Source organism: Spodoptera frugiperda, chromosome 3, assembly GCF_023101765.2.
Source record: "Spodoptera frugiperda isolate SF20-4 chromosome 3, AGI-APGP_CSIRO_Sfru_2.0, whole genome shotgun sequence".
Taxonomy (NCBI): domain Eukaryota; kingdom Metazoa; phylum Arthropoda; class Insecta; order Lepidoptera; family Noctuidae; genus Spodoptera; species Spodoptera frugiperda.
The window spans coordinates 6393007-6681364 of NC_064214.1; the positions used below are offsets into that span (position 1 = coordinate 6393007).

General features: G+C 38.2%; 2 protein-coding genes and 1 pseudogene across 11 annotated transcripts; 1 reads left to right on the forward strand and 2 right to left on the reverse strand.

The window, feature by feature from the left end:
- Positions 1 to 101990: 101990 nt before the first annotated feature.
- Positions 101991 to 240151, reverse strand: LOC118273999 (protein sidekick-1). Of its 10 annotated transcripts, none has more exons than XM_050705667.1 (8): positions 239798 to 240151; positions 184260 to 184463; positions 122601 to 122743; positions 118132 to 118342; positions 105095 to 105139; positions 103916 to 104033; positions 103537 to 103724; positions 101991 to 103287 (listed from the first exon to the last, which is right to left on the reverse strand). In XM_050705667.1, exons 2-8 carry the CDS (start codon positions 184351 to 184353, stop codon positions 103178 to 103180), a joined length of 909 nt encoding a protein of 302 aa, XP_050561624.1. In that variant the 5' UTR covers positions 184354 to 184463; positions 239798 to 240151; the 3' UTR covers positions 101991 to 103177. The 10 variants fall into 10 exon arrangements, with proteins under 10 accessions (XP_050561624.1, XP_050561618.1, XP_050561615.1 ...); XM_050705661.1 differs by lacking the exon at positions 105095 to 105139 and adding an exon at positions 110751 to 110795; XM_050705658.1 differs by lacking the exons at positions 103916 to 104033; positions 105095 to 105139 and adding exons at positions 109572 to 109689; positions 110751 to 110795.
- LOC118273349 (uncharacterized) lies at positions 220427 to 223038 on the reverse strand. Its single transcript, XM_050707526.1, has 2 exons — positions 222351 to 223038; positions 220427 to 220494 (listed from the first exon to the last, which is right to left on the reverse strand). Exons 1-2 carry the CDS (start codon positions 223036 to 223038, stop codon positions 220427 to 220429), a joined length of 756 nt encoding a protein of 251 aa, XP_050563483.1.
- A 27144-nt stretch (positions 240152 to 267295) lies between the features above and the next one.
- Positions 267296 to 267796, forward strand: LOC126912948 (uncharacterized; annotated as a pseudogene).
- The last annotated feature ends 20562 nt before the right edge of the window (positions 267797 to 288358 follow it).

Genomic DNA, 288358 nt, shown 5'->3' on the forward strand with positions numbered 1-288358 from the left:
TACTAGGATTTTCTCCTGTGTCGTGGGTGCGTTTACAAACATACAAGTTCAGATACACATGAAACAAACATTTGTGGATAACACAAAGCGTTGCTCCGTGTGTTTACTTTTGATGATATTTATTTAATTGCTTACTGGGTACAATAGGACCTTTGAAAGTGTAACTATCTATAACTCATGATCAAAATTATGATCAAACAAAATACGTAAATAGCCCACACCTACGCAACCAAATGACCTACAAGTCAGAACTAATGAAGATAGACCACAATATTTACACCTTTTGTTTCAATTCGAATAGAAGCAACTGTAACGACGCCCACGTTAAAATTAAGATTCGATTCCAAATTCTAACACAAAAGTTGTTCCTGAAATTGTGTTATAAAGTCTTGGAGTACTTAAACCCAATCGGCCCCTAACGTATGAATCGAGAAAGGCGATCGGAACGAAAGCAAAGTCATTAATTCTACGTAGAAGAAATTAAAATCCGATACGACACAAAATTTCCTCTTTTTATGCTAGTCTGAAACTATCTTTACATTGTTGTTGTTACAATTAAATGTCTACCTTAGAACTGTGTCAGCAAGGTCGATAATCGAGTGTAGGTTCCGTGTACTTATGTTAAATAGAATTGCAAACAAAGGAAAGTTTCCAATTTAATTTGCCGAACACTTCTTATCTTTTTTTAGTATTTATCTCCGTTTGATTACATTAAAGTGAAATGTTTTCTCTTTTACTTTGTGGCCGCTAATTCTTTACTTACATCGGTCGTCTGTGCGTTTCCTTTCAATTTGGTTGGACTATATATGGATGAGGATTATATATTTTAGAAATTGATTGCCAGAATTTAAGTTATACTCAATTTACTTATCATATTATGTACCTCTACTACGCTACGGATTACATAGTATATCGTTGGATATTCCAACGGATCGCAGGATTTTTCCTGGATCAGGCAGGCATTTTGCATTAAGCTAGTATGGTTTTTCGAAAATTCTCATTGTGAAACTATGCCCAGTATATTGCACTAAATCCTCATGTCTTATTATGTGGGCTGCGTAACATAACTGGTCAATTGTTGTTACATTACACACCTTTGCTTATATTTTGTTTTTATATCATAATCGTTATAAACGTTGCCGGCTTTTTGGGAGTTAAGAATTTAAGGGTAGTTGTTGGGGAATCGGGGATTAGGAAGATTGGGAAGGGGGAATTGGGCCTCCGGTAATCTCACTCACACAACGAAACACAACGCAAGCGTTGTTTCACGTCAGTTTTCTGTGAGGCCGTGGTATCACTCCGGTCGAGCCGACCCATGTTGGCCGAAGCATGGCTCTGCCACACTTAATTATATTTATGTCTATTTCTCTTTTTCGTTATAATAATAACTTTTGAGAATAATAGTTTATTCTTATCATATATTATTATTATCAGATAAGCTATAAGTTTCAAGTCATGTCGATACTCTTATTTCAGTATATCTTTACAATAGTTCTGTTATTATCTAAAATTCCCATAAAAGTGGCGAACGCCTCGAACTTTCGGTTTCACAGGTAAAATTAAACAAGTGTATATTCAGTACATTCTCATTTATTTTTATTTATATATTGGCATAGTATTGAGTTAAAAGATACAGACATAAAAGTACAGAAAAAGATACATACAGAACAGACAGTAAGACTATAAGTACTAATTTACAATTTAAGAATATAAAGATACCATGTACTACATAATAACGAGATTCTTTAAATTTTGACATCACGGTAACATGATAAATCAATTATTACATTACATTAAAACGTATGGAAACAAAATTAATTTTATTTTAACCCCAAGTAGGGTACATAATACACTACTTGAGTGCTAGGATACAAAATGAATTAATGCATACAATGAATCAGATAACATTAGAAGGAGTCGTGAAAAAAATTGCTTTGTATTTTTCGCATAAGACTGAAAACAGATTCCCGATCGTCCAGTTACTAACAACAATACCAATACAATTTATCGCATTTTTATGCCCTTAGAAGGAGAACAGTTTGACATGGAGTGCAAGGCAGAAGCAGGTTTAATTAATTATTATTTTAAATAACTAATTGCCCTTAGAAGGTGAAAATTTTTAAATGTAAATGTAAATGCTAAGACAGATGTGGGTTAGATAAGAAGATATTCCGTTATGACGACTACATGAAGTCCCCAAATCTTGACATAATGGGAAAGAAGATACATGCAGGCTCGAAATTTCGGAATCACGAGAACAATGAAATATCGTGAAGACGTGAGTTTGGAAATATTGGTACAACGTGAAACCTCGAAATTACGGTATCACGGGAAAGAGAACAAGAAGATCAGAAATTTTAGCATCCAGGAAAAGAAATAAATGTCGTCACGAATATGTGAAACCTCGGAATTTTGCCATCACGGTAGATGAATGTATTCTGAATTATAAATTTTCCGAATTCGACAATAAGATAACAGACTGAAGCTGAAGAATGGACGGTCAGATGGTCCACAAATTATTCATCGCGTTTTTATTTAGAAGGAGAACAATTCGACATGGAGTGCAAGACAAAGGCAGGTTAAAGTAATCATTATTTTTAAATAACTAATTGCCCTTAGAAGGCGAAATCTTTGAAATGGAATGCAAATGGTAAGATCTGAATGTGGGTTAGGCAAGAAGGTATTCCTTTATATCGACTACCTGAAGTACCCAAATTTTGACATAATGAGAAAGAAATAAAAGTCACGAATTCGTGCAGCCTTGAAATTTCGAAATCACGGGAACAATGAAAAATCACAACGACGTCAGTTTCGAAATTGTGGGATGATGGAAAAAATGTCACGACAATGTGAAACCTTGAAATAACGGTGTCACGGGAAAGATAACAAAAAGTTCAGAAAAGAAATAAATGTCGTCACGAATATGTGAAACCTCGGAATTTTACCATCACGGCAGATAAATGTATTCTGAATTATAAATTTTCCGAATTCGACAATAAGATAACAGACTGAAGCTGAAGAATGGACGGTCAGATGGTCCACAATTTATTCATCGCGTTTTTATAGCCTTAGAAGGAGAACAATTCGACATGGAGTGCAAGACAAAGACAGGTTAAAGTATCATTATTTTAAATAACTAATTGCCCTTAGAAGGCGAAAATTTTTAAATGGAATGTAAATGGTAAGATGTGAATGTGGGTTAGATAAGAAGATATTCTTTATATCGACTACCTGAAGTACCCAAATGACATAACGGGAAGAATATAAAATCGCGAATACGTGCAGCCTTGAAATTTCGAAATCATGGGAACAAGGAAATATCGCAACGACGTAAGTTTCGAAATTTTAGGAAGACGGAAAAAAATGTCACGACAACGTGAAACCTCGAAATTACGGTATCACGGGAAAGATAACAAAAAGTTCAGAAAAGAAATAAATGTCGTCACGAATATGTGAAACCTCGGAATTTTGCCATCACGGCAGATAAATATATTCTGAATTATAAATTTTCCGAATTCGACAACAAGATAACTGATTGAAGCTGAAGAATGGACGGTCAGATGGTCCACAATTTATTCATCGCGTTTTTATAGCCTTAGAAGGAGAACAATTCGACATGGAGTGCAAGACAAAGGCAGGTTTAATTAATTATTATTTTAAATAACTAATTGCCCTTAGAAGGTGAGACATTTAATATAGAGTGTAAATACTAGATTAGGCAGATGTGGTTTAGATAGGAAGATATTCTGTTACATCGAACCCCCCTGAAATCCCCATGACAAACGGGAAGAATATAAAATCGCGAATACGTGCAGTCTTGAAATTTCGAAATCACGGGAACAATGAAATATCGCGACGACGTAAGTTTCGAAATTGTAGCGTGACGGAAAAAATGTCACGACAACGTGAAACCTCGAAATTACGGTGTCACGGGAAAGAGAACAAAAAGCCCAGAAATTTTAGCATCAAGGAAAAGAAATAAATGTCGTCACGAATATGTGAAACCTCGGAATTTTGCCATCACGGCAGATAAATGTATTCTGAATTATAAATTTTCCGAATTCGACAATAAGATAACAGACTGAAGCTGAAGAATGGACGGTCAGATGGTCCACAATTTATTCATCGCGTTTTTATTTAGAAGGAGAACAATTTGATATGGAGTGCAAGACAAAGGCAGGTTTAAGTAATCATTATTTTAAATAACTAATTGCCCTTAGAAGGCGAAAATTTTGAAATGGAATGCAAATGGTAAGATGTGAATGTGGGTTAGATAAGAAGATATTCCGTTACATCGATTACGTGAAGTCCGCAAATTTTGACATAACGAGAAAGAAATAAAAGTCACGAATACGTGCAGCCTTGAAATTTCGAAATCACGGGAACAAGGAAATATCGCAACGACGTAAGTTTCGAAATTGTAGTATGACGGAAAAAATGTCACGACAACGTGAAATCTCGAAATAACGTTGTCACGGGAAAGAGAACAAAAAGTTCAGAAATGTTAGCATCAAGGAAAAGAAATAATTATCGTCACGAATATGTGAAGCCTCGGAATTTTGCCAATACGGCAGATAAATGTATTCTGAATTATCCGAATACGACTACATAGACGCGTGGTATTTCTGCATTTAAATAACAAGATAACAGATTGAAGCTGAAGAATGGACGGTCAGATGGTCCACAATTTATTCATCGCGTTTTTATAGCCTTAGAAGGAGAACAATTTGATATGGAGTGCAAGACAAAGGCAGGTTTAATTAATTATTATTTTAAATAACTAATTGCCCTTAGAAGGCGAGAAATTTGATATAGAGTGTAAATGTTAGGTAAGGTGGAAGTGGGTTAGATAAGAAGATATTCCGTTACATCGATTACGTGTAGTCCGCAAATTTTGACATAACGGGAAAGAAATAAAAGTCACGAATACGTGCAGCCTCGAAATTTTAGAATTAAATAAATTTTAGAATGAATTTCGAAATTGTAGGCATGACGGAAAAAAATGTCACGACAACGTGAATATTACGGTGTCACGGGAAAGAACAATAACATAAAAATTAGAATCAAGAAAAAGAAATAAATTTCACGTACAATGTGAAGTCTCGGAATTCTGCCATTACGGCAGATAAATGTATTCTGAATTATAAATTTTCCGAATTCGACAATAAGATAACAGACTGAAGCTGAAGAATGGACGGTCAGATGGTCCACAATTTATTCATCGCGTTTTTATAGCCTTAGAAGGAGAACAATTTGATATGGAGTGCAAGGCAGAAACAGATTTAAGTAATCATTATTTTAAATAACTAATTGCCCTTAGAAGGCGAACATTTATAAATGTAATGCAAATGGTAAGATGTAAATGTGGGTTAGGTAAGAATATTCCGTTACATCGGTTACGTGAAGTCCGCAAATTTTGACATAACGAGAAAGAAATAAAAGTCACGAATACGTGCAGCCTTGAAATTTCGAAATCACGGGAACAATGGAAAATCACAACGACGTCAGTTTCGAAATTGTAGCATGACGGTAATGTCACAACAACGTGAAACCTCGAAATTACGGTGTCACGGGAAAGAGGACAAAAAGCTCAGAAGCAGAAGCCCAGAAGCATAAAGGAAAAGAAATAAATGTCGTCACGAATATGTGAAACCTCGGAATTTTGCCATCACGGCAGATAAATGTATTCTGAATTATAAATTTTCCGAATACGACTACATTGACGCCTGGTATTTTTGCATTCAAATAACATGACAACAGATTGAAGCTGAAGAATGGACAGGATTCACGACGTGGACCGTCAGACGGTTCACAATTTATTCATCGCTTTTTATGCGTTTAGAAGGAGAACAATTCGACATGGAGTGCAAGACAAAGGCAGGTTTAATTAATCATTATTTTAAATAACTAATTACCCTTGGAAGGCGAGAAATTTGATATGGAGTGTAAATGCTAGGTTAGGCAAAAGTGGGTTTAATTAATTCGTCACGATTAATCACGATGACGCGAATTTAGAAATTGTGGCATCACGGAAAAATTGTCACAACAACGCGAACCCTAGAAATTATGGTGTCATGAGAAAGAGAACAAAACGCCCAGAAATTTTTGCATCAAGAAAAAGAAATAAATGTCACGAATATGACAATAAAGACAAAAAAATAATGTCACAAATATGACAATAAAGACAAAGAAATTAATGTCATTAATATGACAATAAAGACGAAGAAATTAATATCACGAATATGACAATAAAGACAAAAAAATTATGTCACGAATATGACAATAAAGACAAATAAATTAATGTCTCCAATATAACAATAAAGACAAAGAAATTAATGTCACGAATATGACAATAAAGACAAATAAATTAATGTCACCAATATGACAATAAAGACAAATAAATTAATGTCACCAATATGACAATAAAGACAAAGAAATAAATGTCACCAATATGTGAAACCTCGGAATTTTGCCGTTACGGCGCATAAATGTATTCTGAATTATAAATATTCCGAATACGACTACATTGACGCGTGGTATTTCTGCATTTAACTAACATGATAACAGATTGAAGCTGAAGAATGGACAGGAATCCTGACGATCGGATCTTTGAAGAAGGCAAATTTAGCCAGTTGTTAACCAGATTAAAACTGAAGGAATTTTCGGTACCCACAAATGTTATCATAATCTTTTCTATTATTTTAACATTAAATATTTTTAATCAATTAATTTTGTATAATTAATTTGTACTGCTTTATGATATGTTAATAAAAACTTAAAATTACTTGGTACATTACAAAAATTGTTTCGTGTTTCCACGTACCTTGCTGATTTGGCTGCAGGCTCTTCGTCACTAAGGTTGTCGAATATTACACCACTTCGAGTTTGATCTTCTGTGGTATTCTCTTCTTTTCTTCTCGTGTTGCAGCTAAATCTGGGTGCTGCATTAATTATTTTTTTTTTGCACACGCCCCATTTGCTTTTTTATTGTGAAACTTAATAACGTGATTGCATATGCATCATGCTTAATAGCTTGCTAACTTCATGTATAACGTGATTGCATCTTAGATTTTGGGCTGCTTGTCAAGGGCACCGCGTACCAGCGTCGGTAAGTACCTCTGTCTGGTTTGGAAGACTAGACTCCTCTATGTATACTCGTATGTATAGTTAGTTGTTAGTCTCATGGGGTCCATTTTCGTTCAATAATTAGATTTCCACGTGTATAAGTCATTGCCTACTTATAGGCCAGAGGATATCTTTATCGAGCGTTGGTGTTTTACCACGCAGGTTTCTGGCGTGTTCTTGGAATTGGAATCTTTTTTGATACATGCTGTATCTCCAATGTTGCTCACTTATTGGCCTGGCGGGAGATTAATTATTATCTCCGCCTGTTTAATATATGACGGGTTATTTAACCGCCGTCCGATATACGTCGGTGATCTTTTACAGCTGCTTCAGCAAACCCTCCTCCTTTTTCATACGGGCTTGGGACCGTCAATGGCGGAGTTCAAGATGCAATGAAGAAATCACCTACTGCGATGGCTCATGCATATAAAAAGAATGGAGGAAGAACTTGGTTTATATAAATGCAGATAGTTGTAAGTTGTATGCACTTTGTTAGCTTTAAGGAGTTACACAAACCTACAATATCTATTACATGATTGTGAGTTATTAAGCCATCAGAGTAGTTAATTTAAACTTGTGAAATTAAACTAAAAAAAACGTGCAGTAAAACATTCCTTGGTAAGAAACGGCGAAATTGTTAAGAAAAGCTTGGTAACATTTAAAATACAATACAAAAAATTAGACATACCTGCAAACATACATGGGACTGCATTCTCGAATCAAATGCATAATCTCGCTTATCACAAGCATTGATCTTTTGATTCGACATAAACCAATGAATTAAACATTTAACCAATTTTATCATCGGAATAAAACCAAAAAGTACAGAAAAATAAAACAAATTCGATAGCCGCAATTTTTGGATTTGTATTAAATTCACGGTTTTATAAACATAAGCATTACCGACACAAACTACAACTACAAATACGATAGCTCTAGGCTTCGCGGAAACATACCAAAGTCATTATGTCGTAAACCTTTACAAAAAGTGGGAGTTATCTTGTACTATTTTGTATTACTATACCAAACGAAAATAGAATGTTCGATAGCCCCAATCTTTTGGCTTCACGGAAACAAATCAAAAGTCACAATAACGCAAGCGTTTGTGTTTTTAGTTCGACACAAATGAATAAATTAAAACATGGTACTTATCTTGTACTATTTTGTATTACCATGACAAACGAAAATATTAAGTTCGCCCCAATCTTTTGGCTTCGCGGAAACAAATCAAAAGTTACAATAACGCAAGCGTAGCAGCGCGATAATCCTCGCGTCGTGTGTCGCGAAATGCTGCTCATGAATATGAGCCTCTAGCATGGCTCGAAACTAGTCGAGTTCCTCGTCAAAACGTTACGTGAGTAAACCGATACTAAAATAATTAATATAAAGTTCGATAGCCCCAATCTTTTGGCTTCACGCAAACAAATCAAAAGTCACAATAACGCAAGCGTTTGCGTTTTTTAGTTCGACACAAATGAACAAATTAAAACATGGTACTTACCATGTACTATTTTGTATTACCACGACAAACGAAAATATTAAGTTCGATAGCCCCAATCTTTTGGCTTCGCGGAAACATATCAAAAGTCACGATAACGCAATTGTTTGTGTTTTTAGTTCGACACAAATGAATAAATTAAAACATGGTACTTACCCTGTACTATTTTGTATTACCACGACAAATGATAACAGAAAGTTCGATAGCCCCAATCTTTTGGCTTCACGGAAACAAATCAAAAGTCACAATAACGCAAGCGTAGCAGCGCGACAATCACCGCGTCGTGTGTCGCGAAATGCTGCTCATGAATATGAGCCTCTAACATGGCTTGAAACTAGTCGAGTTCCTCGTCAAAACGTTACGTGAGTAAACCGATACTAAAATAATTAATATAAAGTTCGATAGCCCCAATCTTTTGGCTTCGCGGAAACGTATCAAAAGTCATAATAACGCAAGCGTTTGTGTTTTTAGTTCGACACAAATGAATAAATTAAAACATGGTACTTACCCTGTACTATTTTGTATTACCACGACAAACGAAAGTATAATGTTCGATAGCCCCAATCTTTTGGCTTCGCGGGAACATATCAAAAGTCACGATAACGCAATTGTTTGTGTTTTTCGTTCGACACAAATTAATAAATTAAAACATGGTACTTATCTTGTACTATTTTGTATTATTTTGTATTACCACGACAAACGAAAGTATAATATTCGATAGCCCCAATCTTTTGGCTTCACGAAAACGAATCAAAAGTCACAATAACGCAAGCGTTTGTCTTTTTAGTTCGACACAAATGAATAAATTAAAAGATGGTACTTACCCTGTACTATTTGGTATTGCCACAACAAACGAAAATATAAAGTTCGATAGTCCCAATCTTTTGGCTTCGCAGAAACATATCAAAAGTCACGATAACGCAAGCGTTTGTGTTTTTAGTTCGACACAAATGAATAAATGAAAAGATGGTACTTACCTTGTACTATTTTGTACTATACCAAACGAAAGTATAATGTTCGATAGCCCCAATCTTTTGGCTTCGCGGAAACATATCAAAAGTCACGATAACGCAAGCGTTTGTGTTTTTAGTTCGACACAAATGAATAAATTAAAACATGGTACTTATCTTGTACTATTTTGTATTACCACGACAAACGAAAGTATAATGTTCGATAGCCCCAATCTTTTGGCTTCGCGGAAACATATCAAAAGTCACGATAACGCAAGCGTTTGTGTTTTTAGTTCGACACAAATGAATAAATTAAAACATGGTACTTACCCTGTACTATTTTGTATTACCACAACAAACGACAATATGAAGTTCGATAGCCCCAATCTTTTGGCTTCACGGAAACAAATCAAAAGTCACAATAACGCAAGCGTAGCAGCGCGACAATCACCGCGTCGTGTGTCGCGAAATGCTGCTCATGAATATGAGCCTCTAACATGGCTTGAAACTAGTCGAGTTCCTCGTCAAAACGTTACGTGAGTAAACCGATACTAAAATAATTAATATAAAGTTCGATAGCCCCAATCTTTTGGCTTCGCGGAAACATATCAAAAGTCACGATAACGCAAGCGTTTGTGTTTTTAGTTCGACACAAATGAATAAATTAAAACATGGTACTTACCTTGTACTATTTTGTATTACCACGACAAACGAAAGTATAATGTTCGATAGCCCCAATCTTTTGGCTTCACGAAAACGAATCAAAAGTCACAATAACGCAAGCGTTTGTCTTTTTAGTTCGACACAAATGAATAAATTAAAAGATGGTACTTACCCTGTACTATTTGGTATTGCCACAACAAACGAAAGTATAATGTTCGATAGCCCCAATCTTTTGGCTTCACGGAAACATATCAAAAGTCACGATAACGCAAGCGTTTGTGTTTTTAGTTCGACACAAATGAATAAATTAAAACATGGTACTTATCTTGTACTATTTTGTATTATTTTGTATTACCACGACAAACGAAAGTATAATGTTCGATAGCCCCAATCTTTTGGCTTCGCGGAAACATATCAAAAGTCACGATAACGCAATTGTTTGTGTTTTTAGTTCGACAAATTAATAAATTAAAACATGGTACTTATCTTGTACTATTTTGTATTATTTTGTATTACCACGACAAACGAAAGTATAATGTTCGATAGCCCCAATCTTTTGGCTTCGCGGAAACATATCAAAAGTCACGATAATGCAAGCGTTTGTGTTTTTAGTTCGACTTAAATGAATAAATTAAAACATGGGACTTACCCTGTACTTTTTGGTATTACCACGACAAACGAAAGTATAATGTTCGATAGCCCCAATCTTTTGGCTTCACGGAAATATATCAAAAGTCACGATAACGCAAGCGTTTGTGTTTTTAGTTCGACACAAATGAATAAATTAAAACATGGTACTTATCTTGTACTATTTTGTACTATTTTGTATTACCACAACAAACGAAAGTATAATATTCGATAGCCCCAATCTTTTGGCTTCGCGGAAACATATCAAAAGTCACGATAACGCAAGCGTTTGTGGTTTTAGTTCGACACAAATGAATAAATTAAAACATGGTACTTATCTTGTACTATTTACCACAACAAACGAAAATATAAAGTTCGATAGCCCCAATCTTTTGGCTTCACGGAAACATATCAAAAGTCACGATAACGCAAGCGTTTGTGTTTTTAGTTCGACACAAATGAATAAATAAAAAGATGGTACTTACCTTGTACTATTTTGTATTACCACGACAAACGAAAGTATAATGTTCGATAGCCCCAATCTTTTGGCTTCGCGGAAACATATCAAAAGTCACGATAATGCAAGCGTTTGTGTTTTTAGTTCGACTCAAATGAATAAATTAAAACATGGTACTTATCTTGTACTATTTTGTATTACCACGACAAACGAAAGTATAATGTTCGATAGCCCCAATCTTTTGGCTTCGCGGAAACATATCAAAAGTCACGATAACGCAATTGTTTGTGTTTTTCGTTCGACAAATTAATAAATTAAAACATGGTACTTGTCTTGTACTATTTTGTATTATTTTGTATTACCACGACAAACGAAAGTGTAATGTTCGATAGCCCCAATCTTTTGGCTTCGCGGAAACAAAATCAAAAGTCACGATAACGCAAACGTTTGTGTTTTTAGTTCGACACAAATGAATAAATTTAAACATGGTACTTATCTTGTACTATTTACCACAACAAACGAAAATATAAAGTTCGATAGCCCCAATCTTTTGGCTTCACGGAAACAAATCAAAAGTCACGATAACGCAAGCGTTTGTGTTTTTAGTTCGACACAAATGAATAAATTAAAACATGGTACTTATCTTGTACTATTTTGTATTACTATACCAAACGAAAGTATAATGTTTGATAGCCCTAATCTTTTGGCTTCACGGAAACAAATCAAAAGTCACAATAACGCAAGCGTTTGTGTTTTTAGTACGACACAAATGAATAAATTAAAACATGGTACTTATCTTGTACTATTTTGTATTACCACGACAAACGAAAGTATAATGTTCGATAGCCCCAATCTTTTGGCTTCGCGGAAACATATCAAAAGTCACGATAACGCAAGCGTTTGTGTTTTTAGTTCGACACAAATGAATAAATTAAAACATGGTACTTATCTTGTACTATTTTGTATTACCACGACAAACGAAAGTATAATGTTCGATAGCCCCAATCTTTTGGCTTCGCGGAAACATATCAAAAGTCACGATAACGCAATTGTTTGTGTTTTTCGTTCGACACAAATTAATAAATTAAAACATGGTACTTATTTTGTACTATTTTGTATTACCACGACAAACGAAAGTATAATGTTCGATAGCCCCAATCTTTTGGCTTCGCGGAAACATATCAAAAGTCACGATAACGCAAGCGTTTGTGTTTTTAGTTCGACACAAATGAATAAATTAAAACATGGTACTTACCTTGTACTATTTACCACAACAAACGAAAGTATAATGTTCGATAGCCCCAATCTTTTGGCTTCGCGGAAACATATCAAAAGTCACGATAACGCAAGCGTTTGTGTTTTTTAGTTCGACACAAATGAATAAATTAAAAGATATTACTTACCTTTTACTATTTTGTATTACCACGACAAACGAAAGTATAATGTTCGATAGCCCCAATCTTTTGGCTTCACGGAAACAAATCAAAAGTCACAATAACGCAAGCGTTTGTCTTTTTTAGTTTGACACAAATGAATAAATAAAAGATGGTACTTATGTACGTATGTACTGTTAACCACAACAAACGAAAATAGAATGTTCGATAGCCCCAATCTTTTGGCTTCACGGAAACAAATCAAAAGTCACGATAACGCAAGCGTTTGTGTTTTTTAATTCGACACAAATGAATAAATTAAAAGATGGTACTTACCCTGTACTATTTTGTATTGCCACAAAAAACCAAAATATAAAGTTCATAGCCGCAATATTTTGTCATTGTGCTCAGAAACAAATAAAAAATCACGATGTCGCATACCTTTATGTTTTGATTCGACCCAAAGAATAAATAAAATATAGTACTTACCCTATGGTTTATTGTAAATGATTGAATAATAATAAATAATAATGATGATGAATGAAAATAACGTTTTTCAAAGCAAAAAGTCGAGATTCGTGTGCACTTGGACGGTCTCAGCATTCGGGTAGTTGACCTTGTAACGTCGCCCGAGCAATCCTTCTGACTGGATTACATTAACGTCAGCTCGCGCTTGACCGGCTCCCCTCATTTCCCTCCACGTCAAATATTCAGGAAGCGGCAAAGACCGGAAGTGGACCGTATCGTCTGATTTCTCGGAGGTACACGCTTTGTTTAATTCTGATCAAGTTTGTTTATTATACTAGATAGACGGTAGACGCAGCCTATTCGGAGGCAGACGATGGATTTCAATTAGATTGTCAATTTATATTGCCTTTCTTATATTGTTTTCAATATTTTAGGTACCGTACACAAAACTGGCACTTAGTAAAACTAAGAATTGTAATCCAATGCACAAATCACAAAACACCAAATCTTGGGGTTTGGGAATTTCTGTTTTATGGTTTCCGAACACGAGATAGTTTACGCTAATAGAGGACATCGAGACTTTTAAAACTAAGCACATTCGCACATATATCTACTTCGTTCATCATATTATCCGAAAAAGAAAACATTCCTTCATCTGTAATTAAAACGTCCACCAATATGAACCGAACCGCCAGAATTTCTTTACACAGTAAACTACTCCAACCACAATCCTTAACTGCCTACAACACAATAACATCATGCAAAACACATATTATTTTTATACGCAAAAATTGATGTCATATGATAAAAACATGCAAAATCGCAAACCAACATATTTATAATTCCATCATGCACAAGACAATATACCTAGTAAGTATACCTATAATATTATAGACGATTACATTAGATATAATTCTTACGACAAAAACACGCAACAAAACGGTCAAACTTATAAACTGTCTACAACAATAACCAAACCAAAATGAGTAGTTATTAATACAAGGCCAAGTAGATACTTTTAATGCATACTACGACAAACACTAAACTAAATTCACGAATGACGAAAAGTAATTTTACCAAATAATGCAACAATCGACAACCAACCACACAAGATCAAAAGTAACCTACATATCAAGTAAATATTACCTACAAACTATCTACAAAATAGTGACACCATGCATAACACATATTTTATGTAAACGAACAGATACATACATAGACATAAGGACAAAACGTAAAAATGAGAAGAACCAGAAAAGCAGACATACAATTTAAAGTAAAATAAAAATCAAATCAAGCAAGCGTTGTTAAAATTTGAATAACTCACCATTTCACAGAGCCTATCTCACTATCCTCCATACTTAGCGCACTATACAACAAACGGCACAAACACGACCAGTGAGGAACATTGCTACCACCGCGGCCTAGGCCGGACCTCACCTCTACTGCTACCACAACCGCATTCTACTGCACTCACACACTGACTGACACTAACTTCTTCCTCGTATCTACTCATTACTTCTGTTTCCAGTCAATCGTTCCCAAGCTAATACATTGTTCTAAGAATTTCAATTATCCTTAATCCTTTTTTACCTGATCACAAATCTATTGTTTTGTTAGCGATAAGCTGAGAATATCTTAAAATACCACAAACATTCTTTTGTTCCCTAAAAATAATTAGTTTAATATTTATCGCAAAGCTTCTCACACTAAGTAGATAAAAGATTAAAAAAATACCACGTGACTGTTGAGTTGTTAAATCACATCAAAAGAATAAAAATGTGTGTCTGACAGAAACATAAATATAAATAAATAGAAAATTTTAAATGACTATGAAATCTGCGAAGTAGAAAACGTAACAATACGACCATAGAAAATACAAATTACATACAAGGAACCTAGCACTCAATTTGCAAAATTTTTAGATAAATAAATTAAAATTACCAGTTATTCTAAACTAAATACACACTATTAATTAAGCAAAAAATCTTTCGACATCTATAACAGCAAGCCTCTACTATGATGTCAGAAGACCTGAACCACAACAACAAACCTACGAATCAACTAAAAAACAAAAACACCATGCAGAATACATTAAATGTGCATAGAAACAGATTAATAAAATAACATAAGATAAAACATGCAACCAACAAACAAACTTGTAAACTACCTACAAACAAAACGAGGAAACCATGCATAACACATTAAACATGTATACGAACAGATTGATATAATGCCACACGATAAAACATACAACATACATACAAATCTATAAACTACCCACAAACTGTCTACACCAATAACCAAACCAGAATTAGTAGTTATAAATGCGAGACCGAGTAAATACTTTTAATACCAAATAATGCAACAATCCATAACCACACAAGATCAAAAATACCTACATAGCAAGTAAATATTGTCTATAAACTATCTACAAAATAGTGACACCATGCATAATACAATATTGTATGTAAACGAACAGATACATACACATAGACATAAAGACAAAATGTGAAAATGAGAAGAACCAGGAAAGCACAGCAATATGACTGAACAACAACTTCCCAGAACCTGACACACACATTGGCTTACCTATATGAAACCAAAGAACAATGCCCATTTTTGCCCACAAACTGCGAAAAAAAAACTGCGATTAAGTCTCGCTGGGACCCGCACGATTTAATTTTAAAATGGTAAGACACTTACCATTTTGACACTATTTTCTACAATAGCTATCTCCGTAGTTCAGTGATCGCGGACACTTAGCACTAGTCTACTACATCACTAGTGTGACTTTAGCCTTGTAACATTGCTACTACCGCGGCCTAGGCTGGGCCTCACTTCTGCTCCCAAGACAACCACACTCCACGGCTCTCGGACACTCACTGACACTAACGCCTATCTTCGTTCTACTTATTACTTCTTGGTCTATTGTTTCCAATACTACTACAATGAACGAAGCACCAATAGAGATTATTGTTTTTAATAGTTTTTACCTGCTCCCATCTATTGTCTGCGATAAGCTTATCAATTCGTAAAATACCACAAATTGAAGACCGGCCATTCTATTGTTTTTGACAATAGTAAGTTAATCCCTGTGTGTCTTAAATGGTGTAAATATACCACACGAAAGAAATGTCAATAATATACCATGCAGACACATCCGAGGGAATGAAGAACCAATATTAGGATAGCGCGGAATATTTCAGGGCAATAGTCTGAGCTCACTGAAGTTCTATTTACCAATGATGCCTGATAACCTTTTAAGGAAGCTGGTGCGTGGTAGCTGGGCCAAGGGCCTGATACAGAGGACAGTTTACCTTGAAACGGCAGGCACTGTGAGGAAGTTGCTGTCTGTGGACTCCTAACCACGTACCGGTAGCTTGGAGTCAATGCTCTCGATATCGCTTCGTATTTTATACTTTGTTCGATCATCGTTAATTTGCTGAAGTCTCATTTAATAAATTATCATCATCATCATCATCATTGTCTAATGACAATAGTCGTTAATAAATTAAAATAAATTATTAATTGTAGCAAGACAATTCAACGTCTTTGTAAACAAGACGACAATGTGGTTTATATTTTTTTCGAATTAATGGTTTCTTGGTAATGCTTTGTATTGATGATAAGAAAATTGTAACAATTCTTTAATTACCTTTAATCTCCTTGCTAAATTAATGCTGTGTATACATTTTAAAATGACCATTTCACTGTCGTTTACTAGAAGGTACGGTAATCTCCATAACGTGGGATATACCACATGAAGTAAAAATACCACACGAAGTTTGTAAATTAAAAACCACCATGGAATCCTTTCGAAATTTTCATCTTTTATCTTCATCGTGAATCTTTAATTTTACATATTATAAACCAAAATCCCTTACATGAATGTTCTTCTTTGATTAGGAACCACTCCATCACTCCAGCAAGTATACTCTGGATTGGAGTAGGTACCGATAAAGCTGCTGAAGGAAATCCAGTGTTAATTCTCGACAGGAAACTTAATTAACATTTTATAAGAAATACTAAGAAGTAACAAAAGTAACGTTTTAATTTTATACGTAAATCACAAGTTCTGTACACGTTAATAAGCTCTCTGCTTAAGCACGTACTTAAGTAGACTCTCAATCGATAAGTCGTTCTAAGAAGCCAGGTAAACAACTTAATTCTAACTTAAATCTAAGCATTAATTTAGGGAATTCTAAATATTTGTTAAGTGTTGCGAGGCACACTGAATGGAGATAAGGAAAAGTGGTAGAATCCAAGGAAATTCAATTATTTACATATAAAATGGTAAACGAGATAATTATAATTAAATAATTAGCTAGATAGCTATTACAACGTAGCTACGATGTGAGGCATGTACCAATGTGATTATTTCCGAATTATATTTAGTTTCTGAGATTATTTAGACACCAAAACAAACGGAGAAGGAAAACATCGTGAGGAAATCTGAGCTTATAACTTCTAATTATAAGTTTGAAATCGCAAACCCGTAACACAAACCTTTTCCGTGTCAGATGAGGCTTTTGGTTAGCAGTGGCCAACTATTGGATGTTGACGTAATGTGGGATACATTTTTTTATTTCATCTACTGTGTTCCAAATATAGATTTTCTAAATACGGCCTGCCATTTTCTATGTGCGTCTTTACAATTACTCAAACTGAACGTTTTAATATAATATTTCTATAGTAACGTAGCATTGTCTATTTTCGTAATAATGTCAATGTGACGGCGGCTTCGGTAATAATGTGCGAGTTTTTAATAAACATTATTTATTGCGTTGCCGTGTGTAAAAATAGAATGTTCGTTCTTTCTCTTCAGAATGACTGCTTCCCCTAAATGAAATTCCGTTGCCACCTCATACTAATGAAATCGGGAGCCGTTTTTATAGCAAAAACCACAGGCAACAAAACTTTGGTGTTTTCTATGTTCGCGTTCGTTGGGTGAAAGGTTCGGCTCGTTCCCTTACATTAATATTGCAGCCGTGTCTCGGGCGTTTGGAACTAAACCTGACCTATCAAGTAAGGAATCACCGCATCATCAGCCGTCAAATTGACGCCGTCACGTACACCGGTTTGTGTTAATCTGACGTCAGAGGGCGCGACATGACTCGCAACTGGGAGATAAATCAAAGGAGAAGGCTAACTTCATACAAGTCTATGATATTATAATGATATCTATTATGAGTAATATGCTTAACAAACTAAATTACTTCTCCAATTAAAATGTAGTTATTTTACATCATATTAGTTTTTTTTAATATTAACAGTCATTACATCTTCAATTGTCAATCTTTCTAGGAATTGAACTAGATTATATAGTATGCAGAGACTACGTACTAAAATTGTATGCTGAGCATAATCTCCAGATATTGGTGATCCTTCGGAGATTCCCTGCGAGGTGTATGAGTCCACCATTTCCTGGCAGTAATCGACTGCCGGCTGGACTGATCGCGACGTAATCAAATATTAATGACCATGTCCGCTCGTTATGATGTACGGGACCCGACGGCTGCGAAAGGGATGCCATGTTTACGCTTTACTGATCATTTGTAAAATTGCTTTGAAAGTCATATAATTTTTAAAAAATGCTTAAAATGTGAAATAATGTCTAATATACAAAATCCCCTGCCGAGGGGAAAAGGTTATTTAATGCCATATATTCTGCCAATGACTGCGATTCAATTTCTGCGACGTTGATTAAAATCAATTAATGAAATTGTATCATTCATTAAATTGGTAATAAATAAGAAGTATTTTAATTAGCAAAGTCGTAGTTATTGATGTTATATAACCTTCCTCAACAAATGAACTATCTAATGCAAAACAAATGATTCAAATCGGTACAGAGGTTTAGGCGTAAAGAAGAGGCATGATTTACTTTCGTATTTACATAAATTTTCACCCACTGGTCAGCTCCTATTAGCAATAGCGTGATGTTTCATAGCCTATAATAGCCTTCATGAATAAATTCACTACCCAACACAACAAGAATTATTGAAATCGGACCAGTAGTTCCGGAGATTAGTGCGTTCAAACAATCAAACTTTTCAGCTCTATATATTAAAAAAAAAGTAAAATAGAAGTATAGATATAGAGGTATTTCTCTGTTCTGTGGATATAGATTACAATAAGAAGAACATTACTTAGTTTATGTAGATTACAATCGTATAAAGTATAATTGAGATTTTTTACTACGCTTTATTTGAGACGCTGCACTGGCTTGCATATTATGCATAGTGACCGTAATATCTCACTGCGCTTTAAGAGTTTGGTTCGATTCCAAATGCCCTAAACTGAATTGAGCAGCCATTGCAACAGCAACTTTAGATTAGTGCACCATAATACCATTTACTTTAAACTATTTCTTATAGGCTAAAGTCTTACTTTAGTAGCAAAAGTAACATTAGTAATCTTTGTTGTTTTGACCATTTGTCAAAGTTGGCCATGATCTCAATTTGTCGATTATACTTTGGACAAAATTCGAAAGATAATCTGCACCCTTAACGCGTTCGGCGCTCTGATTGGCCGTTTCGAATAAACCAACCAATCAGAGCGCCGAAAGCGCTCTCGTTTCGATTACTTTAAACGTAAAGCAAACTCGGACTAAGGCTACTGCAATTACATAAATCTATTGCTATAACATGCACACAGTAAAATAGTATTATCCATAAAAAAACCTACTTAGGTGACATATCGTTTTAGCAAAAATCCGATCTCATCTAAAATCTCATCCCCAAAGCCAGACTATGATAAACAAAATTACTTAACAAAATGCTTTATCGTAGAAACGTAGCGCCGTGAGAGTCCCTCTCAATAACCGTGTACTCCGCTACATACGTAAATTCAAATAAATGAGAGCGACGTGGAGGCTTGTAGCAGTCGTTACTTACCATGTATTTATTCTTATAAATCGGACTTAATGCAAGCACCCTCGTAAAGTAGACTTTTTGGTCGCCGCCTTCAAGGTATTTGTAGCAGAAATATGGGAAATAGGGTAGCGTTGTAAACGGCCAAACGACACCGACTTTGAATAAACTCATGTATAAAATCCCGTGAGAAGTGTACTCTGTACTACATGCATGTACTGCGGCTTATACTGCACGCCTTGCATGGCTCGGATTGAATGGTTCAATAAATGTGGCTTCCTTACAAACCGTTGTAAAATATCGTCACTATTTCATTATTATATCTCTTTACTACACATTTATACATGAATGATTGTAATATTCAGAGAATTTTCATTTAAATCTCATATCTCCCAACGTGGGCAGATAAGATAAATTCCAACTTTTGATTAAATCTCTTAAATCCTTGTGTCCGTTCAGCGTGGGCGTACTAAAGTGATTTTGGTTAATAGTGATTAAAATCATTTGTGCGAAAATGTCACTGTCTCTTGTCTCTATGCCGAAATAGTTTTCTCTATTTTTGGGAAACATATAAAAATGTAGAATTGGAAATATTCCAACGTTCAGGTAGCAACAGTACTGGCGCATAGAACAATTTAGATTATTTTACAACGTCCGACTTTCGCACCATACCGCGACGCTCGACTGAACATTGTCGAATTTTTACGATCGCTGTACAGCAATAAAATTTAATATCTGTGCGTGTTGAGAGGATTTACCAATTTATTGACGTTCATCGTGTTTATTGTCACGATCCAATATCAATTACAATTTTAGTCCTGCTGTACATTTCCATTTGTGATCAAAAAACAAGATTACATCGGGATTGTTTATAGATACTTAGAGGCTATCTAAACGTGTGTACTTACGTATGTGTCGCGGTGATTCATGATACTTCTCAAAATCACAGCCACATATTCAAATTTGATCCTTATACAGTGGAGGTTGGCGTGGGACGAACATTAAAATTATGTAAGTCGTAAACTCACGTTTATCTCCTGTAAAGGGTAAGCAAGACTTCGATTAGTGTCGCCAAACGGCTTAGATCGTCTATTAGCATAATAATAAATGCGGTGATTCCAGTAACGATCGGCTCTTTGTTTCAAGCAATTACGATTTTCAATCAATTGATTTTGGACTTGATAGATTGTTATTAGATCGACTTAAATCTATTCTTGCTTAGTAAACGTTAAGGGCATGTTTAAGTATGATGATTAAGTACCAAGTTTGAACTTTCTATGGGAGTTTAATCGCAAAAGTATAGAGTAGCCAATTGTCTGTCTTCAAGCATCTACAAATCAATACAAAAATTAATATAGTAGAGTAGTCCTGAATGTGATTTTAAATCTGGCTGGTGCAAATCTTAGTTCAGTGTCCCTTGGAAGGTGGCCAGACGAAATGAAATGTCCCCCCCCCTCCGCCCTCGCCCCAAACACTTCGTCTTTCGTAAAACTATTTATAGGACTTCGATTATGGCTGCACAACGCCATTTTATTGTCAGTCTTGACTATTATATGATTTTTATTACACTAGTATTTTCAACATCATTTATTGGTAGTGCGCTCAGAATTAGGGTGCATAGGAAAAAATATGAAATTGGTAGGAATCTTTTATTTCTCAATCGGTTCTTTTGGATTGGGCTCTATTTTCTTATATGAGACTTAACTAGATAAAATACTCACAACTTATGGTCAATCGTCAAGTGGTACCATGTGAGATTAGTGTACTTACTTCTTGTGACTCACTAACATAAATACTTCAATGTAAAAGAAGCAGGAGTGGTATTGTTATTAAGAAGATTTAAGAAAAGCTAGCGCGGCTGCCTTATAAAACGGTGTTGTTCACAAAGCGAGTGCGTATAAGAAGCGTCGTGAAAAATATGGAAGTATCTCATATAATATTCATAGTCTATAAAGCAAGTAACGCACTACGCATAGCAAATAACAATATTCTTCTGTAATCATAAAATCCAAATTAAATTTCGCGAAGCTTCCAAAACTTGTTCTTTACCTTTTAATCACACGTCTTTGGAGTACACATAAAAAATAAAATTGTTCCAAAAGGCGAGGTGCGCCGTCAAAGTCGGTAGCTTCGTACATTTTTCTTTACTCTGTAATTATATACCGTTGGGAACGGGGCGTTGTGTTATCTACTTTATAGGGACCCGTAATGAAATGAAAAAATCTCTCCTCTTACGGGTTTAGGATGTTTACGCGCCGTAAATTACTGTTATCTACTTAAGAAATATGCATCTAATATAGAGTTATTTTAATAACGCTGTATTTTTTCTTCCGAGCGAAGCCGGAATTAAAAAGTTCGTGATCTGAACCATATTTTAAAGTTACGGTTCTATTTTGAAGCCTTTAATAAAATGGGGGAGTAAACTTGTGAATTACTGCAGTTCTTGACCCAATAAACTAGTGCTACTTATCTTCGAGGAGTATCGATTGGCTTTGTGTTACTAGTTTGCCGCGCGGCTCACCGCGAGCGAGCACGAATCACCTTGATCTCCACTTCCAAACACCGGCGATACTCAACATGTTCGACAATTCCTTAGCACAACTCCTCCGTGTTCTGCGCCATTATGTTTCAGAAATTGAATAAAGAATACATTTTGGCACACTCTTAGCTCGGAATAATTTTCACTGAAGAGCGCAGCGAGGCCGCCGGAATAATATTATCTAAGCAGAGCTGAAGTGGGGGCGGCGGGCGCTGGACAATATTGTAATAGTTCGGTATCGGTGCACCACCAGCACTGGTAGCAATGCACGTAAGTTAGTTTCGAAACAAAAACACCGGGTGGCTTCTAGGAAGTCGGAAAGTGGCAGGTCTCCTCACCTCGTTAAACCAAAGTTAAACGAAACTTTCTTACAGAGTTAAACTGAGGTTATCTTGCTTTCACGAACAATTTAATCTATACATATAATAAAATCGTAGAAAAGTGCTGTCTGTACATTGAAAATAAAAATAAAAAAAATAGCAGGGGTTATTGTTATGTCGATGTCGAACCCAAAAATGTAATTAACTTTTTTTTTGTCTGTTTGTCTGTTTGTCTGTTTGTCTGTTTGTCTGTTTGTCTGTTTGTCTGTTCGTCTGTGCGCGCTAATCCAGAAACGGCTGATCCGAGTTGGATGCGGTTTTCACGAATATATTGTGGGATGCTAAATTTACATTTAGTGTTTGTTTCATGTCAATCGGTTCATAAATAAAAAAGTTATGTCAAATTAAAGAATCACGTCGAACATTCTATGCGCAACTATTTGACGGATTTGGTTGAAATTTGGTACGAACCTTAGAAAGGACATAGATATATTTTTATTTCAAAAATCAAAAAATAAAAATAAGTATGTCGATCGTTAGTTCATGTTATTGTTTTAATTCATCGAAAAAAGTAAATAAATAGTAAAAAGGTATGAAAAAAATAATATCAATATAATAAAACATTTAGTACAAAGAAAACAACGGAGTATAGATAATTCTATGTCGATCGTTACACACATGTTATTGTTTTAATTTATCGAAAAAAGTAAATAAATAGTGGAAAAAAATAATATCAATATAATTAAACTTTAGCAATGCACGTAATATAATTAAACTTTTAGTACAAAGAAAATGCCCGAACGGAGTATAAATAAATAATCCAAGTTTATCCTCGATAGATGGCGTTGGCATCGAAATAGATTGCGCTATGGTTTTGTTACAATTATTTGGTTGGGTATCGGCCGAGCGCTTCGGGTGGCTCCTAGGAAGTCGGAAAGTGGCAGGTCTCCTCACCTCGTTAAACCAAAGTTAAACGAAACTTTCTTACAGAGTTAAACTGAGGTTATCTTGCTTTCACGAACAATTTAATAATGGAATAAACTCGCTGAATTATATTTGAGTTTTCATTTCGTTACTCTCGTTATATCTTCTTTCTCTTTGTGTTTGATGTTGGTCCATTTCACTGGTAACATTAATTAGGGAGACTTCATTAAACCTCGCGATTTCTTGCTGGTCACATTTTCTGTTTTGTCCTACTGTTGCTGCAAATAAAAGATTCGTGTAACAAAAGAGCCCTGATTTGTTTCAAAGCTTTTGAAATGGATTTCGTGGTAACGCTGTGTCACCTCGCTGTGGTCGCAATAACCTCTGGGATTGGAACACGACTATTGTTTCATCTACAAATTGGAAAGTGAACGGCTAATTGCTAATCAGACATGGATTACAAAGGGTTAGATGGTCGGATTTAATAGATTGTTTAGGACTTGTTACGAACCGTTTGTTATTATGATTCCTGGACCGACCATCAATAATCCTTCTATATTTGACGTACTACGAGAGTTATCGGATTGTGTTATATGTCAATATCTACAAACAATTGATTTATTGGGGCTTCGTATTTGTCAAAATCTAAGTCTTGTGACAGAACGTTCCGAGGCGAAGACAAAAACAGAGCTATTTAGAAGTGAGAAGGGGAACGAAAAACCGAGCCAGTTCGTGATAAGCATCCATTTTTGCGAGGTCCTTTCTGCGAATTTATTAGGCAGTTTGCCGTATTGGCCGCACTGGGGCGTGCTACGTGGGTCGTGGGAAGATGCGACTTGTTGTCGCAAGAAATAGGACCACGAGGATGTTTTAATATGAACACTGAACGAAATGGACCGTTATTGTATTGTTAGCGTCACGTTTTGTATTATACGCGTGACGCTGCTGGCGCAGTAAACAGATAATATCAGGGTAATGAAGATGGAGGCGATATTGGTGACAATGAAAAATAAGGAACGTGCTATTGGTATTGGTTTTTTAATAAAATAAAGATTTTTAATTTGAATTTTAGAACGTGTATGGTTCCCAATCGTCCTGACGATGGTGACACTAAGAACACATCCTAACATTCGGATCGAAGGCCCCACGGGAGCGTCTGTCCTTTTTACGGCATTCCCTTTAAAACAAGCCGATGATACCTACCGGGGCGGCTGCGATAGCTTCCACACGAGCCCATATATTTTGTGACCGTGACAATCACCTTCCACTATGAATCTTCCAGCCATTCCATTTAATGCCCCTCTTAATCAAGAGTTCAGGGATTTTCTACGGTTTATGGTGTTTCATCCAATTTGAATAAGATGATCCTTCTTAGGAGTTTCACTGAAGTTCTCTCAGATATATCTTTAAAGAATCTGTTATTTAGTAGCAGTTTAGTAGGTTGTAAGTATGTATATGGAACAATGGTTATAATAGGGTAGATGACTATTTTTTATTTTAATGTCCGTCTTGTACATTATTTTAAAATATTAGACATGTATTTTTTATTTTCTTACGAAAACAAATACTTTCTAAGATATATCGATTTTAAATATCGCTTGACTTCACTTCTAGGTACATTTTGTGCGTAGTATCTTTCTAGAAAGATACTACGTAGTATTTGCTCCCACTCCTAAATTTGATTCGTTTTATCTAGGTATTGTTATCATAAAATAACAAAATAAAAAATACGAGTCTAATATTTTTCATTACCTAACTGACGGACTAAATACATTTTTAATTTTCATGCCCCGTCATCATCCCTATTTGATCAGTATTTTATTTGTTGTATTGTAATATTGAATGTCGTAAATATTGTATTAATATAGCAATTATTGGCGCAAACGGGAATATTGGATCGGGAACAAAATGTTTCAGGTTGTACATTATACTTCTCTGCGGTCTCTATACACAAGGCCTTCTTGTTGGGAACATTTGTTTTGAAGCAAATTTGCAAATAATTTACGTAGCGTACCTAATTCTACAAAGTTTACGCAAAGGTTCCCTAATTTAATTTAATTATGACCTATTTTGAACTGTTTTTGAAGTCTGTTGTTGTATTATTAATTTTTCATCAGTCGACTTTAAATTACATTCCCTAAGGACGTCACAAAAATGTACGGAATCTATTTTATATCAAATCAAATCATATTTTATAAAATTAACCGAATAAAGATTCTGAGTAATCCGATCGAACTTTATTATGTAAGTATGGGAGAGCCATGCTTCGGCACGAATGGGCCGGCTTGACCGGAGTGATACCACGGCTTCACAGAAAACCGACGTGACACAACGCTTGCGTTGTGTTTCGAACTCTAATTACCGACCTATTTTATACCCCATTTACCGTGAACGTGAACTTGACCATAGCATTTCCGTCTACATTTAGTAAAAATAATGTTTCAGATAGTGAAAATGTCAGCGTCGCCTCGCGTCCGACTCCAATCACATTCGATTGTGATGCAAATCTCTCCTAAATTGTGACCGCCATGGAATAGTTTCACAGTAAAACAATTGAAGCCTTTATTTACACACACACACACTGCAATAGGAACCGTGATTTAGTTGAATTTAAATTGAATTCAGTATCACAAAGATTGCTTTAGTTACCGTGTAAACTAATTACGACATAGACATTAATTTGAAAAACTTTTTTTTATGAAGTCGGTAAAAAGAGAGAATCGCCTTGAAAACTTACCTTTAGGACCTACATTTTCAGTTGGGTAATATACCTAAAACTTTCTGAAAACTGCATCAAAATCGGTTCAATCAAACGCGAGATAATCGCGCTCAAATATAATTGTACAAGTACATACATATAAGTATAATCGAGAACATCCTTTTGTGAAGTCGGTTAAAAAATAGGGTTGTAGTGAAAGAGACATGTCATGTATTGGTAAACAAACGTATTAGAGATGTCAGTCGCAGACATATCAATATTGCCAAAGGTCACAAGCAAATAGTATATCCAATATTATGTAATGTCACGTCATTTGAATGAGTTTTGATGAATGAGCCAGCTACCGGGAAACCTTACAAGATCACATGTAGGAGTTACATTATTCCGACATCTGAACGTTTACATACGGACAGACGTACATTTTATTCGTATGTACGTATTTATTTACTTTGTGTTATATCGACTCTGAATTTCATCATCCTACACTCAAGGGAAATTGGAGCGAGCAACCAACAGGATAAAAAAATCAGCGATTCTGAGAAAACTGATTATTATGAAATGCTACGTTTTATTGTATTATTTTAATCCAACTTGTATCTTTTTGAATAACCTTTGAGAGTAACTGACATAGATTGGGAGCTGGAGGTAACAAATGTTTTATATAATTCCTGGAAACTGATTTGTGTGCCTTGTTTATCAATCAGAACAAGTTTTTGGAGTATTATCGATACCAATTTCTGAATAAAATATTGATAGTTACGAGAAAGATTAAATATTAGTATCAAGTGCTCTGGAATAGAACAGTGTGCTTTATGAAGCTTTTGTTGTTAAAATAGTAAAATCGATTTTAATGAGGATAACTTTAAAGTCTATACTGTATAAGCAATACAGGTTTTATTGCTATTTGATATCAAATGCAGTAACAATAATCCCCGATTTCCCAAAAACCCTTAAAGATTGCAACGCCTCTTGTGTCGAGTGTCCATGGGTGGCAGAGATTGCTAGTGATCCGTCTGCTTGCTTTACGACTTATACCATAAAAACAACAACAAAATAATAGGGTTTCCTGCAATATGAAGATACTATATTCTATTGTAATACTAATAGTCCGGGTGTCTATCTATCTGTACGATGGAATTCTCTAGATACAAGTAAAGAGCGAAAGAATCAGTTTTGTTCGGGCGCTTGGCCAAAACATGATTATGTTGGCAGCCTGCTGGGTACCGCCATCTCTAGTGCCGAGTAATATTTATGTGTTGGTATCTCTGTAATGTGATTTGGGGTAAATAAGAGTGCTAGAGTCAGTATCGATGAGATGTATTGCGTTTTGGTGCTACAATGTTGAAAGTATTGCCTTGCTATTGATCGGTTCAGGAGTTTTGTTTTGGTAATTCTTCGTAGAAGATACTATGTATAAATAATATACAACAGTTTCTGTTTACCTTTAGTATTATAAATGTGTGGGTTTATTTCTTTTGTGCGTCAATCACGCTGAAACTACTGAACGGATTTTGATGATACTAAACAGCTCATCAGCTGTTTTGGGTGATAGTTTTCATATAAATACTTTTATTTTTAACACTAACTTATGCCAGCGTCTTCGCCCGCGTTCCCCGTGCGATAAAAAGTATCCTATTACTCAACTCAGCTCATATATTGACGGACAAACATTGAAACATCCAAACAAACAAACTTTCACATTTATAATATTAGTGTTTGTAAACATTACATCGATTTGTATTTTTACAAAACATTCATTTCGAAATCATTTAACAAAATCCACATGTTAAATCAAGTATGGCGAAACAAAAAACCCGATTCCAATAAATTTGTATTTGATTATCATTTAGTTTCCAATTTGTTTCGTGCAATAGTGCGGATATTTAATCTGTGCAGTTGTTTGTAAAAATACAGAGTGGTGTTATAATATGGCCGGGGGTTGCCAATGCAATCACAGGCTGGCGTGGTTCCCACTGTAAAAGGATTGTATTTGACGCCGCGGCCGTGGGATGCTGTATATCACGTGTTTACTGGGCTCGGCCCGAGGAGGACACCGCTCTGTGATGTCATTCCATTTTGAATTTAGGAAAGTGCATGTGTGTCTGTATTTAATAGAATTGAAGTAGAATAGGAGATGCAGAGGGTCGTGTATAATTTTGTAATGTGTTGAATTGAAATATTTAATTTTGTCTACGTATGTAAAAATTAATTCATAGATTACTAATTTTAGAAAATGAGTAGTTTGTATCTAATGAAAGGGAAAAGGTACGGTGCTCTAGTAAGTGTAATTTGTCGACGTTGATAAACCAAGTCCTGCTAATATTTTAATAATTATATTTTTAACGAACACGACATTAAAAACGCCAATAGAAATGTTAACATACATTGTACATACTTGAACAAAACCACAATTTTAAACCCTTTTACAATAACCAAGCAGCTATTATAACTTCACAGAAAAATTTTCTAGCAGAAAAAACGGTGCATTTTGCACTCTTTAAAGTCTCCCGGGCTTAATATTACACGGGCATACATAGTTACACAGAAAAATGCCCCTAACGGTTGTCACCTTGGGAAATTTTACACTCTACAGCATATTCTCACCTAGGAAGGAGCAATGGTATTTCATAGAGGGATGCCTAGCCGAGCCCGGCGCGAGTTACAGGCGGTCGCGAGCGCGAGAGTAAGAAAACTATATTTTTAACTTAAGAAAGAAAGATACTTTATTTAAATGACTGATTGTTTAGAATTAAATTATTCTTATATGTAATGTTTGAAACAAACATTGAAATGCTATAAATATAGATTCATTGTAAAATAAACTAGTTGTTACATTTCGTAAGCTTTTTAAAATTATGCTTTGTGAATTTAATGTGTTTTCATATCTTTTTTTATATATTACACATAATATATGGATATTGTCTTGTTAATGTTTACTATATGTAAGTAGCATAACGAGCGGCCTAAATATTAACAAGTAATTCAAACTCTCATTCCCATGTAAAGTGGCGCAACAACAACTTAGAAGCAGTTTCACAATTACATAGTTAATGTGGAATTGTTACGTAATCACGTGATTACGACGGTCAGGGAACTCCTAATTAGCGGCACATAGCTCTAAACATGTTTGGCTTAGCACAATATTCGTATTATGTAGTGCAATGCGCATTAAGGGACTTCAGTGTTATCAAAACTTTTGCATAATAGCTGTTGTAGCTTTGTTCTGTAATAGGTAATTGAACGATATTTTCTCAAATATACTTATTAGGCACAAAGAGAGTTTTATCTTACAGTACAATTTCTATATTTAGCCCTCTCAGCCCTGCCAGTACGGCACCTCTCTCCCTCCATACATCTATACTCCAACGCATTCGCAAACATTGTGTGTAAGCACTCCTCTAAATAATGGAAGAGCATTAATTACCAGGATAGTTAGGCGTGCCTCAGGGAGCCATTCTCAGCCCTACTACCGTAACATTAGCATTTTAACAACTTTGATATGATGCTAATGTGCGAGCTTTGATTTGTTTGTCTTGTTTTACTTGGTTGGGTTTCCTTCCTTTAAATTTGGCGTCTTGTAGCCCATTCACTGACTTGGAGAGCGGAAATTTTATGCGTCAATAAATTTCTCTCTTTGGCGTTGACAAACCGTTTCATCATGACTGTCGGAATATTAGTCATGAAATCATTTTTCCCGTTAACTTCTAAGTATTCCTCCTAACTTCATTAACAAGTTGTTCTGAAGCGAACAATGAGGTTTTCAGGTTCATGATTCCGTTCCGTCTTTGAAGTGTAGCGAGTCTTTATAACAATTTGTAGAAGAGTATGTATGGGCAAGTTTAGATGTTATTTTCGTTATGAAAATAACGAATAAACACACAAGTGTTTGTAAATAATATATTAGGTATAATGTACCTTATATATTTATTGCGTGCTGTATCCAGGTACCTGTTCCGTTCATAGCTTGCGCCGCAGACTGACATGTTCGCGCGAACGGCGGGCGTTTTACGCTAGATTCTGATACGAGACTCCCCCGAGGCCTCCTGCAAAATAACTTCTAGTGTGGAATTTTTATTAACCACCCGCTTTGAGTGGTGCGCCGGTGATAAATCGCGGCGTATTTTATTTTGGACGTCTATACCGGTGCCAGGCCAGGGTTAAGGATGTTCCCGTATCATGTTACACGTCCGACTGTACTTACAAAGGAGCCTAGGAATATATCTGTCCCACTTCTTATGCTAATACAGAAATATGTTATTTCCTTCAAAGAGAATCCTTCAGTGCAACAGATTGTATTTCTTTCATGGAGTTAATGTTATTCGTATCAATATAGGATTTGTGTCAATATATACAAGATACATAAAGTAGATAGTTTGTTGTATGTATGACCTCCGCTCTGACACTACAGTACATAACCCTTGCCCTCATCAGAATTTTACAACTGAGTTTTACGACTGCACAGAATGGTATTATAATTCGGTGCTTCATTTCACTTTAGATTGGTTCGAGGCAAAGGTTAATTTGTAAACTTTTACGGTTTCAATTACCTATATTACTAACTTTTGATATTTACACATAAATTTCGCGAAGCTATCCGCAAAGGTGAATGTGGAAATTAAAATATTTATATGCTGTGTGCTTCTTCCATTGTAAATCTCGTGCAACATAAAGACGTAATACGCTGGCAAGGAATAAAATGGAATACATGTTGAACATGTAATCTTATTTCACCATCGTGCAATAACATTTCAAATCTGGTACTCGACTCGCGTACATACGTAATATACGAAATAAGGTGACCGTTATAAATCACTTTGCAAATTCACTCAACGAAATGTCGCCAGGAAATGTAGAAAACGAAGCTCCGCGACCGCATCCAGGAAAATTGTAAAAGCCAACTCCACATGGCTCGGCTGCCACTAAACTATTCGTTCAAAAGATAGCCGCAAAGGAAAGGATAATGAACTCGCTCAAGTGTTTCAAAAGACGACTTTAAACAACTCAATGTTCTTAACTGTTTGTCCAAGTTTGTGGGACTTTACCGGCGCTGTTGTTGGCACCACGTTTGAAATTGTTCACGGTTCTATGTGAATTGATTTGAAGAACAGAATTAGATCCCCGTTTGTTTGGACTGGGAATTAGGAATGAGTGGGCAGAAATAACTCGGAATACCTTTTATAGTAGCTGTTCCGAAAATGTTTGTTAACTTTAAGAAACCAAGGTAAATGTTTGTTTTTGATAATCAAGAGGTTAAAGCATTTAAAACAACATTGTTTTGTTTTTGTTGTCAAAGAATGACCGTTTAGCAAAGATTACATTGTAAGAAACGAGACATTAGCCAGTGGAACCGTCACAAATCCTTCCAGACACAAATCCCAAGCATGAGCATATTGTATGAACGTGTGTAAACAGTGGGAGCGGTACATACGTAACATAATTCACAAAGGCAATCAAAAGCCGAAACTGTCAGTCGATGTAACGGCGACACTTAGCGAAGTTGTCCCCTACTGGGGCCGTGGCATACGCCGCCATTTGCATTGCTAATCAGACCTCCTATTCATATTCCTAGCATCAACTCTGTGTGTTACAAATTGTATGTTTGTTGCTTTTTATGGCAGATCATGGGACCGATAGTGGGGTGCTAACCTCATTGTTTTAGTTTCACTCACTTTACATAATTTCCATAGACCGTTTAGGGTGTTATTTTAATGGTGTTAAGTGGTTTCCAAAGTTTGTTATGGGTTTTGAAATTTCATAAATGTATTCATCATTGATAAACATCGTGAGGAAAACTGGCTTATACTTTCTAATTATAAGTTTGAAATCGCCAACCCGCATTGGGCAAGTGTGGTGATTAATGCTTAAACCTTATCCGTGGAAGAAGAGGCCTTTGGTCAGTAGTGTCAGATAACTTATTTTTATCGGTCATCGTATTGCAGTTTTTAAAAAAAGTGTATTGATGAAATCATTATATAACTAGTACAAGAGCTCGCGTAAACCACATAAACAAGTCGTCACCTCCGACTGTAGCCGCCGTATAGTTATGTGAGGACTTTATGGCGGTGGTTAATGCGCGCAAAGCTGATCATGTCAATTTACAGCAGCTCGCTCCGAATGTTAAGCAGTTTGGACGGAAGTTTGCAAATACTGCCGATAGTTACCCCCGCCCGACCATCGTGTGAAACTGTTTGCCAATTCTTGTAAGTTGAGACGCTGTTAGATCAACTTTTTGGGAATATTTTTATAGGTGCTGTAAACTTGGGGAATATTCGTAGAGCTAGGATCTTTCGAATATTTATTTTATTTCCGAATATCTGATACGGTTCTCACTATTATTATGCTATGTAAACACAAATGATGCAATTGGCGAAGCGTCAAAACATAATACGAACGATTTATATCGAAGCGAGCAGGAAGCATTCACAAATAATAAAACAGATATTGTTTGGGAAGCAACAAAGAAAAGTATACAAATCCCGCAAGACCGATAAAACACGTTACCTGCGTGAGTGCGGCCCTGGGCGGCTGTCGACCGAACCAACAACAAACATTTAAAATACGTAACTGTTTGATAGCAAAATCAATAAAACTCAGACACAAATAAATCACACTGAGATTTTTATTGTATAAGCCGGTAAACGACGGAAACAGACGGGTCACCTGATGGTAAGCAATCGCCGCCGCCCATGGACATCAGAAACATCAGAGGCGTTACAAGTACGTTGCCACCCTTTTGGGGGTTAGGAATTTAAGGGTTGTTGGGCAACCTGGGATTGGGAAGGGGGTTATTGGGCCTCCGGTAACCTCACCCACACAACCATACATAATGAAAGCGTTGTTTTACGTCGGTTTTCTGTAATGCCGTGGTATCACCCCGTCGAGCCGGCCCCATTGTGCTGAAGAATGGCTCTCCCATACTTAGAATATGTTCACAAAATCTTCGTGGGCACATTTTAAAGGCATTAGCTGTAAACACGACACACGTGCACATTACTACCTGTGTTAACACGAAGCTATTCTAACACCGCGACCAGATGCGATGGGAAATATTTAATATCGCCACATGGATTTGAGCTCGAGATAAATGTCCTAGGCTTGCATTTCCCACCACTCGAGGGGAGGGGGGACACGGTGGTACACGTGTACGATGTGAATTCTTACAGCTCGGGTGTTCCTGGAAACAGGTGCAATAATGTTCCTAGTTTATGTGCGCATTCAACTGATTTTGTATCACGGAAGCAATTTTATCGGAACACATTCATTGTTACTAAGTCGCAGTTTTGTTGTAAATAGACATTATCCTGACTTAGTTGCTACAGCAATACCCAAGTGTCCTCATATGCGAGAACAAATAGGTACGTGAAATAAATCATTCGAACAAATTGTCGGACGAACGTCTGGTATTGTTTCGTAGTTTAAGGGGACAGCTCCATTTACATAAAATAATATAATATGGACGTAGTTAATAATACAAACGACGGTTGGGACAATAAACACGCTGTACAAACATTACTTGCGGAGATTCACTGGCATTTCATATTACATTATTCATGTTTAAACACTATATCAATGGGTTTTTTGTCTCGTAGAATACGAGTATCGATTGTTAGGTTCTAAGAAAATCCGTAGACCATGTCCAGTACAATACTTAACATAAAATCATGTACAAAAGAGTATCACGCATAGTAATGATACACATAAGCATAAAGAAACAATTTCGATGAACCTATTCTATCTTCTTAACACTGTAAATCAGTACAAGGATCAGTAGATACCGCAGTAATATATAGCCGTGCGATAGTAATAGCCGATTGCCATCTAATGCCCTGATTTGAATCTTAACTCGCCCGCCGTGCTCCCACTCGCACTCTGAACGCACTTAACTAGTACTGGTTGCTCTTAAGTACTGGTTACTGGAAGTTAGATGAAGTGCAGCCGGGCTTCCCTGGGACTCATGTGTTTACTTTATCCTCTGTTCTCTTCTACTTCAATCTGTGTTCGGTGAATTCATTTTTGTAAGTGCTTTCTTAAGTTTAAATTGAGTGTGTTAACTTGTCTGAACGTTTCGTGTTTGTTTGACTTAGTTACTGTGTAGTTGTTTGGTTGTAAAGTTAATTATGTGAGCCTACTAGTCATTTTTCTTAGACTTAACTTAGATCTTTTTTGTATATAGACAATCTTCTATTAATCATCAGTAGTTATGTCAGTCAGTCAGTTATTAATCAGTCAGGCTTATTTGGTTGGCTGGTTTTAAGAATAGGTGACCAAAATAATATATAAAATAGAGAGACTGTCAACTCCACAATACATAATCTTTGATAGATATCAATTGTTAAACATTCGAATACGCCGTGCTTACAATAATGGTGGCATCAAGAAGTCTTTGGAACTAATCTCGTAGAGAAACTCTATGTCCTACATACATATAATGTACTCGTTCATGTAGTATGTATGTATGTATGTATTGTTCAGTGGTAGCAATGTTTCCTGTATGTAATCCCGCGATGTCAGGTGATATTGGATCGAGTCGGCGCGTCACGTCGCGCGCGCCGTCACCCAGCGCCTGCATTGTTACTCACCTCTATGAGTGACGTCACACATCGGATTACTTCACAACACAATATTACAATTTTTGTACACGTCTCGTATTGTTTGATCTATTCCTGTATACATATTGAGTTGCTTCTGTTATTTATAACACGTGTAAGTTCGAATACACAAAGTTTGTGTATAAAAAGTTAAGTTAAGGAATCTTTCCGTAAAAGAAATTCACGAGATTAGAATGAAATACATTTTCTTCAGCCGTGTAGCCAAGTCGGAATGATTGAAGAACAAAAACAGTAATAAAACGTGAAGGCAGCAGTGGCAAGCTGCCACGGCCCAATAAAATGCATCCCGGCCATCCATCAGGCGCGGCAACTTGAGAAATTATCATTACATTAATGTTATTACACGGAGCGGAAAAAAGTAAAACTTCAAAGCAGCCTTTACGTGAATTTTTCATTAAAAACAATTTCTCTGGCGAACGCCATTTCTGAGATGGTTGGCAATTAGTGGGCCCCCGTAATTGCCCAAATGAAATCCTCTCGGGTATTGTAAAGACGAGAGCCCACTGTTACACAAGGAAAAGTTAAATAAATGACCTCGAAATGTCTCGTCTTTTGAATTCGAGCGATTATCGTGAATAATTCTAATGTCAAACTTTTCATATTCCACTTTTTTAGTGGAAAGTAGGTACTAATGTATAATTTAAAGTTTTATTTCTTCCGTTTCAAGATTATTGTCACCAGTTTCTTTTTTGAAAAACTTAAGATTAAAATCTGGAGTAACGAGCGAGCAAATAAAACAAGAAGCACTTGACTGACCTGCTTTGAGAAAGAACAACTTCAAGAGAGGAGTTTGTTAGTACCACTGACATCATATTTAATTACTATGAAACAAAAACGAAGAAAGAATAGGATGGATACTATTATAACAGTGTAGGTATAATAGTAAGGAGTAAGGACAGTTATGGCTGGCAGACATCAATAGCCGCCATTTAACTAGGCACGAGGTGGTCAGGTCCAGTGAATGCCAACGCCATAGCTGTTAGATATAACCGCTCCAATTTGGCCTCAGATCTCGCATTCGTGTCCGCCTTGTGTTCGCTGCGGTCACAGAATGTCATGATCACTTTCTGAATGCAAGGTACAAATGATCTGCTGGATACTGCATAAAGGTCCGGAAGGATCAAAACTGATGGCAATACTTTTGGATTATAAATATTTTAGTATTTGGGACCTGAAAGATAGTTAAATACGTTACAGTCACAGGATCATAATTTTAGGAAGTAGACAAAATACAATTTCGGAGCTGCGGTCTATCTAGTGGGTTTATCGGGGCTCCCGGGCTCCGGGAACAGGGTGGTTTTCAATCAGTAAGAGACTGACACGAAAGGCGAAAGGGATCGCCTCGCCCGAGGCGGAAAAATCATTGCATGATTTTCCCCCTTAAAAAAGACAAAATAAAATACGTAGAAGGGTAAAACACTTCGGAGTAAATAATAATTATAACATCAGTCTCAACAAAAGACGTAGTGGTAACCTGATAAAAGTATGTATATGAAGAATGTTGTAACTTTAATTCTTCAATAATTACTAAGAATTAAATTCCTACATTATATCTTTGAAACTAAAATAACAATTATTACTCTAGAACCTACATAGTTATCTTTCACATAAATTTGGGAATGCGTTGAGTTAGTTCAGTATAGCCCAGGCCTTACCGAGTCCTTCTCCGTACGTCCTCAGTTAACCTATTTACGTTGTTATGCGAATAATAACGGCAGAGCCTTTATTTTTAGAAGGCATCGTTTAAAATGCCGGAACAACCTAGTTACACGTTTCATACGATCAGTACTTTTACTGAAACTTTGTGAACTTTCACCAGATTTTGTTAGTTTTATCTACTAAACGTGTTTGACAAAACTTTGAAATTTATTACAGCTGGTTTAAAGCCTATATTGCCATGGCAAATAAATAAATCAATTGGACGAGAAATTAATTAATCGTTGACTTCATTATGTACCTACGTAACTAATATGTCTTCCAATAATTACACTTTTGTTAAATGTTCCATTTGGCTTATCCTCTAGACACCTGGAGTACTATAAATAGTATTAAATAAATGTTGCTGTAAAGGCCGAACGTTTTAGAACTTTGTGCTTCGAGTACGACCGGGCAGCCTTTTTATAGCATCAATTCCCGAGTGTTTGTTTTTTACCGCTAAATAACGTTCAGCCTTTACTTCTTACATTTATTTAATACTATTTATAGTACTCCAGGTGTCTAGAGGTTATCACATTTTAATAATTAATCACTGGGTCATAAAAGACTATGTTGCTAGATCATTTATCAATACAATTCTTAACAATGTCAAGTAATAACTAGTAAGTAACTTGAAGGTACAATTACCTATCATATCAGTATCATAACAGATTTAAAAACTAGAAATGCTATGCTACTGGTATGCTATCCATAGAAAAGTATTCAAGGCGTCGCGAAAATGATTCAAAATGCTCATTCTCTTTAGTTGGAAACAGCGCAACGTTCCCGAGCTACCGACATATCTCATCCGAATTTCCAAGTCTCAGCCCGTTCGGCGTCTTGACTGACATTATAATTTAATTTCATTTAACGTTTCAACAATGTCCCATAATCGTTGGGATTCAGTATTTTAATTGTGGATTACGAACCAAGCAGGACAACGAACTACCGAATTAATATTACAATGGAGTTTGACACTAGTTGTGTTGTGTACCCCGGCTTTGTTCATTGAATTTAAATTTCCACTTTATTGTATATGTTGCGAAAGTTTTAATCGGAAAGTTAATGAAAATATTGCGAATAAATAGTGCTCTAGTTGGGAGGTAACGACCTCTCGAGTTCAGGTTAATAGTTCTCGGAAAGATACTCCAGATCAGAGAGTGCTTGCTGCTTTGAATTATTTTCAAACAAAACTCTTAATTGCCTATTTACTTTTTGTAAAGAAACATCCCACAAAAACATTTCATGTTAAATGTTGCCAAGACGAAGCTCGCACTGTCAAAAAGTAATCAGATCCCGTGTAGAGCCAAGTTTCTAACCCTATACTTTTGAACTGGCGAGTCGGCCGCACGGACTTTTGCTATTCGTCATATGGGCTTGAGCTTAAAAATCTATTCAATCTTCTAAACTCTTTCCGTGCGGCCAACTCGCCAGTTCAAAAGTATAGGGTTAGAAACTTGGCTCTACACGGGATCTGATTACTTTTTGACAGTGCGAGCTATATGGTCTCGTCTTGGCAACATTTAACTATGAAATGTTTTTGTGGGATTTCATTTCTTTTTGTAGGTTGCTTATGATAGAAAGATAAAATGAGCGACAAATTCACCTACTAAACTACTAAATTTATAAGAAAATTGGAAACGTAATCCTAATACTTTTTATCAATGAAAATTAAAACACTAGTATCTAAACCTTTACCTACTAAACTACTAACAATTAAATATTAGGCAAATGGTTTTTTTCTCCGCGATAGCAAACTTTTAAATCACCGAAATATTCCGAAAACTTTTCATTCAACGAGACAACCGTCAACGACGTCTGCCCTCGCGCGTCTGCCCGCGTTCGGGTGCCGCGCTCGCTGACGGGCCGATTATTTTTAGCTACTGCGCGGGGACGAGGGGACAGGCGGCGGGCGTTGGCGCATACTATAATTACGATGCTTATGTTCAAAAGTATAGTTTGATTAATAAAAACTTACCGAAGTGAAGTGTAGTAATATTATTCATATCTATGTACTTATGGGTAGGATAATGTTTTGATTTTATGAAAAGTTTGTGTTCTATGTACTTGGTATAATTTTCAGATCTCAAGCAGGAAATAGGGAATTAAGTTTCCTTATTTCAGATTTTTACCCCTCCGCGGCCGCATTCAGACCTCTAGCGTCAAAAGTTGCGGAAGTCTCGAACAAACTTTCACCCCTAGTTTAAGGGGTTGGGGGTAAAAGTTCCAAGTTTTAGGATTTTTTTGTTGTTTGGGTACTAATACTAGCTTACATACCAAATTTCAGTTTTCTAGGACTTCAGGAAGTACCTTAGAATTTTGTTGATCATCAGTGAGTGAGTACGAAATCGGGGTATTTTAGATATCAATAAAATCTAAAGTATAAGAGCTATGCAATTGAAACTTTAGAGGTTTATTAAGTCTACCACTGACATTATATCCTGAAAATTTTGTTTATCTGGTATAACCCTCTCAAGTTATGAAGGTTCAAAAATACGACGAAGCGCTCGAGAAAAGGTAGGTAGTGCCCTTGCGCTTCGCTTGGCTCGTCTTGGCGGGAGCACTACCGTGCCCCCAGATAATTAGATAGTAGTAGATTGCTCCAAATACTATATCCTCAAAAATGGTTCCTTTAACCTTTCGTGAATAATATTTCATATTTTTTATCGAAGCAACAATATGCTGTGCGCTATATTTAAGCACCCAATACTATTCGGTCGTTTGACTTTAATATAAATTCTGAGGCCTCTGATCGAATAATAATGACTCGCGAGAAAATAGCTAGCTTTTACTTTGCAATTTATCTGATTGATGTCTTATTTTAAAAAAGTTATCTAGATTATTTTGAGCTAAATGCCTGTCTAGAACTGAAAGATATTTGTTCTAAAGGAGGTGTGGGAAATTGAACCTTCAATAAACTGTACAATTTTAAAACAGCATGTATTTGTGGTGTGTTGGGAATCCAGTCACGTTTTGTTAATAAGTTGGTTTTAACAATCTCGTTTAATATTAGATTTAGGTGAAAATTAAATTTTATTTGAGTTTAATATGACTTTTTCTGTCTTTATCTTTTTACCCGACTGCGCCAAAAGGAGGGTTATGTTTTTCGAGAGTATGTATGTATGTTACTACGTTATTATAACTAATTAGGTACAGTCAACCCAATTATTTACTATGCAGTTAAGTAAATATAGATTTATGTATTCAAAACAGAGACCACATAATTGCCATAATTACTGTTTAACCTGAGACACAATAATTCACTGTAATGTATACTGTAATGATATCATTATAGAATCACTTTTCAATCGCCAGATGTGCATACAGAGTGCTCATTCACAACTGGGTTACCCAATTATGGTGTTATTGTTTTTGGCAGCCACATACAAGCAGCCTACGTACTTATACGAGGAGTATTTCATTCCTTGCCATTACTGGTCTAGAACAAGTGGCTTGGCTCACACTCCTACTCATTGAGAACAACGCCTCTTTGGTTACGGTTTTCGGAGATTTTATGTCATTCAGAGTCATTCAATGGTTACTTAACCTAGTCCTTGTTTTCTGTAACAAAATCGTTAACTAAAGAATAGTTTAAGTTACCATTAAATGTCTCTAAGTAGACCTCCTCCTTATTTTATTACATTCTAAAATTAATACAACGTCTTAATTTTAGAATAGATTTTTCCTACAGAATTGGACATAACAGGTTTCATTTAAGTGTCTATTATTTAATTTAGGTTTGAATAAGTTACTTAAAAGGCTGAAACAGTGATTTAATTACCATTTATTAGTATTTAGATGAATAATGAAACTAATATATTTTTACTAGCTTCTGCAAGTCGCATCGCCCGTGTTCCCGTAGGATAGAAATATCCTATCACTCAAGTCAAATCATACCCTGTCTGCATACCAAATTTCATCAAAATCCGGTCAGTAGTTTCAGCGTGATTACTGGAAAACACCCAAAATATTTGGTTGAAACAAACAAAGTTATATGTTTATTATATTAGTGTGATAGTGTGATATAGCTGCTATTTTGATAGAAAATACTATGAATAAAGTGAAGACGTACGAGTAGGAGTCAGGTGTTGTTTTTAATATGTGTACTTCTGCCTACACGCTTTAATATGTAAATTATAACATCAATCTCGATGATGTAGGTTTGACTGAAAGTAAATAGGATCATAATGTGCTGTCCTAGTATATTTCTTGATACATTATGTATAATTAGTTGTGACGTCACCCGGCGTTATCCATCATGTTCTCTGTACTCTGTGGTATTTTTCCCCGGATTTTATTTACAAAATGATAAGAATATGTTCGAGTTAATTACCCCCGTTTGTTATGAGTAAAAAAGAGACATCGCTCTCGGAGCCTAAATTTTAGTATAATTTTTTTATTCAAGAGTTCATTCAGATGGATATGGGCACGGGTGTAGTACCAGTAAAAATATTACTTTTTACGAAAATATATTATATTTTCAACTATATTAATTAGTTATCTCTGTATATAAAACAATTATTGTTCGTTATTAATTACTGAACAGTGATTGATTTTTGATTTTGAGATTACTGTTCGTTAATCATTACGGCTGGACCGATTTGCCTAATTTTAGTTTTGAATTATTAATGGAAGTCCAGGTAAGTTTTAAAGGGTGAAAAAAAATATGTGTGGGGCGGTATGAAGTTTGCTAAGACAGCTAGTGATGTTTATAATTATTTATTAGTTTTTCTAATGATGATAGAAAAGCTATTGTCACTCCAAACATATTTCATTAATCTGATTACTACTGTATCTTATGAGACCTATCTTCCTTATGATTACATTTTCAGGGCTCTAAGACACCTTTCTCATCCAACCCCTCTCTTGTAAGACAAACACACAACCCTTAAATCACAATTACAATTTCATTAAGCAATCGCAACGAGCGATGTGCCCTAACGTCGGCCATAGTGGGCACAGTGAGCCCGGTGTGGGCACAGAGCGGGCACAGAGCGGGCACACTGCCTGGGGTACAATCAACTTGGATCAACTTGATTAAAAGCCCTTTGTGCCGTCTATACACTACCTACTAACATTGTCTTACTTATACTAACTGGACCTTATACTCAACCATCGTCCAATCATTTATAAACTTTACCTACATAAGCATAAAGTTTTTATTTGTCTATAATTATAATATTAATGGAACCGTCCTAAGATACTCAATGAAATATAATCAGTACACTATAATGCTCAGATAATACAATACTGCTGAGGTAATAATATAACTAAATTATATCTTGTAATTACATTCTCAGTTTATTGATTACGTTTCCAATACAATTCAATTCGTATCGTGATTGAATTAATTGAGAATATTGTATGTCTTGTTACGTATACTGTTCTATATATATGTGTGTCTGTTTATGTGCTAGATATGATAGCTATATTTATTCTAATCACTGAAAATGTCGGATATTCGCATTTGGAGGCAGCGGGAGCGTCACGAGTCCCACACAAAATCTAATCTATTTTTCTTAGGCCCAACAACACAATCAAATTCATAAAGCGATCAGCCGTCGTACAATAATTCGGAAAATACGCAGCATTTGCGAAACGGAACGCGTCCCATATTCCGGCCTCATAAAAATATACATATATAATACATAACACTGAAGGTTTCAGATATCTGATTATAGTATTGGGTCCCCATCACATTATGATAATGGATACTTCGGAGACGCCTGGTTATAGAAATAGATTGATTTCCAATTTTTTCCCGTAGCCCGTGGCTCCGGGGCGGCGGCGGCGTCGAGGACTGATTGATTTTTAGGTTATTGCATCGGATATTACTATAGGTTTTCGATAATTATACGATAATGTCGGGGCCCTTCTGTTTCGCACCATTATTGGGCCGCGATATTATCCGTACGCGCCGCTAGTTATAATTGTGTTTTACTGCTGCCTTTTATTCCGGGCTCACCGCTCGGATTAATACTGCGCCATTTTCGACAAGCACGTTATCTTTCGCACCGATGTCAAAGTCAATATTTGCCCAACCTAGTTACATTAATACCGTGCATGAATTTGAGGTAACCGTAATGAAAAACCAGTTGAACCTAGACGTCCAGGCACACATTACTAGTATACTGTACGGACTAGTTCTAAACCGTACAAATATAAGTGTATGTTATAGTGTACGTAGTCGAGGAGCTCGACATTACAAGTAATTACTCGCTTTTAATTAAACGAGTGAATCAAGCTGTCTCTTGCACTAGTTCTACTGACGTGGCTAATGAACTAAATAAAGATATGTTGCGTTTCTATTATATTTACTTTTTATAGTGACATTTTATGTGATTAGATGTTGTTCTGGAAATTGAGTGTATTGTCCGGTAAATCTTTACGTATCCATTTAGAAAATAAACCTCGGATGATAAATAGAAGAATTTGTTTGCAAAACTTATCACTTACGAATCCGAAAAATTGTGCAGTAAGCAGATAAAGTTCTGAAATTGTGGAACTTCGTAAATCAACTTATTTAGTTTTTCTTTAAGTTAAACGTTGGCAATTTTATCTTGCATTTACTGGCAAAGTTACAAGTTAAAAAGCATAACATCTTCGTGGCTCGAACCTACCCGAGTATACGCGCTGCTATCAAACTAAATAACTTGTTACCCTAAAAATATTAGCTCCGAAGATTTTCCAAGATACCCTAACACCTTTAACCCTCGGCTGCGGACGTCAATCGGCAACCCTTCAGCAATTACGGTCGAACAGGCCCCATCAGACTGTAATTTTCCACGCCACTTGGCTTAATTAGGTCAAACGTCCGTCCCCTGGGCGACTCTCGGACACAGTTTAAGACGGCTGCTCAGGGTTTAAACTGGGCCTTAAATCGACTTATGTCAACTAAATACTATATTTTCACAAAAGCTTTGAGAACAGTGAATATTATTGTTATATATTTTCTTGAGTTAATGGTGACCCTGAGTTCCAATCTCCAGATTGGTGTACATTTTCTGATTTCAACGGAACTCAAGATTGAGAAGTACAGTTCCTAGTATTCTACCGATTAGATTACACCAATAAGAAGATAAGTGGCAGCATCTAGAACAATATAAGTCTCCTGTTCCGAGGAGTGCCATGTTGTTATAAAGTGTAATTAGACTCAGACTAGACAAACAACGTCCAAGCTATTAATGTTTTAATCTAAACCACTTAATGATACCGAGAGCCGCACTATCCTTCCAAGAAATTTATTGTTCCTTCGACTTAATCTAAATTACAAAAGAATTGTACTTAAACAAAGGAAAAAATAATTAACGTAATGGTGTATTTTATGGAATAAAACTTTTGTTCCAGACTGTCCCCAGAGACAAGTTAAATCCTTCATAGCTTTAAAGTAAGACGGCAAATGAAGCCAATAAAATAAAAACAGAATCAATGAAATCTCTTAAACCTGTTCTAAATACTGTTGAAAGACTATAATCGTAACCGAATGGAGGAGTATCCGCGACGTAATCGTATGCAAATGCCTTTGGAGACGTCCAGCTTAACACCAGCGATTTGGTACAGTCTATACAGACCTGAAGCAGTGGTAATAGAATACTGCCAAAGCCAAACAAGAACTAAGTAAGAATAGATAAGTATCGCACACTGCAAAGATAATATAAACATATAAAAATAACGAAATATTTCAATTGAACTCCGGCTGATATTTGGATGCCAAGAGCGCCACCATTATCGTAACATTAGAGAGCAGTGTCGAATCCATAATTCGGAGCTATGCAAATGTTCCGAGGAGGCATCCAGCACTAGTGCCGGTACTAGTAGTTAACACCAAGAGTTGTAATTCACGCGATAAATAACACATTTCATTCGTATTTGCATTCGTCGCTAAGGCGGAAATTGCTTGCAAAATCTCGACCCCGACGTATAATGGCATTAACGAGCTTCCGTTTCGGTGGATGCGGTACTTAATTTAGAATTGTGAGTACGTTTTCTGTGTTCCGATTTACGTGTACTCGCAAGAACAAGCCTCGAACAAAGTAAACCAGAACGAATGCGAACCAACGAACAATTGACGTATTTATTTATTTGCAATATAAACCATGGCTTATTTTCAAATATGACTTTATTTTCATGTATTATTTCATAAATAAACACTCTTTATAATAACGTTTAGTTTAAATGAAGACATAAAATTGTATTCTACTTGGAAACAATCCAAACTGATAATTTTGCTATATCGGAACAAAATTGCGGCAGTTGCGTCGGCGGGGCAAGGTATGGGCAATGGGCATATTACCGCATCCGAAGCGCATCGCATCGCATCCGCTACATCCAGCGGTTGCATTCCAATGAGATGCAAATGCTAGAAGCGGCTGCGGTGGGGAGCCGCTCCCGTAGAAATTTGCGGAACACTGTTTGTCGAAATTTCCCAGTGCAGGTAGCTGTGACGCGAGCGATCGATACACAATGCCTAATGTTCCCAACTTTCACCTGGACCAGCAGAAGTCAAGATTTACGCGGCTCTAAGAAACAATGTTCTGTTGAACTCTAGAAAGGTTGCGCACCTATATCAAACCGTGTCAAATAGTTCACACGTGGAAAATATACAGCCTCGGTATGCTATTTTGGAGAAAAGTTGAGCAATGAGTTCTTAAGTTCGAAACATAAAGTATAATTACGAAATTGTATTGTGAATCTGATTGAAAAAGAGTAACCATGGAATTTCTGGCTCGTTCTTCTCCATAGGAATGTACACTTTGGAACTAGCAAATAGCTTCACTTGATGATTGACCGACAGACAGACGTTATTAATATTATTTTATATTATATTTGCTTTGACGTTCAGAAGAGCCTTCCTGGTCTATTTGAAATAAATAATTTTGACTTGACTTGACTCGACTTGAAATAAAAAGGAAAGATTTGTCTGTCTTTTTCTTGGTTCCTTTCACATGAATTTAAATAAAGCAAGAAAGAAGATGCTGTAAATACAAGATCCTCTAAATACAATAGTGAGGGTATCACGTTTATATTTCGCCTCCACTGTCACTTTACATTGAAAGCATTCGCTCCACGTTTTACAGCCGCAGCAGTGTGAATGTGAAACTAAAAATAAATACAATGTATTTTTATAATCCCCCAGTTTAGGAGGCGCTGCTGAAATTCAGTGTTCAGGTAAGTGTGACGATGAAACAGCTAGTACCGATCGATACCTGAAAGTTAATGCTGCGTGCTATTTAGGACAGAACTCAGTGCTGCGGTGGTTTAGACGACTACCTACATTTTTTTAGTATATTCTGTAGAAAGTAATAGCTTTTTGGTCCCAATAATACGCATCTTCCGCAGCCGCTGTTATACTCTACACTTTGATCTCATCTTCACTAGGTGTTCGATTAACACATAAACTTTTATAGCTTTCTTTGTCTTTGTCTTTTTTTGAAATGAGTGCACTGTTTCATTTTCTAAAGTTACGTCACGTTTGTGTTTATCTTTCAGATACTCAATTACTTTATCTAACTGACTACACTCAAAAATTAAAACGATTTCTTTTCTCAACTTATTGATTAAAATAAGTACCCACATCACATGACCCACATCCTTTCCGAACCTACAACATAAAATGTAATCAACACCATAGTAGCTTGACACAGAAAATGTTCCTTTCAATCTTTTCCTAGAACCTGTCCATTACGCAAGGGATCTAAGTAATTTGCAATCTTCTGCGAACAAATGCAAATTAATTAAAATGTAATTCGACACGTGTTTTGCCTTTAAACGAGATTCCCAAGGCGCTGGTCTCAGGATGGCTTGCTTGCCTATATTGTACTGCGACGCCACAGACTGGCGGAATTAGGAATTATTCTGACGTCTCTAATGGAATTACTCTATTCTTTTCTATTCCCAAACTAATTATATCTTTCTTCGATGTCAGAGTCTGAATATTGGTTTCCATTTATAAATTTTGTTTGTGTAGGTAGTGCCAATATGTTAACACAACAGGTGAAAATTCACGATTCCAAGAACATGATTGGCATTGATTAAATAATTATGGCTTCCATTAAAAATAAATTAATGAAACCAGTTACTCAAGCACAATAAAATCGTGAAAGGTTTTATCCAATACAAACCAAGCAATAAGTGTCGTCAGGCGTTGTTATTGGAATGTAGTGCACAAGTGTACCACAAGTATATTTTAATAGCGTGTTCCCTTACAGCATTATAGCACAGCTGCAGATTGCAAGATTACTTCGCGATTGGAAATAAATAAAAACGATGGACGCGCCGCTCGCCCGGTTCCGTTCTACGAGTATTGTCGAATAAAACTTTTGTTTTATGATTTTAATATTGCTCCTTTTTGCGAAAGTATTTTCTGTGGTTTATGTTTTTTCTGGCGATAAAATGCTATTATATTAAAGTGGAATTTCGTCATATACGTTGTGTGTATTTTATCTGATTTATTTTCATAATGGGCGATTATGACAAAAACTAATAGGTATTATAATTGTAAAACAGTACAATAAGAACAATAGTAACTATCGATAGGTAATATACATGGAAATCGAGTGGATTTGCATAAAATAGTGTCTATAATCTAATTCCACTAAAGCTGCCATCGCGAGGAACTTGCTCGGAGATTTATAGTTAGCAATTACAGACTCGCCTACTCGTAATGACAGACAAAGGACCGCAGAATGCTATCACTTACTCTTATTAAATATTCTGCTCTTCTCACTTTTAATTTATTCATATTTATTGCGTTAATCTGAATTAATTAACCATAGTCTTGGGTAATCTTTTTGAAAATCCCTTTACTTTATATTTTTAACCGACTTGAAGAAAAGGAAGTTTTCAGTTTGACTTGTATGTATGTATTTATGTTTGTGTGCGATTATCTCGCGTTTGGTTGAACTGATTTTGATGTAGTTTTCAGCATAGTATTTTTCAGAATTAAGAGAGCTTTACGGGTATGACCTGACAAAAAAAAATTAGGTGGGCAACTGGCTGCCGTATAACGAGTAGCGGGTTCGATTTCCGCATTGAGCAACTCGTTGTGTAATCCGCAAATTGTTGTTTCGGGTCTGGGTGTCATGAGTATGTGAACTTGTGTGTTTGCAAACGCAGCCACGACACAGGAGAAAACCCTGGTGTGGAGCAATGTTATGTAAAAAATAATATCATTATACCTACAATGAAAACAAGTTCAGTGTTCCAAGAACATCTATGAAACATAAGCATCAAACGCACACAATTTGTGAGTCGTAGGTTTAATAGCGTACCGAAATATTCTCAGAAACGAAATTATAAATGTATGTCGCATACTACCATTAAAGTATTTATTAATATATTATATTCTCTTTGAAGAAGTTTTTAAAAGAGTAGAGAACAAAAATGTCGTGTAACAAAGAAACAGGATAGAGTCCAGGATGGCAGACACAATGAATATTGGAACTAAAGGAATTCACAATATCTAAGTGAAGGCTCTTCGTTTGATGAATACTGCTCGCGACTTTAATGCCTGAAACTGGCTTTAGTTATTGTCTTCAGTATTTCAATTCTTACTGCGCCTGCAGTTTGCAAGGAAATGTGAATTCTCGAGTTTTCGGAAAGTTTCAGTGATTCAGTTTTGGTAGGTAAGTGCTGAAGTTTAATCATTATCGTTCTTTATTAAAATTGGCTTTTGTTTTATAAGTTCACTATATAATTAGCAAACTATGTATGTTTGAATAATTGCATGTTTTTTATGTGACGTAATATGCTATTGGAATATTTGTGCAGATTTATCTCATGATATTTTAAAAACCTGGCAGTTAAAAACTTATATAATACTGTAAAATTCTATCATGCTACGTAACATAAGCATGGAAATTCACTAGAAACGTATTCTGTATAAACGCGAGTACAATCTCCAACATTTTGCAAAGCGTTTCTTACATTAATTTATTTGCGAGTCAGCACTATTCGTGCAAGTTCTTAAGTATTAACCGACAAAAATAAAAGTGATTTATGTAGTACGACCACGTTGTGTAGTGTTGTGGCTCTCTAAATTGTATGGGTTATGTGCTTGGTTTGCAAACGCCGGTGAAATGGCTTGTATTGATCAATGGCTCTCCTGTGCGTTCGTATTGAGGGTCTTGGAATTCCGAGGTTAGTACTTGGACTTTTACCAGGATTTAATGTGGGAATATAAATTATATAAAAGTAGGAAACATTACTATTTTTATAATAATGTTTGTGGAAAGCGTTCAGTTTTATGTAAGTACATAATATATAGGTAGCTAATAAAGTACGAGTGTAAAAAATGAGAGAATATATTTATTTAATTCGATGTCCTCTGAGTAAAAACATTCAGTTTCGTAATAATTAATTACTGAGCCAAGTCGAGCTTTTGTGAGGAATTCCTAAAGAAGTAGTGTCCTCCTTTGTTTTAGTTCGGCGCGGACTCCTCACTGCGTCCCAGGCGCAAGAGGTCGTGTCAAAAGGACTTTTTAAAAAGAGATTTCATAATTTTGAATATCTTAAAAAGAAAAGCAGGAACTTTTACACCACTGCTGCAGTTGAATATTTCTTTTGCTTGAGTTTTACTTCAGTTGAGAAGTAGGATTGATTTTTAAAGTAAATGGGACGCAACATGTATTGTATTAACAAAGGCAAATATTTAATTAATACAGCATCATAAGAATATGGTGTAATAGTTTTAACTAAAGACAATTTCATTAAAGTCACTTTCACTTATTACCTGTACCACGCACAAACTATAAAAACATTCTACAATGTAGAAATAATAAATTAATATCATTGCAGTCTTACACACTCTACATATTTACTTACATATTTTGTGCAATTATTTACCCCGTGGTAACACAGTGCAGTGGAGGTCGATGTATAAAATAATTATCGTATAAGTACAAGAGGCAGGCAGTAGAGTCGCTAATATGGCGTCATTTAATTCGGCACCATTACCATTGGCCACTCGGGCCGCGGGAAATTCCTCACTTCCGGCCCCGCTCCCGGCTTTTCATGAGAAACGCCTGAAGATACTAATTTCCGGTTCGTGAAAAGCCTACGGGGGCTTTTTGTTACTTTATTAAATATATATTTTTCTCTCTTTTTTTTGTTCACACGACAACACAAAATTTAATATGTAAATTCATCTTTTTATAGAGTAAAACTCGTGTGAAACCTGAAATAAGTTCTGAAATTATGGTTAAGATAAAATGTATTCACTAAGCAAAAATATAAAGCTAAAATGATGTAGTGGTTAGTTCAACACAATTACGGTGTTTTCGCATGTAGTCGTTACTCCTGCGAGTACTTTATAAATAAAGTAAATAAACAGAGCTGCGGGTAGAATCAACACGATTTCACTTCGTAACCCGTTTCCGCAGTTCATAAAAGTGCATATTCCGAGGCCATTAACTCGTACGTCGGTGCTGTGTGCGGTGTGGAGTGTAGAGGCTCCCAAAGAATCACGTTTTCTATGCGGCCCAGCCGTGAACAGGAAATTAGAGCCTGCGGCCTCAACGAATGGATTTCCGGGCGCAAGTGGCCCGCCAGGCCTTTATTTAACTTTTATTGTAGTGGTGCGAACAATTGTTGTTCCAGCTTGATTTTAACGGACAATTTAAGTGAAGTAGTTGGGATTTATATTGCTGTTATTGGGCAGCTGCCGGCTCCTCGCTCGCGTCCACCGCTTTGTACTCTGAAAGTAAAACATGTGCTCTTACAGTCTGCCAGGGACCTTGTTTGTTTGCTGTTTCGACAAACTGCTAGACAGTCGTGAACTCGAATCCTAGTTAGTTAAAAGTCGTTCGCGCACTAAATCACGGAAATGTTATTTACCGTAGCACTCGTGACATCTGACCTATATATGTACTTATATGTAGTTATTAAAAAGTGCACGTATAGTAATGTCTGGATATAAATGAGCTTGGAGTATATTTATAGCAGGATTTGACGGTCCGACCCGCGGGTGACGTACGCTTTGTAGTTTCGGGATCAGTGGAGCGCTCGCCCGTGGACACGTTCCGTCCGTACTATGTATATTTATTTAGGAAGTTGATTTGAATATCACATTAGATAAGATGAAGCTATAAATATTTTATATAAAACGAGTAACTGTTCAATGCAATCAAAACAAGGTAATTCACTTTGTTTAAACAAAGTTGAAAAAGGAGGAAAGTTTCGTTGAACTTGCTAAGTTTCTATAACTTGTTCTTCTAAAACTTTCACAAAATTTTAATAAGAAGTTAGTAAAATGGCAGGAGTTTAGTTTGACCTTGGAAATAAAAGATTGTAGTAGGACAAGAGTCACGAGCAGCCTGTGTACCCGGCCACGAATCATTCGTCGTACGGAACCCAGATAGTACGCAGCATACAAATTACGCAGTCCCGCCGCGTCCACTGAAAAATCTTCGTGAATTTATTTCTGCACATCCCTAGCATTAAAATCCAGGCCAAGCCTTTTTGTTATTATTTTTGCTCCAGAAAATGCTAGCATCGAACTTTACTGATGAATTTTAAGTGGCCAATCACTGTTTTCTCATTGTACACTATTTGTTCCTTTGACGGCATTTGAAGTGGATTTATCGTTTCAGTTCTCATCTGTTGTGTTCCGACGCTCACTGTCTATTGCGCATTTTTTATCTGGACGCCTACGTATTCAAATATTGAAAAACCAAACTGTTTCGAATTGTTTTGCAACATTTCGTTCGGTATTTTTGTTTGACTGATTCTAAAAATTCCTTTATTCCATGTTGTAGAGTTTATGATGATCATGTTTGACAGAGCGGAATGAAATAGAATGCGCTGGTTTTTAAAATGGAACTTTTTTAATTTTCGGTCTTTGAAATTCTTTGCGGAACATACGATAATTTTAATCATATTTTGTTATACTACGAAAACATATATTGTTGTTGTTATCTTAATTTTATATGCAATAAACATTAAATTTTTCCACACAATTTTTCGATGTTGAAAATATCAATAGGAGCTTCACCCGATCGAGTTAATTTAATATCTTTCAAAGCTCCCAATTTTATAGACGTCCATCATTATTGACATGAAGCTAAATCTATTACGGAGTTTAAATTTCAATTTGAAATGTAATGAACTCCATTCCAGTCTGCATTGATATGCAATCACACGGTATATTAGTGTACGCGATTGATATGTTTTGTTATTGTGAATACGGCTAACATACATATTATAGCAATGTATGGAACATAAATATGATTAACAGAACTATGTTCATTCTTACTCAAATTAAACACAATAAAGGATTTAGTAAGTATTTATTAGCACGCGTGCCGCTGTTTTATTATGGTTCCTGCACTTACACTGAGAAGAACAAAAGAAGACTTAGAGCGAGGCTCGATTGCTACGTTGCGCTGTGTTGTATTGTCGTAGCATCGTTTTACATATACTTTATGAAATGCCCTATTAGCGCGCTACATGTCAACGAATCGACGGACAAGAGACGAAGCGGGAGAAAAAAATGGGCAGCGTTTATGGACAATTATTACGTTTATACGTGAGACGCAGTAGCGATGTCGTGCGTCCTCGCAATCCTTGTGGGTCGTGCAATGCGTTGTTCCGTTGCGACGACGCGACGCAACGCAGCACAACAGATATGTGTTGCCTTGCTCTTAAATAACTTATAGGTGACATAAAGAAAACATCTCAGCCATAATCGAAATGAAGCAGACAATATTAAATTCAAAACACTATAATAAGAGAAACATCTAGGTTTAAAATATCCAGATCAAAATCCTGATTCCCATAAACAGAACATAAAAGAGTTTCGCAGAGACACAGCGTATATAAACACATTTGGGTCTGGCAATAAAGGCGAATCGTCGAATGTATTCAGACGAAGCAAGCGTGCGTGCGTCTCTATGAATAATATATAGTGAATCTTATCGTGTAGCATATATTAGTCTACCTACGCCGAGCCGAAGGTTTTCTGCATGTTCTCATGTAATAGCTATTTACTTTTTCTTTGTAAACTTTTCATACGTTCTTTTGAAGTTAAAAGATAGTAGGAGGGAATATTTAGATCGTTATGTTCATTAATAATAAATACTTGTTGTTCTATATAAATTGTTATCTTACACTTCTACATTTTTGAAAAGGTTGTCAAAATATGGAGGTGGTTTTGCTGAAACTAAAGGATTATAACTATTGAAACCATACAATCTACATAGTTATATGGAATCTACTCGTAATATGTAAATCACAAAATAATACCATTGTGAAAAATTGCAGTAAAAACGTAACTGAGCATATAATGCGTTGTTCCAAGAATATTCACTCAGTATATTGTTAAAGAAAAAGATGAATATACCAATATGGAGCACATTTAGGCCATGTGTGGGGTAATAAAAGCACTGAAACATATGCTCGGGCCGCGGGTCCCTTTGTTTCGTGTAACGTGATTTAAAACAGAACATGTACCCTTTGGCTCAATGTGCTGCATCGGAGGTGTTCGCTTTGTGAACCACGACTGTGTAATTCACTGCTCCGCGTACAAATGATTATGTTAGCCATCGCACTCCTTTTTGTATTACCACAAAGGGCGTCTATTTCTATATTTGTATTGTACTTTTTTTTCGTAACAAGTATCGCTTTCATTGGATTTTTGGTGGTCAGTTGTATTATGTGTGATGGTCTATTAATGGTGTTTGACTGTGTTATGTAAAGTTTCAGTAAACAAAACGTCCCATAAATTCCGAAGACGTTAAAAAGAAACAGCTAATTTGTCCTATAAGAGTTTGTAACGAAACAAAACTTCCATTTAGAGCGAGTCACCTCCATTTCTCAAGCATTTCATTCAGTACAACGGCAGTTTAAAAAAACGTCGTAAGTAGAACGTTCTTGGTTCGTTTAAAATCCCGCGAACTTAAGGCTCGGTTGGTGCACTGTAAAAACTAGGAGGCAACTTTGGCACAATCCATGCCTAACGAGCTCTCTAGGTAATTAACTATTTGTTTCCAAGTCAAAGAGTAGAGTTTTGCTTCGTTCTGCGAGGCGCGAGTTACGGGAGACTTTAGTTTGTGTTTAGTGACGGCTTGCAGCTCGCTGTGCGTGTGTGGATGAGATAGCTCGGGGGATGATTAGGAGTTGCACGTTTGTTCTACTTTTACTGCGACTGTACTGCAGGTAATTAACTGGTGTATGTTTTATTACCTGCTCTATTATTTAATTGCTACAAACTATCTGTCACTGTGTTGATCGAGTAGTCGCAAATGATTCTGCCAAACAAAGGGACTTGTTTTCGATTCCCGAGTTATGCAAAGTGTTATTGGAGTTTAAAGAGGAATCAAATAAAACTTTAAAAATTTGAGCGTCAATTAACTGGTTGTGGCTCTCTTATAGTCGATAGAAAACCATTAGTCACGAGACCTCATGCTTATTAACTCACAAAAAATAATAATGACTTAAAGTTGTTACATTCCAATAATGATAACGAGCAGTAATTAATGTTAATGATTCCCCTAATCAGTACTTCGCTCCCCTCTCCCCACTCACACCATGCGTTCATATTTCGGCCTCGAACAGACACGACTACAGTTTTTAACTTGATGAAAAACACAAATGAGGTTTTTAATTGAATTTTTTAACATGGCTGCCGCGGGCAAAATGCTTTTTGTTGACGCGTTAAACACATAGGTGATAATTTTATGAAGGAACTTTTTACGCTCGCCCTTTTAGAATATTAATTAGTATTTTTATCTAAATATAGAATTAATTTAACAAATTAACGTTGAAATGTTTAATTTTCGGCTGCTTGTTTGGTTGCTAATTTAGGCGTTGAGAATATTTCATGTATAATGAAAAAGTCAATAGGATTTCTTTTTTAATGAATATTCTGAAAAGTAGTAACACCAAAATAGGTTATTGTTGTCTAAAATAAAACGATATATAATTTATGCAAATCCAGTTAAAGTGAAGATACGTAGAATCGTGTCTGTCGTACCCTAAGGGATGTGTCTGAGTGACACTTGGGGCTGCTGCAAGCACTTTCCTCGCGAGAATTTCCCACACTGACAACACACGACCGTTTAACAGTTTTATTTCTGCGAAGCTCTTTCTTTGCGAAGCAAAATATTCAATGTTTTCCTATAATTCCTGCAGCAACCAGAAGAGAAACATAGTTCACGTTAAAGTTGTACGAACAAGTAAAATATGCATTTTCCGAAGCAAGTTATTTTTCTAAAAGAACTTATTCAGAATTTTCAAACAGACATTCAAGTTTATTTATGTCTACATTAACATCGAGTGTATGAACGAGAAGAATGTTTTCGTATCTCATACATTTATTGTCAGCTCCAGTTCACTTAGTGGCCAAATTGTGATTCCGTCCTTGTACGCGACGAGGCTGCTGTTGCCTGTTATGTCACACAGAGGATATTAAAAATTAGTTGAAAATATTATGTACACAAAGTACTAGGTACAGCATCCTTTGACACGGGTCACCGAGCTGGTGCTTTCCCACTTCGCATTTGTTTAGTTTGCGAATAAAAATAAAAAGTAAAAAAAATATGACGCAAACATTTTAGAGGGAACTTTTTCCAGTGTAGAGAAGTTACAACTAACTAAACTGTAAATTCGACCATGCCGTTTTTAACGTTCAAATATTTAGGCTTTTTTTTGTTGAACGAAAAGCGTTGCATTTTATTATCATTTGTTTGTTTTAAATTTCACTGCAGGGAAGACTTTGTTAATTTTGTACAACGTTGTGATTTTATTTTTGCAAAAACAATGCAATGTTGCCAGTGCGCATAGAGTCATATATCACGAAAAGAGCATCAAAACATCTCCCCTTGAGGAATAATGTCATTTTAAATTTTATCATTGAAAAATCAAATCCATCCGAAACGGATCGCTCGAGGAGCGTATTTACATTGGGGGCTATAAAAGGCGAACGTCGCGCCGGGCTCGTTTCAATTCATACGCGGGCGTGCGTGTCGATGTCATGAATAATGCACGCCCGAACCGGGACCGAACCGCGGCCCTTTTAATTTTGTTTTTAGATATCCGAACCAGGTGCCAGCCCTGATTTTGCACGGGACTAATTGTACAGCAGACGTACGCTAATGATGTTGCTTCGAACAACTTTCTGTCGAACGACTGACAACTCACACGTTGCCGATATTATTATGTTGTCAAAAGTTGAGCATCCAGTCGCCATGTTTAAAGCCAATTCCAAATGTAAAACCCTTAATTAGGTTTTTACAAGTTCATTTTATTGAACGACAAATCCTTTCAATGCTAACCAGCTTATTTACATTTAAACAAAAAGATATTTTATTCATCTGTCATTATAATAAAGCCAAACTAAAAACTTGTCAAAAATAATTGCGTATTTGTGACAAGTTTCAAAACAAACCGACCAACTTTAGATAAAACACGCGCCCAAATAGTTATCGGAATTGTTAAATTCCAAACTGTATGTGGTCGGAGTTGTACAAGTGTTGGTACACACGATAAATAGAAGATAATCTCACAGCCAGCTTTATTAGGGTAGCTAATGAAATGGTTCCTCGAGCGCTTAAACTCATTATTTATGTATTAGTATTGGCATTGAACAAGATGTTTCTCTCTAGTTCCTTAAGTTTCCATGTCCCTACTAGAATATGTACGGCAGAACAACCGCAATGATACTCGCGAGCACTACCTGCTTTAGCATAACATGGGAATTCACAAATTCGTTAAACACCTTTATAGCGTTAAATCTCGCAGCATGTGCAATATGTGCATATCAAATCGAGGAAATAAAAGTGTAAGTCTGGACAGTTGCGATTAAACGCTGGTGAAGGGAATTAGCCGAAATTGTTATGCATAAGGCGAAAGAAGTCGCCTCTTTGTGCAGCGTGGATATTTGCATAGCCTGTGTCACCGGGCCGCGGGAGAGCTGTGACCGCATTTTTGATGCAGGTCCCTGGTCCACTAAAGAAGGCGAGTTTTTTGCAAAATTGTTCCATCTTTTTTGGGTTTGCACTTTAACTTTTTAGTAATTTTGCACGCTGTGCTAAAATTATTAATGTGAGATGTTTTCGTCGCATCCATTTATGTACATACTAAAGCCTACATTAGCATTTATTTTAATGGTAATCAAATTGAATACGCATAATAAGTGATAGTGATTTTGATGCCCTGTTTTACATTTAGTGTGAAACGAACACACGTAGTAAAAATGCTTTCGAATGTTTATTATGACTCATGTATGAGGCAAGCTCCTAAAACATTGACCCTCATAAATGACATCCTTCGTAACATAAAGAAGCTACAAAATGTTCCATCCATCGTAAAGCTAATATAAAATTCAATATAACTGATATGTGTATTTGCTGTAGATGTTGAAAAAGGTACGCACAAACGGTCAATATGATCGAACGTCAAAAGGTAAGCCAAAGGGCAACGTCTGATGCTAATCAGAAAACAGGCTCGTGGCACAAGTCAGGAGCGGCAGCAGTCATATGCATGACTCTTCTGGTACTGCGTTTTAGAGTTAAGCACACTTTTGAGTCTTAGTCGGTTCCAAATGACGGTGTATTAGGTAATCGCCACGGTATGGTTTGACAAGGAAGATTAAGTGGCTGCGTATCATACGTTTCAAGGGAATATGATTCGCCTAGTGTACAAACACATGAAGTAAGAGCTGATAATCTTCTATTATTGTGTATGAAAATAGGTACTCCATCTAAAACAGACACAAACAAGTTAGGCAAGCGAGCACAATAACCTGAAAATTAAAAATGGTCACTAGCCACAGACTCACAATACGAACTAACAAATCAACCCAAATTGGAATTCTCGCCATGAATTTGTCGGACAATACAAAAAACATTTTCCTTTGCCGACAGACAGGAAGCAAAACGAAAACAATTCGTTTGTCCGTACCACGTCCTGTGTGGAATTTACTTTTTGCGAGCGACACCTGCAATACGGGTTATTTGATGACTCGATTCGAAAAGCTTTAATGTTGCACTGAATATTTCATTTACTCCAGATCTGTGAAATGGCTTAACGATGTGGTTTGTGAACGCAACGCCACAATTAAAATAATGTTATGCAGAAAAACGCCGTAAAAATGACACGTCTGCTGTCTTTCTGTGTGTCATGTGGTTTACGACTTTTTTATAACTATACTATGCCTTAATGAAGTTTTTAACAAGCTATATATCAGTAAAGTAAGCCAATATATAACCGAACCAGCTTCGTTTGTACATATATCGTGAGTCGGAAAACATAGATAACGTGGAATAAAGCACATCACTATAAACGCTACAATTTAGGATGTCGACACCATAAATTAGTGCCGTGACTAGTAGGCTATGTCCGGTAGTGATATCGACATAATGAACCTCCTCGTTAATTCAATTGTTATACAGACACCGACGTGGCCTCTCTATGGAGTGCTGAATAATTGGATCCGTGATATATTTCCCTAAATGCTCTATTATATTGTTTCCATTGGACGCCGGCACAATATTGCCTCTCTATGATTGGTATCAATAGACACATGTTTATAGTTATTTATGCGGCCGAAGGTTGAAACTGTGGGTGATGTAAAACCTCAATAAATCTCCGTCCTCTCGTGCCTTCCGCCAATGTTTTTGTAGATAGAGGGTCCCGTGGTCACTCCGGGATAATATCATACGGTGTTCGCAGGGCCGATTCCCGAGGGCCTTATTGTCGGAGCAAATTTAACGGAAGGTGCGCACAATTCGGTGTCGTCACGCATCGCCGCGATTCGGAAGGAGGTGGACACTATTACGTTAGACACAATTTTGTTTAGAGCTCTTTACATTTTTTACATATTTGGGCCTTCTCAGAGTATTTGCGTGGGTAAGTAGATTCTTGAAATGTTTCAGCTCTTATTTATTATTACTTCTAGATAATCAGCTTTGGGAATTCGTTAAAGATGTAGTTTAAGTAAAAATCTCTTTATTTTTTTTAGTCCATTCTTTAACCAATAAAATCTTTATTGAACGTAGTTATAGAAATGCGTTGAATCGAAAGCTTCAAATTTTCTCAGTGACCTGACCTGAAATTCAGGACAACAGAGTCATTTGCACCTCCACACAGGGATTGAATTCACAAAACCAAAATACGTCGTGCACAGAATATAAACACAGTCATACATACAAATATGTCGCAAATTCGGAAATTAAGCTCGCTCTGTGTAGCTTTGTGTTGCAAAAACTGGAGGACGCGAGTAGTTTGTTGTGCCTTCAACATCCTTTTTGGTGGCGCACAATACAATGCCGGCTCTGGCGCAGATGTCTCTTTGAATGCGATTTTTATTGTATATGTTACTCGTTAGTAACGCAGTATTCGAGGACTATGTACACCAGTCTTTCTTTTAATCCTCTTTAATATAATATGTATGAATTTAAATTCAAATGTAACTAGATCTCACTCACAAACGAATTTCTCTTAAAATTTTCGCAACGTAACAAAAACTGAAGGAATGTTCACAAAAAATAGTGTAGCGACAGCAGCGCGGCGCGGCGCGGCACACCGGGCCACAGTCGCCTGTTGAGTTAGCAGTTTTGCAATTTGAATCAACTCACTTATTAAGTCTGCGTCATGAATACGGGATTAAACTCGCTACGAGTCCCGCTAATTAATTGAGATATAAAATAAACATCCCATCGCCCTCTACTTTCCTGACTTTTTGACTTTAAGTATAAAAGAGTTCCAGCTAAATGTGCTGGCTGTGAGATGCTGCCTTAAAACTGTTCTGTTGTTCCCAGACTTAATGAATAAGGAGTCTCTTAACTTTTGTGACAGACATTTTTTAATAAGTTTTCATTTCAGTTAGTGTTTGAGTAGCTCGTGTTTCTCTTCACTTCATAATTTAGATGTTATTATTCATATTCGGAGACTAACTTTTGAAATTTTCTGACGAAATTAAACTAGTTGCGAGTTATACGTCTCGGGCTCGTCTCCGAGGTATTAGGTACAAAATAAGCGTTGACAAGTACGTAGGTGGGTATATCAAACAAAACGGTTGTTTGCGAATCTGACGCGTAAGAGATACCTACCTGATATATTTTCCCAATAATTTATTGAAGTTAACTAGTGGAATGAAATAAAACTCCTTTGAGCCATTGACTTGTCGGGCAAACAGTACTTGAAATAGAGCAATTTGAAGCCCAAAGAGTATACAATAGAAATTCGTGGAATTTAAAACAAGATCCAAATTAATCGCCGCGAGGCACGCACACAATCCATTGTAATTAAGTTGACTCTTAAGTAAAAGAGGTCTTATTGAGCTACACTTCCTGTTTACACGCCGCGCGCCGCGCCGCCGGAGCTATGCTAATCACAACAATATTTAAATACTCGTACATTACACGGCTTTCCATTACGGCCCGAAATAATTTCCTTAATGGTATTAACGGGTCAGATAGCGCGTTCTTTATGGAAAACCAATTTTTGCGAAAGATGTAATCGGGAGTGGCGTGGCCGGTAGCCGGGTCAATTATGTGCCACGGCGAGTGCGGGCTATACATGATACCAGTGTTATTTAATACATTTTATATCGGTAATGTATATCCAATGAATGTACCTTTATCTCTGATTACTGATTATGTATTTTACTGTAAACTTAGAGTATTTTGAGACATTTAAATCCCTACAAAACTTACCTTACAAGAGAAGATAACCTTATCATTTGGACTAAGTAAGCAGTAACAGAGTTTATTTTTTTTATAGTATAAGCTGGTAAACGAGCAGACGGATCACCTGTTGGTAAGCAATCGCTGCCGCCCATGGACACCAGAAACACCAGAGGCGTTACAAGTGCGTTGCAAGCCTTTTCGGGTTTAGGAATTTAAGGGTTGTTGGGGAATCGGGGATTGGGAAGATTCGGAAGGGGTAATTGGGCTTCCGGTAATCTCACTCACACAACGAAACACAACGCAAGCGTTGTTTCACGTCGGTTTTCTGTAAGGCTGTGGTATCACTCCGGTCAAGCTGACCCATTCGTGCCGAAGCCTGGCTCTCCCACACTTAAAGTAACATGTAAGTATCCTAGTAGTAAGATTGTATCACCTGAATGTATACGTTGTGTACTTGAAGTCGATGAGCAGATTATTACATTAGCTGCCGGTAGACGAGCGATCGACGCGAGTATTGTACGAGGTATTATAGATTAATTGATTACATTACGTAGGAAGTACCTGGATCTAGAATATTCTATACATAAAGCTTACCTTTAGAGCTAAAACCAAAGGAAATATGAAAATAATAATCTGATACTCAGCAGTTGAAGTTTCTTTTTTATATAACACAATCATCTCGCTTGGTGGTAAGGAATGATGTGACCGACGATGGAGCACGTCTACCTATGAGCAACCTGTACCCTTGAGACTTGACAACACCAAGTCTTAAAAATAAAAGTTTTATATTATTTAAAATTTCGATTTCTAATTAACTTTTAACCGACGACGATGAAAATACTGATGACTGTTGATGAAGCGAAAGAGGTATGTAAGAATCGTAGCAATTGGCATTCCATTGTCTCTGCCTAACCCCATGGAAGACAGGCGTTTTGGTTATGTATGTAATTCTAACTAAATCATCTAAAAACACCATCATATATTCCCAGTACATCTAACATGACAACGTGATGACGCCTCACTCATCACAGTACGAAACAATGCCCGTCATCAATGATGCAATCATTACGATTTGGTAATCAATTTCACTATTTGCGTTAAACTCGCTATTGATTGCTAGTTCATTTTGTTAGGTCATTAAAAATCAAAACTGTCATATATGAAAACAAATTATTATTTTTTAATTTTCACAAGTCGATGAAATAAATTAAATATAATAATTAATTTAATACTATTTAAAACAATGTTAAAAATATTATGTAAGTAGATTAAGTACTTTTGCGGTGCCCAAAAGGGACTATAATTAGAACATATTACTGTATAAAATTGTAGGCCTCACTATACACTACGAATGCATTAAAGTGATTTGATTTGATTTGAGAAGCTAACATTAAAACTGGGTATGAAATTTAAAACACCTGGATAATAAATGAGATTAATGATGTTAAAGCAAACAAATGGTTCAAATCGGAGTGACTATAAGAAAACTATTAATTCGGTTATTGAGGTAGTCTTCTAACAAGAATACGTTGATTCCGAGTCGTCGGACAGTTGGAACAGTTGGAAGGAACTCTCAAACCAGCCGAAATCCTTCCCTGACAGCGAGTGTCAAAACTAATGGAACTTTGTCCCTGAAGTTTTGTCTAGCTCACAATAGACTGGACCGCTGGGTGTAACTGCAGGTCGCTGCCGAGCGGTAAGCGAGCCAATTCTGAGAACATCGTGATGTGGTGGTTTATTCATGGCCTTACTCCATAGGTATATCTAACAGTAGGTATCTAGTCTATATTATGTTTACTAGTTTGTCTTATAAAAACTATAGATAAAAAAAATATAATTGTTAAATTTTAACCGTAAACTATGATCAATTTCATCCGATATAAAATAGTTCGATGGAATCCAGAGAGTTATCAGATAATTGCTATGGTTTGCTAGTTCTAAAACAGTCGCGTGTTTTTGACCATGATCACTGCGACTTGGTAGAATACGGAATTCGAAAGCAGTACTGTCAACTTAAGCTTTTTTTAAAGTGCTGCGCCAAAAGTTAATTTTAAGATTAGGTTTAGAAAAGTACTACAATTTGAAAATTATGAACGTGAAAATTCTGTCAGGGAAAATATGTTCAGCATTTTTAACATAAAGTGTTTAGCACACACTCGGGACATTGTATTGTTGTGTTTCCAGTGTATTAATTAGAGTCGTTAGTGGAAGGGCCGCGGCAGGTCGGCTCGATAAGGCGCAGCGCACATTACTCATCGCACACACTTCGCGCGCACTTCAGATTGTAGCGATTTATGTGCGCAGCCATGTAAACACACATTTTATATTATAATGGAAAATATTGAACGAGTTACGTCACTCTTACGAGAGCACTGATGAAGATTGTATAAAATTTAGCAAAGCTTTTAGCCGAATAAGCGTTTTTGTAATGCCTTTCATATTACTTGGAATGGTAGAAAATGTGATCTTTGAGTACTAAATGAATTTGATTGTCAAATGGGAAACTCCATTGTTGCGTATGAATTTCGGTATCAGTACATAAACCAGTATATTATGGTAAAGAAAATAACACAAAGAGTGATATGTTACAACAATAAATTGGATGGATGAAAGCAATTACATTGTTTCAAGTACATCGATGTAACGTTCAACTAGCCAGCTAGGATTGTAGTGGGAGCCGACAGCTCGCCGCATCCACACGCGACGCCCGCAAAAATCACGTTACGTCCATAGCGCACTGATTTGCGGTGACAGTGTCCGTTAGGATCGCTGCACACGTATAAATGTATGTAGCAGTGCTGCGGTGGGCGCGGTGTTTGTTCGCGACTCGTGACGGCGGCTCGTGTGGACATAGCTTTAAGTGGTCAAAGATTATGCGCTCTGCGGTGGATTCGATCGCGGTTCCGATAAATGATAACTTTTGTCTGAATGTGACATGATGATGGGAACAATACTGAAATGGGAAGTGAATGCAATAACTTTTAAAATGTTGATATATGTTATACTACTAAATATCTACAAATCTAAAAATCAAAGACAAAAGATCAGCCACTTATTTTACTTTTTATTGTATCAACTTAACAACATGGTATCTGTAGGTTCTGTAAAACCAATACAAAACCCGTTTCACAATAAATAATGAAGTCCTGTAGCGTACCGGGAACGATTGCCTCAGAGAGTATGTTCCAAAGTATCCACAATTAGGTGCAGCGATGGTATCACATACTGAACGATGTTATTTCGTAGTCGTTAGGCAAACAATCGCAGAGTAACAGTTTGCAGTTCGCACAGACAAACGGACTATTATTAACTTTTACATTCACCTGTCCCGGTGTCCCGCTTCCTGCACGAAATACTTTACTTACGAACTTACTTTACACATAAACATTACAAGTGTAGTGGTTTATTAGAAAGATCTATTTTTAACCTTTAATTATAGTTTTTCTTTTATGTTAATTTTAAGGCGCTTTTCTAACAGAGACGTGATATGTAGATAGTTATGCTACGAATCCGGAGCTGCGGACTACGGGTTTACCGGGGCTCCGGCTCGAAAAGCAGGAGTAGGAACGGGGTGGTTTTTGGTCAGTAAGAGTCTGACAGTCCCTCCTGCTTCGCCCAAGACGCTAGAAGTCATTGGATGATTTTAACCCCTCAAAAAAAAACGATGCTACGAAGATGTAATAACTAAGTTGTGAAACTATATTATTCTACTATAGACATTTCGTTTTTTTATTTCTATATTGTTATATTTGCTTTGACGTTTAAAAGTGCCTCCCCGGTCTATTTGAAATAAATAATGTTGATTTTGAGTTTAATAAAATAAGCATTTTTTTGTTAAGTATACTAATGTAACTAAAATTATAGTTACATACAGTTTAAGTAAATGGTATGCTAATATCAAAATGTCGGCATGATATGGCAAAAGTCAAGCATGTTCTGTAGCTAATTATTGTTTGTATTAAGTTAAATACACGACATTAACTTATTTTTTAGCACGCGACGGTCGCAAGTGCCAGGCACGGGGTCGTGTGTTTGATTTCAGACAAGTATCACTGACGTTTTTTTCGGTTTTTAGAAAATTTTTCTATAGTAGCGCAGAGTTTGGAATTTTGCCCCTTATATGGCAATAAGCTCACCCACTATTACATGGGACTTATAACACAAATAGTGAAAAGTGGGTGTATTTTTGTACAGTGTGCACTACAAGTCGTAATGTGCACCGCTGCCTACCCCTTCGGGGATAAAAAGGCATGACGATACTACGATTTTTAACATGCAATATAGTGCATGTGTGTACCTGCGATCAACTATAGAAGTAATTGAGAAAACATTTCACGTATTCAGAGTACAAGTTTTGCTAACAATGAACTTATGCAGCCGCCGTACTAACAAGCAGGCGCAGCCAACCGCACGAAAATATTAAATCGCCGTTATGTTGGTAGCACTGCTCGCTGATGGGAATTATTCAATGGAAGGTATTTCCAAGTTCGAGATTGTACGGGCAGGTTGTTAGTGAACTATTTTAGTTTATTTTTTATTTCTGTGATTTTTATGGCAATGAGGATCGAGAATATCGGAGATTTTGTTTTATAGTTTTTATTCGTTGGTATTAGTAGTTGGAAACTTTACCATGAAATAGTTTCCTGTATAGAGTTTTGTGGTACAGATAGGAGATGGTTCATAGTATTACATACTATGCTATTGAATCATTGCATTTAATAAGTATTAATTGGTTTGTATCCTCTAGTGTTGCGGGTGTTCATGGGCGGCGATGATTACTTACCATCAGGTGACCCATCTGCTCGTATGCCCCCTATTTCATAAAAAGTATTAATAAGCTAGAAGAAAGCTTTCATATTAACCGAACCTTTTTACAATCTTAATTCAGAATACGTGTTAACACAGCAGATACACAAACCAATAGACTTAACATTTTAGAACCTGAGATCTTTGAACCCAGAACCGATTCATAACACAACACGGCACATTATGATGAACATGAACATGAACATAAAAGATTTTTCGCTCGCCTCATGTGTCGAGGCAGCGTGGGAGTTTACTCGTCGAGACCTCCTCCCGCAAATTAACCTGAGGATCGTTGAGAGGCTCGCATTCATACCAGGAGCAGCTATTAAATTATTTACCTCGTAAACGTTAGGCTTGAAGGAATCGCGGATGTGGTTAAAGATTACTGGGACGGTACTTGTGCATTATTTAATGTTTTTACTGACATTATATTGCTGTTGCTGTTAGGATTATAGTAAACGAGATTGTTAATAGGACAACGTCACTGTTTGGGTTGGTTTGCAAGAAACTGAATATCGAAGGGTGGTCGAATTTTACTCACTACAGTATTAACTTCACATTGTTGTGTAGTTAGCTGCATAAAAAAAGTAATACAGCTTCATGATCAAGCACCAACCACAAACTGCTGCTGCAAATTAAACCAACTTGTAGAGCCAGGGAGGCCGAATTATCCCCTCCCTAATTTTTCCAAATCCCGATTCCCAAACAACCCTTAAATTCCTAACCCCCAAAAGGCCGGCAGCGCTTGTAACGCCCAAGGTGTTGGTTCGGGTATCCATGGGCGGTGGCGATTGCTTATCTTCTGGTGATCCGTCTGCTTGTTTACCAGCTTATCCAAATAAAACAAATTAATTGTTTAGAAATTGTTCTACAAAACTCAGTTAAAAATAGTATAGAAGTACCCCTTTACAAAATATTGAAAGTAATCATAACACTGCAGCCCTGGTACCCTCGATATAAAGAAAGTTATGGCCGTCTGTCCGCCGGTGACGAGGGTGTGGCACTTGACAGATGACAGGATAACCATGCGACTCTGCATTCCGCAAATATCTACACGAACTAACGCACTCCAATACATTTGTCTCAAGTTATGAACTCCTGGTACCCTATGTTCCAATAACTACAGTATGTTGGTGCCATTAATTTTAATACGGTGTGCAAACGCTTCAAATACCCCCTCTCTTGTATTTTATATTGAACCTTTTTAATTTGCCATCATGATTATTTTCGACTGCCTCCTTGGTCGGGTGGTCGCTAGTGCAACTGCCAGCCAAGGGGTCTCAGGTTCGATTCCCGGGATCGAAAATTTCTCAGTAGTAGTACGGAATTTGGAATTCTGACAGTATAATGGCAATAAGCTCACCCCTATTACATGGGACTTATAACACAAATGGTGAAAAGTGGGTATACATTGTAATAGCGGCATTACGCGTCATAATGTGCACCTCTGCCTATCCCTTCGGGGATAATAGCAGTGTCGTTGCATTATTAAAAAAAAAACTGGGATGTACTCATATTTTTTCCTGACATTCTTGGCTATGTTTCACTTGAAACTATACTATGTATATACAATAGATATGCCGCAGTCGATTTGATTGTGATCCTGTGTTTGGTTTGTGGATGATCCGTGTAATGGCCCTATTTTCTGTCACACCCTTCATCGGCTGTATTAAGAGCCCTGTTGACATTTAAGTCACTCGATCTTTGAGGGTTAATGAGACGTTTCCGATAAGTAGGCGCGCTTGTGCGAAAACTTCCTTATTAGAAATCAATACTCTTTGCAGGTGAGAAAATGGCGTCGTCGGTACTTCCATAGCGTTCTGGTGTAATTCGTATGATCGTCACGAGACCCTCGACTTATAATATCAGTCGCCAAATGTTTTTTCTGACCAGTGCTATGACCCAATTGGCATATTAATGCATTTCGCATATGTTGGAATAGACAAAAAACAATGTTTAAGATCAACATCTGTATGACAAATGATGTTAAAGCTTTTTTTAAGGGATTGCTTCTCCCGCTATGGGTGAGGCGAGAGGGAGTGTGAGACTCTTGCTGACTAAAATTGTGGGCTGGCTCTGTGTTAGTTTCCATTGCTTTAAGTAGAATTTATCATAATGTCTTGTAGGTATGTCAATCTTATAAAATAACTTTTATTTTCTGATGCATTCGATTAGCATTTGTGCCGTTTGAGTCACAGTTACCTCGTCATAGAGACACACCATCTAAAAATTAAGCCTAACCTATATAATAATTTGGTCGCAAATACTTGCCTATATAGTCTACCTACATATATAGGTACTAGGTAACTTAGTTAGAAGTTAGTCCATTGTTTTCACCAGCCCTTGAACTTATATCGGAAGTATCCATTTTGTATGAAAATGTGTAATATATTCCAACCATATTCCTCAAGGGGTCCACTGATAAACTTGGAGCCTATAATACTCTTCTTTTCTTTCTAGAAGTTTCCAAGTAGTTCGGTTCGGTTCTCGGTTCTATTGCTGATGTGTATCGTTGCCTTATCAACACTCATTACCGTGTACTGCTAGGCACATCCTGTAGTGTAGTGAATTAAAAAGTTTGCGGTTGGTTTTGTGCACGATATCTTGATACAGAATTCAGTTAACTTTCTCCTATGTGTTGTTACCTCTTCTTTTTAAAGGAAACATATAAGGATATATCCCTTACATTAGAATTGGGTACAATGACGGACCCAGAAATCACATTTGGTAGAACCCGTAACGTTATGGACAGCAATTATGCTTGTGACTATTTTCTAAGCAAATCGGACCAGCAAACAAATGGGTTATACAATAAAAATATGTTGAGGCAGTCAATGATTCAGAACAATGACTGTTAATTACTACAGCCAATCAATCAAAGACAACGCCAAACAAAATAACTTTATAATCAAATTACAAAAGACGTTCAAAGTAAAATAATTAGTTTACCAGTTTAAACGCGAAGAAATATTCCCCATGTTACATCGAGCCAACAACGCGAAGGAAATTACGAGCCGCAGCAATATTTCTCAAACACTAAAAGACAGAACCAGACCGAGTTAGACTGGTAACTGTAATACTTAGTGTAAGATAGTTATCACTTAAACAATGGCCACTGAGCACGCTAACCGCCTCCTATCTAACGGAATCTCATCTTTTGAACTACTAAACACGTTTCCTCTTTATAGCCGGATTATATTTTGCTGTATAATGTCCGCTAAACTTAAATGTGCTACTTTTGGTTCGCACTACGTATTTTAAATGTGTCTAGCTGTTTTGGCGACACAATTTCAAACCGTACAGATTTCAGTTTGAAAGTTTAAATACAAAGAAACACTTCACTTATAAAGGATGATTTTTGTGTCAGCAGTCAATAAAACATTATAGGTAAGTAAATGTGTCCTGACAGTAATTTAGGTTATAGAAACAATGAGACAAGGATGCAGTAAAACTGTCGGCGGCAGGACGGTACAGCGTTGTCTGCGAGGTAATTACTGCGAGCGGTCACGCGATGACCGCGCCACTTAAGGCAACGCCGCTCAGGTGCTCCACTGCCACGCTGTTCAATGAACGAAAACTCCACCGACACCGCTCAGCGGAACATTTGTCGCAAGCTACGACCAACTTTCAAATGAACAGCAATTAAGAGCAAACTCAAATAATAATAGATTCAATCTACGACCGCCACAGACACACTAAAGAAATTAGAAAAGAATTCTACCAGAAAATAATCCACGCTCATTTTTATTGAAATTGATTTCAATGTGAAAGCAAAAAGATCCTTATAGAAACATCTCAGTCGAGAATTTAATAGCCAGCAATAATAACCGGATGAGGTCTAAAAATTATCATAAACCTAACACTGAAGTCGTCCTTAGGGAAAATATGAACCGCGGTAGTAATGCGCCTCATGTGTGGGCTAGTGAACTTTATCTCAAAGGCATACGAACTAGTGAGTATGCAGCGGGTATTTTGGAGCAGAAAATGTGAAGCTGAGTTTGCCTCAAGCGAGGCAAGCCAATTTTAACTTTAAGGCAAAGACGGTTAGGTTTACTGAAGTGTGGTTGGTAAGTTTGTTGTTCCCAGCCTGCGTATATCGATAGGCAGTGAAAGGATCGACGGACCTCCTTTATGTATTATTCATGGCCCGAATTGGTGTTTGTTTAAATTTGATGTACAATATCTTACACGGATTGAAATTTTGTTCAAACTCTTTATATTTGACATGTAAATATTGGAGTCTATTAAAAGTTGGGCGATTTATCTTTTGGTTTTGATGGAACTTGTAGCTTTATCAACACGAAGTTCGACGCGATCGAAATTTATCAACGATACCAACAATATTGATCAAACATGTTCATTCTTAACTGTACAGTAGCAAATTAATCTTTATTGATCACCGCAACCACTGCTCGATTAATTAAAACTTGTCTATACATAGTACCGAGGTAATTACCACACAAGTAATTAGACTTAAACAGATTTTATTGGAAGAAATAAAATAGTATTAAAACTTAAGTAGCATTGATCAACATAAATGAATGAAAACGTATTTCGATGAGAAATAATATTAAAAATACAACTTTGATATCAATTTTGTAAAACATATCTGTCGGTTACCAGACTGAGAGATATTAATGACTGCCGCTTCCGATTTTACAATTTTATTTCACAGTAAATTTATATCTGGACAAAGTAAAATACAAATACACAGTAAAGGACGACTAAATAAACAACATAAATTTCGCTATCATAAGTCTTATTTCATTACTCTGATGAATTATTTAAAAAGTTTCCCCAACTTTCATTGTTAAGAATAAATTTTAAATGTTTTGATCTCTCAAACAACTCCAAGTTTATCACATTGTTTGCATTAGTCTGGGAACAAATATCGTTCGCGAACTCTAGTACAACAACAATAGCTTACTCAGGATCTACAAAGTACTGCTTCAAAACCTTTCAAGCCGTCCCCATCTGAAAGAATCCTCTACACAACTGACAACCGCTGTACTAATACATTTTCGTCGTTCATTGCTCATTTTCTTCTAAGTTGTTTTTAGTATTTAGGAGTGAAAAAGCAATGGTAGCGGTACTGTGTGGAGTATCGATCTTGGGGCCTCGGTGAAGATCTCCCTGATCAGATTGACGGGCATTTATTTTATTTATCACTAGCTCAGCGCGCGTCAGTTACCGCTCCACGACTTTTATTGCGCCTCCCCGCGAGCAAAGTGAATTTTGATGTGGCCCTTTATGTATTTCAATGAAACGTTTACAGTTTTTTTTGTTTCCTTTTTCTTTCCCTTGTTTCGTGTGCCTTCCCTAGCCTGTTAATTTGGGGATCTATTTACTGGTAGTGTAGAAAAGATTTGGAGTTTAAGCAATCCTGTTGTATTATGAAGTGGATTTCGGAGGGATGTTTTATTATGATTGGCTTGTCTGTGAACCGTTTCTTGTTGTTTTTATGAAATGAAGTTTAGATTAACAGCATTTTATAAATTTTATACCGCTTTATTCTTCATAGTGCGCCATTGTTATTAAAATTTTTCTGCCTATATTAACACTAGAGTATAATAGAAGTGTTTGGTAAAGCAAATATTTTAAATTCTAAAATACTGTTCACTAATACCTATACGTTCATGAGCTGAGCTCTACAAAAACTTCGTCCGTTGACTGACATGTGCCATACCTTCCGTGCGGAATTTAATTTCAATATGTTTTTGCAGCGAATTCATACCATTATCAGAATGTGGGTCACGTTGGTGAAACAGGAACGGCAGGGATGTCGCAGTGGAGCAACTCGATAATATAAACATACTCAAATTACTACACTTTGAAATTATATTTGCGTATGGCAATGGAATTTAAAAGAAAGACTCTTTGAGAGATATAATTAAACAAAATTATTGCTATTGACTAAAAATAATCATATTACCCAATTCTTTTCCAAAGTGTAGAGTTGTTAACCATTTTGGTATCCACATTGTGTGCAGAAACAGTCCCCTCCGTCAAATGTTTCGGCTTTTACGAATAAAGCTGGTAATAATAATATATTCTGTTTTTCTTTTATTTCCAAATCTGCTTGGAATGTAATCTTCACTCCTTTCCCCTCACGGGCGGCTGTACGCTGTACCGTGACGGGAAAGCTTTCAAAAGCACGCGTTCAGATTAATTTCGTATTATTTTTCCTGATGATCCAAGATTATCCTGATTCAATTTTATGTGTGTACTTTGGTAAGTGTTCTATGTGGAAGTCCTGTCGGTTTGTGGATTCACCACAATTTTTATTAATTCATTTCTATGTTTGAAAGATGCAAATAACATTTTTGAGTATCTGAAAGCGGGTTCAATAATTATATTTAAGTTAGCGGGTGGGTCAGCCCTAGTGACGGGGTGGACGGTCGTCGACCGCTCTGCATCACTACAAGGACACTTGTCTTCATCACGACAAAGCTCCCATTTGGGAGACAGTTTTTGCAATAAAGAGACACGCGTATTTATGTAGCTAGTGAACTGAACGTAATAATAGTGGAATGGAAACGGGGTCGGATAATAAAGGATTGACTGTGTGAACGTTGTAGAAAAAAATAACATCAAACATAGTTTATTAGTGTTTGTTGTATGGGTAACAATGGTGTTCTTGAACTAGACATGGTCAAACAATCACTGCTTAGTTAAGTGCAACAGCGACTTGCCACCCTCCCTAGTAGTGACAAATAGCACGGTGTGCAGATAAATGCTCCACATAAAGACGTTGCCCCTCCAGCCTGCACTCCACTCTATCCGAAGGTCCTCCTCGCTGGAACATTTGTCTTCATTGCACAGAGCCCCGCGATATTGAGGTTTGTTCCCTCCCTGATGTACGTGTCCCTCTGTTCGATGTAGTTTTACAAAGGACATAGCTGTGACCAGACTTTTTCTTACTTGTATATTGTTCTGATGCTATGACAACAGTATCAAAAGAAATACAATTGTAATAATTTCAGTGACTCGTTTGTCTATTTGCAAAAGTGACTAAGTTACTGTCCATTTTGATAAATAAGTTTGTCAACAACATCGACCTTTACTATTCGCAGTAAATGATTTTATATACTTATGTTATTTACTCCTTCGGAGAATAACATGAATTCCATTATATTATGTAATTACATTTAGAATTAGCACCAGTCAATGGTACCTATTGTGTCGATTTATATTAAATACCGATAGCAACTAAACATGAATGGGTTCTCAGAAAATAAATAGCGCACACAATACAATCTATTCCAGTTTGACAGTGTACGTCAACAAAACATTAGTGAAATCGTTCAAACAAATTGGTCAACAGCAAATTAATGATTTATTTAAATTGCAATGGTCCGTGATTCGTAGAAACGCTAAACCTATTACTGAGTGAATGAGTGAATGATTGAAAACTGTGCGATTGATAGGATTGATACGATCTGTCGGCCTTTCATTAAAGTTTATTTACAAAGTGAAAAGTATCCAACACGCGAGTGTGTGTAGCTGTGTGTTCACTGCTGATTGCTGGGAACATGTTCATATTTGTTATTTTACATAGATAATGTATGGTTGCTTGTTGATCTAATATTAATATGTTGTATGAATTCAGTGCTAAATGTTGACTAGTTGTAATTTAATTAATTATTGTAGTTAATTTTCAATAGGTTGAGATTTTTTTAAACTGATTCAAATTTGTTCCCATTAATATAATAAACCCTAGCAAAATACTTATTTTACTTTTTGGAAATTTAATAAAAATATCAAAATCTAGTTTTCAATCAATTCTAGTTCTATGTAAATGTAAATTAAAATAACAGACACTAAATATATTCTAAAGCTACTATATATTACAAATAGTACAATGTTCCTACGTTTGGTATAAAATGTGGTAGTTGTATGGAATTGAAGTATTTTTGCATAGAAATAGGTCGTGGCGCGTAGAAGTGGTACGTAACGAACAGACCGGAACGGACACTGTTTGTACGAACCATTGAGAGGAGGCAGGCCGGGAGCCAGGAGACGGGAGCAGGAGCAAACGTCTCTGTTATTTGCTTGGAGTAAAAAAGAATGTTTCTATATAGGTATATTCCGGATATTTTTCAGGCAAGAACTAGTTTTGATAGTCGCAAAACAATTTTTAGTTCGTGAAACATTTTTGTTCTAAATGTAACATTTTTTTAACAGTTTACTACATTATGCTGGACAAACTATCACAGTTATTTTTGAAGTCGTGTAAATCTCATACTCTTAATCAGTGTACCTGAAATAGATTTTATGTGTTCTAAGATTTAAAGAGGTAATTGAAATAAGGTTATCGGTTAGGAAGGTAATCATGTCATGTAAGTAGTAAAAGTTAATTGATGGAACCGGGCTTTATAGCGCGCGTAGGGATGACCCTCTGTACGTATCACTAGGGTCGTTAAACGCAACACATTAACTCCGTAAGTGGCTTTAAATGACGCCGTGACAACGTTTGAAGTTTTAATCAAAATGAGCCAGGAGCTCCCGCTGATGATCACACAAACAAATTACTCCATACAAGCAGTAAAACTAGAAGAAGGTCACTGAATTAACAATGGCAGAATTAAGGTCAGTGGAAGAACAAAGGGTTCGTACTCGAACCGGTTAAAACGGGAATCGATTTCCATCCAGGCTCCCGGTGTGTGTAAGGCAAGATATACACGACGAGGGCACAAAGAATCAATCGGACAGCGGCGAAGCTGTTTTCTTTTTCAATCAGTGGACGTCCTTTGAGAATTCGTGCGTACATTTGTAATGCAAGCCGCATCCCGCGCCACAGCTTACAGAGCCCCTGTACGCGGACTTGTCCGACTGGCGTTCCGCCCGGGAACTTCAAACAAGTATTCTGCTCTGTGACTGGAGGTGCTCGTACACTGGACGTGTACCGAGTGTAGTTGTTAGAAAATAAATTGAATATTGGAGAGTGGCTGAGATCCCTTCGTATTTCGCTCCCAGATTGAGTGTGGCTTTATTTTAACTCGGCACATCGTAAATGTTAAAGTAAGGTGAAATTATGGGCAGCGAGCAATAAATACGTACGGGATAATGGAAGGCTGGCAACATTGATGTGGTTTACGACTGGCCCTGAGTATATTGTGCAAACGGCCTATTAATGTCCTATTATAGCGGCCACGTTTGACGTGTAATTGAGACTTACTCAATAATGTCCTGCGAAAAATACTCTTTTTTTGTGTAAAATTAAAAGGTGACAATATTTTCATCGCATATGTGTAAATGTAACTTTTTTAATAATTTTAAACCGCAACAATTTTTGGTAAAGAATTACAGCTGAAATTACAATTTTGGTGAACGATATTCAGTATTTATTTTATCTCTCGAGTACGTAACAAAATTTAAAATTTTGTCATCCATAGGTAATAAAGACTTGCGTACACATATAAATAAAACAGTATTTTATCGTATCAGGTATAAAATTAACTAGATGCTTCGATATTCCGGACCGCACGTAACAATAAACTATATGACGTATTTGAAATCTTAAACCCGCAATAAAACTATAATAACATTGGAGCAAGGCCGCCACAGACACAGCAACAGCTAGACGTGTCGGCCATCAATAACCCGTCCGGCAAGAGAGCCCGCCATATTTTATTCATGTCTATCCGTTCCGTAGCCGATACAGATTTTGTTTGCCAAGTACTAGTGTTTGTCCAAGATTTGCTCGCGTTTTCCACTGTTTATTTAAAGAACAAGCTTTGCATAAGAAACAGACTCTGAAATATATAGGACGAGGTGCGGGTTTAGTTCAGGGATACGAGGAGTTCTTACCGTAATGTTATTTATTTAGGAACAGTCAATAAATATGGATTGTGCACTTGTGTGACGCTATTATTGTATCTCTTATGATCTATATCTTATATGAGTATAAGTTGTGACACTATCGCTTTTGTATATTGGTGAGTATTAATTTTTTTGAAAGTTTGTCAAAGTTCATTAATTTGCATGATAGTTTGCTTGAGAGTAAGCGTATTCCTTTTTAAAAGGCCGGTAACGCATCTATGACTACTCTGGTGTTGCGGGTGTCCATGGTAGGCGCTGATCGTTCAGGTGACCCGTATGTCGTTTGCTCCCTATTTCATAATATTAAAAAAATTAAGTGGCGCACCTTGTGTATTGTGAGTACTTCTACATAAATCAACTTTGATATCCACAATCCTCAATCCAAATCCTCGTCTTCTGAGCAGCTAAGGAGGAAACTTCTTCAACTTCGCACTGAATCTCTTTAGCTTGTTCCAATTGTTAGCGAGAACTTGTCTTCGATGCCCATTGTATCTGCTTGTAGCTAGGATTTAGCTACTATTTTTAATATTAAAACTTTAAGCTGCTCTTAGACGATTGATTGCAAAAGCAACTTTTGAGCATGAAATTTCGGGTTTAAATGTAAATTCGGTAAAATTGTAATTAATATTAATTTGGGGGCGAGGTTATTTTTTTGACAAATAACACTAGGATTTTCTTCTGTATTGTGGGCGTTTTTGTAAATATACAAGTTCACATACGCATTACACCCAGACCCCAAAACAACGATTAGTGGTCAACGAATAGAACCTACAAGTTGCACGCAAGCCGGTGTTTAATAAAATGGGTGAAAAGTGGCTACACCTCTATAATAGAACCATCTACCCCATGCATGTATATCTCAACCTTTAATCCGAAGCACTGTAAAAATCCCCACATAGACTGCGTTTATTAATATTATACGGTGATAACAGTTCCCATGGGTTATACATATTATTCGTTCTCTCGCACGTGATCCGAATGGAGCGCAGCCTTCTTTGTTTCAAATAGTCAAGCGAGCGGCTTACGTACTGCGCGCTGCATTATTTGCTCAATTTTATTCAAATATTATTGCGCACGCAATTTTATTTTAATGTTGCATCTATTTGCTTACATTGCTCGTGTTCTCTTAGATACACGATTTTATCCTTTATGAGATTTGTGTACATTATATTTATCATTATAGTTGTGTACTTACTCATTTGTTTAGTGGGCTATTAAGTTCTCAATGTGGTGGGTATATCAAACTCTTCAGACGATATTTTACCTACAATTTATTAGTTCTATTTCTGTTCCAGCATATTCAGAGAACACATAAACAAATATTGTAGAACAAGTCAACAGAAGAGCTTGTTAAACTGTTTACTTCCCTCAATTATTTGTGGTAATAAACAACATTTAAAAGTTGAGTCAGAAACGTTAGTAACACGGTACGGGCGGTGCAGCAGTGCAGCGGTGCAGCGGTGCATCCTGCAGACTTGCACAAACATTATCAAACGAAACTGTTTACAGCGCGCGGTTTCCGCAACAATTAAAAATGTAATAAATCTTTCAAAGTGTAACAGAGACGAGCGGAGCCGAAAGTCGAAATAAAGCGGGCCATACACGAGACATAATAAACACGGCTATAAAACCGCGACCGTGGCCCCGACAAAAGTAAACAGGACATCCGTTTAAAAAACAATGCAAAGTGCTGTATACAGAGCACGCCGAAAAAAATGAATATTTGTTCAGCAAACGAATTTCGCACAGTCCAAACAAAGTTTTTGAACAGAAACCGCGCGGAAACGTGGCCGGAGGAGCGAAACGTGAACGGATGGGTTTTCGAACGGAATTTTTTACGAAACGGTTTAGACGAAACTTTTTTGCGAGATAATTCGGTTTAAAATTCAACGCCGACGCGTCGACTGTTTGCACCGATACCACTGCTGGTCTCTGATGAAAAATTGTTTTTATAAAATGTGCGAGGGGAACAAGTATTGGCGCGCCGACTGACCGCGCGTGCACTAAAATAATATCATCGTTGTATGGTTACACAAAAATATTTTTATGAGTAAAACTATTTTTGTTAGACGATAGCTGAGCTTAGCGTGAAATAACCATAAGCGGATTGTGAATAGGACGGCTCCGATGAAAAATGTTAATGGAAACCGCTTTTCATTTATTACAATAAAAATCTAAATGCCCAGCTTTGTTTAGGGACCATTAAACTTTATTTGCTTTCAGATTATTTTGCGTGATATTACCTATTTATAAGCACTGAAATATTTTACTATTGAAACTATTATGAAAATATATTTAGTTACTAGAACAAAATACACATTATCTGGGAAATATCGTCTATGTATCTATTAAAAACTAAAATTACATTTTAAAACGTTTTGAAATATGACATAATATGTATGTAATGTTTACTGCACGTTAATATAATGTTACGCTTATGTTTAAAATATACTTAATATAATTAGTCAGTATTTTAAGAATTAACAATAAAACGATTTTCATCAAAATTAATTAGAAAATGTACACGAAATCGTGGTCGGCATAAAAAGAGTTGGTAAATATTATGTTGTATTGTGATTTACTCGCCAACTTTTGCGATTAAAAATGCTTGTAATTGCTTTACCATGTTTTCCTAATAACCTACATGTTTAACAAGCTTCCATTTTCATGAGAACGAGTATATCCGAGGTATGGTATTTATAAGGTTTGAAATTGTCAATTTTGAAAAGAAAGGTAGTAGCGTGAAATTTGATATGCCGTGGTATGAGGACAAATGGCAATAAAAACAACATAAGTAACATGTGATTTGTGTTGGACAGTTTAAATACATTATTGTATTATGATATATTTTAGTGTATATTATGTACTTGAAGTAGATTGCTGAACGAAATAAAGACGAAAACGACGCTTGAAAAATAACATTAGACGTATAAAGTAGAGATATGTCGAGGTGTAGGTTGAAGTTGTCACTATTTCAGAACATATTCATGAATCTAAAAATGAAGTAAAAACGAGGGAGTATTATAGCGAGTGGGAATATCGTGTCTGTGTGGAACCGACTTCAAACGTAGCGAGATGGCGTGCCGGCACCTAATGCAAGTTAACATCGCGCGACGCCTGGATGCTAGCCAGCCGACACCATCGGCAGCGCCGGAGTGTGGACCTGCTAACTTCTAAATATATTTTTTAAGGGGAAAATCATCCAATGACTTTTCCCTTTGGTGAGGCGAGAGGGAATGTCAAAGTCTTACTGACTAAAAACCATGCCCTTCCTTCTCCTGCTCTGAGCTTAAAAATGGTGGGTAGATATAATAAATTTATCATTTAATAAAATTCTAATTTTAGAAGCTACATACTTACGTAGATTTCCTATGTTTGTTATAAAATACTATATCTATTTTTGTTTCAAGAAGTGCTAACATAATGTTTTCAAACATTAAGAATAAGTGAAGTAGGCGCTGGAGGTACAATGTAGTACTTAGTACAAAATACTACATTTCCAACCACACAAGAAGGTGATAATTTATCTCAGCCTCCCACCACTATGTATCCACACTCTACACTCCCGGTCTACGTTCTTGAGTACGCAGACAGGAGCGTTCCGTCAACGTCGCAGCGTCTCGAATTTAATAACATTTCCCGTGGCAGCAAACTTTATTAGCCGCCCATAAAACTGAATACAGACCGCTAGTCCGCCACGTCACGCGGGAACCTTCCGCAAACTACTCCGCTGGGCACCTCTATCATATTTTATAACTCTTTCCGTTGTTCTCCTACTTTATTAACCAGGATTTGGGCAGCTCGCTCATCTTACTCGGGTGTGTTATACAAGAGGTAAAAAAACCTTTTTGTTTCAAAAATGATTTGTGTCACTTGGACTGCCTCGTATACGTGCCGAGAGGAGGTTTTACGTGTTTACACACCTAAAACCATTTGTGGATTTAAGTCAATTAAACGTCGCATAGCGTGTGATATATTTTGTTTTTGCCTGTAGTATAAGAAATCTCTTCTGCCATGACTGATGAAATATCAAACACTAAAGAATTTTTTAAACAGACATCCTCACCGATGTGAATAATTTGCTTCATGGAACCATAGTATGAAAAAAAATCAGTGAACCAGGAGGCCTACTCTAATTCAACGAAAAACGAATTTTCGTCAGAAACTTCGCAAATTTCATACTACAATTCCACTTATTGCAAACCTTTGTGAACAAAAAAGAACGAATGAAATGGACATAAATAAATAGGTTTTGGTTTGAAATTAAAAATAAAACGTTATTTTAAGTAATTTCATAACTAAATCAACAAAACCTACGGTCGAAGATTAAACGAAACTTCGCATTGGAAAACTGGAGCAACCCTCCTGAAATTGTGTTCTACCTACTACTATCAGGCACTATACGTCATGTCCAATGATTCTAGGAATACAAGTTGATGTTAGTTGTGTAACGGTCATCAGTAAATAGAATAGGGAACGTACATTGTGTTTGATTGGCTGATAGTCGTAATAGTCAAACAATCACGAACAACTGAAACACTAAACTGAAAGTTTTCAGCAGTTTACTTTAAAACGTGTTACAAAGAGTTGTGTTTCAACGAGTTTCACTAACTTTGTTACTTTGTAGTGAAATACTAATAACGAGCCACTATTACAGCTTATAGTAGTTTACCTTATATCACACTATGTAACATTATAAATGGAAAGTTTATTTGTTCGGATGTTTGTCCATCAATCACGCTGAAACTACAGAACAGATTTTGATGGTAAGATACTTTTTATTCAATGAAAACGTGGGCGAAGCCGCTGGCAGAAGCTAGTTCTATATATTTTTTAAGCATACGTTTAGTATCTTGATAGTTTAATATATAATTATAGAACTTGCAATATATCATATCATAATCACGTTATTTATCTTAGCACATTAAGAGTAAGAGTAATTATGTGCAAGGCCTCTTATTTTAGCCAATTACACACGTTCTTGTACGAAAGCCTATTGAGTCGAAAACTGAAAGTTCAGCATTCTAAATGTAGATATCTTAATGATAATCTAATTATAGATCAGTAAATACTGAGCTGAGCATTTAGATTACATTAAAAGCATAGTTTGTAAGATTTCGCTAGTTAGTTATCTACGAAGCAGATTTGCTTACAACGTGCAAATAACATCTCTAATCCAATAAATAAAGTGAGCTTTGTCTGTCAGTAAATATTATCCACAGCTGGTAATCAAACCCCACGAAAGTAGTAACACGTTCAATTAAAATAAAACCGATGTCAAAGTTAAATTGTTACCGCGTCACGTTTCGGTTCAGTGTACAATTTCATTAGTATTGAAAATCAGGGATTGTGCCGTCTCGAGATACATTTAATCTTCTCGATCACACACATACATGATGTGTGTATACGATATATGTATTAATAATATATATAGCTCCTGTATACAATAGTACACAGTAATACAATATGAGCTATATATTACTATTAATACATTTACAAAATATTACAAAAGCTTAATATTAATTAACAATGTTAGTGCTTATTGCACATTGATTTCAATATTAATATTTCTTAAGCAACAAACTAAATGTTTTTAGTGATTTTAGTTTAGATAGTATAACTAATAAAAAAATATATAATTATTTCCATTATTGTCGAGTTTTAACTGTGATGACTGCACGGTTGGCGCGGTGGCTGAGTAATCGGCTGTTATGCAATGATTAGTGGATTCGCATCCCACACGGAGCAATTCTTTGTGTCATCCACAAATTGTTGTTTCGGATCGGGATGTCATATTATGTATGTGAACTTGTATGTTTGTAAACACACCTATGATACAGGAAAAATCCTAGTGTGGAGCAAAACATTTTTTAATATAAAATAATTTGAGTAGTGTACACAAACCCTAGAAAGTATATAAGTAAGTATGTAAATACATTACAAGCGCTTGCTAAATAAAACTAGAGCCAGTTAAGAGAAAATAAAGTTCGTAGTGTTTTGCGTCGAGTCGACACTTTATTTATGTAAAACACAAACAGTTTTAAACAGTTAAGAAATTATGTGGCTTTTAGTCCAAACGTTTCTTTCAATTGAGACATATTTACGAGACTCAAAGCTTTGACAAATATATTTGAAGTACAAAATGTAAACATACTATTATCTTTATTGATATAAGTGGAAATGTTGAAGGCAAGCGGCCCTATTAACGGAAAGCCTTTAAATATACTAAGTTGAGATTTATTATATTGCCCTACTTCGTTCAAGTAGTAGAACCTACCTACTTATTAGAACATCACAGATATTGCCTTATTTGTGTGCTTGTGAACACTAACCGAGTTACAAGGGCATATAAAACTTAATTTGCTTATTATAGTTTTTAAGGAATTACGTAGTGGAATAAACTGACACTACACCCCATTTTAAGGTGTAAAAATCTTAAGTTAGAGAAAAAAATAACTTTCGTGAAACATACTAAATTAACAAAATAACACGGTTTACACTAATGGAGAAAAGCTCTACTAGTTTCGAGTCACTCTTCATCATAAGCTGCAAACGTGGCAAAATCGATCAGCCTACTGATTATTATAATAGTATATGTACTGAGTTTGTACTCAAACGGAGTATAATGAGCTAATTACCGTATATATGTTTGAATAATAAAAGATCTTCTCAAAGTATATAATATGATGTATGTCATTAGTGAAAATAATTACTCCAAAAGCAAGAATCGTTTCTAGTGCCATAAACAGTACATCATGAATGCAAGTACATAATAGCATAAAATTTACGAGCAATCATTCCGTTGTCAAAGTTTTACTGGTATTCAAGTATATTTACTGGCTGTTGCCAAGATATTTGAATAACAACGTGTCGTAAAAACAAGTAAATAGGAACTGTTGCGAACGAGGGAAAAGTTGGGAACTCATTTCTCAATGTTTATCAAATGATAACTAGTTTAACCGTTGCAATAACACAATTCGTTGTTGCCAAACTGAAAACTGTGTTATCTAGTTATTTTTAAATTATAAGAGTGCTGTTTAACTTCTTAATGTACGTAGTATGTGCAGCTTTTATACATTTTTAAAATGACTAGAACAGATCTAATTTTATCAATTCAAATAAATAGAATACAATGAGTTCAAAACTATGGCTACGCAGATGCTACGCCGTAGCTAATTGCTACGACGTAGAGGTTTGCTACGCTGACTACACGTTCCTAGTAGGTAATTGAGTTAGATCATAGTAGTATTAATTTTTATGACCTTTATAAATATTCCTAGATGATAAATGAGTTTATACCGAATACCTATAGTATGGTAAAGTTGCCAAGGGCCCGGTAAAGTTGCCATAGTTTACCGGAATATAATGAGAAAACTATGGCTACGCAGATGCTACGCCGTAGCTCGTTGCTACGAAACGTTGGCTACAGGTTCCTAGTAATTGAGTTAGAAAGTATTAATTTTTATGACCTTTATAAATATTCCTAGATGAAAAAGAAATAAATTAGCTTGTTTCATTAAGTTTTTATAGCGTGTAAAATATTTTAGTTAAAGTAAAAACACGCACGTTTATCGTTTTAATAAATAATTGCTTCAACAAAGTTGTTGATTCAACTAGGTACCTAAATTACTTAGCTAATGGTACCTCCGGGCAGGTACCGGTCTTAGGCATTATTAAGTACCAGCCCAACATATGTACGCAGCAACATGAATTACTGCGGTACACGAAGGCGATTAGTTTGCAAGTTAACGCTATTTACTAACGATTTTCTTCACATCTATAAATTAACTTTGATAAAGGAACCGAATGTATCTTTAATGAAAGCGATTTCTAAACTTGTGATAACGTATGTACTTGCTTTGAAATTATGATGTTTGTTTAGATTATTGTTTAGAATTAACTACAATTAAGGAAATAAATTTCAATCCAATAATTTTAATTCAAGATTTATAATAGTATAGTTTGGATTCATTCGTTACCAGCATATTGATGCCGTCTCATATCGAATAGCTTATTATTCACAGAATGTATTTTATTTTTACAAAATTAATTATATGCAGCAATTTAAATATAATGTAAATTTTGATTTTACAATAATAAACCAGTGCACGAGGTTAAATGCTGATAAATTCAATTCACTCCCACAAAAATAACAGAGATTTTAATGGTAATATTTTATGACGGCATACAGATATATTATCCTCTAGTGCGCCATTTAAAGAATGTATTTATGTACATAACAAGCCACTCGTAGTGTTACACACAAACCCTCTCCTACTTTATTGTGAGCGTTTCCCGTAAACACGTGTCTTTCAGGAGACCTTGAACAGTTTCAGTAACGACGAAAACAATTCTCAACATTCCTATAAATATCATATACATACATAGTTTATTTTGGTAAATATCACTGCTGGAATTTTTGTTGTTATTTTTGTTTCGAAACTTTTTGGAATACTTAATATTCAATAGTTAGGTAATCAATAGTTTTTTTTTAAACGTTGCCCCACACTACGATTTTGTTCTGTATGGTGGGTGCGTTTACAAACGTAGTTTACTTACACATAACGTCAAAACCCGAAACAACAATTTGTGGATCACATCAGATATAAAGAGTCCTGCCACCGCTCCAAACGTGCAGTCGTTAGGCTCCATACTTAATATTTACTTAGTTTCATTTTTGCCATTGAATAAACGTTAAACGCATGTGTGAGAAACATAATTTTCTAAAATAAAATATCAAGTTATATCAACACAACTTTACACTATCTCAGCCATTGCTCACACTTACATGATCCGAGGCCTGTCCAGTTCGCCAGGCATTCAAACTCAGACCACAAGCCACATAAAGTGATTTCGCCAGGCACTCGGCTCCTCCAGGGGCTCATAACACCTCCTTAAGCTCACCTCTCCTCATTTTTACGATCGGAGACGGACAGTTTTATTCCCCCTTACCCCAATTATGAGCCTGCACTGGCTTACAGAAGCTTTACTACAATGATTTTGATTTGATTGAAATGCTTACATTGCGAAAAGATTACTGAAAGTCGGCAGTAAACGATTTTATGGACGACAAAAGATTTGTTCGCTTAAAGATAGACGAGTTTTGCCAAGTATCCAAGGTTTCAGACAAAAATTGAAATGCGTATGGAATGGTATTGTCGGATCGGCGTTTATGTCGGAGCCTCGAGTCGAGAGCGGTTTACTACGTGTCTTAATAAGATTAGACTCGAGTACCAAATCTGATTTGCTGCTGCGTGATTACTATTACGTATCAAGTTGTTAAAAACGATTTTTCTAAACCTAAGCTTTTGTTGTTTATAACCTTGTTTTTTATCCAAAGCTTATATTCTCATTTATGAAGATAAACTGAATTCGTATTTACCTCACAAAGATAATCATACTCATTTATTCTAAAACAAAAATGTAAGAGCCAAAAGAATTTTAATAACCACGCCAATAGCTCCCTATAAAATGTTGCCAACAAATAAATCTATGTGCAGCTAGACGCCGCAGTTACAAAGCAAATGCTATTTATTTCCGTTTCATAAACTTATTTCATTTTTCAACGTCTCCAAACGCATAATTTCATAGAAGGAAGAAAACCGAGACCCTTTAGAATACCTTAACATCTCCGCGAACATAAATCGCGATTTAAAAAAATAAAACACCAACCAGAACTCTGCCAAGAAAGCTTTCACCGCAAGCATTTCTGAACATGGTTTAAATCGCTCCTTTGAGATACACGAAACGATATTATTCAATGTGTACTTTATACTCTTTACAATAGAGTTTAATTTCCTTTGATGAGTAGTTCCATACTTCATATGATATACGCAAAGAAATCCCAACTTTATACAAAACGCAGAATGTGTATTTTCGCGAGCCTCGAGTCTCGCCCCGGCCCGCCTGTCAGCTCCCAGTAGTGGGACTCGGCTGGCAGAACATGTCTTATAGTCAACTTGTTTATTGTCAAGAATTGGTTAAAGTAGTGACGTTTCCCGCATTCCTTTGATTTCCTTATATTTTGTATGGAAGTTTGTAAATTGAGTTTTTGAAGGAGTTTTCAACGAAAATGTTCATATTAGAGAGCGGCTTGGCGCGCCCCCGCCTGTTTGTTCCAGTAACGTCGGTGCATTCAATTTAATAAAACTACCGCTTCGTACATACTCAGATTGCATTTAGTTTTTACTGCTAAATAATGTGTTGTCTTGAGGTGTTGTATTTTAATATAATTTCTTTGGCATTTAATGCCTATACGACGAGTAGTGCGACTGTATAAATATAATAGCAAAAATTCTAGTAATGGATACTAATACAAGAACACGTTTAATACAGGAATTCCTGTTCAAATAAGTTTAGAAAATGTTCGACCGATAAACTGAAATGTATGTTTTATTTTGCGCTCCAAGTTAACGTTGTACTTAAATTTTATCCTCCCGGTATCGCTTTCTTCTGGCCGATATGAAAGGTGTGCAGGTTTTAATAGACCATTTCCCACTGAGAACGGCCAGAGCCGCGGGGCAGGCGAGCGTTGCTCCGGTTATATGCGCGTTTCTTAAGAACCCTGTAACTTTCGATAATTTTGCTTTGTTTGTTGCAGTTTTCCAGTCGACGAGGAATGTTTCTACAAACTTGAAAACGTCAGCACTTTTTTATTTTTATCTCTTCCGGAGAACGAATTACATTTTATGAATCCTTCGTCAAGAAATGTTTTGTAAGAATTTTGTTTTCTGACGGATAGGGGTTTTATTCTAGAATGTTTGGTGCATTAAAACTTTAGTACATTTTATGAGTATACCGTACTCTCTCAACTAATTACCCAATAAGAATATAAATGTAAAATAAGAGTTTGGCGTCCACTGCCCCGTATCACCGGACCATTAGCAGAGCGCTCCTTTTGAGCGCGTGATGTATGGCGCGCTTGATTTATGTGCCTCTGGACATGAGCACCGTTTTGTTGTATAGCTCTCAAGGATTTCTGCTGTCCTGGTTACCAGACGTAGTTAAAGATGTCTGCTGTCTTTTGTGCCGTTTTTAGATATCTCTTTACAAATATCTCTGCAAGAAATGTATTATGTGGTTAGATATGATTTTTATTCAGTCAAAACAACTATTATGTTTATACTTCTCTAAAACATTATACATTTGACTGTGCGAGTAAGGTCACATACAGATAATATAATATATCGTTTACGTACGAGGATATTTCCAAGTATTTACTTTGAAGACACGAGTAGAACAAGATAATACAGTCGTAACTCAGTTAGTGATACTTAGTGATCATAATCGCTGCCAATATCTGGTGCGGTGCTCAGCTGCCGGCTGGTGGCGCGATCTATACAACGTAGCGGGTATTTACTAGTAGCGTTAGTAGTTTATTATTTGTATTATTTAAATTACAGATAGTTTACTATTTTATATTATCTGCACAGTTGTAAGAAGCTTTAAAATATTGGCTATATATTTTATAAGACAGAAATCAACCATGTACATTTTGAATTCTTAGCTCCTTTTAAAATTAAATACTTTTGAAAATAATGTAGTAGTAAATACCTTTTATTTGGCATTTTTTATTTCGTTGTGTGTAGTTTGCAGAGGATGGCAATAAGATAATATAATTGAGATGATGATAAATCATTGCGAGATGATGTGTATCAGTAAGTGCTTCAATGACTTGTACCACTCGGAGCACTCACTCACTATGTTGGAAGGACAGCACGTTAATAATTAACGCATTAATCTGCGCCATACTGTTAATACATCGCTCGATAATAAGCTCATTTGAGCCGTTCCCTTAATTAAATCATTGTTGCGAACTATTAGCACGTTTGACTGTATGTTAGTGTAATGAATTATCAACTATTCAACGTATCAATCAAGTGTTGTACTAAGAAACTCATTGTTTTAACAAAAAGCCCTGAATTAAACGAATTTCAAGGTCAAATCTATTTTAAGGCTGTAGGCTGTCGTTCACAAACAGCACAGGGACGGCATTTAAAGCCCCGACTAGATAAGGGACGAGCCTGCTGCCGTTAATCAGGAACATTCGAATCTCAGTCTACGAGTGGAGTTGTATCGCACCGCCAGCGACTTGCAACCATTGTATTTGTGTATTGGATTCATTTGTCTATTATTCAGGTGAAAGAAAATAATTATTTCATTTGTTACTTAAAACTTTAAATATGGTCCTTATACATAAATGTAATACATGTTTTGGATTTAAAACGGCTATTGTTACGGCAAATAATTTAACTGGAATATTTAAATGTAGTGTCGATAAAGTTTCCGGAATGTTTTCCACAGCGTATAATGCGACAGTTCCAGAAACTGGCGCGCACACCACGAGCCGTGCCAGAACACACTAGCTCCATCTAGTGGCCATAAAACTCCATCTTTTTTACGATAACCCTTCGTTACGTCAACAACAAGGCGCTGCCGATGTTCTGTAATTTCATACACGAGACTTAGTGTATTGTTACCCGTAAAATATTTACGAGTTAAGCACAATTTGCCGTCATCGTCGACACGCTCAACTTGCTGCATATATGATATTCAATTGTGGCCGCTATTAGCATCGTATAAGAGCGCCAATGGCTTGTGAAATTGGTGTATCGATCACGCATGTTGGTCGAAGCCGATTGTGCCGCGTCTACCTGCCACTGTGTCAATGTATTCATCAACTGACTTATGTGCTCTGTACATTGTGGATGTTACTCAAGGATTACAGATGCATCTATTGTTATTTTCAGCTAATGAGCTTAGCTCAAAGCAATCTGATTAATGCAGCTTAATGTGCGCAAGGCATACGTGTGCATTATGTATCTAACGATGTGATACATTCGGTTAGTTACTCCAGAATTATAGTGCGTCTTGTATATAACAGTTGCCATTTTAGATAATGCAGTAGAGGAAACGTAATAAAAAAATCTTAATCCAACATCTTGCACAAAATTGCGTATTTGGTAGAACGTATCACAAAGTATCTGTCATCATGTTGAATGGTGGCAATAAACAACAATGTACGGGCGCGAGTTTAATATCATCCCGGACGCCGCGCAGATTGTAACATCACAAAGATTGCCGAAAATCCGAAAATATCATGAATTGTTTTATAAAAGATTAATCATTGAACTTTTCGATATGAAATTAGAAGGCCGGTCTGTCAAAGGGCGTACGCAAACTCTTCGATGTTATCGCGGGAAAGTTAAATTGATACATTTTTAACAAGTTTCCTCGCTATGTGCCGCGAGCTTCGGCTCAAGTCACCGTGTTGTATGCGCCGCGCGACGCGGACTGTCATTGTTCGCTTCCATTTTTACTCATAAAAACTAATCCAATTAATGAAGGAACCAAGATACTTATGAGTCTTTCAAATGTTATTTGGAAATAGTTGCAATGAAACAAAAGTTTTAATAACCACTATATATTCTTCTATACACAATTTAATTTGATACGTAGTTTGATCCCACTATTTTAATCTAAGAATGAGGTACACTGGCGCCCTCCAACCCTCGTTCTCCATAAACAGCTCCATCCAATTACAATAATCGCGGCGCGAGTGTAGCCTTCAATAAGTTTGATAATATTTTCGTGTGTGTGCGGCGGGCGCGGCCGCTCGTCTCTTGGGCCGCTCGCCCAAAGAGTTTTTTCATAAGTTTTAATCAAAATATTCGTCCCGTCATTCACCCCGTGACGAGGTGCCTGTTTATATTAACATAATACTGCCTTATTTCCCTTCTTTCTATTGTTTATACATTATTCGTGTTCTGTGTTGCGGAGTTTTTCATTTATTAGAAATGGAAAGTTGTGCTCGGCGCTTATTAATTTTTTATTTGAAGCTTGACGCAATTTTATGGTATTCATAAAACAGTCTGTTCTACATTCAATATAAATTACTTTTCTAGATAAGATTCTGCACAAAAAATCTCATATAGAATAATCTGGTGCTCATTTACTGCATATTAGTCATATTAAGCTCAAACAATCACAAAGGAATATGATGCAGACAATAGTATCTGAGGATTAAGTTGTTCTCGTTCGTCATGCTTTAGTCTTTATTAGCGTCCAGAAAAATGACTAATACTCGGTTCGGCTTAAAAAAGCGTTTTAAAACGCGCGTCCATTAGATGGCTGGCAAAAAGTCAGGCGGCGGCACAAAGCAGTCTGGATCAAAGGATAGAGGGACGCTTTCAGTCTCTGATTGCTATTTGATGTGAGATAAAAACCTGTTATCATTCGATGCCTCTATTGTTGATCTTTACATTTTCGTAATGAGGTTCTACGTTCTTTATATTGAATTTGAATTGTGGGAGATGTTGTCGAGCAAAATTAGGTCAACGTGTCGCCTTAATGTCAAGTCATTATGTGGCAGGGAAAAAACATCCAATAAATATGTACAACAGTAGATAGACATTTTTAAAAGCATGTAAATAATAAACTGTCTTTAAAATTGAGGCACTCAGGCTTGACAGTAACTTAATGGGCTGTTATTACATAGTTTTCGCAAGACTTCAATCACAATACGTAGCTTGTAAGAACAAAGTTAGAGTTGTAGCACGGCGGCCTCCTGTTTCTACGAACGTTGAATAAACAACACATCTGAAACAAAGTTCACGTTGTCAATCAAAAGTTGAAGTCAGGTAATTATCGGGACCCGCTCCGAATAACAACGTATTCGAAAAGTGCCAGCAATTCTGTGTTTATAACAAGCAACAAACTTTTCGATACAAGTCGCGTTTATCGAGACAAACAGAGAGCTGAGTGAGTGAAATCGAAAGATAACTTCGTATTGTCGGGTCGAGACAAAAATTGCTCGGTGCACCACTGAGACTGCGGACTTGGGCATGACTTGCCGGGGACGTGTCGACCGTGTCGACCGGTAATGTTATATGACAGCCCGGTGATACAATTCGCCGATACAAACGTTTTAAAATTCGAAACCATATTTTTAAAATAAATTATGTGTGCTGCCAGCATTGAACTACAATTTAAAGTGTTTGTTTTGAGTTGGACATAAAAATAGTCAATTATCTTCGAATGGTTTTTGACTAAATTGCTTAAGTAAGCTTCTCTGTAATAGCTTCAGTAATACTTATTGTGGCTAGAAACACTTATTTTTTATTGCTACGTCAGCATTTAAAGATAAATCGAGGTATGAAGCATTGACCCGGGCAGCAAAGCAATGTCATAAATAATTCTATAAGCTCGCTTAATGTGTAAAGACACACAATTTTGATCGAAAAATAAGCGCTTGTCGCTCAAATGTTCTCAATACTAACTCAAGAACATTGGAGGTTATCTGAAAATAATATTATTCTTTTATGTTCTAGCAAATGTAATTTGAACAAAAAGCGTTGTCGTGACTCCTCGAACACGATTTGAACACTTTTAAAACATATTTCTTTGTACGTGAACTCTAGTAACTATAGAAGTCATATTTAAATATGGTTCTATAAAGATTATAGTATAAATCATCTCTATCATAAAAACAAATTGCTAAAATATACTAGAAATAGGTTCAGACTCTCACATTCATGAACTGTACACAATTGTAGGTTACATTGACATAACATATTTTAAAACATACTTTTAAAGTAGAAAATCGCTCATCAAATTCCCCGTACTTCACAGTTCGCCTAGTCATCCCCTAGAGGGCTATAAACCTCCCGGGTGCCAATAAAAAGTTAGTCTCGTGACGTCACGGCTCCATCATTCCCGTGATACGTCATCTGTATGTGTTAGTAAAGCGCTTTTGTTTATCTACTAGCCGCTGCCTACTTATTTGATGGTCGGACTCAGGATCATAAAATAAACGCTGCCTAGCGCTTTTTCATCAAAGTGACAAGCATACAAACTTTGTTTATTCTCGTTTTATAGATATGTATTGACGAGGATAGTTCCTAGTGTAAATGTAATATTTTTTTCATAGTTATTTTTCTATGCAATGTAGAAACTTATGTAAGTATGTAGTGAAATGTATTTTCGGTCTATGTTCATGGGACAAAAATATAAGTTAAATCTTACAGCAGGTCTCCAGCGCACCTCTCACCAGCACATTACTGACATTCTACACCGCGTCACTACTGCACCGGTAAGTGCACGCCGGGGTTTATCATTTTACTACAAATATTTACCTCCCAATGTATGTCTTACCTTGTTTTATTAACCTTCAACAATACTGTTATTTGTCACGCCTTTTTATCCCCGAAGGAATAGGTTTTTTTAAGGGGGAAAATCATCCAATGACTTCTCTCGCCTTAAGCGAGGCGAGAGTGTCAGACTCTTACTGACTAAAAACCACCCCGTTCCTACTCCTACTTTTCGAGCCAGAGCCCCGAGGTACACATTACGTACGTAAATACTGTTATTTTGGTAAGTAATATAATGTAATTTTTATAACTGAAAATTTTATGAATGAAAATTGCAAAAAAAATATGATGTCATAATTAGCGATCATATACAAAATTCATAGAAAAGTACATATTGTTTTTGATATTTCGGTAAAAATATTGAATTTGACTAGTTGGAAACTATCGTATTATAATCAAAATCTTATGAAATTGTAAATATTATGTATACGCCAAAGCCTGACAAGGTGGCAGTAACTACAGTGCTGTGAACATTTGAACAATGAACAAACAACATTGCACATAAAGGACACGTTTATGGAGTACGTGACCGCCACACCAGCGCGAAGAATATGAACAAGTGAAACTAGTATAAAGTTGTTACATGCATATCGCTTTTTGTTCTTTGAATACGTAGATAAGATTACTATTGTTTTTTATGGTATAAACTGGTAAACGAGGAGACGAATCACCTGATGGTAATCAATCGCCTCATGGACACCCGAAACACCAAAGGCGTTACAAGTACGTTACTGGCCCTTTGGGGGTTAGGAATTTAAGGGTGGGTAGGTAATCGGGGATTGTTAAGATTGGAAAAGAGGTGAGGATCCTTCGGTAACCTCTCCCACAGAACGAAATACAACGCAAACGTTGTTTCACGTCGGTTTTCTGAGAGGCCGTGGTATCACTCCGGTCGAACTGGCCCATTCGTGCCAAAGCATGGCTCTCCCACACTTATTAATATACACCAACAGTATCACAGACTGTGCCACAGAAGCTGACCCAGATTACAGTTGTAAGACGATTATGGTACACACGAGGATTGGTTGGTGGCGGCAAATGATTAGTGGACCTGTATTTACTAGTTGTACACTCCAGTAAAAAGTCTTAAACCTCTTAGAAATACGTACTGTCATACCTTTCCCTAATCGTGATAAAGAGTGAGGCATTCGTTTGCCTGAGTAAGAAAGATGGCTTGTAGCCATTACCCACGCATCAATACATAAGTCAATAACGAAAAAAATGTGATTCCCCGTGAATACACCTAGTCAGCACACCCCTGTTAGTTATAAATCACTTTTAGCATCACCCTGTAAACGAACACTACATAAATATTTAACACCATCGCTTGTTATTCAGATCGACCGATAAAGAAATGATGATTGGTGCATTACATTTGATATGCCATAATAATCTTTATGTTATATACCTTTAAGGGCGCTTATATGATTTAATGTTATTGCCGTGTTTGTGATTATGTGTTCTGGGGTGTATACGATGTTTTTTATTGGTTTTTAAAGGCATCGCATGGTGTTTATGACGAATCAATTTTTGTTTGTGAAAAATGGATTTATGATCGAGTTTAATGTGTTGTGGTGTTAAATTAAGTTGTCAGCGTGTTATTGAGATTCCTTTTTATAATGTTTATTTATAGCTTTGGATGTCGTAGTTATTAAAGTTAATAGTTTGGTACCACACGGGGCCAGGCGAGGCCGGTGCATGGTTCACATGGGGGAAGTATCGCTAATATGGTTACGATCAACTTTTGAAAAGAGGTTGATTATTGAAAGTTGCAACGTGTGCTACATGGACATATTTTTTTATAATAAACCACGGTAGACTGTGAATGATCACATTTATAATTATTATTAATGTGAAAGTTTGTTTGTTTGGGTGTTAAGAGGTTTATCCGTCAATCACGCTGAAACTACTGTACAGATTTTGATGGAATTTGGTATACAGGCCAGGTATGAGCTTACTTGGGACTTTTTATCCTACGGGAACGCTGGTCTAGCCACGGACAGTAGCTAGTAATGCAAGAGATAACAAAGCAAGATAATATTCAACTAATCATTTTTTTATAAAGAAAATATATATGAAGAAAGATACAATAATACTTACTTTGCTCGACTTGAGAGATCTGAACACGCTACAGTCTTGTTTAAAACTAATCAGCTATGTCAGTGGTACATACACAAACGAGGTAAGATACCTCGTTACACATCTCATGAGATACAAGATGAGGGAGATCGCGAGACACTCACTCGAGCAAGAGTCTTAACTCGTCTCTAATTAGGAATATTACGTTCAAACCAGTGAATGCACACAATCACACAACACAATACGAAATCAACGAGATTTATTATTCAAATAATATCGAGCAAGCTTAATTATGTACCTTTTATGTTTCTTATACTAACTCTTAAATTAATACCGCATTTATTAAACGAACGTAAACTCAACTGCTAAGGAAGAGGTCTCGGATTTGATTCCAGGGTCAATATTAGTCACTTTGGGCATCGCGGGGATCACGCCACGATCTCCGGCCACCGTAAGTGCGGGTCTGTGGCCAGCGAGCAGGGGAAGCCCGCCACCCAACTAGAACCAGCCTCGTGCGTACTGTTAAAGAGCCATCAGACAACCTCTCGCTTCACCCAAGGCGGAAGAAGTAGGTAACTAATTGGATGTTTTTCCGCACTCAAAAAAAAAAAATGGTCGATATAAGTATTTTTAGTTCTTGGAAAATTTCGAACAGGCAACAGGAAGTTTCATTTTGTTGTTTATTGTTTGGTATCAATAATTTTACATACTAGGTATATAGTATAGGATGAATGATAGCAGAAAGTTTAGTGTTGTTGTTAATCGTTTGGTAGCAATAATTTATATACTAAATAATTATAGAAAAGTGTTAAGTATATATATTAAGTTATTTATTTAATCCAGCTACCTATAACAACTCTTTCAGCAAACAAAAGCTGCCATTCCTGTGTCATCTAACTCTTAATGTGTACTTATCCGGGTAAATCAAGATTACTGCCTACTTATAAATAGCGTCGAATACCCTCAAACAGTACGGTTGGGCAAGTAATAGTAAGCGGTGTCAGGAGCGATACGAGCGATACGAGCGATAGCCGTCAGTTGTCGGTTATAATTAGGCGCAGAACAATGCCGGCGAGATGGTTGTATCGCGTGACTCTACGCCCCACCGATGCGAATACTAGTTGTGGCGTTTCAGACGGACTTCACATGTGCGTTTTTTTGTTTTTAGTGACAATATTATTTAAACAGAGTTACGGTGGCTTGAGCTACCGTATCTAATCATGAGTTGTTCGTACTTATGCAGGTAAAAAAATACCCAAAGTAACTAGTAATTTAAAATATCATCAGATCATCATCGTCTATATTACTTCAAAAAAAAACAAATATACCTTTTAAACACACACATTGCTTACGGTTGAATATATTTCGTAAAAATAAAAAGAGATCGTATCGCCTATCTTTGTTAAAACTCTCAACGAAAGTTATGATCTGTAATGTTGTTCGAAACAAAAACCTTTTCTCCAGCGGAGGTTGCCCTTGGCTGTGATCTTGGCTAAGTGACCTTTTTGTCCCTGTCCGGAGGCGGCCACGGCCAGCTTCATTACATTTCCGTAACGCTCGCTCTTCGATACGGGTCTGTATCATACACAGTAATCAAATAACTACTATAACTACTCTCGAGATACTATTTATACATATATTTTCAGAATGATAACACCAAAAATATTTTTTTATATCATGTCAAAGGGAATGCTCTAGCAATTTCGTTTATCAGTGAAATGGATTTGTAGAATATGAATATACTATGCAGATCAACTGTCAAATCTGGTTTTAGCCAGCCAGTAGCTTGTTAAAAATAACATAAAGATTTAAATGTAAACATTTTGCTGAATATTTTTCTGATTCTAAAAGTTACATCGGCAGTTTCACGCAGTGTGTATGTCCATCATGGTCGATTTGTTTCCAAGTCGATCGAAGCAACATCATCACGTTATCGATACGCCCGGGAGCCGACGCAGCAGTGGACACTAATCCATCAAGTGTCCACGTCGAAAAACTTCTGCCATATATCCTGGGAACAAACTGCACAAATGCCTACCGTTTGACATTAATCTTGTAACAGGGAAATGTTAACGTGCTCCCGGCTGTTGTTGCAACGTGTGGCATTTGTCATATATTTGCGAATACGTTTATAATCTGTAAATGGAAGTAATTTGATCGGTTCAAATGAAAATTCATAATCGCAGCGCGCGGCGCCCGCCCGTGTGTAAGGGCTTTAAGCGCAGTGTCGGTACGTAATAACAGGTATTTTGGGTATTTCTCGAAATTACAACATGAAGTATAAGGATAATGTGAATGAGCCTACTGTTTTGTGATTTTCAGTGCTAATGGTGGCCGCACTTTTTTATTCAACCTAATAATCCTTATTTACGGAGCAACGCTGTAATATTACTTTATTTATTTTTAAGAATGCGGACTGTGCGTGTTCACTGTGGCCTCTTTATTTCTTATTTAATCTTTGGGTTTCGCAAATGAACAGAATTATAGCTTAGTACTTATGCTCATTATTTTTATTATAATTGACTCTCCATATTTTATTAGTGCTCATTAGAGCGGCCGCAGAACGTTTGCCATGGCGACGCTGTTATTATGTCTGACCTTTCCAATTATTTATGATTGCTAGCGATGGTGGACATGACGCAGCCAACCATGCTCTGACGTGGTGCACATGGTAATTGACACCAGCGAACAGAATGCTTATGTCGTGTTGTATTTGTATAAAAATGAAACATATTCATTTCCAGTATTTGCAAGCCGTCCCGTTATATTGATACACATCAGAATTCGCTAGTGGACCGTGAATGCACGTTTCACTGTACAATTTTTCAATCCATTTTCGCTATTTATAATTTAAGTACTTCCTCCGGCAATATTGTTTTTCCCGCGGCGTTGTCGGCAGCTTTCATAAGCGACATATATTACTGTGGCATATCACAACAATATCCGCGCTGGTAACACGACACAAGTAAAAAATTCACCGCGGCGACCACACGCAGATTTATTAAAATGTAACCTCTTTTAAGTAGAAAATTAAATTGCCTTTTTCGAAATGATTACATTTTGTGTTTCCCTGTTGGAAAAAGGCGAAACTTTTTCGTTTGGCATTCTGCAAAGTCCGGTAGTGTAGCGGGCACAATTTAGAGAGCTGGGCTGCGGCGCGGCGCGGGGCGCGGGCCGGCCAGAAAGCCGCGGCATCCGGGGGCTGCTTTTGTGCTTTTTGTTTGTGCCCCGACCCTCACGTGTTGTACCTACCTCCAGCCAGTTACGCGTGGAGCTCTTCATTATCTCTGCACTAACTGGCGCGGCTCCCACGGCGCGCTGGAACTTTCACAGCCGTCACTTTATCGACGTACTACTCAATGAAGGTTTTATTCGAATTCAAAAACGATTTTATTATTTAGTTTTTGTGCAGTCATCACAGTGTATAGTTTATACTGAACAATATCCCCGGACTGGTGTCGCAGAATCCGATAAAAAAACACCGGCGTCGTGTATTTGTAGAGTAAAAGGTTATTTCAGGACCTAGCAATCCGATTGTCTTTGATCTTATTTCTCGTCGTGCGAAGCGACTAAAGCTCCGAAGTTGGCTAAAATTTTCTCACAAATTCGTATATTTGTCGGAAAAATTCACGAAACCTCGTTAGGCACGTCTGGAGAGAGGAAATGAAAACTCTACAGTTGATTGATGACCTTTATTTTAAGTTGTTCGATCGATCAGCTGACGTTAACATTTACTGAACACTTTTTTGAAATGCTTTCACGGAGTTCGCTTTAAGAGGATATTTTGTACAAACTTACCCCATGTTTACTTCATTCCATTTCACCAAGTAATAACTTCGGCTTTCACAAAAAATAAGAATTATAATGAATGGTTTTTACAGCCGTACTAATTATGCTAATTACCAGAGTTGTGTATTTCGTTTTATACCTTCGTGTTGTTTTGAACTACATTAAAGTCAATGAGCATTGAATAATAAATTATCACACTAATAAAACAGGTATAAAATACGGTTCCAAGTGTTATTACCGGCATGCGGTCGGCCATTACTGTATCGCTGATCTAGCATAACCCGTTAAATGGCCATCAAAGTGAGCAAACATAATTCCGTCATTAATGACGTCAAACACAGCTACAATCTGGCACATCGCTACGTCATCAGCTAAACCGTCCCCGCGCCATATTCCCACGGCTTATTATTTTGTGACAAGTAAACAGTCGCCAGGAACCGCTGGAGGGATTGTTGTGCGCGGTTATATCGAGGGTTACGTTGTTTGCTCGCCAATCGTATTTGAGGGTAGTAAATAATCGGAGGTCGCGAGCTATTTGTTCTATTGAAATGACTAAGCATGTAAGAACTTGATCTCTCAGGAAATCTTTATAGGTAGGTAGTCGTGTCTCCGGGGACGGTCCGGATCTAAAGGTCATTGTATTCCTGGCGGTTATATGATTACACAGGCTTTTAGCTGCTCGATACGCGAACACTTCGTAGAAATGTTTAGTGGATGTATAATGTAGCGCGAGTAATCGTGTTTGTTGTTTTCTATTCTGTTACCCATGCTGAGTAAATATCTTAAGTTATTTGGAACTTCACTTTCGTTTGTTACTAGGAGCTGTACTTTGTGGGTTTTTAAAAAACATGTATACTAATGAATAAAAAACAAGGAAAGGTTAGTAATTAAGACACCCGCTTGTAAAATTATTCCGACAGAACGTTTAAAATTAGCTAGTACATATCATTCCTTATTTTTTTTTTGTTATACTTACTTTTTAATTACATTTAGACATAACAAAACCTAAATTTTGTCAGATCGCCAGAAGCAAGTGGCAATCAAATCTCCCTCTTCTAAGAAATCCTGTAAGAAAAGGCCTTTGCCCGGCAGCAGGACGGACAGGTGAAGGTTAAATGAGTAATATACAACAGGCACAATGTCAGTAAAAATATATTTTTTGGCGTAACTGGTTATTAAATTAAAAATGTAAAATTGTGGCGTTTTTTAGGGGGGAAAATCATCCAATGCCTCAGGCGAGGTGGAGTGCCAGATTCTTACTGACTTAAAACCACCCCATTCCTACTCCTGTTTTTCGAGCTGGAGCTTCGGTAACCCGCTAGGCATTCCGAAGGGTCTGGTTCTGGTCGGGCGGCGAGCTACTCTTGCGCGCCGTCCGCAGACCCGCACTTACGGTGGCCGGAGATTGTCGCCCTATCCCCGACGCTCGAAGTTTCTCTCACGAGTGTGAGGCATAATTATCTAATGTTTTGAATAATCATGTTTCTTTAAATTTATGGTAATAAAAGTGTTGGTCAGCAGTCGCCACTTATAGGCTGTTAATGTATAATGCTGATAATGTATGTAAGCTATCCTTTAATTTGTATTAGGTAAAGATATGTCGATGTCGATACGTCTCTCCCGTGCTAATTCAGGAGTGTGTGTACATTAATCACGTATATAATACTTATTGCACTCGAGGCGACATTATAATGTATGCTCACAAACACCACAGAATCTACTAATTAATTTAATTATTAATAACTTAATCAGCCGTATAATGACCATCTTAATAGCAGTGGGTAAATTGGAATAATTTGAATTAATAATGCGATCACTTTCCTCATTAGTTATCTATAATGCACTAATGCAACAATGGTTAGCGTTTGCATACAACAACAACACTGTGCACTATGCCAATACACAAAAGAAGATTATAAAATGAAAATTTAATAATCTTTTTAGTTTGGACCCAAAGTTTAACAAAACCTCTTTAACTTTTTTAACAGTCCTAGTAATGCAAAAATCAAAGTCTTTTATCTTTCCTTCAAGCCTTGCTTTCATTTATTCCAATTAAACTATATACTCTACTACTTATGAAACGTCAACAAATCAAGAAATATATAACAGTTTGTGGGACGACCAAGGCTGAAAATAAATAAATAATAGTTTGTCAGTCTGTCTGTCAGTGAAGCGAGCTTAAAAATGTCAAAACTGATATCGTCGTCGGTTAGTTGATTCATTAAGTGATAATTAAAGTAGCTACGTAGTAACATAGGAGCTGTGTTCAACTTGTATCTATAACTTGAGTCTCTTTCAGCAGAATAGCATGTAACTAATAAAGAGCTACCAGTTGGTCGCAGTTATCTGTTCCGGGGCGTGGCACGAAGTATCGATACAAGTAGTACCTGCTCAGCACAATGCTGTAACGTTTCATCAATCGCAGAAGCCGCACTTCGCTGCAGCTCCCAGCTTGCACGCTTGCTACCTCCGAGTATGAATGTGGTTTAGCGCGCTACTTACCATTGGCGATTACGAATACTTAGAATTAGGTAATATGAAGATTATTGTGATTGAGTATTTATATCTATTTTCTTCTTAATCTATTTCAATTAACAGGAAAACTTATATCATCCTTCCGGTATCTTTGTATAGTTTTCGTGTAATATTGGTTTGATACGATCTGAAATATTATACGATGAATTCCATAACAATGATCTTACCACGTATTTCAATCGCTTATTGGAGATAGAGTGTGTGTCGCTATCAATAGTCTCTTTGAATACATTTCATTCATGAAGCCTCGAACGCCATTCAATAAGTTACGAGCCAATTGGTACACTGGTCACATTTCATACCACGTTTGAATATAGAAAGCGACTGTTAGTCAAAGCTGTGTCACAATTTATGGCAATACAGCTTGTCTAATACATACTCAAGAGACAGGATAGTCTTTGTACGGCGGCTGGAGTCTTGTGCAATCTTGTGCGAACAAGCCATGTTTATTCGGTCGAACATTCTAGATAGCGGCGAGCCGGAATTATTTGTACGTTTGTCTATTGCTGTCCACTCGTGGGGATAAATCAATGTGGAAGCCAGCCTCACTACACTGCATTTGCTTTGGAAATTGTTAAATTGAAGTTTATTTTGCTTAGTGTTAAGCTAAATAAGGTTACAGGTTGTGAATAGTAAGTCATTAGAGCGAATACACATGGAGTAGATACTACTCACTAGATCACATTAATTAACTGAGTAGTGAGATGGATACTGATTAATTAGATGCGTATTGTACAGCTTAATTTAGAATTAACTGTTTCAGGTTTGATACAAAAAATAAACCAGAGAAATAAAAGTCCACGATATTATGATTTATACAGAAACCTGGATACAGTTTCAGATATCCACGAATCAGAATAGCTACTGAAGATTATGAAATTCCTATGAAATGTGATCAGAACGAAATAAAGCATGGCGCACACTCGGCGGTAATCCAGCGATCTAAGTACACGCGCGTGTGTCATCACATCGAGACGCCGGCTTAAAGAGGTAGCAACCAGTTGATACCGCCGACGGTCTTATTCCTCCCAAAGAAAATATTGTACTTAGCGAGATTATGGAAAGAAAAATATAATTTCTGAGATTGGCACTCCCGCGTCAAAAGAGTGAAGATATATTTTTGCTTATTCTCGTACTAAATCGCTTTCCTGAGTTGGTTTTAATGCGATTTTATTATGAAAAAAAGCAAATAAGATGTTCACCTGAGTGCTTCATACGGGCCGTATTTGATTTCATTTTGCGTTTACATGTTTCGCATATTCGGTTGGATGCAAAAAATAATAACAATGTATCAAATGTTGCTCCCCCGCGCCCCGCGCCGCGATGTAATGTACCCGATGCGGACGCGGCGTGGCAGCGTGCCTCGTTATTTAGCAATATGGAATGTCAATGTGTATTTCACTCACACTCACTTTTCATTTGGATCCGGAGCCCGCTGCTGATAGCTGTCGTTCATGAAATAAAATCCAAAGTTTTTTTAATAATATTTATTAATACTCCCTTTTTTCTTATTACAATTTATGTACAAGATACAAAACAAATTAAATCAACCCTTTCATTAATCAGTGTTGTGGGTACTCAGTAATAGCCACAATAATAAAAACGTTCCGTCCATCAATCGTACAAATTAGTCGTCGAATTACATTAATAACATCATACTACGCGTTATTTAAAGGAACATAGCTAGGTATATTTCTGCTACCGTACTATCGCAATATTTCAGTATTAAACTACTTTACAAGTATACAAGAAGATGGAAAAAGTGTAGAGCAGGCGGCGCGGCGCGGCACGGCGGCACGCGGTGACACGCGGCGCGGCGCGGCGCGGGCGGCGAGTCAAGTGTACGCGCTCAATGTACGCCGCGTAAGTAACGAGCGACGCGAGAAAATCAATTAGACACTCCGCCTTAAATAACCCCAAATTTACTTCGCCGTAAACCTAATAAGTCTCGTTTTACGCAGCGTAAATTGACTCTGTACGGGTCTAGATTAACATGGAAATTAAATTCTATTACCTGCGATGAAAATTCAATTTATACATAAAAGTTTTAGTGGAAAACAGTCAATAGATTCTTAATAATTATTTGTCGTTATTCCCTAGTAATTACAGGTTCAAGCCTCTCGTCATTGGAAATTGGGTTGCGTTGTATTTGTGTTTGTAATGTTTATTACACGAGAGCAGCGAGTTTGGTACAGCGGCGGCGGCGTGAGCTCGCGCAGGCAAACTTCCACCGTAGGCTTGTTGGGTAAGTTGTCTGTTTGTAACTCGCAACACAAACTTATTTGACACTGCAACACCCACAGGTGAATCTCGTATTAGTTGGAGAGTAAAGTAGGACGGGGGATGGAGGTCTTTGTGTGCGTTCAATGGTCCTTATGTTAACAGGACTTGTTGCGTAATGTACGCAATCATTGGAAATTTACACAAGATAAACGTTCTATTTTATAATAAGATATGGCGTAACAACAACTTAAATGTTTTAAACTTATATATAAGTAACATTATTCACTCATTCACAAGCTTAAAATTACTTTGTGTTTCACAGAAATTCCTAGCACAGACCGCACCTGAAGCACATGCTACTTACATGTTTTATTCATTTAAATGTTCCATTTCCATTGAAAAGAGGCTTTAGTTTAGATAAATAGGTTGTTCTAAGAACAAAATAAGAAAAACAGTTTTTCACCACTCGAATGGTAGAATGACTAGGTACTTCATTATCCAAACTTATGATTAAACTCATTTATTTTGTATTTACAACAATACGAAATATTTACAATGCGATCTGATATAAACTTTATTTATTCTACATTATTACGTATGGTTTACGTTATTTACAAAAAATGTTATACATTCACTCGTGTCTTAAACAATAATTCGTCAACAAAATTGTTCATTACGTTCCGAGAATTGTACTAAGTCACAATAATAACTTAATGAGCATTGTTCAACGAAATCACATTTCATTTGGAATAAAACACAATAATACTGGCCGTCGTAATAAATCACAAATTTTGCAAAAATGACAATTAATTGAATAACAATTCCTAAATTACTTCTATCATTAGTTTAATATTAAGTCTACAACGTTCGATGGGGTCGGAGCCGTACTAGTTCTAGTGAATGGTTCATATTACAACACAATATTATCACAATTTACTTCACCGTGTCAATGTCGGAAGAGTTCCACTTCTAAATTAATAAAGTAACTCAATTTGTCCGTCTGTATGTACCTATCTATAAACTGATATTTGTGCTAACAGTAAAAGAGAGCGAGCGAGCAACGAGTCCTGTTTCAATATTGAAACTGTATTACATGCCAAAAGGATTTGCACATTTAATTATACTAATCAAATAACTTGCGTAACAAATTACATTTCTGACTTTATAAAGTAAACATTCAAATAACGAAGAAATATATTTTTATCCGGTTTCTGTGACTGGAATGTCGTGTTACAATAAAAAGGAATGCTCGGTAAATAAAGGACGCTCCGTGCCCCCGGCGCGCGGCGACATCTGGCGGTTAAGCCGATCATCTGCAGACGGCCGACGACAGCAGGTAGGTGACGATGGCACAGCTCAGCTGTGACGTGAGGTAGGACGACGCTCGGTTGCTCGTCTGCATCGCCGCTGGGTGCTCGCCTGCATCAAACGCAAACACATGACATTCTGCTGTATGCGTACCAATACCACAGCTGACCCGAATACTCAAACTGGCAGCAAACAATACGATGCATATTTGTGATCACTATCTTTTCCAAGAATTTCATGCAGTGCGAAATTCCCGATTGGCAAACAGCATAACTTGTGACTCGATTTCATCATAAACAAATAGATATAGAACTGAGAACTACGATCTAACTAGCGTAATCTGAATGTGTATGTACTGACCATTGAGCACGTGCACGGACACAGAGGCGGGGTGAGCATTGTTGGGCACACAGGTGTAGTTGCCGGAGTCCGTCAGCGCGGCCTTCGTGACCAGCAGCTTGCTGGTGGTGCCACCTTCAGTCTTCTCCGTCTCCAAGCTGATCCCCCCGCGAGGGGAGTCGAAATCCACCACGGAGTTACCGTGGTACCTATTGGAAGATATGTAGTGTTTGTAAAGTAATACGTAAACTTAACATTTTAAGACAAAATTCAAACAATACCCAAACACAGGTTGGAGCTGCGGAGTAAAATTCAGTGAAATAGAAACCAGGTCAAACACACACGTATGTGGGCAGGTATCAGCGGCGTCCACGTAAATATTGCGAACAATAATATTTACCATAAAATTGAGGCAGTGGAGGGCGGCGACGAGTGCACATTCACTGAACACGTCAGCGATATTGTGCTGCCTTTCTTCACGTACACGTCCTGCGAGCCCCATATGGTCGCCGCAGCCGCTGCAACAAATGAAACAGAACCTTCACTACATAACTTTACAGTACACAATCCCGTGACGACAATCGCACAAACACTAGAAAATGCTTGCATATTTACAAATCGTATTCAAATGGGAATTCAGGGCTGATAGGTAAGGTTTTCAAATCTCAGGTAATGAAACTAGTAACATTTGGGAGCTACCGACATTGGGAGTATTACAACGGGCCGTGTCTGCGTTGTTTAAGGTAAAAGGTTGAAAGTTCTCGATCAATGAGTTTTGTTGGGACATGTTACGTGCAAACTTATGAATGTAATCTAATGAGATCAGTTTCTTGAAGGTTTGTTACTTATGGTGTGTTCCACGCAGTTACCCTTGCATGGAGATACATTAAAGTTTGTTCGTAAATAAATCTCAGTTGGAATCCCTTGTAACTGTTCAAGAGCCTACTTAAACAAGACAATAATGATGATGCAACTTTAAAAGCCAAGTCGAGCCAATTTCACTTTGACTAAACCTAATTTGACTTTAAAAAGTGTTTAACTTAGCATTATGGCTTTCTCTAACTTACTCAATTCCAAACACTGGTTGACGTAACGACTAAAACGTTTATTTTTATTATGGCAACCCACCGATTTGGATGTTGGCAATAAAATTTTATTCTCATTTCTGTGGCGCAGTATTTGACAGTAATAGCTCGTCGGCCAACTTTAGAATCCATTCAGTTCAGCCGTATTTCTTTTTTCCTTCATTAACCGTAAGGTACACTCGCGACCTGCAGTGACAATCATGCATCTGCCTACACTTTATACAATCAGACGATGGAGGTCAACAAACATGGGCTACACAAACTGATCGCTACTGCATGGACCATCGCACTTCCAGTTCATGCAAATCAAAAAGCGCTACGTCTTCGAATGCCCAGCCAAAGTCCGTCTAATAATATCGAACAAAACATCTCGTGCTGTCAACAGAAACACGATAACTAAGCCGCTACGAACAGATGAAAGTATAATGAAATACTAATGAATAAACAAATGAAAAATGTAATTAAAAATGAAGAGAAGGATACGAAACCGGTACCTGAGGAGCGGGGCGGGGCCGAGGTCGCGAGGATGAGGGACTCATCTGGAATTCACAAGACAACAGCTTAGGAGAGGGCGAGGAATACAAAACAGCATGTGACCCTACCGGAGATGCCATACCATTGGTTAAGAATTTTTAGAATTAGGTAATATGAATATTTTTGTGATTGAGTATTTATATCTATTTTCTTCTTAATCTATTTCAATTAACAGGAAAACTTATATCATCCTTCCGGTATCTTTGTATAGTTTTCGTGTAATATTGGTTTGATACGATCTGAAATATTATACGATGAATTCCATAACAATGATCTTACCACGTATTTCAATCGCTTATTGGAGATAGAGTGTGTGTCGCTATCAATAGTCTCTTTGAATACATTTCATTCATGAAGCCTCGAACGCCATTCAATAAGTTACGAGCCAATTGGTACACTGGTCACATTTCATACCACGTTTGAATATAGAAAGCGACTGTTAGTCAAAGCTGTGTCACAATTTATGGCAATACAGCTTGTCTAATACATACTCAAGAGACAGGATAGTCTTTGTACGGCGGCTGGAGTCTTGTGCAATCTTGTGCGAACAAGCCATGTTTATTCGGTCGAACATTCTAGATAGCGGCGAGCCGGAATTATTTGTACGTTTGTCTATTGCTGTCCACTCGTGGGGATAAATCAATGTGGAAGCCAGCCTCACTACACTGCATTTGCTTTGGAAATTGTTAAATTGAAGTTTATTTTGCTTAGTGTTAAGCTAAATAAGGTTACAGGTTGTGAATAGTTAGTCATTAGAGCGAATACACATGGAGTAGGTACTACTCACTAGATCACATTAATTAACTGAGCGTACTGAGATGGGTACTGATTAATTAGATGCGTATTGTACAGTATAATTTAGAATTAACTTTTTTAGATTTGATAAAAAAAATAAACCAGACACCTATTGTTTGGTCAAGTCAGTTCATCAACCTAATACTAAATAAAAGTCCATGATATTATGATTTATACAGAAACCTGGATACAGACTCAGATATCCATGAATCAGAATAGCTACTGAAGATTATGAAACTCCTATGAAATGTGATCAGAAGGAAATAAAGCATGGCGCACACTCGGCGGTAATCCAGCGATCTAAGTACACGCGGCGCGTGTGTCATCACATCGAGACGCCGGCTTATAAGGTAGCAACCAGTTGATACCGCCGACGGTTTCATTCCTCCCAAAGAAAATATTGTACTTAGCGAGATTATGGAAAGAAAAATATAATTTCTGAGATTGGCACTCCCGCGTCAAAAGAGTGAAGATATATTTTTGCTTATTCTCGTACTAAATCGCTTTCCTGAGTTGGTTTTAATGCGATTTTATTATGAAAAAAAGCAAATAAGATGTTCACCTGAGTGCTTCATACGGGCCGTATTTGATTTCATTTTGCGTTTACATGTTTCGCATATTCGGTTGGATGCAAAAAATAATAACAATGTATCAAATGTTGCTCCCCCGCGCCCCGCGCCGCGATGTAATGTACCCGATGCGGACGCGGCGTGGCAGCGTGCCTCGTTATTTAGCAATATGGAATGTCAATGTGTATTTCACTCACACTCACTTTTCATTTGGATCCGGAGCCCGCTGCTGATAGCTGTCGTTCATGAAATAAAATCCAAAGTTTTTTTAATAATATTTATTAATACTCCCTTTTTTCTTATTACAATTTATGTACAAGATACAAAACAAATTAAATCAACCCTTTCATTAATCAGTGTTGTGGGTACTCAGTAATAGCCACAATAATAAAAACGTTCCGTCCATCAATCGTACAAATTAGTCGTCGAATTACATTAATAACATCATACTACGCGTTATTTAAAGGAACATAGCTAGGTATATTTCTGCTACCGTACTATCGCAATATTTCAGTATTAAACTACTTTACAAGTATACAAGAAGATGGAAAAAGTGTAGAGCAGGCGGCGCGGCGCGGCACGGCGGCACGCGGTGACGCGCGGCGCGGCGCGGCGCGGGCGTCTAGTCAAGTGTACGCGCTCAATGTACGCCGCGTAAGTAACGAGCGACGCGAGAAAATCAATTAGACACTCCGCCTTAAATAACCCCAAATTTACTTCGCCGTAAACCTAATAAGTCTCGTTTTACGCAGCGTAAATTGACTCTGTACGGGTCTAGATTAACATGGAAATTAAATTCTATTACCTGCGATGAAAATTCAATTTATACATAAAAGTTTTAGTGGAAAACAGTCAATAGATTCTTAATAATTATTTGTCGTTATTCCCTAGTAATTACAGGTTCAAGCCTCTCGTCATTGGAAATTGGGTTGCGTTGTATTTGTGTTTGTAATGTTTATTACACGAGAGCAGCGAGTTTGGTACAGCGGCGGCGGCGTGAGCTCGCGCAGGCAAACTTCCACCGTAGGCTTGTTGGGTAAGTTGTCTGTTTGTAACTCGCAACACAAACTTATTTGACACTGCAACACCCACAGGTGAATCTCGTATTAGTTAGGAAATAAAGTAGGACGGGGGATGGAGGACTTTGTGTGCGTTAAATGGTCCTTATGTTAACAGGACTTGTTGCGTAATGTACGCAATCACTGGAAATTTACACAAGATAAACGTTCTTTTTTATAATAAGATATGGCGTAACAGCAACTTAAATGTTTTAAACTTATATATAAGTAGCACTATTCACTCATTCACAAGCTTAAAATTACTTTGTGTTTCACAGAAATTCCTACCACAGACCGCGCTACAAGCACATGCTACTTACATGTTTTATTCATTTAAACGTTCCATTTCCAATGAAAAGAGGCTTTAGTTTAGATAAATAGGTTGTTCTAAGAACAAAATAAGAAAAACAGTTTTTCACCACTCGAATGGTAGAATGACTAGGTACTTCATTATCCAAACTTATGATTAAACTCATTTATTTTGTATTTACAACAATACGAAATATTTACAATGCGATCTGATATAAACTTTATTTATTCTACATTATTACGTATGGTTTACGTTATTTACAAAAAATGTTATACATTCACTCGTGTCTTAAACAATAATTCGTCAACAAAATTGTTCATTACGTTCCGAGAATTGTACTAAGTCACAATAATAACTTAATGAGCATTGTTCAACGAAATCACATTTCATTTCGAATAAAACACAATAATACTGGCCGTCGTAATAAATCACAAATTTTGCAAAAATGTCAATTAATTTAATAACAATTCCTAAATTACTTCTATCATTAGTTTAATATTAAGTCTACAACGTTCGATGGGGTCGGAGCCGTACTAGTTCTAGTGAATGGTTCATATTACAACACAATATTATCACAATTTACTTCACCGTGTCAATGTCGGAAGAGTTCCACTTCTAAATTAATAAAGTAACTCAATTTGTCCGTCTGTATGTACCTATCTATAAACTGATATTTGTGCTAACAGTAAAAGAGAGCGAGCGAGCAACGAGTCCTGTTTCAATATTGAAACTGTATTACATGCCAAAAGGATTTGCACATTTAATTATACTAATCAAATAACTTGCGTAACAAATTACATTTCTGACTTTATAAAGTAAACATTCAAATAACGAAGAAATATATTTTTATCCGGTTTCTGTGACTGGAATGTCGTGTTACAATAAAAAGGAATGCTCGGTAAATAAAGGACGCTCCGTGCCCCCGGCGCGCGGCGACATCTGGCGGTTAAGCCGATCATCTGCAGACGGCCGACGACAGCAGGTAGGTGACGATGGCACAGCTCAGCTGTGACGTGAGGTAGGACGACGCTCGGTTGCTCGTCTGCATCGCCGCTGGGTGCTCGCCTGCATCAAACGCAAACACATGACATTCTGCTGTATGCGTACCAATACCACAGCTGACCCGAATACTCAAACTGGCAGCAAACAATACGATGCATATTTGTGATCACTATCTTTTCCAAGAATTTCATACTGTGCGAAATACTCGATAGTCAAACAGCATAACTTGTGAATCGAATTCATCATAAAACAATAGATATAGAACTGAGAACTACGATCTAACTAGCGTAATCTGAATGTGTATGTACTGACCATTGAGCACGTGCACGGACACAGAGGCGGGGTGAGCATTGTTGGGCACACAGGTGTAGTTGCCGGAGTCCGTCAGCGCAGCCTTCGTGACCAGCAGCTTGCTGGTGGTGCCACCTTCAGTCTTCTCCGTCTCCAAGCTGATCCCCCCGCGAGGGGAGTCGAAATCCACCACGGAGTTACCGTGGTACCTATTGGAAGATATGTCGGAAGATATGTAGTGTTTGCAAAGTAATACATAAACTTAACATTTTAAGACAAAATTCAAACAAAACCCAAACACAGGTTGGAGCTGCGGAGTAAAATTCAGTGAAATAGAAACCAGGTCAAACACACACGTATGTGGGCAGGTATCAGCGGCGTCCACGTAAATATTGCGAACAATAATATTTACCATAAAATTGAGGCAGTGGAGGGCGGCGACGAGTGCACATTCACTGAACACGTCAGCGATATTGTGCTGCCTTTCTTCACGTACACGTCCTGCGAACCCCATATGGTCGCCGCAGCCGCTGCAACAAATGAAACAGAACCTTCACTACATAACTTTACAGTACACAATTCCGTGACAGCAATCGCACAAACACTAGAAAATGCTTGCATATTTACAAATCGTATTCAAATGGGAATTCAGGGCTGATAGGTAAGGTTTTCAAATCTCAGGTAATGAAACTAGTAACATTTGGGAGCTACCGACATTGGGAGTATTACAACGGGCCGTGTCTGCGTTGTTTAAGGTAAAAGGTTGAAAGTTCTCGATCAATGAGTTTTGTTGGGACATGTTACGTGCAAACTTATGAATGTAATCTAATGAGATCAGTTTCTTGAAGGTTTGTTACTTATGGTGTGTTCCACGCAGTTACCCTTGCATGGAGATACATTAAAGTTTGTTCGTAAATAAATCTCAGTTGGAATCCCTTGTAACTGTTCAAGAGCCTACTTAAACAAGACAATAATGATGATGCAACTTTAAAAGCCAAGTCGAGCCAATTTCACTTTGACTAAACCTAATTTGACTTTAAAAAGTGTTTAACTTAGCATTATGGCTTTCTCTAACTTACTCAATTCCAAACACTGGTTGACGTAACGACTAAAACGTTTATTTTTATTATGGCAACCCACCGATTTGGATGTTGGCAATAAAATTTTATTCTCATTTCTGTGGCGCAGTATTTGACAGTAATAGCTCGTCGGCCAACTTTAGAATCCATTCAGTTCAGCCGTATTTCTTTTTTCCTTCATTAACCGTAAGGTACACTCGCGACCTGCAGTGACAATCATGCATCTGCCTACACTTTATACAATCAGACGATGGAGGTCAACAAACATGGGCTACACAAACTGATCGCTACTGCATGGACCATCGCACTTCCAGTTCATGCAAATCAAAAAGCGCTACGTCTTCGAATGCCCAGCCAAAGTCCGTCTAATAATATCGAACAAAACATCTCGTGCTGTCAACAGAAACACGATAACTAAGCCGCTACGAACAGATGAAAGTATAATGATGTACTAATGAATAAACAAATGAAAAATGTAATTAAAAATGAAGAGAAGGATACGAAACCGGTACCTGAGGAGCGGGGCGGGGCCGAGGTCGCGAGGATGAGGGACTCATCTGGAATTCACAAGACAACAGCTTAGGAGAGGGCGAGGAATACAAAACAGCATGTGACCCTACCGGAGATGCATCGAAAGAGTTGAACCTAGTATTAGATTTGGTAGAATTAGCGATACAGCGACATAGCAATGGAATGGAAATTAGTGAACTGGGAGTGACTGGCAAACCGACGTCGCGGACGACCTTGACGCACTGTTTATTATTCAAATCACAGTTTGTACAGAAGTCTAGAGACTAGAAAATGGGGGATGACGTGATAGAATTATAACTATGTCTCGAGTGAGCTCAACTGGGGAGTTGTAGAGAAATAGCAATTAGAATAGTTTAGACCCCGCCACGAACAGTAAAATTGTATAGGATAGAGAAGAGGGAGAGTGTCTACGGCCACTTACCATAATGTCTGCGTGCTTAGTGTGAGCAAATACAATTATTCTATCGTCAATTTTATATATTATGATGAAATCTAAATCCAAGCGCTATATTATACTTTAGTGAGCTACTTTCGATTGATTACATAAAAGGAAAATTTCCCACATTTAGTAGCACGCCAACAACGGTGTGGGCGGTTTATTGTCTTTCGATTTTCTTCTTCGTTGCTTGGAGTAAACTTGCTAATACCTATTATGCTAAATGCTACAACGTTAATTGGTAGACAGAGTGCCAATTAATATTGTTACTCTACATAAATTACACGCACAATATTTATTAGTGTTTATATTATGATACTAGTTTCTGCCAGTGGCTTCACCCGCGTTCCAGTGGGATAAAAAGTATTATATCGCCCAAGTCAGCTCATACCGTCTGTATACCAAATCTCATTAAAATCCGTTCAGTAGTTTTAAACATAAAAACATCCAAAAGAAGAACTTTCACATTTATAATATTAGTGTGGTATATATATCTGGAAAATTCTGTTGTAGAATCCACTGTTAGAAAACATGAGAGTTAATTGAACAGTGATGTAATCATCACTTGGTAATCCAAGTAAACATAATTTTGTATTTTTACACTTTGTGCCTCGATGAGTTTCAGAGAGTTTCACATTTACAGAAGCTGCAATCGGAGAACTCTTTCAATATAATTTACTATAAAACTATAGGAAACAAGCCCAGTGAAGCATGGGCGGGCATTTTTCAACAATAACAAGCCCTGTAATTGGCTGTGAGGTGAATTTGAGAGGTTCGCATGATGTATCTAGCGGCGAAGCGTGCACTAACAAATTGGCTACTATGAAAACGAGTCGGTAAAAAATAGTGCTCATTTAGGGAACAGCGGTTTTGGTAACGAAACGGATTTGTTCCGGCACATAAGTCACCTAATCGATAACGAACTCTGAGTCTTACACTCCGGATTATATAAAATAGATCGAGTCCATTTTTCTTGTCGGAATGTAACTTGTGTAATGTCGTCTAGTCTGAGTCTAGTGAGCGCGGGGACGAGATACTTGGTAATGATCCTTCGTGCCGGAACTCTAGCAGCCATTCTGTTTCCATTCCAGTCTTGATTTACCTCATGGATATTTGTTGTGTCGTATTCTGTCTATCTTATTTGTATAATCAGAATTTGACTTAATTTCCGAAATAAGTTTCCAACTTAAACATAGTGAACCTTTTCAAAACAAAATGTTGCTAAATATTTGTTTAGCTCCAGTTAAAATAGAAAGTAAAACTCTCGCTGGCACAACTTAGAACGAAGTCACACAAAATTTTGTGCTGTTCTTTTAAAGTTTACGGTAAAGAGCAAAAATGAAGAATATTCTGGAAAGTGAAACTGATACGAAACCCTTGAGATCCTGGGAAAGTAAATATATCGCCCAAAATAGAACACCCACTCACTTGTAAAATACTTTACTTTCGGTAAAAATCTGAGCGTTTTGCTAGGCGAAGAGGCGAAGTAATAAATCAGGATATTCAATAATACTGCTGTCGAATAATGTCCGAACTTACGCTGATGTGAGTAATATAGAAATATTCGCGCTAAGCACTTATAATCCGCGTTTTATAATTAAAACCATAAGCTGTGGAGCGGCGCGGGGCGGGCGGCGGGCGGCGGGCGGTGAGTGGCGGGCGATGCAAACACTCAACGAATAGAGTTATTTTGTAGGGGCGAGTTTATAATGTTTCATAACGATGAAATAAAATTTAAGTGACAACAACAGCGTGTGCTCTAAACTTTCCGGGATGCGGTTAACTTAAAAGGGTTATGCTTTTTTATTATATAATCTGTGTGAGCGGGAGTTTGTCGTGATACTGTCTCGCTCGGCTATACTGTGACAGCTGAGTGGTGGCATGTTAAAAATAACTTGGAACAATTAGCTTTAGGATTAGTTATTATATTTTTTTCTCATATTATTCATTTTTTTTTTACAAATAATATCTTGGAAAATTCTTCTCATATCTCACACACAAAGTATAACCATAATTTACAGCGAGTATACAATAAATTAATAAAATTATTCCAATACTATTTCTCAGTTGACATAAAGCCAAACAAAAAGATTCAAATTCGTTGTTATATCAGTGCGTAGGGAATAGTAAACATCGTACATATTTGCAAGATAAAAGCATTTTCCTGCTACATGAACAAGGACACAAGAATTTCTCAGTCCATTGAAACATAACAGTAATAGTTTTCCCCATATTTTTTCCTGAATAATCTGTGCGAGTCCCAGACTCCCAGTACTTCCAGGCCAATCTACCGTGTGCCTATTGATTTGAACGCAGCCGTGAATTTTACTTTGACAGCTCATGTGATTGCTCTCTCAATGATTATTTAATTACCGTCCCGCATCTTTCCAGGGAAGTGTGTTTAATGTGTGATGAATACGTATTTCGAACTTGATTGGATTATATTTCTGCGATATCTGTAGATAATACTTAGTACACCGTTCGTATCTCTTAAGTGAATTACAAAACTAAAAGTGTAGGAAGATAATTCGATAAAGATGGTTAACAGGATTTTGTGAAACATCTTTTTGTAGAAACATAATTCTTTAATAGCATTTCACGTCGACAATTACTTAAAAGTTAGCTTAAAACCTTAATCTATTTTCGAGACGGTTTTTTTCTTTTGAAATCAACAAAAAATAACACAGGTACTTTGGAAGGTAGCAATTTGTTTAATTAACCAACTCAATTGTTCCGACCTTGACCCGGTTTGTCGCCAAGTTTTTACAAAGAGCCCGACGGCGGTTTAATTCTAAAGATTCATAATCGGATAAAAAAATACCACCGTTTACGTCGCTAATGGGTTCTGCTGAGATATTTTCCTGGCTGTTAGTAATTACCAGCTTTTACCGACACAGTACACACTAATCGTTTACGGGAACGATGTCTTGTTTTCTATTGCTTAGTGTAATACCGTATTTAGGTTATAAGACGTTCCTAAATAGATGAACATTACATTTAGGACTGACATGTTACTAAGCGAAAAGCTGTAATATGATTTTGGTCAATTATTAGGAGTCGTTAAATTAAAAATGTATGAGTTGTTTATTTACCTACGATGCTGAATATTTTAAGTCATATATAACCAGATCTGTTTTTTTAGATCTCCATAAACTTACCATAATTCCTACAAAAATGATTGGTCACAATCAGAGATAAAAACAAGATGCGCAGTCGTAACAAGGGATCCTTATCCTACCAAATCTAATTCACGCAGCTACATTGATTTTATAAATAATTCCTATTGAATTGATGACGGAACGATTCTCTCCTAAAGATTGCTTTAAATTATTCATTGGAGGACCATTCGGCCTTCATTTATATTGGATACTTTCCTTTGATCGTTCATTACGCTCCGCCCCAGATCTGATAGTTTATCAGTTTCTGATAAAAAGACAATATTTTTTTTTTATTATTTTTGTTTCAAATATGTCTTTCTGATTTTATTTTGAATCAGGTTTAATTTCTATGTTGATGGTGATGCGTTTTTGAGTTGTTTAAGCCCTATTTGCTTAAGAAATCGTATAGTTTATACAAAGCTTAGATGTGTGCAGCGTGGTAATATATTAAAATTATTTATTATATATTATTGGAAATTAACTCATTATTAGTGTTAGATTTGCTATCTTGCGATACGTTAGATTGAAAGTCTGCAGATGAAATCCTAAAGACACGATGCCAATAATCGGACGACGAGACAATAATTACGTATCAAAATGTAATTAAATACGAAAATATTTCACATCGGCGTTATTGTTATTTTATGTCTTCGTAATGCTGAGGGCTTTTGTCAGGCCTCTGTTAATTAAGGACAATGATGGAGGACAGATAATATCGTTACAGCGGTCACACATATTGCAGTCTCTTCGAAAATGTTATCACTAGAATTATGTGCTTATGAAATTGGATTCCAACACATTATTTTCTATAACGATCTACCTCGAAAACTCTTTTATCTCAGTCATGCTCACTTTTCTTCGAAGAAAACTACACTTGCTTTTTATTAAAATAATATTAAGTCGATAATATTTTTCCATTTGATATTTTATTGTATAAGCTTTAGGAGGTACGTGTCTCACGTTACTCGGCTTACTCCCGCAGACTCAATAACGACAATAGATGTTTGTACTTATCTCTCCTACTCACAGGTCAGTGTCACTGGTCTGGCAACAATTTTCACATTTATTATATAAAGCAAAGCCTCCCTAACACGAGTAATATCCCTCGAGTCACGTTCACCAATAACGTATCGCAATTGCTCGGCTTAAAATCTCAACCGTTTATAAATAACTTATTACAGACCATTTTAAAGGTCTATGAACGTTTAAAGACGCTTTATGAGGTTTAAATTGAATGAAAAGTTTCACAAGATTACGCTTGGAAAGGTTACGAAAGGGCAATTATAGAGAAAAAACTCTATTAAAACGTGGCCAAATTAGATTTGAGAACCTATTACACAGATTTATTAATATAAAACAGTGGACTATCGAAGCAATAACAGTTCATTTTGTATATTTATTAATAAATACTGTTTATTAATAAAAACGTATCGCCATAAAATTTTAATAAAATAACTCGCGAGTGATACAAAGAGTGCGCGCGTCGCGAGTGACGTGGATAGATGTGTTCCACTTTGTACCGCGGCATTAGACCCACTACTAATATGACGAGAGATGAATGCCGGATTACGCCATCGTCACTTTTCATGCGTTATATACGATCCCACGGACTAAAGGACCAAGGCTTTTTGTATTGTTTATCCTTGTTACACGAGGCCGTGGCGGATAATGGCTGATATGTTTCTTTTTAAACTTGCTCGTGCGATATTATTCCCAGTTACGAGTGTTTTTGATGTCATATGAGTGGACATCACACGCTAATTATTATATTTTAGGCAATTCGAGAGTACCAGCTTTAACCAGTATGTGATAATATTTACTCACAGATGTGTATGAACACGTTTTGCACAATCACAAACACAACCCTTATTTTTATTACGTAACGTATTACAATCTCTTCGCTGCCATCTACATTAGGACAGGTAGAGCCAATTTTAGTTCATAAAAGCAAAATGTAATTTTTCGTAAGTACCTCCAATTTTACCCCTTTTACTATTTTCGCTCATTTTATTTAGGTTTTCATTGCCGGATATGATTACCTCGCTTGTAATTCGAGGGTCGTCGTGACCCGCCCTTCGTAAAATATGTAGGAACAATTTCAATGCGACATTATACATTCTGTTTGAGTGTAGCATGTGCTTTGTAACAAAATGCGTGTAATTAAATTTCGTATATATTTAAAGATAGTACGCTAATTGACGTGCAGATTATATTTACAAACATCTTACAGTTTAATAATATGAACAAACGAGCGCCTATAATGGCAGACTCGTGATTTGCCTTAATGCATGCACTTTATTTAATGTTCACTAACTTAATCTAATTTGTGATAACAGCGTAATACAATTACTTATTGTGATAGGAGGTAAAGAGCTGTCTATTACTGTTAATAAGCTGAGCTCAGTTTTCTTTTAACGCTGACTTTTTCACGAAAATTTAATCATAAATAAGTAATAAGGATAAAAGTATGGAATTTGTTTCTACGGCTGTGTATGGAGTAATACTGGGAACATTTTATGTTAATAAAGAACATCGGGCATTTTTGTATGGGACACTTACCTACGGCGAACAAAAATAAAATTAGGTACGGTGGATAGGCAATTAAATCTAGTTCACAATGGTATAGTTCCCATATCTGTGGGTCGTGGCAATAAGGAGAAATTGGACATTTAAAAAATATTTATAAATGTTTTTGGGCAATAATTGAAGAGGAAAAAGGGAATCAAAAATAATTAAAACAACATATTTTTCTCTTAACTTTTGGCGAAGGACTGCGATGATGATGACGAAGGACTGCGATGTAGTAAGATAAGCTAGCTACCTGCGCGAGCGCAACATAATACCAGTTTTAAGACTATGGGCGAGAGTGAGAACGAAATATGCACATCAACTTGACGGATTTAGTCTGATTGGGTTTATAAAAATACCACGGAGTGATATTTTAACTTACTGAGCGGTCGTTTAGTAATTAGGAAAAATAGTCAACTTAAAATATCATTTTCATTTTACTAATTATTTCCATTTTCCCATTATTGTGAATCAAAATAACTACACAATATTAAATATGATTGCAAACACTATCATTTAAAAATATTTTGGTTTATGTTCGCGACTTTTAAAAAATCGGGTAAAAAACGCCCGATGTCCTTTAATTTATATTTGCTTTAGGCAAGGTCCAAACTTGTTTTCCTAATTAAAACATTTAAGAGGTTCTCTAAGTGCCCGAGTACTTATTTTTGTAATTTAATTTTCGTTTTATCCGTGATTTTTTATGTTTTCGAACAAGATTAAGTGAGGAAGTCTAATGTTACCATAATTTTACCGAATCAAATCTTTAGTAGCAATGTACAAAATATCATTTATTTGATACGAAATAATTTGTTATAATATGTAGCACGAAATGAGCTTGATAATGAACCCAACCAATGTCAGTACATGACAGGTGGTTTAATTTCGATACTAAATACGAATAATGCGATTTAGATTAATCTAGTTTAATTGTTGTTATTGTGTAAATTTCGGCCAGAATACAAGCTTCTGAACTAACAGTAACGTTAGAAATTATAACAATATATTCATTTTGCTTATCTTTTTTATGATTTCTTTGCCATTTCAGATATCTTTGATGACATTAATGATAATAATGTCAAAATTCTATGCCGATCATCACCATCATCTCAGTAACTCCAAAACAAATAACAAACAATAAGCACAAATGAAACTGCTACAATATCAAATGGCACGATACAAGTTGCGTTATAAAGTCACCTTCGACCGTAAGTATCACAGCCATGTTGATCTTCGGTTCCGTGTTGATCTGGCACTCGTATACTCCGGCGTCCCTCGGCTGCACGTAGTCTATCTTCAGGTCCCAGTCGTCTGAGGGCTCCGGGTGCAGCACGCTGAACCTCGCGTCTCCCGTGTACGTGAAGATGTGCGACGTCAAGATATGAAGGTCGCGTTTCCTCATCCACGATACCTGGGGAAGAGGGGGCAGGTTAGTTTGATGTTGTATGTTGATGATAAAGAATGATATGATTAGTTTGTCTGGTGTCAAATTTTTGTCCTAATTATATTATTAGAGTCCGGATACGAGCTAGACTATACAGACTTGCTATTGATACAAGCTTCATCAATAAGACCAAAATACTGACATGGTCACTAGCACTATCATTAGAACCTAAATTAACCTAGAATATAAGACCTAAATACAAATTACGCGTATGTCTAATTTAATAACATCCAGTTAGCCTAAAACGTAAAGCAATACAGTATCTCAAACGTCAATAATAACTCAATTATCAAACGTCCGATGTAATTCCGAGCGTCAAGTTTGGCTATAACATGAATTACCAACTTTAGTCCCGTGGGCTTCAAAAACCGGCCAACTTGACTCCAACATCAGCATTTTCGAATAAAGTCGGCCTAAAGTTCGCAATCCAACTTTACCTGACGAATATCAATTAGCAACCACTCCATATTACTCGGAGCGCCTTTCTCTCGTCTGTTAAAATTAGGACGAATATCGTTAACATCAGTATTCAATATACCGGCCCACTGCGATGGTCCCTTTTTGATTAGTACTCCAATATTGATCTCTGTCTGTTAATATTAATAGAATATGGTGGTTCCCTCAGTATTCCTTTATCCATCAATTCGGAGAAACTGGAGTGTGGTCCGGGAATAGTGTGCCGAGTCTCGGGCAGTGAATCTGCTGGGACTCGTCCATACGTGCTCCGAAATAGTTATGGACAAGTCGCCAACTTAACACCTTCACGTACTTGTACTTGTGCCACAACTTGCGACACTTTTGTATTAAACTTGTCCAGTTAATATTTTGTCGTGGTTACACCTAAATATGTCAACAGATTCTGTTATTATTATCATAAGATAAGAAAATATGACACTAGTTTGGTGCCGTGATGCAAATCACAACTTTACTTTTTTTGTTATCAATATGGGGCAATATGCTGTCAATATCAGTATAGTTGGTGTATATAATATACCAACTATATACTTATTGTATGTGTATCCTCAAAGTTATTCGGTTCAGATGATTCGGTTATCTCGTGACAAGGTTATCGTGCCGGCTTAGAATGAGCCATATAAACATGTAAAGCGCCGGCCCACAGAGCCGAGCGACTTATTTTCCCGTGCGCCTACATCACAAAGAGATAGGCCCGTGCCCTTTGATTAAAATTACACCGACAATAAACGTTTGAATTATATTTTTAATTCGAGAGCTCTCCAGACTGAGAAATTAGAAAATAAATTCCCCTCCCTTTTGTTGGGTTTTTGTTTTTCTACGTAATTAGAGTAAGCTGGGGTGAGCCCGTAAGTCCGCCCTGTAATTAAGCAAGATGGAACGTCCTCAGACTGTTTACAGCCTTTAAAATAATAAAATTAAGTAACGGCTAAGCGACTGAGAGGTTTTTTTCAATTCCTCTCGAGCGCCTGCAGAAATTTGATGAATTAACCTCAGCATTGAAATGGGTCAGTCGACGTCGCTTTATGTTTCCGCAAAAACTGTGCGGATATTTGTTTATTTTATTATCCTCGTCAAGGGCTAAGGAAGATTTATTCTGTCCTGCTCGCGGTGTATTCAGAGAAGGAAATGTGTAGGATTTACTAAGATCATCCGCGAGTTTATGACAATGGACGGTGCTAAATGTTTATTTACAACAAATGGCGCACTTTATACAACCTTACTCACAAACTGAATACGTGTCTTTGAACCTATAAAGCTTTGACACACTTTATGAAATTCTTAGAGGAGATCAAATAAAATCGATGAACTTCACTTCACCGGGAACGTCCAGGAAGGGGGAGAAATAAACAGGCAATACTGTGCGAATAAAGCAATGTTTATAAATTACACAATATTGGACAAAACAAGTCCGCAGCCAGTGGAGGAGGAAACACGGGCGATATAACTATACATAAAGGTGTACCGGCATCGCCTGCGGTGACCCAAATAGTACATTTGTGCCAAATTGCTGTTAAAGCTATTTTAACGAGTATGATCATTATGACAATATCAGTCCATTACAAGGGTCATTTCAGCGTTGATTTTCGGTAATTTTACGATTGAAAGAATGTTTATATGGAGGAAACATTTTGGTTAAATTGTATCGATTCCTGATTTAAGTGGCAGCAGCTTTATCACTGCGGACTTAATTAACATAATAAAATTATTGTAATCATTTAACTGAAATATATTTACACATACGAGTACATGCATTTCCCCGTACGTTTTACCCGCACAGCCATTATCTTGTAAAACAACAAAAGCTTATAAAAACGTCAGTAACTTAAACCGTTTCCACTCAGCATACATTGAGCCCAACACAGAAACCCCATCACGACGGCATAAAAACAGAAAAAAATCCTAAAAAGGGGTTCGTAATCCACGAGGCCTTTTTACAAGAAAATGACGGCAGATAATCCATGCCGAACAATATATTATAATGCATCGTAGGACATGTCAGATGGCTATTTATTTTCTCGAATGGGTTGGGGATCCCTCAACCATTAATATGGCGGCCAGTGGACCGAACCTGAGGAGGGATATCGAACCAATGAGGACATCGACATTGAAAAATGATATTTCGAGAGGTTGCCAGGTGGCCTGCAGCCCTTATGGGAGCAGAGGTCATGTGAATTTTGATTTGTATGTTCCAATCTGTTTCGGCGGTCCGCTCAGGTTCATGTTTCATATAAAGTCAGAATACACGATCAAAGAAAATTATGTTTTACTGGTAATTTGACACCCGTGTGTTCATTGGAAAGATTTCATTAACGTAGAGTGCATTATATTTGTACATACAATCACAGTAGAAGCGATGCATCAGTCATGTACGCATACATTGCTGGTGTTGGCTTAGTTACAAAGCGTATGTATAGAGCATAGTAATCAAGGTATTAATGACTAAGATAATAACCGCTTGGGTTAATATCTCGGTCGACTGACCGAAGGGGATATGACCGCAATCATTGGCGTAATAATAGTAATTTATGTTTCGGATTATGTTGATGGAATGCCTCGGACTTGTAACATGTCTCAGGCGATAGTTGTAAATCTTGATTAAGGGATTCCAAGTTTTGATTTAGGAGTGCGATCAATAGAAATAGTAAGAGGGAGTAATTAATACAGTAGTAAATATCCTCAGGTTCAGTTGGTAATCAAAAGTCAAAAGTCAAAATCATTTATTTTTCAAATAGACCAGAAAGGCACTTTTGAACGTCAAAGCAAATATAATAATATTAATAACGTCTGTCTGTCGGTCAGTCCTCTAGTGAAGCTATTTGCTCGTTCCAAAGTGTAGATTCCTATGGAGAAGAACGAGCAAGAAACTCCATAGGTTACTCTTTTTCAATCAGATTTACAATACAATTCTTGGTTACATTGTTTCGATTACTTCAACTATGTGAGAACAATGTAAAACTAATATACAGTCGAAGCGATAGAAAAAGAAAATAACCTAGAGGACAATAAAAATTAATGCAGTCCGGAGCTGACCAGTCCCAGTTGACAGCGCCCGTTCACGAACATGACACGTACACCAGCACCGCCCAACTCAACCATGTTGCAGGGAATCGAGCGATCCAATGCCCGTGCCACCGCCAATGAGACCTTTGAGTGAGCATGACAACTCCAAGCTGACATAAATGCATTCTACTAGTCTAATTTGATTTTAGTTAATTACAGGGCTCTCACATTTACAATGATTGTATAAAGTAGAGAACACATCGAAATAACATGGTTATATTACAGAAATTTTTCGTAATTGATACTGTACAAGTTTGTTATTTGAAGTGGACGGCGAGGATCGAGAGGCGACGGCAGCGGCGTCTGCTCGGTTTGTTGTCACTCTATGAACTGCTATTTATTCTAGGTAACTAGTTCACTGCAGACTACTTCTTACACTATTTTATAGCTGATTTATGGCGCAAACGGATGAAAAGAGTCGGGTCTTGCGCAAATAAATTTAAATTAGAAGTCGCAGCATAGCGCTGCAGCGGAATGTTTATATTTATTCTTTAGGGATATTTTGCTGACTTAAATTGATTGTTAGTAAAAAAGAATTATTTTGTCAGGAAGTATGAAGGAAAGAGTAAAATATCTACTCCAATCAGACCAAAGACCTTTTTGAACCTTCTTTACTGAAGTTAACTCGAACAAGCAAGAAAGACGAAGGTTTTACCCACAGGTGACATTATTCACCGTAGATACTCACTGTTCTATTCCCTATGTGCTTGGCCCGGCACCGGAGCACGGCTGCCTGTCCGACGACGGCGGACACGTTCCGAGGCGACACGTCGTCGAAGTAAGGTCGTTCCGGACGCGTGCCGTCGCCGCCGCTCACGCCCGGTAAACCACCTGCAACAAAAATACATTCTAACTTACTTACTGTCAACACTACAAATTCGACCTTACAATATTGGTAATAGGTGACAATTTTGCAAAATCCGTGGTTCTGTATAGTGAGAAATCACATCGAATTATTTCGAACGTACGATGAAGGCTAAATGTATCCCTACCCTTACATAGTCATACGTATTTCAAATAGACAAAAAGCAATTAAAAAGATTTCATTAATTGAAGCGCCGTAAATTGTGAGTAATTAAGTCGTAAAGAGTAAGTTGGTGGTAATCTCTGTTGCCACCCATTCTGTTGCCACCCGTTCTGTTGCTCATTGCAAACTCCGAACATAATTATAATCAAAGTATTTTTGGCGACTCCAACTTCAGAGCGTAGGAGACGTCATAAATAATTAACAAGTTCAAATGGCGGGATCTTGTTTTTATTTTAATGGCTTTCTCATTTAATGGCTCATATATTATACGAATTTAAATTTAATATGACCTTTATTACTTAAAATTAGGTCACTCAGTTAATCAAATATGTAAATTTCATCTAAATATTGTTTTAATTATAAATTATTCTGAACATAGAATAAATTTGTCAATATTTGATAGTAATATTATTTTAGCAACACGGCAATAACAACTTAAATAAGGTCACCTCCGAATTAAATAAGGGCAGGAGATAATTTAATACTTGAATGCAAAATACGACGTACAAATGTGATCCCTTGACAAGGAGTCGTGTGATTCGTGGGGATACAAGCAATTATCCCTCGCGACAACTTGAATGAAATCTTGAAATTAACAAATACGAGTGACAGCGCGCCACCTGAGGCCGACACGCGACGCGCCGTGATTTGCATACTGTTTGTGTTGCTACACGCCACACGCTACACGCCGGGCGGCCGCTGGGCCAATGTTGGGAGGCGGGTGAAAGACATCTGTCATAAACGTTGATTACGGAATAAATACAGGTGTTGTTATACTGAAACGGATAATTGGGCTTGTTTATGGCTTGTAAAGTACAAAATATGAAAAATACCAATGGATTGCACCTAAACCAACATTTAAAAACTAAAAGCTACGTCAGGCTTGAATGTGCTAACGTCCAATACCAATATTTACCAAATTGGTAAAAAAATAAAGTAAACAAGAAATTTTAGAGCAAAATAATCAAGACTTTAAAAAATTTTCACCAAAACCTTTTCAATTTAGACGTCCCCAGCGAACTCAATTTTGCTAACAAAACATTGGTTAAGCGTGTATCGTATGCGAGCGATTTTGGGCAAACATTGGCGCCAACGTGGTGTCGTCAGCCAACGTAATATGCCGCAGCCGTGTTTACAGAACTAAGACATGTCCCGAGATGTATCTGACAACACAAACATAACTTGATTATTTAAGTTACGAACATTTATTGCGTTCGATGGTACACAGATTTTGATATGCAAACATGTTGAGGTAACTGTGTCATCTTGTTATACGCACATATTCAGAACATACCTACGTAGGTACAGAACGTATTGTGTACGGTTTTGGTTTCATTATTTTATAAACCTTAAGGTCCCTAGATATTTATTCCATTAAAAGTTAATAATTCAGCTTCCTAAACTTATTACAGTAAGCCTGGTAAAATGTTGTTTAAAAATTGCATTATAAGAGTAAACATAATCTGTGTAATATATTATGTAATTCAACAAATTTAATAAAAATGCTAACAGCCTAATTCTTAAAATAAGATGTTTACTTTTCCTCGAGGGAGGCCTCATTCTGTACGAATTAGACTCTAAACTGTTTTACTGTTTGCTTAGAGTAAAATGAAAATATAAAACGTGCCTGTTTTACCGACCGATCTCTCAGTTACACAGGTTTTGTTGTATTTTGCAACTAGAACAAATTTGTAAACATTACGTTGTAACGCAAATAAAAGTTACAAAAAGTGTCATCAAATATTTTCGTGTACACAAAAAGCGAAGACAAAACTTCCAAATATCTCCCTCGTAGGTACGAGTATTACTTTAGTTGGTGACGAGTGCTATAAAAGTTTGCATCGACTGAACAAACACTCTGTATTCAAATCTCGGAGATTAAGAAAACAAAAACAACATATTATTATTGGAATGTGTCGGTGAGCGCTGTTCGTTTCCGGTTACGTGACGTCACACCCGCCGAACCGGAAATAAGAACGGAGCCTTTGCCCGCCCTCTTATAAAGGAAACACGGCAGAGCACATAAAGTTGCGGTGGGGCCACTAGACCGGCGGGCCACTTGTACCGCATTATTACGAGGAAAACTTTTGCTAAAACTTCTTTATTTGAAAATAAACATTTTGACCAACATTTATTGTCGCCTGAGTGAATCTTTTGTACTGTTACACGGACTTTGGTTGCTTTTGTACACTGTATAAAACAAAGTAAGTAATCGAAAAGTAGGCCTATGCTATACATATCCGGAGCGGTGGACTATCTAGCAGGTTTACTTGGGCGCCGGCTTGAAAAGCAGAATTAGGAACGGGTTGGTTTTTAGTCAGTATGAGTCTGACACACCATCTCACCTCGCCCAAGGCAGGAGACGTCGTTGAATGATTTCACCTCTCAAAAAAAAAAAAATTATACACCATATCGTCCTATCGTCTTTGGTGTTATACTTGCACAAATCACAATTACTTCAAATAAAAATACATGTCATATTATTATTTCAATTTTCTTTAGCACCAACAGATAACATCATATACACGACAAAGACCATTTCTTCATATGCTATTCTCAAGACAAGATAACAGTAGACTCGCGGGTCTCGGAGCCCAATACGATAAGTCTGCGGTGCAGCAAGAAAATGGAAATGACAGCGATGAAGTTCTTTTGTGAGTCGAGTCCGCGAGTACCAAGGTTGGGAGGCTTTTGTCTTTTGTCTGTGTGTACCGCAACCTTACATGTTACTAACAGGTACCTGATAGCTCTGCTCTTCATTCGCTTTGCTTTGACCATTTTATTACACTTTCAAAGCATTTTTGTACAAGAATTTACGATTACTTATGTCTGAATGTATATCTAATTGATTTTTAGTCAGTAAGAGTCGGACACTCCATCTCGCCTCGCCCGAGCGGGAGAAGTCACTGGAAAAAACAGTACACTTTGGAAGATTACAATAGATCTGCCCAAAGTTTTGTTTCCATAGGTATAATAAACGAGAGAAGAACGACTCCTAGTTTCTCTTTCGCTTCGAGTAAAATTGTTTCCCTGTTTGTTTAATTTTCCAATTAATCACAGTAAAAGTTTGTTTGTTTGTCCGTCAATCACGCTGAAACTGAATGGATTTTGATGAAATTTGGTATACAGATCAGGTATGACCTGACTTGGGTGATAGGATACTTTTTATCACACAGAAACGCGGGCGAAGCCACTGGCAGGAGCTAGTACAAAATATCTTATTTAGTCAGGAAAATGTCGGAATAATCTTTTTCCCTAACTTATTCAAGTGGCAAAAACCGGCGATACTATTTTAATGCTGGATCTTTAATATTAAGATACTTAAATTCTATATTTTAATTTTAAGTGAGGACTTATGATCAAAGATCCAGACTTATTAAATTAAAATGGTAAAAACGAGGACGGTTATATTTTCTTCATTTTAACAAGTAAATAATTAATTTATCTAAGAAGATTCCTAGAAAACTATAATAAGGAGAATTGTATCAAAGAAATTATTTATTTATTTTAATTAATATTGTTTATGTCGTTTTACCACAGAGTATAAATATATCTCTAGTTACTTTGGCATGAAATGAAGTGATATTAAAGATAATACCTGGATATGGTATTTGGATCTGGGTATTTAAGTGTGGGAAAACTATGCTTTGGCACGAATGGGCCGGCTCGACCGGAGTGATACCACGACCTTACTAATCGACGTGAAATAATGCTTGCGTTGTGTGAGTGAGGTTACAGGAGAACCTATTACGCCCCCCCCTCCTAATTTCCCAACAATCCCTAAATTCCTAATCCTCAAAAGGCAGCAACACACTTGTAACGCCTCTAGTGATTCGGGTGTCCGTGGGCGATGGCGATTGGTTACCATCAGGCGATAATACTGCTCGTTTACCGGCTTATTAACTAAAAAAATGTATTTCTATTCCTAGAAAAGTTGCTTTTGAAGATATTTTTTCCTCAGTCTCTTTACACAAACATGTTTAAGAATCATTAGTTGTTTTTTGTATCAAAGAGACTTCTAAGTAATAGTGTGTTCATTTATCTTATACAGTTAGCTCGACCGTATAATAAGATTAGTTTACGTAACGCTACAATAATATCATATGATAAGAACAGAATATTCCATTCCATTTAAGATAGGGTTTTGATTAACAAACTGCAGTCGGTCACGTCCCCGTCATCGTTGCACCAGTCTATAGTCTCTGTAAAAGGTCCACGAGCACGCTGTCTGACGATAGTGACGGTGCGGCGAGAGGCAGGCGATAAAAAATAACGTTAAAATAACTCGTTCCCAAGACCAAAGCACGATGTAAAAACACTACGATATAATATAAAAACACGAAATTCCGCCAGTTCCTGTAACAATGACGTTCGGGGCATGTCCTCGGGTGCTAAAAGAAATAAACCACACTGCGCTACATTTACAGTAGCCCCCCCCCGCCGCCGCCTGCCGCTCCGGCCCGCGCCCGCGTCGCTCCACTGCGCTTCGCTTCAAAATTCCCGCTACCTGAAAAGATATATTCTAAATGGATTTAAACCGAGGTAGAAGCAACACTTTATATCGCTGAAAGCTGAACAATTTTCGTGATACTAACCGTTTTCTGATATTGCATTGCGGAGTTATTGCTAAGCGTTCCGATTTCAAATGGGTGTTGGCGAAGCAAATGGATGGAATTATTTTTATCGGACCGCGCCGCGGTGAAATACTAGTGTTTTATTTTATCATGTTAGCTTGTGACTTCTAGTATTTTGGTGATCTGTGTTAATAAATGGCGACGTTTTTGTTGGTCTAGTTATGTTAGTTTTCATGCAAACTAGTTCAAACATATAAAAGAAACGACTTCAATTTATAAAAGTAATGAAGAAACAACAATAGACCGAAACTATGTAATTGGCACAGGGAAATACTATACCTTATCAAGTAGCAAGTAAACAAACAAAATTCCTGCTATTAGTTACGACACTATCAACATCGTTCAATCACAATCGTTTAGAAGTACATATTTCAAGCAGTTTGTGACCCGAACCAGTGGCATTGCCGACATATTCAGAATGTTCGCAGGCGACTGCAGAGCGCACGCCGCCCGTCACTTGCACGCGAACCCGCAAAAACTGAGCACGCGATGCAAACACAGCCCTAACTAATACAAATGTATTGCAACACTTAGCAATCATTTTGGCACAATTTGTTCCCACAAATCCCTATAAATCCGCGGTTTAATAGATACAGAACATTTAATTAGTTATTATTAACATAATCATGATAGATTAAAACCACCGGTCAAAATAGTATTTTATTATAGAGCACATAATTAGTTTATCGTGTCACACATTTTTGAACCAAATCTAATAATATAATTTGTCATCACTATTTAATTTTAATTCGATTTAAATACGATTTAACTAGCATGGGAAATAAATTAAAAAGTAGCGGAAAATGAACCTTATTTTCAGTGCCTGTAGACCTAATCCCTACTGAAGCTGGTGGAGATATGATGTCTGCGAGATAAGTAGGAACAAGATTGATTGGTTAACGATTTAGTATCGCTCTCTCAGCGCTTGTCTACACACAGCGGCAGTTGATAGAAATGAGACAGGTTACTGATAGCTTTATTAACATAAAATACTTTTTTATGGTATAAGCCAGTCAACGAGCAGACTGTATCACCTGATGGTAAGCAATCGCCGCTGGACATGGACGCCCGAAACACCAAAAGCGTTGCAAATGCGTTGTCGGCCTATTGGCGATTAGAAATTTCAGTGTTGTTGGGGAATCGGGGATTGGGAAGGAGGGTAATTGGGCCTCCGGCAACCTCACTCATACAACGACACACAACGCTAACGTTGTTTCACGTCGGTTTTCTGTGAGACCATGGTGTTACTCCGGTCAGCCCATTCGTGCCGAAACATGGCTCGTCCACATTTATCTATCTATTTCTCTATGTATGGTACAATTAAGTCCAAATAAAATATGTATGTTTCGAACATCTACGTAAATTACAAACACCAGTACACACGATACCCCTGACGCTAACAAATTTCCTCGATAACTTGTATCGACTTTATTAGAAAATTGTTAATTCAGGACTGGTAATGTGTATAGTTCCCATATTGATGGCTTTTTTTCTAAGTTAAATAATTGAAATACTGCATTATAATTCCATTAAGTACCTACCGCTTCGTTTTTATAAATTAAAGTAATCAGTAAGCGTGGGTCTCATTTAAAGCTAATAAATTCTAGTGTCGACGTAAGTTTCTACTAAAATAAAGCCAACTTTAAATCAGTAAGTTTCCTTAACCTCATTTTAATGGCTTCCTAATTTACGTGAAAAAGTCAAAAAGTAAAGTAATTTACAAGTTTACAAGTTAAGTGTAGGTTGCTTTGTTTCTCGGCATAATGTCACGCGACTACATTTGTACGACTGCCATACTTTCTGTGTACCTACATAAATAGTTGTGAATTGTTGTTCTACTAAATTGTACCGTCTTTTTAAAAGAACGAATACAGAATTACTAGTGATTTTATTGTAACTTTCGTGAGACATACTAAATTAATTATTATGTTATCGGCTTACTCACGTATCGTTTTGACGAGGAACTCGACTAGTTTCAAGCCATGCTAGAGGCTCATATTCATGAGCAGCATTACGCAACACACGACGCGGCGATTGTCGCACTGCTACTGGCGATTCGAGCTACGCGCCCATCGCGCCCTCTGCCTGGAATCGCGCGTACTATCCGGCTACTACTATTACGGAACTTATTACGCTCGCCTAAGGATAAGGATCCACTGGCAGTTCCCGGGGTATACATGATACCGTGCGACTGTGGCTCGAGTTACATCGGGGAAACTCGCCGCAACATCACAACCAGACTCAAGGAACACATACGCAGTGTGAAGAACATGGACACCCATACATCTGCAGTAGCCGAGCATGCTTGTAGCGCGGGCACGACTCACTTCCTCCGTTTCGACAAGGTCTCCGTACTAGCGAGGGAGAAATACTTCGTACCACGGAAAGTACGTGAGGCCATCGAAATAAGTCGTCGTCCCAACTTCAACAGAGACGGTGGCTGGGCATTACCTCCTGCCTGGAAGCCAAGTCTGCAATCTGCGTCAGCCTACAATGTTGCGGGTCTGGAGTGTGACACAGTAAGCGCGGTATGTAACACCGTTTTTGCGTCGACCCGAGAATCGAACCCAACACCTGCGCAGCCGCCGGCGAGCGAGTCTAACGAGCCAACATCGTCGCGCGCGCCGGATAGTACGCGCGATTCCAGGCAGAGGGCGCGATGGGCGCGTGGCTCGAATCGCCAGTAGCAGTGCGACAATCGCCGCGTCGTGTGTTGCGTAATGCTGCTCATGAATATGAGCCTCTAGCATGGCTTGAAACTAGTCGAGTTCCTCGTCAAAACGATACGTGAGTAAGCCGATAACATAATAATTAAAATTACTAGTATTAAAAGTACTATTACTAGTATTAAAAGTACTATTACTAGTATTAAAAGTCCTATTTTTAGACTGTCTGTTCCAGAAATTATTACAATATTAAACTCACTTTACACAAATCAGTTTCTGACTGAACAATCACAGAAATGTCTAGCCGTTCCGTAACAAAACAACTTTAAATTGTATTTATTCCTCAAAAACCAAATTAATTTAAAGAAAAGATTACAGCAAGCCAACAAAGAGAATATCAAAATAAAATACTTGACAGGCTCGCGCACAAAACACAAATTTTATATTTTCGCCATTTTTAAAAAGATCATGAATTTTATTTAGGAAAAATTCATATCGGGCACTTCATAAATAATAAGTCACTTGACTCTGTAAAGTGGCTGAATTTCAGAGCTTCGGTGACAAAGAGCCGAGGGATGGCACGGGACGGGAGGGGGCAGGATAGGACGGAGGGGGGGCGCAGGGGGGGGAGTAATTACACTAATGAATATTAACAGGATACTGTAGTGGTGTGCTGAATCTAATGAAATAAGATAAAAACTGATCCTTTCCATTATAAAATGGCAGTGACACATTAGTAAATTAATTCTCCTCGCGGAGATAATATTTTTTCAACAAAATCTTGAGTAAAATTTCCTAGATTTTGTTTACGTAACTGTAATATTTTGGTCTACGTAAATGTTTATGGAACATTGTGTGGTAATTTGATAGCTTAGCGGAATGGTTATAGCGATACCGCTATATTTATTTTACGAGAGACGAGAGACAACGGCTCCTGCGTCGATGTGGCCGAGGCTTGTGGGATTCATTTCCCACCCTGGTCGAGTAGGCGTAATAAACATTTGTATGGTCCGAATATTGTTGTTCCTACGCCTGAGTATCTGTGACTTATAAAGGTTTGTGAATGTTACTCTATACCTCTCATCTGTGAAAAGATCTGTGCTTGTACCTATTACTTTATATGAATAATTTTCCCGAGTCTGTTTCAATGTTCTAAATAAGAGCAATCTCACTCACTGCAATTTAATGACTCACTGATTTCCACAAACCGCTCAATGAGAGCCACTTGTGAGAGCTGCACACACTGAATTACCTAAAACTGGCTTCAAAATGACTAGCAGCTGAAAACTGAAGCGAATATTAATTTTCATAAACCATGGCTCTTTACACAATGCTGTAAAAGCGTCATAAATCAAGCTGTAATGAATTGTTGGCCGCTCTCTGTAATTATTATGTTTGATGGTTTAATTTCATTCAGTGAATATTTCATGTGGCATTTGTAACCATAATCTAATGACTGTGTATCGTAATTACTGTGTTCAATATTGAACCGTTTGTCAACTTCAGTACGTTTCATTTTGCTTTATTTTCATGTTGCCATTATTTGTCGGAAGGGTCTACTTGTCAAAAGAAAATTACAACTTTGTCCGTGGCCCAAATGACCTTTACGACAAACTACATATCACGGTAGTCTTAAAAAATAACATCAAGTTTCAATCTTTCAACCCTAAAAGTAAATAAAAGTAATAAAACGTGCAACAAAGTAAGGGACCGCGGGACGTTTGGGTTTTATTATCGATACGCGGGCCCCTAAACATGCGAGGCACGTCGCTCGTCGATACCCTTTTATGTGTCGCGTTAGGGCTCACTTTTATGTGATAGTTTAGAAAATGGTTAATTGCTCGGCTATACGGTTGCTTCAGATGACAGATTCCTAATGTTACTGCCACCGTTTTATTGCGTTACGCTTATGTGGACAATTTTATGGTTTATCTTGTTATGTATTTGCTGAGAAACCTTTGTTGTGAACCATTTCATTGTTAGGAAATAAATAACGAATGACTTGATTGGTTCGTTAGATGTGATCATACTTTCCTCACGATGTTTTCCTTCACAGTTTGTCAGTGATGTCTAAATAAACTTAGAAAGTACATATAACTCGGAAAAAGTGACATTGGTACTTGCCGTTGGTAGGTTTCGAACTCACACCCTCGTGCATGAGAAGCGGACGTCTTAAACCTCCGGGTCACCACGACGGTAATTTTAGCTAACTGAGAGAAAAAAAATAACACACAGCTGTTTAAATTTTAAGGTCACGAGATGAAAACATCAAGATTATTTCCTCATCGCAGCTCAAAATAAATTGAATAGGTGGACAATAATCAAGTAACTCGGTGTCGTATCTCCGATCGATGAATGACGTCATCGAATTACAACGAAAATACCGGAATCTGTGTTAAGCTATAAATAAATCCTTAATCTGTTTGTGTCACTTTATCTCGACATTTGAAAGAAATTTCAAAATAGATTGTGAGGTATGAATGGATATTTACGTATCAATCAAAAAACGGAAATCCCGACTGAAACTTTTCGTGTGACTGAAACTTTTTGTATGTATACCAAGGTTTTGAGTACTTTTCAAAGAACCTTATCTACATACTTGTTATATGTAGTAGATTGTTTATTAAAACTTACTTCTGAGCTCTTTCACTTCATTTCAAAGTTATTTCAATACATAACAATCAATTTCTAGGCAGATATATGTTACGTAGATAATATATCAAAGGTTGCCATGGCGACGATTATTGCATCCTCCTCACTTGCAGTTCAAAGGAAACCCACTCCATGTGGAGACTTATTATAGTGGTCGCCATATAAAGTCCCGGCTCGTGGGAGCTTCTTTGAGCGACATTAAAAAGATAGCACCTTATCAATTGATCATTCATTTATTTCTTTTACTTGGTTGTTACATTTTTAAATATTAAATTAAAAAGAAAAAAAAAAAAAAAACATTTAAAAATATAAAAAGCAGTAGCCCACCAGTAACGGGATAAATCCAAGCTACAGGACAATACGCGTCGTGTCCAGAAGTACTGCCTTCTGCATCAGGCTCTTGATCCAACCATCTAACGTTAGCCTACTCAGGTGTTGGTCGAGGCTTTTGGCTATAAGGCCATTGGCAGATACGACTATCGGCACAATGATTGCTGAATCTACATCCCACATGTCGACAACCTCATGAGCTAAATCAAGATATTTACTGGCTTTATCTTTTTCAGTTTTCACAAGATTCTCGTCATGTGGGATTGTTATATCAATTATCATTGTGCGACGGCTTGGTCGATCTATCACCACAATGTCAGGTTTGTTAGCAACAATTGTCCTGTCTGTGATGATAGTTCGATCCCAATACAGTGTGAATAGCAATAGCAATAGCAATAGCACCTTTATTATTATATGCAACAAATATTTTCCTTTTTAATTTGTTTAACTTACCATTTTTTGTGTTATATAATTACACACCACACCATACATTGCATGAAGAGTACAAACTCAAAGAACACTCATATCGATGTCTACTAAGGATTCCAAAAAAAAAAAATACATCACCTGAAATGTCTTCAAACCTTTGTCAAAAAATAACGTAACTTGACTTTAGTAAGTGGTAAGTACGCCCACGATTGTTAAATAGTAAAACATTGTAATATAACTTTTTGTTGTTAAATAAGTAAATCCTATACATAAATGATTCTTGATCATTTTTTTTATACAATTGTACTTTTTAATAATACGCAGTTCTAACTTTGGAACAGGCTTTTAAAATCCAAATGTGTAGATTTCCTTTTATTTGCATTACCTTTGGGTTGAAATAATTCAAGATACCTAATGAAATGACTTCGTAAATAGAATATAGTATAAATTTATTATTTTACATTAGTTTGTTCTATTTGTTTCACGCATGTGAATGTGTAAATAAATACAATATTAGTGCTATTAATTAATCACTTCGTAATTGAACAAAATTGTGAAACATTCAGTCACTGCTGTTTGTTAATGTTTGCTCATTACAGCGTTCTTAATTTACTGCCTAATACATTAATGATGTCTATGTGGTGGACTACTTAGTTGTATAGATTATTGTCGTTGGTTGACTTCTCAACCAGTTATTCTGGTTCAATTTTTTATGCCATACTTCTAGAATCTATATAAATTTCTAGGTTTATGGTTATTTTTATAAATTGAATCTACTTTATTCTATTAAAAGTAAAGTAATTTTGTCTGAACTGGTTTAGCAAACATTGATAAATCTATAATTTATAAATTAGTAGCTATCAATCATTTTGTCATAATGAAGCTGTATAATTGATAATGTGATTATTTGTTTCGCATTAATTATTAAAATATAAAATTTGCATGCAATCAAATTGTTTGTACCAATTACTTCAAACAACATATAAAATATAATTATTAAATGAACACGTTTTACATTAAATCTGTATTTGCCTGAGTGTAGCGGCAGCCGAGATACAATAGTAATTGTAATTCATCACGCAGGATTAATGAAATCATTATAATTGAATTATTTCATTCAGTATTTTTACATATTTAAGTGTATATCTGTTTGTTATAACCCCTGTAACTGCAACAATTTTGCTAGTTTTAATTCAATTAAATAGTTTACTTACGAGAACACCAAATAGATAATTTTAATTTAATCTCTATACTACATGACCAGAACAACATCGATCCGAATCTATTTCACCGTCATATTGGTCATAAACTGACTACAATGTAATAAGTTTCGATATCAGACTAACATAGTAAGTTAGTGCCTACGCCGTAGCGTCGTAGCAAGCATCGTAGCACGTAGCTACGTGAGCGTAGCACCGAGTTTCCTCGTAAACGTCAAGTATTATTTGATCGTTCGTCGTTATTAAAGGGTAATGTTGTTTAGCTAACTTCGATTATTTACTTTTGAAACAAAGTAACTTAGCTCAGCACGTACATAAGGAATGTATTCAAGAGTATGTGACGTAAAGATTTAAACTGGTTTCGTCGCTCGGTTGATGATCAAAGGTTACGCTTAATTTTGTACAGATGTCACGGTATTACTCACAGAAACTCTTTGATGAACGTTTGATTTTGTTTGAATAAAGTTTTTAAAAGACCTAAGGAGGGCGCTGAATTGTTTCTATTCACACTGTTATTTAGAGTAAAAGTTATTCTTTATACGTAGCGGAGTCCTTTAGAATATTAAGAACAATGTATCTGTCTTTTTTATACTTAATAATACAAATTAATATGAATTTAACTTCATTACCACCTCCAACCTCAAAAATCTTTGATTACTTTCCAATAATCATATTTTACTACCATCTTCGAAGTCTTAAAATTCGTCGTCAATATCCCCCTTCTGTAAATCAACACAAGTGCGGAGGACGTAGGGTCGTGTCCGGTGGAGCACTGTGGAACAAAGGAGGCTTCGCGGCTGAGCGCCGTAAATCTGAGCAAATGGCTGTTCACAGCAATGGCCGTCTCTTCACTAACTTGGAGGCTGCACCGGGAAATTGTGAATTAAATCAGATGACAATCGATCTTAGCGACGATATTTGCTTGATTAAAACTTATATTTATTATTTTTAATGTAGTCAATATGGGCTATACGATCCTGCTTTATAATAAACTCCGTGGCTTAGATGCTGCCTAGGATACAATTCGCTAGAGGTAAGGAGAGCAAGAAACCAACTTGCAGTAGCCTGTAAAACGCTTCGTGGATATATTGACGCACCAGATCTACTGGAGGCATTATCGCGCTTATACGTCCCGGATAACTACTGCCGAGGTAAAAAGCACCGACTATTTGCCGTGCCTTCATGTCGTACCGTCGCACGTGCTAAGTCACCGATTCCTCGCACTCTGGCCGCGCTCAATGGTCTCTTGGATGCAAATCCAACAAATGATCTGTTCGTGGATGGATGGAAGGAGATTTTGTCGGAGTGCCTGAAGTACTGCGAGGCGAACTCATGAATGCTGTTAATTCCTGTTTCATTATGTTTTAGTTATGTATGTAAGTTGCTTTAATTGGTTGTCTACCGTTGTACCTTGAATTAAATAAATAAATAAATAAAATAAATAAATAAACATAACAAATAATTGAGTTATTACATCCGTTTATAATAGATACCTAAACCCCCTTGATATACTTTTCGCCTCTTATAACTTTAACAATATTATCTTAAGCAATAGATGGAGGCGGTGCAAACTTAGATATTGTTCGAACAACAGTTGAGTTAATAAATTGCAATAGTGTAAGAGTAATGAAAACTCGCTCCTTCCGCGAACGGCATTAAGTTACGACTTTCTTTACTTGAGTCTTGAAACTTAGTGGGAATATGGCAGATACTGTTTGTTTATATAAAACAATGCTTCGCTACTGAAATATTGAAGGAGGATTCCTCGTGTTGGTGTTAGTATGCTGCGGGCTCTGGACGTACTTCTTCTTTATCTTTTTATTAAGAACTTTATTACGTGAACAACATTCTCATCGACCTTGCAGTCTTTCTAACTTCATATACACTGCTGATAACACAAGCGAGGCTGTAATGGTGGAATAAGTTATTGATGGATCTCTCACATATTTCACATGACTTATATTCCCTGTTCGCTCAGAATTTTCTAACATTAGGTATGCTCTCCTCGGGGTATTCGAGTAAAAAGAAAATTTCCAATAAATGTTCTAAAGGCAAAATTTCAAAGTTCACCAGCGATGGTGTTAAACCCGGATAAGCTTCTGAAATTATTCACGTGTGCCGGCAGAGGGCGCTGCGACGGCGACCGATCATTTTTCATGGACCACCCTCCTTTATGTGACGCGGTACACAAGTCCTTCGATTCAACGTTATTACATAATTTCGTGATTCACATTCAAAAATATTATACTTAGCGGACCACATCTACTTGAACTAATTGGTAAAACGATTTTAACTTGATCAATCTTGCGTTTTATGCACGTCGTATTGTACGTATTTAAAAATATTGACTGATACCACGGCTTCACAGATAACCGACGGGAAACATCGCTTGCGTTGGGTTTCGTCGTATTAGTGAGGTTACCAAGTTGGGAAGGGGGAAGGGGGTACAACCCTTAAATTCCTGACACCTAAAAAGCATTTGTAAAGCCTCTGGTGTTGCTAGTATTGTATTACCACAGGTCATCCGTCTGCTCGTTTACCGACTTATAACATAAAAAAAGAATATAGTCCTCGTCCTTCTCACGCTGCACCACATCACACGCCGTTAATATGACACAGTCAAACAGCTAATCTAGACCAAAGTCTAGTGTCCTTTTTCCCTAAAAAGAATCATTTCTCTTATACACTAAAAACATTATACAATTGAACGTGATGCACAAAATTTTCCGATCGTAAACACTCGAAACTCCCTTAGAAATTCAAGGGAACTTTATTCCAAATCCATAAAAATCCGACCCATATTTACAGCCCATTTAAATCGCTACCCGTAAACAAAACACAGCTTTAATCAACACCTCGGATGCTTATCCCGCGCATAAACAACGGCTATCTTTATAGCCAATAAAACAGCTAAATAGTTTTATATCGATTGTGTGACGTCATTTGTCTCGCGCCCCGTCGCCTGCCAACAGATTAATGGCCCGAAATGTTTGTTTCTTTTTTTGGCAAATAAGGAATGTTCGCTTAATTATTGAGGTTTTGTGATATATTTTGTTCCAAATATATTCTGTGGCTACAAGAAAAATGTATCAAAAGAAAATATATTATGTCCTAGGTACGTTATTCATCATTCAATTATAACGTTTCTTTGATACCAAATTTTCGGTTCGTTAAGAAAAAATACCAATATCTCAATTAATCGTTAATGAGGAAATAAAATAAAACGTCTCACTTCTTTGTTGGTAATAAAAATCAGTTTGAAAGCCATCACCTCGGCACTCAAGGGAGTTCTCCTCAACTACTCAAGTGTCAAATCGCATCAACTCAGTGGAACAGCGCTTAAGTCCAAAATAAATCGGCCTCCTGCTTGAGCCGTAACATTTGAGTATAACTTAATTTTGGAGCCATTATTGCCAATGGGGTGGCACTTACCGACAGGGGCGATAAGCTCGTGAGTTTGTGTATAAATAGCTGTGATTGGCTCCCGCGGGTGAAGGTGTGTGTCTACAGGTAATGTACGCCATTACTGCTCGGTAAAACATACTCATATGTGGTGACGAAATTATGCAAATTACTCCTATGAAATGTTGACTATTATATTTACTTTTATATTTAAAACTATATTAAAGTAAACATAGAATATTATACTTTTATGTAGAAAAACATGTTACATAATTATTATATTTCTATGTCATAGTACTAAGTAGATAGAGATAATATATATAATCAACACCCACTATAGATCGTTTGCGCCTGAAGCACTAAGGACATTTTTTTGCAATGTTCAGAATAAAAATATCCTTTTACGTTAAAAAGAGGCTATATGACATATTTTCTTAAATCGATAATGTAACACAAGATGTCCAGTGAGGAAGGAGGTACTTTACTGTCCCTCTGGTGGCGCAGTGACGTTGGCACTCACGACAAACTTCCCCGGAGTGTCATAAGGCACGAGTGATCGATCTATTTTTATGACACGCTTCAATCTAACATTTTATGTCACAAAGAGGTTGCATGTACTGCCTTGGAATTGATTGGATACGTATTGAAAAACTGTACTTGTATAGTTACTTGAGTGCCATCAAACATTGTTTGGTAGACTAGTAGGTCTGTAAAAAAAGCTAGCCATCAATCACTGGACACGCTGTTTAGTGGTTACTGGTTAGTAATTAGTCGAGAGTTACTTCCTCAGGAACAACGATGACGCAGCTACAGGGTGACCATCGTTTTACTGAGAGTTACATTTTTTAAAGAATAATAACATAATTATATTTAATGTAGCTTAATGTAACGTTAAGTTACACTATGTTATGTTTCGGAATGAGTACCGCTACTCGTACACATCTAATGTATTTTAATGGATTGATGTTCCCGTGTCACGCACATTGTAAGTGCTATTAATGGGTACAATGTTTCGTCGGCAACCAACCGAGTATTTAATAAATAAAATTGTTTTTATCGTTGATTTACCGGTGAATATAAAAGGAACAGTCATGCTCGTGTTGCGTTAATTGGGCTTGAGTTTCTGATTTTTTATAGCAACGTTTATTTTGATTTATGAAAAACAGTGACTTTATACATCTTTGAGCTTTTTCCGCCATATTTCCGTATAACCTTTCGCTACAAATTATTTCCAGCGTGATTAATGAACACGACCCACACCCACCTGGTTAAAATTAGCTCCTGAATGTATTTCCAGACCTCACTCAAAGTATAAAGTCAGTTCCCGTTCACTGAGTAGTATCGGTGTACCAGTGGAGCCAATATTTTATTCAACCTCGCTAATTCCCTCTCTCCTAATAGAAACAGACTCGAAGCTGTTAGAAGAGCTGGCAACCCCAGCTAATACACTTGTTGTGCTAATGCAATGAAACAGTCATTAGTCAGCGTCGACTCAACAACTTTTTGTTCGCTAACAGTTAATCGAACAGTGATTGCTCCTTGGCTTGTTTGTTCGCAACTCATTAAAATCTTACATTAGTACCTACACATTCATGTTTGCCTGGTACCCGATGTTTGGGTTCGTATGGGAAACTTTCTCATTTGTAGCAACATGATTTTAAACAAAGAAGCCTTCCCTATTTTATCAAGCAAACATTGCGAGTCGAATGTTTGGGATGGAAACTGCCAAACTGTAAATATATCGGCCAACAGTGTATCACTCGATAGAGAGCCACTCATCGAGATCATTGAAAATAACGTTCCGGTCATCGCGCCCGCCCTAATATTTGGCCATTAAATAAATCTCATATTTTATGGTAAACTTAGTATCAGCGCTTCCTACTGACCTTGCAATAAAAAACTTATATAATGAACAGTTCGTAGCACCAAATAAATAGGGTGTCGCAATAACAGGGAAATATCCCGCCATCACGGATAATGTGGCCATAATTTGATGCGTTCGAGGGACAATGGCCACTTTGAGCTCTTTGTTCTTGGCCCATCACAGAGTTATTGACGAAGTTTCGATATTATAATTTTATTATTCCCGTTTTATAGGCGTGTTTAGTCTAAATTATTGTCACTGTAGTTTTGTATTGCTGTACTTCATAATTTGTTCGCGTCCCCCTGGGCAAACATGGCAATAATCTTGTTGATAGATTCGCCTCGATGCTATTAACTCCACAATTTATGGATTCTTCTTCAAGGAGATAAATACTTCGGCGCCATATAGATATTTCATATTTGAATTCTTTGCGTTAAATATTTTATTTGCAGCTATCTTGAACTGCAAACACACAGTTGAAAGCAGTCACCCATGAAAACTTTACAGGATTTTCTGAATAAAATATTCTTGAATAAAACATAAATATATTTTAGTAAAATACGAGTCATGGCTCGATCCAGTTCGTGTTCTATAGAAACACAATTACTGGCAGTAAGTGCGTGTTGACAGCGAGATTACCGTGTAGTGTGCGATTACGATAGTTTTACAACAACTATTATTTAGCCATTACGCCGGGAGCCTACAACGGCTAACTCCACTTTTATACTCGCGACCATAAATAAGGTGCTCGGCAGTCCGACATAAATTAACTAGTCCGTGGCATCGTTTGCCCGAAATTATTTAAGTGTTGCTAGCATCGACGGTCACTCCCCACATTCGGGGAATATATTTATAGTTAACAGTGTTATTTACGCACTGATTTATTTTATTTGCTCGACGTTAGTGTCGCGCTACACATTGTTGTTTATAGCTTTTTTGGATTTCTATCTTTCGCTTTCGATGGAAATTGGCCTAATGTTATAGTGCTGTGTTTATATTATGACTTTCGTGGGACATACTAAATTAATTGTTATGTTATTTGGCTTACTCACGTAATAATTAATATAGACATGTGTATCAGGATTTATTGTTTCGAAACAAAGTTAATTGTTAAAAAAATAAATAATTGTGAAAAATAATTATTTTATTGAACCTGCTACTATACATCAAGTACATTGTTCTAATGTTTACGTCAAACAATATCTTAGAACTCATTCTCTGTTTTAACCACTAAAATTTATACCGTTAAGTATTTCACTTTGGATCACGAAGACGTAAAACTAATATTTTAAGGAGCAAATGATAAGACAAAAGTTATTTTTAGATTATACTGTTTTAGTCTAATTTTATTTTGATATAATATTTAGGTTTAATAAAACATGGACCATCGAAAAATAGCAACCAATTATAAATGAAATAAAAATTACAATATCATAAAGTTGAAACGTATTTCCACAAATCAAAACATAATAGCAGCAATACCAAGAACTTATTTCACATGGAATAATAATATAACAACTGTTATGCGTAAGGTAAAAAAATATAAAGCCGTGTTATGAAGACCCATAACCTTTTAAACAAGGTAAGTATACATTATAAAGTTGAGTACAGTCTGTATAAATTAAAAGAAAAATTTTGCTACATACAACATATACTTATACTCGTATTAAAGTCGTAGTCGAAATTGAGGATTCCTTAAGCTAAATATAAACCTTGATTCGGTACTTGATATACGTATTAAGAACAAGATTAATCAACGCAGTAATATTATCACGAACGTATTAACAACGTCGTAATAAAGGCTTTCATCCAATATTACACAACACGCCTTCTGGAATTGTAGTGTCTACTATTTTGGTCTGATTTCAGTCTAGCACATTTCTAGATTTCTCTAGACTAAAGACGGAGAGCAACGAAGTACTTTACTAAATACTAATAAACGGTTTCTTAACTACATAGAGAGCTAGTGACTACATAGTGACATATTTTTAATAATAACTGTCAGACAGAGACATACTAAATTAACTAAAAATTGCGGTTTACTCACATAAACTAATGAGAAAAGCTCTACTAGTTTCGAGTCAAAGTGGACTGCACAATGTCGTCTGCGCCCTCTGTGACTCGAAACTAGTAGAGCGTTTCGTGATTTATTAAACCGTGATTTTTAGTTAAACTACTGACGCAATCTCAGATGGCCAGTAGATCTGCAGACAAAGAGCAGAACGTCCAAAGTACGTCACGAGGTAGTGGGTAGGTGTATTATGTAAAAGTTGAATTTCTCCCCCGAAGCTAATGTCCATAATGTTGGCAACTTTTAATAGGACAGCCCCGAATTTGACGGCCGTTATTCAAGAAATATACTCAGGGGTGTCCCGCCATCTGTGAAACTTTATTTTATTCGAATTATACTGCAAGTTGAGTGTTTGAACAGCACCCGACAGGGACGAGGCGGTGTTTTGGAGCGACACGAACACATTCTGCTTATATTCTTTATTAAGCTTATAAAATCATAATCATGTTCTACTTTTTTAATTACATCGGGAATTATAATCTCTATAAATAATATTCAAATAATACATAATTACAGGAGCAAGCTTCACGTGTTTTGTAATAAAACATTTCACTAATTTTCCAACATGAACGTTTTAACAGACAATATTAATAATTCGAAACAAAATGAGATCAGTTTCTAATTAAAACTTTCTTCTCATATTAAACTACGTTTGTGTAAACAGATTTAATTTTTAAAGTGTACGAAAAATAAAACGTTGTCTGTAATTTGATTTACTTACTAAAGAGAATTTGGTGAAAAACGTCTCTTAGTTTGTCCTGAAACTATAAAACTAGATCACAGACATCAAAGAGCTAGTACCTAGCTAGTACACAGCTGTATCCAGTGTCAGTATTTGTAGATAGGATAACATTTTGATCGCGTCGTCTGTAACCTCGCCGCTGTTGCTCTAACGAATTAGATATTGATAGAACATGTGTGTGCGTTATTTTATTAACTGATCCACTCTCGACTGAACAAAACTTTTCAAATCGAATTACAAGTCAACCATAAAATTCCTCGAACACTTCTTTAACCACTATTCCCAAAATAACTTAGATATTAGTTGCCAAGTAAAAGAGTACGAGACAAAAACCCAGGTCATTTAAATGTTATATCTAAAGTTGTCGTCGTCATGGAGACAGACTGAACAAAAAATCTAGTGATAAAGTAAACGAGGCCTACTCCCACACATTGTGCGAAACCTTTAATGGGCCTTTTATAGTAGGCACGTGGACGGGGGTCGCTGGCTTATCTGCATTGTTCAAACCGCACAAAGCCGAGCTGTAGCTACCTACAATTATAATTATTATTTACGCAACAACTATTCCGATAAAAACATATTATTATGTAGGTCGTTCATAGCTAGTGACTTCTGCGTGAGGAGTTAGCGAGGTCGATTGATGAATGACTTCCTATACGAAGTAAAGGGGGCATACATAATGGAATCTCTACGTTGACATTGTGATGGGGACTGGAGGACCACTTGAACATGTTGCTACTTGAAAATTGGCTAGAGATGCTTCAACTCAAGTTATGAGCAAGAAAATGAGATGTAAGCAATATAATTATTACAGGTACCTACGTGAAGTATGTAGGTAGGTAAGTAACGAAGTAATTTTAATCAAAATCTGGCATTAATCAGATTGTAATTACGGAACCAGCTTGATATTTCGTCAATGCTAATAATAGTCTTCCATTAACTTTTAGAAATGTGCTTCTTGTCATTCGGTCACACGACACAGAACATTACACGTGTTCTTCTAACGCCTACAAACGTTTTACAGACTGAGCAAGACGTAAAGTGAACAATACATATAATTATGATTTAATCGAATCGTAATTTAGGCGTAGGAAACTCCCACACGTTCTACGTCTAATAATGTGGCCAGGGACTGTATTGTCAATTTATCAGGTTGCTGTTCATCAAGGTATTTTTCCCTGGGCTATTTGTAACCTATTTCATGCCAAACCTAGACTAAGACTAGCCCACTTATGTTTGGATCTAAATGTTCTTACCAAAGTTCTGGCATAGTTTAAGCTACTTGAGAGTTGTATGTCTGCCAACTTTTACAATAACCTTTTATCATCACCTAACTACCACTGGAACTTATTCTCGCATGACTTGACTATGAACTCGAGGAATTCTTGTATCTCATATTCTCAGAAAAAAAAGAAAAAGTTGAACTGTTTACTCTTATATAATCCATTGTCTAACTGAGATTTAAATATCCGCTAGCAATGCGAAGAGTTATGACTACTAGAAGTGAAAAGAACTCACAGATCTCATCCAATAAAGTTTGTAAGTACCGAAGCTATCGTTCCACAATTTTTATACAATAGAGAGCAGTATCGTTCTTTCATAAATATGTAACAAACCGTGTTGGAGACTGGTAGAGATGACAGTAAATCTTCACTTAATACAATGGATAAATGTAGGAGGAATCAATTTCACGCACCATCTAGGTGGGAATTAGTGACGGTCTGCAGACTCGTTAATTCTCTCGACGAGATCCAATTTAGTTTTACTGAATTATGTAAGGCTACGTGTCATATTGGATACTGTCAGAGCTTTTTTGATATGTTTGTGTTTTATAATGCCTCGGTCCACGGATTGGGGAGTTATTTGATTGTATCAGCAGACCCCGAGGACATCAGGTACAGAATTATCCTTAGGCTCATTTATTTAACTTAACCGCACTTGTGATTGACGATATGTGTGTACAAAAAACCCGTGGTACATTTCAAAGAATAAAAAATATATTATACAGCAGAAAAAAGCTAAGAAGCCTCACATGTACCTGGCTAAAGATTTATGAGCGTCTGTAAGCCAACAAATGCACACATAATGACACAGGTGTGCTACGAGCCGTTGAAGGCGACGCTTATTAAAATTAACAGCAGTAACGAAGTCGGCCATGTAATGGAGTGTGCTGACTAACTGAGCATCATTCCGCGGCTTAATTTCTTGGATATGTTTTATATTTGCGCCGCTTTGTGACACCTTCTCATTACAGACCACATTTACTTACCGTCATTAAAATTAAACTTTACATTATGTGTCACGCCGACGGCGTAGATATGTGCTGTTTTTTACTTAAAGAACACATCTTAAAGAAATCGACTTTTTTTTTTTTAATCTTTATATGATTTTTGATGTTTAATGTCAAACATATAACAACGCTTATAGGTAATCAAAAATCACTTTTACAGTTCAATAAAAATACAGTCGAATTGAGAACATTTCTTGTTTGTATAATAACTTCTGTGAGACATATTAAATTAATTCGTATTATGTGTACTAGATTAATTCGGTTTAAAATTATCAATAGCAACACAAACAAGCATTACAGCAAACCATCGCTTGTAGTAACACTAGAGTCACAATTAGTCCTGTTCATTATTAAACATTTCTGTTCCTACACAGTCGTGCGGTTCCAGCATTATACATACATACATACATACATATATACACACGTATGTAAGTGTACGCCGTGCTTTGTAAATACCAATACGATTCGAAACGTTACGTTATTGTGGCTACGTGTAATAATGGGCTCAACGTGAACTAATCATTATTATTTAATGAACACCTATTCATCGAATATTTAGTTAATGCGAGTACATGCTCGGATTAATAGTGTCTGTTTAGCAACTTAAATGTGTTTATAATTAAGTAGAAAACAAAATACGTTAGTAAGTAAGTAAGTATTTTTACCTTTAACTACATATAATGATATGATATACGATATAAAGTAGAAAGTAAAATTGATAACTGAAATGCAATACAGATATAGGTAGAAATAGTATTGGTATTGAATAACGAATCCTGTTACTGTTTTAACAAGCAATTCGTAGAACTGGCACATTTCACGCGAGCGATGGAAACTTAACACGTTTTGTGTGTTCACTCTCAATATCGGATCGACGATAGGCTCACTGAGCGTTTTATGTCAACGCAGTTAGTCGCGGATCCGACGAAATAAACGGACGTCCATCGCCCGCCGCTTCTAGCAATACATTTATGTGGAAGCTCCGCGACTATTTCATAGGTACCTAACTTTTGTTTTGTTGTTCACACTTCTCGTCTTTATTTAACACAGTTCCCAAACAAACTTACTGTTTGATAAACAAAAGTTTTGATTGAATTTCAAAATTAATTTCGAACGATGTAATCATTCATTTAAATATTTGTTTAATAAAAACATACTGGAAATTATGACGTGGAAACTGTATATTATACATACAGCGCTGAGTAATGGAAGTGGGTGCACGCCCACGTATTAACTGCTAAAACATATAAGTTCACACTCTTTCTTCCTTGAACATGTAGGTAGATCGAATCCATATGTATCACCCACTCACAAAATGTTATTAGCTGCTATTGGTAGAACATGATCGAGCCGGACCAAACCGATCATTACTGTCACTTTATCAGACATAAACCTTTTTCACAAGTCATTACACAAATAAAAATGTCCACGACAATATTTTACGATAGAAAAATTGGTTTGTAACTGTACATGATAAATCGAAGCTTTATTTAGTTTCTGCTTTATTTATTTACAATTACATTATTGAATACAAATGTTTTCAGATGCCTAGTAATAATTAATTATATTTGCTAAAATTAATCAAAGTTATAGCTGTCTGAACTGAGAGGCAGTTTAAAAAAAATCTAATAAATTTGACGTTTAATATTGTTTTTCTTCAAAGCTTTTTTATTGGAAAATAAGATGGGACATATTGCGAACGACTTTAAGCTCGTAACTCGAGATGAGAGCGTTATAATATTAAATGACCTATGACAAGTTTATTGCCCTTTAAAAAACCCATTCACCGATGCCAATGGAGGATAAAACTCCCCCTGTTCACACGTCCGTGGAGTTCATTATATGTCTATTGTTTAGAATCTCATTCATCTTCTGAAATGATCACAGTTTCCATTGTAATTCTTTTCAATACATTTAATATTTTTAGGTTTTTGTATTGTTGTATTATAACAGTGGTGCCATAATTGTTGGAATTTTTCTTTGCTTAAAATCGATTGAATTAAGAAACGAACTGGAAACTGGGATACAACATTGGGTGGCACTAGTCTGATCCCTCAAGTCATTGAGTGTTCGCGTTGAAAGGAAAATTATAAAGATAATGCCAATGTAAAGACAGGCGTAACGATATTGTACCCGTTTGTTATTCCGCTGGAGCTCCACGCCGGGATCTTTATGTACCAATATAAATAGGCTTTTAGTAAGCAATGGGCTATTAATGTCCCATTGGCTTGCAAATGCCTCGATCGATGTTATCACCAAACGAGGGCCTTAATCACCACACCCTGTAAATTTCAGAGGTCACTCCGTGAATAAATATCAGTTTCGTTGATAGCATACTAGGCGTTAACTGCAGGTTTACTCGGCCGGAATAGATATTAACCGGAGGTTTGTTTAGAAAGTGGCGGTTACCGGCGGATTACTGTCGTTACGGTTTACTGATACTGTGAGGTTATAGGAGACAGTTAACGATGTACTACACCGGCTAGATGCTGACGAGCGTCGCTCTATTACTGCCTCGCTGTACTAAAACAATGAAGTATTAACGAGGGAAGTATTACAAAGATATTGTTTATCTGTAGCTCTTCAAGTCGAAGGTTTGCCTAAACCGTACCAGCCAGTATTTATTATAACTTATTCATAACACTCAACTTCCGCGCGAGTTTCGAGGTTTCTACTAAATTATATGATGGATGGAGTATCGTCAGTTCGACATGTTCCGCAGCAGTACTTCATGGAATTAGATTATTGGACTTATAAAGATGACTAAGGATTCTGTGAAAAGGCCGCGTGGGTGGTGTACGAGTACCTGATTATTCTGATAAGTATTAATATGTTCTATTTGATCATAAATTTCCATTTAAGTATATAAATAAGCTGTGTGCTTGTACTCGGCTCTTGCGCTTGTAATGATTGTAAAAGCATTTGAGAAAGTGATGAATATTGGTCCCCGGAGCTTGCTCGGTGTCGGTGCTGGCACGATGTACGTGTGATGTATGTGTGTGTGTATATAAAGCTACGTTTACACAGGAGACAACGGTAATATTGGAACCAAAAAAGCCGCTACCGTAATTGATGGCAAGTGAGCGCCGACCCTACATATCACGTGCTGAGCCCGGATAGGAATTCAATTACAGCTCTGAATTACTGCCAGCGTGCGCTGCGGTTTAAACTAATAGCTCTGCCTATATGACACAATGTACTAAAAAATCGAGCATTGTGTGAATACGAGAACACACGATTGTTTCGAGTGGGACACTTTCATTTGTTATATTTTGTACTGATAAATTATAATTGATTCAAAATAGACTATAGAATAAAAGGTTGACAGCTTGAAAATAGGATACTCATATGAATCTGACTATTCCGAGAAGAAACGCAGTAAGTATAATTGAATATCATATCAGTACCAAAACAGTATTATTTGTTAATTAATTAATTTGATCAGATAAATGAATGGAAGTGACCGCAGCTCGATACAAGCACACTTACATTATTGGCGGAGTCCAAACTTAGCACAACATTTACGTAAACAAGTAACAGTAAGTACAACTCGGCGAAAGTTGTAACATTCGTGTGTGTGACGTCATCATATAAGTGCGGCAGTTGATAGTTGGAGTGTACAGTCCCCGCGGGGGCGATAGCGCTCGGATTGCGCGACAAAAACCGGGACATACTCCGACCATCAATAAAATATCACTGGCTTACAGCTTGCTGGCAATATCTAGCTAAAATTGTTTCGTCAAATTGCGACCAGTGATTATCCACTTAGTTGATTCGTTGAGTTATTTACAGTCACACCAGCACTCGCTGGGCAAACTGCAGTTTATCAATTAGTTATTTAAACATTGAATCATAGCCACACACGGCACACAACATTATTCCGATGAAATTAGTGTCCATGCACTATAATGAATATTATTATAATTAATTGGTTTTCCATTACTCGCGATTTAATACAACAATATTGTGGCCGCGGCATTACACGGCATTGTACGGTGTATCGCTTCATAATAATACGAGGCCATTCATTGCTCTATGTACAATTGTATTAAATATGTTATGTAATTATATTGCACGTCATTAATTTGACTGCTTTGTGTTTTAAATTACTGAAGTTCAAGTCGTTAGTTTGGTATAAAATGTTAGACGCTCCAGTTACTCCTTTGATCACATCGATAATCTTATGACTGCTGCATAAAGCATTTCAACGGAACAGACTAGAACCAGTTCATATTATGTTTGATAGAATAAACCGATTTACAACAGAAATATTAAAAGATCTTGTCGTTTCCTCAGTGGATATAGACTGTATAGACAAGTTGACTTCAAAGCTACTCCCACGTATTATACTAGCTACTTACATACACTCCGCCACTCGCTTAGCAATATTTAATGTCTATTCATGTAGCACAAACTTTATAGAAAATTCAGAGTGTCGGGAGAAAACGGTGGACCAATTTAAAGTTTATCTTAACGCCAACCCGTTTGGGAGGCTGTAAAACATTTAATTTGAAACTACGTTACACAGATATTATACTAAATGAGACACGAATTCTGTTATAAATACGTTTGCAGAGTTACTGCAGTCCCAACTTGGAATTAAACGCACGGATGTAGCGCTGACAAAATAATTAACACAACTTATATTTGAATTCAAACAGTTTATATTTAAATTTAAATACTCTAACTATCCATTATTCCGCTGTTTCCAGGTATAAAGTCATGCGCGAATGTACATCGTAAATATTGACAAATTACCAACTTTACGTAAATGTAAACGTATGTATTTACTAAACAAACATGTTCCCCGTATAGACGGCGTCGAATATAATTATGCCGCGAATGAAATTACTCAGCAACGTAAGTCTCAAAGAGCTGTTTATAAAGAAACAACAATCAAACAGCGAACAAAGAACATTCCTCTACCAATAATTTGTCAAAACCTTTGATTCCTCGTATAAAAAGTCGTAAAGCGCGAAAAAGTCAACATTTCAACGTCTCAAATAAACGCAAACAGACATAAAGACTTAAAAGCGATCCCGTACAGAATCGATATGAATATATAAAAGGTAATACAAAGACGTCAAAAGGTAAGGATGAATATTTGAAAGGTTCAAACGTAGGGAACGGTGAGACGTGTGCGGGCACTTTTATTCGATATTTTCATTTTTTGCAGCGACTTTGTGTGCGTAATTGACATAAATTGAGCGAGATGATAGCGGTGTGTAGCGCGCAGGGAGGCGAGGGACTGCCGCGGGCCACGCCTAATGCTGCTGTGATGGACCGCTTATTGGAGGTGATGGGGCCTAATGTGCTAAACCGTGTTAGTTGTAGTGCGAGGGTGGGCCTTCGCTGACTGCTACCTAAGTGGCATAAGGGAATCGAAACATTTAGTTTATCTTCAGGTGTTTGCTTAATGTTTAATAGATAGATAGATTACTCGGTGTTACTACAATTCATTTCGTTTCAAGGACCGCCGAAGTCAGCCGCACGGTTCCGTCTTATTATATGAAACAGCAGCTGAGGGTCTGGGACCTAAATCACTCAAAGCTTTACAAAGGCTTAGGGCTGTACGAATTCCATTTAATTCAGCCTTTATGAAGTAGTGAGCGCTGGACTGTTGTCCCCGGCTGAGCTGCCCCGACACGTGTTGGCATTATACCGCGAATGTTTCACTCTGTGTACGTTTGCTGTAATTTGCATTTAGTTACAAGATTATGTTTACTTGTGAGAGATGGTATAAGTGTTTGCGGTCGCCGATGCTCGGCTCCGTGACAGTGTAAAGTGCTTGTACTGCGGTCGTACCGAGTTACTGTGTAATGAACCCTGTGTGATGCAATGACGTATGTTAATAAAGATAAATCATTATAACACATGACAGAAACCAGAAATACTTCATAATGGAATCTTTGAACAAAAATGGCGTAATGCAAAATTAAATAAACAGCATGATTTCCTCGCCGCGATCAAATATCCGAGATATCCAAAACGCGTGGCCTCCGTAATAATGTCAAAATGAAATATTTTTAATGAACGCGGTTTTGTCCAACGTTGCGCGAACGTGTGGACACTGGGAGCTGAATAACTTGCTCTGTCTCAGCAATATTCATATTTTAGAAAGGGATATTTTGTAGGTAACTGAATACTCGTTTAAATTCAACTGAGCATTATTAACATTACTTGTATTTTCAAATTAATTATTGAATATTCAGAATCATGTTATGAGAATGTTTTGGACTACCTATTGTCTAGTACCGAGCATGGAATAGTTGGTACTCGTAAACCCCACGAGCCCTGGGGCCGAATGACCTCATATACGCGAATACTGGACTAACGAGCCAGTCTTTGACTTGATATACATAAAACCAGAAACGTCAGGAAACCTAGGGATATAATTCTTACATCCTCTTATTTACCGGTTATCTTGCAATCTAATTTAATTCCGCAGTCACTGAAAATTTACATAGTTGAAGAATCCAATAAAAATCAGAAATCTAATAAAACTTCGCTCCATCTTGTAATCCTGCTCAGGTCTCACTCGTTCTTATTAGACAATGAAGTTGGATTCCTCTTATTAGTGTTGAGCACAGCTGCTAAGGAATATCTAGTGCCTAGCGAATATTCTCGGCGTGAAATATATTCCGCGTACCAGGGAAGGTCGCTTCCATCGCACACACAGTCTCAATTGTTAATGGGAGCGAGTTATAACGGTTCTCATGAAAGATGACCGAGCAACTTCCCGCGGCCATTACGATTTAGAAGGCTTTCACATTGCTGCTGCGTGACTTTCACCAATAAGTATTACCGCTAACAGCTCCGTACATTTACCTTGTGCTGATGTGGCAGATTCTTTTCAATACTTTATTCTGTGTTGGGGTATTGACCGCCTATCAAAGGTTCCGAGAATTTTTGCACGATTAAGTTTTAGCGACAATACTTGTACATGGAAATTAAATACATAAATGATTTTAGAAAAGAGTGCTAATTGCTTTGTATTCAATTTCTTCGAGTACACACCTTACGATAAAACACATCACACATGTTTAATTGAGTGAAAATATAAAACAGAAAGGGTCCACTTAACGAAAATGTTTCGTACCAATCACACATAATTTACACTTAATTAGTACTAAAAGGGTAACTAAGGGTCCTTATCGAGTTCAGGAAAAATCGGTGTTTATTTCCGTGAGCGGCCGGCACGGTTGCTAGGCAACGTGACGTCACGGAGGAGCTCTTGAGAGCCATTGGTCAACATTAATTGCGATCCTTGATGAGAATTCAGTTCTAGGATTTTTTACTGAACCCTCGATTTGCCAAGTTTTCAATAGGAAAATTGCCTACCCATTTCCTTTGACCGTTGTACGTGAGTAGCTACATTATGTGCCACAAATCACATCACCGATACATATGTACCGCTACAAAGATGTTGGTTGTGTACTTTTCTTGTAAAACTTTGTAATGACTCTCCATTGTTGCATTAACCCGTCCTCGCAGAAATTTAACGAGTTGGCCTCGGCGTGGAGAGGCTGCTTCTGTCTGGAGTTTTTCATCCACGTCTCCTGTTCGAGTGCCCTTCGTTCGCTCGTGTAATGAACGCAGACAAGTTTCGAGTTCTCTTTCACTTACAGGACATGTTCCAACTTCACTCCCTGTGGCATTTCACTCAACTACTCGCTAACTTTTGTAGAATACTTATACTTAAAATAAAAATAGTAGATAATAATGAGAGCTATTTTTATAATGTAAGTAATTGGATTAACTATATTACACACGTGTATGCAGATTACAAAGTGAAATTCTGAGAAATGCGTATGTTTATCTCAATATTTCGTAGAATTATCATTTGTTTTCACTAATAATACAATTTACCCACAATCTTAACATGAATAATCATAAGTAATACCTAGATAAAGATTCGAAAATATTTCTGTGAATCAGTTTCAGTAAGAGATAAAGAAGTAGATTATCAGCGTATTACAAATGTATTATGCAGATAAACAATATCAGGTATTACCGCAGAGATACGCGCCGGTTAATTATCAAGGTAATTCCGTAGAAAAACATTGTAATCCCATTTATTTATAGATGTTAAACAAGTAAACAACAACAATGAATAAATTCCCATCATAATTGCAGGGTATTTACAAAGGAATTTCAAAAATTATCTTTATTATTTTTCGGTACGTTTCAATTTGGTTTAACGCAGATTATTCGACTTCCCACTAGTATTTATCAGGTTCCGTTAAAGGCGACGCACGTCTCGTCCAAACTGAATTTATTTGTATTTCAAGGAAACTCCCTCAAGCTAGTGAGAAAATGGGTTGATTTTACATCAACTGTCCTTCCAGTAACTCGTTGTAATAGGTACCTAAGTACATAAGTACATTGTACATAGAAACTAGAGTCCAATAGACATTCCGCAGTAACTGTGCGCAGTGGCCGAAGTAGCCACAGGCAGTAAAATGTAATTCGAAAACTTGATCGGATCTCGAAAGTCATTTTTGTAAATCCCACAAGAACACCCTGTGAACCTTTTCAGAGGCGTTTACTAAAATAAATCGAATTCAGTTTAATTGGTAAAGTTGGCGGTTTTCTCAAGTTTCTCACGAAATTAGCGAAAATTTCTCCATCGCATAATAAATTAAGAGCTGAAACTCAAACAGAAGCTGCCGGCGATATCGAGTATCGCTTTGTGAGCTCGCAAAAAATATTTAGCGTAATTATTTGAGCGCTACGAGCACTCCGAGCGCATCTCCCGCTCGCCGGCACTACGGACGACGGCAAGGCGTTTAAGTGTTTTAATAAAAGCAGAAATACCCCTACAGGGGAGGTTACGTATAAAGGCTCGCGTGTACGAATAGCAAATTGGGATCTCGAATATAATATTTCCGTAAATATAAAAATGACCATAAACGTATAACGAATATTAATTCCAATTTAATAGAGTAAAGTTGTATGCCAGCTACATTAAGTAGAGAAGGTTTATTCAAATATTTTGAATGTCATATCAAGGTGCATGAATCTGTTTCGTAGAGTACTCATCAAACGGTCCAACTGACAGTCATCGCCATCTCTGAGGTGCACCGAGTGCTCCCTTTGCACTGATTGGACCTTTGCGTGTCCACTCAACCCTGTCAGCAAATATCTGCGTCATCGAGTCATTCAACATCCTTCTGCGCGATCCATTTGGCTTTTGAAACTACAACTCTTTGAATTACTTAGTACTTGTATATCATACTCTACACTTATCTATTAATACAAAGTATGTAATGCCAAGTTAATACAATGTCGAGGTCCATATCGCGATTCATTGGCGACTCCATCAAAGTTGGAGCAACGACACGACAACAAAGATAAATTCCATCAGCGTGGATCTGATGCCGTGATACCGTGGCTCGCAACGTTTTCATAACTCCATCTGTTTTATAAAAGGGTTTCAAACTAATCAGCTATCTTGTTTCGATCTCGTTTCAGACACCAGCTTTATTTATGACGGACGAGTGTCGACACTCTTTCAACGCTGTACCAGAGATTTAATCATTGTCAAAGTTGGAGTGAAGTGGTGTGTCCACGTTCTAGTTAGATAGATCCAATCTTATAACTTAGTAAAATATACATTCTTTGGAAAACTTGTACCTTATATCAGAGCCCCTAGTTACATTACCCAGTCACATAACTAGGTTTAAAATTAGATCCAGGCTTACAGCCAAATCCCAAATAAATTTTCTAGAGATAAACAAATTTCGCATGATAAGCTCGTTATATTTTGTCAAAGGAAACGAAAGTGGCCGGAATTCCCAGAAAAAGACCTTCAAAACGTTTTTCAATAAAGAAAATTTGTTTTAGTCGAGATACGCGGCCAGTATGGAAGATTACGAATAATTTATTTCTACGATGAACGTCAATAAGATTTGTCGAACTCGAGCGATATTGACGAAATAACTGTATCAGTACTGAATGTGTCCAACAAATCGTAACATCGTTATAATCCGCAATTCCTCATACAACACTTACAAGTACTGTTATACAAAACACTTATTTTCAATTTTCCAGGAAGTGATCCAGAAGAACCTAGAAAGATTGTTAAGTGATATCACAATACATGTAGCGGACTGGTCATACTGTTTCTAATCTAAAACTTAAAATAGCAAAATATCCGCACGAAAAAGAAACAAGTACTCCACCGAAAGGTCGGAGCTACCCACTTAAAATTCAAGAGTCTTATAAAGATATTATAATATTAGTCCCTTAGCTTAAATCATTATATTAAAATATACATTATTTTTCACAAAGAATGTTCCTGGAAATCGCTGTAAAATAACAAGGACCATTAGAGAGGCAGCAAGTCCCCACTTAAACACAATCTTGAATTGTAAATCCTCTGTCGCTCCGTGTAACGACCACTACATAGTATTGGTGCACTGTTCACAATTGGATCTGAATACATTACTGCGTCTGCATCGTTTTATATTGCGAACTTTTATGGACGAGCGGAAATGTAAAGTGAAATCTAACCGGCTGGTGCCAGCTCGTAATTCGTGCGGCTAACTTGGTACGGAGATTTTTTCTATTTCATGAGAGTGCGTTCGCAAGAATAATGTGTGTATTTATTATGTAAATTGACGGCGAATGAGGAAACATTAATGTTAGAAAATTGTGTGGACATTACAACGTATAGCTACAAACAAGTGTATATCTTGTGCTGAATAAATAAATGCTGTTTTCTTCCTGAATTGTATGACTTTGTAATTATTAACTTTCATACCTCTTATTTACAACATACATTAAGTAAATACTGTTTTTAGATATAACTTTCTCAACGATTTATGTACGTAGTATTAAAAAAGTCATTCAGCTGTTACATTATCCTTAGGAAAGTGGGAATAATAATTATGATTAGACCAAAAATATGAATCCATAAATTCAATTATAATCTTTCAGGAACAGATTCCCATCCCAGGAGACCAGCGTCTCAGCCACGTCAGTGTCTCCGTGCTCCGGCAGGCAGTTACCGCGCGACGCACGCCATTACGTGGTAACGGCGCGGCGGCCATTTGTCGCGCGACATTATCTGCCGCGCCGCGTGCCGGTGTGCACCCCCCTTTATCTCTAATGTGCACTATTATGCGCCGTTTACTTAGCTATTTGTTAGGATTGCACTTAAGTGATGTTATTTGTTCAAAGTATGAGGGTGTGGAGCCAACCGTGAGCCTGCTACTTCTTCCCTAACTTTATCTTATAATTTTCACATTGTTACGGATTTTACACGTCGCTGCTGCCATTCAATGCGTCCGATAAAGGCAATTTTATTTAAGTGCCTACTTACTAATAATTAGTTGTATTTTTGGTTGAATTTCAAAAAGAAAATGTCAAGTAAGTTCCTTTTATTACATCCTTTTATTAAAATGTCATTTAAATCTGAATACGTTAATAAGTCCGCGCATTGGCAGAAGTCGCTGTAATGCCCGCCATATTTTAATGATGATGTGTTTCGTGGATACGTAAAAAAACATGAAACTTTTGACGCAGCGCTCCGATACGAAATGTAAATCCTGGGTGAAATTCGTTAATAATTTATGAAAATAACTTTCCAAGGATCTCGGCAACTTGGAATTATAAAGTAATGTTAATTAAGAAATGTTTCGGATAATTACAAATTGAAAATGGCTTTTCCATATAATTCTTAATTTATCTAAATTCGAAACAAACATTTTCTAAGTACCTGCTTTTGTTTTCATATTATTTTTGACTTTGAACGATGTTGTACACATACATACATACATATGTATGTATGTGTACAACATGTATGTGTATACATATGTATGTGTATGTATGAATGCATCGTTTTGTTAACTCAGTTGAGTTTGATGTTTGTGATTGTTTTATAGATTTTGTTTAACATTGTGTTGTGTTTATTGTTCAGTAGTCAATGATTGAATAACTTTAAAATTACGAAATTTCCATTTAACAAATTATAATCAATTTACTCTGCTATAGTTGTACACCAATTTTGAACTTTACAAGCATTATAAAAAGGTTCCAATTCAAAATAGAGGTTTGTGTACAAACTCTGTATAGGTGCTTACAAAGCGGCACAAAATCACACGAGCTCTTACAAAATGCTTACTGGATTGGGTAAAGTTAGGCCGTTGCTTGTATAGTTATTCGCGAGCGTAATACCGGCCATGTTCCGCGCACAAATAACCGGCCCGGCCCAACAACCCTGGCCCCTTGTTCACCGAGATGTACAGACAATGGAACCGACCAACTCTCCATACAATGCACTTTCTTGCTTCTTTTTCATACAACTTCCAAGGAAACTTTCTTCGTAATATTCCGTAAAATCTGTTTAAATAAGACTTTAAAATCTTTTTCTATAAGTACGCTGTTCAAGTATGCCTAGAACAGATGTAATTGGCGTCCATTGCCATTCACGTCGGCAAAAATCACGTAAAACGTGTGACAAACGCGTCGTTGTAGTGTAATCTGTGTCCACTACAAACGTCAATTACTCGGCCCATAAACTGAGGTGGCTACATCTAGTTGAAGTTTACATCGGTGTACATTGCGCGCTTTATTTTAGAGCCGGCTACTACACTAACGATTATAGTTACTGCCCCAGCAATGGAATGGCCGCTTGTTTCGCTAAAAAATGTTCTCGCCTGGTAGCAATTGATTGTTTTAAGTCGGCGTTATGGGATTGCATTAAGTTGATTTATTTTGTCGGGAAATGTGAGCAGTTTCCTTTAGAAGACAGGAAGCGAACCGTTCCGTGACTTTAGACGTGTTTCATGAAATGTATTGTAAATGTATGAGTTAGAGAACAAGTATAATTATACTAGGTAGGTAGGTGGTTATTTCCTTCCTTCCTTTAGATATAAAGTTTATTCAATAAGAATGTTAATAAATGACACTGGTACAACCTTTAGCAAAATATTTGTACATAAAATTCTCAAAAAAACTCTTCAACGGCAAAATTTTTCTTTAATATTCAGCAAAAGGTCGCTGCAGCTATTATTAGCATTTCCAAGAGAACCGACGCGCCTCAGTTGCAAATAAAAATATCGAAAATACGGAGAGTTATAACCCAATCCTTTTGCACTAAATTCGATTTTATGTAGAAAACGTATGGTTTAATTTCCGCTGGCAATATAAACGAGTGACGACTTTAATGGGTTGCTTCGATCCACAGTATTTTACGTTATTAAACTCTGTTTAGTGCAATATTGAGTCGGCATTTTGCTCAGCATCAAGTGAAACTAAGGGTTTCATGACCCAATGAGCGTTCTAATCTAATAATGAGGTAAATAAAAGATTCAGGAGACCTCGGCCCAAGTTCAGAGTTTGTTCAGTTTTCTTTTACGGAGCTGGATGTTCATGTAATATTATGTCTGAGGAGATATCAAAAGTTTTTACTTAATTTGAATACAAGTTGGAAACTAAAGAAGAGATTGTTTGTTACTGTACCTTCGGCTGATATTCTTTTTGAAAAGCTGAACTTTTTAGTTTACTTTATGTTTAACTATTCTAACTTGAATTCGATGACAAATATCGTTCTCGCAGACACCAATCAAACGCAGTAACGAATGCTCGCTCGCGAAAAACGCACACATGTGTATTTTTCAGTGATTGCACTAACCTAGCCCCAACGCGTTTGCATCCCTCGAGCTAACGAAATGAAAACACATTCGCAATTCGATCACGGTTCGCAAGACGCACATGATCGACATCGAATCGATAGGACACTCGATGGCGCGTTACTCGATATATTCCACGTCACTCATAACCCCCGGCCGCCGCCGCCCGGTCCGCGCGACCCTGCTCGCGAATTGTATTGTCACTCTACATTTCTGTCTATTGAAAGGGTTGAATGTTTTGTGACCAACATAAAATCGTTTTGTTGGAAAATCATTGGACACGTAATAACTGTGACGTTTGATTGCTAGTCCACGTTGATAATGGAGACAAGGGTTGTGCTCGTGCCATCTCATAAAATATTTACCATTTTTTGTTTATTCATATGTAAAAATTGTGAAATTGGTGTCCAATTTCGAGTATGTAAGGTTTAAATTCCTCAATTTACTTGTTGTTAAACAATTTTATTAGTTTGCGAATTATAATTAAGTTATACTTTGATCAAGAAATAATAATAATTCTTAATTAAATACTGTAATTTCTTTATGGAGACACCATTAAAATTTAATAACTACTCATCAACATCAGTCAAAATATAATTAGAGATTCTCTCAAATTAGTAAATTAACTTAAGCAGGTAGCTGAAGTTGGCCACTCAAAGCAACAAACATGATCAAGGTACACGGAACCCACAAATCAGAGCTTTTCAAAGTTTAGGCAAACAAAACTGCTTGTCAGCTCCGGCGGGCGGTTCGTTCCATCGTCAGCTGTCATCACGACACCGCGGCCGCGGGGTTTTTGACGTGACCAAATTGTGCCTGTCAGTCGGTAACAGCCGACTACTTGGCTGACAATTAACCGCGCGCCGGTTCTAGGGTTATCGTAAAATAACTGTTTTATCGAGAAGGGAACTGGCATTTGTTTGATTGAGGAAATCTGATCGAGAAAATGTATTAAGAGAGATGAAAAGGAAATAATTTTGCGTATGAAATAATATAAAAAAAATGTTCTCGGTACTGTCAAAACGTGTAGATCAATCACGTGAAATAGATTAAGTGTCCAAAAATACAATAACTCGTCACTGGAGGTAGGAACCAGGAAGGCAGAATTGTTCGCGTAATTAAATTACTGAAACAAACATCTATTCAGCAATACAACAACAAGCTATCGTAATTAATCTTTAATATGTCTATTCATCGTTACACGCCTTACTTAACCTTATCTAAATACAATTTATGACGGAAATTACGACTTTATAGGTATTTGAATAAGGTTGAAAATAAATCGCTAATGAGGATGAGGGTCGTTTGGTAGGGTGGTGGCAGGATATTAATTGTATTCATAGTATCGGAGCTGACGGGTTATTGTTGCGGCGTCAAGGCGTTTTGTCGCAGAGCGCGGCGTCAATGTCGCCGTGTCGCGCGACTTGATTTATGATTAATTGCGACGCTATAACGATGTTGTTTAGTTTTTAATGAGTTGATGAAACATGACCCTCGCCAAGGTCGTTACTTGTAAAAACAAAATAAACGAGCTTTGTTGTGGCAATCGAGTTTAATTGATTGTTGGAAGAAAATTCAAACTGAAGTCTGTAAAATTGATTGTATAATGCAACTTATCTCAAAAGACTACTACGAAAGAAAAATAGCAAAACAAGAACATAAAAATTAAAACGTTGCCCCGCACGCTGTGGAGGAACGTCGTCGTCGGCGTAAAACACGACACCCGACGACACCCCGGCGACACAGCTACAATACCTTTGTTTTTCTAAACAGAAAAAAAAACGAAAAGCATCGATTGCACAAAAGGTGACGAGCTTCGTATTGTCCCCGCACTATTGTCCGACGATCTAGCTCGCGGCGCCTGTCTCGACGACCAATAGCAGGGCACCGCAGAAATATTACTCACAGCCACATTGTAATTATTATGTACATCATTCATAATCATTCATTATCATTGTTGAAGTTATAGTGTCCCGTTTCTTTCATGTCATCGTATCTTCACTTTAGAATGAGCAGTCACCTTTACTCATTTCACTGACTGACAATCTATTTCGACCACTCAGAAGTGCCTGTTTCTTTATAAATTAATTGAAATAAATTGCTTTGATCTTGACTTAAAATGTTATCATTAAACTAGGAATAGCTGAGTGACTCTTTAATATTAAACACTGAATTCTGATGTTATGATTTACTTTTATAATCAACAAAACGTTAAACTTATAGCAGTTCACTAAAGCTGCAAATAAAACTGTGACTGGACATTAGTTTCCAATAAAACTCCTCTCTATAAATCTTAATATTTCTGTCATTTCATTGTGAAAGTGAGGACATAAAGTTTTCATTTGCGTTGTCTCTGATATTACTGCATAACGAGACACTAAAACTGGTGATCACTTGACAAACACCATTTACCTTTAATGTGAAATGATGTACTAAATTCGAAAGTATAGTTACGATTTTGGATTTGAGAAAACGAATTATTCATATCAATCTTGTCTCGAATTTGTAAAAATCACGCGTACCTACGTGTACACACAACTTTGTGTAACATCAGGCTTGTGCCCTGGGCAAAATATCAGTGTCTATTAAATCATAGGTTTTCTTATATTTGAATAGGTCAATAACACTTTGCTCAATCTGAGAATGGAACTTAACAGTACCAACAACAAACTCCTGCTTGGCAATTATATTTACGGTTACTAGACCAACAAAACATTGTACTTAAAAACCAAAATAATATTGCAAATGGTATTTCTTATTTATTCCCATAGTGCCATGTTCGTCGTGTGAACACAGCGCTAGAGAGCGATTAGCTGCAATCTATGCGATCTTTGTCCGCGAGCGGCCATATTTGCTAGTCCTACTAAATAGCAGAGCGCGGGGACATATCACTGGGTTTTATTATTTAGGAGCATTCCGATATACAAACTGCATTCAATAATTGAGAAATATGAATAAAATCAAATAGCATTGTAGGTTATTGTTTTTGCATAGTACGGGTTTTCATTAGATTTGCTTTGGTGAACGAATTTTAATTAAATTAAGGATAAAGGAAATTAAAATAGGAATCGAATGAGACTCAATTTTAATTGGAGATCGTAACGAATAAATAACTGTACCCAAAAACACTGAATCAATTAAAGAACTTTCTATTTGAGATCATCATATATGCACACACTTGTATCACAACAAATGTCTTAATAAATATGCCTGTCTTATACACATATGTTTGTAGTGGGATATCTACATAAACCTATCTCGTGGCGTACCTGTACACATGCTGACGTCTCCTGCTCCATATATCGTGCCAGGCAGGCAAGTTCACTCCACTCTGGTAATATTTCAAACTATTCGTATGCACTTTGTATACATAGCTCTGTTCTGCACGATCCGTTCCAAGATATCTCTGGCCGTGTATCGAAGGATTGTGTTATTTCAACTTTGATGGTTGGAATTTGAAATGATATTTAAAACAATATCTATCTCAATACAAGATATTCATAAATTAAGTACTGAAATGATTTTTAGCTTTGTTTTCGAATAATTTAGGTGCGATATATTAGAGCCGACTTCGTGTCTAGAAAAACAACAACTTGCTTATTTGTTTTATCACACCCAAATACGTACAAACAATTTAATTTTCATTTAAAGTTTCTCTTTTCTGTTATATTTATTTTCTAATTGTATTGTTTGTTTAAAACTGTGTGTTAATTTGATATGAAAACAATGTCTCTTAGTCCGATGTTATTTTTTTTTATTATTAATTGTTACGACTAAATCTGAGTTGGTTTTCTGTGACTCTATATATCTTTACCTAAGAAAAAAAATGCAGTAATATCAACTTTAATCACTATTACGTAAAGTAGTAATTAAAACGATTTTAGCAGAAACAAAATTCAGCTAATTCCAGTTTCGTAGAATGAATGGGAGTGACCTGATTGCGGAGCACAGCGTCTTATTGTAGTGCGCGCAGTCGGCGCGGCTTTGTTCGCGTCTGCTGAGCAGTTGTGACGCATTCACCACACACGTGCACCTCGGGATTTAGAGCTGTATTATACCTGCATCACATTACCTAAGGAATTTGGAAGTTATACATATTTTCAATTTGTATTCAATGTTTAACCTACTTCTGTTTGATGCTGTCAGAGATTCAACAATCTGACCAGTATGAGGTCAACTGCCAGATAGTAGAAGTGAGATGATAATTGCTCTGTATAAAATGCTGTCATTCAATATGATTGCGTCGCTCCAACTTAGTCGGGTAAAGATAAGGAAAATGTTTGTTTCAAATGACAATGACATGTTAAGGTTAGTTAGTTCAGTTCAAATAATGAAAAATGTACATTTCAGAGACGATCTAGTACAGAGAATGACGTAACACGTTGGTCTTATTACGCGCGGTGCGGCCGCACAACTGAAAATCAGGAACAAGTTATCACCGCTCCGCATTACTCAGAGCAGTGCCCACTAATCACAGCCGAGCATGCCGCATCCATACAGCGCTGTATCAATGCCGCACCGGTGTCGCATCTGTGTCGCATCTGTGCGCAGCTACCTGTGCTCTGTGCTCTACGTCTGTGCGGTGCGTCATCGAGCCACCTTTGTGGAGTCATTGGCGCTTTGTGGCGTGACGTCATCGCTTTGTGCGCGCCCCACTTGCGTTGCTTTTCCACTAGTTCGCTATAGAAATGTCCGCGATAGTTTCTGATGGATGTCAATGGATGGAGGAGTTTCGAATTGATTGTCTGTCCCACTCCGCTACTACTCGTCTCGTAATGCATTCTTCATACACTATTCATCATTTACTTTTTACAAAATCGTTAAAAGTTAATGATGGACGATTTTAATTGAAAACTCCAATAAATACAATTTCCTGCAACGATTTGGGCTTCCATCCGAATACTGTTTAATCAAAGGACGAAGTTCCCTTAAGTTTAACGTTTCCCCTTTTTTATTTCTCTCCGAGTCGTTTGTTCTCTTAGCTTCTAGAAACGGCAATTAAAACAATAAATGTTTATCGTTTCACCGAAACCCTTAGAAAAATAACTAATTTCATTATTAACGTACATTTTATTTCAACTGGTCCTATATTTTAAAATAGCCACGAATTAATTTTAGAAGCAAAATTATTTATTTACGCAGACCACACTACTATTTTAATGAGCCAAAAAATAAGTTTGTGTTCAGAGTACATTATTTTATCTGGTAGACTAATTAGTTAATCTATTTACAGGCGTCTGCAAAATATGAACGAGTGTTTTCTATAAAAGCGCGCTCGTATAAAATCCAACAAATCAGGTTACTACAGATGTCACAGAAGGGAGCGCCTCGTTGCCAGCGGCCGCTAACAAAACAATCAGCCGTCATTCCAGTGTCATCGCGCTCGAAATCCCGTCACTTCCAATACACGCCATCATATCCCTGACTTGCACTATTGTTTAAATCAGTTTGTATTCCATTTCCAACCCTGTACGATTAACAACCCTATGTCGTTTGAACAAAGTTCGAAATTGTTCGTCGCTTGGAATATAGTGGATTCTGTCAGTTTGTCGTAAACGTCATCCAATAAAGGCCGGTGTAGGATTCCCTGCAACTACAAAAGTTTCACTCAAAGAATCTCCGTCCCATGGTGTACTCGTATACGTACATACATATAGTCCCAATGTACCCTGTCCTGCTACTAATCCTGTTAGCGTTAAGTCTGGTCGCTTATTTCACTACATTCTGACGAGATTCCGTTTGACATTTTACGGATTTGTCTTAACAGATTAACAGAAAATTATTTTAATTACAGAATTTCCAAATATTAATTAAGCATCGTTTTACGTTAAAGTAATAGTTAATTTAAACAATAAAGTGCAGGATGAATATTAAATTGTAGAAGTGAATATCCAAATATAAACAAGCAACATTCATAATGGTATTACGGAAAAATGCATTGTATAGACTTTCAAAAGTAGATTTTTAGTCAAAAACTTACGTATAAGTGGATGATTTATCACAATTTCCTAATGTCTTTGGACAAAATTAATTTATTTCCTGTATATAATAATATTAAGGAAGACACACGGACGTCACTCGCCCACCACCGCAGTAAGCCGGCCGTCACCGCGTGACACTCACGCCGATAGCTCTGATCACTCGACTCACAGCTCCGGATTAACACCAAGATGTACACCTGTCTGTCTGTCCGTCTGTATGTCTTGTCCAGTTAGTGCTCGCCTGTCTTAGACGCTACGGCTCTGTTCTGCATACAATTATTCTTCACACCTGTCTCCCAGTGAGATAGACAGAGACAATAGAACGCCAAATGGCTGTACTGTTAGACAAATTTAAGTCAGGCAAAGAAAGGTTAGCATATTATTCTAATAGGCGGTAAATCTTGCTTGTATATACTACATTAATACATGGTCAATACGTTGTATAGAGATTGAGGTAGCATCAGTAAAAAAATGATAACACTACGCATTTTGCTCGTACTATGTGGTATTCAATATAGATGGTAATTTCCATTCCTGAAAAGGTTTTAACAAAAGATTGATGTTCCAAGTACAATGGACATTCCGCTATCGTGTAGTGATATAGTGAGCTAATTCAGGTCATACCGTGCCGAGTGACGTCATGCGTTAAAATATCGGTGTTGTTAACCCACCGCGCACCGGCCGGCTGCTAATATTGCCGTGATTGTCACCGCCCGCATCGAGTGCACGAGGCTGTGCATTGTGTGCGTGCACATACAGCCCGGCTCATTTGTGCACGCTGTTTGGGTGCACCAATGTGCACATGTGCGCTTAGTCGGACACCGACCACACTGGCGATCAAGGCATACGAAATTTCAACGTTTAGTAAGGATTTCTTAAATAATTCAGATAAATATATTAGCTGTTTAACATTTTTTGATAGTACTTTAGGATTTGTTAATGTCCATGTTGAAAGAGTAATACATTAAAATACATTCATATTGTAATCAAGCTGTGTAGGTACTTATTGAATTCTTTGAATGAAACATAAATTCAATTTTAATTTGATTAATTCTAGGAATTAGGTATTTCTTTTATTAAAGTTCTGAGCGTTCAATAGTGAACTCTGCTACTCAGAACACAAGCTCCAATAGGTATTTACGAGTAACTAATAAAGAACCGCATGTAGAAGTGAGGCGCGGCGTTGCCGGCACCTTAATACCTTCCGCTCATTTTGCAAATATCCTTCTAATATGCATACATATGTATAAGTAATTATGCCAGGTAAGGCTCTACTTTGAATACACATTATGTAAATGTATGTTAAAAATTCCTACACTTACACACACTCACAGCTCACGTGTGTACAGTATACAGGATGTGTTACACACATTGACGGCAGTGGCGATGTGTGTGTCAGCCACGGTGTTATTATGGCGTCCTGTATGTCAGGCATGTAATCACACACAAAATCAACATTGTTTCAAGGTTACGTTTGGGAAGTTATATTTTTGCTTCAAAATATTATACACTATATTACAATTTATTTTTTTCTAGAAGCGTTTTAATGTATTTTCCGTGTTTCAGCTAAAGATTTCGGTAAATAAGCTGTAATGAACACAAACCATGAAAGCGGTACAAATGAACTTAGTGTAAAACTATTTTGGGAATTGATTCGGACACAGCCAGTTGAAATGTGCTTAGGCCAGACCACACAATATCGGGGCCTTGGACCCAGGCCAACTTTTAATGAGTCCACTAGTAAATTTTACACGTAACGGAATAACTAACGAGTGAAATAATGCTACTCGTAATTTAACTAGAAGCGTTTCTAACTGCGATCTCTGTTCTATAGTTAACGTTTAAACGACCGTTTTTAAATGAGTATTAGTGGTTAGTTATTCTGGCTGCGTTTATAATGAAAGGAGCTTTAGCTGAGCTCTAACGTTTTAATTAGTATCATGCACCACACCGCGCTGCTAACACCTGTGTTAGCACTAACACACCTCCATACACACAAACAAGCCTAAACTGAGTTCTATGTGAACGTAACTAAACGTGAGTTACAACATTTTTAATTTGACAATAATTAGGAAGAATCAATACGTTGTCTTAGCACAACAACGCGGTGACAGCGACCCAATTACCACGTGAGGCGTACAATAATATATTGTGAGTGATCTAAGTAAACACTTGTAGCGAGAGATGTAGTCGGAGGCCTCGCGCGCGCCGTACAAACCCACATACATTAATTCGGCGACAATCAACGCGGAAGGGTATAAAATTTACACAAGTACTAAACGTCACTAAAAGGCTCCTTCAGAATCCGGTCCCAACTCACTGTTGACATGTACCGATCTGCATACAAATTACTCACATTCACACTTGGATACCATACGAAAACTAACCTGTGTCATCAGATAATAAGGCTCAAAATCCGTCGTAGAACTTTGTCAAAAGTTATGTTCTGAGACCTTGTAGGTATGTCATGCGTCAGTTGACAGATGTTGAGTTTGAACTGCTCCATTGTTGTTTGCTGAAGAGATTTCTCGTTAAAAGTGGAATTGGTTTTGTTGCCTAAGACCAACAAAAGTGCTGGCACTAATTGGCCTAGACTTTGATTGCTCGGGCACTTTGTAAGGATTATATCTGGAGTGCGAAGCGACTGGCGGTACTTCTATTGTCAGACGTCGGCTTGTTTCTTGAATGAAATAAAAATAACTTCAATAACTGCTTCAAATCAACAAGCACAACAGATCAAACGTTCAAATTCTAATAACAAATTTCTAATAACAGAAACAAAACATTCAAAATTACAGCAATCAACGTCGGTAATTTAAATGAGTATTTTATCATGAAACCTTTACGTTGGTACGGGGCTCGCGGCAGTAAAATTGAAGCCGGATACTAGTGGCCGCAGCTGTAATTGAGTTTGTTTAACATCACTGTCGGACTGTTTGCACGTCCTCTACGGACGTAGCGCTCGTAGCACTCGTAGCGGACGTAGGCCGTAGCGTGTAGCAGCTGTGCTACGCCATGCGCTAGGCCAAATGTATGCGTAAAGAGGGATTCATTGTTGTGATCGCCTCGGGAATGGGCTCGTGTACATTTAGAATTGGTGATTCGAACTTCTGTATTTACCAAATGAAGAAAAAAAATAAGCAAATGGTTATTAAAAAGTAATAGTAAACAAAATTTTCAGACACATTTTTTTAACTTCTATGGCAATTTGAAATCACTAAAATAATACAGATATTGTGATATAACTCCCAAAGTAAATCGTCAGTTTGAACAAAATCACTTTGTTCATCAGTAACTAGAAACATCCAAACATCCTCGATCAGGTTAGCCCTTTATTTGTACCAACACAATTGGATTGTACCGAAAAAAGATCGATACAATAAATAAATTGTGTTGTTACAAACAAAGAGGAAATCAACACTCGATGACTCTCAGTCTGAGTGCTTTGGAGAGGGCTGCTGTAAGTACCGGCAGAAATAGTTGCAAATTCATTCTGATTTTTCATGCCGTGCCTTTAAGTAATTGATTTTCATTTGTTTCCAACTTTTATTGCTATTCAATTACATTTTATTGCATTCTGAATGTTTTCCAATATAATGACGACAACAGTTTTCGATAATGAGTTCTTATATTGTTATAAAATAGATGATTTAGTTGTAAATGCTTTATAGAAACTTGAGATTGGTCAAAGATAGAATTATGAACCAAATATTCGTCCAAGAGTTTGACTCTTTTACTTTATTTATGTATGCTCACATAAAATTCCATATGAAATATTTTAATTGTATTTATATTTAATGAAACTGAACATGTTTATCATAACCAATACATTAAGTTGTTGGACAGTTACAATCCATTGCTCATGAATATTTATGTAAAATGATAAATTATCTGTCTTTCCATATTAATATGTATGAGCAGGCCACTGTAAGTTCTGAATCTTTCCTACGTTTATGTACTCATACATACGAAATTTTATTTCATACAACGTTACCAAAGAGATTGTTATTATAATATAATGGATTTTATTTATTAGTTACTTTAAAAAAAAGATACTGATAGGAATACGTAATGTCAACTAAGTAGCGAATAAAAGTTCTGAACTAAATGATGTACATAGATAGTATCGAGTGGAAAAGATATCATCTAAAACCAAAGTCCCACTATTCCAAGAAGAATAAGTTAAGAACATGTTAGCCAAGAATATCCATTGTAAACTCGATCCAAGTTTGATTGGTACATGCAAAGTACTAAAACAAGAGTTCATACAAACTGTCCCTCTGCTGATACAAGTTACTACACTTTGTGAACTGTTCTGATCGTCCAAATAATTTGCTCCGGCGATGTACTCGCAAATGTAGGCTGTTACAAAGTTTTGGGTCTCGTATTATCAATCTCACACTTGTATCTGTACTTCGGAAAGTGGTTTGTATCGATGATTTGTTCAGTACACTATGTAAATACGTCGTTTCATAGTAGTTGTATTATATAATTTTTAATCCGTGAAATGAATGTACTAAGTCTTACTACTTTTAAAATATAAAATAATGTATCTTAATTCCTTTTCTTATTAAACTACTTCAAAGCACTTAGTGCCCATTTGTTATAATATAGTTTCTTGGAAGCCTTATACACAAAACTAAACAAAATTTCGCAACGGTTAAAAGGAAATCCTCACAACAGTTTCCTTGAGAACATAAAGAACAACCCTGAACTCGGTCCAACTTAATCTGGCAACATAAAAATCTTATAAAATTTTCAGCGCGAGCATCTCGCCGTAAAAAAGATTGTAAAAGATAAAGGATAGAAACGATTCAATTATAATAATTAGTGGATGTTGCCAGGTGTACCCGCTGCGGGTATACCCGCCTGTACCCGCCTGTACCCGCCGGTACCCGCTGTACGGACGGCCGCTGGGGCTTGTAATTACTCGCTGTACACTTATTTAGGTGAAGAAAGAAGGCTATCGTTATTTTTTGTTGTACACCGTTTTAAGAATATTGTACTGTTACTTTTTATTCAGTAAGTTGAGAGAAGTTAAATATTGATTGTTTCAATATACCAATAGATATATTGTACAGGAGCCTACAACAATAAACACACACACAACTGCACAGACCCACCAACGTGTGCATATAAACAAAGGGGAACGTGTGACTTTGTGCCGGCCATTGATTAAATCGTTAAATACATCGAAACGTTATAATTGTCGTTCTGTTTTTGATAATAATTGGCGTCGGCCGGCGACATACAATTTATACCACTTTTAACTGCCTGATGGTGCGAATAACGCGGTTATTGCGTTATAGTTACTATAACTGCTCACCATAACCGTTAATGTGAATCGTAACGACTCTAACTGTTATTTTTATTGAAATTAACACTTCGCTATCTTATCGGATTATCTGTAATATTTAATTTCTGCCAACTTGTACTTCGCTTTGTCCCTTTTCGTATTAATTGTTTCATTAATGGCCGTCTAAGTAGCGTAATTATTTGCCAACAGTTAATTGAATTGTAATGACGTGACGGCCCCGAGGGGCGCGCCCTGCTTTATGTGCGCGAATACAACAATGGAAATTACATTCCTATATTATCCTAATATAGAAAAATATTCGTTATGAATACATTTCGATATTGGGAGAAATAATAGAAATGCGCAAAGTTTATATGGGACTTGTTTTTATGGGTCAACCCAATGGAAAAATGTAGTTCACTTATTTTTTTAAACCCAACTACGAGCAATTATTGTCTATTAGCCTGTAAAAACAACGTATAGATATGTGGGGGACATTTTATAATTTGTTTATAAAACCCTTGCCATTTGTTTGGCGTCGCGTCTGACGGAGTAAGCCGTGGCAAGGTGACTCCACTCGATCAGCTGTTGACCTACATCCACATGAGATAATGCGACTCAGTACAGCTCCCTAATGAACCCTCTAATTATTTCGACGCCCATAACTGGGGATTTATTGACCAAGAGGAGGATTGTGGGGGAGTACATGGTCTATTGGGCACCCCTTGTAGTGTTTAGTGGGTGTCTGTTAATGCGGTCATAATAATGATGTGTAGTGCGTTCGATGGGAAGCGGCACGTGCTCCGCGATAGAATGTTCTATGTATTATACAATTAGGTACACTTTACAACAAATATTTTCCGTGGTTGTTGTTATGTTCTATCTTTATGTTTAGATATCACGCATCGACAAACTGATCACGACTAACAACAAAATATAAGCAAAATAACAAACGCACCGCCATATTATTTCGCCACAAAGTTTTCGTATTTATTTTATACGAAAACATGATTGTTGGAATTTAATACTTTGTGAGATTTACTTTGTACAAAATAAACATGAATGAAACAAATACGATACAACGTACGTTTCGTGCAGTATCTATTTTTTCTTTAAATAACAACTCTAAAATATAGTCGCGGGCTCCCGGCGGAAATTCCTCGCGTTAATTTCGCCAAAATAAAAGCAAAACGACATCGGTTTAATTACGACAAAACCCAGTGGTTTGGCACAAAAACTGTACTAAATTAGCACGTGAAGTATGTAGAGGTGGTGTTTTGTAATTTTTTCCTTATTCGCGGTACAATTTGAATGAATACTGTGCAGGGGAGAGTTGTATGAATTAAGCGCTCATAATTTTTATTTTTAGTGGCTTTATTCGGCACGTTTTATGTTCCTAAATATTTCTCTATACAGAGTGTGAAAATACAGTCAATTAGTAGGTAAACACGACTAGACGAGTATTATTTAACTACAAGTACCCATGTTTACATTTAATTATAAAAAACCGTGTGCGTGTTAGTTTAGTCATTCGTAATACTTTATAATATTGTTTGTGGTAAAAATACTATTACAGTTTATTTCCTGTGCTATGTTAAACTACGAGTATACAGTAACTTCAGTACAACTTAGTGTTTCTTGGAAATTCTAGACCAATTATGTATCCAACTATAGTGTAGAATTTATTTCTAGCTTAACAAGCTATTAAGTAGTTACTTCTACATTTTCCATTTAATTTGAACGTTGTTCCACAACACTCGGTTGGCTCGTAAAATTTCCCGCCGCCATCAGACATCAACGCCTTGCATAAATATTTTACAAACTACACGAAACTTGCGAAATTTAACTCAATCATGCAGAAAACTTCCTCCCAGTAACACAGCCCGACACTAAGTGAAGAATTACCTCCCCTAACTTGTTGGCTGGTTAAAAAGGGTGTGTTTTCACTACAGCCGAAGTTTGCCGAAGTTAGCCGAAGTCGCACGATTGCTCTATGGTACCTCGGCGCCGTGACTTGACTGCACTTAACATTTACTTTGACGAAAATTGACATCCGATATCTTCGTTGAAGATTGTAGGTTTGAGGTTAATTTTATTTTCATTTTGCTTATTTTAAGTGAGAAGCTGCTTAAGATCATATTGCATTTTATTGAATTAGATGGAGCTTACATTGGACACTGGTACATAACACTTATTACAATAAAATAGCTTTGAAACTGGCAGCGTCCTACAAAATACATTATCGCGTTATGCCATAGCTTAAGAGCGCATAATTGCACCATTTAACTCGTTTATAGCACTTGGCACAAGTCGCACTTTAATCAAATAACGTAGCATCATACGCCGGTAATTTATCGCGCGACCCCATAATTGGTCCCCACACTTCAACGCTAGAATGGAATCACAATGTACAGAGTGCTACAATTAGTTTTATTCACTAATGCATTTACATTACTAATTGGTGCGAGCTATGGTTTAATTAATAACAGGGATTACTGTAATATACTGTTTCGTTGTTAGTTCCATCATAAAATAGTGCTCGTTTGTTGGTTAATCAATTTGTTGTTTTGTTTCAGATTGCGCACCGAGCCACACATCCGTGATAGTGACGCTGCGCACTGATCGAGCTTAGTGAGACAACATTACGATTGTTCATGAAAATGAATCAGATAAAATAATAATATTGACTTTTAATTTTCCATCTCCCAATTTAATATCACAAACGTTTAAAAAGCTACTCTCGAACGTATACGTTTCCCATTTCCCGTATCAAGTGACACATTAATGTCGCCGTGGCCTTGAAATCGAATCCCATAAATTACGTCCCTAATACCATTCAAAACCGGTTATACCCCGATTTCCCTATCCCAAACATTATCCTCATTAGTTTATCCCCCCATTTCCCCCATCGCCATCATTCAGTCGTCGGAAATCGCGACAAAGGATCTTATGTTAAAGTTATCCGACAGGGGGCGTGGCGTACAGTTACTTTCAATTGCCAGCGGCCTGTATTTATGTGTGCACTAAATAAATCCGTGTAAGTGGTATTTGTGAGGACATGTTCCGCTCCACATCAAATGAAGTTATATTGCGCGGGGCTTGTTTGGCTGGCGGGGCCGCGGCTGCCGCTACATTGTCTTGTCATCTCCGATATTAGCACTGAATACTAAAACATGGCTTAGTTACACTGGAAATTTGTAATGACACAACCGCAGTACTACGGAGAGACAACACGTTGACTGATTTCATTTTCATGAGTTACGACTTGTAGACATTCATTATAATATCTTTCAGCGTGGGCTTAGCTATCGACGAGGCTTCGCGTTTATTTTTCAATAATTTAATATTCATGTAACCAAGCCGCCAGTAACAAATTTCAAACTGCTAACAAGCATAACATTACAAAAATATTTTCTCAGACAATACGTTACATGTAATGTAGCGTACTTATCATGAAAATAAGAATTTTTAATAAAAATGTTTTAACAATTGTTAGCACTTCGTAAACAATTTCCATATGGAGAAGTTTGCATGATTTCAGCGTAATAGGTTGTAGCGATGTAAAGCCGGTAACTGACGAGATACGCCAGGTTCCCGCCCGGGCTTTTTATTAAATTGCTTTAGCAGGCCGGCGCTCGTGGATCCAGCCTCCTTACTGTGCAACATTCAGCGCAGAAGGTGTAGCGTAGCACACTGCCCTACGATATCATCGCGGTCGGCTTTGGACACATGAGTCGAGTTTGAACAATGTTCACATTTGACATAACATATCTATTTCCTTTACTACAGTAGATATACTCGTACGTGAAAGTCAATATTCATCATCGTCACCTCACTTCTGTACTTTGCTAGACATAAACCAATCTAGAAGTAAATTTATTCTAATGAGTGATTATCTCCATATTGAATTTCTATCTATAGTCCACACACTATTGAAACTTCTGCTCGATTCAATTGGTTACGAGCGTGTTGTGTCCTCTAGTGCTCTTGTGCTTAACGACTTGATAATTTTTACATTATTGACTTTTTACAAATACAAAGTTCAAAGGCGAGCTTGTTAGACACATTATGTACGTACATGGGTTCTTTTATTGCTCGGCACGATATAATGACGCTTCGCAGGAGAGATCTAATATTACACGATATTACATTTTATATTTATTTTATTTATTTTTGAGAGTGACAATCATTGAGATAAAGAAACATTATTTTAGTTAGTTTTATAATATTGTAACCGCCGTACTTAGAGTCATTTAATAGTTACGTAACTAAGTCCTTAGCAATTATTTTTGGAACAAAATCGTTAACAAGGATTAATTTAAGTAACCATTAAATGTCTCTGAGTGCGGCAGTTAGTCTGTTTTACTTAACAATTATTGTAAATGATAAATATTGACGCATTATTATAACTTTATTCTGTCATTTACCCTTTACATTTGTATGATTTACGAATGTCCAAAGTGCTTGAGAGCGATAATTCACAGAAGCAATATTTGTGGCGCTGCAGTAAGTGCGACAAATACATACATTCCTGAAATATTGCGTTCCAAACGTTCTCACATAAAGTGAAATTAAAGCCGGAACTCAACAAGTCATGCTTTCACTTAAACGTGTATTTGCAAAACTATTTTCCGCAAGGAATTTATTTTACAAAGTTAGCTGAATAAGCGCTTGTTGCATGAAATACACGAGGATTTCTCGAGCGGTGTCGCGTGGACAGGGTGTCATCCTCTAAGCCAGACTTTGCGTCGCATTACCAACAGTAATAATATAAGCGACCGAGCAATGCGAACGTAAACCTTACACAACAATATAATATATCGCCCGATCGAGGAAAACTCCGCGCCGTGTCGTTTGAATTGAAAGGAAATTATTTATTTACTCAAAGAACATCGGAAATTAAATCTAGTGTTGACAGTGTTGTCTTACAGCAATCTTCGATCTCAATTTTAATGTTCCGGAGATATTTTGATGTAAATAAAATTACCTACGGCACATTCAAATGAACTTTTATTTTTAAACACAGACCCTTGATGTTGTACGTTTTATTTATATGACCAACGTTTTCATTTTCCCCATACATACATATATATACAAACAGGTAGGAAACGAGTTTTTGAAATCTGTTGAATTTTTTGCAACGCTAAATGTAAGTCAGCCACCCACTGAGCAACCTCTGGGTACTTAGCAGGCGCGGTAATGGAAAATAAATTATTAAACAAGGCGATGATTACGAAGGTTCCCAGCGAGCAGCCTGCAGGTCCACGGGCAGGACATGGTAAATGACTGCCATAAACCATGTTTAATGATGATGAGATGCTGTACTCATTATACATTACATTATTTGCACACGAGTATGTGTTTTAAAAAGGTACTTGCCTCATAAATACAAAAACAAAATAAAAACAACATAACGTTTTTAACGTCAAAAATAGATCACAAAGTCGAGGCTTAACAATTTTAATTGTACACAGCGTTACAATTTTATTGGTGATTAGTGAATTCAATACACACGACACGATGTCATTTATTGAGCAAATAATGAATTAATAAACTACTTAAATAGTTATTTATTTTATTGTGTTCTTATGGCTTTCTTCGAGAACATCCCCAACCACTCCCACAAGACATGATGTGGGCATACATTCGCTACTGTATACGATCGAGGTCAGCAGTGCGCGCCACACGCCGCGCCACACGCCGGGCCACACGCCGCGCCACACGCCGCCCCGCCAGGAAACACTCACATGTCTTGCTCCAGAAATGCCCAACAGACCGCACACAGCGGTGACAGCTCGGCACACGAATATGTATAAATACGCCAAACTATATTCAATCGAGGATTATGTTAGCAACCGAGTTATAATAAATGTAGATATATAATACATAGCTCGCACCGCAACAAACAATTAAAGAAATAAATACAAGTATCGTAGCGACAACTAACGTCTACTCCATTTTGAAACGTTTCCATCTTAATCGCTCACTTCTATTTGCTGAACATTTCTATTTCTATTTGTTTAAAGAGTGTCCTAATGGACGCAGGCCCGGCCGACCTCTGGCCGACTGTTCTCAGACAAAAAACAAATGAAAAAAATCCTTTGTTTTAACAGGCTAGGCGCGGAGACCGGCTAATTTTTATTAGGGATCAGGCGCTGTTATGAGATATGTACCTATTTGTTTACACGCTTATTTTGTGTTTTTATTAAAGTCGCTCTAAAATATAATGGAACCGCCGCCCCAGTGCCTACACCGTTATTTATGTTCACCTCCCGGCTCGTACATAATGTGACGCATGTCGAGATACATGTCATTAAATTGAGCTCTTAGTGCTTCAGACGAGAACGACTTATTACGTTACAGATCCACTTATCTGTTTTTAATACATGTTATTTACATAAAACCTACTTAAGTACTTGTATAGAACATAAAACGGGGCTTATTGTAATAAAAAACATATTTGGAGACATAGTACCGAAATGTTGTTTACGTCGCCCTGTTAATGTAGTTCAGTCAGTCACCGCACCTAATGCTGGTTCACATTGCAGTGAATTATAATTATTTCCGATACATTAGGCACAGTAATTGTTTGCTCTCAATCAATCAGAAATCATTACGCTAGTATTAGCAGGAGCCACTGACACGGACGGCGCTGGGTTCACATTAAAACGGGCGTTCCGCGAACATAACAAAATAGTTTAAATTCCCATCTATGTAAGCACACAGTAGGCAAGGTAAACAATAGAAATCTGTTTATGTGTGCAAACGTTCGGCGTGTTTACATATTAAATAACGTTTTGGCAAATATCGCGCTCCATCTCCGGGAGTATAGTGTTGTGCCAAATATTGCGGCCCCCGTGTATGCGCATAATTTTACGTGTTTTTGTCGAAACCTGTAATACGTCGGTACGGGGACGTAAAGTGACATCCCTATTTTGGCTGGCACCACTAATGTCTTAGTGATGATGTAGAAGCCTTCCTGTGGATGTAAACATCACCATTTGATACTCATGCATGAGATAAAGTTAAGTTTTGTGTTTACTAGAAAGTTTGTATTATGTGAGGAATAAAAACTTACATAATCATCTAATATTATGGTTATTGTTTTTTTATAAAAAATGCTTATTTTAGTGAGTTCCTGGAATTAACAAACTCAATATTAACCAATTCTCCATAATAATTATTAGACCCAAATTCTGGCTCAATAATTGAACAAATCTACGAACATTGTTACAATGTATGAACAATATTTGTCGAGTCATCGCGAGGAAAACAGTGGTTGTGCGCGTCTTGCTGTATAATCAGTTTAGAGGTTAGTTAGCATTCAGCGCAACACGCGGGGAGCACAACTGAAGGTTACGGCCTATTAACTCGTTCGGAGCGATGGCCCCAGAACATGTCATTACTCAGCCACTATTGCCAGCCGACGACTTATTCCACGACGTGATTCCCACCAGCCTTCGCGTACCTTCGGGAGATGTAACTCGGAGTTAATAGTTTGGAAATAAGTAACCATCCAAATACCTTGCCATCAAGAACACTGCTGTGGGTACTCACGAATCTGTAGCCTGTTCTATGATTTCTTTTTTGAAACACAATCTGGCATTTTGATTAAACTGTACTATATTAATGTACAGTCTACAAAAAACCAATTAAATAATTCACATCTGTGTTCGTTGTACCAAAACTCCGTATATTATTACATAAGTTAGTTCGTCCATACTACTCGTACTATGGCGCTCATTTCATTTATTAAATTAATTTGTTGCAAATGACTGAGTAAACGAGTATCTTTTTTGCTTTGTCAATATTACACTGTACTCTAGTCGTAGAATTAACAGTTTCAATATTCTCATCGTCCGCGCTGTGTATATTTTTTCAAAATAAAAAGAACATATTTTTTCCGTTCGCGAGATGGCACCGAGAAAGTTATTTGTGATAAAATATGCGGAGATTGTAAAGTGCGCTAACATTTTACAGAACGTCGTGTCCTCAGTGAGAGAGTATTTTATTTAGTAGACAGCACTTTATTTCGTCGACTGTTGCTCTTGAATTTTTATTCGGACGCTCAGGCAAACTATTTTAATGCAATGCCTCAATTTTTGGAGTGCGGCTTCCGCTTCGGAGCAATGAAAGCCTCATCAAAATCCATTTGGTAGTTTTTGCGTCATGCAACAAATGGCAGACGAGACGAACAAAAACCCCGGGCCCGTACAAACCACACATGAACCGAGTGCTCTCGAATGCCTGTATTTATTATATTTACTGGATAATGGGAACATTCTCGGTTTTATAATTCTCCTAACGAGTTGGTTAATTAACACTTAACTGGAATTTATTGTCGTTGGGAAGAACCTTAGATTCTACCTAGCCTAAGACTACAGGAAACTAAAAACTATTGTTGTGGTAAACTGAAATCCTACAAATATTCCAGTATCAAGAACGAGACAACATTTCTTTTTTGTTTGTTATAACTCATGGTACATTTACTTCCATAAATATATGTACCTAGTACAGGCACAGTATAATTGTCACGACTTCATGACGTACATACAGACAAGGAAATGAAACACCGCGCTAGTTACACGATCGCCTTGTAAGAGCACTTAGCTCAGAAGGCATGTCTGGCTGCGGGGGGCTAATGTATCCAATGCTCACTAAATGTGAGAACAGAGTAGTTAGCTCTCGATTCTGTTAATTAAGGTACTAGGCATGCCACCGGCCGGCCAGGCATGTCGAGAAGGCTCATTTTGTACCACTTGTTTGTGTACTAACAAATACCGGGAAACTAATACTCGTACATGTAAGTAAATGCACCAATAACGATACAGTAGGAAAGAGAAAATTCTGTATTGGGACAAATTAAATACTTATATAACCACATTACAGGCTTCTAGGAAATGAAATTATTTTTGAGTATGCCATATTATTGCGTGTAGCTATAGTATTTAGTCGCACGTTAAAAAACGTAAAATATCGTGTGGTTGGCTTTCTGTATATTAAGACATGTTAACGTACAATTGAATTAACCTGCCGCTGCTGGTGATGGGAGAGGTTATATTTTTAGACAGAATCTGGTTGTTCCCGACCACCGACATACATAGGTATACAGGGACCCGGAAGTTTCGTCAAAGTTTTCCTATATGAGTAATATAGGAATCATAGATTCTGATTAAGATTTCAATAAACTTAAAATAAAAGTTTTTATACAGATACGTTTTGAATATAGATCGTATCGTATAACATGTATATGAGTGTAAAATGTTAATAATAACTCCAATATACTATAAAAATATTACGATATAATGTTTATTTACTACTCAACCTATGTTCGTTCACAAAACCTAGACCAATATGAACAGGTTATAGTTACTTGTGAGACATTCTCCTGAACATGAGATAATTTCGACTAGACAATAGGAGGAGGCTCGATACAGGACAAAGACAGCCCACACGGGGCTAATGGAGCGTGGCACGGACCTATGTTACCGTGTACCGGCCGCGGCGTGAACTACGCCAACACTTCCCTTCGACGTGTTCATTGTATTCTAACTCACTTGTACTTCTTTATACGTCATTGTTGGATACTTTCATTAGTAAAGTAATGTGAGAAAATCCTACTAATGTCTTAAATGTGAAAGTTTGTGAGTATGGATGTTTTTTACTCTTTCACGCAAAAACTACTGAAGGAATCGGGATGAAATTTGGAATAAGAAAAGATTATGGTCTAAAATAACACATCAGATTTTTATTCCAAGGGCATGCGGGCAAAACCGCTGGCAGAAGCTAGTCTGTTTATAAACTAAATATTGTACTTGCTTCTTTTGAATTTAACGATTAAGTTTTGAGTGAAAAGTTAGAGAATATCACACGGACAACACCGGGCGGGATTACAATAAAATAAAGGTGCGCGATGAAGATTTGATTCGAATTGAAATTTGCGAGTAGACATTGCCAGCAAGATTTAATGTAAATTGAATAAAGTATTAAACTTGTAAAATTTCAAAGAAGTTTGAATTTAAAAACGGCATAACTGAGAGTAATAATGTAAGTTTTTCATCAGATTTCTAGCTAAAGTTGTAAGCAGATTAAATTAATCTCGTGGTGTTTATCAATTTATAACCGCCGGAGTCATTGTCGTCAAGCAGGTCATTGACCCGCTGATATTTCGAGTTCTTATTAACTTTCGCAGACTGTTTGACTTTCAAAGAACGCCATTCGATAATTAAAGTGAAAACACTTTAATATGAATTGAATTCAACTGTGAAACATTAATTTGTTAATTATTTTTCACCTTTTGCTTGTTGATAGAAACCTTTTCATTCGCGTGTGTAATTTCGTTTCCAAATTATTCGTTTCATTAATTCGTAACATTGAAGAGTTAATTAAAATATTTAAAGTTAATTGATCAATGTTTCAGTTACATAACGAGATTTGTTGGTCGAGTACTGTGATTGTAAAATCATCGAGCAATGTTAATCGATGCTCTCCACTGGTTATGGATCAAACTAATGTGGTGAACACAATCTGTCTGTGTATATATTAATTGTTCAGTTGTAATTGTTTGCACGTGCTAGTCCAGTGTAGGTACACAGGTACAGGTATCTCAATCTTTATTTTCCTCGTTTGAATCCCATTACAGCAGAAAGTACTTAACAAATTAATTCGGAAACGTTTTCTATTTTCCCGAAAAGAATCCAATGATTTAAGGAAAACAATTTCCTTAAATCCCTTCACTGAGTATTTTATAAATAGACTGCACACACGGGGCGCGGGGTGCGGGGCGCGGGCGCGGCGCGGGGGGGGGGGTGGTCGCGAGATGGACTCAAAGGTTCCGACGTGTACAGGACACTCTTTGATCTCAAACTGACCCTCCTCTAAGCAGCTCACTTCAACGATATTATCTTGTGTTTTTTCCCCGACGACGATTTACGACGTAAATGAATACTAAAAACTCTCAGCTGAACGTTTGTATATTCTCAACAGTTTATTCAGTTACAGCGCTACAGTATCGCGGCCCTGAATTAAGATTTTTTTTTTAAACAAAGACTTTGCTCTAACTTAATTGTTTCGTATCAAAGTGAAGTTGTTCTAGCATATTGAGGAAGGCTAATCCATTTTCAATCAAGTTTTTTAATATCATAACGATTTCGCAATTTTTATTCATAGCTGTGTCTGGGAGTTCGTGACTGGGTTCGAATACAAGTCTTTATTGAAGTCGCCATGGTTTGTAGTCTGTGTTGCTGGAGCTGTGTGTATTCATTCTCGCACATGTGACACACTAACAAACATTTCACATTTTTAACCGACTTTTAAAAAGTGGAGGTTCTCTGTTTAACCTGTATGTATGTTTTAACGCAATCATCTCGTGGTTGGCTGAATCGATTTTGATGCGGTTTTCAGCATAGTATTTTTCAGACTTAAGAGAAAGTTCTATTGACGGGTTTGACGTGGCTTAGTGACCTGGTATTTGTAAGTACACATTAATCACTCCAGTATCCTTATTAAATATCAAGCTAGGATTATATTTCTTTACTTCATTTGGCTAAATAATTTTGAAATAAAAAAGCTAATGTTGATAAAATTTTCTTTACGTTTTGTTACACAGATATTCATAAGTTACCCGCGTGTGTTCTGCGGCCCGCAACGACTCTAGTATTCGCTCAATCGTCCATTTCATTGCCTTAAGAAAATACTTTTATATTTGTACCATTTTTTTAGATCAATTTTAATATTTCTATTATTATTTGATTTCATTGTGTATTAGGAAAATATAGTTTCAATTGTGAAATGAAGAAACATAGTACGCAAATATTATCATGCGCTGTGTAATTTAATAATTGTACAATGAACATATCCATTGTGTCTCATGAACTAGAGTGTACAGATTTAACCCGAGCAATCTTGGCTGACACTTACACAGATAGCAGTAACGTGATTATCTGCGTGGAATCTCTCCAAGTTGTTAAGTCGAAATAACATTCGCTTTACTTGAGTACTCAACTTAGGAACATTCTAGAAATATACTTAAAACTCTCGTACAATGTTGCTCGTAAAAATATTCAACTACGCGGTTATTTTGTTCCTCTGGGAATGTACGGAATCGCGCATAACTGGCGATAGAATTTTAAAACTACATTTTTCAAATGAAACATTTGGTAAGTTTCATAGTAACACTTAAATAATGTAATAATATGTGGTGAAATTGTTCTCAAAAACCTTGCGTGTGGAGTTGTAATACGATAACTACACCGGTCCTCTATACTTAAGTAAATGTAATTGGTATCTAATGAATGATAATGTTGTTACGGTTTAATAATTTTGTAACGTGTTACAACTGAATACGTACAAATATACATATGTACATATATGTAGTACGGTTACGTACATTGTACGCAGAAACAAACATTGTTCACGATTTACTCGAATCTGATATCCTGGTCCCGGCTGCGGATGTATGCGCGACTTTTCCTTATTATTCTAATTCCGTTAAGTATTTTATTTCGCTGGTTCTAATCTGCGCGCGTGTAAAATATCGCGTTACCTTCACTGAAATGTTACGTTATTGTTCCATGAAAGTACTGCTGCCTTTCTCGGAACACAGCGCCGACGTAATTTGAAAAATATTCTGTTTGGTTGCAACTCATATAATACCTAGAATCAGCAACAAATTTAATATCGGTTCATTTTAACTCGTTTCGGATTACGATTGCTTTTTATTATTTTACGTATGAAGGATTCATTGAAAAAATGTAAGTAAAATTCAATATTGTGATCCGAACATTAATTAAAAATTTTTACTCGCAGATAAATGTTGGGAGTCCATAACCGTAGTGTACGGGCATCGCGTGACAATAAAAGCGTTCGTTTTGTATCGCTGCACACACACAGACACACATTTTATTTCCTTTGTTTCCAATTCCGCAGTTCTCAATAAAAAATGTTTTCTGCAACCCGAAATCGCTGTACTCCGCGTACTTACCATATTCTCAATAAAAAATCACTGTGAACAGGTTTTACACGATTCATTCCATTCGATTGGCGCCGAATGAAGAACGAACGGTATCTAGCTCGTACTCACTCACTCGTGCGAGATTCCGCGGGACACTCCAATGTCGGGATTGATCCGCTCCGATTGATATTGCTCCCTGTCAAGGAATATTTTTTGCTCGTCTTGCTCATCATCTATGATTGATATGTATCGCACATGATTTGTTACCAATGTCATTCAAACATTCCACGAAACGTAACTTCTTTCTATTTCGATACGGTACTTCCAATTCTAACTATTTTTTTATTTATTTTCTCGATGGTATTTTTTCTTCAGGTAATGTTTAATTTTTTTGTATTTTACTTAAAAATAAATATTTCTAATATTAAAAACACGGTAAAAACGTTGCAGATTACGCAGAATGAAGTTTTAAAACTTTCCGAAGTAAATAAAAATATATTTCAGTGCTTCTATATTAACTTTGTGTGAAGATACTCAAAGTAGAGATATTGTTATTTCATACATAAGTGCAGTATAACCCGCGAACTCTCGCCTCCCCCCCCCCCTCTACACGGAGGTGCTAGACAGTAACATGGTCGCGTTTACTAGCATTTTATGTTAAACCTCTGCTCCAGTACGAATCCACTTTTTTCCATCTCATTCAGAACGCGCAATAGAACGTGTTTTTTGAGATATTTCCATTCTGGATAGTGGGGTCTTTGTTTTATTTCCCGAATGGAATAAGTTATGGCCGGGTTTAAGGGAATATTTTAGTGAAATTCTCAGCGAATATCGCTAGTTTCTTTATCTGCTCAAGTTGCAGCTATTTCTGTTCAAAACTTTGATAACTTTTTAATATTTATTGCACGAGGGCTCAAAGTTATCACGTTGTTGCTTTGTCCCGAAATATAAATGAAATTAAATACATTTAATGAATTATATTTTAAATGATAAAATAAAATGTTGCTCAAAAAGACAATTTTGTTGACACATTATAATATCATACTTAAAATGATTCATATACACGAATCTATAAGAGTCGTGATTTTTCTATTAAGTAATTTCCGACTTACTCATAAAAAACTCATAATAAATTGACATGTATAAAGACTTACCTCCACTAGGTATTGACGCGGTAGTGGCAACACAGAAGCAGTGCAGCAGCAGCGAGAGTAACATCTTGGTCGTCATGGTAACGCGGGCGCTCATGTTGGCCTCATGGTCGCCGGTACAGCCCGCTACAGCCCCGCCTGCCCGCTCATTTCACCTTCATCCTCATTCTGCGCTCCTGGTACTCACATCACTGGCTCGAGGGGATCCTGTAACCATAAATTGATATTTTTAATATATATATTTTAAGTAACAAGTCAGATTTTTAATAAATTCCTACAGAAAATAGAATTGTACCGGATTGCAGCTTTATCCACTGTAACGTATACATAGGACTCATACTACTGGTAAATAGTAGATGTTACATTGTATAAATTGTTTAATTTGAAAAGAAATATTTCTCTTCAACTTATTTTATATGTTTCTAACACTTTTTTGTATAAATGTATGTCTTTTTTTTTAATATAAACTTATATCCACTCCTACCTAAACCTTCCGGGAATAAAAAGGCGTAATGTATGTACGTTTTTTGTATTTTTGAGTTAAATAAATATTATGTTTAATAACATTAATTCCGTGAAGTTTTCTTTGTATCTATTTTTTTTAACAAATACATGACGTGATACAATATTTCAAAGCAAAAACAACTGAAACGTTCCAATTAAATACGAATATAAAACGTTAAACAGCAAAGCAAAAGAGATCTCAGTACTGATTGCCATTCTCGTTCATGATCACCTGTTTAGATATTTGTATAATTTAATGAGTACAAGTGTATTACCAGCAATACTCATAGCCGTAAGAACAAAATAAAACCTTCACGCCATAACTCATGATAACTGAGCGTAAGCAGTGCCCTGTGTCTTGTGTTTACACTGTACGCACTACAGTGTGTGGGCAGTAACCGTAGCCTGGCTGTGAGCAACTTGACGCTCACTAGGGCTAATTGATGACATTCCTTGGTGCTACATACTTAGTTAACTCAGTACTTAACAGCAAATGTTTGCAATATCGAGATTAAGAGATCTCAGTGCTGATCGCTATATTTGTTTATGATCACCTGTTTAGATATTTGTATAATTTAATGAGTGCAAGTGTACCAGCAATACTCTATAAATACCGCAAGAACGTAAACATAACGTAACTGAGGTGGAAATGTTCCATAATAACTAAATAAACATCTCTAGCAAAGCTATTTATAAGAAATGTAGTGTTTCATTTATATCGAGTCGAGATCACCATCACTGGGTCACGGGGGATTGCGTGAAAAATGCCAGCAGTACATAAATGTACGGCTCGGTTAGACAAGTTATATTAAATTCATCTGTATTCAGTCCCCCGCGGCGCCGCTATCGTGCACCGTGGAGTATACACACAGCTTATCCCAGAAGAGCAAACTAAAATAAAGCTCGATTGGCCTCACTCGGTGAGTCGGTGTACACAAACTCCAACTTTCCTACCTGCGCTTTGTTCGGCTCACGACATCGTTCCGCCAGCACCTATCAATACGCGATAAAATTTTATATCAGCCTTCTCTAAAGAAGCTCAGAAAAATCTCTATTCTCCTAAAAGTGGAACGTCTGACGTGAAAAATAAACGTTGCAGCGATCGTGTGCAGTTACATAATTAAATGAGTCAGTGATTTGGCACTGGATACACTCGTGCCAGAACTTTTTAGAAGATAACTTCAGGAACACGAGTGTCTGCTAGTTGGCTGGCGGAACTGCGCTGCGGTTCACTGACCGACTCACACATATGTACGTACATACTGTGATAATAATCTGAAGTGCCTATGTAAACTAAATGTGTCATTTGTACAAGAAGTTTGGATGAAATAGTAAACAATAGTATTTCCTGTCAGGCTCATTCCTTGAATCATTTTACCTATTAACTAATTACTAGGTCAGAGTATCACACATTTCTTATATTGGTAGAAACTCGGATCTTCCTCGTACTACGATTTAGTAAAACAAAGTAAATAGATCAATTAATTAGCAGTAGTAATAGATAGGTACCTGGTGGTGGCTGCAAGATGGATGGCCACCACACCTCACTACCTACTGGAGGAGGAAACGTTCCCAATTGAAACTTTGTCTTTGGAAACTTTGTAATGTTTGTTAACTTGTTGCCTTCATATTGTTTATCATTTAAAAGTTGAACAAACTTAAATCACAAATGTTTATCTCTACATTAGGTACCGACTAATCACACGCTACGACGTTATACGAGTATGTCCGCTGTAAACACGTAATTTATCGAGGAAACAAAGACGATCGTAAAACAATGAAACGTCCATTTGTACATCGGGACAGAGCATTACCTGCCCATAACATTATCGACGCCATAAAGATCCTCGTTGTACCAAATACGTATAGCAAATGCTCGCAATTTACTTTATTGCAGTCTACGTATCACAGCCAGGACTCCGTGAGCTGTCAGCGCGCGTTCCCCGGCCCGTCTCTCCTGACTGTGATACGCGCGCGGGGGGGCGGGGGAGGTCAATGTCATCTGGTTGTAGATATAGGTTTCGTGAGCTCGTTCCGCGACAATTTTTTTCAAGCCAAATTCGGTGCACGAGATCTCTATTTGTCAAACATGCCCCGGGGGGCGCGTTGTTGCCGTCGAGTGTCGCCATTGCCAGCCTTCTAAACGAGAACTGGGCCATGGTGTGGCATTACCATCCATTCTCGAGATCCCGTGCATAATGACACTGTGTGGACCCTAATTTACGGTGGTACATACTGTATCTTGAACCAAATAAAAGGGAACAATTACGTATATTGCTCAAGTACATAGCAAACCGACACAACATACGTCACTGGGAATCAAATAGTACTCAGGGAAAATAACAAGAAGAAAACACTGGGTACTTTTTGTAAAAATATTATTTTCTTGCAAAACTTAGAAGTATGGCTGCTCCCTGGTGGAATTTAAAAACACTAACATTTCTTCTGGAAACTTGAGTCAGAACGAGATACACAGTTTCATCTGTAAAACAATTTATGTCCGGCAGGCAACGGGCGTTTTTATCCAGCGCCCGCTCCACTAATTAGTAAATGAATGTTTTAGTGGAAAGAGTTTGAAGTAAAGTCTCCTTACGCTAACTTTCATTAGTAAAAGTATAATTAAAAGTTGTTGACCTTGCTCATCGCACCCGGTTACTTGAAACTTGTGCGGTGGGTATAACTTTGAAATTAACGTACCTAGGACCTAGCTGTTCGAATTCATTGACGTGTAGTCTAGAGATTTTTCAAATAATGCGTATCCAGCCATAAGTTGGTCGAACCGAATAAAGTTTTAATTTTGTAATTTAGGTACAAATTGCAAAACTTCGGTGACACAGACTGAGGTAAATACCAGACATTTGCGCGTAACGCAGGTTCTGCTGGAACTATTCTCATTTGCGTTTCAATTTTCAATTTTCTTTGCATTAATGCCACAAATGTATTTTCCACATTAAGTAGAATCTGCTTGATTTAGAATCCAATAACATTCTCTCGCATTAAGTCGATTATCGAGAAGATACACGTCTTGAAAGCCATTATGAGCGCAGTCAAGTTCTCGTTCACTTAGTACGGGGACATTAATAATGTGAAACTTCAAAGCCGGTAGCGGCTCCTTTGTCGCGCTGGAATAATTAACATAGTTCATACGATCGATTCCTAATACATCTGTAACGTATTCATACATCGGTAATTCTTTTCATAATTAATTGATAAATATTTCAATTTAGGTTTTACTTAGCAAATTAATGGATCTTGTGAATGTTTTTAGATGAAAACTAAATCGTACCTACTGAAAAATATTTTCAACTACAGCTTTATTATTGAAACTTATTATGTATAAGACAGATTCAAACAAGAAAGTTTAAACGAAGTCCACATATAAGTAACGTATTCATTTTATTGTATTTACTAAGAATTTTCTCTAACTGTGCGCGAATACAATATTTAAATGACATTGCAAAGGTAATAAAGGTTATGTTAAAGCAGCATTGTGTTTATGAAGAGACCGACACTATAGGCTTCGTGTTAAAATCAGTATTAGCAGTGTTTGATTTGATACAGTAGACTTGCCCCTTACAATCGGGGATGGTTAAAAATAATATAATCTGAGTACAACTCCTTTGAGCTCTATCGACTTACCTTTAAAGTCATTAATTGATGTTTCGATTTGTATTACATGTGAGTAGGTTATGTAATGGCAGTAGATGAAGCAATCGCTTTGATTGCAATGTTAGCCAGAAACAATAACGCAATTAGACATTGAAGTGAGCGTCCTGACTGAAACTAATACCGTGATTGTGTCGCACCAGCCGCGCTACACTGATGACCGCCGGGAGGATTGTGCGATGACCTCCTCAATCCCTGCCTAATCTCTATCCCGATTACAATCCGACCGGCCTATTTGTACATTAAGTGGGCCTCACCCATTAGTTTCAAGAGGCTCGTGATTAAATCGATCCGCGACTGAATTTGGCACTAATCTAACAATAAATTTATTTCACACGAACTTGTTGCAACGCAGTAGAATAACTCATTTTAGCTTATTGACTATTGTTTGGGGATGGTTTATTTAAATAGCATCAAAATTATCGCAAAAGAAAAATGTGACAATAGTGTTTATTTATTGTGACAAACAGATTAAACTAATTGCAAGCACATTATAAGGCTTTAGCTGAGTAATAAATCTAGTGTGTCGTAGGTATGGAACACATGTTTTGCAGCTGTGCGAGCAGCAGCAGACCAATGTGGCGAGTCAAATCACATTGCGAAGCTTAATATCCCGACACGGTTTGCGCTGAGTCGGACGCGTGCCAAAGCCAGATTATTGTTAGTCGCCAGTGGGTCTTTGCACCAATCGCCACTTGGCACCAGCCCCGTGCACACGACTGCTCTTTATTTTCATCTGTCAACAACAATTTATAAAGTTCCTAACTGTAATAATGAAACTGTGCTTTACTCATGCCTGTCGCCAAACAATGCATTTTTAGTCGGTTCTGTGTTACAATATAACGAGCAAACACTGGTTATTGTATGCACATTTCACTGACGGCATCACGATTACAAAGTAGAACATGTAAGCCATACCAAACGTGTGAATAAAACCATTAAAGCAACAAGAACACTTCACTTTAGCGGTGTCCTAGCGTTCATTAAAGGGTGGAGTACCTCAAGGCAGCGTAATGGGGCCGCTGCTTCTCCCCCTTGTTATCTCATACGATGCCTCCTTTGTGCGACCGTATTGTATACACTGTTACTTGTATCTGTCCTGTTAGTTCTGAGCTCCACCTGCAGCGATCGTTAGGACCACACGGTTACCGCATTGTTTGTATTCTACAATTAGTTTAACTGAACTGTTTTCAGTTTGTAAGTTCACTCGTACTTCGTCTGTTTCTCTTACAGATTTAATTTTGGCAATGTTCAAATTATCGTGTCCTATATTTGTTCACAACTTTGCATGTGTTTGTACTTCAAATGATCTTTGATATTAATAAATCCTTAAAATGTTCGTCCTAGGAGGATCGTTATGTAAACTGATCGTCCCGTTTAGGTTCAAATATCAAAATGATTGCAATTAAACTATTTGGTTTCATAATGCGTGTAATGTGGGTGAAAAATCATTTAGTTTCTTTTGACATACAACAGAATCAAATACAATATTTATGTAGATCAAACAAGACACATTAATAAATCACTTATGTATTCCAAGTTTATGTAAACCAGACGTAATATTTAGAAATTAAACAGCGATTCCGTTTAGTATTCAACATTTAGTTTAAATATTCATCGGCCGGCAACCTCGAGCGGTGCAGTATTAATCCGATCACAATATACGTAGAAAATACGGAATAAATCTCACCGCCATCGGGAATTCCATCAGCATTTCATACATTTAACATCTGTTTCCATTTCATTGACCGTTGCAAAGAGCATTATTTCCGACAGACTCGGGCGAACATTAACACCGTACAGATAAAATTATTTCCAAGGCGCGATACAAGAGATGATGTCAATAATTTATTATTTTCGTTTCCTTTTAAAACGATGCCATTAGCGTTCCGCTGAGTGCTCCCCTCTCCCTCTCCTGGCCGCCTGCGCCGCTGCTGAAGGAAATGTTCTAGGACAACCCACCGCGGCACCGCTACCGTGAGGAAGTCTAAATTTTATCTTGCATTAAGTAAATCGGCCTTTTTGCGAGTGGTGCTTATCAAATTTCTGTGTGTACCCGCAAATGGTGAAGATAAATGTATGTTTGATCGGGTATCATCGCCTACAAGTCCACAAGTCTTTCTTTTGTTGCCAACGTGAGTAATGATGATGAGTGAGTAATTTTCTCACCGCTTTTTTCATATTTTGGTGCCTCACTTGTAAAACATAATTCTTTTTTTCTGTCAACAATATGCCTAGACGACATTTATTTTAAATGTAATCTAAATGGCTTACGGCCGACCACGACAGAGAACCATTTGAATGCGCTGCAATAATGTTTGGTATTTACAAAAGTGGTTTATAAGTGAGGAATTAGTATTGGCCGCTGAATGGGTCCATATCTCTGGTAACTGCATTACCCGATAGAAGTTCAGCCACTGAAAGAGAATCCAAAGTGGCTCTAATGAGAGCAACACAAAGGCTATCAAGTTGTACAGTGAAAAGGTCGCGGTGACGTAACCGTTCTGTAGTGCTTCTTATAAAACGTCGATTACCGTTCAAGCGTTGCCATTGTACTAAACCCTAAAATGGCCCGAGGCTGTCGGTAGTGCGTGGGACCATTATCGCTGGCTCTTTTTGTCCCCTCGTCCCTTTTTTGCTCACGGTCCCGTGTAAGACAGATACGGAATGGGTAATAATTGGAGTTAAAACCTTTTTTGTTGGTGTCGTTTTGGATTTTAATGCGATTTCGGTCTCTTTAACTCGTTCGTTTGATTTAATTTTGCAAGTCATTAGCTTGTATCAATTGTTGTATGGAGTACACACAATTACATTCCGCGCTGCGCGGTGCCCTGCCATTAACATTCCTCCTTGTGAAACATTACATTATTGAAATTATGATCACTTTTGGGTTTTAAACTGGAATGAATGCCTTTTATTGTTACGATAATTTTATGTGTCTATTCATCTAAATGATATAATAATTTTATCTTGACGCTCATTCTCTAGTCGTAAAATGTGTGATTTCTCTAAATTGAATTTTCATCGATGCTGCTAGGAGTGCTTTTAGCTTCATTTGCTGAAAATGTAATTTGTTTGATGAAATTTGGAGAAAAAATATATCACAAGGCAATCTAAACGAAAACAGACTCAGAAAAATAGAATGTGATTTGGATCGCACAAAATGTTCTGGAGCAGATAATTCAACGCATTTTATAGTCGGAGCGGAGATCCGACCGAAGTGCACAGATACCACCGGCAGGTTTATCTAAAAAAAGATCAACACAACGAATATTTTGAATTTGAACTAAAGAGCCTTATCAGGTCCGTCTGTAAATGAACTGAGGCTTTTGTACAACGAGATTAAAGAGCTTCAACTAAGTTAATTTTACTGAAAAACCGAAATTGACTGAAAAGAATCCAGGTACAGACCTGTAATTTTTACACAAATGTCTTTTACTCGTAATATATGTGTACGGAAACAGTATTGGAACCAAGCACAACTGCGCTGGCGGTGTCTTCACGGAATGAAGGCGAATTTAATTTGCGTGTAAATACGAGAGTGGCAGTGTACCAGCAGCACCGCGCACAGTGAGTGCCGCTCGAGCAGCGCGCGTAGGTCGCGCAGCGGGAGAGTATTACAGCCTAATGAATCATGAAAACTGTCTCGCCTTCTGAAGGACGAATTACTCGTAAAATGTTTTTCTTGCTAATAAAACGGTAAGCATGGCAGCAATTTGTTGGATCCCATTTTTAGAAGTAGACATTTCAAGTTGGGGAAATTAAGCCATGTCGCCTGTCTATAACGCTTATTGAAACGAGATGTATTATTGTAATTGGATCCAAATTGTTTATTACAAGTAAATAAAGTAAACAGACTGTGAGCGAAGAGTTTCATTGGAAGACGATATAATATTCGTAAAGCCGGCCGCGCCTAGTCTTACAGCATAATTGAATAGCGCTACTTATGGCAAAGCCCATCGCGTACCACTTGCGCCATGATATCTTTCATCTCGGATAAACAAGTCAGTGAGTCTCGGAATATCTTAAAGCCTCCTGTTAAATAAAGTTTAGAACCTTCCAACAACGTTTGAGCGGTGATTTTGAATTTAATTTTTCGGCTTAACGCTACCCATCAAAAGAGAAATGTAATGGCTCATTTTGTGTTATGAATTTTTGACACAATGTACTTTGTATTAAAATACTTTGAACACAATTGTAAAGCAAATGTTTCAGAGTTGAAACATTTCAGTAATGTTTACATTGATGTTCAATTTTATGCGCAAGTATTTAACATTGATGTTACTTCTGTATTTATTAAAGTAATGTTATTTTTACGAGGTTGGTCCTTTCATTAAGGCGAGGTCATGAATGGTCTGAATAGCAAAAACAGTGTATATTATAATTTTAGTAACAATTAACCTCTGAGTACCAGCCCTGCTATCATTGTGTAGCTGGTGTAGTGCCCGCGCGCACCGCACGACAGCGCTGCGGTCTCCGCTGCTCCCACTCTACTTATGTAAACGTTACATTGCCCGAGTGCACTGGATCACAGGGGTTAGTGGTAGACTAGCGTCCAATTTAATGTTATGTGATGATTGTTTATAGTTCATAAAAATATTGTGTTATTTATTACTACTTAACGATTATTCTAACCAGTATAATTGACAAATAAAGCGAAACAGCAGGACCACTACAGACAAAAACAAATTCCTTCTGATGAAAATAAAAAATAATAACATTTTATCAATGAGAAAAAACTATAGAATTGAAATGAAAAACAACGTTTTAAAGTCACATTCCCGTTCTATAATAATATGACCTATAGGTACAACATACGAAGTCGTAAGCACAGAATGTTCGACGTGATTCTTTAATTTGACATAACTTTTTTATTTATGAACCGATTGACATGAAACAAACACTAAATGTAAATTCAAGCATCCCACAATATATTCGTGAAAACCGCATCCAGCTCGGATCAGCCGTTTCTGAGATTAGCGCGCACAGACGAACAGACAAACAGACAAACAGACAAACAGACAAAAGGCCCGCGTGTCACGCAGTTCGTAAGCTTCCATCCAGCGATAGTTTGAGACGTGTTATTATCAAGGCCGCGCTATCAAGATGTGGAGCAACACGTAACATACTCGCACACGTGATTCTGTAGCGCCATCTATGGGTACATATCGTGTGGCCTACTGAGATAAAAGATCTTATGATCAAAGTTATGTCAGTTACGTGAACTCGATAATTCCCGCTGCGATCGAGCGCAGCCTCTCAAGTTGTGCGTCGCGGTATTGCGGCAGGAACCCGTACAATCTGCCGCGCGCGCCAACTCGGTCGGTAACGTGCGCCCGACCTTACGACTAGGGTTACCTCCACACATCAAAGTTTAATTAACAAATTGACGTGTGTGGGTGTAAGCGTTAATTGGTTATTTTTAGCGTGATTCTGGATATTGATTTGATTACATTTTTAAGTGGGAAATTATGTTGTAACGTATTTACTGTGTATTATGTATACACCGCTGTGTCTCCTGAGACCGCGTCATAACTCAAATGTTGTACCGCGGTAACTATGCCACCAGTGCACACACATTGCATTCATGCTAAGATACTGCCTGCTGACCGCTTTCACAGAACTAACGTTCGAATACTTTGAAAGAGCACGATGTTATAAGTAATTGTGTTACCAACATTTTCTTAAAATTGTACAAATTAAATATCTTCGTCGCGTAATATTCTATGTTTAAGTTACTTAGCTAAATAAATAAGTAAATAACTACATTTGTTTTGAAATTTCTCAACCGTGATGCGGAGGGAAAGAAAAATCAAGAGAAATAAAAGTGAATGTGTCAGTGTGTGTAACTGTGTCCGTTACGTCACAGTTTTACAAGTTGTACAAAAAGCAGTAAAACCTTGCTTGAAGCCAAAAATTAAGACTACAAGCTCAAAGTGACGTCGCCGGCAATTCATTTAGTGAGTTTTTATGGGAGACATAAATATTACGTGTCTAATTCATCACGGGGAAGCTTTGTAATGGCGTCGTTCCTGATATTTATTACGCGGCCTCGTATATTTTTCTAATTCAACAAAGGTGACACTACAATCCCGGGTAAGAATAGCGTTTGTGAAAGCGCCTTAATTCGGATGCCTTCATATAAAGGTGTGATTTAGTGTCGGGGAACACTATTTATCACCTCAACTCCAGCGCCGGATGCCCGGCGACTCCGAACCTTCCAACTTGAGAGTTACAGTCCTAATTAAAATGCATGCTACACTGTTCCGAATAAATTATCATATGATTATTAACTTTTTGTTTTAATGACGGCCAACTCTTTATAGGGTCGTAACTTTACGGGATTCTAATGGGGTTTGTTTATGTGGCCCCGGGGAGCGCCGGACTTTATCGTCTGTATGTACTGTAGCGAAAATAAGTAATAATCGCTGTCCTGTTGCAAGAATTACTCAGTAATAAATCTGTGCCAGCAATAGCTACACACACACGCACATACACACACATAGGTCACACAGAATTATTCTCCGGCGACTTTGTTAACGACGCCTGGAGGACTGGGTAACGTAATATTTTGCTCCAACTCCCATAACTTTATTACAATTTTATTGTAAACTCGGAGGCTTTTTACAAAACAAATTGAAGATACAACAAAGGAAATTCTTATTCAATTGTAATTTGTCAATATTTCTTTGAAACGCTGTGAAACGTGCGATGAGGAACAAATCGAACCGATCACCAAAGGCACACCTACAATTAAATAAAATAAAACAATGCTCGCCGGGTCCCGTGCAGGCGAACATTTCTCGTTAAATCGTCACGGTTCATAATCCCGGGTTAACGGGATTGATTGGCAATCTCTTTAAACGCGTGCACAGCTATTGTAGGCAACAAATTGTTCCGCTCTTCGCGCAACAATAATTGCTTTGTTTTGCAGCAGTTAAAAAACGTATGATTACAATATTCTACATTAACAGAAACGTGTTTGAGCCACGCATCGTAATTGATGCGTTTTTTTATATTTTGTTTTATGTTCCGTGTGACGTGTGCCAGTAGGCTGTGTACCCGCTAGCGTCGTACACTTGCACCACGCGCCCTGTGCGTCGTGCCGCGTGAAGACGCGTGTTAGCTCCGTCAAATTACGGATGATTGATGAACGCGCGGCCGTTGCCAAAACGCCGGCCATAGCGCTCTATGCTACATGTAATCACACACTCTTACGCGCTCCGTGATTTGTAGTGCCATATACAAGGGGAAAAGAGGAATAACTACAGTGGATTTACATTATTATCAAAAATCCATTTCGACAGCCACTTGGTAATTTAAAGGAATAAAATGTTGCCTTTTCAATACACGCAGACAAAATCAATTTCGTAATTCACGGTTGCGTACACAAATTTTCAATAACAAACCAAAAATCGCAGCGCGTATGTTAACCCAATACATAGCGCGGCGTGTACATAAACAGACTTGGCGGCGTTTAATTCCGTCGTACAAACAGTCGCGACGCGAGTTTATTTGCAGGCGCGCGATATTGCGCCGACAAGCGCGTTTTATCGTGCGATCCCACACAATTTGTCTTCGGGATTCATTCTCTACGATATTGGCCCGCGGTTTATCGCATGGCCGAATTTACGTGCGTTCGCCTGTTTATACCGACACCCTTTTATATTTATCCATTTTTATTTGGGCATCGATGTTCTAATGGAATGTTCTCTGTTTACTCGCTGCAGTAAACGTTTACTCGCTCGAGGATACTTTCAGGTACAACAACAACATACACAAACGGACCGCCTCACAGAGTTTGTATGAATACATCCAGTGAGTCACAATGCGCAATATTTCACACATTTTGTTTTCATGCGATGTCCAAGTCGATCTATTTGTTTAAAACGTTAAATATTTTTAATATTGGTATTTAACTTATGTAATAACTTAAGACAGAAGGTCCTTCAAGTAGACACTAAATAGATTAACCGACTTGGTATTACATGGATCTCACAACTTTTGACGGTAGAAAAACGGCCGAACTTCTTTTTGTAGAGCCTTTCTTTTTGATACCATCTACTTCTAACGAATTTTGTTAAAGGTCTTATGATATTTTCTTATTTTTATCATGGGCTAAACACACCCTTACCCACCCTATACCCCCTCCCTTGCCTCATATGGTAGGTACCTATCTACACCTATTAAATTTATAACCACCACCAACCACCAACTGCATAAATAACTTTGTAATCCCATATATTTATATGGGATTACAAAAACTTTGAAAACGGAATAATTTATCCGGGACCTAAACAGTAACATGAATTTCTTTTAGCGTCCCCTGTATGAAACAAAGAATTAGATATGAAACCGTCCTCTATTCTGAATACTGTTATAAGTTTATTCGTACATAAAAAGAGTCGTTATTTGCCGAAATACTAGGCACAGAAAAATGGGTATAAAAGTTCCTTGTGTGGATACAGAGGGACATTTCATAGGTATTCAAAGACGCGGTGTGTGGGCACGCGCCGGCGGTATGTGCGAGCCATTTGTATAACTTGTTCGGGAAGTGGAATGCTGTGTACGGAGCGAGGCGCCGCCGCCGCACGCTCGCTGACACATATTTCTGTAATTTATCGACAGCTTGACAGTTATGTATTAAACGAGGTTCACACGACCCACCATCACAATAACTCTAGCTCTCTACCACTTTCCTCTCAGACACTATTCATTACTTCTCCTGTAAGGAATCTTATCAGAAATTATAAGTAAAACTTTTTTCTAGTGATAATGGCTCTTTATTATAGCAAGTATTGTTTTATGAGACAAATCGGTAAACGATTCTGCGGATCACCTGATGGTAAGCACTGGGCGCCGCACATGAACACACGAAAAACCAGTCAAAAGCAAATGTCTACCAGTTTAATTAATAAAGTATTCAAAGAGTAATTGTTGAACATCTACACGTGAGTGTGTGTGTGTGTGTGCATATGTACTTGTCTCCTGAAGCAGTCGTCGTATTGTATCGCAAAACATCGGCTCATTAGGAGCAGCTAATTACGTAACTCACATGTCGAAACTTGTGTGCGGCGCCACGCCTCCATCGTCTCATTATAACTCGAGTCAGTTGTTAGCGCAATAAGCTGTGCCACCCATTAACCAGAACGTACTGTTCTCAGTTAGTGTTTGTTTTATAATATTTCCTCGTTGTCCTGGACACAAGCGCTACTGCTCAGCGTGCGGTCCTAGTTGTTGGCTATGATCTCGAAATACTCTGCCAACAATTTGTACTTATTTAATGTAAAATTCATCAGATTATTGTATAGTTCATTTAAGGGGCGTCTGTCGAGCAAGGGATCTTATTTCCTATAAACTTAAGGAGAATTGATATTATTGGAAAACAAAAATACTTTGAATTAAGATAAGTATCGTTAAGTTTTGTTTTGTTATAAATCATTTTGATATTGTATTTATGTAGAGAGTCGTTTGTGTTTGCACCACGGCGGTGGCACGCTATAAGGAATCCCACACGAGAGGTTATCGTATGAAGCGGCCTGAGAGCGACGTGAAGTGGCGCCACCTGTCACCTCGAGTGTAAGCTACCGGTCGGAGACCAGGTCAAGCAGCGCTACTTACACCGCTTTTTGGAACCATTAATTTAGTCTAATCTCACACTAGTGGTGGTGGAGTTGATATTTTGAAATTTGGATTTTACAGACAATTTCAGTATAATTTGTGTCGTTGCGCAGTAATATTATAAACACGATAAAATGTAGAATGTCAGTGGCAAAAATAAACAATTAAATTAACTTGGAATATTCACTGAATCAACACCTTCCTTGTGCTGACAAAGCAAGGCAACCTACAGTCCAACGCTAGGTTCCGATATCTTTGTGTACAGTACGAATATAATGCGGGAGTCGGCAGTGCCCAGTCGATACAATAACATTAGGGGAATAAAATCGCGCGCCAATAACCAGAGCTGCCAGCTTACTGGACAGGCGACAAAACCTTACATAGTCCTAAATAGTGGGCCATTGATTCGGACCCTGGCAGACCTTAATAAACATCCCGCCCGCTCCCTTCTAATTAAGCGCCTGATTGTAATTGAAAGGGTCCATTCTCTGATATTTGAACAACAATTCTTGAAAGGGATTAAGACGAGCTTTGCGTGTGTAGGGCTTTTTGTGTCGGCTCCTGTATTGTGAGCCCGACAAGTTCAGGCTGAAGGTCGGCTCCACGTACTCCGCACATTGTGCCAGATCTGATCTCGTGCGCGGCCATCTTTTCAATAGATCAACGTCACTCTGAACCCGCTTTTATAAATTACGTGATCTTGTGAGACCGCTGCGATCCGTTTTTACGAATCTTTTTGTTGACTTATCCTCGGTGGTATTGCGGGATTGATTTGCGTAAGAAACGCGAACGGAAACAATGTATAAAGAAAAGGAACACATTACAGGCCGACATCAAATTATATTACTTGCAATGAGAGAAGCTACGAGCGAGCGGTAAAATGCTAAATTGGAAGACACGATGTAAAACGATTTCAGCGCAGAGCAGAGCTGGGAAACACATACGTATTTATCCCTATATCCATTGTATTTGCGTACATACATACATATTTACGTATGTCTATTGTATGAATGTAGCCGTATGACGTCATCGCGTGTTACACTCCTGCTATATTTACCGCGCAAACAGTAGGAATCACAACTGATAAAGCTAAGTTTGTTCAAGTTCCCAAATGATTCTCCATCGACACGCGTCGTTGGCAATTAATCAGTCGCACCAAACGCATAGCTCGCAGTGATACCCAGTCACATAAAGTTCACCCCTCGAAGTTCCATTCATCGCGAAAGGGAACTGGCACAAAGATTTGTAAGTAGAATTAATTTGGTAAGATAACGCCATCCCGTCCGCGGGCTGACGAGAGACGAGGGGAAGGGGGGCGTCGGAGAGGGGGGGGGGCGACTATGATTTATGTCGGGGTTGAGTTGGAAGTTACCGCGTTACGTCAACCGTTGTATGCAAGTGTCGCCGGTTTAATTTGACAAACGTGTAGTTGTTAAACCGAACGTAGTTTTACAGGAAGTACTTAGGAAGTTAGCTCGTGTCTGTGAATGTTGGAAAACCTCGGAATGCTTTGAAACTCGTGTTTGTATAACGTTTGCGATACATGAGGAAGTTTTGCTAATCCAACCGGTGTAGTAGTTGGACTGATTTGTTATCTCAGCAAATCTGAATGTAGTATAACGTATCAAAAGTGCGTCAACTGAAAATATATTTTTACCTATTTAACCAACAGACTTCAATAAATAGTAACAGAAGGTAAAAACTAGTCTTCTATATTTAAGAAATAACTGCAAAATATAACTTTTCTAATTTCATGCTCTTACCATCAAAAGTATTTCCAACATAAACAGGTAGATAAAAAGGTAACGTATTAATATTTCAGCTAGGAGCGGACAAACAATTGTTCCAGCCGAATTATTTGATTACATCCTGGCGCTTCACCCGAGGATATTAACTGAGGGGGATTAAAACAAAAGGGTTCAGCTACAGGTGCGTGCGGACACTGGAGCCTTGCTACAGAAGTTGAAGCTTAAGTGGACTGAGGGCTAGACTTCGGAGTCCATTAGTGTGAGTCTTCAGAACTACACGTACACATTACTGAATGGACAAATACAACTGGATACTAAATGTGATAAACATTCCTGGACTATTCTATAGTTAACTCTGTAAAGTACTATCTGTAAAGTTTGACTTTGTAATATCAAACACAGCAAGTAACAGCAAGGTCAGCACAATGCCACCACCGTGCACCTGCAATCGTCTGTACTAACTGGGATTTCTTTATAAACCTGTGCAGTACTGAGGGCTGAGCGTGTGGGTGGCTTGTTATAAATGTGCGCATTTTGTGCGAGCCGGCCCGAATCAATCGCTATGAGGCCGTGTAGCGGTCGCTACTTCACACAAAATGGAAGTTGTATGTGCACCTTATATTGCTAATAAAATATTTATATTGTTTACCAGTAGCGTCAGTAAAGCTGGGTAAGTTGAAAATGTCTTTACATTATCCTTGGATAACTAACAACAACAGTAGTTAATACTCAATTCGTAGAAGATCAATTTATCAATTTAAACCATAATAACACATTCTTATTTTGTTAAATAGTAACTTTATAGCTATTTTTTACGTAACAACAGTAAAGATAAAATCGTAGCAAGTGAGCTACGGTGTGCTACGCAGAGCTACGAGATGCTACGACGTAGCAACTTGCTACGCAAAATATTTTGTAAGTATTCTGGTATTTTCACGATTGAGGAAGCTTGATGCTCATACAGAACTTATTTTATAACCATCTTAACTACTTTATGAAAGTTAAAGACTTCACAAATCAACTATTTTTGTTCTACTAAGATCAACTCTGTAAGTTTAAAAGTTTGAGCGGGCAGCTCGGCTTCCCCACTACTCTTAGCTTTGCCAAGTTGGTATAGCTTAAGCTAAACTCTAAGTAAGACCTCTTGAAGTCGTGTTTCGCAATAACTAATTAGGTTTAAAGTATGAGCTAAAGTTGTCACACACACGCTACAATCACTTACCTAACGCTAACTACAGGTTAACGCAAGCGCTGCGAGCTTTTTGCTAAATTGCCAGAAGATTCTCCGCGGTTTATGACATTATAAAAATATTAGTACCGTCGTACCTGGGCTTAATGTTGTGCGTACTGTAGTTAAGGAAGTAGGTTGTGTCGTAAAATACTCTATTAGTTCGATTCAATCTGCCGCAGTCTATTTATAGCGCAATTTGATGGAGGTTAATGTTTGGACCTCGGCTCGGTTTTTACTTGATCAGTCATTTTACCTACAGTGAACAATCTCAGAAGTACGTAAGATCTACTTTGGGTTACTACTGAGGCAAGAGCAAGTAGAACATGTGAAGAAACCGTTTGGGATCAATATCAAGCAAATCAAACAATGTGAACAATCTAATTTGAGGAACACATAAGTGAGTTTCCTATATGTTACTGGAATAATATCCCTTATCTTCGGTACCCATAAGCGCAGTACATAGAGCGGCCGATAGTAAATAAATGCCATCATCCCGATCCTAACACCCCGGGGCCCCATAACCGATGACCCGCATTCTTTAACGAATTACTTTTGGACCCGAAGCGTCATATCTCATGTTATTATGCCCATATACGTATATCATCATATCAATATACGAGTCTTCGCATTTATATTGTCACTTCATTAATTTCAATTATTATGTATAGGAGCCAGTTCTTCGTGCTCCTCTAATCTCTCAATCGCTTTTTGACTTTACAACAAACCGGTTGAAGTTACACATATTCGTATAGGTTGATCTGCTGTTGTCTGCGCGTCAATAATGCAGTTCCTAGATATGGCGTCATGTAATATTCATCCGCGAGTGTATTAGTAATGAACAGTCTCACTGCGTGTTTGTCTGTTTGATTAACGCTCTAATTTATGTATACGTATTGATAATGTTATATAACATCACGCAATTGTTCTATGAATGTCTAAGCAGGTCTATATCTATTAATAGTTTTCAGATACATTCATAATATATGTACATGTATGTGGTAGTTGTGTCCTTGGGCCAAGTTCAGCATCTGCACTGTTGTTGGTCTTGGGAAACCAGATCCTTCAAGATTTGCATTCTCCATCACAACATATGTTAGGGATTACCTACGGAAAAAACAGAACCTTCTTCTTTATTTAAAAGACCACTTCGCTGAATTATTTCTAAAATAACCTAATAACGTAAAATAAACGTGGATTAAATAGCAGCCAATTACGGTGACGGCGCGCGTCCCACTCGTTCAGCGTCTATTTACAAGTATTACAACAAAGAACGAACAATCATCTCCATGTCATAAGAACCCGACCGCTGACCGCACTTGACTCACTGCTACACACCCGATTTATACCTACCCACATTAGAACACAACCAGTCCAGTCTGACCCCTGCCCGTACATTGTCGGTCGCGCCGGTGCCTCGCAGTTACACACTCACGGGCGGTGTGGGGGATCATTCCAAACTGGTCACGCATAGAGTACGTAAGGTTCTGTAGGATTTTCCCTTTTCGCTTTCACTCAATAATCCCAACAAAAGGAATACTTGAAGGGTCCACCCAATGGGGTTTTGGCAACGAGAAAATTTATACGCTATACAAATAATTGTAAATATTGGCGTAGGATAACATTTATTTTATTGGTTTCCCCTATTTTCCACGCGATCGACCTCAGGTGGGAAATATTCCGGCATGGGCAAGAACAAGGGAAAAGCAATCAAATTCTTACTTCATCTAAATTTAAGCTCACTTTGTGTGAAATGTTGTTAGTATTCGGTGACAGGTTTATACGACCAGTAGCGAATAAAAATATTGCTGCGTCGTCCATTAATTCAAGTCAAGATGATGTCACTGAGGCTACTGTCGCTCGTTTCACTTTGTTTTACATCGTGAGCTGTGACAGACAGCGCAATGGAGGCGGCATTATTGCCACGTTACATCACTGTGTGCAAACCACAATCCCTACAACTTCATTCCCGCATTTCATCTAAAATTCAACTACATAGTAAAATTCCGGCTGGATGATCCAGACAAATTGAACAACATGGAAATCATTAACAGAGCGGTCCGGTATTTTGCGTATTTCATTAACCCGGGTAATACCGGCGTAAGATAATGTTATGTGCTTATTCGCGGTTTAGGAATTTATGTTCCCGTGAATAATGACGTAAGTGGCGTTACGAGGTGTGCTGCTGTTGGGGGAGGCTGGATACTTACACATCTCGCTTATAGTCGGCGACGGCGGTAGGAGAGGGGCATTTGTGTTCTAACATATACTTTTCACCGCCTCAATAGAATCATAGCGTTAATTAAGATGTTAGTTCCTTGTACATAATATAAGTCGAGTACATTTCCAAGATCTGTACTAACTGGAAGTCTAGACTTCTGGAATGGAAAGCCGTACTATACTTTTCAACTAGAACAAAAAAATCTGAGTAATCTTGCGAACAACCGCGTAACAACCAGGTGAAATTTTATAAAAATACTTAAAGTTAGTTAGCTTCTATACTCCTAAACTCATATTTCATAATTTTAATAGCCATAAAGACTAAGGTTTAAAGCAAAATGTAACAGTGTTGCGACTTGGCGTGGTATAAAACAAGGTCTCCTGGTTACGGCTGCGTTTCTTTCGACGACCGTCACCGTCCATTACGAAACTAGACGTTAAATCACGGCAGCTCGCTATATCTATAATAGCCAACATATATTACTTTATAAGGAATAGTTTTCAGTTATTTTCGTGACACTGTTGCTACAGACGCACATAATTCTTTGAGATTTCATGCCAAATGATATTCTCTTACTGCAGTAGTAAGTTTCTGCCAGTATGTCCGTCTCCCATGCCTCCTATTAGGTGCAGTGTGCCATCGTTATTTTAAACGAATATTGCTACTTCACGCTGTAATCACACATTAACAGCCTATAAAGTGGCCACAGCTGACCAAAGACCTCTTTTCGCACGGAACTTACTTTAATCACCACGATTCAATTGGCGATTAGAAATTATGAGCTCAGATTTCCTCACAATGTTTTCCTTCACCGTTTGTCAGTGGTGTCTAAATAATCTTAGAAAGTACATATAACTCGGAAAAAGTAACATTGGTACTTGCTAGGTTTCGAAGCTTTAAACCTCCGGGCATTACAGGACGCATTATAATCACAGTCACATAATAAAACACATAGACATAGATACTGCTGTCAATTTTTCCATGTATAGCTGGCCTTGGTTTTATTAATTTGATAGAAGTTATAAAAAACGAAGCTTCATTTGAGTCGGTTGTGTATGGTTCCACTGAATCCACAGACGATACTATAATAGTGTATAGTAAACAAAGCATTGTCGAGCCGTCGCACACGAGGTGCTCAGTCTAAACAACATCAGTGTCACATTACAATACAGAAACCCACCTTTGTGCGACTATTCACAGACATACGTGATAACGAAACAAATTGCTTTCATTGGAATCAACTATTTATTTACTTCCCCACATAAATATTACGTTCAGTTGTATGTGCCTATATCAAATAAATATTTTGTTTCCCAGACACTGCCTTCAGTATGTGTTACAGTAACGATTACGTGGAAATATAACTGTATTGTATTGTGTTGTATATATTTATTTTCTCTTTGCTTATTCATATTTTTCCAAGTAACAATATTGTTAGACCACGGGTTTATATATTAAATAACGTATGATTATAGTGGTATACATAATATTGTGTATATTTATTTATTTAAAAATCATTAAATAAATCTGATATTAGAGAAATAAATACTGAACCTAATAGATCCTGAAAAGCACTAACTGGGGCCCTGAATTAAAATTGAAATGGTATGAATACGAATATATTGCATTTGGTTAGTACTGAGATGCACGTTGGATGGTTGTCTAGCTGCAGGACGGCGACGGGCTAATGTGGCGTGTAATAGAGGCGGCCTGTGCGGCCTGTGCTCGTCTGTGCTTGTCTGTGCTCGCCTGATGCGATGCTGCGAGTCTGTGTCTAGCAGTCCGGCCACTGCCCGAGCTAGGCAGCTACGCTACTTATATTTACAAGTATAGTATATTTATACTATACTACGTGTAAATATCGCTCTATTTCTATTTTATCTATAACATGAAAACTGTTTAAGTACGTATTGTTTGTAAGATCAGCAAATGGTTAAAAACATTTGTAATATAAAAATTTCGTGCATATTTTTATGTGGTAAATAAATCCCTACATTTGACAACATGATATATGATATACTTAGTGTCCAGTCCATATATAACACGTGTAATGTAGTGCTCACAAAATATATATTCAGCAGAAACCCCAGTTAAAGCAGAACGGAAGTAATTAAATAATGGAGTACAGAACCCGAGCGCGCTATAAGTGTTCACGCGCGACCGCCGTCCGCTGGGCGAGGTAATCCGCGATCATCCCGCCAGCGCCATGGGTTCACGCGTCTCGCCGCGGAACCCCACTCACTGCTCACTTTGTGGATAATGTCATTATTTAGTAAAACTCACCGCGGCCTGTATTCTATTCTACTTACATAAATATACGACTAACTACGGATGTACACAACGTTAACAAGATTAAGGTTTCTCTTCACATTTATTTCAAACTTTACTAAATGTCATATACTCACTGGACTATATGGTGCATGTCACCATGTCACAGTTAAGATTTAAAGAGTAATAAATAAAGAGCTATTTGTCAAATGAAATCAGCTTAGATGAACATCATCAGTATAATTATGTGAATGAAGTAACTAACCCAATAGTACATAATACCTGCGGCAAGTAAATAGTTGCGCGAGTGCCGATGTGAATGTAAACAATGAACTACACACTCATTAATACAAAATTTATTATAACTGGATAAATAATTCATGCCCGAGTCCCCAACTATCATAATTCAGCTAATCCCGTATTACTAATTAGTGCACAATCACTGTTTTACTCCGAAATTATTCCACTCAAATAATTAACTGTACGAAAATAACAGCAAATAGAGCGTTTAGGTAAAACAGACGTTATTATAACTAGGATAGGTACGTAGGTATAGTCTTGGAATTGTACACTTAATTAGCAGCAGTGATAACAATTCAAGTAAATAAGTATTTAGCGGTTGTGTGTATGAGGGAATTGTTTACAACATATTCTCCAAGTTTCACTTGTGACATTCCTCGTAAAAACAAACGACACGAATGAATCTTTTGAGTAAAATTAGTAGAAACAAGTGTAGCTCCTGTACGCCTAGCTGCGTAGTTAGTACGTCGTTACCTAGCCGAGCAGCCGAGCAGCACACGCCGCGGCCGACAATAACTCCCGCGCCAGCTCCACGTTAAAATGAACACTCAGCAAAATTAAACATACATTGTGAGCTCAAAAGTATACAATAAAAATAAACATGGAATATAAGAGGAAATGAAAAGCGTTTCTGTCGTAAGCGAGCGTCGCTAATCGCTTAGCTTATGGCTCGACCGGCCTTAATGTTGCATTTGTTTTAACTTGCCAACAAACAGCTCTTTTGTTTTTCTTTGTTCAAAAATAAAACAAGTTTGTATTTTAGAAACGTGAGATTTATTGTAGTAGACTTGGCGAAGTTTTTAAATGAAACGCTCATAATGTTTTCATTGCTCAAGTTTTTGTCAATTACACTTCTTTAACGGACGGACGTCCCCCATGACTCGTTTATCTCGTATCTAGGGAACTGTTGAATATTAATCTGACGTTATACACTTAATGGGTTTCTAGAGGCCGGACAACTTTTCTAACATTTCTAACAGACGTTCTTTGCTGTAAGAATAATGAGTGTCTATCTTACTTCTGAGAAATATATGTCAAGTCGTAACATACCTACGTAAAGTACCCACGGAAAACAAGAATGACACAACATACTTGTGCCGCACTACACACAAGTACACAGGCAACTGGTTACTGTAATGGCACGAAGTGATTTTTGTACGGAACAAATATTTGTATAATCAACAGGTACTTGGGAGTTCCTCCGTGTCTCTGTGTGTGTGAGATGGATGTTGCTAACAAAACATACGACAAGGAAATCTGAAAGAAGAGACAATCACTCAATTTTGATTCTATTCGGAAAGCCTCGTAAATGGCTACTTGCTACTTCAATCCTACGTTATAAACTAAACGTCAATGTAATACTTGCTTATTCCCAGCAGTCTCAGAACAACTCAAGGCAAAAACTTTAATTTCCGAATGTTTGCAACAATTAGCAACACTTGGTAAATCCTCGCACACTCATACACAGTAAATAAAGTAGTTGAGGATCCGCGAGTGAGTGGAGCTACTCACTAATTGTAGTTTACGAACAAACGGGAAAACTCCGCGAGTGAGTGCAACATGTACATTGTATGCAACCTACTTGCAGGCTCACTACACTACTTTTATTGTTCCACTAAATTTAATAACTCGACCACTCGTTAAATTGTGTATAGTATTGCAAACATAGTATACGCACACTTCATAAGTTTCCTATTATGTTGAACCGTCTGTCAATGTCCATGTGTGTGTGTGTGTGTACTGCCTACTGTCGACCTTTTTCCAAATCTATTAATATTCAAAGAACATTTCTATATGGAAATGATTTTTCCATATTTGCTCGTAAATATTTAGTTGTTCGGCATACAAACTGTATTCCGAAGCAAATAAAAATGAAACAAATTGCAAATTGTGGAACAACAAACTACTATAATTTCCAATATGGAAGTTTGACTTTTGGCGCGCGTGAAGTGGATGTCGATACTATTGTGGAACTTATTTAATCTGCGTACACTCCGCATTATGAGAACTTATAGTTAGTTTAAACATATAAAGTAGTCGCATGCTGCGCGGCCGCTCCGACTGCTCTCCGACTAAACTTTCTCAAGTGAAATATAACTTTTTCATACGAAGTTTTGACTTCTTATCGCGCGAACGACGTCTCCGTCCAATATAATTTTATATTCTTTGTTCTTCTGAAGTCTCCAAAGCAGATAATTAAAGTTTCGCAAACAACCCGAAATTTTAATAATAACTCAAATGAACGAGTAAATCACGGCAGGCAGCGAGCAGTCGGGCCCGCCGTGGAGCGCCCGCTCCCGGTCACGTATGTGCGCGGCGGCGGGCGGCGGCGGCGGGCGCGACTTGTGCCATAAATAAAACAAACTCTATTCCACACGTGCACCACGCGTGGAACAAGCACAACACCACACACTCGTCGACTCACTGCCACACTCACTTACATCTTGAGATCTTGTATGCACACCATCGACATACTGAGGTAAAACTGAAAGTTTCTAAGAAAACGTCTCGTTAAAATATTCGACTAGTAAATCTGTAACAGATCATGTAAGTGAGCTCGTAACAAAACATTAGCTCGCATCGTGTTTGCTCGTGTTTTGTTCATCCGCACAGATAACGCCCGAGATTACGTCGAGGACAACGCTCTCTTTAATTTTATCTGAAGCAAGGGAGATACGTAGCCCAGTAACGAAGGCAAACATTAATTAACTGTTATTTACCGGAATCTTAATGTTTAAAACAAATTCAAAGCTCCTCAAATAAGATTAATAATGATTTACAAAGCATCTCTGAGATTGTTTCCACAGATATTCGCCGAGGAACTCACGGAACCAGATTACGAACGAGAAATATTGAGTGGAATGCATTCCTAGTTACATTCCTGCTCTCTTTGATTTTTGAGAATGTAATATTTGACCCAGTTACACATTCTAGCGACCGCCGCCGTTCCTGCGGCCACTTCTGTGGAGTGTGGCACGAACATCGATGGAGTTGACATTTGTGTAATTATCTGATCAGAAACTTATCGACATTCTTGTGCATACTAAGTTGAATATGTATTGCAAATGAATAAAAAACAAAGCTAAATAAATTAATACAACACCATGTTATTGTTCAGGTATTACAGGTGTTAGTATTCCATGATTGGTAATGATAATCCCACCCAAAACATAAATGTGAAAGGCTGCCAAGTTCGATAATATTGGAATGCTTCGCCTATAAAAGAAGTGAGATCTAAATAAGTACCAAGTTCCATACACAGACCTCAGTTAAAAATGATATAACTTGGCAAGTTTTGTACATAGAAAGTAAAACAAACTTGGCAAGTTTTCACACATTTTGTTATAAACCTACTAAACGCAATGAGTCAAGTAAATAATTTTCTATTAAAAGTTGCCGAAATGGTTCGTGTAATATAACCCACGGCCGGTGTGTCGGTTTTGCCCGAACTTGGCGGACACACTGCCGTGTGTCTAGATCGGTTAAAATACTGAATTTTGATTCATTGTAATTATTTTGGTAAAATATAACTACGTATTCGATATTATTTAGCTCGGAGTCAAATTTTAATTATGTGCAGTAATTAATTGATACAGCGAAGTAGATCTTTGAACATACCTACATACATAGAGTAATCAGAAGCTTCAACAGAAAAAGAATTTCTCGTATAAGAGAACATTTTAGTAAAGTGGTTGCAAACAATAAATACACTCATGTAAATGTATGTGGAACATTATACTTGCAATGAAGTCCTTCGATATATCAGCGCGAGCTGGGTGAACGACCACATCTGTCTGCTTACCCTGTAACAAACAAGCGGCCGTTAATGACTCGCCCAAACAGTGACATAAACAAGCCGGGCCACATAAATACACGCGACGCGAACTTCAAGCCATAGCCGAACATTACCGGAATAAGTTGTTCGCTAGATACGAACTAAATAACTGTAGTTAACAAGTATATAAAGTAGGTGGTTATCGCACAATGGGCGTTTCAGTCGTTAGTGATATAGGTGCGGCCCGTGCTGAAAATGTGGCCGATAAGCGGACGCCGCGGACACGCTGCCGGCCGGAGCGGGCGCGACTTGCGCCGAGCGTGTAGCACCACCACTACATTAGTTTATGTTACGTAATAGTAACATTAAACAAGTCTTTGTTAATTTTTATTCATTTGATTTTGAATCATACAATCCTATTTTCATTACACTTTAATTATTTACTGTAAAATATGACCATAACATTTTCTCATTTACATAGACCACTTTCAAACCGTAGCGAGTTGATTTCATCATAACCACGAGCGCAGCGGTCCGCTGGCGCCAGTCGCTTCGCTCCCAACTCCGCTATGAATCAGTTGGTACTTTCGAAGCGATATCTAAAACCGAGGCTGGCAATTAGGATAGTTTGCGAGCGCTCCATTGCCAAATGATCTGTGAGTTTTAACTATGTGCCGATACCGTGGGGAGCCCGAGCCGGCATTACCGATGCGAACTTCACACGTATTTACACACACCACTTACTCTGTGACTTCACTCTTCCAACCGTTTTTGCATACGAAACTCACTTTCTGAATATCAATCGTTGTTCTAATTAAATTTATTTATCGCTAATTTATATTTAAAGAGCACCTGTAGGTGAGCTGCGGCGGTGTGCCCAAAATATTGTTAATTCCCCACTTATAGCACAGAGTTGTGATAAGTTTCAACGTTGCTACTTAGGCCAAAGTTTACTTCCCCCCGCCTCGGAGGTAAAAGGTATCTGACAGAAAGGCTTACTTCCACGTACGAACATAAAATATGTTATTTTAGATTCAACCTTTCACCCCCCGGAGATCTGTTGTGAGAAAGAATCGTGTAAACAGCTGATAGTTTATATTTTATTTCGTTAATCTTTTGTAGGACTTCCTATTACAGCGCCATGTTTGTGTCGTGTCCGACCACGTGTTCTATTACTTTACCTTTAACTTAACGAGGAAAACGGAGAGATTTATCAGCAGATTGAGACATCCGTGACAAGATAATAGAAAATACTTAGTAGGAGCTCAACGAAAATCATTATTATTTTATAACTTAAGACTTTGGTTTTATTTAAGGAACAAGCAAACATCTCAATAAGTTATTTACAAAATTATAAAAAATATTAAAGCATTTTATTAAATCCTTTAGTAATCTAGACTTATTCCGCGCACAATGGACACTTAGTAGCACAGTTTCCTCTATAATTACCAAGTAAACACGTCGCCCGCACTCGACTCCCGGGCAGCGAAATTTTAATGATTACCACAATTACTGCACGATGTGAGGTTTTACTTCAATTACCTCAATCTTTCTGTTCGAGATCAGTCCGCGTGTAACGTTAAAAATGTTACATTGTACGTCAGCGGCGCAAGGGTCGGAAAATTGAGGTCATACGCAACTCGTCTTCAGGTCAATTAAACCCCTCGCGGATGTGGCGATAACCTAAGTGGGGTGCCGTAGCGGATGCGAGGAGTCGTGTGCCCGCGTCGCTGGTGTGTGCCGGCCATTCTCAATGTGTCATAGTCATAGAGTCGGAGAAGGGAGGATTCACAGAATTTCGATAATTATTTAGTATCTTCGCAATCAATGAACTAACTTAAATATGAATATCAACAAGGTTATTAAATCTTTCCTACATACTCAGAGTCATTTAATGGTTTCTAATCCCAGTCCTTTGCAATTGTTTTCGGAACAAAATCGTTACTAAGGAATAGTTTAAGTAATCGTTAAATGTCTGAGTACTACAGTTTGAGTCAGTCCCATTAGATGTGATTGACACAAATCGCTTCATCTCCCGCCTCGCGCCGGCGCGTCCGGCGCAAGGTGTACAGTCATGTACAGTCAGCGTGTAGCGCGTGGAGAGCCGCTTTGTTAATTTTTGATGAATCGGATAGGTTGGAGTAGTTTGTTGCCTTTAATAATAGACCGCTTTACGCGCTGACATCGCAATTTATGTTAGGGTTGCGCCGGAACACCGCGCCACTGGTTTCATGCTAAATTTTTAAACTAAACCGCACTAAACGAAGCACGAAATAAAGAGGTGTACTAAAACAGAGGATTACGAGGGATTAACCTAGTTTCTTGGGCGTACTTTCGTAAGTCAAAGAGTGGATCGTAACTTTGGCAACATCAAAAGAGGACTTAAAATTTCCTCAACCGAGATTCTTTATTATGAAAGGTACGCTGAATGCCGTGAATTCCCAATAGATTCTGGCGGAGTTTCGCAAAACAAGTGGATACTAGTGTCGGCGTCAGCAATGATTAATGGAGCTGCTGAGTTATCTGTGCTGACCGAGGGCGTGCGACAAAAAATCATTAGTCTCGGGCGAGCTCGGGTCTCCTCGCGAAATCATTATGTACCGGCAAAAAATCATTAACTGCGAAGAACTGGCAAAAACTAATGTTCCATTAATGGCGCGCTCTACCACCGAGGACCGACATACAAGTATACTTCTTCAGGCGCAAACTTCCTGAGGCGTGGTGACACAAAAACATACTCTGCCTTGCGGTGCTACACTACATTACGAAACTTTGTAGTATCTGAATGTCCACATGGAATGGATTTAAGTTATCGCACGCAAAAAGTGCTCTCACCGCAATCGACTAGATGTATGTATAATACTGCCATTATACCTCAACCTCGACCAGTTTTTGTTCGCGTTGGTCTAATTTGCGCACAATAAGCTGTAACGGCAGCACTCATACAGCGGTGCGGCTGACAATGGGACTGATGTCGGTCAATTTTCCACGCGACTGACCAAATTATGCGTCAGATGCAGGCTCGTCACTCGCCAGCCCGTCCGCTGCCACATCCTAATAATTTTATTCACCACTCCGGAACCTTAAACGGGTCCTTTTAATGTACACAATTTTACATTCATATTATTGTGTTATTGGTGAAATGGTTGCCAGTGATCCAGAACAAGAGGTTATGCGTCAGTTGAAGCTTCAGTAGAAATGGTTCTTTTTTGTATTTAAAAATTCATGATTTTTCAGGATTCAAAAATGCATATAATGGTATAAACGATGCAACATCACCTCCTCACATTCCGTAGCACTAAATAGCCGTTCATAAAGTTTGTATGCCAACCGAGTATTGAATTAGTACAACACATGTACAAGTCGAAGTATCTTTGTGCATTAAGTATGAATGACTCACTAAGCCGAGCTAATCAACTTGACACGAGAACCTGTATAGTGTATACTCATTGGAACTATAGGTGGCGTTAATTCCTGGAAACTCGGTCATTTGTAGTAAAGCAAATTTTACTAGCACTCGCTAATTCGGCCAGTGTAAGCGGACCACGTGAGGTCCATACATCAGCCCAGGGGTGAAAGGGGTGCGGTGTAGCGGGGCGGGGGGGGGGGGAGGTGTAGCCGCTTGCAACACGTGCCCGACTCAAATTAATCATTCCTATGTCGTATTAGCTACCTGCCGCGTACGATACCTCCGTCATTTTAATTATATCTATTTTTCTGAAGTAATCCAGGTCATTTCTATTAATTATACATTATTAGGCTATTATTGTAATTATCCTAACAAACCTTACTTTATTCTGTAAAATGAAAAACAAAATCGTTTCTTTAACAAACTAGGGATGAACACGAAGCTAGAACCAACAGGATAGTATTTAGTACTTCGTTGTCTTTGTATGTGTCTTTCGTTCACAAATCGAGATAAGCTGATACTGTATTACACTTGCGTTCCACTTCGTGGCAAAATAACTTTAAACTTTTTAAGGTCTGAGTAACTGCAAAGCTGTGTGATATAATGTTGCCGAGTTAAATAGTCGGTGTTCTCTGGGCGTGGCGGGGCGGTACCCGACTCCGCGATTCGGTGGATTTATATCAAGAGCCGGTTACAAATCTTTGGTGAGCCGCAGTCGAAATACAGTTCACTTTGTACAGGATTTACGTTTATTAAGCGAGTTTAAGATGCGATACGTTCGCCGGCAATCTAGTGAACATAGCTCCTGGTGTACAATGGAGGCGCCGGTGATTACATCTCCGCGCTACTGGAGCTTCACTCAACGTTACTCGTGACTTAATGTGCGATACGTCTAGTGAAATTGTCGTCATGCTTTTTTCTATCCGTTCTAGTCATCATGGGTCTTCCAAAATGAAGATACATAAAATAATGTCCATTTTATTGCTATACAGAAATGCAAGAACATACTATTTTTATACAGCACACGGAGAAACCTTGTCACTACTGTGCCACGTACTTTATTAATTTCTCAGGAAGTATCTAATTTTCATTAGAAGTTGTCGACACTTTAATATTGATTTATGAGTTGGGTAATGGCGTCCTTCAACATTTTCTCTCACAGATTTATTTTCATTTCAATGACACACAAAAATACTTGAAGAAGAAATCGATGCAGAATTTGTGTCGCCTTCCGAAATTGACACTTCACTAAATAAAAGAAAAAAGTTTGTAAAAACAACACGCAAACAAAATCTAATTCAAATTTCAAGGACTCGAGTGACGCCATGGAGTAGCACCGGGGAAGATGAAGGAATATCTAAGAATACACTACACCAAGTTATTATATGTTTAACGTTTGAAAATAGATGCAAAAAGCATAGTAATAATGGTACACCCATGATCGTGAAAGTGAACAATTGTTAGTACATGATCACGGCCAATTAAATATGATTAGTATATTATAATATCACTTTTTGTATCCAGTAAACACGATAACCTTCCGCCAATTGTATAGCGATATTATCTACACGCGAAGTAAATTCCAAATAATTTGCGAACAAAGTTAATTTAGTAGCGCCCCGGTTTCATGTGTAGTGTCGCTAGTGTCGCTAGTGTCGCATTCCACGCCGGAGCCGGTCCCCGGCGAGCAGGTCAAGTTATTGTATGTTTAATATTTGAAAATAGATTAAATATGATTTCTAAATATTATAATATCTGTACACGCCGCACATCCGACACGTCACTCACTGCGCGCACTGAACAAGTGTACTGAACACGGCCACTCCGAGAGTACTCCGAGAGCTCGCCACTTTAATATTGTTTCATTCCAATAATAACTTTGTTGCCCGCCGCTGTCAGTGGGCGCAACATTCAATTTCCATCAACTGATCGATTAGAAGCCACGTAAACTCAAAGTTAAATGAAAAATTAACAAGTACAAGGTTCATTAACGTCTGTCTTTTGTAAAGTTCATTGGAGTTGGGAAGAAGTGGAAAATTTGTGAAACTCCCGCCGACGTCGAGCGGCGGCTCTTTCGGCAACTGCTTTGATTGTTTAGCGATAAATCGGAAGGAATTTCGGTGAATAACTCAGCAAATTTTCCTTCCGAAGTTATAGCACAAATTGTAATGAGGAAAGCGACGCCCGGTGTTTCATACGTCTTAACTTAAATGTGGAGAGTTGCCAAGTCATACTCGTAACATCTCCATTTCTAGTCAAACAACAAATGTGAAATAACCAAATTATTTGTTTGTCGCAATATGTGTTTCCTTTTTAAAGAAAAGATTAAACCTCCCACAGAAAAGCAATCTACAGAAAAGGATAACATGCACAAAAACACGGCCATAAAACAAAGGATGATTGAAAGGAATCAGAAAAGGTTGCATGTACGAGAGGACAGAGAGTGCCGGCGTAAAATATTGCGGAGGGTCGAAGTGAAAGTTGTCAAATCTGGAAATACAAAAGCGCGGGTTATAAAAAGTTAACTCGACGACACTCGAGTTCATATGGAGAAAGTTAGTGGAACACTTTAGCAAATGTGCCGATTTCGACACCCGGCCGCCCGGCCGCCCCGCCCCGCCGCCCGCGCCGCCGAAATAACAAAAAAGTTTTTGACTTATTGGCGCATGAGGGGCCCGGTTTGGCGTAAACATGTTGGATGTTTTTTAGGCAGCATTTAGGCCAACTAGTTTATAAGTTACAGACGTTTACGGAATGAAATCAGGCCAACCGTAAAGTAGTTGTTTGCGCACACGACCATACCAGTAATGTACCCATAACTTCGGGGAGAGTTATTGAAAATCAGCCAATAGTTCCACATCACCAATTTTACGGCCATCTGTCCAAACTTCAGGGACACTAAACAAACTCCGCCAACTCCCGCGTGTCCATAAATTAATTTGTTGATTTTATGGCCATCCTTCAGTGTGTGTGTAGTATTACATGCTGGAGTGTCACTACAATTATCTCCCGTCCTTTGTGCTGCGCAGTCAAGTGCTGCGCTGAACAAATGGCGGGAGTTACGGGATTGACGCGGAGAATGTAAACGGGAACCGCAAGTGTTAAGCCAGGCCACAATCGTTTTGTATCGATTAAGGTAAACGAGCCATTCAACTAGCAGCACAATACTCGACTAAGCCGACCTCTATTTACTAAGGAGCTACATTATCAATCCCATTACCTCCGACTTGAATGAACTCTTCAGGCGGTTCTATTACCCTTTTGTAGTCAACGTCTTCTATAATTCGTGAACTTCAAACAACGTCTCAGTTTCCGCATACTTGTTAATTAGGGAACTAATTGAAACATTTTTAGCAACGCCCAGTTTAACTTGATTAAGCTCTGAAAATTCCTCGTCGAGCCAACTTTGAGATCCATTGTCCTATCTGCAAAGTTTCACGCAGTATAGAAGAATCGAGTGGCCAGGCTCTTGCACACGATGAACTGTCTGATATTATACAAGTTTCTAACTCCGTAATCGCTATTACTGCAAGTCTTTCTGTCGAGGAATTCAAAGAAACCGTTTCTGTTCCTGATTGTGGCTTTTGTAAATGTTTCAATAACTTAAAGACTTCTTGTGAAGTTGGCCCAGATTCCGGCTCGAGAAATATTCAGGAATCTTGCCAAAATGTTGAAAATATTGCAAGATAACGCTAACTTACTGAAAATTATCGCCTCGGATGTCGTGCTAGTGAGCCAGCGTTCGTTGTTGGAGACAGCTAATCTGCAACCAATCACTTGTATTGCTGGGCCCGGGACGTGCGGATGGCCTTGTTTTATTGCCGCCGGTACACACTCACTGCTAAACAGCTTCTGTTCCGATGAGATTCTGCGCCGTAAAACGTACCCACAATACTTGTGTTAACGCGAAGACTGCACTGACATACATCAGCTCGTCTTAGCAATAGATTACATTTCTTGACCATTCGGAACCTGATTACAACTGCAGTTGTGTATATTGTACCATCTTGAACATGTTAGCACGAGTAATGAGTAGTCACATCACCTTGAGATCAAGTGTAACAGTCCCGTACCAAGCAGCTACAATGGCGTATCTAATTGGAATCGCACAGCCGTGCCGCCATCTTCTCGTATTTAGCTAAAATGGCTATTTAACAATTCGCCGGCGCCAGCGATCATCAATCATGCGAGCGATTAACGCGAGGAAGGCGATAACTCACGAGGAAAGCCAATCGTTTAGCCGTGGTAGGGGTAACTGCAAGGGCCGGCATGATTCATGCGATGCTCAACATTATTTACTGAACGGAAATATGGTCAAGCTTGCTACTTGTTTGAAGAATGTTCCTCAAATTGATATGCCGTCATTTTTACAACAACATCTTACAGCCTTAGTCAAATTAATTGTTAAATCGGGTCGGGTATAGGAAAAATTTAATAAAATTTGCTCTGAATTCAGAATAATACGCAAACTTAGTGAATATATTTGACAAGGAGGAAGATGAAGTGTTAGTCGCTATCAATCAATGTACACACAATGATAGGATCGCTCGCACGATCATTGAGCGACACGTTAGAGGCGAGCCTCCGTCAGCGCCCTCTAGCGCCTGTCGCTGACAACCATTGTTCACTCGCTGCAAACCTATCTCATTTGAGTGGAGTGCCGTGATCCTGCTACTGATCCGAGCTGTATTATCTTCATAATTATGAGTTAGTAAACGCTGGTTTTGTTCTGAAAATATGTATTTCGTGTCGTGTAATTTACAATCTAACAACAGTCTGAGTTCATTATTTATTATATTGTAGGTACAGATCCTTAGGTATGTTTCTATTAAATAGTTATAAACGACGTGATTTCGTTTTCTTTAGGTACCAACCAAATTACAAATTAGGTTTCATACATAGAGACTCCATTAATAAAACAATATTATTTATAGACAACATGAATCGAAATAGGCAAATAAACTAATTTCAGTAATTGACGCCTCAATAAAATTAGTACCAACAAGGTTGTTCGGTACAGCTGAGTACGTCACGTCTGCTCACGTGTACTTCAAAGAACGAGCAAATTGACGATGAAAGAACGGAAATTAAAGTAACAAGACTGAGCGAAGCAGGTGTGTCATGGAGCAACGAATTGGTGGATGTGACATCCAGTCTCATAAGTACACTGCGACACCGATCACTAATGACAAAATAATTATAGATTGATGGTTTGAATTAAAATACCTGTGACCTCATTATCTTCGTCAGATTAAAACGCTTTTATAACGTTACCGTTATATCTGAATTCCCCCTTACGTCACGGATGCGTTAAAAATACTTTCATAAGCATGACATACCCAGGTCCAAAATAACAATTAGTGACTATGATTACACAAAAAACAATTCTCCCACGAGAACATGCACAGTGCACACTATGCACCGTACTCAGTCTCCCAAGCAACAAGCCAACCTTACATGTTGGCCAGCTTAGCATTAGTTGCATTACCTTTATCTCAAGAGGCACGCAAGCAAGCACTCCCCCCCTCCAATGTCACGAAGTCATCTCCGAGTGAGTTCCGCAAGGTGACACGATTTGTGCATCGTGAGGAAATTGAATTGTCCTCTGTTTCGCGCTCACATCACCACATCCGGCTGAATACCGCCCCACTTTATTATCTGGGTTTTATAACAGAATATCGTGGCACGTTGTCTGTCTATCATCAGTATAATTATAATAAACGGTTTTGCAAATACAGGTAGATTAATGTTCCTATTTATTTTTGACATATTTCCATAAATTACTATAAACAATAAGGTCGAATTCAGCGAACGAATAAAACTCTATTAATGACAATTAATCGTTTCCCTTCAACGTTAACTGTTAAAATATCTATTAGTTTTGTAGATACAAACCTACAAAGCAAATCAAAACAACAAACCTCCTAACAGCCACATTATTGACATGCCATGAGGCCGACGAACACAGATAGGCCCAGCAGGACTGATGCAAATACGACCTAGAGCTAGCGGTCTATGTTTTATTTAGATTTAAGTAGCAACGGTGTGGTTTTTAGTAGTTAGCAGTCTCATATTCTCTGTCGCCTCACATAAACTAAGGCATTTATGACTTTCCCCTTCGTAAAAAGGCCGATTATGTTTCAACATCTTGGCTAGCACCTACTATCAACGTGGAGAGATGTACATAGCGCATGACGATAACTCTGTAATGAAATTATCGTTTCATCAATGTTTTGATTAGAATATATTTTTTAGTAAAGACATGACTGCACGGTTTTTGCGGTGGCTAATGGGCAACATTGACATGCCGCGCTAACGTGACGCGGGTTAGATTCCAGCAGGAACACCTCTTTGTGTGATCCACAAATTGTTGTTCTGGGTCTTGGTGTCATGTGTACGTGAACTTGTATGTTTGTAAACGCACCCACGATACGGGAGAAAATCCTAATGTGGGGCAACGTTTTAATAAAACGAAAAAAATAAAGACATCTATTTCGTATCTTTTCTCACAAAAACATTGTAAATAGAACCAGTGTAACACGTTGGTAGGTAGTCCGGGAACAAGGATCCCATGTACAAAGTTAGTTCTCAAGTTTTGATTTTATATTAGGCATCCTCGATTTCATTTTGCAAAATGGCCTCGGATCCCAAATGGTGTACAAAAAATGTTTTAGTTATGTAAGCAATCGCGGAGATTTCCCCGAGACCGTTTGCTCCGGTATATTTATCTAAGTAACTTGGTACATTTAACCTTGTAGCCTGGACTCGATACACTTTACCGAACGATCGGTTTTATTATAACGACATACTCTCCTGTCTACATTCTTATATTCTTCACTTCATAATATTACATTTTGTTTACTTTTTGAAAATATTAACAACACAACATGAACATAGCAATATCATCGAGATCAAGTCACTCAGGTCGCACTAATGAAACAAAGGGTCCGCTAGTGGAACGATTTCAAAGATAATCCAAGTTGTGTGCTCCATCGTGTAAGTACAGCGAGTCGCACTCCAAACGGCTATTTTGATCCTAGCTCAGTACATCGCCGGCTCCGAACGACCGCCTGAGTAGATGCGTCTTGTTTGCTCCGTAATGGACTTTGTTACGGATAACTTTATTAGTGGGAAGTTTAGTTTTAATGGAGGGCAGTAGCCCTGTCTTGCATGCTTTAACATCTCCCTAGCAATATAAACTCTATTCCGGGTCAATAGGGTCGACAGTTAGTGAAACGAGCAAACTCTTTGGTAGATTACAGAGCAATTTGAGACGTTTACACAAGTATGTGTGCGGTTGTAGGAGTTACCTTTAAGACGTAAACCTTACCTAATGATAACAATAAGAATGGCATTAAGTAAATGAGGAGGTGCGCAGCCCCTATGTCTTACGTCGTGAAGTCGGATTTACTGGAATGGCAAATAGAGGTCTAAATAGCGGAAATGATAGTACTTGGTGTGGAGTTATTGCCGGACAGGTGCAGGGCGCGAGTGTAAACTGTGGGGAGTGGGGGGGTTGGTTTGTAATGATTTTAATGTTGTTTTATTGTCGTCCGTTCTGAGACTTTCTTGTAACGTGCCACAATGAGAATATATTGTATGATAGCCAACCCGCATTGAACCAGGGTGGTGATTAATGCTCAAACCTTCTTCGTGTAAGAAGAGGCATTTGGTCAGCAGTGGCCATTTATCAGCTGTTGATGTGATTGTATGATAGTGTTTGTGTCTACTTGTGTTTTTCTTAGAGAAAAGCGAGGTGACATTTTAATTAGGCCGCATTTTATTAAACGACATTATTATTAATCTATATTCTCAAAGCTCACCAAAACACTATTCTATTATCCCTATTATAATTATATCAACGAACTATGAAATGTCGAAAAAACTATACATGTTCATACCGGCGTGCAAGTGAAGTTCACATGGCCAGTATACTATGCCATTAAATTTTACTCGGAATATATACCGCATGTATACGAGTATGTGTGAATCGCACAAGTTTTTATCGAAAATATCGAGACTCGTCCAATGAAAGCAGGTATTTACGAGCGCTTATCACTTTAAAATACTGGATGAAAATGTCAGGGAAAATGTGTTGCTATTGATGTTTACTCGACGACGATACTGCGACATACATTCGGTTTGACTAAGGCAATTTACTTTTATCTCGAAGCCGGTTTTAATGTAGAATAAGTATGTTTAATGCTTAGTAGAACTGTAGTACAGCAAATTGTTTCATTTATCCTAGGTGAGACCCAAACAAGTGTGGGAGAGCCATGCTTCGGTACGAATGGGCCGGCTCGACCAGAGTGATACCACGGCCTCACAAAAAACCGACGTGAAACAACGCTTGCGTTGGGTTTCGTTAAATAAGTTAGGTTACCGGAGCCCAATGTTTTTCCCCTTTCCAATCTTCCCAATCCCCGATTCACCAACAATCGTAACCCCAAAAGGCCGACAACGCACTTGTAACGCCTCTGGTGTTTCGGGTGTCCATGGGTAGCGGTGATTGTTTACCATCAGATGATCCGCCTGCTCGTTTACCGAGCTATCTAATAAAAGAAAGTAACGAAAATCGTAAGAGACACCAAACGCTTGCTTGGTGTATTTAAGCATCATACCAGTCAACGTGCTGTTAACCTTCTCAACATTTTCCTGGTCGATGTCGATGCTTTGTAAATATGTACAAAGATATTTATTTCTATTACAGTTTCATTTGATTTTTTGTTGCGAATGATATTTGATGTAGTGTGTAAACAAATAAAATTGCAATTCTATTTACTGAACTTATGACGGGATATTTACCATGTTTATTGATTTTGAGGAGTTTCCGATATTTCGGCACTGTTTCAAGCGCCATGATCACGGATTAACTGGAGTAAATGCGGGTGGGTGTTTACGAGCAGACAAATCGGTCTACCCGCTTTCTCGTTCGTTTTTTGCTGACACCAGTAATACCACTACCATTGTCACTTGTAACTCGGCTCAACTCTCGACACACAAAACTCACTGTGTCCGCTCGCGAACTTTCTTCTTTCTTGGCAGTTTTGCGGGTTTTACATAGTTGGACCACTGGATTCCAAGCCCTCGACAGTTGAAACCCATCCTCCCGGTTGAAGTTTTTGTACTTTGTTATCTCAATCGCTTCTCTCACCAGTCTAGGTATGTAGTGGCGTTCTGTCGAGATAACTTGTGGGTTATGTAACTCAATCCAGTGGTTTGATCCAGCCTCCAAGATGTGTTGAGCTATAGCGGATTTTTGTGCGTCGTTGTTTTTCACCGCTCTAATATGCTCAGAAATTCTACAAGCCACAGTACGCTTAGTCTGACCGATATATGATTTGCCACAGCTACAGTCCACTTTATAGACCCCAGGTTTTTCTAGAGGGAAGCTATCCTTCGGCGAACGCAGCACCTGGGAAACTTTCCGGAAAGGAGTGAAGACAGTCTTTATGGCATATTTGTGGAGAATGTTGGCAACCTTATCTGTCACTCCCCTCACATATGGCATAAATGCTGGTTGCCTCTCAACCTCGCACCTCCGATGTCTATTAGTGGGTTTCTTCTTGTGCTTTGCAATCCTATATCCGTTACTCCGCAGCACCTTCATCACATGTGTCAGCTCCTCCTGTAAATGTTCCTCGTCGCATAAATCATATGCGCGGTTGGTGAGTGAGGTGACTACAGAGTTTAGTTGTCTGGGATGGTGGTGAGAATCAGCTTGTAAATATCGGTCAGTGTGAGTCGATTTCCTGTAAACCGAGTGTCCCAGAGAGCCGTCAGCACGAACTAAAATCTTCACGTCCAGAAATGGCAATGTCCTCTCATTTTCCAACTCGTAGGTGAAGTTAATCTTCGCGTGTATGTTGTTTAGATGTGCCAAGCATACTTTCACCTCTTGTTCGCCCCCCTCTATGACACAGAAAACGTCATCGACATACCTCTTCCACAGCTTTATAGATGTAGTGGCAGTGGAGATAGCCAACTGTTCGAAATGTTCCATCCAAATGTTGGCCACCACCGGAGCCACTGGGCTGCCCATTGCCACACCATCAATCTGTAGGTAGTACTGACCCTGGTATACGAAGTAACTGGTACACAAGCAATGATGAAGCAGCTTAACATACTCGAGAGGGATGTTGTTCTCTTGACCGGAACATTTGTAAATAACGACTCAACATCAAAACTAACCATTAGATCGTTAGGTCGGAGTTTGATGGACTGCAGTATGTCAATAAAATGCCTCAAAAGAAAGTTCGCGAGCGGACACAGTGAGTTTTGTGTGTCGAGAGTTGAGCCGAGTTACAAGTGACAATGGTAGTGGTATTACTGGTGTCAGCAAAAAACGAACGAGAAAGCGGGTAGACCGATTTGTCTGCTCGTAAACACCCACCCGCATTTACTCCAGTTAATCCGTGATCATGGCGCTTGAAACAGTGCCGAAATATCGGAAACTCCTCAAAATCAATAAACATGGTAAATATCCCGTCATAAGTTCTAATAATAGTGTTAGTGACCATGTCAGTTTAAAAACTTATATCTATTTACTGAATATTTTAAAACGATTTATTTGATTCGGATAACGAACTTATTTACAGAATCAATGAAATAGTTTAAAAAAGCTGTTTATTTTTCGTTAGTTTTATATATTCACACATCATTCCACCACACATGAAACAGATATTTACATAATATGCAGGCAATTGATGGTGAAGTTGGTTTAAACACAATGTAACATACTATTCCACAATCAATTTCTGCAGAATTAAAAGTGTACCGTAAAACATGGCAACTTTACCATATTTTAGAACAAAACACGAAATATATTTTTAACCATAAGACGCATAGAAACCAAAACTATATATTTAGAATTGTAGTCTATCTGGCTCACTTTACTGTAATCGTCATTATATACAAACACTTATTTTAGCCGTAGTAAAGAAAAAACAACATGGGTAAAGATACCAAATTTTTGGCAACTTTACCTACGCGCCGTATTCATCGTGTATTGCATATTAAAGAGTTGTTGAGGTACAGAGGGCTTCATCTAGGACCTCTTCGTATTATAATGCAAACAATATGAGGAAATCTATAAAGATAACGGCTACACAGACATTAGGGAAAGTTGCCACGGGTTTCATCGTAATTTACATACAAATAATTTGTTACGCTCGGGGTTGTCAAAAAAGGAGGAACTTTTTTATGACATGTATATTTAAAAAAAAAATTAATAAACCTTAAACCTAAAGTAAAAAAACGCACAAATTTCTAACATAAATATTATTCCCTTTTAAACTAAATTAAGTTCTAAAATTTTAAGTATTTATGTTTAAAATTGTAAAAAGGCTACAAAATAATGTTTAATCCTTGACTTTTTAATTTTATGACTTCACTATCTCCATAGCTAATTATAACATCACTTCCGTATAATTTTTATAGTGTCTAGCTCCGAGTTTTCTGCGGTTTTGTTTTATGGGAGCCATTTTGGCTGTAAAACAAGAGGTATTATTAAATACATTATATCTTATCATCCAGGATATTCACTATTATGCTGTGAAATTTAGGTATTCGAAAATGGTTACATACACACAAACAAGAAAAAAACATTTATTGCCAACCCTAACTGTAGGCAAAGTTGCCACAAAGCAGGCCGTGGCAACTTTACCTAACCTGTGTCAACATTACCGAAGCGATTATTTATCAATAAATTAAAGAAAAAGCAATTGCTGACATTACAACAGTAATCCCAACTATATTATACATACAAGATCAAAATTTCACTCACCTGTGACAAATAGTTAAGGCTCTGTGAGCACAATTTAGGAACTACTAACTTTTAGCTCATTTTCACGCATACATTGTGACGGCCATTACTGGCATAATAGCAGTCTTACGTCTACGCAAAATATAGTAAATATTTCCTTTTAATGTCTAAAAAATACTTCTAATTACAAAACAGAATTCTAGTGGGTAGATTTTTAGATAAATGAGTTTATACCGAATACCTATAGTATGGTAAAGTTGCCAAGGGCCCGGTAAAGTTGCCATAGTTTACCGGTACTTGTTTTACATTTATTAACCCTCAGCTGTGTTACAACTACGTAACAAGAGCGAACTTATCACCGAACCGAGTATCGAAGTAAGTGACTCGCGACCGTTCAACCAACGAACCAGTCGATGTATTAGGATTGACAGTAATAATGACAAAACACAGCGACGTGCCACTCGCCCTATCTCCCGGATATGTCCGCAAAAACCTCGGCTGAGATTGTACTAGTGATACATTAGGGTGCGTTTACATTAAGCCGCGGTCATCCCTCATAATCTGGGAGCGGAGCGGGCGACCCCGCGGCCGCGGCGCGACCTAATTCCCGGCGATATCGCGACAACTTCACCCAATAACTATCTTTCGATACAATAAAGTGGAATGTCGCTCGTACACTCTACATATTATATAGTAGCTCTGTCCACAACTTGTGACGTAGGGAGGAACGAAGTATTTAATTAAATATCTAAACAGTAGCAGTAAAATCATTACCAATTTGAAACTTATTATAACTGGTGAGAAGTGGGCGTATTGTATCAAAGTCCACCAACTCTTGTCCCTTCCGGGATTATAACCTTTGTATTTGTTCCGTAGGTGTGAAGTCAAAGTGTGTTATTTATAAACATAAAATCCATTCTCTTATACACACCATTCATCATTCCTCCATTTTCCTTAATAAGCTGCCGGATATGTCTGAACGTTCTAGTTTTCCCACAGGTCACATGCCGTCGAGTACAGTTATGTTGGTATAAAAATAGTAATCGGAATCTAACCTCAATCGTACTACAATATCGAAAGTTCACGAACGCTTTTTCTGCTATATACAATACATATAAGTGACATATTAAACCAAACACTAATAGCAACGTATACCACATCTAGCGACCAGTCACTGGCCGTAGCAGTAGATAGCATCAACTAGACGCCAATCAGCAAAATATATTATTTTCTTTGTACAAGTATACACGCAATGATGTTATTGCCGCCTGGTGTGAAATTTCCCTTCCGTCGAGTATAACAGGTTCTTGACTTAAACGAAAATCTAGTTTCTCGGAATATACAAAATAGGTACCGTTTTAATATAGTGCCACGTGTGTGCGTGCCTACACGAGCTGTGCGGGCTCAGTACATAATATAATTATACTGGGAAGTGTTGAGGGCTTCACTAGTGGGAAATGCGTCAGTTATTGTTTATTCTGGCTCTAGCTACCGTTTAGCTTGTGATTAGTAACTTAACAAATCCGACTAACATATACAGGTATGTAAAATAACAAGAAACTCAAAGAGTCTTATACATTAAGTAGCAATATACAAACATATATAATTAATAAATTGCCTTCCATAAAACGGAAGAAATTTTCATAAGTTAAGTAAAACAACCATGTTTTGAGACTAAGAATACGATTGTAATTAATAAATAACTTCGCAATAATATAACATTCTATCACAAATGAATTGATGTACTTCTATAAGGAATAGTTCCCGTTTGTGACTATAGATGGCGCATTCCTCGTGCGAGTTGAGTGACAGTAAAGTACAGTACAGTACAGTACAGTGAGCCAGCTCGAGCCACTCGCTCAACAATCTCAATATCTTGTAAGCGGTGAGCAGTAAGCGGATACTTGCCGGGATCGAGTTCTCAGTGGCTCTCGACATTTGATTAATACCTGCGCCATATCTCTTACATAACGATATTCAATTATTAATGTCAGTACTTATGTAATCGTGTACTACAACATGGTATGGGTGTGCCGATCGTATTCGGTTGATTATATAAGAAGAGGAGTGACTCCTTTGGTGTTACGGGTAGTGGTTCATGGGCGGCGCTAATAGCTTACCATCGAGTGATCCGTCGGCTCTTTGCCTCCTATTTCATAAAAAACGTCACTATTCAACTTGATAAATCGTGTCATTAGAATAATAGAAAAATTAACATTGTAATGTAATTTCAAACATATTCAAAGAGTCAAAACAACTTATTTACATAAAATGTAACCAGCTATTAGATAACAAGTCAACCAGGTATTACGAGTATGTTAAGTCAGCTAATACAGAAGCATGTGAAAGTCTTCCCAAATATCTGCCCTCGCCGGTGGACAGTAAAGCGCTGCCAACTCCGGGAGCGGTGAGCGAGCGTTTGTAAAGATTCGCCACCATCAATACCACGCAGTACTTGCAGCCAATCGAATAAGTCCACTCTGACCTATTTCCCCAGTCCCACAACTTGCCGCTAAATTCCCAACTAACTAGCTGATATTTTCTTTGATTTTTACTTTCGTAAAGTTGAAAATGTCGAGGCTGTAGTGTTCCAGGAATGAGGTTTATTTATTTAGTCTCCAACTATCTACCGACGTGTTTCTGTAACGAGTCGATAACTTTTATTATTTTAAATTAATTATATCAAGCAAAGTTAAGGCTTGTGTTTGTTTCTCTCATCTTCTCACTGTAGTCGGGAAACTTATACAAAAGTTTATATTATAACTGGGAGCACACATAACCACACATTTAACAATAATATATATTATGGAGATAAATCATATGATTTAAATGAAAATAAAATTAAAGTATTACTAGCCCACAGAAGCACAATATAACTAAATACTTCAAAGAAAACTGAAAATGATAAAATTAAAATTTCAAATGATATAAATCAACTATTAAATTCTGTATGAACAGCTCCATGTACCTTGACACAGCTGTAATGTTGTAGGTTGTCTAGGAATGTTACGGACATGTAGCGCGGTAGTTGCAATACTGTATTTGTACAGTGTTCAAATTAGCTCAAACAGAATACTGGACTTTTTGGCGTAGCTACTGAGCCCATTTCGCTCATTGTTCGTATATTGTCAGCCAAGGTGATCACAAATATTTGGTTTCTATTAAGTCATAAGAGGTTTCTCCATACGGTATATAAATGTCCCGATCAATTTCGATCACGGTGGCCAATCTGTCTAACTAGACTAGCCTACTACGAAGGAGATATTATAGTGCAGACCGACACGACCGGAGAGAAGACAGGTGCAGGACCCAAAGGCTTTATATGCTATCCGAGGCACAGGGATAAAACCGCCGAACTTCCTGACTCCGGGCTAATAATGGTCATTTTACTCAGAAAATGCAACTATCACTTTTTGGCCCACGCGGGTATCGAACCCACGACACGTTACACAGCAACTGGTCACCCAACCACTGCGCCAACCGTGCATTCAGCAATAATATAGGCAATGTTAAAATAATAATAAAATACAATATAACAAACATTTACTCCGCGGGGTGTATTATGAACAATAATTCAGGGATTTATTCCGACAGCAATTAGTATAATTGTGTGTAAACCAACACGCAGCTGAGCTTCATCAAATAATACAATATTATTTTAAAATAAGCGAGTGATCCGAGCCGATACCGCTTTGTTTGGTATTCGTAAGGAAATGCAATCATATCGGTATCTTCCCTCCCAAGCTGTGCTATCAAAAAACGGTACTAACACGATTTTCCTGTACGACCCTCCGATACAGAGGAAATCTACTCCGAGCCGGGGAGGAAATACAATCATTTAACATTTGTCTCGTACTCTGTGACTGCGTACTACGAAACACAATCAAACAAAACAAGTATACTAAGTGGAAACGAATTATTTATTTTCTATAATGGCGAAGTAAATTGCACTCCTCGACAGACGTTACTCATTAATGAAACAGGTTTAAAGAACAGGGCGTTGTCTTTAAAACATTTAAAAATATTGTTAAAATAATAAGATTTTGGAAAATTATACACGTTGGCCTGTATAACAATAGTCTCCTGTGCCGTGAGTGCGTCAAAGGAGGTTTTTACAAATTGTTATTAATTTAAATTTAACAACGTAAAATGAGTCTCTCAGTTAGTGTTTGCTGTAGCATATAGATTGGATACAGTATACTGCTATGAACCACACATACAATACTATTGCATAGTACATTGAATCTACCAGCAGCCATAGATCGTGTGTTAAGAGTGTTGTTAATAGCAGTATACTGCTATACTGCTATGAACCACACATACAATACTATTACGTACGTATGCTGTAGACAATGTCTCTCCAGTCAGTGTATGTATTCTTTATTTCATTCAACTTCATTTAGTGAACACGCCCACACTACAAAAGGAAATATGCTAGAAATATATCACGAAACAAAGAAAACATAACAGACATGTTCCCGTCGAAATAAAGACGGTTGTAAATATAGGAGTATTGCAAATAAGTGTAATGTAACAGTGAGGCGTGCTCTTAATATCCCGGCAGGAGCGACAGGAGCGGCTCCTAATCAAATTGCTTGTCCGTCACACGTCGAGCCAGGGCGCCGGGAGCCGAGAACTCAAAGGCCTCCCGAGATAGGGGCAGGGCACAGGGCACAGGGCACCGCTCCAACACGCCGCTCACTGTATTACAACCAGATACAGTTACACAAACGACGTCTGTTGACAGTTCAAAAACAATAACTTAACTATGTCAAAGTCTTGTACTGTTGTTATCACATAGTGGCACATAAACCATATCAGGGGATATTAAAGATTAAATTTATTATATTTTGATTTTTTTTATAAAGCATTAGCGTTGGCTCCGTCAAAGTAGATAATCGCATTACAGCGATGTATTGTACGTACATAGTAAATAGTACAGTTACCGACAATAGTGTATTGTTCTAGTGCAAATATTCAACCGCTGCTGTTGTATACAGGTTTATATAATATATTAATTAATAGAGACAGCTTTATTGTGTTTTACGTGTGCACGCATTATTTGGGGCTCTATATTTTAATTGCAATTAAAATATTTGTTAACAATATAATACAATTTTGTACAAATTAGATTAAATTGTTTTTGGCAAAGAGAAACATCTCTTGTGCATTACTCTATACTTTAGAACATTTGAATAGTTTCATTAACAGATCAAGAAGATGCATAGTTTCAATTCGTTTTATACGAAGCTTAAAAGACGCGCAATCCTTGTAATTTTATGGTGTCATATGGTTATAACGCATTACTAACTGTTTTTTGTGTTTGTTATGTTTTTAAGGTATGTTATAATTGTTTAGGCGGTACGGCAGCGCGCTGTACACTGTACCTAGTACTGACTGCGGTGTGACGTACTGTGCATGTGTCGGTCCGTTCGTTGTTAGGATTACACCGCTTCATCGGCAGACCACAGCGCGCCCACCAAACTGCATTACCGTGTTTCACTCATCTGCATATCCACATACAAGCAAAAACTACTCATATTGTTATATGAATAAAGTATAACATCCAATGATCTCACTGTGATCCTTGGTAATAGCCTTAATATTTTTAATGCTACAAAGACATTTCGTTAATTATTTATTAAACGAAAGCTGTTTATTTAAATCATTATATTCATGAAGTTCGACTCAAACAGCCCACACGAGGCTCTGTAAGCTCCAGGGAACACGGCTACAGCGCTACATCAACAGAATTATCATACGTTGTATTATCTTATCGTTCGTACGAGTTTTGTAAGAAAATACACATTGATTAGCATTAGGAGGGCGCAGCGGGGTCATTGTCGTGTCGGAGTCGTGTCGTTACCGCTGTCGTATCGTCGTCGCAACGAGTGTAATGCCGTAACCACGGGGGATGATACCACACACTGATTGAATGACGCTCGAATTACTTTATGTAGCAAATTGTTAATAAAATTAAATTGTATATGTAAAGTTTCCCTGATATATTCGTAATATCAACTTTTGTTTTATGAAGTCGAAAAAAGCCTCTGACCCGCAACAGTTGCGACTGTTGCGGGTCTCCGAATATAAAACCAAATCTTGAGTCTTGAAAATATCATTGTCACACTACTTTTATTTAAAAAAAATACTAGATTTAGATTTAAAAAGCCAATGCGTGTGGCCCATTGACAGCCTACTATAATATTGGTCACACATCACACGCCATGGAAACGTTTTTCCTCATTAGTTCGACATTGTATAGCAAAAGCTAACGTTCAATAATGGATGGCTTCCCGCTTATAAATATCATGATCAATGATCTTGCCATTTTTTCTTTCATCTTTTGTGGCAAGCCTAGTTCTGGCTACACCCTGTATACTGTATAGCTGGTAACATATTCAATATAGGCCACGATCGACTATTTACTTTAGCAACTGATTTACTTTAATAGACAAAATATTATTTAACACACGACTTTTATTAGACTAAAGTGCAAATAGGGGCCAATAGAATACCAGCACAAGGCCCTGTCTTGCACATGCTGAACTGGGCCCATTTTACCACAGACTTGAGACATTTTACTTAGCGTGTGGAATAAATGTTTTTTCTTTCTTTTTTTCATAAATTACATGTAGCACCAATCGCCATTATATTGTAACACTCGCGTAATAAGGCCCCCTGACAGACAATATACACCACTATAGAGAATCTTCTGCCGAAACATTAAATAACTATGAAAAGAGAACAGATAAAGTAAAGTAAGTACTTGTACATAAATTTTCCATTTCATAGTAAAAGTAATCAGTTAAAGATGTATTCCAAATATAAAAGATCATGACGTATCAGTAACTAGGTGGTATATATAGGTACATAGGTTCTGAAGTTCGCGCCCTAGCTTAACCTAGATTAATGAGTTTCACGGTTTCGGTCCTGAATATCGAGTCGACTCCGCCAATGTACGAATATACGAATGTACGGCTAATACGTGTATGGTTTGGTTTCATTCAACGAACATTGATGAATTACACTCTCGCGGAATATGGAACCCACAATTTTATTAGCTTACTCTTTTTTACATTACACATTTTACTTTTATAATATTACTCACAGAAAACCGACGTGGAACAACGCTTGCGTTGTGTTATGTTGTGTGAGTGAGGTTACCGAAGGACCAATTACTCCCATCCCCAATCTTCCCAATCCCCGATTTCCCAACAACTCTTAAATTCCTAACCCCGTAAAAGCCAGCTACGCACTTATAACGCCTATGGCGTGGCGATTCGGATGTCCATGGGTGGCGACGTTTGCTTACCATCAGGTGATCCGTTTGCGTGTTTACCGGCTTATACCATAAAAAATCATCGAAATGTTCAAGTTCTCACCTTGCCTATGTCTCAGTAATACCTCCTGTATTCGGATATCATCCAGTATCGAGTCTCACTCCACATAACAAAGATCCGTACGACGATAATATAAAATATAAAATGGTAATTTCGTAATTATGGCGTAACTCCTGATTTTAATTAATTCACTAGGTACGCGAAGAAATTTCACAAAAATCCAATTATAAGAAGAAATAATTTACGTAATTACATATTTTATCAGAGATTCATTATCTTGGCAATTATTTTATACATACATGTTTGTAGGTTAAGTTATAGGTCGCGCTGACAATGTGGACAAACCAATAGTACGAGTAATGAAGGTTAATTCCATCTATTCCGCTCTATATTTGATTGAATGACCATACTTAACGTGACAAACTATATCCATGTCTGGAGTAGCTCATAAAGCCTCAGTTCTCATAGAAAACGTTATGTCAGGCATTTCCAACAGTCAGACATCCAGCTTTGTTATAAAGAATAAAGAGTGTTCTATCAATCATAGCAAATTGTAGAGAGCTGGTATTTGTGACGGAGTGGCAAATAAAATGATGTTACATATTACCCGTCGTTCGAGAGCCCGCAGCAATATCTGCTGATGAGAGCTAGTGACGGTCTCGTAGATAACGCAGAAAACAATCGAGCCACCGCGGGATCGAAGTGCTAACAAAATTCCAATAAACGTGCCCGTGCCCGCTGCCCAGTGACCGCTGTGCCCTGCCCGATGCCCGATGCCCGCTGGCCGTCGAATTTCAACTTTTCAGCACTTTTAAATCCAATTTTGCGAGTAGGAATTTATGGAGTTCAGGGGTTACCTGACGGTTGGCGCGTCCATTTTATTTCCTGCTATTGTCCTGTATCGGATTCTATTTCATAGTGCGGTCATGTCACTTTGATTTTTGGTGGTGTAAGCTTTATTCTACATACACGTATGTTCCAGTTACTGTCTGCCTATATGTTTCACGTCATAGAGAGCATAGTTTCTTGTTTCGTTATGAATGTATGCCACGTTACAGTTAGTACTGTATGTCTGAAAGATAAATGGCAGCCACTCCCAGTAAATCAGGTAACTTATTCTAGCAGGAAAGGTTACAGAAAATATACGTATATTGAATAACTCCCACAAAGTTCACTTAAGTCGGCCAAGATTAGTCGCATGCTAGTTTATTCCGGTATGTGCCATTGAGACACAGCCGTTATCCCGCTAATGCAGTATGAAAGCAAATCGCAGGTTACAAACGAGCGGATCGAAGTAGAACTAACGATAATGCCGGATTACGAGCGCACTCCACCATCCGCTGCACACTGCTGCACCGACTTACCGCCGCTGCTTACAGCGTATGAATTTATTTCAGTTATGTTCCTCAAGCACGGCTTGCTACATTGCAGGGCTTCGGGGTTTCGTAACACTACATATTATTTGAATCACTGAGCTACGGCTTAGGAATATGTTTTTATACATATAAAATATTATGTATAAAAATATATACACACATAAACCACAAGTAAATGTTCCACATTTGATTAAAGGCACAAAAATAAACTTTAAACTTAAATTTTATAACCGAAATAAGATAGACCATTCCATATAGGAAAAATCAACATGAAAAAGTTTTTCGTGTTAAATCGTGATATGTATTAAAAAGTAAAAAGTATTTTTGGACATAACACCACCCTATTTAATATTTTTTTAAGCTTTATTAAAAAGATATTATGTACATATTATTTAGTTCCAGAGCTTTACAGTCATGTTCTCACATTGAAAATATAATCATATTATTCTGTGTAATAATTTTAATTCCAGAATGTTAGTATAATCTATTTTCATTTAATCTCATTTATTATTTAAAATTAATGAACTTTTCATTTGTGCATTCATAATAAATATTATTTAGTTCTAAAATCTAGGTATTATGTGGAAAATCTAGCTGAAATTCACAAAATACGCATTTTATAATTAAATAAAATAAACATGACGTCAGGCGATTTCACAATTAAATTTAAATGGTAAATGGGTTTCATAATTCGAAGTACAATAAGAGGTGTTGAATTTAATTCTAGTATACAGAACAAACGTTTAATTTTTATTAATTTCTCTATATATATCCTATTTTGTGTCGACATTCCAGTAAATATAATAATTTATTACACAGCTTACTACTGTAAGTACTGCGAATAAATATACACAAGTAGTATGAATATTGAACAAGTCAATAATAGGTACCAAATACATTAGTTATTTGATAAAGATGATAATAATTTGGCGGCAAATAAGGAAAAATGACGTAAAGGTAGGAAGCTGTTTGTCACCGAGCCCCAATACCAGGAACACACCTACTGTTGCCGGCGATAATAGCAATACAAAGCGGTGTGACTGCTGCCTTATTGGTAGACTTTATCTTGCGGTTCAAAGAAACACAGATTACGTTCACAAATAATAATAAATGGAATCCATTAGCACCCACACCTAAACCGATTACACAAGATAAACTCGTTGGGTGTGCAAACAGGTTGAATCTGCAAAACTTTTTTGCTAACTGATCTTCGATATAATAAGTGTGTGATGGCCACTAACTCGATTGGCAGCGGCGCACCAGCCGCGGCCAGTACTTGCTGGCCAGCGGTCCTTAATTAATGTCTAGAGGTCGACTCGCGCTCTTTGATGTTTCACAGACTCGTCGCTTGTATCGTGGATAACGTTACCTCAACACTACTCATTAACGGTAACAGCATAAATACTGTGAATTGACAAAAAATATTACTTTCGTTTATATTATAAAGAAGAGGTTTTCGCATTTTCTGAGAAAACACCTCAAGCTATGTTTGTGTACGCGCTGTAAAACTTTTCACAAATATTTATAAAGCGCCAGTTTAATCATGCCCTGGAGCTTGATTGTTATTACAATGTACTAAGACGATTATTTCGTTGTTATAAGGATTATAAAGGTCTTATCCAATTAGATGCTAAATATTATTTGCCGTAGCTTAAGCCCAACGTAACAGCTGAGTAGCTTGTTGAAATCATAATTACGCGATGATACAGCCGGGGTGCTTAGTTAGTGTAACACTGGTATGTGGGGTCCACTCACTGCCCCCGGCTCCCTGGCCGCTGTGAAGGTATTCAATAGGCGGCTACTTGATCGCTCAATCGAGAGACTTTTTAATTTTTCCTCTGTATAAACATAACTGGAGGGCGAGAGGGTGAGGACGTTCGAGGCAATAACTCATAAAGGCATGCTCGGCTCTATAAATTACTCGAGGGCCGTTCGATAGAATATCGACAGGCCAACGTGACCACACTGCAGTATGCCTCGCAGATCTATATCGGGCCGACACCTCACTGATTCATTCCCGTATACAGATCTGCTTTTTCTGTTCTGTTTTTTAATTAGAAAATGACAAAGTGATGTTTCACGATAACAAAGTTTCATTTGTAGATTAGAACAGAACAATTCGTTAATATGTAGTAGAGTTTTAATAATCTTGTTGCAAATAGTCTTGTCTTGCTCCTGTTTTGAGTAATTACAAACAAACCACTCAGTATGGCGATTCGTTTCATTTCTAAAGAACACGACGAAAGCACTTGTAAAGAACAAAAAGAATAAGCAACCAGAATGGAAGATGTTCTTATAAATTCTCCGCGGAGATAATTAAAGGCGTCTCAAAAGGAGGTCGAGGTTTGTGATAGTTTCCACGTTTTCAATGGGAGCGTGTAATTTTTCATAGTGTCGGTGGCGATAAATCAGTGCGCACACGGCAGCCATATTTCATAGCCGGTCAGTTCTCAAGCGATCCAATAAATTGCGGCGACCAGTGCGGCCGGCGTGACTGCTGCGCGCCTAGTCTCAGCCGCGCCCCCCCCCCGCTACTCTCTACTTATTATAATATAATCTGCACTGATGTACCTGCTATAGTCCTTTTTACTGGCGTTATTAAGTAATTATAGTAATTTTAAACACAAAATTATGGAAATTCCGTTTTTAACTTGTAAGAAAGCCTTGAAATGTCGTGCTGATGTAGTTATTAACCATTTTGTCAATTATGTTGTTATTTATTCGTTTCTTGTAATTACTTGTTGTTTAAAGCTTTTATAACATTTTAATGTTATACTATTTCTGTGAAAAAGTATTAAATTGATAATTTTAGCAAAATATCCGAGTGTAAAGTTTTGCTTCATCATTTATTTATTCATATAATCAGTAGTTGTAACATTACTAATTAATTTTAATGCACAACATTTTAAAGTGTCACAACGTGAAACCTAAAAAAAACAAAATATAATGAAAATAAAATCTTCACATAAAACAAAATCTCTACATCAGCAATATTATGACCAGAATAATCACTTAATAATCTCACTAAAGTGTTTTTTAATACTCTTATTGCAATACTGAATGGTACTGTATGAACTCTAGTATCTCTAGTCATTCATCTCATACAAAACATGGTAAAGGAAATATTGTTATTAAACACTATATTAATATAACATTTGTCTTGTTATCAAAGACGCCACTCACTGCCCTCTCTATCTACTCCTGTATCAGTGCGCACCTGCCCGTGTGTCTCAATATATCGCCTGTACACTGTATCGTTCGCTTGTTTCCCGACATTCCTAGAGCCCACAACAACGCTTCGTATGTATTTATTCTATCAAAACTTTACTCACTTTTACACAGTTATTGTTCTATTTTCCGGTCTAATATGAAATAGGAAAGGCTTTTCCTCATTCGTCAAGTTATCGACAGTGTAATTGTTAACTACTACTTTATTTTAACTTAAACAAACAACAAACATATAGAATTGTCTTTAATATTTGTATGAAGTTCCGTGTTTGGATTTGATACAACCATTTGTTAAAAGGCACTTAACAAAACATCGGCTACTTATTATTAAGTTACTCTAAATGGCCATCGAAAAATAATGTCAATCATATCTAAATATATTATTAATCCATGATTTAAATACATTGTGTGTATGTGAATCTTGTGCAGCTTCGAGATTGAGTTCATATTCCGACATATAAAGAAAGACGCACGATTTCACGTTCAAGATTTATTCTTTTCTCTCGTATTCTGAAATAAATATTTACCAGTACAGCGGTACGTACACAATGACAATGAGCTCAACAAATAAAACCAGCTTTGCATCACAATATTCGACGCGGCCATTGTTTAAATTCTATTCTCTCTGTCTCCAGATATTGACCTTCTCGTTGCCAATTGTAAAACCTGCGCTCCGATAGCATTTTTCAAAATCAGCTTTTTTCCGATCTCAGTTACACAATAGATATTTTATCTGGACCATTAACTCATTAATAAAAATGTCAAAACTATACAGCAAGATAATGGAGAAAGTCAATCTCTATAAACCTTACTTCTGTAAAGTGTCAGACTTGTACCGCCGGCTGCCGGTGTGGCGGCCACTCCACAGCTTGGCGCACTATTAGCGCCGACAGTGCGTGGTAGAAGGAGGATAGGGATTTTAAAGCACATTCATCGTTATAAGGGTTCGTCTTGAAATTAGTTGCCGAAATTCTCGGCACAAACTTTTGGATCCGGCATCACCGTGCGGCCGCCGCGCGCCGGCCGCGCCGTCAAACGAGTTCGGTTTTATCCTTTTCTTTATTTCAATATATTCTTCAGTTCGGAGCAGAGATGAAAGATAGAATTAAGGCGGCCTTTGTTGTACACACTTTCTCGAGAATCCATAGAATCAGTTGGAAGCGGGAACATGTTTCTCTTTATTTATTGATCCTTTGTCTCTGACGGTGGCTGGAGTACTGACGCATGGCTTTCCTCGTTGTGTGCTGACTCCCGACGACAACATCGCGGCGTTTTGTTTCTCCTCCCGATTAGATAAAAGATTCGATTGTCAATTGTTACCGGCATACAATCGTATTTACATTGATCACGTTCCTTCTCGATCCTCGCGGAACTATTTATTGATGTCATTGTTCAAAGAGACGATTGTTTGACATTTCCAATAATAAATGTTTATGTTTTCTTATATCGCTCGCTCATAGTTTTATTCCTACAACAATAGTTGGCATTACGTAACCTTTTGTACTTTAATTTAGCAAAGGTTAGGCTTTTTATTTGTACATTAATTTAATGGAACTCCTTTATTCTTGGAAGTAGGAGGCAGATAAACTATTTCCAACACTGTTGTTGCTAACAATTCTAGTATTTCGTCTTCCGTGATTAAATCTTTTAGAATGCAATATGAACAATACAATTATTAGAAAAGATAAGTAAGTGGAAGTCGGAGTCTTGTCCAAGTCCAGTAACGAGTGCTACAAGGTGCGGAGTCATTACTCGTGTCAATCCGCTTCCACAATAATCCATCGCCAACGTTCCCGGTGAGCTAATGAATAGTTGTCGGCTACGACTGAACATCATCACGTACGCCCTGGGCCTAGATCATCATACAGAGCTCAGAGTATTTGATAAAAAATACTCTTACTATATGCTATACTCGTCCTTGTTCATGCGATTAAGCAATAAAGTAAACTCTTATGTCAAATAACGATCTGGTTCGTCCATCTTATCGCGGACTTTATGAACGAGTATGTCAATGTTATCCACATGTTGAGATATTGACCTCGCGGTAATACGACTGCGATGACCCTCCCGGTGGCTGCGCAAACAAAGACACGCCGGTATTTAATATTAATAATATGGCGGAGGTGCTCCGGATCCCGGAGTGACAACTTTTTGTTTTGTTGACTTATTCGTCTTCGCGTGCGGTGACAGATTGCCTCGCGGAGCGCCGAAAATTGCTTTTTGTTTCTGTAATAATACTCGTGACAAGTATATTCCGCGGGATTTTGATGAATTGACGCTGATTGTGCGTTCTTCGTACTGGTGCAGACAATGATTGTTCAAAGTTCATCCGCGACAAGAGACCATAGACGAAGCCGGTAATAATATAATTAGTGGCGAGTGTGCTTCGCGGGACCTTTGCGCTGTGACTTTGTACAAATTGAAAAAAAAAGAAATCAGTACCATTGACCTCGTAATCTGAAAATCTTTTTAAAGCAATGTCATTTTAACGAAGGTCCCTTAAGATTGTAACAAAAAAAGAATATTAAATTACAAGCTATTTTCCAAAATGGAGATAATGAACCGAAGAAATACGAATCTCTTTGTTCGCGAAGTGATCCCTACTTAATTAATTCCTTGGGGAATATGAAAAAAAAGTTTTGTTAAGTTCGGAAGCAAATAATGCTGCGACTGCTCCGGGGACACTCGACTACTTATAATTTGTTCCCAAGTTTTCTCTTCACCTAATTTCCTTAGTAGCTATCGTCTTTTCAATGAACACAATACTTTTAAAACACTTTGAAGATGTTCCGTTGACTGTGAACTCGAGAATTAGGTTTACAATAATATGCGAGCTGACCTATATATTTGAGAGAAGCGGGTGTCCGTTACGCAATGGTTCATTAAACGTGGATCACACAAACGTCTGTCATCTGGTACTGACGACATGCTTCTATTTACCCGCGTCCGCTCGCCGCTCGATCCTTTTTCTCAAATAGCCCAAAGTTTGTTTATTGATAATAAACATTTGCTCGGCCCACTGGCCCACTAAGTTTGCCCTATCAATCATCCGCAATGTATCGTAAACTTACTTACTGAGTATGAACTTACCTATTTGTGAAGTTCCGTTCGAGAGGGAAATATCACGAACCACTTCACTTGTATTGTTACTTACTGAGTAGTTTAACTTTAGCACTGAGTTACTTTTGTTTGCACTATTTTGTTTGTTTTAATCAATTTACGGTCTGGAAACTATTTGTTTAATTCTTTGTTATGTAAACACTGAGCACTTGAACATTTCCTCAGAAGAGATCCATCACCGAGCACTGGTAGCGGCACACGTGAGCGAGTTTACTTTGACACGCGGCGACAACACGCCGACATCGCGGTATAGATTGATGGCGCCCAACGTGGGACCGGGCCGAGCGAGCCACAGCGTGCACGTGCATGCGCTCCGCCGACCGGCTAGATACTGCCGGGTGCGCACGCCTGAGCCCGGCCATCCCCCCCTCCCCGCGCGCCCACACCCCCTATACACCCGCTGCAATTCGGCACACAAAAAATCACATCAGAAAAGAAACCTTTCTCTGTCAGTGAGCTTCAATGGTCGTTCTCTCACCCCTTAGGACTTAAGTGCTGCTCGTTCAGTTATTAGTTATCTTACTTTTATCGGTCTCTAATGACTACTTTGCAATAATTTATGATGGCCGCGTGGATGGGTGCTAATTTCTCTTTGGTTGTAAACACTTAGGTATGTAGATTCGTTTTCCGACTTGCAGCTAGATAAGTAATGCTTCACGTTACATTTCAGAACACTTGAACATCAAACGGGACGAGCTCAAAGCGTTTTTGCTTATTTTCATACATTACTTCTCCCGCCGTTTACGGAACTTATTACCATGATGTATTCTTTTATTTACCTGCTCCGTTACTTTTTTTTTTTTTTTTTTTTTGAGGGGGGAAATCATCCAATGACTTCTCCCGCCTTGGGTGAGGCAAGGAGGAGTGTCAGACTCTTACTGACTAAAAACCACCCCGTTCCTTCTCCTGCTTTGAGCCGGAGCCCCGGTAACCTTTTACGTTGTCCGCAGCTCCGGATCAGGCATCAGCCCAACTGGGCCCCATCTGTGGTGGTCTGGCTCTTTGAGGCGCGCGCGGAACGCGACGCGCCGTACGCACGGGTCTGGTTGTGGTCGGGCGGCGAGCTACCCTTACTCGCCGTCCGCAGACCCGCACTTACGGTGGCCGGAGATCGTCACGCGATCCCCGACGCCCGGAGTGTCTTCTGCGGCGGCTGGGGCGTGAGGAGGATCGTTCCCTCACGCGCTCCGCCTCCTCCTTAGCTAGCATGACTGCTTCGCAGAAGGAGGAGACGGCGTCCCATTCCCCCTCGCTCCGCACCATGGCCTGAACCAAAGCCGGACGCGAGAGGTCACCGTCGCTGATCACATCCCTGAGGACACGGCGGTGCTCAGCCCATGCAGGGCACACCGCTACTGTATGCTCCACCGTGTCCTCCGGGTGATCCACGCAATGCCGACACCCGGGCGTTTCCTCCCGCCGAATCCGAAACAGGTACCTACCGAAACTTCACCTGCTCCGTTACTTGCGATCTAAACATAAAGTACTGCTTTATCCTGTTGCACAAACTGCAAGAAACTGGAATTGCATTTTTTTAATATTAAATTATAACGAGATAGATTCTTCCTTTCGAAATGTGTATAAATAGTTTACTTGAACATGTCTGAACAAGTGAATTCTCGTATAGTTGTTGAATATTCAACCGGTATCGCAGCGAGGTGCTAGTTTTGTGCTTGAAGCGAAAGTCAGGCAACAAGACGCTCAGTTAGAAGTTGTGCGTTGTGCTGGCGAGGGGCACTTCTGGGACACTGCAGCGCGACTGTAGTGTGAACTGTACCACTCACACATACGAACAGTATAAATTATGCTTTTGAACACACTTCTATATGTATTAGAACAAAAACTTACTTTACTTAGATACTTCTGAAATAAATTTATGCATTTTACTCGTAGTGACAAATAATGAACAAATCGATTTAAAATTATAATATCTGATAAATGATATACCAGTTTTTGGCACAACTACTCGTCACTGCTGCCACTGGAGTAGTGCTGTAGATTTATGAAGGTAATCAGAACCAGCTCAAGGTCAGGTGGCAACAAGGTGCCCGCCGAAGGTAGGTCAATGTTTGGCTCCCTTTACACAGCTGTACACACACACGTGTACGTGGGTGTGTACGTGTGTACCGTGCACTGCAATATTGGAGTTGATTAATTGATTGATAGCCTATCGGAGAGCTAACTATTTGTTTTGACCTCAGCAATTACTTAGTAATCCTGGGATACTTTCACTACTCTTCTATTACTGGAATTAAATAAATTGAAGGAATGAAAAGGTTTTGTTGTAGTCTAGTTTATTGTGACTACTCAACATGTTCAAGAATCAAGATGAAATTTGAAACAAGGGTAGTTTATGGTTTGGAAAAACATATACGCCAGTCATTTTATCCCTTGGTAACGCGGACAAAACCGCTGGCAGGAGCTAGTGTAACACATATGATCACACCTTATTCGCCGGTTATATTTTAATAGCTTTGACATTAATCACACAATATCATTATTATTATTGCAGCTTAGCAGTTTATAATGCAGTTTGTTTTGATACCCTGGAGGATCCTCCTCCGTGAGAACAACAGCTTCATAAATCAAATTGTAAATAGTTACGGATCACTATATCTTGGATGCAATTCTTCATATTCTTTAAGCTATGAAACGGTGAATAAGTTGCTATTTTTCATTTCAATTTATCGAGTCGGATAAATCTCAAAATAAAAAAGAATGTAGAGTGACAGTGGAAACTGATACTAAACCTTTTATATTTTTGGCAGAAGTTTGAAATCCCGCGGGAAACACTGGATGAACTATTCCAAACGCTGGATAAACATGTTGCAATATTATACTCAATAGAATAATTATATTAAAACAAACAAAAGAGTAATGCTTTTTCTTTTAAAACATTAATGTCTCTCTCCCAGATACGAACTGCTAAAAGAATGGAGCTCTAATATTTTATTGAATTAAGCTTGCCGCCGTGAAGTGCCGTTTTCAAAATAATGGTATAAGGAGGGACGCGAGCCCTCTCACTCTCTGGCGATTAACAAATCAAACAAGTGACTCTCGATCGAGGAGGTCCACTAATCCATTCCGTCGACTTCCATTCGAAGATTTGGTGCTGAGAAGTGATTATTTTAATAATTACTCAAACTGAAATCTGTAATCTGATTTTTATTGAAATTCTACGAAAAATTATTAAGTAAGAAAAAAGGTATTAAGTATTATAAAATGTTCTTATAGCTCTAACCAAATCATTATGAATGTAACTCGACAGATAAAGAACTCGGTTTATTAAAGAATTTGTTGCGAACACACGCAGTTCACAAAAATGTAATCGCCCACTATGCCACCTACGATGATGTTACGGAACATTGCTACGCCGTAGCTTGTAGCTCGGTAAGAGCTACGCCGTAGCTGATATAAATGTTCAAACGGGAAGCTACAAAAGAGTTCGCTGCACCAACACGCGATTTCAAAGAAAACCTTCAGAACACTAATATTTCAGCACAAGAGCCGAGGCACCTCACTTATCTTCGATTCTTACTTTTTCTATACAGTGAGATACGTAAACCAAAAGAGACTCTATTTTCTTGTTGATCTAAGTCCAATATATTTTGCTGGTAACATTGTTTGATTCTGTTTCTTATTCAAACGATTAAAAGTGAACTTTATTGAGGGGTACTTAGCGTTACATTTCGTTTGGTATAAGAATGGTATCAATTTCTCACCTACACAATTCGGTATCGGCTCTTTTCACACGCCTTTGTTCCTAATGTTCATTACGTATTCTCTCTACTGATATCGAGGTTAGATATAAATTTTATAGGTTTTATTGTGAGGTCGTGTCTATTGTGCGAAGGGATTTGTTTTTCGGCTCCGTCGCGTTAAGTACGAGTACAGAGGCTCAACAGAATGAATACTTTATACAGTGTTTACGTTTTCGCGAGCGATTTGAGCGAAGGCTTAGACGAACCGAATTGATTTGCACGACTCACTGACAAACGTCTTGTTGCCGCGGAGAATACTTTGACAAATTTCATTTGGATTGTCATGTAATATTTGCTGATCAAAATCGAGAGTAAATCGTTTGAACATTGGGGAAAATACATTTACAATTTGATAAATCTTTTAACGTGTCAACACAAGTAATACTATATACAACTCATAATACTCGTAGCTGCTTGATTGTGTCAGTGATACTATCTAAATGTATACGTATAATAAAACTCCGTCGATACAGTCGAGTGCGCGCGACATAAGCATTAGCTGGTAATAAATTAGCGAGCGACTACGGGTGCATGTGTATGTATTAACATAACCGGACGTGTTAGTAATTAACACTCCCCCGGGCCCTCCAACCTTCGCCGCAACATTTCACCGCCCGGGAACGAACTCCCTATTACCATTTTATTAAGATACCTTTAATTTTGATGCGATGTTTATCTTGTGTGCTGTTGACATCGCGTTGTTAAGTATTTGTGTTTATTAATGGTGAGTGAAATATATACTTTATTTATTTCATTGTTTATAAAGTTGTGGGGGTCTAAGGAAATAATGGCATTTGTTTTCTTCTTTGTAAATCACAGCAGTATCTTTACTGCAGTAAAAAATATTACGATATTTTAAACTATTTAGGTTCGGATAGCCAACATATACTGTTTATTATAATAGTTTTCAAAGTACTTATAAGCCTGATAGTAGGAATACTCATTTTGTCCTCAGTCAGCTCTATCCCAGGCCATCAAGGATCAGCCCAGCATTGGATTATCAACACGTTACTTCTACATCGTCTCAGTCATTACATGTCATCGCAGCACATTTTATTTTACGTACTCTCGACTGGTCGTGTAGAGGAGACACCAGCTCGTGGTCGAGAACTGGGCACTTGTATGCTGGTCGGTATAAACAACTTTATTCTGCTTGCTCAAAGTTCGATTTGTTTACCACCTAGGCTAGTAAATCAATATACTGTTGCTATGTACACTTGTCAGTATTATTATAGTTAGTGGAGTAGCAGGCTTGTCATCGTGTTTGACAAAGTATCTAGTTTATATAGCTGTCGGTCGGTGAACCGAGTACTTTAATTTCCTTGTTTACCACGTCTCGTAGTTCGCCCTTGACGAAACTACAAACTGCCGAACTAGACAGGAAGTCATCAAACTGAAAATTTACAACACTTCATAATCGAAGTTGTAACTAAAACAGTGTACTTGGGTACGATCCCATGGCAAGTAACAACATAAAACCTCCCTATCTTAAGATAGTACAGCGGAGGGACAACTTGGAGGCTTAGTTAAACTTCTAAATGGACTTTGGTGTGCCAGTGTACCACTGACATAGTACTTCGCATCCGATGGCTCGAAATTCCGAGTTCAAATTGTGAATTCTAGTTTCTGTTCGGACCTCGAGCGGTTATGTGAACCAGCGCTAGTTTCATTCAATTATTCTTAATTAACTAGAGTTGTGTTGTCCGCTTCTACTGGTTTTTGTGTAGTACATGTAGTGACAGTTCAAGTTACAGGTATACTTTGGCCTATTCATTACCTGGTCATTGCAGAAACGTGGTAATATTTACTTCAGACTTTATAAATTAAGATAAAAGTACAGCCAAGTTGCTCTGACAACAACAGCTCCTTCTGTTTATAGCATTGTTGTTCCATGAGCTACGTTGGTGTGTGTGAGCTACAGATTACTCCCCAGTGGACGAGCGTCCTCTTCGCTCGGTCCCCGGCAGCGCTGTAGCGGCGGTTATACAAAAATAATATCAGTTTATATCTGAGAAGCAGTCCGGGGCCAGTCTGACGGACAATGTACATTATTTCTCCAACATTTTGAAACAAAGAAACTTATCTCTTCCATAATACACGCGCGCAGTGAGCACCGCCTTCTTACTGACTTTCTTTTCTGCTAATTTCCGCCGGCCTGTTAATTATTACCAGTATTATGATAAAGGCGTCTCGCTGGTCGGACGAGGAACGAGCGGAAGGTTTCATACTTATATTCTTTCATATACGAAACTTTGGCTGTTAACAAAATACATAGAAAACTGTTTATATGACTAGTTCATTTTAATATGTAATTTGTTACTCTGAAGGTATGTCGATCTTGAATCACAGAACAGTAAGTTTGATTAATTTCAAGTACCCTTTGGGTAGCTCGAGAGAAACTGGTGATTGAATAACAATAGTGTGTTAACAATTAAATATATTTGTATTTAATAGCTTTTTAGGGTGGAAAATCATCCAACCTGACTTCTCCCGCCTTGGGCGAGGCGAGAGGGAGTGTCAGACTCTTACTGACTAAAAACCACCCCGTTCCTACTCCTGCCCGTCGAGCCGGGGCCCCGGTAAACCCGCTAGGTTGTAGCTCCGGATTACATCGCCCTACTGGGCCCCATCTGTGGTGGTCTGATGGCTCTTTGAGGCGCGCGCAGAACGCGACGCGCCGCACCACGGGTCTGGTTCTGGTTACCCTTGCTCGTCGTCCGCAGACCCGCACTTACGGTGGCCGGAGATCGTCGCGCGATCCCCGACGCCCGGAGTGTCTCTCGCGACGGCTGCGTGAAGAGGTTCTTTCTCTCATTAGCTAGCATGACTGCTTCGCAGAAGGAGGAGACGGCATCCCAGTCCCCCTCGCTCCGCAATGGCTTGTATCAGTGCCGGACGCGAGAGGGCGCCGTCGCCGACCACATCCCTGAGGATACGGCGGTTCAGCCCACGCAGGGCAGACCGCAAGCGTATGTTCCACCGTGTCCTCCGGGCGGTCTTCGCAGTGATGAACCCGGGCGTTTCCTCCCGCCCAATCAGAAACAGGAACCTGGAAGCTTCCATGGTAAGCACCTGCGTCAGGCGTAGGTGAGGACGAGTGGCGCCTCTCTAGCCACTCCTCAAAGAGGGGACTTCTGCAATGACAGCGAGCCCAGCCCTCGGTTGCGACAGTCGCTGTTGCCATTCCGCCATGAGATCGCGCCGGAGCTCGTCCCGCCACGCACTAATCTGGCGCGGCAGTAGTTTCGCCCCGGCGACGCGCGTCGGCGCGCAAACTAAAGACGCGCGCGAGCACTTCGCCTCCAAATCCCACGGCGGGAGTTAGGTTAGCCGCCTCTCCGGAGATCGTGCGATATCCGCGGATCACTCGAATGGCCATGACCCTCTGGGACGTGAGCAGCGCCCGGGCTGGCCGCCGCATCAGGTTCGGCGCCCACACAGGGGCTCCGTAGAGGGCCATGGACCGCACGATCCCCGTACAACCTCCGGCAGGAGGCATTTGGCCCCCCGAGGTTACAGGAGCCGCTTAAGTGCAGCCCCCGTCCGTTCCAACTTAGGAGCCAAACGTCGGAAATCCACGAAGTTCCATCGACTGTCGAGGACGAGTCCTAGGTACTTCATCGTCGTCTCGACGCCGATGGTAACCCCTCCTTTTATTTGGGCCCCATCCGGAGGTGGCGCGTTCCCGCGGCCATGAAAACACATTTCGGACTTGTGGAGCGCCACCTCGAGTCCCAATTTTGATCCTATCAACAACTGTCGCAACCGCTCTCGCCATTAAGTTGGCCGCCGCCTGGTGCGACCTCCCGTGCGCTAGCACCAGCGTGTCGTCGGCGTAACAGACTACGCTGACGCCGTTCGGGAGGTCGGTGCGCAGCACCCAGTCGTAACCAATGTTCCACAGGAGCGGCCCCAAAACCGAACCCTGTGGAACACCGCGCGACATCTCTCGCCGGTTCCACTCACCTTGGTGACCGGGGTAGGTGACAAACCTATCCATCAGGTAGGCCTCGATAACACGACGGAGATAAGTAGGCACCCGGTGGTACCGGAGTGCCTGAGTATGCAGCTCCAAGGTAGTGAGTTGAAAGCGTTGGCGATGTCCAGAGACACCGCCACAACGACCTTACCCCTGGAAACAATTCCCCGTCGTGAGTACGCGCATGATTGCGTCCACCGTGGAGCGCCCTTACGGAAGCCGAACTGGCCATCCGCGAGGTCCGGCCCAAATCCAGACAGGTGCGCGACGAGGCGGTTCGAAATTATCCTTTCAGACTTTTCCCACCTCGTCGAGCAGCACAATGGGCCGGTACGCGGACGGGGAGTCCGCAAAGCCCCGGCTTCTTCACGAGGACCAGTTTTCCCGTCTTATGAAGCGGGAACTGGCCCCTCTCCAAGCATGCGCTGTAGAGACCTATTAATCGAGGCCCGAGAGCCTCCGAGGCCAGGACCCACGCCTTGCCATGTAGGCCATGGTCCTGGGGCGGTGTTCTTGGCGCCCATCCGGCGCACCGCCGCTCTCAGTTCTGCCTCGGTCACCTCCGGAACGGTGTCGTCGTCATCGTCGCTGTGGCCCGCATTGGGCACCGCAGGGGGCGGAGTCATGAATGGAGGGGTGAAACCCCTCCGAAGTCGGGGGAACAAGGCGCCAACCTCCTCCACAACTTCTGGCCGGAATAAAATCAGCGGGGGAGCCCAGGTGCGGAGCTTATCGCGCACCATATGTATTTAACAGCTGCAAGTGAAGAAAGCAATATAACCTGATTCTTGTTTTAATTGGAAACTTGTTAAATAGCAATACTAATAAAAATAAATCAAGTAACATATGTGTATGTATGTTTACAAATCGGAGAGTTAGTCCCGCTCGTGTGCCGCCATAACAAACGACATCGATACCCTCCCGTGTGAGTCCGTGCCGTCCTCGTTACCTAGCGATCACCATTCATCCGGCACTCCTCACTTTTATTGTAAGCGTGTGTACAATGCGTGGATGTTGACACCGTCGCCATGGCAACCGGAGGATCGGAGCTGCCGTGTTTATTACGTATTACGTAGTAATAACGAGATATTTTATCAAAGTAGAGTAAGTAGGTAAGTACCTGAGTGGCGCTAATTGTAATGTGGTGGAGGAATGTGAGGAACATTTAATGAGAAGCTGCATTATGTACAGCGGTGGGTACAAGGATAAGAGGATGTTCTACGTGAAAACTTAAGAATGTTTCGCCGTAAGTTGGCGCTGCGCTATTTTGTAAAAGTTCCGCTGGTAAATGTGGTAACAGATTGCGAGCACAGGAACTCAGATTCTAAGAACTTGAATATGCAAAGATGCTTCTGATGTATTTTGCTTTTCTTGAAAGTTGTGTACATTGGCCGCCCGCCATGTTTTACGTTACATTTTGAAGAAAAACCTTACACGAGCAGTTAATATTGGTTCAAGTATAATCCTGATAACTTGGAAGACAACGTCTCGAGTGACACAGTAGTGTTTGCGTGATGTACTTGTGAAGTAATAAGAGGCTGAATAATGGCGTACTATTGGACGCAGATAAACGTAACTTGGAGTATTTGTGGAGCCCAAATCAAATGATTCCCTTCGACAGAATTGACACGAACCTTCGTCTGGTGCTTGAACACTTCTAACAATAGACTAGATTACGTATATATACGTATGTATGTATGTATGTAGGTAATACATTACTCGAAGGGTCTCGGCCATCCCAAATTATCGAGATATACTGCGAATAAACAATTGTTCACTCGGAACACTTACATACGATAATGAAAATATTTTATTCAATAGCAGAACACTTCACTGTTTATTATTGTTTGTATCTCTTTCTGATTCTCGTTTAATGAACGCACTAAGTAGTTCACGTTTTATATTCACAAACAAATAAAACAATTTTGTTCACAATTAATAATATTCACCCAAACATTTTTCAGTAGCTCTAGGACCTCTTATACTTCTCACTCAAGTAAAATAATTCGTGGCAACGTACGTAGCAGTGAGTACAAGTGCAGCATATTATTACAATGACGTAATGTACGCGCGTGCTATTGTGCCGCGTATAGTGTGCCCGATGCCAATTAAAAGTTTCCTCGCGACTGTCTGTCTGTGATCACAGTAACATTATGCAATTAAGTAGGTTCGTCTGTCTGTCCCGGTGAACAGTTCGAGTTGCCAACCAGTTGTACGTGGATTAATGCAGTTATGACTACACTCGATTCATGTTGCCCACATTTGAGTTCTGTTTTGTTATCTGAAATCGATTTAGTTTCGAAACCACTGATTGTATACATTTGTATTGTTAATGCGTTTATCCAGGTGATCATCAAATGCATAATTAGCGTAATTATACAAACAGCTTTATAATATAGAACGTTAGTTAACTCTCAGTTAACACGGATTCCCTGTTCACATATTAGTTTTTATAAACCGCGTGTAAGTGGCTGAGGTGGGGGTGAGCGTACAATAGTAAAACAATTAGTTAGCAGTAAGTCAGTTACGCGCGCGCCACAATAGGGAGCGGCCGTGCGGCGCCGCGTCGCGCCTCTAATTCAATAACTTCCGTCCGCAACACACACACACACACTCCGGTCAAGCCTCAGGTGCAAGCGCACATCAACCTACACACAATAACTATTCCAATAAAAATCAAAATGTGATTTTAAAAATTTGCAATTATGGATGATCTGATGAGCTGGTGGTATTCCTAAATAACTACGCTATTTCACAACTACGTTGGATACTGAAGTTCGATAAATAATCAAAGTAGCATCGATCTTGACTCATTTTAGACAGTAATAATTAAACTCATCAAGATAATGCTGAGAGTAGTACGAGTAGATTCACAAAATTTTAGAAATTCTACTAAAATCTCTACAGCAATCACTTCTATCGATGTATTCATAATTTCAAGAAACTACAAAAAGTAATCTCGCTTTACAGTACCTGCGACAGGGTAACTTTCTCCAGTCTCGCGCACTACCTCCCAACGTCTCCAAGTTATAAGTACCGACGCAAGTAGCGACACACGCCCTGTGCCCTGCGCCCTGCGCTCTGTGCCCAGGATCAACTTCTAACTATTCAAATTATATTAACTGTCTTTGTCTTTTTCGCCGTCCGTCGGATCCAATCTACATATTTGCTGGAAACTTCAATAAGTTGCATTTTGATGGCGGCCGACAGATGGCACCACTTGCATAGTTCGCGACGACGACGTCCAATAATAATGTGAACTTTGTGTTACTGATGTCACTCACTTTACAAACGTGGTAGCTGTACAGGAGTACAGGAACTTTTCGATAGTTATTAATCGTGTACATTCAATGTTGTATCACATTCCTTAATAGGTGATCAAATAATCTTATAAATGTCGGCGAAATATTGTAAACTTTAATAAAATGTATTCCTCAAATAAGAAATGCTGGGAATAGATTTTAACTCAGTATTTACCAGAGAATCGCAATTTTGCATAATTAGCTCTCTGGATAAAGTTTATATTTATAGCTCAGTTATCAGACTGCATAATAGAGTAGAGTTTGGTTTAAAATACGGCACGGTGGAGTATCTCCATCGAATCACGGAGCAAGTTAGTGTACCGCAGTGTGTAGTAGCGCGCGAGTCAAAGTTTCACCTTCCTTCCAGTTGCAGCACAACACGAGCGCGGCCGCGGCCAGCAGCAGGTCTCAGGTCGCGCAGTCTCGCAGTCTCGCAGTCTCGCAGGTCCACATTACGTCGCGCCGCTGTATAAATCGGCAATAAATAAATGAAAACTTGTAAAGTACTCACGAACCGCGGGAACTTCTCCCAACTTATTTAATAACTCTCTGACCATTGAATACCGGTCGCCATGGCGACGACATCATTCATACTTAATTAAATTGTTTAACAAACAATTTATAAACATGTCGGTAACGAGATTTTATTAGCAATGTTGTTTCTGTACACAAAATGAAACAATTAAGTCGGTAGATCAGGCTCGCTGACGTACGGCCGTGGAAATTGTTTTATATTGTATGCTGTGGCTGTACCACAGTACCGACAATTGTGCAGATTATGATGAGTTATAGAAAATTTATACGTCTCTGTACATCGGAATCTTTTTGAGACTAGATCACAAAAAACTTTTATTTCAGACCTTATGCTTACACAGCGAAGAATGAACATTAGCGCAATCGCAAGCATTTATCAAATAGCAAAGGTTACTGCTTGACAGATTAATGTTTAATCGACTTTCCTGTTCAGAATTTCACTATACATCATTTGAAAACCGTCCCTTGATATGGAAATGTAATAAGAATAGTATAATACTAACGTGTTTATAATTCATTAACTAATACCATAAGCTCACAGTTAAACTTATTTACAATACAAAGCAATAACTATTTATTTTCTGTTTTATAGACTATACACGAACGATTAATGATAATAATCAACAAGAAAAGTTGTGCTCTTCTAGTTTTTCAACATCATGTTATTGTTTACATAACACATACATACGAATAAAGAACATTAGATTACTTCGTTAAACAGCTAAGTCTCAGTTTTGAGACAGTCTGATTGGAATTGTACCTGGTCCATTGTCAATTTGTCATCAGTATTTCAGATTATTACTAAAATGATCCTTAAGAAGTAGTAGATAAGAGTCCACTAACCTCTGAGTAAGTAGACGAGAGACCACTATTCACTGAAGTCGTGTGGAGAAGTTGTGGGTAACGCTGACTCAGCAGTGACTGTTACTTCTTAGCGTCAACTTGAAGTGAATGCCTAAACTGTCGTATGATGAATCAATATTTAACAGTTCCTAGATGCTATTTACATTAGTAGTACAGTTGTATTTTACTGTAATTAGGTTTTTCGATATGTGAATACTATAACACTTTATAACTATATATAATTCGTATCATTTGCAGGAATTTATTCAACTTTACCTGAACCAACTCGCAGCTAAGCACAGTAAAATTTAGAATTCAGTCTTTAAATCCGAGTACAATACAGTACAATACTACCAAAATAAATTCTGTTTTCTCTCTGTCCTTTAAAACGAAAGAAAAAGAAAATACAGAACACTGCAGTAACGAAGGATTTAAAAAAAATCACAAAGCATTCCCAATTCTGATAAGCCTCGGAGTACAATTGGCTCAGCGTGCATCAGTCGCGGCCAATAAACAAGGGGCGACTCTCAAGCGATTCGATCAAATTAAAGCGCAATTGTCACCTCGTAAAACTGTGAGCGACGGCCGAGTGAGCGCAGCCCGAGGAGGGCCGGACTATACTCGTGTACGGTACATTCACAGATACTGTGTGTAAAGGTGTTGGATTGTTTTTGTTTTAGCCCTCTGATTATATATAAATATGGGAAACTTTAGTACTTAGCCGCTGTTTAGGAGGTCACAAGGTAAGAAGAGGTCGGGTGAATATTGTTAGGTTTTTCTGATAGTCTTGTATTTGTAGCCTTTAATCGACTATATGTACTCGTACGTCTACTTTGAAGAACTTCTGATTTGATGTTACTTACTTAAGGAAGATTAAAGTAAGTTATGAATACATCTTAACACGTCGTGTACCGATATCTTTCAACGTATTTACAGTCGACACAATATACATAGCTACACGTAGGTATCAATTTCATGCAATATAAACCTTCTGTAGCTGATTTATTTTGTTTTTCAGCGCTTTAAAGCGCTGTCTCCGTGTGTAAGCCGCTGTCCGTCGCGCGCTGCCGAATTAATGATAATCCGATTTACATTCCGTTCGTATCGGTACTTGAGGAAACATCACGAGACCCGCGTGTGTCGTATTTACTTATACAGGTGGAGAAAATATGGCATAACTATAAATACTACGTACATTATAACAAGATTGTTATTGACATGATCTCAATATCAAAGGTTTTATTGTTTAATATTTTCTATTATTTCTCTTGTGTCACACATGTCGCTTAGTTATATTGGATATCTATTACGTTGGTATGTCTGTCTACAAAATATGTACATGTTACCTCAGTTTTGTACTCATGATGTGTTTATAATACTATTTTATTATCTGCATATAATATTGCTATCCGCCGCAATAGTCAAGCGATTTACTAATTAATTATTATCTGACATAGTGCGCACTTTGGCCTGTAGTTCGCAACTACACCGTCTGAGCCGAGACTTATCATAGTACATCGAAATGAGCCCCGAGGGCGTATTTAAATAAAGAAATTACTAACATTACTCCCTTTTAAGCAAGATAAATACATTACAAATGGTAATTATGTTTTAGCCTCGAATACAAAAAGATAAAACTAAGATATAAACAGAGCTATAGACAATAGTTTGAACCTCGGCTTGTTGTAAATTTAAAACAAGTATTTTATAATAATATTTTACTTAATTATGTACTCGAAATAAAATGGTTGGTTTTAATAACAAGTGTAGTTTTATCAAAGGTATTTGTAACCTAGCCGACGCTTCATTCTCTGTAGGTTGACAATATCACTGACAGGTATCACAATAGTGTATGTACCTATCTTTACTATACCAGAATGATAAAATCAGTGTTGGATTTAATTAGAACTGAAAATAGTGCTCCCTGCTCCCTATAAGTGGGTAGTGTAGTTAGCGTGTAGGTACGTCGACTGGGTGGCCGGCAGTGAACCTGGGCCAACTTATTTAATAACTACTGCTTAATCCCGCGCCGTCGCTTCCGAGCTAATCCCGGTTTTATTCCCCGCCCGCTCCCAACTTGCTAAGATACGTTTATTAATTAGCGCTAAATCGAAAATACTTTTACAATATTTATAAACGAAGTCGGTCCTAAAATCGGAAGCTTTGTCGGCTATACTGGGGCTAATGAACTATTTAAAACCATTTTATTATTCCGTGTACTAAACTGTCGCTGGGCGAGTGATTACTTAACGGGAACTATTGTGGACTAGATTTCCGAGTCGGAAAAATAGAACTGAATATTTTAATATTTTATTAAGTGCACGAAATCAGGAACAGTGCCCAATGGTTGGCGTAAACCTAATATCATATTATTATAATAATATAATGAAAAAACCGTTAGTTCAATTGATCCTATCATATTTTTTATTTTGCCATGAATCACGTGTAACTGTGTATTATTTACATGCTATGCACATTGTGTACTATTCAATATGTACTTGACAATATAATAATTACGACAATCTCTCACAGCCACACGTCTCTCGTCTACTACTCAATTTCTAGTATACTATACTAAATATATCACAGTACTAACGAAGACAACAATTGCTTCAGTAACGGACACAGAACGACTTCATTGATTTGATTATGTCATCGTTTTAATTCTCGCGATGAATATGTAAATCGCATCGCATTACACGCAGCCTCTTTGAAGTAGGTTAAATGTCCATGAAATTAATTTCGTTCCCCTGTTCGCTCGGGGCTATTTTGGAATGGCTGCACCCCGCGCAGCGCTTAATCGAGCATTATTTAAATTTGTATATATTTTGGGGCCATTTTCTAACAGATATAGCCTGCGGGCACGCATATCGCCCGCGATGGGGTCCCTGATAGAGTTATGGGCTTGTTTACATTGTGGCCTGCGAAGCCGTTTGTTTAACACGCAGCCGCATCATCCCCTCGTTATTTCCATCGAGGAATTATATTGTTAGCTGTGTGACTGGCCACGGAACTTGGCGGGCTTTTGTTACTTATGGCATAACTCGATATCAAATTTTACTTACACCAATAGACAAACATTGCTTGTGTTAACATTTAAAAATAAATGTGCGTATTATCAATGCAAACTACACTGGCTACGATAGTTTCATTTTACTTTAAAGAAACTGAATCATTCTGTCACAAGATGTACATTAACCCTATATTTATCTGTCATATCACCGTCCGCCAGACTACACGTGGGGGTGGCAGACACGTCCAAAATATCATAATCTCGTGTGTCTCGCTGTAAAAGAAATTGAGCAGCAGACGAGCGACGTGTGGCGGTGAGGGGTTGGCGTTATTATTGAATTGTCAAGTACATATTGAACAGTATACAATATAATATCTCCTTATTTAATGTACATAAATAAAGTATCCATCCTTGTATAAAAGTAAATTATATCATTCTTCCACAAATCCATTATTAATTTGGTAAACATTGGTAAATGATCCAATGGATTACAAACCATAAGCGTAGTACTGTTTTTTTAAACAACGGCGTAGATAATTTCGAGCTGAAGAACCACCTGCATAGGCTGACACACTTACCGATGGTAATAATTCTATTTATACTAAGTTATACATGAATCCGCCCAAATATTGGCACGGCCGATGTAAATCTTTGTGAATAATATAACGCGGGCTACATTTACTTTCATGACAGTTCGCGCAACATTCACATCGCTCTATTAATAGTGACTCCACGTACATCGGTGATATTTATATGGATGTGGGACGTCTGTGTTTCCTACTCTAACATCTTTGTGAAGCAGTCCCTGCGCTGGAACCTGTCGCGCGACGATTGGCTACCTACGCAACATATCATCGGATATATTTAAATATTTACTGACAGACATACCCACGCATGTCACTTCGACTAGAATAGTAAAAAAATACTCAGAATAGATTATCATACTTATTATATTTTTCCAGTAGATATACGTACCTACAATTACAAAACTCACCCAACTTTGTGATCATTTTAATATTTTTCTAACAAGTTTGCGTCTCCCTGGCGTCAGAGTCCACACAGTAAAGTCAAACATTGCTCGCTAACTGGTTGGTACCGGTTGGCACTGGCTGGTACCGGCGCGTCCCAGTAAAGGGTTGTCACCAAGTTCCGTGGTCCCCAGCTTCCCGGTCAGCGAGACATAAGTATTTAGTTATTAATTCGTCGGAGCTCGCTATCGGGCGCCCGCAGGCCGCGGCTATAAATCATTAATAAAGCAAAGAACAACTCGGCGACACAGTTTAATTGGCAACAGTTGCCGCCGGTCATTACTGCCGGCGCGGGATTACGATCAGGTGGATCGGTGGAGCTTTTGCTTTCCAATTTTGCTGTCAATTCACTAAGCGTACTGTGGAATTACAAGATTAATTATAAAATGATCTTAAAATCGTAAATCACAACACCTTGCCTCCCGGCACCGCCGTCGCTCTGACAATTAAAGGTAACCTCTGTAGAATTGTTGAACTTGATTTGTATTTCATGCTCTCTGCGTACGATCATTTGACGACACCCTTAGGGAACGTAATACATTAAGGAGCACGATTTAAATTAATCGATCATGAGAAATTTACAAAAATTTAAACGATTCATTAAAGCTCGTCAATTTTCATCAATAACGTAAATCCCTGAAGGGATACACTGTACGTGTATACATTTGACGCCCACAATTTCCCAGCAAAAATTAGAAAAAATCATTTCACACTCCATTCTATTATGTAAAATTTCAGGAAATCACAAAGCTAATAACCGCATCCAGTCAATGTGCAATGAGCCCAGGTGTGGTGCTGCGCAGTGACGCGTGAACCCGCGGCCGGTGTCGCCCGCCGCCACCGTGCCGTGCCACGTGTGTATCGTAGTGACGCTTGTTAGCTTCGGATGCGCGAATATCACAAATTAAAACTGTCGCTAGACACAATCTATGGTTGTACACCTACATCGGGAAGTTCAGTCATCAATTGCAGCCTTGCTGTACCAACACTTCCTTCACCGATTTCTTTATACCGATTCTCTCCGTAGATATTACTGAGTTTGAAAGAGATCATAAAATTTTGTTACACACACAAAATAAGTTTCGCTGAAAGTTAACAACTACTAAGTTGTAGAAGTTTTTACAATAAAGCTTTGTATAGATGGCTATATTAAGATACAGGTATTATATCTTATTCTACGAAGACTCCACAAATTGAACCCCGCGCGTGGTGATCACGCCAGCACCTGTTACACTAATGACGCGCGATGTTCCCCTATTTTGAGAAATGTTCACACATTACTCGTAATCTTTGCCAGATTACACAGATATGAGTATTACTCGTATATACGCGTAACTTATACTCGATAAGTAGTACAGAAATTGGTTAGTAACGGAGTTTTCTAATTTAAAATCCTTTGTACACTCCATGATTTATTTATATTCTATGCATTCCTGTAGCTGATTTACTATCCGACTAAATTGAACGTGTACAATTAAATATTTATTTACAACAATACAATATTACAGCAAAGTGTAAACACTGATGAATAATGTGAACTCCGTCAATGAAGTGAAATGAAACTTTAATTGGCACTCTCTCGAATTTCTCAAATTTTTTTAAAAGACACAATATGCTTCTGTGCAAAGGTTGAACAGAACATTGAATGGCTGGAGGTGGGAAGTGAATTCAAATCCAGTGATTGCATTAATGAAGTGAAACCGCTGCAACCTATCGCTTGACTAATTAGCATCACTGAAGAGGTTTCACCTATTCCGGTGAAATAGTAAGTATGGAGGCAGGTACAGTAATGGAACACCAAACCTCAGTACTATAGTATGTCAGACAGTGATACTGAAAGTTATTCTATACATGTTAGATTCATAGAGTTTGTTACAACATCAAGTCAATCCTGTTGTGAGTTTAAATTCGTAAATACTTGAGTTTATACTATTCAGTCTCTAGCCAATAATTAGTGTTCAAGGTAATTAAGATACAGCTCACAGTTTGAGACAACTACTGCTAAGTGTAATTTGGAAGTAATTTTCTCAAAAACTGTGAAGCCGTCGCTCGGGAGCAGTTTTTGTAGATGGATACCAAGTAAGGTGTTTTTAAATGACTGACCCCCGACGCAAGCGACAAGATACAGCGGGACTTAAGATGTGCTCCAAGATATCAAGATTTACACAAATATTTTGTATGTGTTTAATACTGTGTACATGGCATTGATGATATTGCTGGTTAATACTGCGAAACGTTGCACAGTGCAGTATTATTTTCGTGGCCTTTTCTTGCAATGTTTAACTATGGAAATTGAACTAATGAAAGAACCACAAACAATATCCAACTGAACCAATCATCTAAAGTATATATTTTCTTTGTATTGAAATAAATTTCCTTCTGATTACGTCTCTCATGCTCGTAACAACAAATATTCAACGTTTACAAAAAATATAAATCTAATTATGTAGCTTTTATTAAAGAATCGTCAATGCACTATAGTAGTATAAATACGTTATACAAGAATATACGAGCCCAGCTACCGCTCGTGGATTGGTCCGGCTGCAGCGGTGTGGTGCCACGAGCCCAGGTGCGAAAGTTGTCCGCTTGTTTGACACTTTGGTGAATTTATTCCGGCGAGTAGGCGAGCCGACGTTTAAATTGCTGCCGGTGATATAGGGCGCGTCTCATTGCGCCGCCCGACGCCCGGCGCCCGACCACTGCCCGCACTACTGCCGACACTGCCTAGCATACTAGTCCACGTAGGATTCCTTATTTTGATATCACTACGACTTTTATTATTTTCGCCTTATTGAGTAAATAAGTTATCATATTACAAACAAATAAATTCATTTCCCACAAAAGAAAACAAATTAATGAAAATTCAATCTACCGTTTAAAACAAATTAACCGCGTAGCAAACTGCTACGAGTTTCGTAGAACTGGCTACGGTAGTGCTACGAACTGATAGATCACAGCTTATTAATAAATACGCAATGAGATTAATTTTGCGTAATTTAATTAGTTTTATTACGTTAAAAAGTACGATTTCATTTATTTATAATTAGAGTAACAATAGTAATATGTTATTTCAACATATTTCATAAATTCATGTTATGATAAACTCGAGAGATTGATTAATTTAATTTTATATTTCTTTCAGTGATGAATTAAGATATTTGAGAACATTCACGCGAAACGAGTGTAACGCACGGACGGGCGTCGCCGGGGTCGCTACGTAATAGTTGTTTAACACTAGTTCCCGACTGTCGGCCAGGTGCGCTCAACCGTTGTCCGCGACCACCGCCTCACATGCGGCCCAAGCTACGCACACTCGCGGAATACTATTAACTATTTGTGGCATACAATTGAACACGCATGTTTAACTGAAACATGTTATTTTTAATCACATACAATAATATAATTAATTAGAATTATTATTTAAATGTAAATAATGCTGAAACATAAAACTCCCGTAATATTATAGTCAACATACCTCTTGTACTTTCTCACTGTCTATTATAAAATCGCTTATGTCTCGTTGTTGGGCCACGTTGCTCCCCAGAGTACAGCCAGCGCACTGAACTTAGTTAAGATTGTTTAGATTAATCCGCTTGGACTGACGGCGCAGCGCGGCGTGCGACACACGATAATGCCATATTATGCACAGCGGGCCGCGCGTTCACCACCGCTGGCTGTGGTAAGTGGCAGGTGAACTAGGATTTAAGTAGGTGTTCCCATCTAACTTACAGTTGTGGCGCACAGCACCTGCTGCACAGCATGGCAGCTGCAGCGCCTGTCTCACTGGGGAACGTATGAGGATTAATAACTCGACCTGTTCAAGCACTCATTGTATTACATTTATTACAAAGGTTTCACCTGAAGTCATTAAACGTGACTTTAACGAACTGTTTAGAGATTCGGCAATTTGATTACTGTATGAGAACTAGGCCATTTGGCTAATAATGTACTGATTGTACGAAACAACAGATTCTTTATCTCGTATAAAGTGCTATTCCCGTTAAATCAAACGATCTGGTGATGGGGTGTACCAGCCGTGGCGGTGACGTCACAACTTGCTGCTGGACCACGAGTGAAGTTGTTACCGCGCCGTCACCCACCTATCACGTCCCTCCCCCCCCACCCCGCGCCCCGCCGTCGCTGCACTCACGATTTACGAGTATTTCCACGTCACGACTTGTTTGTACCGCGGAAATGTTACCCTAGTGTAGATTATGGTAACTAAAGACTGTGGAGATGCGGAATACTAAAAAATCCCGTAATATTTTTATTAATTAAATTGAACAACAACCATGGTTATTAATATTCAACGTATGTTTTAAAATACCTGTTGCATGTATGTATCATCCAGAGTATTTTAAGTAGTGTCCAGCTTTTGTATTTTTCAATTGATAACTTCCACGGTTAATACCTAAAAAACTCTGATTCTCCTCCATTACATTAGGCAGGTAATAGTATCAGCAGTGCAGCCCACAACAGACTAACAAAGGCGCTCTTCATAAATAACATGAAACAATGTGATTGGGTTAACAGTTGACACACACATACACACAACAGATGCGGGTGGACTCACACACACACACATGTTGCACTGACTGCTGATGACACTGTCACGTCCTAATTTCTTTGTGAAACTGTCACTGCGCTCACAGCGTATGAATGTACTGAGTACAACACGACTAGTTATAGCTCACCACCAATTATACGATCGTTTGTTTTAGATAGCAAACCACTCCTCGCGTGTTCCTCTCGCAGAGATTACATGTTCAGAGTAGCCACCGGCGAGGTCAATGACCTTCAATATCATAACAAGTACATAAAGCAAGTCGAGTACCTGTCCCTGTCTCAGTAACAGCACTAAACCGTTTATTTAAGCACGTCGGGGATTTCAGCACTTTATAAATTCACGCGAAGCGCGGCGAAATATTCAAGGAGTGCTGAAACATAGATCGTGACCTTGGGCGGAGGAGCAGGGTTCACTATAAGGTTAGTTCACATTCCCAGCTTGTGGTCACACGCGACCTAACTACGGCGCGGAGATTAATGATACACATACACGGTATTGTAGGTTCGTATAACAGAGCTGAACCGTGACACGCTCAGTTAAGATTTTTTTTAATATTTGTTTTATGGTATAAGCCGGTAAACGAGCAGAGGGATCTTCTAATGGTAAGCAATCGCCAAACGCTCATGGACCCACTTGAAACTGTAAAAAAAAAAAAAAAACAACAAGCAGAGCTCATGGACACCCGAAACTTCAGAGGCGTTACAAGTGCGTTTCCGGCCTTATGGGGAAATTTCAGGGTTGTTGGGAAATCGCGGATTGAGAATATTGGGAAGGAGGTGATTAAGCCTCCGGTAAACTCACTCACACAACAAAACACTACGCAAGCGTTGTTTCTCGTCGGTTTTCTGTGAGGACGTGGTATCACTCCGGTCGAGCCCGTCTATTCGTGCCGAAGCATGGCTCTTCCACACATTTTTATAAATAATTATCTATTTCTGCTATAACTACATGAATACATAGTTTAAATGATTCTTGAAGATAAAAAAAATATTGCTGAATGTCTCGAAATCTCATTGAGCCTTTGAATAATAGCAACAATTAAAATAATTCTGTACACCAGTCCAAGCTAACTTTACATAAAAGCTTAAAAAATATTTAAAAAAAGAACAAGGAAGAGCTGGCAAAGATTTACCTGTACAATTAGTCAAATGATGTCGGAAGGTGGCTCGCAAACAAATTAAGAAGCGTGAGGGGAGGGGTGCGGGGTGGGGCGGGGTGTAGAGGGGGGAGGGGGTGGCGGCTTAAACGGTTATATTTATCGCGAGCGCTATGCCGCTCACGTACACACAACACAAGTTCCGAGTTGTGGTCACGCGCACGCACCACGCGCGCTGCACGCCGCGACTGTTTCTGTCTCGCGGTGAACAGCGGGTCAGCCGTCGTCGTTCCTACAAAACATACCACAATATAACATTACCTTTATAAAATAATAATAATAAAACGTTTATTTCAGAGACTTGCTTCATAGTTTGTTAGTAATACAACTTACGTAACTATGTTATTGCTTACATTTCATTAATAAAAATAAACAAACAATTTATGTGCGTAAGTCATGGAGCAAAGCAAATATAATTGTATCACTCACTACCAATCAGACTAAGTAAATTAAAAATATATGATATTATATAATTGTAATTATATTATATAATTGATAGCGTGGACATAAACCCGTGAAGTAATAAAGATGGATTGATTATATCTCATTATATTTATCATAATTAATTATATCAATTACATCATCATATCATGAAGACATTCATAATTCAAAGCTAATGTTATACTCGTGTATACTATCTACTGTTCACATCGCAATGCATACTGACATAACTAATGTTATCGCATCTACTCGCAAATGCAGGGAATTAAAAAGACAAGCCTCTGCAAGCCGTGCCATTATTACAAGACACCGGCGACAATGTCGGCGGTCCCCGCGCCCAGTGCGTGCCGTCCCAGTGAAAGTTCCACAACAGTACAGACAGCCGTTTCCATACTTTTGCTGGAGATTACCTCTTGGGCCGTGACAGCATTATTTGGGGAGACCTGCCCGCCTCCAGAGTACCTCATAAAAGTATTTCTACACTATTTTCGCTCAAACGACGGTTATTTCACATTATTTTGTATTCGTTTAGTATTATCGTGTTATGTATTGTACCAATATATTCTACCGGTAGTACTTAGATAACTCCCGTAACTTGAACCTTATTCACTGCGTAGTGCCCTTACTTCACTAACACAGAACTATTATTGTCAACCGTTTAAACATTTTGAATTTGAACTATACCAACTTGACACGAAGTCGTGTGTATTGCCAAAGTTCTCGTGCGGCAGACATGTAGTCCAAACTTTAGCCAGACATTGCTCACAACGTGTCTCAGACACATAGACAGTTCACTTACTGTACAAAACAGCGCATTTAAATTAAAATGAAGGAAATAATGTCGTCAGGTGCAACATTAGGGCAACCTCGGAAGCGAATCATTCAGCACGCCGGTCACGGCGCGGCCGGCACGTGCGCGCCCGGACCGCGGCCGGCCCGCTCCGCCGCGCCGCGCCACGCCACGCCGAGCGCGGCGCTAAGCTTGTGACTCCACCAACTTCGGCAGCTCCGCCTCGAAGCCGTTTATTTTTATAGATCGCCGCGAAACTTCCATCCCTGTCAGGGAGGTGAAAAATCAAAGTTTATAAAAAGTCGGTGAAAGTATGTAAGATAATGCAAACTGCAAAAGTTGGGTTGTTAGGTTCCCTTCAGACATGCAACGTATTCAAATTAGTTTTTGAAAGTACTTGTGAAGGATCCGGCGGTAGGATGCTGTAACGCTGTAAGGCTGAACATTTTATAAATACACAGGCACTGTGCGTCGCGGCAGGTTAAACAATCCACGTTCTTCTATTTTAGGAAATGTTAAAAACTTCATAAAAATGAGTAAATCTTGGGACCCGGTGAGTTTATTTAGTTTCATTTCCTTTCAAGACAGTCTTAGAAATGAGGGAAAATTTCCCCGTGAACATGTCGTGAGATAATCTATTTATTCGATATTCGCTCCCGCAGAGCATGGCCGCAACACAACTCCGCAGCCTCACAGCAGCAACACGGCTCGAGCCACATCAAGGTAAACATGACGAGCCTGCGAAACGAACCGGAAAAACTATTTTGTGACACCTCGATCACACGGGAGTATCCTCTACGCCCCCAATAACCGCTATATCGAATCATAACCTCACGACCAGTCGGACATGACCTTTCCTCCAAGAAAGCTTGTCCCACTCACAGCGCCCTCGGCACAGCTCAAGTTATACCGGGGACTCACATCTCAACTCGACTCTAGGGAGTACGCGACCAATGCGATCCCGGCGTCGGGAATCTTATCCCGCGATTGGATCCCGCGACTGTAATGAGCCCGGGAATAAATACCGGTGGTAATATTCCCGAACAGATTGCTGAAGAAAATTACATTGTGAACGCCTTGAGGACTGGCCGTAAACATGTTTTGGATATTTATACGCGCCGCTCCCGGCGGGCCGGCGGCGCGGGAACGTGATTGTAGCGCGCGCCGTGCACGGGGGACGCGCGCAGATTGCTAGTAATATCATCATCGGCTGATGGGGTTGCTGCCACTACTCTCCCAGCTATGTATTGACATCCTTGGATCTGCGGAAAACTAATTATGAGTATATAATATTATATTACTTTCCCCGGCCGACACTCAATCTCCGAGGCACACGCTAAGTAAGAAATGTATGGACTCGTATGACGGTATATTCAGAATTATTATTGATAAAAAACTGCCTCTTTCTTTGAGTGCAAGACGAGGTCAATTCGATTCCTAGGTCAAGTTAAAGTGATATTTTTTTACTAAAAACTGACTTAACTGAAGTCAGTGAAAGAACATTGAATGATTTTTCTAATTTATACTGTTGGAACATCACTACGCCCCGACCGCGGGCGGGAGCTGGGGGCGCGCGGGGGCGCTCGACCAGCTGGCGCGCGCGCCGGCTCTCACACAAGCACTGCGTCATCGTCCACCGTACCGAGCGCGCGCTTACTTCATATTTCTAATTGTTAATTCGGTCATTCCTAAGTTGTACTTTATATACAGTCCACTATTATAATTGTTAGCTACGAAGTTACTGGAGTTTTGTTCTACCACCACCCGTAGGATATACCACCATTCCATTCTATACATTTTTATTATGATCAAAGCTAGTAATATATTAATCACTTCATGTGCCCTTTCTGCAATTTCCTTCATGGTTACTCATTTTTATTTTTTCGGAGTCCTAGAAGGTAAATTGTGTGGCAAAGAAGACGTATGTACAAATTGTAGCAATTGGCGTTCCAAAGTATCTGCCTACCTTCACGGGAGAGATCCCCAAAAGTTCCTGCATTAAAATATACAGCCCCAGCCTAGGATCAGTCCGCGCCGCGCTCCGGCAGCGACACTGTCAAGGCCGCGGCCATTCACAGCTATGAAGCACATACATATTTATGAACAATAATTTCCAATGATATTGTTTCCAGGGCGCGAGTTGCCAACTATCGGAACAAAGGGGAAAAGTAAATAATTCACGAGCTGAGGGAAAAATCGAGAAGACGTGCACAAGTTTGTTCCGCGCCAACTTTAGACCTACAACTATTTATTTATTGTGCTAGTGGGCTTTACGACTTACGAACAACTACTTTCACTTATACACTCGGCGAGGATCTTATCTCGGCGGCATAAGGCAGAGAGTGAGGCGCGGCGGCCGGCGGACTGCGTGAGTCGGGGCCGCGCACCTCCGGCCGTGTACACTGTACAAACACAAATAAACATATTTTGTTAAGTAAAGGTATCGTTGTTAACGCGCCGTGATTTGTTGTAATATTCATTGTTTAATTCAAGTTTCTTTTTAGTTGAGAAGTTCCCGAGCCTCGGTCGTGCGCTCACGGAAACAAATCCCGCAACTATACACAAATACCAATTACTTACAATTTGAATGTGTACGAAATTGAATGTGTTTTGTTGAGAATTGTTGCCAAGGAAGTCGGAGACACGTCGAATTGAGTGGAACGCTTTGTATCGTACGAGGACAACCGGATAATTGAAACTTTCACCCCCGACTCACTGCAGAACTATCAAAAGTTCACAACTACTTTTGGTAGACCTTTTCGTATGTAAAAAGAGTGACATTTTAATGAGTCGACTTGAAACTTGAACAACATTTGCACGACACGAGCTGGAATCTAAACGAAATCAATCTCGTTCAAACTCCTCGCTTTCAGTACTTACTAATTTATAACATGTACGTACATACCTACGTTATATGTAAATATTTCATATTTTCAATCCACGGAGCGAGTGCTTACAACATAAAAGGGAGAATTTTGAGTAAAGAAGCCCATATTTGAGAACTTTGATATTTGGAACAAGTTCACTCAAGTTACCGTCAACGAAACGCCTTTTGAATAAGTACTCGTAGAAAATGTTGTGTGTGTGGGGTTCAATAATCATGGCAGCGTCTTGCCGTTTCTCTTTATTATTATTTCTATAGCTGCTCGCATCAACAAGCTTACGCCAGGATAGTTAGTATAATATTAGTGGCATTGCATTGGCTCGTGTTACGATGGCATTCCATGAAGTGGTTGTCGAGAGTTACCGTACGAAACTGATATCATTTTGTAGCATTCCTACACTTGATGGAGAGCTCGGCACTAAGCACTTATATCAGCGATCTAATTTCACCAACGTATCTAATTAATAATCGGTGGATGGTAGTGTCAGCACGTGTTTAGAGTCCACTACATGAGTGCTCTGTGTCCGCGAGCCGCCGGTGCCAGTGCCTCAGTGTTGTTGTTCCAATGTATCCCTACACGACCCTACACGCGTGATAGGAAAGCTACTAAGAGGGTAGTAGGTTATCAGTAAGTTTACCAGAATTGCGTACAACATCAAAGAGACAGTCGAGGTGCTGGTACTACAGCTAGGAAAACAATGTAACTTTTGAAACCACGTAAGTATTTGGTTTCCAAAGGATTATGTTGTGAGAGTGGCCCTCAGTGGACACCCTCCACTTAGTGACGTCACAATAAAGATGTGTTAAAAAGCAACGAGTGTCCGAGTTACAATGCAGTCAACCACACAGTAGTGCCACTCCGCACGGTTTCACACAAACATGTGTACTTGTATGAAGTCGTTGATAACGGATTTAACCAAATATGGAACCACATTTTGCGGGTTGTGGCCGGCTTACAAATAATACTCGCTCCACATTAAACATTGTCACTAAACTGAATCTGATAAAGACTTAGTTTCACAATATCACTCGTCTGTGGATACTCGTCAGTGCATTAGTCGCTCGAAATAATAGATCGCCAACCTTTGTATCTTTTACATTACATTAAGTTCACAGTTTTTTAACTTGGTTTGGCGTTTAGTCTGAATTGTACTAACTTGTACATCAATTATGAAAACGTGTGCGGCTTGTAACGTACAGTTCAGCGATGGAGTCCAATGTGGGAGCTGCAGGAAACATCTAGATTATGGATGTGCAAATATTTCCGAAACCGGATGGAGGAAGCTTGGTACCACTAGAATGGCTCAATAGAAGTGCCCCACCTGCCGATCGTCGTCACCGGCTATGCTTACTCCTGAACCAGCGTCACTTGAAACCATATTGAGTGAAATTCGTGACATGAAGGTCCAATTACAGAATCTGCCAACCTTGGTAGGCGATCTCCGGGTAATCAAGGAGGAGTTGGATGAACTTAAAATTACATGGGAAGGCGCAAGTGGTAGACTAGATGATTTCGACACCAGGCTTGCGGAGGTGGAAGCTAAAGTATCAGGACTCAGTAACCTTCAGGAAACAGTCAATAATCTGCAGACCGACTTGGCGAGGGCGAAATATGAACTTGCAACCTACGAACAACGATCCCGACTAAACAATGTTGAAATTAACAGTTAATGTCCCAGATAAATTTGAATTAAGAACGTAATTTGTATGAACTATCTATCACATAAGTTTATCGGGTACTTAGACACGTTGAGAAACGCCAAGGGAAGGACAGAATTGTTCTATCAACCAATACTGCATTGTAGGTAGACTAACATAGGTATGGGTTACACTATTACTTTACCTTGGCCACTTGAATACTACACTTACTCAGCTGAGTCATTAATACTTCGTTATACCTGTACATTATTGTTGATCATTTCTGAGTGAGTCTTCTGAAAGTGTCCCCCAGTAGCGCGTGTCCCGTCACAGGGCTGGTAAACAAACGGCGCGGCTGATAGATGATGATAGATCCAGCACTGTGCACACACCGACCACCAGCGGCCGGCTCCGAGTGGCTCCGAGAGGGGGCGCCACCGACTTCACATGCTCACAAGTGACGGCATGCTTACAATCACATCGATTCATGAAATGACAAAAGTGTCTTGAATTATTGTTAGATTACATTACAGTACAGGCAAATACAGTTACTGTTTATTTTTCGTGATGTATTTAATCGGTAATTGTTGGATACGATTGAAGTAACTATAAAACCATCTTAAACCAAACAACACATAAGGTATATACTATACGATATATAATTATATATACTATAAATTTATACTAAGTCCTAGGTTTTACGTAGTTCTAAGCCCGCAAATTTGCAACGCCTGAAAAAGGCTGTTAAGCTGTACATAATATTTAAATTAAGACCTGTTTAATACCTTAACATGCAAATAAAGATTTTGAGTTTGAGTTTGTACACTATCAACTGACTGAACGTGAGAAAGTCGAGTCGAAATATATTGATATTTAATATTTCCATGAGTGTTTTTAGTTTTTCCTAACAATAGTGTAACCGAAGCAATGCAGTGGAGGGCAGCGACACTGTTGTTGTGCACAGAGGACACAGTACCCGTACATTACGTACAGTACAGTACAGAGGTAGCGAGTACCGTTAACCGGCAGATTTCTAAAGCCTTTATACAACGTGTTCCAGTAATATATTGCGCCCATGGAAAAAATATAGAGGCTCGCTCTGTGCGGCGCCGGTGTCAGCGGGAACTAACCTTAGAAACAATATAAGCGTAAAACCTTTTTCACAATACATTTAACTACTTAATATTGCAAGGCGCATTCTTTGGAAGGCAAAGTCAAAGTCAAACTTATTTATTTCAATTAGACCAGGAAGGCACTTTTGACGTTACAACGTAGACGTTCTTAGCATTTTATAATCTAATTCTATATATTATAGTATTGATGCAGTTTCCTACGTCATATTCTGTATATTGTAACTCTAAATAAAATATGACAAATTACTGTCCATCGAACAGACTTTACTCGCGCTGCGCCCGCCGACAGTGGAGCTCCACCTCGGTATCGAACGAGCTCGCTTTTTAACACTTTTAATGGCGTGAAAGGCCCACTATCGTCGGTCGTTAATCCACTATGAATACGCATTTCAGAGAGGTTGGTACTGTCCCCCCCCCCTCCCCGCGGGCACTGGCCTCACCCCCGGCCCCGCCGTGGCCCGGGCAGGTGACGTCCTGTCGTCATTATTGAGATATTTCAATTCACGGAATCGGATGTGATATTGTTGGTGATGGATTTTTGGGTCCGAGTAATGCTTTTCAACTTAATGGAGTACAACACGAACCGGTGCCGGGAAAGGTATGTCCGAAGTAATCGCCATTGCTAGAAGACCCTTTTATTCAGAGTACGTAGTATTTCAATTTGAGGTTATATAACACAGCCAATGTATCCCTTTCAGGAGCTACTCACATAGAGGAAAAAAACATTTTTAGAGTTGATTTAAATTATAGTGTACTCATTACATTAATTAAACAAAGACATTTACATAAAAAAATAAAACCAAATCCATAACAACAAACAAACATGCCCAGTGCTGCCCTCTGCCACTCGCCCAGACACTGACGTGTTCATTCATCATTATATCTCTGCCGAGCCCACCAGCGGCAAGAAGGAACACAATATAAGTGGAGACATTAAACCGTCGCGGAGTTTACAACTGTGTCCCAAGTTTTATGTGTCATTGTGACGTTTTACTTTCAGCTAACCATTCGGCGGAATTGTCCCAGTAACGAGTTACCGTCTTAATTTCATGTAAAACTCTTACATTACTGCGACTTCCGGAAAATAATATCGTCAATAGAGAATTCAATATGTTTTAATCATAAGCCGACCTTACTAAGCCAAGTACACCTTAATAGAAAGGAATAGAGTCGTGTTTTGGCTGTGAAGTGTAGTATGAAGCGACTTTGTATGAAGAAAGGAAATTAAATCACTAAACTTATTAGTGGGGCGAGCCGTGCCGGAGCATAACGGGTCCCTTCAATAAGTGGGTGAGCAGCGATTAAAGTGCGTTCCCAACTCTCTAAGACATCATCAAAGTGAAATTCGAAGGGACTTAATTCATTCGGAAAGAACAGTCGTATTAGGGAATTACGCATTGAATCGTAGACAATGTGAAGTGTTACAGGGCCTTCAGTACACGCGGACACGGACGGAGTCATTATTACGAATACAAATATATGACGTGGACCTAATGTGGAACATAAAATAAGTACCTAGTAGTACAACTGTCCCTACAACTTCAGCCAGTGGGTCGCACGACTACATAGCTTCTATTTCACCGCGTGCTCGCCTGCAAATTAAGTTATATCCTTTTTGTAATTAAAGTCGAATCAACTGCTGAAAATAGCTGAAGCTCTGAATCTACTTACGAGCACAAAAATGAGAACACACGAGGAATCACTAATAAAGGCGGGTTTTATTTTACACACAGAATACGGGGCCTTTATTAGCCGCTCAAAAAGCTAAGGTTAGTATAATTATGGTCATGAGAAGGCAGATTGGCCTTTCGCCCGGTAATTGGATTAGTCATTTGGTTTTATGTCCGCGCCCGCACGTGATGTGACGACACAACCTCTCTCATTGTCCGCCGCGCGCCGCCCGCCGCCCGCCCTGCGACTGCCGCGCTGTCTTATGGCTTTCGGCCTTTGGTTTATGTGAACTCAACTTTTTAATCGCCGGATTCAATATTATTTGACCTAGTCACAATTAGAACCTACATATCAACGAAATACTTAGCAACTGATCACCGATGGAATATTTTCAAAAAACATAAAATGAAAAACCTTTCAGACTATTTATGAAATGTCTTCCCATTAAGAAGTTTGACTTTACCGAAATACCGTTGGGCTCAGCAATTTGATTACTCCGTAATAAAATAATTCCGCGATAGTGCATAGCTGTTAGCAGGCGGCGCCGGGTGAGGGGAGGATATTCAATCAGTAACGGCATTACTGGCGGCAATCTGCAGCATAATGACGTCATGTCTTGTAACCCTCCGAGCTACGATTAAATTTCCTTGGCGGCACTTTAACACCCATCACAGGGAAGTCTGACAGTGCGAGTATTCGCAGACACGGAGCTGGAGACACAGGGAGTCAGGGAGGTCACGAGCAGCGCCATCTGTCCAGTGGAGCCTGCAACTACTCGTGCTAACTAACATGCACTACATTATTTACAAATATCTAATTACAATTATGTATTTTACTTTAATGTGTTATTAAGACATCATTTCTCCATTAAATTTTGACATCGTGTATAATAGCAACTTTCGGATGACAAACGGAAACTCGCGACAAACTTACCAACATCCTCACACGTGCATTAAACAAAGCGAATGCTCCAATTACAACAATTAAAACATCCACGTCAGGGAACAAGACGAGTGTCTCGACTTCCGAGACTCCCGGCAGCTGGGAGGGCGCCACTGTGCAGGTACTGTGCAGAAGGTGCAGTGTCACGTGCGTGTACACTAGTATACAGTAGCACAACACGCAGATCGTAGGTGTGATAATGTAAATGTGTATGTGTGTGTACGACTTGTACACTGACTGGCCATTACTATAAACCACTACACTATAAGTACTGATGTACGTCTAACGCTTTGTTTGTTTTTCAATGCTTAACTTGGCAAGTAGATCATTAGTCTTCATAAGTGCCGGGTTCGGTTACCGCCTCACGCGAACTCGACGCCTATTAATGAGTCGTGATAATACGCACACTTCGTCAATACGTCAACACGGCGAGATATCAGTCAGCGCGCGCCTGGCCAGGCTGCCGGGCTGCCGGGCTGCCGGGCTGCCGGGCTGCTGGGCTGCCGGGCTGCCGGGCTGCCGGGCTGCCGAGCTGCCGGGCTGCCGGGCTGCCGGGCTGCCGGGCTCGACCCACATTGTGATCCCAGTAATTAGAATCCGGTTAAGGATAAGGCGCGGCCACGGTCAACGAGGGCCCACTCGCACCGATCCCTAATAACACTAAATTCTCATCACACTTTAAATAAGTAGGAAGAAATTCGTTGAATTTTAATTAGGTGTGTTCCTTTTAAGTAATGAGTTCATTTGGTCCATCAGGCAGCCGGCCGCGGCGGGCGGCGCGCGGGCGGCGCGCGGGCGGCGGGCGGGCCGCGGATTACAATGTAATTAAATTAAAAATTTAAAAAACCCCGACATAAAAACTTAATTTCCCTTTAAAAAGTAAAAAATAATAAAAGAAACTTAATCTTAAAGTAGCTAAGAATGTACTAATAATTCTAAAAAAAATACGTCGCGTTGGGGGACCGCTCCTAATTATTTCTTACTTATTTACGATTTGTTCATAAGTCGTATCACATGCTTGGTGTTAACATTAAAGTAAATTGATGTTTAAGTACTTAACTATAACGCAGAAAATAGAAATATAGCGGCGCGGGCGGCGGTGTACAGTCCGTATGAATGCGGTCCCCCAACGAGACGTATTTTTTTTAGAATTATTAGTACATTCTTAGCTACTTTAAGATTAAGTTTCTTTTATTATTTTTTACTTTTTAAAGGGAAATTAAGTTTTTATGTCGGGGGTTTTTTAAATTTTTAATTTAATTTTTTATTTTATACTTTTTATAGGTAGGTTGGGTTAAGTTAGGCTTAGTATATTACATATACTTACTATAATTTCGATTCTTGTTAAGGTAAAGATTACATCTAAGGTCAAGCTCGTTCGCTTTTATTTATTTTTTTGACTTATTAATTACTAGTTTTTGTTTCTATAAGTAGGCTAAAGATTATATTGGTGCAAGATTTTTTGTTTATAATAAAACGTTAAATTAAAAATTTTATATTTTTGTTATTAAATTTTTAATTTTTTTTTAATTTTTTTATTTAACTTTTTATTTTTGTTAATACAAAGAAATAATATCTTTCAATATCTTCTTTCAGCGCGGTTTAATTTGAGACCCCATCCCAGTATATTTGCAGACCTTCGGCTAATCTCCCCACTTTCACCGCTCATAACTTTAAAACGGCTCAACCGATTTTCATGAAACATGTCTAAGAACACTCGCACCAGTCCCCTTTCATACGAAAAAAACTAAATTGAAATCACTGCATCCGTTCGGGAGTTATGGTGCCACAGACAGACAGACAGACAGACAGACACGTCAAACTTATAACACCCCTCTTTTTGCGTCGGGGGTTAAAAAGGCCGGCGCCGCGCTCCGTATAAAGAGATTACGGCGTAACGCCCAATAATACCTGTTATGTGCAATACCTGCCAAATGCTCGGCTCCTCGCCGCGCTGCCGCTGTTTGCTGCATTCTCACTCGATATTATTTTTGTTTCAATTATTTTCCCTCCCAGCGAGCGATAATGCTCCGTGCGATACAAAACTCTCCATATTTTAAAGGGTCTTTACTAAGAACCAACCCACCCAGTTGCCTGCTAACTTCGATCGATTTCCACTTAAAGTGAAACTCATGGTTCATTATAACAGATTGTTTTAACTTGAAACATACAGACGAAGTATATATTCTGAGACAAATACTTCCACTCCATAACCAGTTAATCTTTATTCAATATTTAATAATAATAAAATAATATTTCAGTACTTGTTAGTTAATGTTTGCTACACAAGGGATGTGCATTTATGATAATGTTACAACAAGCGACAAGTTTTTCGATTGTTTTTGTTTAAGTTATTCCATGCTCTCGGTAAACATTAGCTGAGCAAACATAGGCTGGCATTGAGAAATTAATTTAGTACGGGGCGGCGGCGATGTAATTATATCTCTCGTTGGTATTTTAAATTCGTTGTTGTTCGAAATAGTACATTACTATAAAGGAATATTGGCATACGACGGATGTGTGATGGCAATAGTAAACAAAAACCAAGGTGTGTGATAGAGCGACACGCGGCGGCGCGTCAATCAAGCGGCCGCGCGCTCATTTACTTTTTGTCCTCGCGCCGCGGCTCGGAGCTAGGAAGAAGATACTCTGCCTAAGTTGATCGAAGAAGTACACTAACGCATGAGGCGCAGTCACTTTATAATTTAGGACACCATTTAACATTATTTCAGCAGCTTTCAATAAATTTAGTGATTCAACTCACTATAAACTGATAATGAGATGAAGGTAAGACAAGGAATTTTATCATTGACACGTCACTAAATTAATTATTATGTTATCGGCTTAATCACGTAATGTTTTGACGAGGAACTTGATATAGTTTCAAGCCTTATATAAGCCCGTAAAAAATTGTCAACTTGTAACCTCTTGATCTTGGTGTACTACGGCGCATCCATAATGTTAGTACAGTCGTGGCGCGGTGGCAGGTTGTAAGACCAACTTCTTTGTGTGTTGCGAACTTAACGGTTCGGGTTCGATTTCCGGACGTGATTAATGTTTTTGTAGTGTGCGTAGGATTGAAGCACAATGCGTGCCGACTTTATTGTGTGCACAATGTGGCGCGGACATAATGAGCCGTAGCTCAAGTGATCCATTTCATCTTTTTCAAAACACACTATAGGTACGCTTAATCCACGTTACATGTTAATTTGTTACAGTACAACATTTAAAGTGTGAAGTGAAGTGAAGCAAGTAGAAATAATTAATCTGTTGTGTCTAATGCATACATATAATGTGATAGGGGTGAGATTTAACCCGTTAAGGCTGAGTTCTACATGTTTTATCGTAGTGCGCGTAGGGATTGAATCCCCTCCCCTAACAATGCGTGGCGATTTTAATATTTTTTTTACTTTTTGTGATATCAAATGTATGCGTCGGAAACATAATGAGCAAACGGTAGCTAACCTTGGCTAACTAATTCATTACTTTTTTCATATGTTTGATAATCTTTTGGTGAGAAAAAAAAATCATTTGTGAATTATTTATACCGAAATAATCACTATTTTTCAATATTTTCAGTTAGGGGTTCAACCCCCATATTATATTGTTGTCGATAAAATTAGATGTAGTACTCAGCCTTAACAGGTTAGAAGTCCCATGCTATACATTGTATAGGTAAATCTCCCGAAACTTAAAGGAAGCTAAACATTAAAATAGAATCAATGCAATACATACATGGTAGCATTGTAGGCTGGCGCTTCTTACAGAGCGCCAGCCTACAATGTAAGTATTGCATTGATGATTTCTGTTGAAGTATCGTTATAGCTTCACACGAGCAATTTTGTTTTACAAACCCCCGCGCAGTCAGCAACCGCGACACCGCGCGAGCTCGCACTGTCTCCGCGCTCGCTCAGCTCCACTATCATAATAGGATCAACAGACTTGACCAAAAACGACGCTCGCTACATTTGCCCCGACATTACTCAAACTGCCATCCACACATTACGCTCTAACAAGCAATAATGGACCTTATGAACACGTGAAACAGTTTAAACAGCGTGAACTGATACTGTGGTATCCCCAAAGTGTCGTTTTCATCATTTTCATGTGACATTATGGGTATAAAGTTGGCCGCCACCATCGAATCCCCGGTGACGTGGAGGAAAGTTGAAATTTTCATAAATTCAGTAAAGCCTGCGGCTCGAGCGACTGACGTGGAATCACTTAGTGATGCTTGCTGCTTGGTACACACCTCGTTGTTGGGGGGGGTACTCGTACAACTACACCATGCTTATACAATATACGTACAGCTTGCTTGTTATAATTACATTTTATAAAGTTGTTACTTTTCACAATAATTTTACTTTGTCATTCCAAGAATCAAGCGAACTTGATTATTATAAAACCGGCCAAGTGCGAGTCGGACTCGCCCATGATAGGGTTCCGTACCCAGCAAGTAGATGCCACAATATAAAAGTTAATAAAATAACTTGGTTTTGCATAGAGTTTGTATGAACGACAAAGTTATATTTGCGAGTTTTTGAAAATGTTTTATTTCTTAGGAAACTAATAATGATATCTCGTTCAAATTAATTTTCGTTGTTAGTTTCTATTGAAATCTACAGCATATCATTTTTTTTTGTGCTTCTAACTCTCTTATTTTAAAAGTTAGAGGGGGGGGACACTACATTTTTCCACATTTGGAAGTGTCTAACTTTCAAACGGTTGATTTTGACGAACAATGGTTTTAGAAACCTTAATGTACCTTATTTAAAGACCTATCCATTTAGACACCCATCAAACTGATAGGTTAGGTAAAAAAATTTTTTTGAATCAGTTCCATGTATTGTGCCCGCCTTAAATTTTTAAATTTATTAATTTAGGTATCGTCAGGAAATTCGAATAGCGGTTATCGAAATACATAAACCTACGGTTTCGACTATATACCGAAACAGTTATGAAATAAATGGCTGGACATATCGGACGGACGGACGGACGGACGGACGCTCACGGGACGGACGGACGGACTACGGACTGATAACGGACGGACAGACAAATGACGAATCTATAAGGTTTCCGTTTTTTAAAATTTGGCTACGGAACCCTAAAAACCAGATGAGTATGGTACTAAATATAAGATCTACCCAGACGATACATGTACGTACATCGAATTAATTAAAGCCACTGCAGCTGCTCGTTTTTATATGAAATCTGTTTAATTAGTAAGTGGAGCTACCAGTATATTACAGGAATATATAAGAGGATTCATTCGTTCATTTGTTATGTGTAAGTATGATGAGATTTATGTGACGTTGAATGTCACGCGCAGTGGGGTCAGGACACTGAAAGTGCTGCCACCTGCCGAGACTTACAACTACATACACACATACATCGGTAGGTAAGCTAGTTGCGCCACATTAACAATTTTTGAGACAGAAACGTACCTTATATAACAGACAGTACATTTAGTATCCATGCAAACTGAGTAGGTACAATAATGAACACTATCCAAACACTTTTCGCAATAAACCGTAAAACAGTAGTTTGTATAGGTACTCGTGCAGGAAACCAACTATTATCTAGATGCGGCATAAACCCGGCGATAAATACCGAAACATTGTTATGACAAAACTGGAATATCGCAAACATTGTAAAGCAATTAGCAAGCACGCTCATTCGGGCCGTTTCCATAAATCTACCTATCTGATAATGAGATCTACGGCAAATTAGCTCTGTATAATTCGGTTTTCGATTTTAGTAATAAAATTATTGTGACACGGGAACAACACCGGCAACATCGCGGAGCACTTAGATGTACCACTCGACAGCCGGCAGCCGGCAGCGGCGTGCTACATACAATACATACATGTACTCCACGATCCACGTACTGGTGTCGTGTAATTAGTTGACGCGCGTTTTACAATTCATTACGCGCGCCCGTTACATTACACTATCGAATAGTATGTTACGTAGTGGTGCTACTGCCATACAGTAATACGTACAGCACAGCGAATCATTGCACCCACTGTACCCGACCCTTGAATCTAGTCTAACATTCGTATGACATTTACATGTAACGCAGTCAGCGATCAATTCTACACACGAATGTATTTCTTCAGGCGGGGCGCGGTGGGGGGGCTGATTGGAAAAGAATTAAATTTGCGTGTGGACAAATATCTCGTGCAAATACTTCACCCAGCTATTGTAAAATTGTACTTGTGTACCTAGTTCAACGACTCGATGGGATTATCTCATTATGTTTCTGTTAATCTTATGTAGGTAGGTAACATCAATGATCGCACTGTGATAACAAATATCAATGACCTCATAATCCATTGGAGTTCTCTATGAACTATTCTACTAGACGACTGTCGGAGACATCGCCTTGATAGTAGTCTGTACAATAAATAATGTAACCACAAAATCTTCATGTTACAATTAAAAATAAGTATTTCACCCAAGATGGTCGTAGTGAGCGTTACGTGAGACACTCCCCGCACCCCGCACCCCTCCACTGCGCCCCGCAGGTCAGGTGGGGTGTAAATCAGCGTGAGCGCCGATGAAACCAATCTCGTTCGATTAGCGCCCCTCGCTGAGGTACCTCCCATAGGTACAAGCCAGCAGAAAGTCAACTTCACACACCTAATCGCTACTGAGCTTAGGCCGTGATATAAGAGGGCGGCAAACCTCTGTAAGAAATGTTTATTATAGTTTTATTAACAAAGCGTACAAATGAATAAATGCATGAACTAGTTTACTGACTCGGTGACTTCAGTGAATTTAACTTAGTTATACACCTTGAACGCGTCTGGACTGGACTTGCGTGCCTACCCAGTGAGAGTGAACCTTCTGTATATCGCGGCACGCGGGCGGCGCGCGGCGGCACGTAGCACGCCGGCTGTTGACTCGCCACTGAGTTACAGCTTTGTCTCTTCTTGTCTCCCACTCGCGCCGAGCTGGTGAGATGTTCACTTACACTGCCGTGGTACCATTTCTCCTGAATGTTCATTTTGAACAACATTAACATGTGTCGCTCATGATGGTGAAATGAAAAGTATGGTCGCACACTATGGTCCCTGGCAACGTGTCATCGACTCGATACATGTTGTGATGTTCCCTCGTAGAGCCTCGTTTGGCGCCGGCACCGCTATCTGCCAGTGAGGACAGATGTCCCTCGGTTTATGGCCCACTGCCACTGTCGGTACACATCTAAATGGATCAAACGTGACGGCCGTCCCTTTGTACCCGCGCGCACTACAATATTGCTACTTTGATAAAAACGGCGACAAACACAACTTGGTTTAGGAATATTAGTTCCAAGACTAAAGAAAATCCGCTTAACTGCTTCATAAACGTAACGTAGCACTAGTGTGTTACAAGTATGTTGCCGGGCTTGGCTCGACCGGCACGGCTAAACACAAATTACCATAAATTAATAAGAGTCTGTAGGTCAGAGTGTTTCCTTTATCCAAATGAAGAAGACAACAGGAGACAAAAACTTAACACAAGCTAACCTGGTCATGTCGAGTACCAATGTAACAACAAGTATAGGAAAGCTCCAGGTGTATGTGACATCTTACATCTCAGTTTCTTTGAAGTGAATCATTATCTGAAACAAAATTAAAGTTTGACAAATGATTGATTGCGTAGTAGGCATAGGTGACGTCACGCGTCGTCTGCGAACACAAAAATAAACTTTGAAAGGTTACAACAAGTTAAAGGTTTAAACGAACGCATTGATAAATTACCCAGCGCTGTAGCTGTGTCATTATATCGCAGTCTTCTAGGATTCATATTTTAAAGTAACTGTCAGACATAACACAATAAACATATCAACAGCTTGTTGTGCTCAGTCAACACAGTTCAAATGTAACAGTAGTACTGAGTCCTCAGCGAGGTCCAGTTCGATAAAAACGTTTCTGTCTTGTAAAAACAAAGGTGGGTAATTAATTTGCAGTCTTTGTGTTTTGCACGCAGACTCCGACAATCTCATTCTCCGTTATTCCTTATAATTTATTGCGGAGCCTCGAGCTTGTTACTCGGCACTTTGCTCTTTGTTGGTGAGCCAGCTGCCTGCTCTAGTGTTGGAGCGCCTACATCCTGCACCGTCTCATGGTGGACGAGCCACTTATTCCTAATCCTAATAACTCCTGTAAGCCAGAACTATTAGTACTGTAGTAACAACAAACAAAAATAAACTGAAACAATGAAAGCCTCTGATGCAGCACATATTAGAATAGAAAAGAAATAGTTTCCCTTGCTTCTTTTTTTAAGAAGATATCTATTACGCTACATGTGTTTGAAACGCTTTGAGTATATCGTATAAATCAATGTAGGAGTGCTGTGTGTAGTTTAAACACATCATTAGGCTGCATGTGTGGCGGTCAACTAGACACAGCGCCGCAGCGGGCGCGACTCAATGACTGCGAATTGATGGTGTAACGACCGCGTCGCGTGGCGCTGCCCGTGCCACACACCGACGCTATTGATGATATACCAATTAACCAGCAGCATCATCATACATTGGCGCTATTTTGAACTATTTTTATTTGGAAATTATTGTAGTTTGGACAGCTGGTCAATGCATATGGCTAATACGTAAACCCAACTTAATCCATATTATGCCGTAATAGTTACTGCTAAACCATTGGCCTCCTTTACATAAGAAAGAGTTGTCCTAGCACTGACTCAGTCAGAGTCAACCAGCACTAAAATAACAAGTAAGTAGTACGTGTGAGCTCCATGTCCAGCGCCCGAGTGGAGTAGTCCATAGAGTAGTCTAGGGTTATGCAGAGGAGTCAACAAACTTAATACATTAGGTTTCAAGCGGCTTAGTTTAGCTGCTCGGAGGTGTTCGAGCGGCGGAACGCTGGCGCGCAGTTCCAATAACTCGTCGAATAGGTTGACGGAACTGTTCCTCATAACAAACGATTACAAACTCGCTAAGTGGCGGCGCGGCGCGGCGCGGCCTGTAAACTGCCAACTTGCCTTATATTCCTTACACCGAGGGATCGGAAATTATAGGAGAAATCGGGGAACTTATGCAATGCGGCCCTCGCCGGGCGCCCATATCTCGGGTTACGAGGCGAGGCGGGGCGCGGGCGGCGCTAAGCCTGCGGTGTCACGTGACGATCAATTTAGAGTTACGACTGAAAATCGAGAGCCCCGCTATCTACTCGAGTACGTACCGAGCTACCGAGTCCCCTGCCTGTATCCGCGCACATTCTCAAACTCCCGACTGCTGTGTGCTACCAGTGTTACAATACCTGACTGTACCTGGCAGGAGGCTCGAGTCTCTACTTCTTCACAACGACTCTTAAGGCTACCAAATAGTTTTCAAATAAAATGTATCAACGACGCGCTGAGCAAGATTAATGATAACAAGTTATTCGTATCTCCGCCAGACATCCAGTAGTAAACTGTGATGTAAATTGATGTCAATGGACCAGCGCGGCGGAGCGATCAAATTTGCCTCCATTGCCGTCGGTTTCATCTCACTGTAAATTAATTGTTTCAATTCTAAACAATAGGAGTTTTGAAAATGTTTATACTATTAACCTATTTATTCCAATTACTTTCATAGTTCGGGTCCGAATAAAGTATTATTCTTAAAATTCTCGTCACATACGAGGAACATAATTATGTATATTTATTTATTTTAATGTCCTAATAAAAGAGTCCTTGTCAGGCTCAATGGTGCTTGATGAAACTTTAAATTACAGGCTGTTTGGAAGATCGGTGTAGCCTAAGGGGCGATACTAAAAACTATTTAGAACAATGCCATAATATAACACAAACAACAGACTTTTCATGTATTGACAGCAACAGCAAGGAAGCTACTTGAGGCGGGCGGCGGGCGGGTCGCGCGCGTCGCTACGAATATAGAGCTCACTTTCAATCTTCCAGCGCGCTGCCGCCGCGCCGGGCGGGGCGTGCGGCCGGCGGGGCGTGCGGCCGGCGGCACCGGGCGGGAGTCCCCGGAGGGTGCTCGGCCACTGCTCTCCTGGTCCCCGATTCTTTCCTGCCAGACAACCCTTGCCTCATTCCAATGCAAATTGCTCTTTTTCTAAATTGCTTTATTAAATCGAAACGTGTTCTCCAATAATTGGGCCGCGCCGGTGCGCTGCCGAAAAACGATACACAGCAAATTTACCGTTTTTATTAAACGACTTTTAATTAATTTGAGAGTGGAAGCCGTGAATTAGAAGCTGCCGCTTGTTCCCGACAGATACGGACTCGTCTCAATATTGGGGACGACTTTATTGCGCGTGTTGTGATTCAATCTGGTAATGGACCGCTGGTCGCTGAGCGCTTTGATATCTTTCGCGGCATGTAAGTAAATATATTCAATCAACTCCTTGTAATTACAGTACCTTAATTAATGTACATATGTGCTGAGGTACTATAGTAAGAAACTATTGTTTGAGTAGCTTCTGTCAGGAGATGCTCCAGTGCCGATGGTGCCGGGTCCTGATCATACAAAACATTGCAGAAGTTTGCGTCGCGCCGCGGCGTCCCGATCCGCACCAATTGGCAGCGGTTCCTGGCGAGTGAGGGCGAGCCGCGCGTACTATGAAATTGATGACGGAGGCCTCGCGTCCTCTGGGACCCTCCCGCGCCATGACAAATGGTACAATGATCCTCAACTGAGGTTTCACCCTTTTGAATCGTTCTTTTTTCTTATCTTTAAAAGAAACATCCCAAAAGACGCAATCGCATTTTACTAGAAAAATGAATCGGCAGAAAAAGGGCTTCGATGGCAGCGGTCACTTTTAAAACTAACTGTACATGTCTTTATACCAGCCCGGGTTAGTGCACCAGGTGCAAACACAAAGTAACATTAAATAACAACTTGGAGTATTGAGAGCAGACTGTGTACAAATGTCAGTCACTCCGTGTTGTGAATCAAACGTGCTGGCAATTTATTGGCAATATCACGATTCTCCTTAGACTATCCTTTATTTGAGATTTGACCAAAATGCTTATTTATGTAGAATATAGGACTAATAATACCTTGTATGTCGCAATAAATGCTCATCTCAGAATACAGTTTTGGGAACTAGTGATATAGTTACGGCCCAGTTAATGTGATGTAGAGGTCTGCAGGCGTTAGGATGGCTCCTGGCGCCGCAGGTACTGGTTGTCCCCAGTGAGTGTCCGCACACGTAAGTATAGTGGTAGTACAGTTTCCAAGTAATAGCCCGGTACTTGTTAGAAAGGAGGTTATTTTTATTTCAGGAAAATGGCAAAATAGAGAGTCGAGTGTATTATTTGAGCGGATGACACCGCGGTCACCGGTAACGAACACTGGGCGCACCGCCCGGCGCACGGCGCCCGGCGCCCGGACCGACACGATCCGATCCGATTTGTGTCGGCTCAGCTCGCGCTTGTGTTCCTTACAAACAGACGTAGATTGGAACAAAATAACAACAAATGCATTTGTACTAACAATACCGATACTGATGCTACCACTGAATCCTGCCAGGCGGTACTCTGTGGACAAACTGTCATCGGAGCATCACCATCGTAATGTTTATTTACAGAAATCAATATTTTGTTTGTAAAAAAACAAATTATCTATAATTTATATCTAGACCTACTTTATCATAACATTAACACATTTCGATTAAATACTTATCTGGCTATCAAATACGCGATGATTGATTACTTCCACTTAATATCAGTCTGGAGCCTAAGCGATAATCTCTTCACATGTTTGTTATTAAGTGGCATTGTATAAGTAAATCTAAAATAAATACTAATATTATAAATGCGAAAGTTTGTGAGTTTATGTGTATGCTTGGTACTCAAGCACATCAAAACGGGTGAAGGGACCGGGATGAAGTTTGAAACAGAAATATATTATTATGGTCTGAAATAACACAAGGGCTGCTTTTTAACATCTTATAAAATCATTTTATTCACACATTCTCATATAATATACAATGTGATAGGCGTGGGACTTCTAACCCGTTAAGGCTGAGTACTACATCTAATTTTATCGACAAAAAAAAATAATATGGGGCGTTGAACCCCTAATTAAAAATATTGAAAAGTAGTGATTTTTCGGTCAAAATAATTCACAAATGATTTTTTTTCTCACCAAAACATTATCAAACTTATGAAAAAAGTAACGAATTAGTTAGCCAAGCTACCGTTTGTCGTTTTTTTTTTGTTTCTACGACGCATACAACCTTGGATATCACATAAAGTAAAAAAAATATTAAAATAGCCATAACTTTTAAGGGGATTTCGACCCCTTCGACCCCCGACTTTTGTCGATAAAATTAGGTGTAGAATTCAGCCTTAACGGGTTAGAAGTCTCGCCCCTATCACATTGTATATATACGTACTGTAGTAGTCTGGAGAAATCTGGTTTTATTGGTTTGGGAGATACGTTGTTGCTGGTTACGTTGATAATAACGCCTGATACAATACTTTGAAAACAAAAATAGTTTTGTACACAGAGAGTGTTGCGCTTGATAGGCAATAAACTTGTACCGCGCCACGTATCATTGCTGACACAAAACCATTCTCCATACAAGTGCCATAATGCAAACTCATAAAAACTAGTGCGAGCCGGCGGTGGCACTCACCTACACGTGCTCCAGGACTGATGTCAGACATCCGCGCCGCGCCACCAAACCTGGACAATGCCATCACTGCAGTGGCACGTGGTACATTGCTAGTAGACTGCAAGGAGGAACAATAGCGCACAAACTGAGCGAGCGATGCATCGGCTACAGACGGCATTGTCGCTCGCGTTGCAGTAATTAAGTGAGGCAATAAATCGCTCCGCGGCGTGTAGTGGCAGGATGCGCGCGCGACACGACGACGCGGCGACGCGAATGCTAACTGAACGCTTACTTCTATAGCATTAAAACTGAGTTACAACGGCAGACGACTTGCACCTCGCCTGCAACTGCTATACCTATTTGTGGAAAATATGTCTTACAAATATTTCTTCAATCAGTCAGACTCGTACACCTAGATCAGGTCACACGCGTGCCATCCATGGCACGGACTACATTATTATAACCCGGCATTGCCTTTGTAATGTCTCCTGTACTGTAGGTATAACTGTAACGTTGTTGCTGCTGATCGATGGTAAGTAGTATAACAATAAACATTATTTGATGTAGGTGTGTACCCACGACCTCAAAACACATGTCTTCAAAGTAACAGGCACGCCAATATGTAAAAATTCGTTGCAGGAATAAAGGGCACAATGTTACGCATTAGTAATACAATTTAAGTAATAAACGACTGTGCGCCCTGCATGGGCGAGCGTGGTGATTAATGCTCAAACCTTCTCCGATCGAGAAGAGAGGCTGGTGGTCAGCAGTGGCACTTGTAGGCTGTTGATGTATGGAATTTACTATAAATGTAATTTTCAGATGATTCTGCATTTTAAATACTGTCATCTGTTGATCTGTATAAGCACACGCACCGTCGTAGCGTCCAGTAGAGAGTGACCAACAGCAGAACAAATGTGACCCGAGCGAAGCGGAGCGCAAACAACTGCTGTCACTCGTGTAAATCTTGGATTCCAAATCTCCAATAACAGCATAGTTTATAGTGCACAAATAGAGGTCGCCTCAATCGGATATACCAACAGCCGTGCGCACGACGCCGACCAGACGCGGCCGCGTAACTCACTGGCTGGACAAACAGGCCCGCGCCGGCCCCGTACCGGCCCCGCACCGGCCCCGCACCGGCCCCGCGCCGTCACTTCACGCTCTAAGCACCGCGTGATCAGATCGCCCCGCAAACTGATTGTATGTTAATCTGTGGAGCAGCTCGCTAAGCCGCGCTAAGCCGGCCCATATATATTGATTAATGCACCGTGTATCGGCGCGCGGCACGCGGTGCAGTCTACGTGCCTGCTAGGTTGGGCACTACGTCACATTGATAAGATACAACACCTGTATTCAATTGTTACATTTGCCAGTAAGTAGTAAATAATACAGGTAGGTAAAGTATTTATATTTTGGAACACATCGTGTTGCGTTGAAAGTAATTAATTTCCTCCTATATCATATACAAGAGTCACCCACACTACGTCAATAGTCGAGGAACACTGTTGAACGAATAAGAAAAATAATATTGGAATCGAAGAGCGACGTAAAGTTTCCGATGGTATGCAGTTGGAAGGAAGCCAGCGGACGCGGGTGTTGGGAAACCGAGCATTTACCTACATGATTTATGGAGCTCCATCCACTTCGGGCCTGACTTAACTAGCAAGGAAATGCAGATCCCGCGCCGCCGCGACACACGTCGTGCTACACTACCGAGCTCGGAGCCTGAGGTTCCATCTCCTCTTCTTCTTCTTCATTGATATTGTCATTTTTCTAAATATACAGAACGAGCTACCAAACAGTTTGAGTTACGCAAGTACTACGCTCAGTCGCAGTTTAAAGATTTTGTGCGCATCAAATCCATAAAAATAGTTTCAAGTATATTGAGTCGGTCGACAGAGGCCGTAAATAATAGATTGCGACTTACATCCCTGTGTTAATTAGTCGTCGGCGACATGTTCGCGGTGGCAGGGGAGTAATGGCGCTCGTTCAAACAAAGCCGGCATTAAGAGAATATTCTAAGGAATTTATAATGCTTTTCCCCAAAATAAAAACATAACCCCGGGGACCGCGGCCGCATAATTAAGCACTTACTCCGTGCTCGCGGATTAACAGCTAACAACAATATCAATGCAATCACCGACGTCCTTGTTCTAATTACATAAGGTTCAAATTACCGTTACGGGGCACTTTGATGAAGTGGTCCGACTAGTGTTACTGTCCGTGTATTGTGTTCAGCGAGTGGCCAGCGGGCGCAGTACAACGCGGTGACACGCTGAGGTGCTGCGCTGCTCCTTCTCTGCCGCAGCAAGTCTCTTGTTGTTTTAAGTCATCCAAAGAATGCCAAGTAACACCTTCGGCAGTAATTTATAAAATACTAAATATGTTGGACTGTTACAGATCATGTAGGACTGTTCCTGTATTCACAAACGTACATTTCTGATGACTTCCTACGAATGCACAAGTACAGCAGTAGCTCTGGGGCGGCAGCGCGAATATCCTTACTATAAATAAGGTTTTTGTGAAGCTTAACTCCAGTGTCGAGTTTTAAAGCCAACATCCGAGTCAGTCGGACGGCGGCGGCCCCGGCACACAGTGACGCAAATGTACAAACTTTGTAAGTAGAATGTGTACAATAAATAAGTGACGTCACAAATGTCACACAAAAAGAAAGCGCACGACTTAGTGAGTCGTTTTTGTGTAACACTTTGAGTAACTAATCGGCGAGGTAAAAAGTAGAGTTGGCAGCAGTCGCTGGCCGCGCGCCAGCCTCGGCCCTCGGCTGTCGGCCCCGGCGCGCGGCGCGGGCCCGCTCGGCGCTCGCCGCGATACGATACGTTTTACAGTACTTGCGATGTCTAGACAATTCTTCTTAGATTGATGCAGCTAGTGCGTCTGTCAATGAGTGTGACACACGGACCACTTCACTCGCAGATCTATCGCTCTTAACAAATTATACATAAGTCAGTCGCTACAGTAAAACGACAAGATAATAATAATAATTCAATTTTCACTTAGTGAAACTACAAAATACTTCGCTGCCAAAACCAAATTCTATGAAGACCTATTTTATCTTTGTTGTGTACATTTTAACCGTACCAAATTATATCTGGCAAGGCATTACCTCTTAAGCTCTAAGAGCGCTTAATACCTATACATATACTTAGATTGAAAAAATTCAATCGGCGCCAGCAGCGGGGCGAGGAAGGCCATCCCATAAAGTTTCCTTAATCTGTTAATCTGGCCGAATATGCGAGCTATGTGCTAAGTTCCAACGTAATGAGCAGCGCCACTCCTCTCGCTACCTTCTATGTTGTCCATACGCTACGTTAATTGTATAAAAATATCGTCAATTTAGTAGAACAGTGCAGTTAATGTGAAGTTGGAAAATAGTTTTAGTTACAAATGCAAGTCGTGGAAACGAGAGACACGCGAGCTTATCTCGTCACAGTGTCTCACATAACTGGGACATTGGGTCACCAGTGCTCGAGAGTAGCCCTACTGCTGCACCGAGTTGGGCGCGTGCCACCCGCGCCACTGGCCCCGCCCACTCGACGCAGCCAGCACGCTGCACGCACACTGTGTTCTGTTTACAACGAGGCGCATCATTCTAGGTTTTACACCGCTTCTATTGCATTGAAATCTTTTCCGTGTGCCGTTGTTTAGTACAATCACTGCAGCGATCTTTCAGCTGAGGACTTTCACTGACAGCCACAGGACACACAACGCAACACAAGTCGCAGCGTGCAGCTCGGTTCCAATCGAGCTACTGCAAGTGACTACTAGACAGTATTAACAGTAATAGAATATAATGGACACGGAACACATTAATACAAGTTAGTAAAACATGAGCAATGTTGCGACTTTGTTTCGGGTTGCTCTCAGCGACACAACTAACATCCGCTGCGGCAACCAACTTGTCTAACAACTTTTATTACGAATTCATTATGTTGTTTTGTTACGAAACAAACATACTATCATTAATAAATAAAGTCTTATAATATCACACGTCAAAATTAAATATATTTTATTCCCAAAGCTTATGCAAAGTTGCTGTTGGTGCACGCTACACTTCGTTGCAATGTTGAGTTGCTACGAGCTACGCGCTACGAACTACGAGCTACGCAGTATGCTTTCCGTATCTGACTGGACATTCGATACATGGCCGCGGTCAGGTAAGTTCAGTATGAATTAGTCTATCTACTCATCTGTACATAATATGTACCCAAACAATAAACCAACTAGTACTTACAAACTAGGCACTATGAACT

Bases quoted from the DNA above. Each gene is read 5' to 3' on its own strand.
- LOC118273999 (XM_050705667.1), bottom strand. From the start codon at position 184,353: ATGAGCGCCCGCGTTACCATGACGACCAAGATGTTACTCTCGCTGCTG. The intron at 105,140-118,131 runs GTGACTTTATAA...TGTGAATTCCAG, and splicing joins TGTGATACTTACGGTCGAAG to ATGAGTCCCTCATCCTCGCG. The intron at 104,034-105,094 runs GTACCGGTTTCG...CATTTGTTGCAG, and splicing joins GGCCCCGCCCCGCTCCTCAG to CGGCTGCGGCGACCATATGG.
- LOC118273349 (XM_050707526.1), bottom strand. From the start codon at position 223,038: ATGGGCAGCCCAGTGGCTCCGGTGGTGGCCAACATTTGGATGGAACAT. The intron at 220,495-222,350 runs GTAGCTGTGGCA...CACTCCCCACAG, and splicing joins TGGGGTCTATAAAGTGGACT to TTTACACTCGCGCCCTGCAC.